The 282365-nt window shown below is 49.1% G+C and overlaps 18 protein-coding genes, 2 long non-coding RNA genes and 2 other non-coding genes across 48 annotated transcripts in view; 11 read left to right on the top strand and 11 right to left on the bottom strand.

Moving 5' to 3' along the window:
• The window catches only part of LOC122388036 (uncharacterized protein K02A2.6-like), a 4482-nt gene extending 2887 nt beyond the window's left edge, over positions 1-1595 (bottom strand). Inside the window, exons 1-2 of the mRNA XM_043378791.1 lie at positions 622-1595; positions 1-103 (exon numbers count right to left, since the gene is read on the bottom strand). The exon at positions 1-103 is cut by the window's left edge and continues 2887 nt beyond it. Coding sequence (XP_043234726.1) covers positions 1-103; positions 622-717 — 199 coding nt within the window. The 5' untranslated portion in view covers positions 718-1595. The remainder of the gene's footprint in view (positions 104-621) is intronic.
• LOC122388034 overlaps positions 1-3643 on the bottom strand; it is a 24640-nt gene extending 20997 nt beyond the window's left edge. Inside the window, exon 1 of the mRNA XM_043378789.1 lies at positions 3532-3643. Within this exon, the coding sequence (XP_043234724.1) occupies positions 3532-3533 (2 nt within the window). The 5' untranslated portion in view covers positions 3534-3643. The remainder of the gene's footprint in view (positions 1-3531) is intronic.
• LOC122388038 (MICOS complex subunit MIC19-like) lies at positions 3008-10579 on the top strand. Of its 3 annotated transcripts, none has more exons than XM_043378800.1 (5): positions 3008-3128; positions 7912-7995; positions 8204-8647; positions 8870-8968; positions 10405-10579. In XM_043378800.1, the coding sequence occupies exons 2-5, from the start codon at positions 7930-7932 to the stop codon at positions 10420-10422; spliced, it is 627 nt and encodes a 208-aa protein (XP_043234735.1). In that variant the 5' UTR covers positions 3008-3128; positions 7912-7929; the 3' UTR covers positions 10423-10579. The 3 variants fall into 3 exon arrangements, with proteins under 3 accessions (XP_043234735.1, XP_043234736.1, XP_043234734.1); XM_043378801.1 differs by having other exon boundaries at positions 3061-3191; XM_043378799.1 differs by lacking the exon at positions 3008-3128 and adding an exon at positions 4142-4200.
• A 55-nt stretch (positions 10580-10634) lies between these two features.
• LOC122388037 (39S ribosomal protein L42, mitochondrial-like) lies at positions 10635-14058 on the bottom strand. 6 transcript variants are annotated; one of them, XM_043378796.1, is made up of 6 exons: positions 14033-14058; positions 13071-13168; positions 12711-12759; positions 12402-12492; positions 11018-11202; positions 10635-10777 (listed from the first exon to the last, which is right to left on the bottom strand). In XM_043378796.1, exons 2-6 carry the CDS (start codon positions 13123-13125, stop codon positions 10723-10725), a joined length of 435 nt encoding a protein of 144 aa, XP_043234731.1. In that variant the 5' UTR covers positions 13126-13168; positions 14033-14058; the 3' UTR covers positions 10635-10722. The 6 variants fall into 6 exon arrangements, with proteins under 6 accessions (XP_043234731.1, XP_043234730.1, XP_043234729.1 ...); XM_043378795.1 differs by lacking the exon at positions 14033-14058 and adding an exon at positions 13988-14018; XM_043378794.1 differs by lacking the exon at positions 14033-14058 and adding an exon at positions 13830-13870.
• On the top strand, positions 12399-29931 carry LOC122388033. Of its 3 annotated transcripts, none has more exons than XM_043378787.1 (8): positions 12399-12550; positions 18843-19849; positions 20372-20566; positions 22220-22500; positions 23117-23259; positions 23583-23722; positions 26932-27082; positions 27451-29931. In XM_043378787.1, exons 2-8 carry the CDS (start codon positions 18854-18856, stop codon positions 29391-29393), a joined length of 3849 nt encoding a protein of 1282 aa, XP_043234722.1. In that variant the 5' UTR covers positions 12399-12550; positions 18843-18853; the 3' UTR covers positions 29394-29931. The 3 variants fall into 3 exon arrangements, with proteins under 3 accessions (XP_043234722.1, XP_043234720.1, XP_043234721.1); XM_043378785.1 differs by lacking the exon at positions 12399-12550 and adding an exon at positions 14152-14402; XM_043378786.1 differs by lacking the exon at positions 12399-12550 and adding an exon at positions 14217-14528.
• Positions 29932-49067: 19136 nt separating this feature from the next.
• LOC122388032 (glutaminase liver isoform, mitochondrial-like) lies at positions 49068-67165 on the top strand. 5 transcript variants are annotated; one of them, XM_043378780.1, is made up of 14 exons: positions 49131-49454; positions 51136-51183; positions 60721-60854; positions 61000-61099; positions 61340-61485; positions 61813-61942; positions 62110-62294; positions 62863-62980; positions 63129-63341; positions 64031-64207; positions 64516-64647; positions 65000-65160; positions 65534-65663; positions 65990-67165. In XM_043378780.1, the coding sequence occupies exons 1-14, from the start codon at positions 49260-49262 to the stop codon at positions 66722-66724; spliced, it is 2604 nt and encodes an 867-aa protein (XP_043234715.1). In that variant the 5' UTR covers positions 49131-49259; the 3' UTR covers positions 66725-67165. The 5 variants fall into 5 exon arrangements, with proteins under 5 accessions (XP_043234717.1, XP_043234715.1, XP_043234718.1 ...); XM_043378781.1 differs by having other exon boundaries at positions 49159-49454; positions 62131-62294; XM_043378782.1 differs by lacking the exon at positions 51136-51183 and having other exon boundaries at positions 49068-49454.
• Positions 67166-70086: 2921 nt separating this feature from the next.
• Positions 70087-87658, top strand: LOC122388031 (sodium-coupled monocarboxylate transporter 1-like). The gene is made up of 10 exons (XM_043378778.1): positions 70087-70739; positions 80888-81021; positions 81323-81511; positions 81765-81919; positions 83395-83535; positions 83962-84272; positions 85174-85328; positions 85871-86136; positions 86396-86496; positions 86829-87658. Exons 1-10 carry the CDS (start codon positions 70505-70507, stop codon positions 87197-87199), a joined length of 2058 nt encoding a protein of 685 aa, XP_043234713.1. The 5' UTR covers positions 70087-70504; the 3' UTR covers positions 87200-87658.
• A 6572-nt stretch (positions 87659-94230) lies between these two features.
• On the bottom strand, positions 94231-102979 carry LOC122388029 (ER degradation-enhancing alpha-mannosidase-like protein 1). Of its 7 annotated transcripts, none has more exons than XM_043378775.1 (11): positions 102924-102979; positions 99657-100140; positions 99260-99436; positions 98650-98832; positions 98232-98404; positions 97608-97782; positions 97027-97212; positions 96264-96369; positions 95694-95864; positions 95248-95397; positions 94231-94950 (listed from the first exon to the last, which is right to left on the bottom strand). In XM_043378775.1, exons 2-11 carry the CDS (start codon positions 100067-100069, stop codon positions 94858-94860), a joined length of 1827 nt encoding a protein of 608 aa, XP_043234710.1. In that variant the 5' UTR covers positions 100070-100140; positions 102924-102979; the 3' UTR covers positions 94231-94857. The 7 variants fall into 7 exon arrangements, with proteins under 7 accessions (XP_043234710.1, XP_043234712.1, XP_043234711.1 ...); XM_043378777.1 differs by having other exon boundaries at positions 102913-102957; XM_043378776.1 differs by having other exon boundaries at positions 102894-102944.
• A 46-nt stretch (positions 102980-103025) lies between these two features.
• Positions 103026-104813, top strand: LOC122388028. The gene is made up of 2 exons (XR_006257723.1): positions 103026-103520; positions 103688-104813. It is a non-coding gene; the product is annotated as an uncharacterized LOC122388028 (long non-coding RNA).
• LOC122388027 (DNA replication licensing factor mcm2-like) lies at positions 104809-126092 on the bottom strand. The gene is made up of 16 exons (XM_043378770.1): positions 125710-126092; positions 122364-122599; positions 121899-122071; positions 120376-120642; positions 119936-120155; positions 117826-118018; positions 117476-117587; positions 117043-117176; positions 113389-113591; positions 112841-112968; positions 112472-112581; positions 112004-112168; positions 106778-106939; positions 106166-106330; positions 105744-105926; positions 104809-105409 (listed from the first exon to the last, which is right to left on the bottom strand). The coding sequence occupies exons 1-16, from the start codon at positions 125713-125715 to the stop codon at positions 105143-105145; spliced, it is 2724 nt and encodes a 907-aa protein (XP_043234705.1). The 5' UTR covers positions 125716-126092; the 3' UTR covers positions 104809-105142.
• Positions 126093-128279: 2187 nt separating this feature from the next.
• On the bottom strand, positions 128280-140222 carry LOC122388026 (dolichyl-phosphate beta-glucosyltransferase-like). Of its 4 annotated transcripts, none has more exons than XM_043378768.1 (7): positions 140081-140222; positions 138218-138310; positions 137803-137986; positions 136180-136388; positions 135573-135898; positions 135255-135340; positions 128280-128792 (listed from the first exon to the last, which is right to left on the bottom strand). In XM_043378768.1, exons 2-7 carry the CDS (start codon positions 138278-138280, stop codon positions 128668-128670), a joined length of 993 nt encoding a protein of 330 aa, XP_043234703.1. In that variant the 5' UTR covers positions 138281-138310; positions 140081-140222; the 3' UTR covers positions 128280-128667. The 4 variants fall into 4 exon arrangements, with proteins under 4 accessions (XP_043234703.1, XP_043234700.1, XP_043234704.1 ...); XM_043378765.1 differs by having other exon boundaries at positions 140147-140219; XM_043378769.1 differs by having other exon boundaries at positions 140077-140158.
• Positions 140223-143381: 3159 nt separating this feature from the next.
• Positions 143382-147837, top strand: LOC122388025. Its single transcript, XM_043378764.1, has 6 exons — positions 143382-144083; positions 144776-144930; positions 145279-145460; positions 145799-145934; positions 146226-146355; positions 146585-147837. Exons 1-6 carry the CDS (start codon positions 143675-143677, stop codon positions 146971-146973), a joined length of 1401 nt encoding a protein of 466 aa, XP_043234699.1. The 5' UTR covers positions 143382-143674; the 3' UTR covers positions 146974-147837.
• Positions 147838-150325: 2488 nt separating this feature from the next.
• LOC122388024 (transmembrane protein 41B-like) lies at positions 150326-158171 on the bottom strand. 2 transcript variants are annotated; one of them, XM_043378763.1, is made up of 7 exons: positions 156710-156730; positions 155155-155188; positions 153529-153678; positions 152870-152998; positions 152340-152538; positions 151816-151954; positions 150326-151403 (listed from the first exon to the last, which is right to left on the bottom strand). In XM_043378763.1, the coding sequence occupies exons 3-7, from the start codon at positions 153642-153644 to the stop codon at positions 151234-151236; spliced, it is 753 nt and encodes a 250-aa protein (XP_043234698.1). In that variant the 5' UTR covers positions 153645-153678; positions 155155-155188; positions 156710-156730; the 3' UTR covers positions 150326-151233. The 2 variants fall into 2 exon arrangements, with proteins under 2 accessions (XP_043234698.1, XP_043234697.1); XM_043378762.1 differs by lacking the exons at positions 155155-155188; positions 156710-156730 and adding an exon at positions 157956-158171.
• Positions 158172-164060: 5889 nt separating this feature from the next.
• LOC122388022 (high mobility group protein DSP1-like) lies at positions 164061-167754 on the top strand. Its single transcript, XM_043378761.1, has 4 exons — positions 164061-164579; positions 165902-166069; positions 166642-166977; positions 167293-167754. Exons 2-4 carry the CDS (start codon positions 165920-165922, stop codon positions 167383-167385), a joined length of 579 nt encoding a protein of 192 aa, XP_043234696.1. The 5' UTR covers positions 164061-164579; positions 165902-165919; the 3' UTR covers positions 167386-167754.
• Positions 167755-171125: 3371 nt separating this feature from the next.
• On the bottom strand, positions 171126-177357 carry LOC122388021 (probable 60S ribosomal protein L37-A). 2 transcript variants are annotated; one of them, XM_043378759.1, is made up of 4 exons: positions 177337-177357; positions 176980-177115; positions 175686-175770; positions 171126-171226 (listed from the first exon to the last, which is right to left on the bottom strand). In XM_043378759.1, exons 1-4 carry the CDS (start codon positions 177337-177339, stop codon positions 171163-171165), a joined length of 288 nt encoding a protein of 95 aa, XP_043234694.1. In that variant the 5' UTR covers positions 177340-177357; the 3' UTR covers positions 171126-171162. The 2 variants fall into 2 exon arrangements, with proteins under 2 accessions (XP_043234694.1, XP_043234695.1); XM_043378760.1 differs by lacking the exon at positions 177337-177357 and adding an exon at positions 177273-177291.
• Positions 177358-177776: 419 nt separating this feature from the next.
• Positions 177777-272332, top strand: LOC122388018 (mucin-5AC-like). 2 transcript variants are annotated; one of them, XM_043378755.1, is made up of 14 exons: positions 177777-177867; positions 181794-181857; positions 182249-188188; positions 188484-189234; positions 189458-189591; positions 189943-190149; positions 190532-190781; positions 191095-191217; positions 195019-195156; positions 196663-196824; positions 197155-197305; positions 206132-206193; positions 258724-258833; positions 270718-272332. In XM_043378755.1, exons 3-14 carry the CDS (start codon positions 182257-182259, stop codon positions 270816-270818), a joined length of 8121 nt encoding a protein of 2706 aa, XP_043234690.1. In that variant the 5' UTR covers positions 177777-177867; positions 181794-181857; positions 182249-182256; the 3' UTR covers positions 270819-272332. The 2 variants fall into 2 exon arrangements, with proteins under 2 accessions (XP_043234690.1, XP_043234691.1); XM_043378756.1 differs by lacking the exons at positions 195019-195156; positions 196663-196824; positions 197155-197305; ... (1 more) ...; positions 258724-258833; positions 270718-272332 and adding an exon at positions 192963-193487.
• Positions 224604-240365, bottom strand: LOC122388019 (mucin-5AC-like). 2 transcript variants are annotated; one of them, XM_043378758.1, is made up of 3 exons: positions 239771-240365; positions 227518-227990; positions 224604-227400 (listed from the first exon to the last, which is right to left on the bottom strand). In XM_043378758.1, the coding sequence occupies exons 1-3, from the start codon at positions 239910-239912 to the stop codon at positions 226024-226026; spliced, it is 1992 nt and encodes a 663-aa protein (XP_043234693.1). In that variant the 5' UTR covers positions 239913-240365; the 3' UTR covers positions 224604-226023. The 2 variants fall into 2 exon arrangements, with proteins under 2 accessions (XP_043234693.1, XP_043234692.1); XM_043378757.1 differs by having other exon boundaries at positions 224604-227990; positions 239771-240364.
• On the top strand, positions 248047-248118 carry Trnaq-cug. The gene has a single exon. It is a non-coding gene; the product is annotated as a tRNA-Gln (tRNA).
• On the top strand, positions 249260-249331 carry Trnaq-cug. Its single transcript has one exon. It is a non-coding gene; the product is annotated as a tRNA-Gln (tRNA).
• Positions 252376-257913, top strand: LOC122388020. The gene is made up of 2 exons (XR_006257722.1): positions 252376-252661; positions 255614-257913. It is a non-coding gene; the product is annotated as an uncharacterized LOC122388020 (long non-coding RNA).
• A 94-nt stretch (positions 272333-272426) lies between the features above and the next one.
• Positions 272427-276033, bottom strand: LOC122388058 (bone morphogenetic protein 1-like). Its single transcript, XM_043378837.1, has 4 exons — positions 275387-276033; positions 274749-275081; positions 274261-274410; positions 272427-273669 (listed from the first exon to the last, which is right to left on the bottom strand). Exons 2-4 carry the CDS (start codon positions 274979-274981, stop codon positions 273663-273665), a joined length of 390 nt encoding a protein of 129 aa, XP_043234772.1. The 5' UTR covers positions 274982-275081; positions 275387-276033; the 3' UTR covers positions 272427-273662.
• Positions 276034-277670: 1637 nt separating this feature from the next.
• On the bottom strand, positions 277671-280270 carry LOC122388057 (43 kDa receptor-associated protein of the synapse homolog; the record flags this gene model as incomplete). The annotated part of the gene is made up of 2 exons (XM_043378836.1): positions 277671-279637; positions 280068-280270. Coding segments are annotated over 2 exons (390 nt in total), but the record flags the coding sequence as incomplete, so codon positions are not given.
• Positions 280271-282365: the final 2095 nt, after the last annotated feature.

Raw genomic sequence — 282365 nt, 5'->3', positions numbered from 1 at the left:
GTGGAATCGTCGGGTCGATCGTGACCTCATGCTGGTACCCACTGATCGGTGAGCTGACACTGTCTCTGTGAGCCGGCTCGGCTGTCTGACTGGAAACTCCACTCTGTTTTGCAGACACAGCACACACTTCAGTATCTACGATATTGACACCAAACTCTCTCATAAGGTCAAGTCCCATCAACGGCCTACCATGTGGCACCACATACACTTTCACCATCTTTGTGACGTCACGGCAAGTTACATTTACACTGCATGTACCCAGCACCTGCAAGTATGCACCTCCATATGACCTTAGTGGGGTGTCACTCCTCTCCAGCAAGGCATCCTTGACCAGGAATTTAGGTACCACAGACACTGGAGACCCTGTGTCCACTACCATTTCACCTGACCTGCCCTCAACAGACACTGGTATTGTCAGCTGTCCCCTCTTTGTAGCACATATAGACATAAGTGTCACTGCATTTACACCAGCCACTGTTCGACGACCTCGACAGACACCTGCCAGATGATTACGCTTCCCACAGTTCTGACAGATGTGCCCCCTAGCAGGACAAGCGGGGGACTTAGCATAGTGTCCCAACTGCCCACAGCAAAAACAAGTGGGTTCCCTCTCCCTCAAACCTGGCTGAGTAGCAGGCAGAGTAGATCTAGTAGCACTAGCGGGCTGATTTGCTGTAGAAGCTGCCTGCCTGGGCGGTGCTCGTGCCGGCTGGGCATGGAGCCCAGGTCCAGGCCGTCTCGCTGAAGCAGCTGGATGCACTGGCCCAGCTCGGGCACCTGGACCGGAACCACCCCGTCGACCACCAGGTTGCTGGAGAAGCCGAACTTCTGCAGGAGACCTGTGCTGCAACGCCTGGGCCTCCCTGTCAGCTGTTTCGACTGTTTCCGCCAGCTGCAGAGTTTTGGTAAGAGTCAAATCACTCTCCATCAGCAAGCGTTGACGTAGCTTGCCAGATACTGTTTTCTCCACGACTTGATCACGGATAAATTCATCAGTTTTGTCACCATAGTCACAGGACACAGCCATTTGTCGTAGTACACTGACCCACTGGGCTGTGCTCTCAGAACTCAACTGACCTCTGCTGCGGAACCGATAACGTTCTGCCACTATATTTGTCTTGGGCACAAAGAACTCTTGCAGCTTCCTTTTCGTATAAGCCATTTCAGTTTCATTCTCTGTTTTTACCAGTTCAGGCAAATTCTGGTAAATCCGTTGGCCCTCAAGGCCTAAGCAGTGCAGTAAAATGGCTTTCTGGCGCCCTGGGGGAAAGGTATCACCCCCCATTGCAAGAAGGTAATTATCAAAAGCAGCTATCCACTGCACCCAGGGCACTCGCGGCTCACCTGGGGTGGGCAAGAAGGCAGGTGGGGCGCCAGCCAGTAGATCCATATCAATATTCGCACCGAAAAATACAGATCTTGAGAAGCAGGAGAAATATCAAGGCACACCAGCAGAAAGTAGTGCCACAGTAAAGCAAAGGCAGTTCGATCACTCGTCGCCACTTTTGTTGTGTTCTCGCGTATCAAGCAACAGCTCACTTTTCTTCCTGCTTCCTCGTGTATTCATTGTAACGCGCAATTCCCCCAATACCAACTCAGTGCCCCACCATTCTCCTATCTCCGGCCAACAGTTGATCGCAGTCAGCTGCTCCTGACCCCTAGTGCCATCTAGCGCAGCTGATCGCCATCAGCCGGTGCACACTGCCGGTGCCAGTGCCATCTATCGGCAAACCCAACAGGCACCACAGGCCCGCCATGGTTACCACAGTCCGGCCAGGGGCACCACAGGCCTGCCAGGGCCCAGGGGCACTAAAAATAAAATAAACAATATAAAAAACAAAGATGGAAACACCGCATCACCAAAATTAAGTGGCCGAAATCCGTTGAGTTTTTAATTTTGGGTATAGGTAGGGGCACCATAAATTAAATTCATGACCATCCCCTTGGAGTTTTCCTCTATCATCCCCTGGTGCTCGCACGGTTGAGACAAAAACGAGTGAGATTCTGGCCTTCAATACGCCTTTTCACGCAACACGATCCAGACAAAAACAAAGGTATTAGCTCAGATGTGTTTGATAGGTGGTTTTGAGCATGCAAGACGGCGTCTATAACGCATTTAGGTATTCGGCTTTTGGAGGGGGGTCAACTGACCCTCTCAGACCATTTGGGGGTCATGACCCCGTGCCCCCCCCCCCCCCCAGGATCCGCCACTGAATTATTCATGCGTTGCTGTACATAGGAGGTATGTGAAAGAAAAGTATGTCTAGCAAACACCTGTCGAATTTTCAACAGGCCCACTACTGGACCTGGACCACATGGACTCAATGAGGGCCCATGGCTCTCTGATGGTTCACGGTCACCACGGAACCACTAGCTTGTGGTGGACTACGACTCGTTGAGATCTACTCACTGATATAGGGCTCCGATGCTTGGAATGGGAGATTTAAAACACTAATACAGGCCAAAATGGCTGATTACTTTTTTAAACATAAGTCAGAAGGGCCCACTTTCGTTATATATTAGGTCCCCCCCAGGTCCCCCCCAGGAAATGGAATTAATGGGGCCCGGGGGGGACGGTCCCCCTCGGTCCCCCCCGGTTTCTCCGGCCCTGACCCCATTACAATAATTTTTTCTCCAATTTAACCTTGAATTTAACCAATTTAATTACCCGCCTTTTGCTCTGACATAGGAATGGCTCCATGAATTGAAACAACAATGCATACAATGGCAGGGTAGGGAAAAAACGAGAAGTTTTAAAGAAATTCGCTAGAAAGTGTAATATTCCAATATATTTTTCCAAAGTTTGGAGATGCGTCAAAAAATAGAAAGTGATAACATAACACCAACACGATAAAAATTACTGAACTTGAAAAAACGTGATGTCTTTCGCCTGCTTTTGTTCAATTGAACGCAATCAAAAAAAGTTTTTCTCTAATTTCTTATGAAAATCCCAAAGTAAAAAAAGAAATGTCATATACCAATCTACATTAAAATTTTGTTTTCTCAACTGGCGCTCTTCAGGCAAAATGTGACGCACAAATCTTCCAGTACGATCAAATAAATTTATTTTCTGTATTTTGAGGTTTTTAAGTAAAGTATTGTATCATTTACTGAATTCCCTCCATTCTGTGAGTATCAAAAATACCTGCCATGTTTTAATTTAGACTTTAAAGTCATAAACTTTTACTCAGGTAGGTAGATAAATTAATTGTAATGGTATACCTACTTCAGAGTTTCAAGAGTCATAGGTAGCAATTACCACGTATTTTTATTTAAATGATGGCAAATATTTCGACCCTCATTGAGGAGCCTTTTTCAATGTGAACGTTATGTAGAACAGTCTAATTTATTAATAATATTATTAATATTATTAATAATTTATTATTTACGTGAAATACACAATTCTACGTAATTTCAATTTCGCATTGAAAGAGGCGGTAAAAGTATACATTAGGTCCGAGTGCCTGTTAAAAGATAAAGTTTTCACATTCTTACATTATTTGACATCCTGAATCCAAAAATGATGCTTACATGTCCTGGAGACGTGGAAAAAACACCAAATCACCAATCGCACCAACCCATTACACCACAATACCACCCGGCGGCGAAAAAACACGCGACGAATGAAAGCGTGGGCGTTTCTAGCGCTGCCATATTTGGATTGCTGCCATTTCAGGGGAAATTTTGGGAACCGGGGTTTTTGGGTGGGGAAAAAGAAAACGATACAAATGGTGTTATGAAAGTGACGTAATAATAACAAAAAACAAGAACCTAACCTAACCTAACCTAACCTAACCTAACCTAACCTAACCTAACCTAACCTAACCTAACCTACTGATGTTTGCCTACCGGAGATAAGGAAAAAGTTACTTGCAGGAATAGATTGCAGGCAAGAGTAAATCAAATATTTTTAGGTTAAGTGGTCATGCATCAGGCTTCAGGCCTTCGGCCTGAAGCCAGATACATAACCACTTAACCTAAAAATATTTGATTTACTCTTGCCTGTAATCTCTCCTAAGGCATTGCCTTCGGCACTGCGCTGCTTCGCCGCGATAAATATTATGACGTCATTATTCACAGTTGAATAGCAACTGTGATATATATCATCCTTGATTTACTCGACCTTGGCCAGCTTTGCGTAAGTAATCGCCGTCCGGCACATTGCGCTAGCGTGGAGTGCGGTAGCGGTTTGCGGTAATTGTAAGTATTCCATAGTTGCTTTGATACTTGGTTCCAGAATAAATAACTATCAGATATGAAATCAGGAGGTCAAAATACATCGTATAGTGTGCTTTTCATAATCGGTTCGCCACTCGGACCTCACGTATACTAATACCAAAGAGGCTCCTCAGTCCTCAATGCCCAATGGGATCAAAATTGAAATATTTGCCATTAGTTAAATGAAAATACATGCTATGTACTCTTGAAACTCTGAAAACCATTGACTGCCATGTTTTGTTAGGCAAACCTGACTGTTTTGTCCTTATCGAACCAAGAATGCAAACAATTGTGTTATTGGTTGCAATGGTTCAGGTTGTAGGTAATACTCCTGAGTTCTATAGCCTATGCCCTATAAGCTTAAAATGTGACAGTTTGGCTCTTAAAGGGACCATCCCACCTTAACATTAGTTTTGAGTTGAGATAGCCAAGTTTGCGGCCAGGCTCAGAAACCACCATTTATCCTGGTCGCAACCCCCGCAGCTTTATGGTGTTCAAGAAATTTCTTCCCTTTACTTGCAGGGTGGGACCAGCTTAGTCCCTATCTCTTAACCATTAGCGGTTTGTTGATGACGTCAGCAGTCATTTCAACGCCCGCCATTCCTTGAACCCGAGTTTTGCTGACCTTGAGCTCACTTTTATATCAACGTGAAATCCGTCGTCGGCGCTGAGAAAGCCTATTGCTTTTCATTGTAATTTGAATATTAGAAGATACCCACCACTGGAACTTGGACTGATATTATACCAAGGCCGAAGATGATCAAGCTGCCTGCTATATCTGGAGCTTGGTGTTCAACTTCAACATGGAATGAAAAACAAAATATCAAAGCAAACTGGATATGGTACTGCAAGTTTAAGTCCAAAGAAATTTGAAGAGCTGACAATTGACATTAATTCTTTTCCCGCAAGGTTTCCATAGCAGATCACACCATGAAGAAATATTTTTGATGTTAACAGTTGAAAGGGGATTGATCTTCCAGTTTTGACGAAAGACGCTGCTGACTGTCCTTGGAAAAGGATGTCGGCATGAGGTGCAATTGTGCTTGTGAAGTGGTTATAACTGGTCTTTTCACAGTGTTAAATTAAATGTGCCATTGCAGCCAAGTGTGTTATCATGTAAGGTAAAATCAAAACTACAATGTTGGTTTTACGAGCATTGAGAAGGCTGGTAGGTAACACCTGCCTGTGCTCGTAAATCATGCTGCCAAAGTATTCTAAATTAATTTTATCATACACTTTTGTTGTCCAGAATGGTTGCACTATTGTTTGGTATCATATTATTCCATGTACATATGGTAGTGTTAAGTCCGACCAACATGTTACCAGATTTGAAGCTGTTACGTTACCCAAGTACCTACCTGTTTTTTTTTACTGGCGTGGTGAATGTCACCTGGATTTTGTTTTGAGGTGCAGACCTAGTAACTCTGACTACATGGGTTTGAAGCTATTATCTTTTCTGTTTTTACTGGCCTGGTGAATGGCGACTGATGTTGTCCGTGGATGGCACTGAAACAAATTTTGAGTGTCAACTGCCATGTACAGTGTTTTAATACAATGCTGAGGGCTGAAAGTTGTCTTGTTTAGAGTGGTGAAAGTTCAGGATATGCCAGCCACCATGGTGGGTCAGAGTTAATGTGTTGCAGTCAGTTCGGCTTCGGCAAGCACACGGATGGGCATACGCTTCAAGACCTGCTCTGCCATACTTTCAGCCAATTTTACCTAGGCAAGTCTTTTCTTTTTTTCTGCCAAAAGCTATGACATTGTGAATTTCAGTGCTGTGGCCTGTGTGTAGCTTTCAGGAAAGCAATTCTAAATAAAGCTCTGATAAAGTGCATGAAATCAGCAATGCAGCCCTCTATTACATTTTCTACAACATCTTACTTGTTCCTTGCATGGAGAGAAAAATGCAATGTTATGAATTCGTTTATTCACATAATTTGACAAGCATGCAGTTACCTGCTACTATCACTGCACAAAACAGAGCAGAAAACATCAGTTGATCAAACACAAGACACAACAGAAGTTTACAACATAGGCCTGCCGAACCTGCTTCCTCCCACCACAGTTGATGCCATTTCCTAGCCTGGCTTGATGTGAGCACTGAATAGCTGCTTTGTCTAATTACAGCTCACTACCATTCAACTTAAACTACTCTCTTTAAAGTAAGAGTGAGAGCGTTCAGTGTTCATAGCAGCTCGACAGACGACAGACAACAAACATCTTGACAAACCAACCAGTATTTGATTTGGCTAATGATTTATGTGCCTGTTGTACCATGGCCAAACTACTTTAACAGCAATAATCCCTGTTTCATCTTGATCTTGCTTTTAATTCCATTTGAACTCAGATCTTGAAACAATCATCTGAAGTGATATCAGATACTGGCTTCTGTTTCTCTTGAAAGCAAGTTAAAACAACAATGATAAACTAAGGCAGGAGATGTGAGTTGTGGCAGTAGATTTTTGATTCAACATATGTCAACCTTATATTGCTTGAGACCTCTGTGACAGACAAACAAATATTTATAGTTTTTTGATAGTTTGGATTCTTGGCTTGATTTAGCAGATCAGCTGTGAACCTTGACTTTGAAATCACATAAATGTCATGGTACCCGAACGAATCCTCGCATGACATTTCTTCGTCCGCATTTCTTCGTCTACTAATCTTCGTCGGTGCATTTATTTGTCCATCAATGCTTACTCTTGCATATATTTGCGTTGAAGAAGAAATGCGAGCCGATTTTCATATACCCTGATGCGAGACAAAGTAATGCGATACGAATAAATGCCCTGACGAAGAGTTGCAGACGAAGAATTGCGATACGAAAAAATGCCATAAGAAGAATTGTCCTCGAATCCTTTGTTGGCCATCATATATTGACCTTGATAAGATAAACGCATCATTCGCGCAATATTTGTCGCAATTTGATACCAAATTATTGCTTCCAAATGCCGACGTAAAGAAAACCTTTATGTGACGTCATAGAAACAGCGGAGTTCCCAAAAAGTAAACAAAAATAAAAGTCTTATATCTCGAAAACGGTTGAATATTTTCCGGTAAAATTTGGTAGATGTTCATTTTCGCTCTTTGTGATTCACGCTACATCACTTTTATGCCAATTCATTAACTTTTTTGAAGGTGGGAGGGTCCCTTTAAAGTTAATGCAACCTGACACTAAATGCTAGCAGCTTTTTTAATGATAAAATTTATGGGTATATTTTCATTTTAGGAATAAAGAATGTTGCAGCAGTTTGTTTTTCTGCTGCTAAACAGACCTAAAACCAGAATATCTAATACCTATTCTAGATAATTGGGAGAATTTGGATTTGGATGCTGTCAAGCTGAAGCATTCCAACAAAGCTGGACATCAGACAAGACCTGCTCCATTAAACTGGCTTCATCTGTTTGGTGCTGCCACCACCAATATACCTATATCTAGGTCAGGGTGTCTACCACAACAAAAAACTATCCTTGTCAGTTGTCACTGCTGGGAGTTTTTTTATATAGGAACTGATCATCAAAGCAACCCAAGAGACTTTTGCCCAAAAAGGGTCCAGCTTTTGCTGCTCTACACTAACTAAAACAGGGCTACAGGACAGTGATATAGTCAATTCAGACAGTCAATTCAAGTTGTAACAAATAAACACAATTAGGCATAGTATATGGCTAATAATATGAAATGTTCTGTTACAGTGTGCAGGTGGAGCCACCATGGGAGGCACAACAAGTACAAGGCGAATTAGTGTTTCAAATGAAGAGCCAACAGGTGTAATCAAGGTGTGGAATGAGCTGCCTTTGTGGAATCAATGGAAGTCAATTATTTGATGAAGACTTTTTAGAGAACATTAGTATGTGGTGAAAATGTGTTTTTTTCTGCTGAAATAGGCAACCACCTAACTCATGTGTTCATCCATGTATGATATTTCATTTTCATGTATGTACTTGTGCCTACCTGAGCCAAAAAAGTAACAATCATCATTTTCAGATATCTGATTCTGTGGTTCACCGGATCCGTAATGAGCTTCAAAACCAGTCATCCGAAGAGCCAAAGCCCCGTGAGGAGCCAAAGGCAGCCCCTCCGCCTCCGCCTCCGCCTCCGCCGCCGCCTCCCCCAGCACCGGTAGCGCCCCCGCCGCCCCCGCCCCCGCCGGCCGCCCCGGTAATGCCGGAGCGGCGCACACTGCCTCCCCCTCCGCCGGCGCCGGGTCGCTACTCGGAGGAGGCCTACATCTCGCTGATGAAGCTGCGCGAGGAGAAGGACGCCGAGCTGCGCAAGATGGAGCAGACGTGGCGCGACAAGATCAACGATATGGAGAAACGCCACGCCGAGCAGCACGGCCTGACCACGGAGGCGTTCCACCGCACCCTGGCCGAGGTGCAGGGACTCTTCCTCAAGGCCTCGACCACGCCCATCTGCCAGGACGGCCAGGTGAGGGTCGGGTGACGCCGGAGCTCACTGCGGTGAGCGGAGGGAAATGATCTGCTTGCTGTTAGAATTGATGCGAAAGTTGAAGTGCAGCATGCTCTCTGAGAGGTCGTATTTGGGACACATGGTGGAATAACATGCCAAGCCACTCCCTCCAATGTATATCCACTCCCTCTACACCCTGATATCGGTATCTGAGTTTAATGGTTGGCTATTTGTTCCCAGGAGCGCGTTATGAACTGCTACTCGGACAACCCCAAGCAGAGTTTGAAGTGCGCCAAGGAGGTGCAGCAGTTCTCAGAATGTGTGGATCTTACTCGCCTGGTGAGTATAAAGATAACGATGCGTCTGAAAGGGTTTACGTAAAGTAATACTGACGAAATCGTGGGATTCGTTTTGTTAAAAGTTACTGCGAATGTTACGTACAGTATCGAACGACCACGATCATTTTACAAATGCCTAACGATTCAGTATAACAGATCGAATAGGATCTGGTGGTTGACTGGCCTCAGTGACTGATCTCACTTGAATTATACTGTGGTTAATGTGGATGTTCAAGGAAATGCATATAAGCCTAGTTTAACCCTAGAACGCCTAGGGGGGGGGGTTGTATCAACCCCCCCCCCCCTGAGGTTTTTTCGAAGTGCACGCTAAACGGCTTGTCGTAGCGGGCTGAAATTTTCAATACCCTCTGGGGCAACCTTTGCGCATCTTTTGCCGAAAAAAAATTGATCGGGTCATGTCAGGTCACGGAGTTATGACGTCATAAGAGGTACAGCCTCCGGCCGGATTTTCACAAACTGAGTGCCAACGCCCGAGGTTTCCTGCCGGTGGTACGGACATCGGTTGATGGATCGTGATGAAACTTCCCATGCATGTTGGGGCAAGTATTGGCTATCATATGGTATAAGAAATTTGACCGGGTCAGGTCAGGTCACGGAGCTATGACGTCACAAGAGGAACAGCGTCCGGTACTATTTTTGAAAAGCGCCCGAACCACTATTTTGCTAATTCTTGTCACCTCAATGGGAATATGCAGCAATATTAGCTTCTATAGGGAGCAAATGGACCTCCCAAATCCAAAAATACAATCAGATTTCAGAAATTTAAATTTTGATTTTTCGAATTTCTGCCGCCGACTGTGACCTTGCCGATTTCCGGCGCTCCCAACGCGCCATTTTTAGAGCTAGGGAAACGAAATACATACCAAACGATAGAGAATTGATCAAGGAACACGATAGTGAAGGTTTCAAGTCGATATCTCCCACCGTGTTGCCGCAATCGCCGCCGAAAGTTGAAAAAAGTCTATTTTTCCGAAAATTTGACCTTTGACCGGTCAAAAGTAGGTCAAATGTTGACCTAGGACCAAAAAATATACCACCAATCGCGAGATCTCGTTGAGAGCAATCCGTTGGTTTTTTTCCGCTAAGCTCTACGACCTTCCGTTTCGAAACGCCAGGGGGGGGGGTCGTAATAACCCCCCCCCCCCCTGGTCGTTCGTGTTATGAGAAATGGCCTGGTCGTGCGAGGGTTAAGGCATGAAGTGCCACCCTTACTCATAAGTCTTTGCTCAAATAATACAACCAAAATGCATTTAAAAATTAAGTCAGTATTTTGATAAATAGAATTAACCCAGCATTGTGTAGCCCGCATTTATCCCAAATCCATCAGTACACCAACATTATGTCCCACTCGCGACTACCAGGAACAGCTTGTCGGTATACCCCCAATCCTGTAACGACTCTTATGTTTTGTTCCAGAACCGTCTAATGAGATGAAGTTCACCCCCGTGCGCCGGGATTTAGACCGTGGCGGCTGACGATGCCGTTTTGGGTGTGACAGTGACAACTATGTGTTGCGGCGTGCTGCTGAGATGCCGACGCCGGGTGATATATTCGACTGATTCAGTTGAAATACAGACGCAATTATTACTCATTCACGCAATATCTTTTCATCGCTTTTACCGACAAGCTGAGTTTAAATGCATTCGTCGCACATTTTTGTGTATATTACACCCTATTATAATCACTGCAAGTTCATGAAATGATCACACGCAACGGATTCTAAACATCAACATTTCACATGTACTCGCGATCTCTGGGAGGGTTCTTCTTCCTATACTTGACTCCAGTACTGAAAGAAGGGAAGGCAGTATTAGACTGTGATGAATTAGGACGCGTTGGGATAAATTATATTCACTCAATTGATAAATATTTGCTACATAATTAAGAACACAAAGAGAGCAGGCATACCTTTAAAGTTTACCAATCAGCGTCTAATTGACGATGATTCGGGAAATCTGCCTAATACGTTGTCCTCTCTTTCAGTGATATTATTTTTTACCTTTGTTAGATTCAAGAATGCATTACTTACTGTGGGAACCAGATGTGTTTGTTGGTGTGCGTCAGCTTCATGAGCTCCTCGCGGACCTGTTTGTCGGAGCGGCGGACAAACATGTGTTTGTAGCGCTGCACCCCCTGCAGGGAGGCGTCCAACGCGTCGGTGAAGGGAGCCCGCAGCGCCGTCTGGTCCGTCAGGCTCTCCTCCGCCGGCAGAGGCTGCGAACGGCGGTGAAGGGTCGTCACGCTGACGCCAGGCCACATCAGCAGCAATCAGCGCAACACACATGTTACGATTAGGCTGGAGTCTCCGAACAAGTAGATGACATCGATGCATCGGTAATGCGCGACGGACGAAAACCACGAAAACAGCTGGGGTATTTCGCCACACACCGTTTGCTGGGGGGGGGGGGGGCGTTAAACGCCCCCAGCCGATAACTCGAGAACCGATAGGCGCAGCGAAACGCACGAGGCGGCAAACGAAAGAGCGCGACGAGACGCTTCAGATGAGTACTTTAAAGTTGAATTTTGAGGTCACAGGTCGGGTCAAGGTCAGGTCAAACACCTGAAATCGGGCTTTCAGCAGCATGGACTTCGGGACTTCGCAATGGGCGCCTCTCGTCACAAACTCTGTCAAAACGGTGCACAATCCATCATATAAAGCCTACAAGAGTGTCAGCTCCATGTAGTGGTCAGTCAAGCATAGGTCAAGGTCAAAGTTAGGTCAACCGGGTAGGCACATATCCCCGAAAATCAAAACTGATATTCGCAGCCTGTGGCACATGTTTTATGGGTAACTTGGGGCGTAGAACACGATGGTGACATTCATTTTATCATATGTGTACGTGTTTGGCTCAAAAAGTTCAATTTAAGAAATACATGTATCATGGTAGCGAAGTAGTCACGAGAAATTGCCAAGATTCAGTTCAAGATTTTGGAAAATGCGGAACGATAATCAATAATCGAAGATAGCCATTTGATTGTTCATGGTATTGGCAGTCTAATGGCGTTTACGGCATGTCTGTATGTCTATTCTATGATTTTATATGATTGTTTGAACATATGCCGTTTTTGGTCGAAAACTCAGAAATCATGACGTCACTAAAGCCTCGATATCTCAAACATTTTCCGACCAATTTTTTTGAAACTTTGTCACAATACACTTCAATCAATTCCCTACAGGTACCCAAAATTTGGCGCGCCTGCGGCGCGCCGTTTTTATGCTATGGCCCGGCGAAAAAAGTGGGGGCGTTTAACGCCCCCCCCCCCAGCAACTCGCGGGTTAAATAGTGTCTCACTTCTAAAAATAGACCTTCAGCTGATTCTGAACGAGTTCATGTCTGCTATGCTACAAGTCATTTTTCCAATGGATGAATCGTTCTAAAATGGACGAATAGTTGCAAGTGGTGAGTTCTCACCTTTGAGCATTCGTAGGGAAAATCCTGTTCTGGGTGCCAGCAGACGATTGTGGAGCCATTGCTGGATACCACAACTTTGTGCTCCTCAGCCCTGTGATGTACACAAAGAAGATGACAGTGATGACAGCAGTGGTGTGGAAGGGTCAATGGTAGGTACTTTTATGGACACCCTCGATTTTCTGAGATGCCAATACTGTATGCCAATCACTGCATTGAGTCATAATTTTTGTCACAAATCGCAGAAAAGACAAAAAGTTGTTAGCACAGCTGTGACAACCTACAAATCTGTATAACCATAAAGTAACTTACCCAGATGTAAGTGGTGAGCTGGCACTAGAAGCACATCGATGCAACAAATCTGAAAATATTCCAAATGTTTCAAACTTGTGTTGGTGTGGGAATAGCTGGATCAAGTAGTCACACACCCCTGATGGAGGTAACTTTTTGCATAAAATCTAGTTCTAAATCCTTCACAGGAAGAAATACTCAATTTTCTCATGAATTAGGTATTGTGCAAGCCATTGACATTTATTAAGAGCAGTAACATAATAGATTCAAATTGCAGTCTAACTTTAAGCAGTCAACTAGGATGCAAAAAAAAAAAATGCAGGATTTCACACCCACAAAGTTTGAGGTGTAGATATCGCACAAACTGCTGAAAATACTCACATCTTGAAAGGGATTGACTACTGAAAATTCGAGCAGAAGATGTTATCAGGGCCATTTCATACCAGCAGTTATTTCCTAAATGGGATATTCCTTATGACCTGAAAAGAGGAAAAACTGTCAAAGTTGGTAGATGTGGATCAATAGCTTGAACTGACATCTACTCATCTATCCATGCTTTCGACTGTGATTGTGCCTAGATAAGACATCACAAGCTAAATAAAAATATTGTCTGTCTACGACTCTACGTGCTGAATTTTAGGTCCTTTATGAGCTTGAGATGAACCAGCAGAGCAGTTACAACTCTAATTGAGGACCATGCTACTGAATACTTGTTGCAGACAGGACCAGTGGCTGGTGCTGACTGCAGACTGTGCTGCGTAGATGCCAATAAACCCACAATTCACATAAGTAATATATGTTTATCATTACACACCAATGCACCCTGACCCATTGTCAAGCCTAAATGCCCTATAACAGCCTAGTACTGGGCTTCCTCAATCCTCTTGGTCACATAGGTATGCACATTACAATGTTCCATGCTTTTGCCATGCATCCCATTATGACTCCTTAGTGCCCTGCCCATTATGATATTTAGGCCCTGAATGTAGGTATAAGCAATTAAATATGTATCATAACGGATTTTCTTAGTCGCTCAGCATTGAAATATGTTTGCTTTAGGCATTTATTTTGCTCATGTGTCCCTGATAAATGAATTTCAGACCAAAATTTCAGGCAACGTGCATGGCACACCTTATTCACCATTATCAACACCGTACTGCAGCGTTGTAGGTAGGTTGTATGTAACCAAGGCTATCACTATATAAACCGTTGTAACCAAGGCTATTATTTGTAACTGTAGCTGCGAATATCTTTGATTGCAACGGTTGAGTTCTTATTTATTGAAAGAAAATTGATACATTTGATCCGTTTCGACTCAGATAAACAATGAAAGTGGTGCGAACCCTTCGTAAATGAGATTTATCCAAAAGTGTTGACATACAAAATTGCAGTCTTTTAAGAAATATAACTCGATCCTTGATCAAAAGCATTATTATGACGTCACCAAAATCTGTTTATGTTAGCAACCTTCTGATTGGTCGAATCGGAGTTTGGCTGACCAATTGCTCTTCGACTTTTTCGTCCTGGACCAATCACGAAACGTTTAAGTGGATCAATACAAATGCTTCCAAGATGGCAGCCCCGTAAGTGCGTCGTTTACGTTGCATTTCGTGGCGCTCCGCTGCCATGATGATTTGGATGACGTGAACGGGCGTGAATTCCATACGGTTTGATTTCAATAATCAATGCTCCAGTCGGGTATTTCTTCGGCAGGTGAGATACACCAAAATTCACTGTTTTGTGGAGGGTTTTTGGCGATGTCCCTCTCCCTTGTTCCTGTGACCAAATCAGCGTGATGTGTCACATTTGCTGTTTGTCTCGTCATGCTAGAGAACTTAGGTAGGTACATATGTAGTTGCATGAATGTTGGTGTATCCACTTATAACAGTTACCTTAACAAATGCCAAGGCCTGTTAACAGTACTGAACGTTATGTAGGTATAGACTTTCGGAGTTGTCATATCCGAGTTCTGTTTCTTGCCACTTATCGGCCAGTCCAGTAGGCGGAACTATGGTCAAGCGTACCCATTTTCGGGAACGCATTTTCGTTCCCATCTTTGGGAACGATAAACCCAAATATGGGAACGCCATGTAGGAATTATTTTAAACAAGAAAAAGAACCGTTAAATGACGTCCAAAAAATATAAAACGATCGTGAACCGCCTGATAATTTTGTCTCAATATTGTTGGGAAAGAGTTTGATATTGTAAGGCCCATCGTAGTTTCAAATCGTTCCCCTATTTCTAAAGAAGTCCATCATCCGGGCCGCGAGCCCAAATTTGGGAACGCTCTCGTACACTGGCGCTGCAAGCGTTCCTTATTATGGGAACGGCGTACCCAAAATTGGGAACGATTTCACTGACGCCTTTCAGGGGCTCTTTTCATTACCGTAAAATGGGGTGTTAAGGGACAGTGGGGTGTTAAGGGACAGTTGCATGGGAAAAACTTTGAGTCATATTAACTTCCTAATTTGAGAAGGTTCAATAAAAACTTCAGTGTGGTAGTTGACACTGTTTTGCTCTTGACCATAGGACAAAATGCTATGGTTTTTCATGCAAGTGATTTGGTTCAAAAATGGATTTGAAAATCATGCTACATTTTCACAAAATTGAAACATCTCCAAAACTCTGTGTGTACCTCATAAACTAGTGGGTGTACAGGGAAAATGAATGCATAGGTGTATTGTCACATGTATTGCACATGTTTCCTGAAAAAACTTGTGCAAATCCACCCATTCATTCATCATCCTCTTCCTCTTTTCCGGATACATGCATATTTTGAGGTGGATGTGGGATGCTAAGGGACAGGGAAGAAAAAATAAAAAAATAAAATCTAAATATAATTTAATCAAGTTTTCTTTCAGTATGCATGGAAAACACCAAATTCCACATAAAATGCTGGCAAGTTCATGCTTTTATCTCTAACACATCTTAAGTTATGTAACAAAACATCTCAACACTCTCTTTTACAATGATGGGTCAATGGAGACTGATGTAGGTAAATGTGATGTCATCATAAAAGGCCAAAACAAAGAGGGCAACATAATGACAAGTGACTAGCTTCAACATGGGTTTTTATTGATGACAGAAGATTACTTTTTGGTTCTGTTTACCTTATAATTAGCACATTTTCCACAAGCGTAAACAGCATTACACGTAATTGGCTAAAAAGGTCATTAGTGGTGAATGAACCTGACTTGTTTTGTGACAGAATATGCAAAACATTTCAATAAATGAATTGTGTGCCCTTCCACACCCCAATTGTGGGCATTTGATGACCATTTCTTGGAATAATATAGGTGTCCCTTAACACCCCACATTGGGGTGCTAAGGGACAGTGATGAAAAATAATAAAAAATAATATGCAGGTATAAATCTTAAAAACTTTAATGTGGCAGGCATGTAAAGCACCAAATTCCACATAAAATGCTGACAATTTGATGCTTCTATCTCCAACCCTTCTTGAGTTATATAACAAAACACCTCAAAACTGTCCCTTAACACCCCATTTTACGGTAACAAGCATCACGTCCAACGCCGCAAATTATTGTGAACGTAACAATCATCAGATGACCTTTCCGGCAAGACCGTCGCATGTTTCGTCCGGTCTTCTGCGCTTTTATTCCCGTCGATCTCGCAGCGGGCACGCCCCCCTCTGCAGGATTTCGTAATTCACAACGCTCAGCCGTGCGCTCAGCGATGTTCAACAAGGTCTTCCATACCTATATCCACACTCCGCGCCGAGGGTGGAGACATGTCAAGCACCTGTCTGTTTATCACCGATAGTTGACGAGCACAAGGAAGTATCCAAAAGTGGGAACGCTGAATATGTTACACCCGCAAAACACCTAGTCCCATGGAAAATCTAGTTTTTTCCTTTCTTAATGAGTGTAAGTGGCAAAAGGCCTGGTAGGATGGGCACGAGGAATGATCGAAATCAGCATAAAAATTATAAATAAGCCACACAGAGCGACCTATATAAGAGAAATTCCCCCAAAACGATCATGCTTAGAAACACGGAAGACAAAAACCACGCTCATGACGCTCCTTATAAAACAACGCTAAACAGCTAGCATCCAAATAAAATATGTCTTTCCGGACTGATAAAATACAGCTGAATAATTTTAAACCACTGAAACTGAGTTTACAACAGTAGTTCGGTAAAATCACTGACGTTCCACGCGGTCGTGCGCCTCGACACCAAAAGTCAACAATATTACCTCGGGACTGTCCGCGTGTTCGCTTGCATATGTCAGCATCTGGTGTCACTAGGACGAAACTTCATAACCAGGCGAAAATTATTATACTTGACCTCAAAATGTAAAAACGCTTCATTTTCCTTTAAATTGCATGTTAAATGTAGTATAACCCATGTTTTCACCATTCCGCCATTTCAAAAAATCATTAAAAATATCATTCGACGGTCAATTTCCTTGTTCAACGGTCAGATTAAAAATAATTTTATAGAGATTTAGTAGATACTTAAATTAGCGTGCACTTTTTTGAGACGTGATGCACTTATGAGTTTTAGTGGGCGAACGGCCGAAAAATTACCTTCCGTTCTCATAAATGGGAACGCCCGTTCCCATATTTGGGAACTCCGTTCCCAAAAATGGGAACGTTCCTATATTTGGGTACTCATGACCATAGTTCCACCTACTGAGTCTGCAAAACATGGCAGGGAGCTCGACAAGATTTCCGGGGCAGACAAAATCCTGCCCCGAATCAATGCTGAGTCAGAGGCAGCCCAATTGCCACCCCTAATGATGCAAATAATGTAGCGATATAATGATGTAGGAAGCAGTGAGAAGCTGAGAAAATCACTTCTGTGTGACTGTGAAAATTTTTTATCTTCTCCACCAGATTTTCCTGTTTCTGCCCCAATATTTCTGAAACCTGCCCCTATTTCTGCCCCGACCTGTGGTGTCTGCCCCGACGAGATCTCGTCGAAGCCTGCCACGTTTTGCACACTGGCTTATCGGTCAATCAATATCAAATATAAAGTATATCAAATATAAATCAATACAGGTCAAATTTTCATCAGGCTGATGCCACTGTATCTCCTATCATCATCATCATTTTCTTTGACAGTGATGCTTTAGCACAGCAGTTCTTTTTGCATTGGCATGGTTGGGGCCCAACACTGTTCCATACTTTGTCTGCAGACTGCACATATACCTACACTGTGGTGTGGACCACTCCTCAGTAAATCTGCAATCTGCATTGCACCACACACTGGTTTAGTTCCTCCAACACTGACCACATTTGTATGGAAGTGTGACAAGCTGCACCAGCCTGCATGAACAATGCCAGCTCTCTGCATCAAATAGAGTGTAGAAGCTGGCTTAAACACTTGTCCATCTGTGGCAAATGCCACAGTGGTATCAAATGGAGTACTCACCAACTATATTAAAAAAAAAAAATGCTTTATAAAGGAATCCTAGCACCTGCCTGACACCAACAACACCTGGTGCAAGTTAACAGTTACATAATACACATAGCACTGTAGTCAAGTTTTGCCACTGGGGGCCCTTTACTGCTTCACCTGAAACTTGCACAGGACCATACCACAGTCCATGGTTGCTTCTTACACAAGTAAATCAGCATTGGATGCCTGTTCGATCACTAGGTACTTAATGTCAGAAGAGAAACCATACTATTAAAATTGATATATGTCATACTGTTAATTGTCACAATGAGAAGCCACTTTGCAGTGCATGTCAAGACTATGTGAATATATGAGATTATGAATATGTGAGACTACTTGCCTTGGAAACAGACATTCATGTCTCCTGCTTTGATGTGAAAGCAAAGTTGCAGCCATAGTTGCAGCTTTGCAGCTATAGTTGACCTTGATGTAGCTTGGGATGTCAGTATCACTTAGATATTTCCAGTTTCCTGCATTTTTTCTGTGAGCAAATGACTATAATACTAGCCATATCATGGCTGTGTTGTTACTTGTATACATTCTACCTAACACATTCAGGAAACTTGTGTTCAAAGTTTGGTGTGCTGATTGATGGTATTATTTTTCCTGTTTAGCTTTATAATAGTTCTCATCATGTTTAGAGCCATTTTTTATGTTTGTCATAAGTGGGCTCAGGTGCATAGGTGTGTGCCCAATCTTTTTTGAATAACCTGACTTTTCTTTTCAGACTCAAGTCTAATGGAAACATCTAGCCCTGAATGCAAAACAAGTAATACCCAGAAGAGAGCATCTAGCAAGTCGGAGCACGCTGCCAGGCGGAAGAGTTCTGTGAGCAAGCTGTTCCCTGCCCGACTGGGCGATGTGAGACGCGAGGAGATGCTGAGCGACAGTCGGCCGTCAGGCGACTCGACGGCGCGGCCGTTCCCATCCGACGGACGCCACGCCATGGGACCGCACGGTGACGGCCGGCCGCCGCAGGCCGCCCCGCAGGAGTCGGCCGTGAACGGCGGCTTCCAGCAGGCGGTGCTGAGCGACCTGCGCCGCTTCAGCGCCGAGAGCGAGCAGGAGCTGCGCCAGGACGCGCGCGTCAAACAGGAGCCGGCCGAGGCGCCGCCGCCGCCGCCGGCCGCTGGCCAGAGAGAGTGCCATGTGAAGACGGCGCACCCGCACAAGCCGCCCACCAGCCACCGCAGGGAGTCGGTCTCTGAGTCTGCGGCGCAGCCGGCCGCCGCCACCCCCGAGCGGCCCGCCGCCACGCCGGAGCGACCGGCCGCCACCCCCGACCGGCCCTCCGTCGGCTACCACCCCAAGCAGGAGATGAAACCCGTCGACCTGTTCGGAGCATGTGATGCACCAAAGCCTGAACACAAACACCCAGTGCACGTCAACGGTACCTCATCCTCCTCCTCCGACCGGCACCGGGACAGCCAGCGGAAGAAGGACCACCGCCGCGACCGCGACAAGGGCTGCCGCCGGTGTCACGACCGGAGCCGGCTGAAGCGCTACAGTATCGGTGTGCAGTGTCGGCGTGATAAGGACCGGCTGTCGGGCGGCGTGTCGCGGCCGCTGGCCTCCAATTACACCACACACGGCCTGGAGAAGTACAAGTACGGCCGCTATATGCACGTGGAGGTGGACCCGAACGGCGGAGCCTCCGTGGTGCACATGTACCAGGACCAGATCGCGGGGTTAGATAAGGAGCAGACGCAGCAGCTGGTCAACGAGTACTTCCAGGTCAGTGGCTTTTCAGTTGTAACCTACTGTCATGAAGGGAGGGAAAGCGTTGAGTTAATAATTCGACGACATTGCCCATTGTGGTTTCCATAACACTCATTTTGAGTTCCTTGCTATCTTCTTTATTTTCCTTTATATTGCTTTTGTAGAAAGTAAGTTACTTTACATATTAATGGTACCGATAGAGTAGCCAGTATTACTTCTCAAGTTTTGACTTTTGTGACACAACGAAATCCGCCCGGCGCCTACCTTGCAATAACAAACAAAAATAAACTTCCTGGGTTGTAGATTTCTAGTCTAGTCAGCTATCTACAATATAAGTACAATCAATCAATCATTTCAATATCTGCCCTAAGCTCAAGAAAATGCACCAAAACTCTCATTTGCCGGTCACTGCCGTTATGGGTCAGAGTGGCTCGGCGTAATTGTATGACCCTATCGGCTCGAGTTGCTCGCTGGGGCGTGGCCCTTTGATGTATACACTGGTACCGTACGCTGATGCCTGCCCCTTTGTTTGTACAGGAGGTGTTTGCCGAGGACCGGCACGGCTGGGCGCGCCACGTGATGGGCATTGTGCACGACGCCGCCCACTACCTGCCCGACCTGCTCGACCACATGGGCGAGACTCACCCCAACATCACCGTCAAGAACGGCATCATCGGCAGCAGCAACAAGGCGGACATCGAGACGCAGACCATGGCATCCTATGTCGAACAGGTGGGCTCGCCAACACGGCTCGAACTAAGTGTGGGTGTTGGTAAAGTTTGTGGGGGTACATGGGACGGAAAGGCTGTTAATAGCTACTGATGGCTTTAGTTGCGCTCACTGTCACGAACTTGTGCAGTATTTTACACAACTACTGCGCATTAGCAGCTCAAATCCTTCGCTGTGCCATTGAAGGACGATATTGAGTCCACTGTTAACCCGCGAGTTGCTGGGAAGGGGCGTTAAACGCCCCCACTTTTTTCGCCGCGCTGTAGCTTAAAAACGGCGCGCCGCAGGCGCGCCAAAATTTAGGTACCTGTAGGAAATTGATTGAAGTTCATTGTGACAAAGTTGGAAAAAAATCGGTCGGAATTTTTTTTTAGATATCGAGGTTTTAGTGACGTCATGATTTCTGAGTTTTCGACCAAAAACGGCATATGTTCAAAAAATCATATAAAATCAAAGGATAGACATAAAGACATGCCGTAAACGTCATTAGACTGTCAATGTTATGTACAATCAAATTGTTATCTTCGATTTTTGATTACCGTTCTACATTTTCCAAAATCTTGGACTGAATCTTGGCTATTTCTTGTGACACTTCACGACCATGATGCATGTATTTTTTAAATTGATATTTTTCAATCAAACACGTACTCGTGTGATAAAATAAATGTCACCATCGTGTTCTGCGCCCAAAATTACCCATAAAACATGTGTCATAGACTGCGAATACCCGTTTTGATTTTCGGGGGTATGTTCTTACCTGATTGACCTGACCTTGACCCTGACCTATGTTTGACCGACCCTACATGGATATGACACTCTTGTAGCACTTATATGAAGGATTGTGCACAGTTTTGACAAAGTCATTGACGAGAGGCGCCAATAACGAGGTTCTGAAGTCCATGCTACCGAAAGCCCGATTTCAGGTGTTTGACCTGACCTTGACCCGACCTGTGACCTCAAAATTCAACTTTCAAGTACTCATCTGAAGCGTCTCGTCGCGTTCTTTCGTTTACCACCTCGTGCGTTTCACTGCGCCCATTGGTTCTCGAATTATCGGCTGGGGGCGTTTAACGCCCCTCCCCAGCAAACGGCGGGTGGCGAAATACCCCAGCAACTGCCGGGTTAAAGCTTTGTACTTTCGCTTCAGTCACTTTTTACCCGAGAGATACTTCGCTAGAGATTCGTTGATCACTTCAAACATGGAACAGTTTGGCCTCATCCTTGAGAGCTGCGGTGCATTTTACATTGACGAAACTGGATATTGAACTTTGCCCTCAAATTACTTACAGTGTTAGTGGGCTGAAAAGCAGCAGCTGTCACGCGAAGCGTGACACACTTCCATTTGTCATTGTGACGAATGTCCATGACTCCCACTGCCATAGTTTCCATGACAACCAAGTGGTTACACAACCAACGTTCTCGCCGTTCTGCCTTTTGTACTGGAATGCTCATCCGACTTTGAATGACTTTGATGTAGTACATCAACAGTATTATGCAAGGGAATGATTTCGGATGTGTATAACTTGAAAATTACATATTGAGATAAAATGAATGTTTGAGAATAATTGGAAGCCTTTCTGCAAACTCCTAAATATGTAATTAAAGTGGGCTTAATTTGTAACTGTTCCTGACGACTTTCCTGTGTCCGTTCGTCAGGTGCACAAGCACTATGCGCGCGGCACCTACCGGTACGGCCCGCTGGACCACATCAGTCTGGTGGGCACTGTGCACGAGGAGTGCGGCGGCTACTATCCGGAGGTGCTGGAGCTGTTCGAGCGCAACCCGTTCCTGCACGCCGTGATGCCCTGGGGCCCGATGTCGGCGCTGCAGAACATGGACCCGCGCCTCTCCAACGACGGTCCCATCCTGTGGGTGCGGCCCGGCGAGCAGCTCATACCCACCATCGAGCTCGGAAAGAGCCCCTTCAAGCGGAAACGGTGAGTGGTGAGACGTGAGAGAGTGGGGAGCGCGTGATTTAACTGCTGTGGCACACAGGGGATGTCATCTGCCACAGAGGATTACCCCCTGAAGAACGCAGAAGTGACTTGCGTGGGTGGAATCCGATAAATCCAACCATGCTAGTTATGACGTAACCCCTGTCCAAATCGCAACATCGACCGGCAGCTGAAATATTATCCGATTTTGTCACCTGTACGGTCCCCTCGCCATGAGTCTTTCTGAGCGACTGCCCTGCCAATATCTGGTGTGAGGTATTTCCCAGTCTGATGCAAGGGCACGCCAGTGGTATTTGCTACCAGTCCACGCTAAGCTGACGTAACAGTGACGCTGACTCATACATTCCGACGTCAGATTTGTGGAGCGAATTCGGTAAACATTGATGTAACAGTTATAGTACAGTCCTGTCATGTTACGGTTTTAATGCCATGTGTTGCGGCTTAAATAAAGGCAACGCTTACGTAATGCTAATTACTTAAGGCAGCATTGATCATTTGTTCTCTTGGTTATCAGGGTAGCGCGCTCGAGGCTAGTGCAAGAGTCGATTCTGCCGACGACTGTTCGTCCTGTCCTGATGTATGTCACCTTGCTCTTCAGCAACGCGGGCATCAACGAGCTGCGTAATCTGCAGTACCTGCCGCGCATCTCTGAGGCGCGCGAGATCCTGTTCGAGGACCGGACCCGGGCTCACGCGGACCACGTGGGTCACGGGCTGGACCGGCTCACCACGGCAGCCGTCGGTACGTATCTCCAAGGGCCGTCAGCGGGAACAGACGGAAGGATCGTTAAATGAGCAGGACTTAGGTCGAAGGTGGCGACTGACGGATTGCCGAGGTTTTTGTGGTTCAAAGTTGACAGGCTATGGAAATCGGTCTTGAGGTCTGTTTTTCAACATTGCCTGTTAGTTCTCGCTCCTAAGTTTACCCTCTCCCCGTATGCGACACCGGTTACAAAAAAGCGTTTCCCACATCGTCAATGATTCGAACATCATCAGCCGCTATTGACGGTCGGCTTCCTAATGTTTTCCTTGCGTTCTCTGACCTGTGTTTGTTTTACCGCGCAGGTATTCTGAAGGCGGTCCACTGCGGCGAAAAGTACAAGCACAACCGCGTCACCAAGGACGTGGTGGCGTTCCAGGCGTCGGACTTCAACACGATCGTGGAGAAGTTACAACTGGACCTGCACGAGCCACCCATGTCCCAGGTAAGGAGTGTGTCACTCTGTGTCTCGGGTTATCCAGATTAGGCGAGCTGTATCTTGGACGAGACAGCATGTCAGTCTGTGCGTCTCAGACTAGACAGTCTGTGTGTCGGATGATGTAGCGTGTCAGTCTGTGTGTCTTGGGCCGTGGGTGAGACAGCGTGATAGCTGTAGCTGTGTCTTATCAACTTAGGGCGGCGGCGTAAATTAGTCATGCGTCTCAGTTTAGACATCGTGTTAGTCTGTGTCTTAGGTAACAGTCATTCTGCGTGTAGTCGGGATGATACAGCTTGTCTGAGACAGCATTATTAGTCTGTGTGTCTGGTAAGACAGTGTCATCAGCTTCTCAGTCCATGATCCAGGCGAGACATTGTGTTAGCGTTAATCCCGTGTGAAGTGGTGTGACATCTGTAATTGTCCCAGATGAGACGGCATCGAACGTCCCTTCAGGGCTGTCGTTCTCCTAATTGGACGTCGACGGATAAGACGGAGTTAATTAAACGGGCAAAATCTGTACTTACTGCCTGGAGCTTATCAAATCTGGAGTCACTTGAAACGAGCATTGAATGCAGTGGTGTTGCGAGCAGCTAGCTATGAATGTTTCAGTTGGCGCTCTGCCTTAATTAATGGCGATGTAATATTCTTGTTCAATTGCTGTCGAAAGCAAATTGTTCGTGAATAATAGAAAAAGTAAATGGAGATCTAAGAGCGCGTTACTGTACCAGCTTTCAACTATACGCGCTTCTCCGTACATTAGGGTGCCACTTAATTTCGACTTTTTTAATTTCGACCGGGACGGGTAGCCATATTGTTCTACCTCACGAAAAAATGATCTGTATGAAATTTTATCAAAAAATATCTATATTTAGAGGTGGCTCAATGGGGTCATACTTGGTACATATTGAGAAAACGTATATTGTGAACGGGGATTCAGATGTGTGTCGTGCCATTCCAAGCATGGCCATATTTGAGCTGTAATACGTTTAAATGAATGATAGATGCCTTCCTATTTGTTTCATAACCCCAGTGTTTCTCGCCGCAAACGCGCTGTGACGCAATGCGTGATTCAACCAATGGCCGTTCAGCGTAGTTTAGCTTATTTTGTTCGGTGACGGTAGCCCGCTGCCAGGCGTGCAACTTCAGCTCTTCTCTCGTATTACGATGGTGGGGAAGGGTCACGAGACTGCTGGCACTTACCGGGGTTACATGAGCAAATAAATGCGTATCAGGAATGGTTTTTCTTTGCTGAGTATTGTGATCCGTTTGTAATACGCATTTACTCTGCTCATGTATCCCCCGTTACTGATATGCGCAAGGGGACACTACCAGTGTACGGCCACAGGGCAGGTCTCCGTGTCTTCGTGATGTCAGGGAGAAGACGTGCACGTGAAAAAGATAAGTTGACTGTTTTGCTAAGCCTTTTCAGAACATTTTTCGCTAGCCAGGATCAAATTGACAGGCCGCAGCAAACGCTGTTCAAGAATCCCTAGATGAGTGAGAGTTGAATGATTGAGTGAAAGCGCTCAGTTTTGACACAAGTGCATCGAACACCGGTCTCAATGCAGGAGCGTGCACGATCATCAAGCAGCGGCTTGAGCAGGACTTGCTCCACCTGACTTGCCACAACATTTACGAGTTTGTTCTATAAAGACATTTTCAGCCTGTCTCGGCCCGTCCAGCGGCCCAGACGTTGTTTTGTTTAAGCGCTTCCATAAAAGTGGGCGTCTAGATAGAACGAAGCCATAAACCTTCAAAAACTGTGACATGTCCCACCTCCACAACCCGCGTGATGCTCTTGCACAGTTCCGTCGTACCGTGAGATGCTGGAGCTGGCCATCACTGTCCTCGGTGGTGCTCCGAAACGAGGCATGAAGATCGCTCGCCCCGATATGCTCCTCGTGTGCTGGTTGACCAATGCCATTTACGCTATGAAGTTTTACTTCTTCCGAGCACAATCCCGGCTCACTACGTCTAAGAAGAAGAGCCTCCAACAAATCGTGACCTTTGTGGGAACAACGTAACGTAGTTTTCGGCTCGATTCAATGCACCGCTTCTGGCGTCTGCACCAGCGCAAGATCTCGACTTCCTCAAGTCCCTCCTGGAGTACGAATTGGACGAATTGGTGTTCGAATTGGTCTCCAAGACGATAGCCATTGCCTTCAGCCGTCACCTCTGGTATCTAAATGAGAGGCTGGTCGCCCTCAACTTCTAATGAAGGAGATAACGATCGCTGCTACTAAACGTGAGATGGCTGCATCGTTACGAGAGAAGGAGAGGGCCGAGTAACCCTCCCCCCCCCCCGTCGAGCCCACGTTGAACTTACTATAGCTTCAGTCTCTAGCAAGTCCACGGCAGACTTCGTCATATCACAACTGGCTTCACAAGCTTCTTCAGCATCCTCGGTATGGACACCGACTTCCTCTTGAAGGATCTGATTCCTTGGGAGGTCAAGCCATTCTACGACGCCGCCATGCGCTACATGAGGTCTCTCCACGCCTCTACGACTTCGCGGAACGAGGCATTTTGTTGATGGCCAGGAAATCGATCTGACCCCCACGAAGGATAAAGACTAACAACAGCTCCTCTTGTAGGTCGTCGAGGAGCAAAGACGCAAGCATTCTGACATACGCAAGGCGATCGTAACTTCTAAGTAGGCAAGACTAGCCGACGAATGATGTGTACAAGTGTTGGCTGATTACGGATGATACCGCTTTCTCTTTTCATGGAGTTATGCAGTAAGTTATGCATACCTTCAAAAGAATTATGTGCCTCATATGTACCTATATATCTTAGCTTTAGGTGCTGAAACGTTTCGATAAAGTCTTGGCAGCGTCCAATGTCATTGTGAACATCAGAAATACACGTGGGAATTAAAATTTCGGCAAAGTTGTGTTTTTCACAAAAATGTGAACTTTGACCTGGTTGAGCTACCACTAAATAAACATATTTTCCAAAAATATTTTACACACAACGTTTTCTCGGGTGGCAGAACAGATTGGCTGCCCGTCCCGTTGAAAATTCTCAAAACGAAATTTTAGCCCCGTTTTAGTGCCACCCTACCGTACATGCACAAAATTTCGGTGAGAAATCCGGTTTATCCCCAGAGTCCGTCTCCCTTGTATGCCTGTCGCTCGGCCCCTGTATTTACAGACGGGTAACGTAACAATCGTAAACAATACCCACCTTGCTCAAAACGTCTGTTATGTCCGCAGACCATCTACTGGGTGGAGGACGCCAAGCTGAACCAGATGCGCAGAGACGGCGTGCGCTACTCGCGTATCCGGCTCACGGATAACGACATCTACTTCCTGCCGAGGAACATCATCCACCAGTTCCGCACCGTCACCGCCGTCTGCAGCGTCGGTAAGATCCAGCGCTTGTTCTGTTCATCTAACCGGCCATGCTGTTATAAGAATGTACTCATCAAAGAATATACTCAGGCCAGGGATGATGATCACTACGCCGTGCTTCAATGGCACCGTGCCGAGTGTCTAATGGGAATGCGAACTTTGATGGGTCGATATGATAGGAAATGATGAGATTTCGCAAAAAAATCGGATTTTTTTCGGACGTTTGGGCAGCCTTTTTCGTTTTCGGGAACCTGTTTGACGTTTTGGAATTGTCTTTGAGTTAGCATTAATATCTGGTAGTAACTGGCACAGACGCATGGCTCATTTGTATACGAAATGCTGGCCTTACCTCTGTATAATGATGTGCCTTCTGTTTTTCAGCGTGGCACGTTCGATTGAAGCAGTACTACCCTCCCGAGGACCCGGAGAAGGAAAAGGAGAAGGCGGAGGCGCAGCCGGCGCCGACGCCATCCACGCCGGCCACCCCGCACAAGAAGAAGAAGAAGCACAAGGAGAAGGACAAGGACTGGGACCCGGGCCGCGCGCACGTGTCGATGAAGCCGCGCCAGCCGGCGAACGGCGAGCGCCACCGCGCCTCGCGGACCGACAGCCCGGCCAAACCGTCCAGTCACAGCTCCTCCAAACACTCCGCCGACAAGAGCGAGAAGCCGCGCAGCCACTCGTCCGACTCCAAAGGCGACAGGAACGAGAAGAGCGAAAAGAGCAAGTCGCACAGCTCGGGGACGGCAGAAAAGTCGAAAACGTCGGACAAAACGGAGTCGAAGTCGAAGAGCCATTCTTCGAGCACACCGATGAAGTCCAAGTCACACTCTGGCCACTCTGAAAAGAGCTCGACTGCCAGTCCGGCTCACAAGACCAAATCACACTCATCGGAGTCGTCAGAGAAAAACAAATCTTCTTCTGATCATGGCCACAAGTCAAAGCACGCTTCTTCTGAAGTGGAAAAATCCAAGGGCCACTCTGGTGACTCAAAAACGGCGTCGACTTCCTCCGAGCATATGGAAAAGGTGACTGCACATATCCATACGCCGAAGAAGGCGCCATCTGCCGATTCAACTGAGAAGGCAAAAACGCCCTCTACTCCGGATTCCACTAAAAAAGCTTCAAATGATGACGAGGGCACCAAAGTTCCCAAGAAAGAGCCATCAGACGCGCCGAAGGCTGTCGCTACGGAGGCACCGGAGACGACGGCAACTCCGGCTGATTCGGTCAAGAAAGAGCCTGCTGACCCTGAGGAGGAAACGAAACCCAGCTCGGGTAGTTCATCTACCTCGGCGCAGTCACAAGAAACCGTCACTGCTGACAGTGCATCTATCGCCCCGCCGGAGTCCAGCACTGCCAATGTTCCTGAGGCGACTCGTGGCGAGGTTGCGGTGCCTACGTCTGAACCACGTCGGCAGCGGAGTATTTCGACGAGCTCCGACAGCTCCACCAGTTCCTCCAGCTCCTCATCCTCGTCTTCATCGAGCTCAGACTCTTCTCCGTCCTCCCCGGCGGCTGGTGACGAGTCTGCCGGTGCCCCGGACCGACCGGTGTCTCCCCCGGCCAGTCCGATGCCGGTGTCACAGCCGACCGAGAGTGCCACGTCACAGGAGACCGTGTCGTCCGCGGCAGCTGCCGAGCGGCCGCCCCCGCTGCCGACGAACGACCCGCTCAGTCCCGGGTCTCCGGTGAGTGGTCCAAGTCGGACACAGTCGCAATCGGACTCTGTGGGACAGGCGAGAGTGGACGGCGGTAGTCCTGTCCCGGCGTCTCCAGCGACGTCCGTCGACAGTCCTGTCAAGCGACCCTCAGACAGCGGCAGCCCGGCATCAAAACATCGGGCAGACGGCAGCCCCGCTTCTCAACACCGAAACGATAGTGGCAGCCCTTCCACGAAGCATCGGGTGAATAGCGGTAGCCCCGTCTCAAAGGACCGTGCAGACAGCAGTAGCCCGTCTTCGAAACACCGAGGTGACAGTGGCAGCCCTACATCCAAGCACAAAACCGACACAGACAGTCCGGCTGCCAAGCATCGCCGGTCTGACTCGCACGGCCACTCCTCGAAGCACTCGCGCTCGGACGGCGGCTCACACCGTCCCCGGCCGGAGTCTTCGAGTAGCGGTCACAGCAGCGGTCACAAGAGTCGTCCACCGGCTACCGGGCTCGCCAGCCCGGCGCACAAGCGGCGGCCGGCAGACGGCGACTCGACGCCGGCCAAGCGGGCTCGTATGGAGGGCGGCGCATCGGCGTCAACCCCGCCGCGACCTCCTGCCGACGTGCTCGGCAACATTCTGTCCGGCATGGACTCGCTGAAGAAGTGAGAGACTACAGCGCGTCACGGGGCGGCGCCGAATCGCGGCGGCGCGCGCCGCGAGCTGTTGGGACCTGACGCTGTGTACAAACGGGAGAGAGACTGGCTGACCGGCGCTCCGTAGGGGCGACGTGATGCGGCGCACTGCCTGTCGCATCCGAGCCCAGTGGCCTTCGCAATTAGTCATGGCTCAACATGCTTGGAGGGTGCGAGAAATGAACGAATGATGTGGTTTTCTGCATGTTGTATTTATGTAGGCACCCCTGTAATGTTAAGAGCGCTGTCAGACGCAGCACGCACTTCATCGCGGCCTGCCCGCCGCCGTCATCGGCGCGGCCTTGTTGACTTCATCCCTGCATTATATTGAATTATTATTTCTGACCCTATCGGTTACGTGAAACGTTTTTGTTTCGTTGGGTGGCGAGTCGGTCGGTCGGATCTCTGGTTTCGTCACAGCGAGACGCGGGGGAGAGATGGAGCCGTTTTGTGTCGCTGAGCGGTGCGCGCCGGTGGCGTATGTTGGAATACATCATCTATTTAGTCCCAGGCGATGTCGTTTTTTTCTGGTCTGACTTGAGGGCAGGCGTGCTCGGTCCACCCCCAAGGCACAGATGGGATCGCTGACATTCACTTGGGGCCAGCTAGGATCCGTGTATGTCGCGTTATATAACTGACCTCCTTGGAGTGCGAGTGGGCGGCCCAACATTGCAATACGCTGCAGCACATTACCGGGACATTGTCGCTCTTGCAGGCAGGTGCACTAAAAGTCTGAGCATATGTGTTACGAACTGCGAACAAATCCAATCACAAAAAGGCTTTAGTTTGCTTGTTTGTTAAGGAGTACGGAGCCTGTGTTCTGGGAAGAAGACACACATCTAAAAGTCCTGCAGCTAAATGCATTATAAATCAATTACCCCGCGAGAGCGAGAGTACTGCAAGTTCGCACGAACTGCATTAGCTCAGGCGCATGGAACATGTCATTGGCTCCAGCTGCCTCGGGTACCAGGATGCTGCATAGATGCGCCAGAATTTTCGGCCTCCCTAGACTGGTGCGTATTAGTGCCGTCAGGGAAATTGGGGGCAGAGACGCCATCTGCTGGTCATGACCCTCACCAAATGAGCTCGACATTCATCAGCAGCGTGAGATGTCCCAGCGCTGATCCTTCTGCCTCTAACCAGCCTCCCTGGAACTGTTGATTTAACTAGGCCCCTGAGAGCTGCGCAGCTACCTATGACAGCTACCCGCTACCCGGACAACCCAACGACTCAGTTGCTGGGTACGGTCATGTGTATTCTTCGAGAAGCATCAGCATCTACTTGGCCAGTGACTGTAGGGGAGTGGGAGAGCGGCCGTATCAGTTGATAGATTAGGGTTGAGTCAGTGTTCGTTGTAGTTACCTTGGTTTTGTTAAAATTGTACGCGTGGGATATTTAGGCAGGGGTCTGAAAGGAGGCCAGCGCGGCGGGAACCGCACGGGCACATCGGCCGCCATCTATGGCCTCGAGGCGGCTGATGTGGGCGTGGCCTACTCGGGCGAGGGACGAGACGAAAGCAGGGGAGAGGAGATCGGGGCTCTTGGTGTCTGACTGCCGTCCGGTACGGACATCGAGCCCCCGACTGCTCTCTGCTGCTGGCTCACCTGGCTCGAGGTAGGTTCCTGTCACGCAGGGATTGATGCTGGGCTCAAAGCACATCCCATAGTTAGGATAGGAGCACCGGGGTGGAGGTTCGTAGGTAGTTTCGCGCGTCGGTAACCGTTAGGGTAGTGATAGGGTAGAAACTTGCGGAAACGGAAATAATCGGTCGCCTCGGATCCAATTCAATGCGCAGTCCTTTATGATGTTCGGTTTTACAATAAATGGGGTTTGAATTGACCAGATGCATTTGGAGATGGGTTGAGTCGGAGGAGAACGGAGGTTGAGCGGAGTCTGGTTCATTCGGTACTGTAGTTTAGTCATCACGGCTCAGGAGCTTAGCTCCAAACCCATGAGGGTACGCTACAAACCGCGTGTGCCCCAAAATGGCGGAGTTATTCACCTGAACCACGATGCATAGTTTAGCACATTTAGTTTAGAGGACAGTGGCCCGGGTGGCAGGCGGGTAAAAGGCTGGGAGACGTCCCGGCCGACCACTGATCCTGTAGAGTAGAGTAGAGATCCAGAGGGGAGGTAACGAAGGGCCTGCAGGACCGGCCTAAGCCCCCCTCACATAATGGTGCATCGGCCGGGAACGTTCTTTCAAGTGAAATTCGGCTGAACAACGTTTTTCTCCCGGTAGGTGTCAGGCACGCCATTAGGTACGTAAGTCTTAAACTGCATTATCTAGTGAAACGCCCTGCCCGTAAAGTCGCCGGAATCGCTTGTTAGTACGTGGTTTTGTAAATCTTAAACTGTTTAAACAAACGGCTAACAGTAAGTCTAAAAAACGTTTTTCATTCTTGCTGGTATGAGGATACGCCGCTAACGTAAGACTTAAACTGCATTTGGCGAAACGGCCTTCTGTAAATCCAGTGCGCTTGCTCAGTACGTGATTTTGTAAATCTTAAACTGTGTAAATCAGACGGCTGCAGCTGTTAGACGCCCCCACCGAATTGATCTTGAAAGAACGGTCGATTGAGGGCCATTCTAAATTTATTCAATTTACTCCGCTCAATATCCGAACTTCTGGGAACAAACGAGCCAAGCCAGCAGCCAAAATTGATAGGCAAAAGTTTGCGATGACTGCAATAAAAATAGCAACACTAAGAAAACCGAAATGCAGCTTGCGAGTTGCAAATATGCAGTGTGAATGAGCAAATACGATAAAGTTGACAATAGCCGTTTTTACGACGGCCATCGGGTACACATTTGGTTCACGAATCACGATTGGTCATAATTGAGGCAGATTAGATCAAATTAAGTTCAAGTTGTTTCTTCGTAGCTATCAGCTAAGGTAGCGCTAATTGATTTCGTGCCTTCTTTGTCATAAATTCCAAATATTAAATATATTTGCTGTAAAGGAGATGTGGTACAGATTTGGTTAGATATAAATGTTCATTCGCCAAAATGCCCGTCGTGGAAACGGCTAATAGGGTTGAGTGTGAAGTGCGAATGTGCAGGGTGACTGTCTGGAATTGAGGATGTGACGTGTGAGAGTTGAAATGTGGAGAATGCAACGGTGTGGGAGTAAGAGGGTAGAATGAGAGGTGAGATCGGATCAAAAATGAGAAATAGTCAGTCGGTTTGCTTGTGTGGTGATTGAAAGTGTGAGTGAAAGGTGCGAATGTATGTGTGTGAACTGAGTGAAAGAGGAGGATGCTTCTGTGATACGGTGAGGTGACTCTCTGAGAATTACGAGTGGACCGAAAGATTGAACGATTAATCTGACATAAGCGTTGCAGTGAAACGGGCGACACGACTCCCACTTGACGTTTACAAAAGTGTCCTTAATTAATCAGAGTCTGTTCAAAGTTGGAACCTTGTTATGTCTTGAAGTACCCACGACGTTAAGGATAAATTGCACAAAATATAGAGCTTCTACATTCATTTCTAGAGAGATGATCTTTCTTATAATTGACGCTTAGTTTACCGCGATTACCGTGATTTACAAAGATTTTCTCCCCGCACGATTTAGATATTGTTGGTTGTCAAAGATTAAAATTAAAATTAAAAATTCATAAAGGTTAGATCCCTCGGATGCTTGGGAAACATTAAAAATTAGATCTTCCCGCGGCCGGAGACAAACAAGTTTTGCTCCTGACACATGCCTTAATTGAAATACACTATGTAAATTCGCGTCTGGAGGAAAACGGTATAATCAAATGCTGTGTCGACCCTTCTTATCACAAAGAGCCGCGTCAGCCGGTTAACAGAGAACTGCGACCACAAAAACTCCCGAGACAGACGGGGTAAGAAGTGGTGACCTCCACATTTGTACTTTCACTCGCCACTTTTTGTACGGCTCTCGATGTCGTTTTTGCGGCTGGTAGGACGTTTTTTATCGAATCGGCCATGACATCAAGGTTTGCGTCACGACAATGAGAAAACTTCACTGTTACTGCCTTAGCGACAAATGAGGCACCAGCTACTGCGCAACGCGCACCCTTCAGCCATATTCGGTACTTGACTGTGTAACTCCATTGTCATGCGTGATGTTGCGTAACGTAGAGCATAGCTTACCGAATGTCAGGCGGCGTGCGCGTCAGGGGGCCGCAGCCGGCCGGTAAACAAAACTCAACAACAAAAAACCGCCCCAGACAGACGGGATGTGATGTGATGCTGTGACCTTCCAGCCGCTGGGGACACGGCCAGCAGGCCGTCCTCAACGTTGTTTTTGCGACCAGTAAAATGTTTAGGCGGGTCGGCCTTGGCTATTGGATATGCATCACGGCAGTGAGGATCAGATCCAACACGACTCGGTCTGACCCTGGACGTCACCTCCTGATCCGGACTCTCACGACAAGGACGGAACAGGCAAAAAGGCTAGACCAAGGTCATACACAAACCGAAACGGTCACCACCCACGGTCGACGCTCTCACCAGACGTGTGCGATTACCGAGATGAATCAGGCGATTGAAGAAGCTCACATTGGTGTTAGCCGGCTAAATTACGTCAAAACTAGAAAGCGCAGGCGGAATTAGGCATTCGGCATAATTGACATGTGCGAGAGGAACCGGTTGTGGGTGTACTGGCGAGTCGTATGTACCTAATCTTATTATGCCGCGTCATCATTTAACGTGGCGTCCAACCCGTTTAAATCGCTCATCTGTGTAGCTCGCTTACTGGAGGGCGCTGTCTCGACCCAAGGTCACCACAGCCACTGAGATGACAAGCACAGTGGGCCAAGGGCGGTGCACTCTAAACCCGAGCACGTTTGTGGCTGGCTTTATTTGAAATATTGGGAGAGGAGTCAGTGCACGACTATCCATTCGCGTTATAACTATATGCAAATAGGAATAACATACGGATACTTCCCCGAGCTCAGGCATTGTGATCTCGGCAGCCGATGCACATAAACAGAGATGTCATTCGAAACTTATGCGGCAAAAGGGAGTGCCTGTGACATAGAGAGGGAAAGGGTAAGTGAGATAGTGTGTGAGATAGAGAATGAGAGGGTGTATGTGTATGTGTGTGAGAGAGAGTGAGAGAGAGAGAGAGAGAGAAAGAGAGAGAGATGTGTAGATAGAGAGAGGAGGAGAAAGGGAGAACGGGAGAGAGAGAGAGAGGGAGAAAGAGAGAGAGAGCTGAGAGAGAGAGAGAGAGAGAGAGAGAGAGAGAGAGAGAGAGAGAGAGAGAGAGAGAGAGAGTGAGAGAGAGTGAGAGAGAGAGAGAGAGAGAGAGAGAGAGAGAGAGAGAGAGAGAGAGAGAGAGAGAGAGAGAGAGAGAGAGAGAGAGAGAGAGAGAGAGAGAGAGAGAGAGAAGCAAAATACCGATCATTGCGGCATCTAAAGACAATTTTTCCGAGGTCTGTCCATCCGGATGGTAAATGTTACTCCAACTGGCCGTCCAGCACCATGCGTAGAGATGCAGACCCCGGCCAAACCTCCCTGTCCTTGCAGGCAAGTCAAGGACTGGAGATGGTTGGTCCATATAAAAATAAATCAGGCGGGGAGAACGGTGACTGCGGCGGAGCTTGTACACGACCGGCTAAGTTTAAACGTTGCGCATTAATTACCACACAAATGTCAAAAGTGTCACCAAGCCTCGTTGATATTCGGCGTAATGTAAGATTTACGCCGTTACCAAATTATGTCGACCCATTGCGATGCTCGCAATGCTACGATGGGAAAAGAGCATTTGTATGGAATAGGTTTTAACCAACGCAGTCTAACTTATCATGTCAGGTGCAATGTCAAAATAAAGTATATTTGTTTTATTTGCTTCGTTATTTTGTGAATTATCGAGGATAACCGTTTGAAATTTTAGACATCGTAAATGCGACACCGATGGAGATCGGACCGCGCTGACCGCAATGTCTACAACGACAAACTTTGTCTCTGATTCCGCTTGCGGTGAAAAGTGTATAAGTTAATGGGGTGTAAATCTTGTCGCTCTGACATCTACGAATGCGCAACAACATAAAGATTATTATCGCCTGTGACCGACTCTGATGCGGTCATGTTTTGTAAAGTCATTACTTTACTACTGCATTCGAAGGAGCGATGACTGTTCCAAAGCCGTCAATGCCTAAGGTCATGATGGCATTCTAAATTCTATTATCCTGATTACCCACTACTGCGTAAGTATAAGGACATCTTTTAGGCAAGTATGATCATGACTGTGATCAATAAAGGTAAAATTCCATAAAGGTCCAAATTAAAATCATCATTGTTAGTTATTGATTACAATCATGCCCAAAGAAAGGTCGATTCATGATATATAATTTTACAGCATGGAATAAATCTGCATCGAACATGGTAAGATATCGCTTTGGCATACATCTGGGTTATTCGAAATAAACAAGTTTCGACACGGCCAAAGTGTTAAAATCGGGATGGTTATTCGGGAGTTCAGTTCGGTCGTGCCAGCCGGGGTGACATTTCATACATCAGACGGCGAAGATTTATGCCGGTGTCCCACCTGTCAATACAGAGGCTGCCCCTTTTGTTTGCATCACGGCTGGTATCGATCTGGGATTTACCTTCTCTATCCTAAATTGGCCTCCAAGCGATTACATTATAGCTAGTTATCAAAAGGGACATACGGGCGCGTCAAACGCGAAGACGTTTGTGATATTTGACCCAAATGATTCTAACAGGAAACGATGTCGATGTTATTGTGTGTTAAAGTGTATGTATGAAGTGTATGTATGTGTACGCCAGAAGTCGGATGTATATCTGAGCATTAACACGGCAGTCAGCCACCGATGCGAGAGCCATTCCTAGTTTTGATATTTTAATGTGATGTGTAATGAGTTGGTGTGGGAGATGAAATGTATTTGTAAGTGTGTGTGTGTGTGTTTGTGTGGGAATGCCTGGTATAGAAAGATGTTTATATGTGTGTGAAAGTATGCTGGCAGGCCGGCGATGCCCCGTCCAGCGGCAGCTGCCAACAGGGATAACGGACCGGCGCCACCATCGTATGTCAACCATCACTGGCGTTGACGACCTCCGTCCGAGCCCGCAAACCATCGGCGGTGCCGGGAAGTGACGAGCACAGTGGTCATCAATTGCCGCCGTGCTCCTGTCACGTCGTGCCAGCACGCCACAGCAAGACGGGCTACGACTCCGAGCCGTCTCCGCCGCGCCTGTCTGCCCACCCAATCACCGACGGCAGCGCCATCCTGGAGCGCGACCCACCGAGCTACTATGCCATCTGGTGGCCCGTGTGACGGTCAATATGCCAATGCGTAGCGCGACCCATCGAGCTCGGAGCTACTCTGCCATCTGGTGGCCCGTGTGACGGCCAATATGCCAATGCGTACGACGGCGCGAGGCGCTGGAGGCCGCCCGACTGAGGTCACGCCCGGCAGTCTAACTCTGCACACCGGCCCGCCGAGGACCTCAGCGGTGCTGCGACAGCGGAACGGCGCTGGACGACTTCGGTGGTAAGACACTCGGCGGCTGGCGGATCCCACTCCAACCGGTGCGCCATCTGATCCGGAAAGCGCCAGGACCGGTAGGCAACGCCATCCCTTCGCCCCACGACGGTCGCCGCAGGCGCTCTGATACTGGAGAGTCCCGGCGCGGGCGCTGTCACTTCGACCAACGCGCCACCGACACCGGCAGCAGCGCCGCCACGAGCTGGTCAAGCTGCGCCGCACAGCCGACTCGGTGGAGAAGAAGTGCGCCTTCTACCAGGAGCGGGCGGCCTACTTCAGCCAGTACCTGAACACGTGTTAGCAGGCAATGGCGGCCGGCCAGTGCACCAAGCGGGCGGCCGCGCCGCGCCGCTACTCGGCCGCCCGGCTCAAGGAGAAGGGCGTGCTAGGCATCGAGGGCATGCAGCCGGCAGAGCTGAAGGGGGTGCAGTTCGAGATCTCGCCGCAGGCAGCCGAGGGCTCGTTCCAGGTGAACGCCAAACTGCTCGGCGTGCAGCTGGAGCGGGAGGAGATCAGCCGACAGGAGCTGCTGCAGCTGCAGTACGGCGGCGTCTCCGTCATGGACATGTTCGGCGGGGTGAGGATCAACGTCAACCTGATCATCTTCCTCCGGCAACAGCAAGTTCTACGCCAAGAACAAGAAGTGAGGCGCGGCGCCGGAGGGCCGGCGTGTGCCGCGACACCCGGTCGGGTCTGGGGGCCCTACGTGCCTGTGTCACACACCGTGACGTCAGACTCGGAGCCGCCGACGCACGCTGCCCACGGGGGTCCGAACCTCCGCCGTGGCCACCAGCGCCTTACCCCCGGTTCGTCCCACTGAAAGCCCAGGGAAAGCGCCAGAAGCACATTGCCGGGACGGATGCCGCACGGGAACAAATCCCAAGCAAAGGCCCCAGAAGCCGAGCCGCCGACTGCCACCACACCGCCGCCACCGCTGCCACAGCCACGCCGGGGGGAGCGCCGTGCGACGCTGCGTCGGAAATCAAACGGGGCCCAACCAAACTGCCGGGCCGAGGTTCCGCCGGGCAGGGCCGCCGCGGAAAGGAAGTAGAGGTAGCCGCCGCGGAAACGAGAAATGAGAAGAGAAGAAGTAGAGGTAGCCGCCGCGGAGACGAGAAATGAGAAGGGAAGAAGTAGAGGTAGCCGCCGCGGAGACGAGAAATGAGAAGAGAAGAAGTAGAGGTAGCCGCCGCGGAGGCGCACGCAAGCCGCGGAGGCACGTGCCACGCCGCGGAGGCGCACGCATGAACGCAAGCCGCGGAGGCACGTGCGACGCCGCGGAGGCGCACGCAAGCCGCGGAGGCACGTGTAACGCCGCGGAGGCGCACGCAAGCCGCGGAGGCGCACGCAAGGCCGCGGAGGCAAGTGCGAAGCCGCGGAGGCGCACGGAAAGCCGCGGAGGCATGTGCGACGCCGCGGAGGCACGTGCCACGCCGCGGAGGCGCACGCATGACGCAAGCCGCGGAGGCACGTGCGACGCCGCGGAGGCGCACGCAAGCCGCGGAGGCACGTGTAACGCCGCGGAGGCGCACGCAAGCCGCGGAGGCGCACGCAAGCCGCGGAGGCGCACGCAAAGCCGCGGAGGCGCACGGAAGGCCGCGGAGGCATGTGCGACGCCGCGGAGGCATGTGCGACGCCGCGGAGGCATGTGCGACGCCGCGGAGGCATGTGCAACGCCGCGGAGGCGCACATGTAGCCGCGAAGCACGCACCGCGCGAAGGCGCGCCTATCGCCGTCAAAGAAAGAAGAGAAGAGAAGAGAAGAAAAGAGAAGTAGAAGTAGAAGTAGAAGCAGAAGTAGCCGCCGAGAAATACCGCGCAATGCTGAGGAGGCACGCGCGACACCCCGGAGGCGCGCCGCCTCGAGGGCACGCACAGCCGCGGTAGGAAAATGGACACAAACGCCCCTCTCCCGGAAAGTAAGGGAATTTTTCCCCCCTGCCGGAGAGGGGGGTATTATGTAGGGGAGTGGGAGAGCGGCCGTATCAGTTGATAGATTAGGGTTGAGTCAGTGTTCGTTGTAGTTACCTTGGTTTTGTTAAAATTGTACGCGTGGGATATTTAGGCAGGGGTCTGAAAGGAGGCCAGCGCGGCGGGAACCGCACGGGCACATCGGCCGCCATCTATGGCCTCGAGGCGGCTGATGTGGGCGTGGCCTACTCGGGCGAGGGACGAGACGAAAGCAGGGGAGAGGAGATCGGGGCTCTTGGTGTCTGACTGCCGTCCGGTACGGACATCGAGCCCCCGACTGCTCTCTGCTGCTGGCTCACCTGGCTCGAGGTAGGTTCCTGTCACGCAGGGATTGATGCTGGGCTCAAAGCACATCCCATAGTTAGGATAGGAGCACCGGGGTGGAGGTTCGTAGGTAGTTTCGCGCGTCGGTAACCGTTAGGGTAGTGATAGGGTAGAAACTTGCGGAAACGGAAATAATCGGTCGCCTCGGATCCAATTCAATGCGCAGTCCTTTATGATGTTCGGTTTTACAATAAATGGGGTTTGAATTGACCAGATGCATTTGGAGATGGGTTGAGTCGGAGGAGAACGGAGGTTGAGCGGAGTCTGGTTCATTCGGTACTGTAGTTTAGTCATCACGGCTCAGGAGCTTAGCTCCAAACCCATGAGGGTACGCTACAAACCGCGTGTGCCCCAAAATGGCGGAGTTATTCACCTGAACCACGATGCATAGTTTAGCACATTTAGTTTAGAGGACAGTGGCCCGGGTGGCAGGCGGGTAAAAGGCTGGGAGACGTCCCGGCCGACCACTGATCCTGTAGAGTAGAGTAGAGATCCAGAGGGGAGGTAACGAAGGGCCTGCAGGACCGGCCTAAGCCCCCCTCACATGACCATCAACAAATAATGAAAGGGTGTGCGATGCTGGGTCTGACTGGCATGTTTACCCATTTCTCGCATTACTCTAAAGCGTGATTGTGCAAGGAACTGGCAGAAGTTGTCTCCTATTACACGGCCGTGTATATGGTGCGGTGTCGTGCCCCCAGGCGGAGGCTGCCCGGCCCCTTGTAAACGGCCTTGGTCCCATGTGTCCCCACTGCGTCGCAGATCCTGGCGCCGGAGCCAGCCACGGGCTGGCGAACTGTGAGGAGCTCCGGTCTGATCATCGATATCATCTTAGGTTCCACCAAAGCCTCAAACAGTGGGGCCAAACGCTAACCAATTCGTGTTAAAGGGTATTATTCCCCCTGCATTCTCGTTCTTCCTCGGGCCCATTTGCCCATGGGACACGGTAACAATATATGCTGGTGGCGGCATTCGAAAACAGGCAATCCTGCGCCCTTGTCTCGTTTCTCGCTATGTAAGAAGGCAGAACGTCGCGCCATCGTTTTCGGCACACTTTATGATACAATGTTACCGCACCTGTTGTGAAACCTTTAGACAAAGGTCATTCAGGGTCAGGTCACCAGATCACCTTAACCCTCGCCCGTAAAGGGGGTCGAAAGGACCCCCCTCGGTTTTTCGCGAATAACTCGCGTAAAAAGCGGCTGATCGCGACGAAACTTTCAGTACCCTCGCGTTAATCAATTTTACACCTACCCTGAAATTTTCATGACCCTGACCCTAATGACACTTGACCTGTGACCTACTTTTTGAGACCATGTTTGAACGGAATCGCGATTCGGCGTATGTCGGCTCGCATTAGCAGCGCGTTTGCAGTCTTCTCGTGGTTTTAAGCGTTCAAACATGGGATATGATGTTGCTCCCATGCATGAGGGTGGGTGTCAAGGTCACCGGAGGGTCAAGTCAGGTCATTGACCTTTGATGACCTCGGTTCTTTTTTTTTTAGTTTTACATGTTTCTAGGCCAGTTTTTGGAGCTGAATTCGAATTTAGCAACCATATAAACATTTACGAAGTAGTTTTGGTGCCTTCGTATCATGTTACGAAGCTGTCAGAGGCGGTTGCCACCTACTGCGAATACCCTTACTGGTTGACCTGACCTGACCTGACCCGACCTGGCCTAAATGCATGAAGACATCATCTGTGATCAAAACTAGCATGATATTCGTGATCAGCACCCCGAAAAACCCCATAGCAGCCACGCTTTACGACTTTCTAACAGGTCCCGATTTTCCCGACTTTTGGGTCATTGACCTGACCTGGAAGGTCAACCGATGACCTAGGACCTTAAAATTGGGTATCATTGGCTTCCTCTCGTCACGGGCAGCACGCTCGTTTTTTCCGCAAAGCTCCAGCTCGATCAGGGGCGAAACGGCAAGGGGGTCCAACGGACCCCCCCCTTATACGTTCGCGGCTGGAAAAACACCAATACGGGCGAGGGTTTAGTGACCTCAGCAGAAAGAAAGTAGATGCTCGCCATCGGGCATAGCTACAACGACTGAACGATTGCTTTGAAACTCTAAGCCATTGCATTGGTGGTGGTAACAGGATGTGCCGTTTATTTCGGAAAACGTTTATCTCGTACGAGCCGTTTATATCGGATTTATTTTTATATCAGTGATCTGAGGCTTTGCGGCCTCTCCATAACAAGTCGATGGGAGCAAATTAAATTGCGTTTTTCTTGAACCATGTCACGCAAAGCACTCAACCATCGTTGTTTATTTATTCGATAAATATCAACTGCTATGAATGGAGAAATAGCACCCGCAACCCATCTCGTACCCTTCAGGTTACGTTAGATCATGAAAGATCTCCTCAGCAGCTTTTGGGCAACTTTCGGTAGACGTGCTAAAGCCGAAAGCGATGAAAAACCCTTTATGCCTTCAGCCCAGTACCATACCTACGTCCGACTAATACGCTGAATGACCTTTCTCGGTCAGGTCATGACCTTGTCCTAGGTCCTTTAAATTGACATTGGACAAATTACAGTTCAAATGAATTGTAGTTTGACACGTCTCGACGAGAGAAGCACGATGCGGTAAAATCGTAGTACAAGAGCTGAGCCTGTTCACGGCTGTAGGATTTTGGGCCGTGAAAAACCATCGGCTTTAGGTCAAATCTGACAAAAATGTTAAAAGAGCTTTGAAAAGGCTCTCGTTTTTTCGCTGTTCTGTAGCTCACATTTGTATGTAGTTCGCGAGTTAGGAACCTGCTTGTCCAAAAAATGTCAAAATCGGGAAAATCATTTAACCTTTGATGACCTCTGACGACCTGACATTTGACGTGGTCTGGATCAGAGAAGCTTGGTCCTCATAGTGCAATGATTCAGTCTTTTCCCGGAAGGGGGGGGGGGGCGGACAGACGCTCTTTACTGTCGTTATGCTGCACGCGGTCTGTCGATCTAGAATGTTCCGTCCACCACAGTGTGGGGAGATACGGCACGAGACTCCCGTATAACTGCGACAAGACGGCGCCGGAGACGAGGCGAGACGGGGATCTTGCCGGCCAGGAGGACAAACTATGCCATGTGGGCATACATTGCAGTGAAGGTCGTGAAATAGAGAACGGCCTGCACAGCCGGCGCCGGGGTACAATACCTACTACCGGCCGTGCCATGTCTGGGCTGGGGCGGAGACTGCGGTTTGCGTATAACAGAGGCAGCGGCGCGTGCCCGCAGTGGAGTGCGGTGCGGTGAACAGGGGCGGTATGGCGGGCCGGCCGAGGTCCGTTCGCCGGGCGGTGCTGTCGGTGACGATTCGGTGACGGCCGGTCCGAGTCACCGACCCCGCAGGGACCCCACCGATACGGTCAGCGAGCGACCCCATGTGCTCGCCTCGGACACGTCCTCTGTGCAAACCGGTCCGAACTAGCCGAAACCAGATAGAGCTCAATTCGGCTTCTGTGGAAGGTAGCTCAGTTATTCCGTCCAACCCCATCAGGCATATAAACCAAGGACTAAAAGCGCAGTTCAAATCAATGAATTTTGAACGGCTTTTGGCGATCTCAAAACCTAAAAATTAAGTAACATACCTACCTAGGACCTAGGTGATAACTGATAAGCTCCGCAAACGTATTCGAAAACGCTAACAATAATAAACAGAAAATGCACTAGAGTAATACAATGAATGAGATAAATGCAATATATTTATTCAAACGTCTACATATGTTTTTAATTTGGTTTTAGTTTTTGGTGATGCTATCGTTAGAGCATCGACGGTCGATTCTGACTTCTCAGTGATGAGATCACCAATTATCTGCATTTCTTCAGTTCCCCTTACGATAAAGGTTTCAATTTTGATTTTCAGGAATTAGCATAACTTTACCGGTAAGCCTAGCTTAAAACTTCGGGTGAGCTGCAAACCATTTCCGGAAAACGGTAGGTACGAACAAACCTTAGTCCCTGTAAGTCAGCGTTGGGGGCCTGCCTACAATTTGCAAAGTTGTTAGCAAACCAAACATTTATCCAACCTGTCAAACACACCGGACAGATCGCTGTTAATCCCCAGTCGCCGCGCCCGTTCCACGCACGCTGAATAGGAGGCGGCGACACGCCCCTTTGCAATCTATCGGGGGCACGACCAGCGGTCGTATCAAATTACATAGACCGCACTTGATCAGAACCACAGAGATTGTCAGGACCCTGTAATAGACGTACCTACCATGACGTCCGATGTGGCTTTTCTTGCTCAGTTCATCGCTGCTGCCGATGGCTCGTGCTGTCCCTCCCGCGCAACTTTAGGACCGAGTTCCTTATTGAGGCTGATGCGTGGCCACTGACGATAATTCATCAGAGTATACGTCAGGCAAAGTACGCGCCTTCATTCAGTCGCGCTCACGTGTAGCATGCATGTTCATTGGCGAATGACGACCGTGTTACACGTCCAACAAACGTTAGATGTATGATAGCTATTCTGGGCCCTTTCAACAACCACTGAATACCTTCGCCTGAATATGAGAAAACAAAGTTCGTCCCGCAGATGCGCACTTGTATTGAGAGGTAGGTACACAGCGCTCGCGCTGATGAATGATGCATATCGGCTGACAAGTAGCGATACCTATCGGGATCATTATGCGATCAGGTGACAGCCAGACAAACACTTCTGAATGCAGCGACGCGTCCACGTTGTCGATTTCCGTTAACCACCGCTAACGATGGCTCCACTGCCGCTATTCAGGCAGGCGCCCACACCGTGTACCCCGTTCCGTGTGAACGGGGCCATGCCGCCATCCCGTGACCGTCGGGCGCTGTTCATTTCTCTGACGGCGTCCGGAAGCGGCGGTCGGCCGGCGGTAACGATGGCGCCGGTGGCGGCGGCACCGGGGAAGACGTCTGTTCTGCGCCTTCTGCCCGTCCCGTGGAGGCTGGTTGGCGTCCTCACCGGCGTTCTGCCCCTGTCTGGGGCCGTCTGCGGCCGCCGCAGAGTCGTCTTCGGGTGGTGTTCAGTGCCGGCAGCCCTGGGCCTGATCAATGCGGCTGCCGTCACCACCTTCGCCGCCTTCTGGATGTCCACCTACTCGGCCAAAATGTACCATTTCAACAATTCCTTCATGTCATTTTCGCTGGATGGTGTTTTGAACTTGACCTTAATTATATCAACATGGAGTATTTTCTTGCGAGGCAAGAAGCTGGCGATGGCATTCCAGAAATTTGACGAGGCCCTGCTGTTTTGCAACATCAACGATATATCCGGCCTATACAGATATGGAGTGATTCCCGGCTTTCTGCTACTCTTTGAGTTTGCGATCCAGACATGGAAAGCGGTGCATATCGGCGGCGCGTTTTCCACCGGCGGTGATACGGTCACCTGGATAATCATCAGATCGTATTTCGGAGTCAGCATGCTCAGAGATGCCTCCCTTCTAGCGGTCGCCACACTTTTCACCAAGGCTATCACCCAGGCTTTTGAAACAATCAGCACTAACATTGAAAATTTGCTGGCCTGCAAGCCTCAGCTAACGGGCCCGAAGCATCAAGACGGTCTCAACGGCTCGCTATCAGCAATCGACCTATCGCCTGCACCTGCTCGAAAGGTGCTCCGTACTCCTGGCGTGCAAGTCGCTCTCCTGACGGTCCCCGCAGCTCCCGCGGCTGCCACCCTGACCGAGGAGTCTGGGCCCTCGCCGGCACGGCTGCGGGCGCTGCACAGCCGCTACTGCGCCGCTGTCAGCGCCGTGGACGCCTTCAACTCGGTGCTGGCCCTGCCGGCGCTGCTCATCACCCTGAGCTGGTTCGTGCTGGCCGCCAGCCTGGTGACGATCGGCAGCGCGCGGCGGGCGGCCGGCGCCGGCCAGGACCCGCTGGTGCTGGCCCAGCTGCTGGGCACGCTGGTGCAGGCGCTGGGCCACGGCGCGGCGCTGTGCTGGGCCGGCCAGCGGCTGGAGGAGGCCGCGCGCCGGCCGGCCGAGCTGCTGCTGCGCGCTGCGCCGGCCGGCGCCTGGGCGGACCAGCTGGTCCGTCTGGTGGAGCTGCTGCGGCCGGCGCTGAGCGTGCCCGGTCTGCTGAACATCAACAGCCGCCTGCTGCTCTCCGTCACGGTCGGCTTCGGCACCTACACCGTGGTACTGCTGCAGATGATATAACTTTAACGGTGGTGTGATGAACTTGCGTCTTCACTATACTGGAAAGTATAATATGGATAAGAACGAGGGCAGTGGGCACAGTGCACATTTTTCCATGTCGGGAGGACAACCGTGCTGACTGGCTGCCAAGTACATATCTTGATATTGATACATATATGTGCTAGGAGTGCTGACATTCCTAGCAGAGGCGCTAGGATCTCGCATCCAGACGAACGCCTTGCTCCAGGCATGGAAAACTTCAGCTCGTGACTGAGGGTGTGGATTTTTTAGTCGATTATTGTTATTATTATTGCTATTATCTTGTTGTTGTTGTTGTCGTTGTTGTTGTTGTTGTTGTTGTTGTTGGATTCGCTCCCGTTCCATCTGTTTAGAATGCTGCGATAGGCCGTAGGCGATAAAAGAGTTATTTGCGCCATATCGTGTAAAGTCCTAAACGTGAGTGTCTTATACTATTTTACTAGTACGGCGCCCTAATCGTGTTTTTATCCTCCATACATTTCAACAGCCGTTAGGCCTAGCGCATTTGCAGAAGTTCTAGCTGCATTATTACACCAAGCGTCAATAAATTCGCATGCTTGAAATATTGAATGTTAGTTGCACCAGGGTCCAGTATGCAAAAAAAAAATGAACGATCCAAGTCATTTTCAGTCTGGTTTTTAGTCGGAATATACCTAACTCACAGCAAGCTGAACCAAACCCAGATTTAGGGTCAAATTGAATATTTAAAAGGTTTAAATAGTTGCGGTCTGCTTCCAGCCTCCAGGTCATATACCTATCACAGTATCACAGTCCAAGAGCTTGCATGGCAGAGCACTTTTCGGATGGACTAGAAGGACTGCGTTGGAGATTCAATCACGGTCCTTAACCAATACACCGTCTTTACCGCTAAAGCGAGTACCTGACACCATGTCCCCCACTGCACGTGGACTGATGTAAGGGCTGTTATTGAAATCCTCACCATTGCTAACGATGACGGCAGCGGCCAACCGCGACACGACGCTTAAACGCTCAAGTGACGACCACACTGGCTGTTCCTCTCGCGTATGTACAGCCCACCGCTAAAGTAATGTGTGGTTTTACCAATCTCAACAGATGGCTTTCACTGGCTATTTTTTAATGCGGAGTGATCGAAAAGAAGACGTCAATAGATGAAGTTGCAGCTGCAAGAGTAACGATGCAGGTTAGCTACATTCAAAGTTTCATTGTGGTCTGGCCAATCATTCCTAAGCTTCAGAAGCAGAACATACCTAGGACTGAAACCGCACATTACTTATGCTGTGGACTGTACATACTACCTGGCTGTGACCCCGACGTAGTGCACTCCGTATTGGGGCTCCCGTTCGGGGGCCTATAGTCCAGGAACTCGACCCCTGCGCGAGAGATGGCTGATAGCAGGGGATCGATTTACGGGGCAATTGTGACCTCAAGGTAGGGTGGTGATCAGATGGCCTGAAGTGAACGTACTCGCGGCCTATTTGAAGGATGTTTTATACAACAAGGTGTTATATAAGGCAGCTTGCGCTTTTGGAGATTCAATGCCATTGTTCAGTCTTGTTTATGATCTTTCCAGCGACCGGTTTGCCAATTGCTCGCATTCAAGCAACAGATGAATGCTTCACTAAACACTTTCACAGGGATCACACATTGACCATCTGACAAATTCGATGTTCACGTCTTGTCACTAGCGAGCAGCGGTCACTAACAGCACTATGTTTACAAGTCAAACGGCATCGGCCCACATGCAATTCAGGACGCGCTGTCCCAGTCATGTCACCGGTATGCTGCCCCGGAACGAGGACTAAAGCGACACTTCTTATTACTTTCTGTAGTGAGCAACTCATGGTTACTTCAAGTCAGCTGCAACCTATAGGTGTTTCAGTACCTATCGTACGTACCTATCTGGTACGTAACCACATAAAATTAAGAAAAATACAGAAAAACTTCAAAAGTGCAATGTCATCTAACACCAGTTTGTTTCTCCAATCCTTGACGAGGTCGGCCACTCTGAATTCCAGGAATGGTGCGCACCATCGTAAATAACGCTGGACGATCGTTCACCAGTGACAGAGAGCGTCAGCGATGGCCGTGATAGGGGCGCTGAAAAGAGGGTGGACGGGAGCCCGACCGGTGCCTGAATGTCAATTGCCGCGGGTCACTGTCGCTAAGGGCCGCAGGCGGTAGCGGCTGCTGCCACCCTGTTCAGATTGTATCGGCGACGAACCAGCGGACGAGTCATGAAGCTCCCGAGTCGCCGAGTCACGCTACTCAGGCGTGATGATGACGTTAAGGTGAAGGACATTCGTCATTCCCGTTTTTTTAGACATAAGATTTTATTTATTTAACCTGACCTGACCTCAAGGGCCCTTTATTTGTAAGTCTCACAACTGAACCTTGCAAATCTTGTGTCACAAAGTGCGCTGAAAACAGCGACATTAGATATTTTTAGATTATGCAAACCTACTGGCTGCTAGCCGTATTGTGAAGCATGCTGCATAGGAATGGTTTTAAATTTCTTAAGTCACTTTTAAGGGTACAACGGGCCACACACTGGGCTTTTCTGTCTTTATTTGTAACACCTTATGCTCAAATGAACTTCAGTGTTAATCATTTAAAACGTAAGAGACAATTGATTCTGACATTGGCTGGCTGCCAGGATTCTTTCAAAAGCATGAGGCAGGATGGGATTTGGAAAACGTGTTCCCGTCTTATTTCAGGCCAGGTCAAGGAAAGGCAAAAAATAAAACCTAAAAGAAATAACATCGAATGCTAAGTTCAGACAGAAAAGGGTTGATTGTTAGGATTTGGCCACGAAAACGGTCTGCACGTTGGTAAGCAAACGATCTACATACGGCGAAAAGATCCTTGCTTTAGACAAGCCATCAGGGCACGATTCTCATGAAGGGCTTGCGCCTCGTCTCTTATGTCAACTATGGAACAGCGTATTAGTTGAGCATTGGCTCGTCTTAAGTTCAGACGATAAGGTTCTTAAAAAGTTCTTCAGCCATCCTGCCAATCGAGAAGTTGTCGAAAACGCCTAAGAATCGGAAATTTTCTAGATTCTTTTTGACACATATTTACAGAAGATCGTCCGTTGTACATACAAACAACGTTGAAAATAAATTGATGCGACCGAACTGATAATTCGAGTTACGCTAGACTTGGAAGTATCGCAAAATTAAATTGTGGAGCTGGCAACACATGCGCTTCCCTGCTAATTGACAAACATTTTCGGAAAACAAGTGTATGCAAGTGACGATATGTGGTGGAGCATTGTGATTTATTGTGAAAAGTAAAAACTCAATTCTCGAATTTCCCTCCGGGTCAACAACACAAAGTTCAAAGTCACCCCATCTGTTCCCATTTGCGCGACCTCACAGTCCGTTGCAATCTTGACATTCTGGAAGTCACCGCGCTCCCCATGACTGAGTGCTCGGACATCACGCCACCGCAGTCGCCAGGCGATGGGCTCAACGTCGTTATAACCTCAACATTGCCCACGTGGTACTGGCATTCCGAGATACAGAGTCAGAGCTCCCTGGGTGGCAAACGAGGTAATTCGACCCTCTCCGCCCCGAGACGGCACGATACTGAGACACGACTCGGATGTGGGGGTTTCACGGGGCGGGGTTCAGGGAAAGGGGCCGAGGGTAGTGGGGGGGGGGCAGGGATCAGTCGCGTGCTTGGCAATGACAGTGTCGCCTGGCGTCACTTGACACGGCTGCGTCTGGTGTCAGAGTGGCGGTTTCTGATTGGTGGAGAGCGGGGGCCGGTCCGTAGGGGGCGGGGCGTGTAGTTTAGTCGCGTGGCGGCCCTACGGCCCCCGAGGCTCACTCGCGGGGACGGCAGTCTCGGGAGCGGCAGCGGTCCCAGTCGCTGGCTCGACTGAGAGGACTAATCCGCGCCAGAGTCCGACCCCAGCCCCAACATGGTCCAGCCCCGCGACGCAGAGGTCGGCGAGCCGTGCCTGTCGCGGGCCCTCTCCAATGGCGACACGAACGGCAGCCAGGAGCAGGACGAGCGAGAGCCCTCGCCGGTCCCTCCGGAGGGTGAGGGAGGTCCGCGCATGGGGCGTCGGCCGTCCAACTCGCGCATGCAGCTCCGCTGGCAGCTCAGTCGGCAGGTCAGTCTGGGGTCGTCTTGGGTCCGCCGCGCACCGCAGCGTGTCCTGCGCCAGGTGCAGCGAACCATCGACCTTCGTGTCGTTGAAAATATTGCTAGATAAAAATAATAATAAAAATGTTCGTCGTCAATTTATCACTGAGTCATGGTGGAAGATTTTCCAACTAAAAGGATCTTGATCTAGGGCGAATTGATCCTCAGTAAAATGCATGCTTTTTGCTGGACGTTGTACTAGAATACTAGACTCCTAGTCGTAGATAGACTGACTGCCTTACCCCGTTTATAAACTGATAATTGCAAGTCTTCACGAAGAAGTATGGTACCATGAGCAGGATCTTCAGACCCACCTGCACAAAATCATGACTCCCTATTTTTAGCTAGTGATAAGCGATTGGATGCTTTTTATGTTTAGTTTAGAAGAAATAAGTGATGAAAAATAGGCATTTCATTATGCCTACTCCTGCGGTCAAAAGCTGGATAAATGTCAAACAAAGCTCGCTGTTTAGAATTTCTATTTAAAAGAGACTCAAATATCATCCGGTTTGCTCCCATTTTCGGATAGCATGAATGACAGAAAGGTGCCAATTGAAGTTTTTCATTCACATTGAAATGACGATATATCTGTAATGACCAAAAGCAAGAAAAAGAAATGCTCACATAGCCTGTAAAAAAGGTTTTCTTGAGACGGCCATGAATGAGTGTGCGTGTAATCCCTTGCATGCGTGCCGATCCATGGGTGCACTGCGCAGGGTCGTATGCTTCGGTTCGTCCTGCTTTTTCGGAAGATGCAAGTCCGCTAGCAAAGCCAAACGGAGACGCTACGTTACGGGCTTGTCTTTTTAACGACTGAAATGCCAACAACGGAAATCAAATCTATCGAGCTGAAGGGTTTCAGTCAGACAATTAAGTCACCGACTAGCATCGACAGTAGTCTCTTCTACGTAAAGTTTTGAAACGGCCATGACGTTTTAAGCATTGAAAGTTGATGAGATTGGTTTGAGATATCGGTGACTTATTAAGCTTTAGATAAAAACACGGCATATAGACAAGAGCGCGTCCTTACTTTTAGAAGACCTTCTAAGTAACCGACTAAACTAAGCATAAAACATCCGCAGTCCGCATGAGCATTACTGTAGGTGGGTCTTGTAAAGACGATTTCAGTTTTGCCAGGATAAATAAAGTAAATAATGTTAAAAGCAAAATCACTGGAATAAATGCCAGAAAATATAGCTAAGAGGGTTGCAGTCGTTTGAACATATAAGATTTCCGATATCAGGTAACATTTTTCCCTCAGGAAGTTAAGCAATATTTAAAAATAATATTTTGGGGCAGCGATAAAATGCACCACCGATTTCGTAATGTACAATGTACATACATATAAACAAAAATGAAGAAAATACGGTCGCTACAACCCTAAAAACAACGTAGTTCTAGCTAACATTTTTAACTGCTTACGAATGATATAAAGCTATCTGCACTCTGCAGTAAGAAAATTTGGCATTGTCGCGGATAAAATTCGCATGAAATACGAGAAGCTCCTGAAAGTCAGATACATTATGATGGTGACCTGCACGGCTGTCTAATGGCTTATTACGAGTTCCTCTGGCCTGCTGATGATCAATTTCACTTTGCGTTGTCGACCGCTGGCAGTCGCGTGTTGCACCATACACCTTTGTCCGCAGGCTGGGGAGCTCCCAGTGGCTGGGTGCGTGGACATTCCACACATATCGGTATGTATGCACGCTCCTGCCAGTCATGCTCCAAAGACGCGGTAGGTTAAATCGTGACCCCACCGTTACACGTCTAACATTTAATTTTTCAGCATGTTCGCGTTTTTGCTCGAGCACTCGAAAACACTTCAAAACAAACTATATTACAGAAAATGAGCGTAGAATTGACAAAAAATGTTTTGCTTGATGCCTAGATTATAATGAAGATCTTTTTTGTAACGTTTCAGTCCAAATTGTAGTGAATGAATCTACATATAAACGAGACAACTTTAGGACTGAGCGGTATAATCCGGGAAAATAAAATTTGCCTCGAAGGCAAAACACTTAAATTACGGATGATTGTTCACCTAATCTCTTAGGTAGGCGTATGACCTACGAAAAAATATCAAAGACTATCAGCCGTTTATTTCCGGAAAAGGATGTAATTTGAAATGTTCCATGAATAAAAACAAACAACAATTCGCATCAAAACCGGATATTATTTTGCATTCATGATGAGCTACGTTGTTGGAATTTTTTAAAAGGCATTAAATCAAGCGAAAGTTAAAAATGTAACAAAGCTGTTTGGTTTTTGAAAATGCTTGTGGAAGGACTTTGTGGCATGCTTATAAGTGTATCATGCATGCTTTGTGTATGAGTGGATGTCCGCCCAACAAACGCAATTGAAAATGTGATTCTGAGCTTTTTGACACAATGTCAATGCTTTCACTCTTCCCAACAAAGAATGCACATACCCTCAACAGCTTTCTTAGGAAATGTGGTGATGGTCTTATATCAAATAATTGTTTTGACTCCGCTTTGTTAGCTGTCTGTTTCACCTCGGTTGAGCTTACATATATATACCTACCAGTAAAACGCCTTTTGGGCGACCAACGGAGCGAGCGAGAGGATGGGCCTTGCACGTGCGAAATTGCGAGGGGGTACCTCCAACTAACTTGTGCACTGCACCCTACTAATCGGTCTTTAGCGATGTGCCAAATTTCAGCGCAATCGGCCTAGCCGTTCTCGAGATCTGGAAGCGGCACACTGCACGTGCGCACGTGCAAGCGGGGTCCAAACTGACTTTTGCACGGCACCCTACTAACTGGTCCCCAACCGTGTACCAAATTTGAGCGCAATCGGCCAGGCCGTTCTCGAGATCTGGGAGCGCCCCTTGCACGTGCGCACGTGCTGTAGCACCCCAACCTTAACACATGCAGATGAATTATCTGATGGAGACCTAACTGTGTACCGAGTTTCAATTCAATCGGCCCAACCGTTGTGCCGTTATTGAGGTTGCAATTTTGGGGGTTCTTAAAAAATGTCCAACTTTACCACGCGCCACGTGCGGTAGTTGGCAAGAACGCATGGTGGCCATCACACCACATAACTTTTACGTCCAAGTGACATTCAGTAAAGAAGACCGCTTGTCAATCGGATGTCCCGTTCCGAAGATATTAGCTTTTGAAGAGCGTCCCCACGGCCGGCCGGCCGGCCGGCCGCTCATACTCAGGATTTTCCCTTAATTCAGTATGAGACTCCGCTCGCTTCGCTCGCTCCGTAATTAACCGCGCCCCACCTGCGTATAACGCGCCCTACAGGGGGGGGGGCTATTCATAGCCCCCTCCCTCTGAAACTGGGGCATTCCACGATAGATCGACCAAAAAAAAACTTAAAATTTACACCCGCATATTTTATTTTTTGCTTAAAATTGGTCTAATGGGTTGTGATGGGCGGGTAACCCAGCTGTGGCAAGGATTTTTTTCTTCGAACAACGGTTTCCGAGATATAGCCTCGGGCAGTTCCTGGAGGTCACGCTGCAACCCTATGTTTGGCGGCTTATAACTCAGAAACTATTGGTTTTCTATGGTAAAAACTTGATATGGTTCAACTTGCAATCAACCAGCAAACGTTTTGGCTATCTCGGATTTTCGATTTTTGAAAATTTTGATCACGTGACATCTTGATCTTTTTTTCGAAGAGTGACCTTGATATTTTCCCAACTGAAAGTCGCAATTTTGTCTGATGACGATTAAAGCCTTATCAATTGTCATTCATATGCGATAATAAAAAATGTGGCTTTCGGCCTGCGTTGACCTCAGGTCAGGTCATTTTTATGACCTTCCCATTATTACGAGCGGGAGCGACAGCGAGATCTCGAGAACAAAGCAAGATAGCGACAAGCGGTGAACGGCGTAGGGTACACATGGATAAGGTCTACAATTTTTACTCAGGTCATTTTCAGGTCAGGTCAAAGATGACGTCACAGGGGTAAAAAGAAAGTCTAAATGGCGGCACTACATATATATGAAGTTTTTCTCGAATAACTTTCGAAGTATCCCAGCTAGGAACAAACTAATAGCACCATCGTGATCCTCTCGTCGATCCGCATCGAAACATGTGTATGTTGACCTCGAAAGGTCAAGGTCAAAAGTTGACCTTAGGTCACGTGACCTTAAGGTCATCATATATATCATTCGATGGGCCTTGACGAGCTGAACACAATGAGCCTATCCGTGCGGCTGCATCTCAAACCTGTAAGGAGTTATTAGCAAAAAAAACATTTGGTGACCTTTAATGACGTCACATGATCCAAGAGCAACGTCACAGTTGACCAAGAGCAAAAAAATGTCTCAAGGTAGTCAAAGTTAGTCGCATATGGAGTCACTCATGGTATATCAGGCAATTCCGACGCGTTTTAGTGTAAAAATAAGGGAGCTGATTTTTCCCCAATTGACTTATAATAGGGTGAAAAGAAATTGACCTGACCTCAGGTCATCGGTATCGAAATTCAAAACGAACTGGCGCTAGGCGAAAGCAAACGGATTGGTGCCTATTCTACGTCTCTTTCTTTATTAGATCAAAAGGTACAGCCAAAACTATTTTAACTTCCTTTTTACCCCTGTGACGTCATCTTTGACCTGACCTGAAAATGACCTCAGTAAAAATTGTAGACCTTATCCGTGTGAATCCTGTATCGTTTACCACTTGTCGCTATCTTGCTTTAGTCTCGAGATCTCGCTGTCGCTCCCGCTCGTAATAATGGACAGGTCATAAAAATGACCATCTCAGGTCAATGCAGGCCGAAAGCCACTTTTTTATTGTCGCATATGAATGACAATTGATAAGGCTTTAATCGTCATCAGACAAAATTGCGACTTTCAGTTGGGAAAATATCAAGGTCACTCTTCGAAAAAAAGATCAAGATGTCACGTGATCAAAATTTTCAAAAATCGAAAATCCGAGATAGCCAAAACGCTTGCTGGTTGATTGCGAGTTGAACCGTATAAAGTTTTTACCATTGAAAACCAATAGTTTCTGAGTTATAAGCCGCCAAACATAGGGTTGCAGCGTGACCTCCAGGAATTGCCTGAGGCTATATCTCGGAAACCGGTGTTCGAAGAAAAAAATCCTTGGCACAGCTGGCTTCCCCGCCCATAACAGGGCCTCGGCTAACATGTTAACTGGTGGGCCAAATGGCCCACCAGTGACCCGAAATGGCCCACCAGCCTCAAAGATTTGGCCCACCAGTAATTTTCCGAAAAATAAGTTTTCACATTTCAAATTGAACTAGCAGATCTTTTCGTACATTTTCAGGCTGTAAAGTACCCATCGGTGAAACATATTCTTGTGAAAAAACTTCAACCTATTGTTTGCAATATCCTCTTGGGGTAAAAAGTGGAAGAACAGACCAGTTCAGACGGTCGGGGATAAAGCCCTTGTTACACTGCCGAATTTTGGTACACGAATGTGCACGAATATGCAAGTCATCCTATGTCGCGGACCGATTCGGGATCTTTCCTCCAATGTCTTGCCATTTCGCAGACCAGTCGGTGTCCACCGCGCGACTTTTACGGTTCGTCACGACCACCACGAATATTTCATGAAAAATGAAAATTTCGTGGCCGTTCGCCGAACTTATAATAAACGAACATGATCGCCAAACAGTTGCCGAGTCGCCGCCGACATGTCGCTGCGTGCGCCGACTTGTTGCCAAGGTATCGCCGACTATTCGCAACAGATTCGCCATTCATTCGCGATGTTCGCCGAATCATGGATCAGCTTTGACCCGCGCACGATTAGGGGGGCCCCCACCCGTTTTCTGCAAATCGGGCTCTGTCGGCGAACTGTTCGCCTCTGTCGTTGAACTGTTCGCCGATTTCCTACACGACGTGATTCGGCGACAGGGTCGTGACCAAAATTCGGCAGTGTAACACGGCCTTAAGCCTGCGAGCGATCTCAGACGGCTGGCCGATAGACACGAGCCAGAGTCAAACTAGAGGTAGTGTCGGCGACTTCCAGCCGATTGAAGTCTGCAAGCGATATTAATGCTGCCGAATTTTGGCCACGACCCTGTCGCCGAATCACGTCGTGTGTGTAGGAAATCGACGAACAGTTTACCGACAGAGGCGAACAGTTCGCCGACAGAGCCCGATTTGCAGAAAACGGGTGGGGCCCCCCCTAATCGTGCGCAGGTCGAAGCTGATCAATGTTTCGGCGAACATCGCGAATGAATGGCGAATCTGTTGCGAATAGTCGGCGATGCCTTGGCAACAAGTCGACGCACGCAGCGACATGTCGGCGGCGACTCGGCGACTGTTTGGCGATCATGTTCGTTTATTATAAATTCGGCTAACGGCCACGAAATTTTCATTTTTCATGAAATATTCGTGGCGGTCGTGATGAACCGTAAAAGTCACGCGGTGGACACCGACTGGTCTGCGAAATGCCAAGACCGTGGAAGAAAGATCCCACATCGGTCCGCGACATAAGATGACTTGCATATTCGTGCACATTCGTGTACCAAAATTCGGCTTTATGCGTCTTCACGACCGGTATGATGCTTGCAGTCACACATCTGACCAGTCGGACGAATTTCGAACCGTTCACAGTCACCGTTCCAAAAATTTCTCATTTGGGCTGAAGGCGACACTCAAGAATAAGAACGGATAATTTTCCACTCTCACATTTTGGGTGGCTAGAATTTTCCACTCAGACACCCAAGACAAATCGGAAGTTTGTGACACTGTTCACCAGAAGTGTACCTACATAACTTTTTTTAAAGAAAATGTTAGGGTTGCGCACTCACGCGCAGTGCGCTTGGGCTTTTGAGATAATTCTTTTCCATGCGACACCAATAGGCTTAATGATCATTTTCAGAGATGTTGGGGTTGCTGCTACAACCCTCTTTTGGGGTTCCTGCTACAACCCACTTTATATATAAAGTTGCACTCGTGCTGTTCACAATTCCTCCCGATCCACCTGACAACGCCCGATCTCTTCCGACCGCTTCCGAATCTCCGACTAGTCGGCGAGCGATCCACTCAGGGCTCGCTGATTTTTAACATCCGACCGGCCGTAAGTTATCGTCCAAAGTTTTATAATCTGCGTCAATTTTTGTGCATACTTGTGCCATTTTATGTGCACTGCCGGAGTATCACCGCTGAGAGGGTTGTGGCTCTCTCTGAAGAGTCGGGGGGGGGGGGGGTCGAGCCCCGTTTTTTACATTTTTTAATGCCATCCTGACGTTTTTTTGCAGAATAAAGTGGCCGAAATCTGGGGAGAAATCGAAAATTGTGGGGGGGATGGGCTATGGCTACGAAGGTCAGTCCATGTCGCTGCCCAAGTGGCCCACCAGTCAAAATTCCTTAGCCGAGGCCCTGGCCCATAACAACCCATTAGACCAATTTTAAGCAAAAAATAAAATATGAGGGTGTACGGCTTTGGTCGATCTATCGTGGAATGCCCCAACTACTGTGCCAATCGTCAAAATTCAAACGGCGTCTGATATACCCGGAAAAACTGTCATGCGAAACATAATTTCATTTACCTCGAGGTCACCGATGACGTCACAGGTCAGGTCAAAGTAAAAATTATCGATGTTTGGCTTGTTCACATTTTGGTACAAGCCATACCAGGCTCATTTTTGGTTTACACACACGAGAACAGATGCTTTATATACCCTGAGGGTACCAAACTTGCACTTTGATTTTCAGGTCAGGGTCAGGTCATCACAGGTCACAGAAATCTTATATCATGCATTAGTCACGTGACACATGTTTTATGGTCCATTTAGGCCATAGATTTCCAATTCGATGTCGTTTGTCATTCGAGGTCATTATGAGTTGAATTTAGCTTAGGACGGCCACTTTCAGGTCAAAATTAAAAGGTCATTTTTAGTTTCATTTTTCAACAAAAAAGGTGTTAATCGGATGAAGTTTGAGCTCAGGAACACGATGGTGTTATTTATATTGGTGTACGATGTCGAACCCGTACTGAAAAATTGATTTAAAAAATTTATAATTGTGAAATATTTGCTATAATGTGTATAACTTGGCTACTGTTAAAGATATCTAGCCACAGCTTGCTAGAGTATATCATAAGCATGTGTTCTGTCACATATATTTCGTTTTTTTTGTTAAGTCAACTTTTTGAAAGAAGATAAATATATAAATTTTGAATTTAAGTAAATTTAATTTTCGAAATTTTCAAACATTTGAAATTCTGAGATAGCAGTTTCATAACGCAGTCTATTCTGAGTCATTTCATGTAAAGAAATTGGATCTGGCTTAAACACTGAGCTCTTGAGAGCGATTGCCGTGGTTCAATGTTTTGCGTCTAAATCGGCCGAGCATGACGTCACTCTGACGTCATTTTCGGCCGATCCATGGTAGCTACGAAGTTCATATTTTGACACAATGTGTTAAATCGATGCAGCCAAAGGTACTGAAAGTTTGGCGTCGATACGTTCAGCGGTTTAGAAGTTATTGCAGAAAAACGAGAGGGGGCTATGAATAGCCCAAGAATAGCCCCACCCCCAGTGGGGCGCGGGTTAAGTTATGAGGAGATAATCCCACATTTGATAACAAATTTTATTTGAGATGGAGCCAGATAAATAAATGAGAAATACATGGACGCATTTTGGAGTCTTTCGCGTTTATTTTGCATCTTTCTTTCGGAATGGTTTATTTCTAACTGATGCAAAACGACTTCATTTTTCACGAAATTCTTTACTTACCATTCTACATATATTAGTAATACAGCAGTACCTAACCAAGTCGTCTAATTAAATGCGTTGTCCCCATTCCCGCAGAATATAGCCTAGAGTGCAGCCAATTCATTAACAGTTATATATGTAGGCACTCACTCATGCTTATAAGTGACATGGTTGACTAAACTTAATTAAGAGTGCCTCATTCCGTGTTTCTGTACATCGCATCGGTGTAGTTATTTCAACGTTCATGGCAGGTCGGGGCCTCACTGAGTAGAGGCCGGTTTTTGTGGGCACTAAAATCACAGAGCATGTTTGTGGAACGTTCCGATAGGATCACCGTGCTGCTTTTTACACGGTGCCTAATTGAATTGAATAACAGCGTGTAGTAGAGCCTGTCCCATAGGACGTGGGCGATGAGTGTCAGACGCTCTGCTGTTGCATCAAACATATATGTAGAGAAAGGCTAGAAGAGCATTCGATAGGGCGAGCCCACAACTTTGCTTATAGAAGTTATATTAAAGAAGGATATACATGCGTACCGTGCCTGTATTGTTTGAGCAGTAGCAGTTTAAAGCTTGTTAGCACTAGCCACCAACTACAGTTTCCTTCATATTTGATTTTTTTACTGTACATGCATCATAATCGGTGAGAAGGTAAAAATATCTGTCAAGACAAAACGCGTCTTAGTGTCTCATTTCTAATTGCAAGTGAAAAGGCTGAAATATTTTTCTATCAAACCAGTAAAACGCCTTTTGGGCGAAGAACGAGCGAGCGAGATAGTGAGCCCTGCACGTGCGGAAGGGCGAGAGGGTACATCCAGCGGGCTTGCGCAAAGCACCCCTCTAACCGGTCGCTAGCGGTGTACCAAATTTGAACGCAATCGACCCAGCCGTTCCTGAGATCTGGAAGCGGCATTCTGCACGTGCGCACGTGCAAACGGGGTCCAAACTGACTTTTGCACGGCACCCTACTAACTGGTCCCCAACCGTGTACCAAATTTGAGCGCAATCGGCCCAGCCGTTCTCGAGATCTGGAAGCGCCCCCTGCACGTGCGCACGTGCAGTAGCACCCTAACCGCAACACATGGGAATGCATTGCCTGGTGGGTGCCTACCTGTATGCCAAGTGTCAGCGAAATCGCCCCAGTAATTACCGAGATATTAAAATGGGAACAAATTTGACACCTCTTATTGTTGTATTTTGCACGTGCGCTGGGGGTGACCCACATGCATCGAGAGTATCCTATTTTTGTTAGAAGGGATGCTGCTACCCTACAAAAATCACCGCAAGTCAACCGCCCAAGCGGCTGCTGAGATATGGGCCTCTCAAAATCACTACTTTTGCAGGACAGCTTGAACACCCTTGACTTTTCACGTGACACGTGCCACGACGGTCACTGAGGTGTATCAAAAGTAGTCAATTACGGGGTAGAAGGGATGGGGCTACTCAGCAAAAAAGACCGCATGCCAATCGGTCCAGCGGTTGCTGAGATATAAGCCTCTCAAAAGCGTTACAGGCCGGGCCGGGCCGGGCCGCTCATACTGAGATTTTCCCCTTATATTGAAAAGACTCGCTTCGCTCGCTCGCTCGTAATAAAGCTACACTCGCTGTGAATGTTTCTCATGGGGATGTTTCTAATGGACTATTCACGGGCCATGGTCTATAGCGTTCATTAAATGCAGGACACGTACCAACATCAGAGTCTGTGACAGCCGCAAACGAGCAGCGCTTCATCCATAACCATGTATCAGGTGATCTGAGACTGGCTGTCATCGTGTCCGCGCTCCCGATATCGCGTGTCGTACGTCGTTCAGATTCAGGCGACATCACTGGCATGCTTACGAGCTCTGATCGAACGCAGCACTACATATTTGTGACCCCTTGTGAAAGGACAGGCTTATATAGCTTGCTCAACGGGTTTTATTGGAAAGTAGGCTGATACTATCAAGTATTAACCCTGCAAAGCAAAATTGGGGCCACTTGTAAGCGATCGAAGCTGTTAAGGTACCGTTATTGTAATGCTTACATAATACACTAAAAATTTATCAAACTAAAACTCCTGATTTTAGTGTCATTTTCAGGTCATTTTCAGTTTTCCACTTCGTTTAGTTTACACCGAAGTTTCTTTCACCAAATAAGAAGTTACAAAAGGATCGATCAAGCGGATTCACGCTTCGCACAGTTCACATTAAATCGTCTTGACTGTTTATCTTTTGACATCCCTCGCAAGTTGGTTTGACCAATGCACGAGATCTATAGCAATATTGCAGTTCAACAAATGTAGACGTGGTCCGAACTGGTGATTTTGATGCTGGGCAAAGGCGCACGCTTTTAGTCAAACATTACATTTCAAATAAAAAACCTGCATAGCTTCCAAAAAGTTTGAAGTCCGCTTTTTTAACACCGCAATTAACACAGCATTTTGACACCCACCAACACAACTGGCTTACATACAAAAAGCTACATACATTGCATTATGTCTGCAGCTTTATTTTGACTTTTTCTTAGAAATCACCTTCACGTTCCGCCGTCACTGAGGACAAGACAATTCTTTATTGCCAACAGGAATCGCTATCATGGTCGTCACTCTTCTTGGAGTCGTCCTCCCGAAAGACATCAACCGTGGAGCGAAAGACCACGCCACCCGTGAGAATGAACATCGACATGGAGTCCAAGCTGCAGCGCATCAAACAGAAAGGGTGAGAAAAGAAAGAGGAGAAAGGAGGAACAGGAAAAGAGAGAATAATTTGCTTAAACCGTTCGCTATTATTTCGTGTGCTTTTTTGCGCTCAGATGTTGTATTTGTCGCCAACGAGCATGCCTTGTTCCTCTTGCGTCCGGCAGGCAAAACCGGCACACATTGTCCCACGTGGAGGACAAGTTGTGCGAAATGTACCGCGCCTCTGACGATTCCGGACGAGTAAACGTCACTAAATTCCTGGAGGTATGTTGTTCTCACAATATCTCAGAATGACACACTCCAAGCGTATACCGCCGTTTTTACCATAAAATGCCCAGCCCATTGCTAACTTTTTTATGAAAAAGTAAAATGCTTCAGTTATTATTGTTCCTTGGAATATACGTATTCCCATCAATTGTAAATGATGGTCAACCATTTCTTTTGTCGAGACGCTTGGCCAGTGTACTCAGCTCACACCTCGCTACCTGCGTGTGACTGTCTCAGGCGCTGGCAGCCGTGGGTCTGCGCCAGACAGACCCGCGCCTCACAGAAATGAAGCGCTCCATTCTCAGCGTGCAGTCCTCGTGCGCCAGAGACTCGCGATTCTGGTCCAACAACGGCCTCTGCTTCGACGAGGACATCTTCAAAGGGTGCGCAGCTGAGTGCTAGCCTGGTCGAGAAGCTTTTCGGAGAGCTTTTGCGGAGCTAGCTTCATAAAAGTGTCGTACAAGCAACGATAACATTTTCATTATCGCTCGTAGTTATCCCATTTACAATTGGCACACTGCTTCTATTTGTATCCCCAGATGGCACGTTAATCCAAGTGCAAGTTCCGTATATCTTATGGGTGATGATTTATCAGCTGCCTTGTCGTTATTATGATCATCGAGGGATAGCGATACACCGAGCGAACTACATTTGGAACCGTACGCAATATGACTATTCACTTCACTAATGCCACACTTCTTCCAATCCAGGATGATTATGGACAACATCGACATCGTCAACAAGGCGCTGACAGGAGAGATGGTGATTCCACAGTTCGAGACATTCTGCGCGCACATCGAGGAAATATACGAAACCTGCCAAGAGTTCCAGGACGGCAAAGTACGTGTTTAGTGTTTATTGGCGTAACTCTCTAACGATGAAGCTGTGAATTTTTATAAAACTCTAATTGGTCTGCGTGTGTATTTTACAAATTCTTAAATATGAAAAATAAAAATATAGTCTTGTACGTAGCGCCGCACCTCCCCACTGACTGGCCGCCCTTACAGGCGGCTTGCTACATCCCGCAGTTGGACAGGGTGGATGCAGAGCTGTGGGGCGTCTCGCTGTGCACCATCGATGGACAGCGCTACTCGGTCGGCGACGTCGAGGTCCCCTTCACCATCCAGTCGGTCAGCAAGCCCATCGGATACGCCATCGCCTGCGCCGACAACGGACCCGACTTCGTTCACAAGTGGGTGCTGGCTGACCAGTGTGGCCAAATTGGTTTAGCGTTAGGGGGAGGATGTATTTAAAAAGTCGTACGAGGATGTCTTTAAAAAAAAAACTAGTCTTCAGCCTCATTTTAGGTGCAGTTTTTACAGGTAATGTGGAAAAACTATACCTGACATCAAGTTCTGGTGGAAAGTACAAAAAAAAACTCCAAATATTGTCATTAAAGATGTAACAAAAACAACATTGCAAGCGCGACAATACGAGTATGACGGTGCGAATCGTACATTGGAACATTTTTAGTCTTTATTCCTACACTAGGTATGCTTTCACGACAAAAACGTGGTGATGATGTAATTTTAAAATTTCTGAGGATGTCATTATACTTTTCATTAGGGGTGACTTTCCCCGCAACATCACCAATTGGCCACACTGCTGACTGCTGGGAGAATGATAAAAACAATAATTCATTTTACATTTTGCTATTAAATGCATGTAATTAACATCCTTGACTCATTAAAAAAGAAAATGGCCGGATTGTGTCAAGGGAACGCCCTGTACCATAACAAACACTATGTCTGCGTTACCAGGTATGTGGGCCAGGAGCCGAGTGGTCGCAGCTTCAACGAACTGTGCCTCGACAACAACAACAAGCCACACAACCCGATGATCAACTCGGGGGCTATCATGGTCTCCACTCTGCTTAGGGTGAGTCGCTTAGGAATCACTCTAATAATTCCGAAAGAGACACAAGATCACCATTAATTTTGTCTTTAGGGTAATAAAGCATCCCTTGAAGTTAACTTCGAAAAACAAAGTTTTGCTGACCAACCTTGCACCTGCTGTAATGTTCCAGCCGGAGTTGGACATTGCCGACCGGTTCGACTACATCTTCAAGAAGTACAAGAAGATGACGGGCGGCGAGTACCTGGGCTTCAACAACGCCATCTTCCTGTCAGAGAGGCAGGCGGCCGACAGGAACTTCGCGCTGGCTTACTTCATGCGCGAGTACGGCTGCTTCGCCAACCAGAACATTGACCTCGTCAGCACGCTCGACTTCTACTTCCAGGTCGGTTAGGAAGTCGACATGTATGCTGTCTCAATTAAACATCTTATGCACTTCATTTGTAATTAAGGTGTGCTAACCATGCATCTGCATATCCCCTCGAGAATCACTAATTAATGCACATCATATGCACGACCCATTCCTATAACGCACCTTAGTCTCCCAATATCGATCCTTCCCTTCCCGAAATTAACGCCTCGCGCACTGCTCGCCGCCTCACTGCTTTCACCAAGTGCCGTCCGTCTTCAACCGAACTACGGCGATCGCCATGCAATCGCCCTTGACGACATGTGACGACCCTTGACGGAGCTCTCAGGGTCGCCGAACTGACGCGTAGATCGGGGCGTCGACCCATATCCCCTTTAGAATTCCTAGAGCCCTCTGATCAGATAGCAGGGCGAAGACCGGTGCCAGGGTCTGCAATGCGCAGTCCTGGCCTTTGTCAGTTTTACATTCAGGACTTGAGTACTGCTGAATGTATTTAAACGCCATGCTTAATTGCATAATTACAATGATACGCTGCTATTAATTAGAATATCGCCAATCGCGCCACAGGGGCTTGGGTTGATACAAAGCCGACTTTTCTATAACCCTACCATGAATATCTCATCTATGGCCCAGTTGACTCTAGTCTAACTCGTCTCACCACAACACCCATTCCACATCACCTACGTTGTCTTGCGTGCCGTCAGATGTGCTCTCTGGAGGTGACGTGCGAGTCTGCCGCCGTTATCGCCGGGACTCTGGCCAACGGAGGGGTGTGTCCCATCACCGGCGAGGCCGTGCTGGACCCGGAGGCCGTGCGGAACACGCTCTGTCTGATGCATAGCTGCGGCATGTACGACTACAGCGGACAGTTCGCATTCAAGGTTCGTCACAGGTCGTTACCCGCGAAAACGTAAATGTTTACCTAACGCGATATTAAGGAGAGTGCGTGCGCGGCAAGGAAGTTTGTACTCAACGCCAACTTATCCGTGATATTGATTTTGTGTAACAAGCTGCGCAGTCAACCTACTTAATGCCTACTCAGCCAACTGACAACTATAAACATATGAGTAGTTTTGGTTTATCATAAATGACGGGATTCATAAGATTTGTTACCATGACACTATATTTATAGTGTAAATCGCCTTATACCATGACGAGTGTTGACATCCGTTTGGTTTGTGTTCTCCAGTGCGGTGTACCGGCCAAGTCGGGTGTCTCTGGTATCATTATCGTCGTCATCCCTAACGTGGTGGGATTCGCGCTCTACTCGCCTCGTCTCGACGCCATGGGCAACTCAGTCAGAGGCGTCAAGTTCTGCAAGGTAATACGCACCTCACAGCTTAAATCTGATAATCTGCTCAAATAGGTCAAGGTGTGAATGGGCTTTCAATTATTCAGTTAATTCATGCTTTATGTTCGTTTGCAGTCAACCAAGCGTCACACATAGAAACGGTCAATTGTCACCAGTTACATGGAAGATCGATCCATAGACCTCTGTATACATCTTATGAAATTTATCTTATGAAAATTTTCATAAAATCATGATAATGCGTTCACTATGCATGTAACCATTATCTAAACCAAATATGATAAAAATGTGCGTAATATATCACATTCATGCAACCCTTCTCATACAATTAACCCGCTGATCATCTACGCCTGCCTGCCCACAGGAGCTGATCCAGAAGTTCAACTTCCACCACTTTGACAACATGTCGGCCAGCACGCCCAAGCTGGACCCACGGCGGACATGCGCCGAGAAACGGGCCGACATTCTGTACAGGGTGCTGTTCGCGGCGGCCGCCGGCGATCTCACCGCCATCCGCCGATACTGGTACGGTTCGGGAGTGATGCGAAACAAACTCGACATTCATTTTACATTGCAAAAGTATTTTACGCTTCACTTTACCTAGTCTTTACTAGCTTATTATGCAAAAATAACTGAATTGAAGTGTAGTTTTGTAAAAAAAAAAAAGAGAGTGTTGATGTTACCTAGGAGCAGAAGAAGTAACTGTTTACATTAGCTAATAGCGCGAATCAGTCGCGCGACCTCCAGTGTTGTGCGGTACAGTATACATTCAGGCGCTCACTACCAGTGCCACCTTGCGGCAAAATTTTAATTACCGATGCGCCGCGCGGCGGCATACACTTAGCACGGCTATTGACGCACAACGTTTGAAATTAACACATTCAACTCACCCCTGCAGCATGATGGAGGTGAACCTGAACGACGGCGATTACGACGGGCGCACGGCGCTGCACCTGGCCTCGGCAGAGGGTCACCTCAAGGTCGTCAAGTTCCTGGTCGAAAAGTGCAACGTACTCGTCGACCCCAAGGTACGCTAGATACGAGTTTTTAGGAAACGACAACGTTTTGAAATCATTCAATATCCACAGTTTTAACATCTTCTTGACGGAAGATTGTGATACCTACACCAAGATTTCATGTCATTCGAAATGTTATTGTAGCAGCGCAGCCTCACAAGTTCCCAACATTGCTATCACGTATTTAATTAAGAAGTCAGCACATGGTCCCCTTTGCTTCGATACTTACTCAAATGCGTTACGATCATAACAACTAAATATTGCATGACCGGAATATTATCTAACGCACACAATAAAAGCACAGCCGACTTACCCCCTACATTTTGTTCTCCCTCCAGGACCGCTGGGGTAACGTTCCCCTAGACGACGCCAGAATGGGCGGCAACTCGGAGATCGTCTCCTTCCTGATCCGAAAGTACAAGGAGTGCCGCAACATGCCGAGCGAGGACGACCCGAGCAACGGTCTGGACTTTGAGCCGGAGCCGTCCCTGTCGCGGCGCTCAATGCGACAGCAGCAGGGTGGCACCACCGACTCTGATCAGGAGCTGGACGTGCTGCGCGCCACGGAGACCAAGCTGAACAACCTGGCGCTCTTCGAGGCGGCCAGGACGAACGGCACGACGAACGGCACGGCCTCAGCGGTACCGCGGCTGGCGCTAAACGGAGAGATGAACGGGGAAACAATGACCCGGTCGCGGACGGCAACCCCCGAGAGGAGGCTGGAAATAAAGACGGAAACGGTCGAGCGTCAGCCGGACCCGAAGCAGCCAGAGTCGGACCTGGAAATCCAGAGAAAGCCGGAGCCCCACCCGGAGCCGGAGACGGAGATGAGAAACGGACTCGGCGACCTGGATATGGATCCAGAAACCCCTGAGGAAAAGTTAGAGCACGCACCACAGCTGATTTTCGAGCCGAGGACTGATGAGAAATCTCTGAAACGAGCGCAGTCTGTTCAGTCATCCAGAGCGCCAAAGCTGGTGACGGTTCGCACCGTAAGCATAGGCCAGCGGATGCATCGATCGCAGTCTCACGTACAGAGCTCCAGCGACCACGAGCTCAAAACGCGAGAATAAGGATGAGATGGTGCTATACGAACACTTGTTGCTTACGTTTCGTGTGAGGCTAAGGGAGACGCATTTGTGAATCGTTGTGAACATTAAGGGGCTTCTCATCAGTCGTTGGCTCCAATATGCAGCTGTACTTTGTGCTCGGGACTGTCAGGGTGTCTTACAATCGCATAACGATTGTCATATCATTATAGTGCTTCGAGGTAATTGTTAGATGCGGACAGATTCCCCGCATAGCATGACTTCGTGGGCTCAAATGGTGGGGTATTGCGTTTATGGAAACGGAAGAGGCCGCCGCCGGTGGGTGCAATCGTCGTCGCATTACGAGAGTGGAACGTTTAGCAGTGTCAGACCCATGCAAGGGGCTCGCGCAGGCGCCAGCCACTGCATGGAGGCAAACTGTAACAACTGTGTACTTATTGTGTAAATAAATGACTCACGTTTCTACTTTGATGAATATGAATCGGAGCAGCGTAAAAACTAACTCATATGCGGTAAAAAGCGTTACAAATAATGACCATAAGTCAGGGCTCATAGCCACATAAGCATGCGTGAAACACGATTTTCAACTCCGTAAATTCTTCGTAGGGATCAAAAAGTGGTCGGTGAATTCATCTCAGATGTCCACGATTCAAGAGCTAAAGTGTTTACTGACTGTTATAAAACACAAAGTCAAAAGCATTACAATAAGACACGAAATAAGACTCATGACAACGGTCCGATAGGTCGACCGGTCAGGTCAACGTGGCCATGGTTTGCATGCCACCGCGAAGCAAAGCGCCTTTGGCCGTATACATATTACATATACATACATTGCAGCTAGAGGTCTGCACCGGCCGGCTGCAGCCGCGGCTGGCTGCAGCCCCACGGCTGTGGGCCGGGGCGGCTGCAAATATCTCCAAGAACACGGCTACGGCTGTGGCCACGGCTGTGAGATTTCAAGCTCAATCTTAAGTACTCAAATATAAAATTCTAAATCCTTAATCTTAAATTCTGATAAGCAGGCTAGCCTGTAAAAATCATGCAAAGGATGCCCAGCAACATTGAAAGTGGTGAAGCCTTTGAAAACCTGTAATGGTTTTACCATTTGCTGTAGGGGAGTTTGCACTCTGGTACAGAATACTAATTATAGGTACCAATTGTTCCTTCATCATCAAGAGCTTGACAGTTTCAGAAAATCCAACATGTTGCATTGTCACATACCTCTCAAATCAATCTCACCTGGTCATTAGGAGAGCACCTTACAGCTATTGAAGACGAGCATTCAATAATTCTTTCAGGTAATAGAAAAAGAAATTACGCCTAGGCAAAGGCAGGTAAAGGCTTCATAAAAATATTATCTTAAATAACTCTTAGATGTATTTCTGGATTTTCGGCAAGTCCAATTACATAATATAAAACTGGCGTTTTATGTTCTAACTGGTGTGTGAGTGACCGCTAACAGAAAATGCTGATCAACGAAGCCAATGGAATTAGATTATAAGTGAGCATGAACCTTACTCACGGTTAATTCATATGATGGTGAAAACCCTGAACACGTAATTCACATGACGGTGAAAACCCTGAACACAATATTTCTTACGCGAGCTGTTGACTTTACTAATAAAATGACGTCTTCTTCTGAAAATGTTAAAATTTGATACTCAATCTTTGTTTGAGAGCAAATTTTTAACTGTTTGGCATTATTATTAAGCAAATATAAATTTTATGGCTGTCTATAGTGACACAAAACAATTTTTATTGCCACTTCTATGCTATTGACGTCATTAACAACTCAAATAAAATTTTTGATTGAAAGAGGCAACTGTGGCTCGCACGTCCTTGGGGATTTGAGCGAAGATCATTATTTGGAAAAATCAAAATAGATCAATATTTTTCTTTCTTGGATGCTCCCTAGTGTTTTGATGCCTTGCATATCAAATTAGTTTGAGACTTGCTCACAAGGCTGCTTCAAGCCTGGCATATCAATATCACACCCCAGAAAATATGCAAGGTAAGAAAGAAGCAAGAGTTTTGACTAGACAATCACTGTTTGACAGTCCATCAACTTCAGTTTCATTTTCCATACCTAACATTGATAATGAAAAGCATCAGGGTCTGTCGTTCTGTCCCACAACCATGCTTCAGGATTTGGCATTAGATGTCTACACTGCTAGTGCTTCTATTCTGGTTCGTTGTTTATGTTTTCTGTTGATGTAGGTACCTACCTAACCATTTTTCTTAACCCCTTGCAAGGGCTTGTGTAGGCATGCGTTGCGCATCAGGCTTCAGGCCTTCAGCCTAAAGCCAGATACACAACCACTTAACCTATGATGCTTCATGAGCTTGAGAATCTATAGCCCATTGCAATGTGCTTTTGGCTATATGTTTCAACCAAAAACAACTTATTATATACTATTTGGTTGCATTTCATTTAAAGTATTCACGGCCGGCTGACGGCTGGCTGCCCACAGTTTGCCACGGCTGTGGGCGGCTGTGGCTGTGGAGCCACGGCTGCGGGGCGGCTAGGCTGTGGAAAATTGCAGCCGTGCAGAACTCTAATTGCAGCCCCATCCTGTCGCGACTGCTAGTCACGCACATATACCGACACTGACGAAACAGAATAGACTGCTTTCCAGCGTCTCGTCGCGCCAATGTATCGAAAAGTGCCTGCGTCAGGGTGTGATAGTGAACCAGATCGGGAACGGAAAACCTCGCATAGCCTTCCATAACTGACAGATAAGCTATCTATGTGAAGAAAATGCACTAAGTGAGCATTGATAATTACCATAGCTCATGCTTAAAAGTCGATCGATCGTTGTGAATGTGAATTCGTTTGTAAGAGCTGACAGCTTCGGATCCCTTTTCACTATTAAAACACATTCAATGATCAATCGATCTCCAAGTGTGGCTAATGATAATAATAAGCTGTCTATGTATATTATTCCGTTCCGAGACCGAGACGTTTAAAATCTTAGGAATTATTAGCAAGTTGTTTAGCAATACAATTTCCTAAGCAGCAAATGACGCGGGAGAACGGCTGGCAAGAGCGTCGTCAGAACTGATTCCGACCGGTAACGGCGCAGTGATAGCGCCAATACGAGTACCTACCCGTAAAGGCATTGTGGACCATCCTGACTGGAAAGACATTTGATTTGATATAAACATCATTAAAAGTAATTTCCTTACCACGATCGATCGAACTATGGACAATATATTTCGTACGTTGCTAAGTTCAGCTTAGATGAACAAGTTCTAAAATGAATCTGTCACCATTTCATAACGGTCATAAATATAAGTCCCTTTCAGCTTAATGTTATATCTTGAAACTCCCCCTATAACTCATGCCTCATCCTTCCCTGAACGAGCCCCTCCAGCCTCGACCCATCAGTAGGCACCGCATAATGAGACGGGTCAGCCGTCGCGGCCCTGTTGCCACCTCGCGGGCCGGCCCGCCGGGGCTGGTCGAGCGGCGGTGCACAGCGATGGGATCTGTGGCAGGCGCGTCCTCTGCCGCGAGCCGGCCTCTGAGGACAGTCGGGTGACTGTGAGCGAGCGCCGCGGGAGGTGGCCCAGGAGTGGTGTTGTGAAGACGCGGAACGAGGGCGCGGCGGGTCCCCGTTGATGGTACTCTGGTGGTTGTGTCGCGAGCGCTGCCCGCCGCAGCAGTCGGGAACTGTGAAAGCCTCCAGAGTTGTGTGCTTTTCCAGTGTGATGATGTAAGAGATTATCGCCAGCGATCGGTGACAGCCCGTCCATCTGCAGCGGCGTCCAACGGACGATAGCACTCGTCAGGACCCAGCCACCATGGTGCTCATTCACGCCATCGACGACACCGTTCTGGCGGTGTACCTGATTGTGACGCTCAGTATCAGCGTGCACCGCGGCCTGCGGCGGCGCCACTGGCCCCAGGCGACCCTGATGACCTCGGGTCCCGGCCCGGCGCCCGGTCAGAGTCCCGGTCACGCTCCGGCCCATACCAGCGTAATGTCGGTAGCCATCTCCGTAGTGGCTACCTTCATGTCGGCAGTGTTCGCACTAGGTGAGTCCCGCGGTTCATTGAGGGATGTGTTGTGACCGTGCACAGAGTACTTGCGGACAGTGGAGAACCGATGGCGTAGTGCCTCGCACGATCTGTTGTTATGTTACGTGCGTTGCATTTGAAAGATATCGCGGCAGATCGCAAACTTTCAAAGGGGTCACCAGGGCGATAACGTGACAAGGGGAAAGACAGCTTCATCAATAACGAACTGAGCATTGTAGTATGTCAGTCAACCCAGGACAACACTTCAGAAGCCTGAAGTGTCTGTAAATCACGAATGTGCGCTGGCTGGCTTGCTTTTTCTCACGCAACTGGGGTTCACTCGCACGCCTTGAATACTAATGAAATGGGTTTCGAAACAAGAGCTGGCCATGTCTGCATCTTTTCCGTTATAGAAGGGACAACAAAATAAAATGGCAAACCCACACTATGTACATCGAAAAAAAACGTTACCATGAGATTCTCTCAGCCAGCCCAGCACGCGGTCGGCTACTCCGCAGTTCGCCGGCCCACCGCTGTATCGTCTATGCATTGATGCAGCCCATTCCGTCTCCGGTGGCTTGTGGTCATACATATGTGTCGGCTGATCGGGCGGCAGCTGTCAGCGTCTGCACAGGTCGAGCGTCCGGCCCACGGCCCCGTCCGTCCGCGGCGAGCTCAAGGATGTTCAGCGTGCCCTCGGGAATACGGCGCACCATGCTACTACGCTGAAAACACAGCCGTGTTTTAACGTGGAAACGTTTGTAGCCGGATGCTAACTCATACTATCAACTTCGTTAGCTTGCTTTTGGATCACGACAGAACATGTGCAATTTTACTAGACGATCTGCAGGAAGTGGATACAGGGTCCGACCTAGCAAAAATGTTGTATTTAAATCTAACGCACCAAGTGAGAAAGTCAGAACTGAAGCCTGAAGGTTCATCTCATCGAATTTTTTTTCGTCCTGAAGTTATGACCCGTTTCTGCCAGTGACGTAGAAGAATAAATTGCACTTTCTTCTGCAGAGCAGGAAATCATCTTTCCGAAAGGCCGACAAAGTATGTCGCGAGGGAGATGCCATTGCCGAGGGCCGACATCCAGACCGACTGTACGTCATCCTGGTGGTCTGGATGTATCTGGTCAGCAACGCTCCGGTCTGTAGTGATGGTGCCCGGTTAGACAAGGCTGGAATCTGGCTGAAACCGGTTTGAACGGAATCGTGGACGCCAATATGTATCAGAGACATCAGCTGTTCGCGTCCCGAAGCAGCTGATGTCGCACGTGCAGCCAGTGCATATACCTGAAAAAAAAACTGACGATGACATGTCATCGTCCATGTATTAGCTCCAAACTGTGCATGGGAAGCATAAGACCGAGGACATTGAACTACATAACTGAACAGTAATGAAGCGGCACTTACTTTCGCAGAGTTAGATCGACGCATTGTTGCGATTCCAAGTTAAAGAAGGTATGAATACACCAGGCGGATGTATTTTTTGTCAACAAACCCAGACAAACAAGATGACCACTTGCCAAAAACACCGGCTATTGAGGGACTCTATATAAACAGCGACCAATCGCAACTGGCGTAAATATATACTAGTGAATCTCGAGAGACGCTCGAGGAACCCCAAGAAAATACCGCCCTTGAATAGGCTGACAGCCGTGTGGAATAGCGACCTTTCCAAGGCACGCTCAAATGTTATGAACAGCTCCGTGAATATGCTCGCCGAACAGGCCGCTCAGACTAGTAAGGCTTACATATTCACGGCGCTGTGATATCGGTGGTTGGGGCCAAAAAGCGAATGAGGAACGAGCCGGACAGACTCAGTCCCAGATTTAGATCCTCGAATGTATATGCGTCGCCGAGTAAGCCGACAGCAAGCCTCTCAGACGAGTCTGCCGACGTCCCCAGCAAACGCATATAACATTCGAGGTCCCAACGCACCAGCCGCGACAACAGACATTGCCCGACTGCCCTCCGCCGGCGCGCCCTCACCCGACCTCACCTCACAATCACGTGGTCAGCAGCCGACCAATCACTGCACGAGTCCGCGCCGCACAGCCCCGCTCCGGCGAGAGATGCTGTGCCGCAATACAGCGGCCGCGCGTCGGCCGAGGAGAAATACGGGCGGCCGAGCCGACACAAGCGGGCGAAAAGACAACTAAATTGACAGTTCTAACATACTCCCCACCAAAATGGGGCTTACCCCATTTTCATAACTAAAGTCCACTTCTCGCACCGGCGCGCTCACTCACAACTCACTGCTCAGCGGTCCGGGAAGGCCGCCGTCACGGCCAGCCAGATGGGCAGCTGAAGGGCGTCGGCCACCCGGCCGTACCCTTCGGCCGACAGGTGCACGCCATCACTCCGGAAGTAGGAGGCGCACGCGGGGACGACGCAATGGCGTCTGCCAGATCGACGCAGCAGCTGGCGGCCCAGCGGGATCAGGCGCACGCTGGGCGGCAGGCAGTGCTTGAGGCGCCTCTCGAGGTGGTAGGCGGCCGTCGTCTCCCACCTGCCGCCGTGCACCTCACCCGACGGCCGGGGCAGCGGGCCGAGCACTGTCACCCGGGCCAGGCTCTGTAGGTGTCGACAGACGCCCCTGGCGAGCCGGCCCGAGTCAGACAGGGTCTCTTCGCTGAAGTTGGCGAGTCTGGTTAATCGGCTGTACACGTCGTTGCCAGAGAGCCAAACGACCACCTCGCCCAGCCGCCTCCCCCGTCTCTCCGCCTCCGACGTCCAGCGGTCCAGGATGGCGTGGAGCTCATCGGCAGTTGAAGCCCATGTTGCGCCGCCTCTCGCCAGGTTGAGGAACTGGTGCCGGCCGAGTCTGGATCTCAGGCCGGCATCCCGCGCCACCGAGTCTCCTATTAGGAGGTGCAGCGGGGGCGCCGAGCGTCGGAGGTGCCGCGAGAGCCATCGGTGTGCCTCTGGGTCGCTGACCTCGAGCACGTCCATGCTGAGCGGCCGATGAGCTGACGACCAACTGAAGGAATAAACAAACATCCGTAAGTACACATAAATTATGGTCAGACAGCAAAATATGACACGGGCAAACAGGGCCACTGCCAAATGGCACACAGACTCAGTCGTCAGACTGAATTTTTGCTGCCACAAGTCCCCTCCTATTCACTTAGTCTTAACCTAGCTTAACTCTACTACACCAGCTTCATGAACCCACTCGGGCTTCTTCAGGGCACCGCCTCCAGACGGTAGAGTTTATTTACAGGTCGGCGTGTTTTCACGCCCCTCATGAAAATGTGAGCTGCTCGGGGCTGACCATCCAAGCCTGGGATCAGTGAAATGACCCGCGCCAGCGGCCAATGTCCTCGCGGTCCTTCGCCATGGACCAAGACGACGTCACCCACGGCGGGGAGCCGTCCGGGGCGACCACGAGGCGAGACCGTCCAACACCTAAGCGTGGCAACGTATTCGGCCGTCCATCTGCGTACTAAGTGCTCACTGACACGCCGCTGGTGCCGCCAGGCACGAGTAAGGCTGTCACAATACTGAGCCGGTGGGAAGAGCACTCCTCTGATTGAGGTCACTCCAAACAGTAGATGTGCGGGTGAAATGAGTTCCCCATCCACGGTGGTGAGAGGCCTAACATTCAGATGGAAGGAGAGCTCATACAGAGTAGCGGCAAGCTCGTCGTGGGAAAGATTGCACATATGAAGAGTGATTTTGAGACACTTTTTCGTCAGTCCCACGAGGCGTTCCCAAAAACCTCCCCACCATGGGGCAGCCTCGGGAATGAAACTCCATTTGACGTATCGGGGAATGTGATGTAAAAGAGCGTGAAATGTCTTGGCGTTGTCGCTAAAAATGAGGGAAGGCGTGCCACGAAGAGCGAAAAAACGCCTGAGCGCCAGTTTCACCTCGTCAGTGCTTTGAGATTTAACGAGCTCTAAATGTACGGCCCTGGAAGTTGCGCAAGTGATCAGGAGCACCCAGGTTTTTGAACCTGCGCTAGTGACCAGAGGCCCGAAGAAATCCAAGCCAACCTTTGAGAAGGCGCGACTGGGCTCTGCTCTAAAGGACGGCAAGCTACCATCTGCTGAGCGATAGCTAGCGCCTCGATAGCGCCTGCACCTTCGACATGTGCCGACTACCCGATTGACACTTCGTCGACGGACCAAGTATTCCGCCGATAGAAGTGCCAGAGTCGCCCTAGTGCCCTGGTGAAAGCTCCTGCGATGTGCCTCATCGATGATCAAAGTGGTAATGTGGGCAAACTCGGGTAGAATGGGAAGAGGCAGCTCGTTGGTTCTCGGCACGGCACACAGAACATTGCCGTCGGTCAGCCGCGGCCGAAGTTTCTCGATCGACGAGTCCTTCGGCAGGGCGTTACCGTAGCTCAAAGCGCTGAGTTCACGGCTATATGCCCGGGCCTGAGCCTCGCGAACCCAGTAGAGCAGTGCCTCTTGACGCTCCTCAGGCGTGAGAGGACCTGACCGGCGATCAGCCTTTGGTTGCCGAGAGTTGTGAATGAAACGGCAGACCCAAGCGGTTTTGTTCACAACGTGTTTCAGCGATGATGACTCAGTGATGTCAAAGAGACGCGAGTCCGTACGTTGAGCCTGAAGAGTCACCTTTGGGGAAGTCTCAGAACGAGGACGGCCCTCTGGCCTATCCTCCTGCTCAGCCCTTTCGGAGAGCACTGGAATCTCCTCTGAGGTTTCAGGGGGCCGCTCCTCACACAGCAGATCCGGACCTTCCCACCATGGGCGGCACTCGAGTAGAGTCGACAGACGCATCCCTCGAGTTCCGAGATCGGCGGGGTTCTCCGTTCCTTTGACATGGTGCCACTGAGTGGACTCGGACAGCTTCAAAATCTCTGTGACTCTGTTGTGGACGAACAGTTTTCGCCGCTTTCGATTACGGATCCAGTGGAGTACATCGGTAGAATCCGTCCAGAAGAAAACTGTGGCTTTGGTAAGCGTCAGCGACCGCGAGACAAAACTCATAAGTCGGGCACCGCAGAGAGCGGCCATAAGCTCCAGTCTTGGTATCGTCAAAGTTGGAGCCAGTGGGGCTAGCCGGCCTTTGGCAATAACCAGCTTGGCCTCTTCTCCCATCACCAGATAGATGACGGCACAGTACGCGTTTTCAGAGGCATCGCAGAAGACGTGGAAGACCATGTCGAGGCCCTTGCCTCCCATTGTCAGCTGTCTAGGAAAGGACACCGACTGATTGGAAGCGTTTTCCCACCAAGTCTGCACATCGGCCTGCAGGCCATCGCCGAGGGGGTCGTCCCACTGGCTGCCAGCGGCATCTCGCCAAGTGCGCTGGAAAAGTATCTTTCCCCAGATCAGCCAGGGTGTAAGCAGTCCCAGTGGGTCAAAGGTTTTGGCCACGGCCGATAGCAGTTCTCTCCTTGTTGAGGGACAGGGGAACTCTGGAACCCGTACTGCAAGCTTGTCGGATTTCGTGTCCCAGATCAAGCCAAGAACTGATGCCTCGGGAGCCTCATCTCCAGTGACTCGCACCTTGTGGAGAACCATGTTGGCCTCAGAGAAAATATTCTGAGTTCGAGAGATGCCCTGCTCAGCCGCCTGTCGGCTCTCAAAAGGAAGGCAAAGATCGTCCATGTAGCTGCCGGCCTGAAGCAAGGTACAAAGCTGCCCGTCAGAGTCAGTGTACTTGCTCAGGTGCACGTTTATGGTCCTCAGCAGCATGAACGGCGAGCACGCCAGACCGAAAGGGGCACGAGCAAATCTCAGCCGCATTCCCCGCCAGAAGAACTGGAGGTACTGTCGATCTTGGGCGCTCACAGATACCTGATGAAAGGCGGCCTTGATATCAGCCTGGCAGCCGACCTTTCCAGAGCGAAAGTTGAGAACGACAGAAGGGAGCTTTGCCAAAAGATTATCTCCCGCATCCAGGTAGTCATTGAGACTCCGTCCGATGCCATCAGTCGCGGAACCGTCAAAGACAATGCGGAGCTTGTCCTTTCGAAAGATCCCGTGATGAGGGAGGTAGAACTCTCTGATCTGGGGGTCAGCGCACCCCAGAGTCGGGGCATCTGGCGGCTGGACAGGGCACTCCTGTTCACAGGGCTCAACCACAGAATCCTTCAGCATCTGCTGGATCTGCTCGTCATACTTGTCGGCCTTGCCGGGGCTTAACCGCTCAGTCATGCGACAGGTTCTCACCCATGTCGAGCTGCGATTGGATACCGGTCTCTCATCAGAAGTCCAGATCAGGGGCATCTCGTACCGTCTCTCACTCTCGCTCCATGTCGGCAGAGGGAAGGAGTTAGAGTCGATCAGCTCCGTATCTCGGATGCCAATGGAGTCGAGGTCCCACATGCACTGGACCTGCCGACTATGAAAGCACTGGCGTGAGCGCTGACCGCCCGGGTCTCTGCCGTAGCATCCGTGCAAGACGTAGCCGAAAATGGTCTCAATGGCTCTCAGCCCATCAGCCAGCTCCCTCTGGTCCCACAGGACAACCTGATACATGTTATCAGTTCCTATGAGTATGTCCACTTTCCCACCCTGGAAATCATCAGCCATCCGGATCTCGGAAGGCACCAGAGGCGGTTTAGCAGACGGGAGCGGCGAGCACAGCAAGTCTGTGCTCCACATATCCAGTGTGACGGACGAGCCACCGAAACGGCTCTCGAGTTTGACCTGGACCTGGTCGTAGGTGCGGGGATGCTCGGCCTTCTCCTGGAACCCGAGGCAGGCAAAGGTACCGGAGCCTGTCACAGGAAGTCCCAATTCTTGCGCCAGAGAGCGCCTGATATAGGAGGCGTCCGATCCTCCATCAATGAGAACACGAGCCGCTGTCTGCTGGCCGTGGGGACCTGTAGCCATGACAACAGCAGTCTGGAGAAAGCTCCCATCAGTGGAACTCACATTGTACCGGTGGTGGCTGGGCGGCTGAACCTTGTGCGTCTGAGTGACCGCACCAGAGCCCGAAGCCGAAGCCGGGTTTCCAGGAGGCGAGAACGGTTCAGCGCCTGGACGCAGCTCAGAGCCGGCAGACGCCGAGCGCGGTGACACAAACTCTGCGTTGTGTAGCAGCGAATGGTGCGGGCGGCCACACTCAGCGCACAGACTGCCTTGACACCGCCTGGCCAAGTGACCAGTGTCCAGACATCTGAAGCAGGCTCTCCTGGATTTGGCAATCTTCCAGCGATCGCCTACGGCCATTTTCAGAAAGCTCGGGCAGTGGTCGAGCCTACGGTGACCTTGCCCGCATGGACACTGGAACACCCTCTGTGGGTTACGTGAGCTGGTTTTGTGGGTCTCACGCTGGGCATTTAAACTGGTGGTCACCGAGAGGGTCGCCGGTGGATCAACAGACGGTCGATGGTGCACTGCACCCTTGGCGGACTCTCTGATGCGAATTTCGTTGTTTAGAAAAGTGAGAAAATCTTCAAATCTGTCAGTCACTCGCCGGGCCCACTCCAGGCGCCAGTCTTCAGGAATCTTTTCCTTTGCCATGGGCAGCAGCAGGCTGGACAGACTCTCAGAGGATACTCCGAGAGTGCAGAGAGCTCTTGTATGAGCGGACAAGTGATCGATGAACGATCGCATGGCTTTCAAGTCGCCCTGGCGAACTGAGGGCATGTTGAGCAGCTCCCTCAGGAGAGTCTCTCTCCGCACATCCTCGAGCTCGAATCGCTCCTTGAGAGCCGACACCGCCTGCACGTACCCGTCACCCGTGACTGGGATGCCCTGGATGGCCCTCAGTGCCGCTCCGGCAAGATGAGACTTTAAGACCACGAATTTCTGCACGTTGGCATAGCACTGGTTGTTGTGTACAGAAATAGAAAAGAGTTCCCAAAACTCAGGCCATTTCATCACCTCACCGTTGAAAGTGGGAATTTTTACGGAGAGGGATGTTTTCAAATCGGCGCTACCAGCTGTGTTCAGTGACTCAGAGGCCCTGGATTGAGCTTCTTCAGCTCTCTCGAGGCGAGCCAGGAGGCGAGAACCGAGGAAGGCCTCATCCTCCAGAGTCTGGACATGATTCGTCTCGTCGGCTTGACCCTGTTTGTCCAGCTGGACCTGCAAGCCCTGCAACTCAGTTTGGATCTTCTCCACATGGTGGAGTTTTAGGGCAAGTTGGTCCGGGTCTAGCGCTTTCCGATCTCCCTCCCTGTAGGCTCGGAGATCGTTGCACGCTTTAGTAGCCTTTGTGCGCAGACGCGACCTAGCAGCCAGTAGCTCCTCCATGTTTGAGTGAAATGGGAACTAAATCAAAGTACAAAGTGGACTGTATGTTCAAAAACAAACTATCAATTTACCCAGTGGACTTAACAAAATTTAACAAAATTTAATACCGGTAGCCTTGGGGACTGTGTCCTCCACTGAATAAATGATCCGGCCCCGGTGGACTATGTTGCGATTCCAAGTTAACCCTCGCCCGCACATGCCATTTTCCCATCCTAGAACGCACATGGGGGGGGGGGGGTGGTTGCCACCCCCCCGCGCCATTTCGTTCCTGTTGGAGATAGAGCTTAGCAGTAAAGACCAAAAAGATTCTTTGGGAAGAGACGAATCCAATGATACCCAGTTTTACCTTCTCAGGTCAGTCATTGACCTTCCAGGTCAGGTCAAACTAAAAAATGTTGCTGTTTTGGGTCACCGTTGGATATCAAGTGCGCTGCTTATCAAATACCGACGACGATGCTGTTTTCTGGTGCCAAGCCAGCTAGAACCTCTTTGTCACACTATCCGACCAGAATTTTGCTGCTGAGGTCATTTCAGGTCAAGTTAGGTCAAGGTCAATTATATGTGTTTGTATGTCTGTGTGTGTCTGTGTGTATACTGATGTGTGCACCGATTGTTTTTGGGTCCATATCACATGAAATCATGATCTGAGAAGCTTTTACCAAAAATGCAGTCAAAAAACTTCACAAAAAGTAAATTCAGCTTGCCTAAAACGCAATTATCTTAGATGACCTAGGTTGACCTTGACCCTGACCTTGACCCCTGTACATCGTCGAACAACATGTTCCATGATAGGTGGGAGGTAAGACTGGCAAAAAAGGCCGAAATCAGGGTGTCAAAAGCTCACAAGGCCCATGGCAAACGCAAGATGTTGAGAATTGGCCATTTGGGTCATGACATGACCTGAAAAACAAGGTCATATCTCCGAAACCAAAAATCACAGAAACTTGAAATTTTCAGTGGACATCAAGAAAGGATAGACGAGCAGCTATACGAAAAATCAGCCTTCTAGCTCTAAAAATGTTGAGTGCAGAGCAGAAAGACTGCCTGGGGGGGGGGTGGCAACCACCCCCCCCCCCCCATGTGCGGGCGAGGGTTAAAGAAGGTATGAATACACCAGGCGGATGTATTTTTTGTCAACAAACCCAGATAAACAAGATGACCACTTGCCAAAAACACCGGCTATTGAGGGACTCTATATAAACAGCGACCAATCGCAACTGGCGTAAATATATACTAGTGAATCTCGAGAGACGCTCGAGGAACCCCAAGAAAATACCGCCCTTGAATAGGCTGACAGCCGTGTGGAATAGCGACCTTTCCAAGGCACGCTCAAATGTTATGAACAGCTCCGTGAATATGCTCGCCGAACAGGCCGCTCAGACTAGTAAGGCTTACATATTCACGGCGCTGTGATATCGGTGGTTGGGGCCAAAAAGCGAATGAGGAACGAGCCGGACAGACTCAGTCCCAGATTTAGATCCTCGAATGTATATGCGTCGCCGAGTAAGCCGACAGCAAGCCTCTCAGACGAGTCTGCCGACGTCCCCAGCAAACGCATATAACATTCGAGGTCCCAACGCACCAGCCGCGACAACAGACATTGCCCGACTGCCCTCCGCCGGCGCGCCCTCACCCGACCTCACCTCACAATCACGTGGTCAGCAGCCGACCAATCACTGCACGAGTCCGCGCCGCACAGCCCCGCTCCGGCGAGAGATGCTGTGCCGCAATACAGCGGCCGCGCGTCGGCCGAGGAGAAATACGGGCGGCCGAGCCGACACAAGCGGGCGAAAAGACAACTAAATTGACAGTTCTAACACGCATCGAGGCAATGTCTGGTAGGGAATCTAAACATAATAGACATTCTGATACCGGCCATCTACCTACTGCACAGACTTGTCACCATGTCTGCCAGAGTTATATAATTCCTGCCTTCCACATCTACTGACATCTCTTCGTCCCTGGACCCCCGCAGGTGTGACAGCCGAGGTTGCCCAGTACGGCGCCACGTGGCTCCTCACCTCCGTCGGCAGCATCGTGGCCGGCCCCATAGTCGCCTTCATCTTCATCCCAGTACTCAACAGGCTACAGGTCGGCAGCGTACACGAGGTGAGCTCCGCTCTTCCGTGCACTGGTTCATAAAGCCATTAAATTAAGTTCGCAGTTAAATCCCCCGCCTGACCGAGGTTCCAATATTCGACATCAGAACAAAGGCACCATGTCTTTGGAAGCGACGTTTGTGTGTTTATCTTTTAGATATTGGTATCGATCCATACGTAAGACTTTCAGGACATGTTATAAATAATACCTGAAGTTAATTTCAGGACTCAGAAGCAAGCCAGTCCTGCCACACTACAGGGTCACATTACCACGCTTCACATTCTCAGCTGACACTTTCTCCCACCCTCAGTACTTGTGCCTGCGGTACGGCGACCGTCTCAGCCCCGCGGTCGGCTCGGTCGCGGCCCTGCTACAGACGGTGGTACACGTCTCGGTACTCCTCCAGGCGGCCACCATCGTCACCTCAGCCATCACCGGCCTGACCCGCACTCCGGCGCTGCTCATCTCGGCAGCCATCGGCATCACGTACGCTGCTATGGTGAGATGTGCTCTGAACGGGGAGGGTGAAAACTAGAGACGGGAGGTCGCACATTATATGCTAAATGTTCACGTTGATATTGTATACCCGAATGCTGACGGCGGGAGCTGCTAACATGACATAGATGGTAACGGTTTGATAAAGGAAGAAAAACATTACCGATCATGAAGATCAACTGAATGTCTTGCATGGCCATCGCAGGCCTTTATAATCTGTGAAACCACTGTGTAATTTGCATTTCGTTTCTGTCTAGGCTGTGCCCGAGGACAGACTGTTTGCGGACAGCATCCACTTTGCTGTGACGTTTATCGGACTGGCAGCGGTGTCGATACAGGGCGCCGTCAGCGTCGGCGGACTCAAGAACCTGCTGAACATCAGCGGACACCAGGGAAGGCTGGACGTCCTGCGGTAAGGTCGTCAGATATTTTGATTTTTTAACCAAACGGCAGGTAGGAGGGTTTTAGATAACTAAATGAGGTCTATTATGGTCGTCTAGCACGGTTACATTAACCCGGCACCGCCTGGGCTATTTCCGTACCCACGACAGCCGGGGGGGGGTCGGATCCAACCCCCCCCCCTGTTATCTCGAGAACCAATGGTCGTATCGAGCCCCGCGAGGCGGGGTTCGAAAGGTCTCTACGAGACCTTCCCAAAACACTCTTAAGATTTCAAGATTGAGGTCAACTTTCTGGTCAAGATCAGGTCAAAGGTAAAATTCTGGGGTTTTGCATGATTAGGCTTACGGACAGCGGAATCGATAGCTGCTGCTCGAAACTCACCAAAAACGACCTCAAATATCTAGCGAAGGTACCATGTGCGTATAGGGGTCATACTAAGTACGGGTCAAGGTCAGGTCAGGTCACGAAAGGTCACGGTTTTCACTTTCTGCTACATGGGCGTGAGACACATGATTTATGGCTTATTTTTCACGGCGAATCCGATGATAATGGTTATATGTGACCCCAAGTCAATGTGCTGGTGATAAGTGTGCATTGAAAGCATAAAAATCGTTTATACCATACATAACTAAACAAGGGCTAAGAAAAAAGTCAATTTTTCAACTTTTTATTTTTGACATAAAAATGCACTTTTCTAGACAAGCTTTGTCCCAGGAATCTAGTGGTGCCATTTGTTTTACATGCGATGTTCAGAAGTGCCTCTAATTCACGAAAATGCTTATGACGTCACCATGCCCTATGCATGTTGGAGCTATTTTTTACAATTTGAGGGTCAAAAATCAAGAAAGGAAGTTGAAATTTGGGACATCTAATATTCTAATAGAGCTCTATAACATCTATTCCGTTTTTTTTAATTCTCAAAATTTTGGATTTTATCAGCTGTTTTTAAAAAAAATATAGTTTTTTGAATTTCTAGGGGTGAAAAAAGCCTTTTTTGGAAAATCCGAGATAGCCATTTTAGAGAACTCGTTGAGCTGCGTCTATTCATGTCCTTAATTTGCAATTTGCTTTAAACCTTGATTTTGGCGATTTTTTAAACATTTACCACTTTTTGATTGAAAACGCACGCCATGTAGTTACATTACCAAAATCAATATATCTCAAAAAGTTTTATATAAATTTTCTTAAAAATTACACAGGAGACGTCAAATTGATGGAGGAGAAGGTATGCTAGGTTTCAAGTTGATAGCGTAAGCGGTTCATGAGTTATTCAAGAAAAACGGAGGGGGTCGGATCCGACCCCCCCCCAGGCGGTCGCGGGTTAAGGCGGATAACTGCTATCAGTTTTAACGGTTGGGGTTGTAACCGTGGAGTGTAACTTGATTGTCCGTACTTATCACGTTGAAATGACGCAATTGAGGTGCACAATGTCGTCATGTCCTTCAATCAGGGTTCAATCTTTGACTCGAGTTCTCGCGTTTCCAGCTTCTCCTTCAACCCGTTCGAGCGGTACAACGTGCTGAACGTGTTGGTCGGTGGCACGATGATGTGGACGCACTGGTTCGTGGTGAACCCGGAGATGCTGCAGCAGTACTCCAGTCTGAGGACCGTGCAGAGGACTAGGACGTGAGTGGCACATCCGGTCGAATGACAGTGCAGTATAACATGATTTTTCTGCGACTTCCGAGATAGACTGCAGTGAGCAGAAACTGCCAACTCTTCAAAGCTGATGAAGAAACGGTAGTGCCTATGAAGTTGTCAGTAAGCTCGGCGCTGTTTTCAACAAAACGCTATCGGTCAGAAGCTCATTGGCAACAATTGATTAAGCATCGCTTGTAATCCCCGTCCAAGTCTTGTTGGGACATCCCGGCTCAAGGATGACCCTGAAGCATTCATTCGCCGTGCATCCAGTGATTGCATTCTCGATGGACAGGTCCCTAACCGAAGCTCGTGCACCCTCTCGCTTTGTAAGTCCACGCTTCTCGCTATGATACTCGGCCGTTCACCTCTCGCTGTGACAGCCCGCTGACCGCCCCGCTCTGCTGCCGGCAGCACGCTGCTGGTTTCCGTGTCGCTGATGCTGGGCATGACGGCGCTGTGCGTGCTGGCCGCGCTGGCGCTGCTGGCCAGCTGGGCCGGCTGCTGGCCGGCCGACTGGCCGGCCGACGGGCTGCTGCTGCGCTGGGCCGGCCGCCGGCTGAGCTACCTGCCCGGGCTGGCCGGCCTGCTGCTGGCCGCGCTGCTGGGCGGCGCGCTGGCCGCTGGTCCCACCCAGCTGGCCGCGCAGGCTGCTGTCATCTGGGACCAGCTGGCGTCGGACCGGGTGCGCCACGAGTGGCGACACCGCGCCGTCCGGCTCATCAGTGAGTTGGCTGACCGTACACCCCGCCCCGCGCCGGTTGGGAACGTGATTATTGTTCATGCATATGTGTGAAAGATGTACGACACCACAAGCCCAGTTCACCTTGCTCATGGAGTTTCCATGGCGTATGACTTATGAGAATGTCGGGCTCCAAAGTTTTGGTAAAACTCCGTAACCCCAAAGGCGCATTTTTTATGATAGCATATACGAGAGCAGTTTTCCAGCATATGTCAGTGAACATGACCCCAGATGAGGTCAGTTTCTGGCGCACGACTACATCGATCGACCTACGATCCCTCTTCAGATATTCAGTGCAACACGATCAGAACATCCATAAGCACATTTAAGCATCCGTCTGTAAGCAGTCGGATGACCGGCCATTGAGGCGAATGGCAGTAAAATCTAAACAGCATCTCGCAAAACGTCGACGAGCAGCGTCAGATATCCAACATGACATGTAATGCCATAGACATATATATTGCCGAGGACATGCGCGGATAGGGCAGCTGTGGGGTGTCACTTAGCCCTTATGTAAGACTCCCCTTGCGAACAGTGTTGTATAAACGATTTATGTTAACGCTCATTAACGTAAACAATTATAGCTCAGATTTCAATATTCTATTGTTCATAATTCAAGGTCACCGTTGGGTGTTTTAGCGAAATGCACGCAGGACGACGAACAATGTTCTCGAACCAACATGCAAGTCTGGCCTCCCGAGTCCTGACTCGAACTGCCTCCTCATCCTACTACTGCCAAGGATCTCCAATGGACACCATCTAACCCCCTACCCGTGTTCTCCCCACCAGCCGTGCTGCTGGGGATCGGCGCCCTGTGTCTGGTAGCTAGCTCTCTAGCAGACGTCATCTAACCCTAGCTGCGCCCCCCCCCCTCTTCCCACCAGCCGTGCTACTCGGGATCGGCGCACTGTGTCTGGCTGCCGTCACGGGCGCCCAGGGGGGCCTCCTGCAGACCTGGGTGGCCGTCTACGGCGCAGCGGCCGGGCCCGTCCTCGGCCTGTTCATCCTCGGCATGCTGGTGCCCTTCTCCAGCGCTCAGGTTGGTATTGTGCGCACTATCAGGTCACTGAAATACGATATATTGAGATAACGGGCGTGTTTTAGTCACTTCCTGTGCCGTTCGTGGTTCGAATATCGAGCGCATGGCTCTGGTGTCGCCTTCAATCTATCTCGGGCGTGCGCCTGTCGCCCTTCACGCTCATGAATACCTGAATGACTGGTTAATGGTTGTTGGTTTTGACCTGCCTTCCATAACTAGTTCAGTCCTAATCTGAACTCCTAGACGGAGTTGTTGCAATGCACCCGATGTTTGTCTAGCAATGATGTCTGAACATGAACATGCCTGATGTTTGATCAGTGTCTGTGAACTGCACACCAAGGCGTCTTTCGTCTACAGTTTCCTGTTGCTTATCACGCTGTGAGTCTGTGACTCACATGCTTCTTTGCCAGGGCACTTGACACTTCCATTATGAATGAATTTGCATTCATTTCACCCTCATGGCGACGTGCCTGGAGGCGTCAACAGTTACCAGACGAAACTCGGTGCCATTTCTCCGTACATGACGCGCCGTGTATCTCCAGGGCGCCGTGACCGGCTACCTGTTCGGTCTGATCCTCGCGCTGTGGACGGCCGTCGGCTCCCTGTTCACCGTACCCGACGCCGAGCTGCTGTCGGTACCCACCAACGACAGCAGCTGCCTCGGACCGACGAACGTCACCAGCGGGGCCTACAGAACCTACATACAGCTGGCCGCTGCGGCCGACAGCACCGCGAACGGCACCGGCTACAACATCAGCAGCGGGGCTGAGACCGGAGCACATCGTCCGACCGACTACATCGGTCACAGGTGGGCCTGCATGGGACGCTGGGAACCGTGCTAAGATGGGGGAGGGGGCTGAATGAACAAGAAACTACGACCTCGGGCATGATTCGAATTTCGAACTCGACCCCACGACACGATAAAGTAGACGCATCGTTCTGAATTACCTTATAATCAACATTTTACCGTTCATTTCAGCGCAAATATGTGCAAGTGTAACGGCGCACAGGACGAGCCTCCCAATGCTATATCGTAACCAAAACTGACCGGCCACATTGCGTTGCAGGTCGCCGCTGGACAGCTGGTACTCGCTGTCATTCCTGCTTATCAGCCTGCTGGCCACGGTCGTCACCGTTCTGGTTGGCATCTGTACCTCCCTGCTGCCAGGTGAGCCAGAAGTGACTTCCGAACGACGAATCTGGTTTACATAACGTGTATTGCCCGTAGCGATCGACAGAGCTTGGGTATTCCTTTAGTAGCATTTTACAGGAAACCGCGGACGCCATTTTCTCAAGACTTGCAACGCAATAGGCACCATTGCATTGCTGACCTTACATAAAAAATGTCCGATTTCATAACTAATAGTATGGGCATACCGACTCTCAGGGCGTTGAAGAGTTAATACAGCCGCACCTGGATCAAGTTAGCGCCCACAGAACACCTTTCTCCAGAAACTGACATTCATGCTGGCTACATTACGCCTGCACCGTATGTTGCAGGATGTCGGCGCACGTCTCATCTGCGCCAGGACACCATCAGCCCGCTGGTCACTCGGTTCGTCTCGAAAAGTAAGATGGCGTCCTACACAGATCAGGGGCTGCTGAATCAACCCCAGGAAACGGCCATCGCCGCCAACATCGAGATGAACAACATGAAAACGCCCGCCATCCAACAGGTTTACGAGGATCCGAACCCGCCGGCAGGGCCGTCGGAGGTGGGTGCTGTTCAGGAGATTTATGAAGACCCTAACCCTCCAGCAGTAGCAGCAGAGATTGACGACGTTCAACAAGTCTACGAAGATCCCAATCCGCCAGTGGGTCATCTGGAGCAGCACAAAACCGACGAAACAATTGCCACGTCATCAGTGTAGCGAAACGCTTTAGTTTCTTAGGCGTCCAATGTGGTATATGAAATGAGTTGTTATAAGAAACTTGAAGGAAGGTGCTTATATGACTATATGTACTTAGGTACTGAGGTAGATTTTTATCGTAAGCGCAGCGACATCTTTGTGTGTAATGTGCGGTACCGACAAGATCCATGTATTTTGTCCAGACATGCCATTGTCCATTTATTGTCCATGAAAACGTATGTGCATTTATGCATTTTATCGTGCATCGTAGGGCATCAAGAGGTATAGGGTATCATCATGTAGGTGTGGTGTTCACGCCCGGCGCTACATTTACCTACGCAATACATTACGCCTATCCTATAAGTTCATTTATGAATTGAGTAGGTAACGAATGCCGAATGGGCATGCTTTATGTCAACTGTGACTTGTGTTGTAGGTACAATACACAATAAACATGCCTATATAGTGCAAGTGAAAACGTATTTCTGTGTCTGCAACCACAAAGGCATGCATAATGCATGCATAATGCATATTTATGCTGACTCATCCAGTTTCCCACTCCCATAGTAAAGCTCGGCGAAAACAATGCACTTTTTGCAGGGCCTCCCAAGACAAGGGAGGGGGGGGGGGTTGAGAAGCGGCGTAATTATATCGATGTCCAGTCCGCGTCAGCTGGCACCGCGAGGACAGTGTGGAGGCTAGGGGGCTCATTTCGCTACTATTTTTATTTACCTACTCATATATGCAACACGGCGTTTTTAGGCCAGACTTAGGTATATACGCCAAATTTTCCAACCGTCACTTGCAGGGGCGGTCGCAGACTTGGCGTTTGGGGGGGGGCAACTTGGCTAAGGGGCCCCTGCACTGACCCGGGGGTCCCGGTGCTAGCTTAACCCTATTCCTGGCGGGCTCCGCCGGGACAAGAAACTGGCGGGGGGGGCCGATTCGGCCCCCCCCTGAGATCTCGAGAACGAAGCAAGATAGCGACAAACGGTAAACGGCATCGGATACGCACGGTCAAGATCTACAATTTTTACTAAGGTCATTTTCAGGTCAGGTCAAAGATGACGTCACAGGGGTCGAAAAAGTCAAAATGGCGGCGCTAGATATGGAGAGAGTTTTTCTCGAATAACTTTCGAATTAGTCAAGATAGGAACAAACTAAGGGCATCATCGTGATCCTCTCGTCAATCCGCATCGAATGATATATATGTTGACCTCGCAAGGTCAAGGTCAAAGGTTGACCTCAGGTCACGTGACCTCGAGGTCATCATGTATATCATTCGATGCGTCTTGACGAGCTGAACACAATGAGACCATCCACGCGTCTGTATCTTGTTCCTGTACGGAGTTATTGGCCAAAAACCTTTGGTGACCTTTGATGACGTCACATGACCTCACAGCTGCCCAACAGCAAAACAGACCTCAAGGTAGTGAAGGTTGATCGTATATGAAGTCATGTATGGTATATGGGGCCATTCCGACCCGTTTTAGTGGTAAAAACAGGGACTTGATTTTTCCCCCATTGACATATAATGGGGAGGTCGCGAAACTGACCTGACCTTAGGTCACCGATATCAAAATTCAGAGATATACAAATTGCACATACTGGTACCCTAACTAAAGCCTGAAGAGAAGAAATTGATCGGTCAAAAACTCTAGCTCTGGCGTGATTGCAAACTTTTCTGAGGTAGGGTCACCAAACCGCCTCTGGTGACCTGACCTGAGGTCAGATCAACTCAAAATTTTCAGACATGTTGCGTAGAAGCCTTTTAGGAAAAGTCAGAAAATTTGAGCATCCTAGCTCAACGCGTTTGGGAGAAATAACCAAAAAACCTCAGGGGGGGGGGCTCCTGAGGCCCCCCCGCCAGGAACAGGGCCCACGGGCGTAGTGCATGGGTGCAGAAATCCAGCCATGGCCGGTGAAGCGGGGGGGGGGGGGGTAGGGAGCGGCACCCGAGCGGAGGCTCATTGCCAGCTTTGAGGGTGTACCATGTCGAAAAGGTAAGTTCATATTGAAGCATTGGTAATGTCAATAATTCACGCAACTGTGAATTGACTACCGCAAAAAGTAAAACCGGCTAACTTCGCCATTTTCGAAGATACCGTGCGAAAACTTTTGACAGTGGGTCATCGGTATGTGTTCAATTACATGTGTTTCGTTTCTTATTTTTACTCGAGCACAAATGTAAGTTTTGAAGACCATCACAGTAGCAAATGCATCGAAAGATGGATAGTAGTGGGCAAAATATCCTGAATTTGTCGTGCTGCATCGAAAGTAGTGTTGATGAGAAAAGGGGTTTTTATTCCAGATTATTGTGGGTGCACAATACATTGTCTGCACCCACTGGATAATTATTGTTGGTGCAACTGCACCCACTGCACCCATGGTTCCTACACTTATAGGTCCATGGATAACGCTTCGGCGATACCTATCGCATAGAGGCTGCAATGTGGCCATGTGGAGTACCTATAGTGTCAGACCCCCAGAGGCCGGCGTTGGACCCAAGGGTCAGCGAAGGGCCTCAAAGGCACCAGATGGGGCCCCAGAGGCTGATGTGGGCCCTCAAGTGCGTGACGCCCAAAGGTAAGTCTTGGGCCCCATAGAACATAATAGGGCCATCAGTGGCCGGTGTAGAGACCTCATAGGCCAGTTAAGGGCATATAGAGGCCAGTTTGGGGCACCTCAGATGTCGGTGTGAGGCCCTTAAAGACCGGTATGGGTCCTCAGAAGCCGGCATCGTTCCTTCAGAAGCCAGTACGGGGCCCTCAGAGGCACATAAGGGTCAGTTTGGGTCCCAGAGACAGAAATGGGACCATCAGAGGCCGGTGTGGAACCTTAAGAGGCCGGTTTGGGCCCTTAGAGGCCAGTTTAGGGCCCTCAGAGACCAGTACAGGGCCTGCAAAGGGCAGTTTGAGACCATCAGAGACCGACTTGGGCACTCAGATGCTAATGTGGGTCCTTACAGGCCAGCATGGGCCCTCAGAGGTTAGCGTGGGGTCGTAAAAGACCGACATGGGTCGGCGTTGGACCCCAGAGGCCAGCCTCAAAGGCCAAAGATGGGCCCTCAAAGGTGATGCGGGCCCTAAGAGGCCAGCATCGGGTGTTCCGAATCCAGTGCGGGGCCCTCAGAGGCTAATGTGCGCCCTTACAGCCCAGCATGGGGCCCTCAGAGGTCAGAATGAGGCCCTGAAAGACTGGCATGGGCCGGCGTTGAACCCCAGAGGCCAGCAGAGGGCCCTCAAAGGCCAAGATTGGCCCTCAGAGGCCGATGCGGGCCCTTAGAGGCCGGCATCGGGTCTTCAAAATCCAGTGCGGGGCCCATAGAGGCTAATATGTGTCCTTACAAGCCAGCATAGGGCCCTCAGAGGTCAGTGTGGGGCCCTAAAAGACCGGCATGGGCTGGCGTTGGACCCCAGAGGCCAGCGGAGGGCCCTTAAAGGGCAAGATGGGCCCTCAGAGGCCGGCATCGGGTCTTCAAAATCCAGTGCGGGGCCCATAGAGGCTAATATGTGTCCTTACAAGCCAGCATAGTGCCCTCAGAGGTCCGTGTCGGGCCCTGAAAGACCGGCATGGGCTGGCGTTGGACCCCAGAGGCCAGCGGAGGGCCCTTAAAGGCCAAGATGGGCCCTCAGAGGCCGATGCGGGCCCTTGGAGGCTGGCATTGGGTCTTCAGAATCCAGTGCGGGGGGCCTCAGAGGCTAATGTGGGTCCTTACAGGCTAGCATGGGGCCCTTCGAGGTCAGTGTGGGGCCCTAAAAGACCGGCATAGGCCGGCGTTGGACCCCAGAGACCAGCGGAGGGCCCTCAAAGACCAAGAGGGGCCCTAAGAGGTCGATCCGGGCTCTTTGTGGCCGACATCGGGTCTTCAGAATCCGGTGCGGGCCCTCAGAGGCAATTAAAGTCTAGTCTTGAGACAGAAATGAGGCCACCAGAGCCTGTGTGAGGCCCTCAGCCGCCGGTTGGGCCCCTGAGACCGGTTTAGGGGCCCTCAAAGGCCAGTGGAGGGCCCTCAGAGGTCAACGTGGGTCCTCAGCAGTCAACCTGGGCGCTTGACCGCCACTGAAGGGCCCTCAGAGGTCAGTGTAGAACCCTCAAAGACCGGTATGGGAGCTGTTAATAGCTGGCGTGGGTTTCTCGAGCCTCGTGACAATCGAATACGGGCCAGGGTCCCATACGCCCAGGGGGCCCATCGGTTGTTTGGGGGGGGGGGGCAAATGATATGATGGCCCCCCCTGATTTGCCTTGGGGGGGGGGCCATGGCCCTGATGCCCCCCCCCCTGCGACCGCCACTGGTCACTTGACGCAAAAAAAAATCAATTGATCTTTGAGGGATCAAGGGTTGAGGCCGAGGGGATCTTTGGCGGCGTCGGAAACGGATTAAAACGGAAAATTACGGGGAAATGAATACAACGTCGATTTTGACGAATGTTACTCGTTGATCCTGAGTCAAATCTGAGCAGTGAGCACACTAAGCAAAAATGACGAAAGAACAGCATTTTACAAATGGGCGCTGTCATGGTAGCTCTATTCGTTCCCGAAATAGCTATGCACCAATTCCCGTAAAAACGTAAACATAGGCGAAATTTGGCCTTGATCGATAAGATAAGAATGAACTGATCTCCAACCGACTTTTGACCTGACTTAAAAATGACCGAAGTTCTTTCATGATTTTGACGTTCTTTCGAACACCGCTTACCGCATGTCGCTACGTGGCCCGGATTAGACGCGGGTGGGGGGTCAAACATCGCTCCAGCTGGGCGTGGAAACCCAGGAGCCCCAGGCGGCTGCACCACTTCCGTTATTTTTGACGACCTGTCAAACGATGCTTAGACGTTTGTCCGCTTGTGAGTGACTCAAGATGCAGTGACCCAAACCCGGGAGAAGCCGAGGCGAGTGACCAAGTCAGGCTCATGCCGTGCTCGGCGTGCTCCAACTCTTGTCGAGTGTCGATGTCCATCGATGTCTTAGTTAGCACACATTTTACAGGATCGTGACTTGAATTGAAGCGGATCATATGATGTGATGTGATATGGGTTTATATGGCCTTGGTATGGGTTCAGCACGGTACATTATCCGGGAAGATATCTCGTAGGATGGATGGCGGGCCGGCAGGCAGCGCTTCCAGCTCTCTCGGATCAGGATGAGTCCTCGATACCGTCTTGAGTCCTCGAATGAATGGATGCCTCCTGACACTGCACAATCCAAAATCCAAATAACGACATGATCGCGTTCCACCTTATCGTAATAACCACAGGTAATAACCGATCGATAACCACCGCACACCACTGCTTGATAAGAATAACACACCCACCCCTCGCTCACCGAAACCACGTGGTCACCACTGAAATTGCTGAAATACCGCGGCCCTTCCGGTTCCGGCTTATTTTGATGCACGCTCAATGCACAATGACCTTGAACGCCGACCATCAACCCAAGATTCTTATAGATATCTTACCAATCAGCCTCCACTAACCAATCAGCGATGAGTGGATCGCGGAGCGATGTTCTTTGGTGTCTGGGAAGGCGGGATGCGGACGGATAACTACCGTGATCGGAAGGTGTGATGAGCGCGTTTTAGTCATTACCTATTCAGTATACCATTATTTTATATTATTGCACCTCCCGGCAGTATTCGTCAGGGCTGTGGAGTGAGTCGTAGACTGAGCTTGAGTCTGAATCGGTCGAAACCGATGGTCCTGACCGGAGGAGGAGTCGGAGTCGATTTTGGGAAGCCGGAGTCGGAGTCACCGAAAATCCATCGACTCCACAGACCTGCCAGGGCTGAGGAGTCGGGTCGGTCGTATTCGGCATTTCTGCCCCGGGTTGGAGTCCGAGTCGGTGTCGCCGAAAATCCATAGACAGCCCTGGTACTCGCAGTCAATAACGTAGCCAGGGAAGGCACGGAGGGCGGTGCTCTCAGGGGGCCTCAACGGCCCTCCGGCCTCCAGAGCTTGGACCCGTCGAGGCTTGAGGGCTAGGTCAGCTTCTGAGGTCCCATCCCCGTGACCGCTCCGGCTCCTGAGGGCCCCACAGCTTTTGGACTCCTGAGAGCCGCACGTTGGCCCTGAGGAGACCCGCTGAGCTCTCTAAATGGTCTCACAATGGCTTCTGCGGGCCCCAAGCCGGCCTCTAAAGGTCCTAGGCTAACAGACATCTCATGAGTGCTCTCACCATCCTCTAATGGCTCTCATTGGCCTCTGAGACTCATCAGTTTTTGGGGATCCTCATCGGCTTCAAAGTGCAAGTACCTCACCGACCTAGCTACGACGGTGATGCTTTCCCGAGTTGCAACATTGCAGAGCAAAACGATCTAGTGCTGTTAATCCTTCACGGAACGTGCTATCAACTTCGATCGGCCGATCTTCAGGTCAATGTAACAGCTGCAGAAGCCACACCGTTCCGTGCTTCTATCCTCAGGATACTGAAATCCTTCTCCTCCACGCCGCAACCCCCTTCCGGGCTGGACAGGCAACTTTATCTCATGCGGGCTGCTCCCTTGGAGCGGCACCGCTGCTCCCGAGGGAGCGCACCCCGTAGCCGGGTGCAGTGAGTGCCTTGGGGCTGGGCGGCCTGTCCTCTGGACGGGCTCAGCCCCGGCGACTCACTAGGGTGCCTGCCCAGACCAATGTCTCCCCCTAATTCCTACCATCCTTCCGGCTCTGCAATGGTCTTGTCAGACCGAAAGGGCCTAACCCAACAAAACAAAAAAAATGCAGAAGCCAGGCCAAAAATCGCGAATTTTCTCACTCTCGATAAAGGATAGAATAAAACAGGACCTGACCCAAGCAGGTGAAGCTTGAGTTGGCCCTAGAAAACCACACAACATGAAACGTGCCGGGACAGGACCATAGGGAGTACGATTCGCGCACCAGCGGTGGGCTCCCAATCTTGGGAGCCCGCCGCCCAATCTCCCAATCCCCACCGCAGAGCAGCAAGTCAGCTACAGAGTTAGCCATGGCCGTGTCAAGTGTAATGCCGGCTTAGTTCAATTTGCGCGTCCACAGCTTTCTAAACGATTCCCAATACACTTCACAGGCATAAATACTTCATCCAAAAATAGTGTACGAATATATTCACTCGTTAAATACAAGGCACGATAACAAGGTGAGCCAACCTTTTTGGCGAACGTTTGATGTAAAATACAAAATGTTTAACAAAGCACTGCAGTGCACAGTCACCCCATACAGATTAGCCATTTCGGAATCTTCGTCATTGGATGCCATTCTCGCTTAAATAACAAAAATATAAATCCCATAACACAGCATATTTGGACAACAGTGCCTTCCCAAACAAAATCAAGTCCCACACCGTGCGCACCTCTCGAATTCGGTCGATTCGTATCGAGCTGTCGATCAAACCTTCCTCACTACAACCAGTCACCAGCCAGCGCGTCGACTTCCGTCTCGAATAAATCTCGTTCGAATAAATATCAACCAAAACTCCCCGGCATTCCTCCTTCAATGTCCACGGGCTGCCAATCAACGCCTCCCAAGAACTGCCGACGGGGCTCTAGCGCTACCGACAATGCAGTCGTATCACTTGCTGAGACCGGTCCTTCAAAATCATCACTCCGGCTAACCGTCCCTCCTGGGCGTGATCTCACCGCACGTGCCGCCCCCCACTCTGCAGGTACTGGTTCAGGGGAGGTCCACCGCCCGGGTGGGGCGGGGCTATCGTCACGTGGCCACGCCCACCGCCTGGAACAGCTGGTGCAGGTAGGGCTGACGCAGCGGCAGCGTCAGCTTCCTCTCCAGCGGAATGGCCGAACACTGAAAACGGAAACACGCAGTCAAGCGGTCATCGGAAGAGAAAGTGGCACATCGTTTGTAACTGGACGTGAGCTCGGAAAATTATAGGATGATTATTATATCGGAATGTCCGGACTACAGGTCATCGGCGAAATAATAAAACAAGTAGGTGAATTAAACTTTCGCTACCTTTTGGGATAAATAATCAAATTACAGTACACCAAATCTGGGTGGAATGTCGTAGACAGTAACCCACAATTGTATCAACGCATATAAAAGGGCATATGTCCGTTTCCACGCAAGAAAGCAGCCCGTTACCGTGTCAGTGACGTTGGCGCCGCCCGGGCGCCGTTCCTCGGCGTCCCACGGCTTCCGGAACCGCTCGTAGTGCAGCGGAAACAGGTGGCCCTCGGTGCTGAACAGGTACTTCATCGGGTTACGGTTGATGTAGTTGTCCTCGTCAAATAACTGCGGATACGAGAACCGCGGGAATAATAGTAACTATAAAAAATTTTTCAAGGTTCGCAAAAGACCCATATGAAAGCGCAGGATATCACAGAGATGTAGGAAGGCAGATTGTTTTCTGACACGCATTTATTGCGCCGTTTTAAGTTTGTCTCCAAACAATGCTGAGTCACCAGTCCATTCGTTAATTTTTCCACACAAGCATAACAAGAAAAACAAATATCATTTCGGTAGTTGTCGCTATTATACCACAAATATCGACATTGAACCTGCCGAAACAATTATACAAGCACACACACCAGGTAGAGGTATTTGCAGGTTTCGCTGAGAAAGAAGCTCTCCATTCGGTCCTCCTGCGATTTGTCGATGACGCTGTGCAGGGTGGCGTACCCACACCGCGCGCGGGAGTACTGGTTCAGGCTCTCCACCAGTTCGCGGCCCACGTGCAGGTAGAACGGGTTTTTGGTCGCCTGTGGTGGGCATAGGGTTGTCAAACTGTAAGCGGGGCATGCTTACCGCTATATTGCCAGGTTGTGGAAGCGACTGCTGAGGCTAGGCGTGAAGGCAAATCAGTGCTGCATGTATATAAATTAGTGTATCAAACATAAACGAATAACAAAAACGAAACTGTACCCGCTTTCAACAACCAAATAGCATAGTTGAATGTTTCGGTAAACAAAACTTTAACGAGATTGCAAAGAATCCAGATGGTTAAAAAAGAACAATTAAAATGACAGAGATGGCACTTAAGGAAGATATTACACTAATCAAAACTCGGTGACGATCTAGAAAAGCCGTGCCATCCTCCATCCCAGCTGTGCCAGCACTGGGGGGGCAGACGAGTGGGTGGCGTCGCTAAGTGCACGTGCCTGATAGAGAAAGTAGGTGCTCTCGGCCAGCTCAGGCCTCAGAGGGTAGAATAGCACGTCCGGCTGGCGGCGCTGCCAGTTGAACCGCTCCGGCAGCGCCTCGTAGCTGAAGAAACCAAACACATACATACATCAGCTCACTACGAAAATCAGCGAGTTGCAGCCGCACATAGAGCTCACCAACGCAGAACGCCGACAAGTGGTGAGACGAAAGCCGATCTTGGTGACAATTTAAAAGTCATACGACAAAAAGGCGTGAGGGGGATTGCGTGAAAATGATGTTAACAGTAATAAAAACAAAGTTCACATTGATGTTGACGGCAAAGTGCATTTGATGACAAAACAGTCGAAGAATTGTGCGCGATAAAGCACTGCTCTAACAAAAAGTGAAAACATCCAGCCCGATAAGCACATGACCCGCACAGTAAACCGACACCTCAGTGGGAACTTCGATTCGAATGCATCTCAAACTATAATTGGAATTCATAGCTGAATTTATCTATGTATCAATATTCTAACAGACATTTTTGGGCACGGAGAACCAGTGTCCCAAATTTGTTGGTTTGGGTGTGAAACGGCATCCCAATGAAAATCATTTTGCACTCTTACCACCAAATTTTCAGAGCAATTTTCTCCTCCCAATTTTACCGAGGCAAGCATTTGCGAGGATGGTCGTTTTACATCATACATTTTGCCAGACTTCTATAGAAGGTTATGCTATCTATCTGTTTTCACTCTTTTTGGGACTTATCTGACGTCGCACCGTTTCCAGATGGCGTAGAAGAGCGCGTGGTGGCAGATGGCCTCCTCGACGTCGCCGGCCAGCAGCTGGACGGCCGGGAAGGCGGCCTGCAGGCTGTCCACCCAGGCCGTCAGCGTGTTGCCGTTCGTCATGTCCACGTTCACATACATCGGGTGGTCGCCAGTGCCGCTGTTACAGCGCGCTCGCCTGCGAAATACATAAAAAATATATGCTCAACAAGATAAAAAAGGAAAGAAAAATGTTTCGCGAAATGAGCGCACATGCGTAATAGCTTACGTCTAAACACATGGAACCGGGTTCACTTCCTTAGAAGAAAACGTCGCCAAATAGCCACTTGCAGTAGGATAACTGACTCATGCTTTAAAACAACTTCCATACGTTTTTGAAATGCTTGAAGCAAAGAAATGCATGACGCTATTTTACCAACATTTAATCTGAATATGTATTTTTTTCGGCAAAATAAATCGTGTTTGGCCGTAAAGTCAATACTTCACGATTGTCAAACCTCAGAAACGACCAGAGAAAAAATTATCTGTCAATCTTAAAACGGCATCTTTCATTCTTCTCAATGCCTAACTTACCCTTTCCGCATAAATATTTTGATTTTATCGTATATCTCGGCGAATCGTTCGTAGTCCTCAGCGTTTCCGAACATGATGAAGGACTTGAGGAGGTACTCGTAGAAGGAATCCATGCCGGCGCCCAGTCCCGACAGGTTGCTGGTCCAGCGGCCGCTGTCCACGTTCACAGTGTTCCCTGCAGCGGGGAGGCGGCTCAGATAAATGAACGGCAGCGAAGCGAGACAGTAGTTCACGGAAAAAGTATGATGAGCGAGGGATTATAAACGAGTTTATCCTGTTGGTCCCTATCGCAGCATCAATGAGTAGCACGCCTAAATGCCTGACGTAATAAAAAATATGACACCCAGATCAATCTGGCCGTTGCGATGTGGGACACGCAAAATCTCAGTGACGCAAAACATGTTCGTGAAAATGTTAGATAACTACAAATGCAGGATAAACAACACACAGCAGTTCCAAAAGTTATGCATCGAATTATCGCTTGACCAGCCTGTCCCCTCCGTATGAAGTATGGACGACCTGTCACGTCACCGACCTTTCCCTTCCAAGCGACTCGCACCGATCCGTCAGGTGACCGACCTATCCCCTCAAAAGTGACACAATCCGCCCCATCACGTGACCGACCTGTGAGTCCAGTGACCTGTGACCGCAGGCTCCACAGTATATCGACGGCGCGTCGTGCGCGGTTCTCGTACACGGGATCGCCGAGTAGTCGGCTGAGCAGGCCGAACTCGAGCACCAGGGAGCCGGCACCGGAGGCACAGGTCTCTCGGATGCCGTCCTCAGGCACCCCCTGTCTGTGGAAACCGGAGGAGACAGCGGCGATGACGGACGGCGTGTGTCTTACGGCTTGTTGATGTCTCACAAAAGAAAACGGAAACATCAACACTAAGCCAAACTTGATACAGGACGAAACTGCAGCAGAACATTTGACGAAGATCAAATAAATCCTAGCCTGCGCCCTGATCACAGATGTATAGACTGTGCGAGAAAAATATGAAGATTCGACTACCTCTATCCTCCCGCACACGTGGCTAAGTACCTGAGGCTGACGCGTGGATGCGGCAGGCCGGTACCCGTCTCCTCGAAGGCCGGCAGCAGGCGGGAGGCCAGGTCGTGCGCCAGGCCGAGCAGTTCTCCGTCGTACCGGCCCGGGTCCAGTTCCCCGAATGGCTTCTCAGGGTCGACGATCAGCAGGTGGGCCGATAGCAGGGCACCCAGCACTCTGTGAGAGATAAATATGGACAATATGGGAGGTAAGTGAGATGGCGGTCGCCGGGCGACGAAATGATGACATAGATGTTACCGAAAGCAAATACACTGCTACGTCACTCCTAGAGAAAATCATGTACAACATTTCATTCGAACGTGCATCATACGAAAAGTGAATGCTAATCGCTCCACAAAAAAACGACTCCACCAAATATAAAGAGTCAAAGACCAAGCCAAAACGATACCAATCGAGCCAGTCGCCACCTCAAGCCGATAGGCATAGGCCGAACATCAGACACACGGAACCGCACCAAACACGGCCTCCCAAAACCTCCCGGGTACAATCAGAACCCGTAAAACGACCCCTCCCGGTCCCTCACCCACTCATCCCCACCTCTCACCACACCCGGCCCCGTATCGGCCGAGTTGGCACCACCCACCGTATGTTGGACTCGAAGACCTGCACGGTGGAGTTTTTGTGGAAGGAGAGGTTGTCGATGACGAGCTGCGCGGCGCGTCGAAACTCGGAGGCGTTTCCCACCACCGCCAGCATGTCCAGCGTGTCGACCAGCGTCAGAGAAAAGTCGCCCAGCACGTCGTTGATGTTCAGGTTTGACCTGGGCGGACGCACAGTGTCAGATTGTCGCACACTGTCCCGTTCGGTATTTCAATTGTCCGTAGAAAGATCTCAAAACAATTTTTTGCAAATGTTTTGGTAGCACACTAGCTGGAAGGATATTGTATTTTTATCAGCTCACATGGACTGAGAAAAAAGTTATTGACAAATTGGCAAGCCACACAGATTTAATTCCCCGTTTGATAGTGAATCGGACTTACGGATCGTCGACGTCTGGTCCTCTTCCATCACAGTCGATCGGATTCAATTCGTCTTGGGGGTAGGCATGCCTCATGTAGTTGTCATAACCAAAGTAAAACATCTTCCGAGTCTCCTCTTGCATTTTGCTTTTGACATCATCATGAAAGTGCATATAATTTGCAGATTTCTTGGAAGCAATTACTGCACTCTCAAAAAGTCGTTTTGAGTTCATGAGTGAATGGCCAAAATCCAAAATTGATTTGAACAGTGAAGAGCCATTACTGGGTAAAAATGCCACCCCTGGTGCAGGCAGGAGAATAACTGTAAAGGCCAGAAAAAGCACAGCTGTATTTGACCAGCTATTAGCACTTTCTAAGCATTGATTTCTCCAGAATCCAGACTTGCACACCTTAGTGCCTCTTTCACTTGTCATGTTTGAATTTTATTAGCATGGCTGGGTGATCCAGCCTCAAACTATGCAGGAATTCCTATGACACCATCATCCTGAAAACAGGAAACAAGAAGAAAAACAGGTTTAGCTATACATGTATATGACATATGTTTTTACTCATTGGGGGAGGGGTAGACTACACATCAACAGAGAAGTAAAGTAGCATCCACTGAATATCTATAAAGAGTAAAATATATAAAACATATAAAACATAGCAAAACAAATATAAAGAATAAAACCCTCTCCCACTTAAAGGTATACAATAGGTAAGTAACACCTATCACATCTCATACAGGTCAATTTAATGACATTACACCATCTCTTCAGGAAATTACCTCTGACACAATTAACCCGCGCCGGGCCGGTGCTCTGAGATTCCGCGCCGGGCCGCGGGGGTGTCTGAACACCCCCCCCCCCTTCTAACTCGGCTCCTGGGCCACGTAGCGACACGCGTTAAGCGGCAATCGAAAGAACGTCAAAAATAAGGACGAAAACACTTCGGTCATTTTTTGGGTCAGGTCAAAGGTCAGGTCACCAGAGGTCACCAAAGGTAAAATGTTGACTATTTCAACATTTTGGAAACTGCCAACGGCTATCTCGGGAACGGATAGAGCTACAGCGCCGCAAAAAAGCGCATTCGATAGCCCTTTTACAGACCTTTCTGAGTAATGTTCTCAAATTTGACCTCAGGTCAACGGTTTAGCCTCCAGAGGGCAAAAACTCCAAAAATAGCCGTTTTTACGAAAAACGTTTTTTCGGCAATAACTTTTGACTCAAAAGAGCTATGACATTACTTTTGCCAGCATCGTGTTCCTCTCGTCGAGACGCGTCGAATGAACTATAATTTGACCTTGAAAGGTCAACTTGAAAATTTGACCTCAGGTCAAGGTCATGACCTGACCGGAAAAGGTCATGTTGCATATCAGTCGATCCGCAACGTCGAGCCGAACACATCTAAGGCGTTTTCAGCGCTCTAGCACGCCTCTATCAGAAGTTATCATAGAAAAACTGTTAGATTCTGTTAGTGACCTGAGATGACCTCGGGGACATAACGAGGGGTCACAGTTGCCATTTTCTGGTTCAGTGTGTCTATTTTACCTACATCTCGATGTTTGAGAGTGTCTAGAATAGCGTTCGTGCAAAACAGACGCTTTTCAATTTTCTCCCATTGACTTATAATGGAGAGGCCGCAAAATTGACCTGACCTTAGGTCACCGATATCAAAATTCCGAGATATACATTTTATAGATAGTGTTGCTCTAATCAATCGCTGAAAGTTTCAAGGCAATCGTTCAGTCGGTGTAGCTATGACGAGCATTCTTATTGTTTCTGAGGTGAGGTCACTTGGCGTGACCTGGTGACCTGACCTAAGGTGACCTGGGTCTGAAATTTTCACAACATGTGCGGAAAAGATGCACGAATAGGTGTGCCAAAAACGGCGGCGCCGTTTTTGAGATATCTGCGAAAAACCGCAAGGGGGGGTGTTCAAACACCCCCCCGGCCCGGCGCGGGTTAAGGTATTTGCTTTACTGGCAGTCTAACAGTACAAAATTCACCAACTGTCAAGTGTCAACTCCATTCATAACCAGGGTGAAAGTTAGGTCAGCATAAGCAGCATATCTAAAGTCAGCTGTGCTATTGTTTTTTCTTCAGTAGCATAACATTATTGTGGTTCCTTTAAAGGCACTTGACTTGTGTGTGTAACACCAATTACATTTAGGTTGAATTTTAAATAAGCAGACTGAGAGAGCCAGAGCCACCACTAAGCAGTATTTGTTGTACAGGCTGTGGCTCCAATCCCTAAATTCAGAGTAAGCAATGTAGTTATTTTGAAAACTTTGATCATTGATGTGCCATCATGCCTCATGGCACTTGGCACTTGGCAGCAGCTGCTTTCACCAACCAGACCACTGCCCACCCCATAGTTCAGTTGGCAGAGCGTCATGGAGGACTTCCGATAGTGACGAGCCTGGGTTTGAGTCACTCCAGTGCAAGTCGCAACCCAATCAAATCGACTCATCAAACATTTGACTCCTGACAGGGCTGGTCTGCAGTTGGTGGGAGCAGCAGTGCAGATTTCCCAGCTCTATTTGAAGAATCAGTGAGGATTTTGGACTTAAGCAGGTGCACCTCCGCCTCGTCAACCTGCAAGCCATAGGTACCTTTGAAGCATGAACTGTGTAACCAGGGGAATCAGTACATATTTCCCAGTTTTTTCCCTCTCCAGTCTCCTTATGCACTGCCGAGTGGCGAGTCAAGGAAACCAAACAGGTGAGTGGGTCAAACAGGTGCATTTAACTCATTTAGCTCACATCAATAAAACCATACGGGAAGAGAAATGTCTGGGACAAGGAATTGGATGAGACGCCAAGGCCACGACGAGTTAAGACACTTTGACCTTGTGGAATAAAATCCAGGAGATATACATAGAGCAAGCCGACTGCAACCACAATTCACATTGACATACCAAAACGCTTGAAAGGTGCACCACCTACTCCACAATAAATAGGAGGTGGCCTTGGGAAAGCCACAAAAAATGATCTACTTTTTGTTCCTAGATTTGTGACCAGTTCAGTTATGAATGCGAGTTATTTGTGAGTTATTGTGAATGTGTAAGACATTAGACAACGTCGAGGATGCAAAGGGTGTTCTAAGGGTGTGCTCGTTGCGGACTATTGAAGTTTACGCAAGTTGTAATTGCCTCCGGTTCTGCTGTACTGACTATAATGATGAATTTCCGCGGTATTTAGATTAAAATCAGTGTTAAGAAATGCATAGAGTGCCCAAAATATTATTCTTAGAATACATTTTAAACAAAAATGCACGTTCTACATACGTGGATAGCTTCAACAAGTCTGAATCGAACATTCGTATTTGATACTTTAGCGCAATAACTGTCGACAAAACAATGCTACAAACAGCTGATTGGTACACGTCCGTCATACGTCCGTGCAAAGCGTATTTCACTGCACATTATTTTTCAAACGTATTCCTGAATAATTAGAAAGAGCAAAGCCAATTCGAAAATGTTTTTGGATTAGCTCTCTAGAGTCATCACAATTAACAGAAACAAATGACCCATGAGCAGCAAAAATTTACCGTACAATGTAAATATTACCAACCAGTCTCGTTTCTTATAGGCATCTTGCTCGTAACCATGGCAACGAAGAATTTATCAAACGCAGGTGGCCGACTTTATATGCATTTAGGGCCTTGGCCGCCGAGATCGCCGAGATACAGTGCCCGATTCAAATGGTAAGGCAAGTCACCCCTAAACTGGTATTTGCCCTCGATACAGTCCTTGTCAAAATACAGATAAATCAGTTTTCGAACTCGCGCGTTACACTTCGCCATGTTCTGAGCAGGCGCCAAGCATTTGTAGATTGCTAATTTTTCCGAAGCCAGCCCTCGAAGCACTCATCACGACGTGAAGGTAAGCGCAGTTGTCTATAACGCTTGTTTGCTTTTAAAGTTTATTGATCATGTCTCCCATTGTCCCCAATCCTTTAGTGCGAGGATTGAGGAATAACATGATAATTCACTTGTCCGCACTCAAAATACCAAAAAAACCTGACAGTTTTGCAATTTCGTTTGTTTCAGAACTTGGAAACACAAATGGCTCATTATCGAGAAGAGAATATATGCAACCTCATTCCGAAGAAAGCACCGCCACCACCAAAACTACTGAAATATGTTTCAAAATTTCATAATCAGACCAAACAAGAAATTGCAAGCAGCCAGAGGCAGCATGCTCATTTCGGCTATCAACATTACCCCGCAGATAACCCGTGCGAATTCCTTCGAAAACAGTCGAAAAAGCCCATGACGACACCAGCAGGACACCCAAAGCCAATCGTGAAGGCAGAACGGTTGGTAGACGACAAAATGCCCGTTTCACTAAAGGAACGAAAGAAAGAAGGGAAGAACTTCTTGGCAAATAACAAGAAGGAAGTCAAAGAAAAGCAAAACGTTTACGTGCCAGAACGTAAGTATGTTGATACCAAGGGAGGCGATAAGCACACACTTGAGCCATCCGGTTTAAAGCTAAGATACGTATTCAAGAAAGACTTTGGCAAGACACCAAAATATTTAGCCAAGCGAGACGTAGAGATGCGAGAAGCACAGGAACAACGAGAACGCGAAGCGAGAGAAGCAATAGAATCTCAAAAGGCGAAGCAAATATCCGAAGAAGAGCGCCAAGAGATGCTGAAAGGCCTGAAAGAAAATTGGGCAGCTCTGAACAAAGCGTACTCTGCCCAGTCGCTCTGCATCGACAATCTACCGAAGCAGTTCCGTAAAGAGAGCCTGGAGCGTCAGATGGCGGCGCTGGAGAAAGACATCGATCTCGTCGAGAGGAACACCGTCATACTGATCGCCAGTCCCAGAGGCCACACAACCAACTAGATCGACAGCGTCCACAATCCACACTCGTCTCACGTGTTCCCCACCATTTTAAGTCCCCTGTCTTGTCAATGAACGGCAAAGTAAGCGACAGAGAGGATGTTCGCTAAGTGTCAATACTTTTAGTCCTTGACAGTCCACTGTGTACCTGCAGTGTATCACAAAACAGCCAATATGCTGCTCACAGCCCAGATGAGACGTCGAAAAATGTTCATTTACAGTTCGTGCATTAGGCTCACCAACTAGCTCAACGACTTCAACTAACTCTCTGACGCATGTCCTTTGCTGGCACACCCACAGTCGCTGAATAAAATGTCCCGTGTCCTTTCGGTGTTTTATTACAAAACATGGTCACTGTACAAAACACTTTAAACGATGGCCTCCCAACGTCTTGGGCGAAGCGCTGATGGGATTTATCAGCATTCTAACGACTGAAAATACGTTTAGTCCACGCTGCTAAGCAGCACAAGCTACAGGTCATCAGCAAAAGATATCTATGGAAGGTACATGAAGGCACGTTCTTTCCTCCTTTGTAAACTGGTCACATTTTTTTCTCTCCAAATGTATTGACCATTGGTCAGCACACTATGGCATCAGCCATTGGCCCCCGTATCTCTCTCAAACACAACAGCCCTCTCCCACCTTCGGACGCGTCTAGATGGACTGGGCGATCATCTTCCGCTTGTCGTCGTAGCGGTAACTGTTGGCGCTGAACAGGTGGCTGGTGAAGAACGGCTGCAGGTTGTGGATGTTGATCTGTCGCGCGCGGTCGGCCAGGTCCTTCTCGGAGACCTCGACCGTCTCCTGTTCGGTACCGTACCGGTTCCGCTGGTACACCGCCTGGTCGTGAATCAGCTGGCGCAGGATGAACAGCAGTAGCTCGTTGTTGTCCCGCTTGAACGCCAGGTAGCGCGAGAAGTTCTGCGAATGGGAAAATGTTGTTGCAGTCACACTTGGGCTAAGGAAATAACTAAGCTGTATTAGAACCAAACACTTCGAATATTGCCGCTAGGAAACAGTGCGATATAAAAACATATTCTCTCTACTCTACACTCACAGGACTTCTGTGGTCAGAGGTCCAGTATGGTCTATGAGACGCATCACAGAAACATTGGGTCAACAGCTTGGTAGATATTTGCGAATCCGGCCTCTACAGATTCAGCCCCTATACGTCGTTGACTGTTGCACCGGCAAGAAAAATATCAAATGCATCAACAGTAGTCAACGCGGTCCCATCGCCGGGGCCCTCACTCACCCTGCGCATGCTCCTCATGACGCTGTACTTCTGAGTGTCGATGAAGCTCTCCAGCATCACGCGGATGGCCATGTTGACGTCATCCTCCTGAACGTAGTCCCTCAGGTACATTTTGGCGTGCGCCTCGGCCATTCGGATCACAGACTCGATATGACGTACTGTGATCGGGATGCTGCCCGTCGCCTGTCAGGGAAAAGTGCACAATAAGCTGCGGGGATAGCTCACAGAAACTACCATTACACACTGGATACTACGGAGTCGTGAGAGAAGTGTCTGTATTTCCAAATTGAGATAAGCTTGAAAAAAAACTGAGCTCAATGACACACAAAATCTTACAAATACGGTAAAAGTTCATGCGACATGTTCCCCGTTCCTCTCAGCAAGTTAACAATCGTTGGTAATGTCGCGGAAAAGTCACTCACCATGGACTCCTTGCGCAGATCGCTGTACATCTTGGCCACCTTGTCCTGGTCCATCTGGTTCAGCTTCGGGTTGACGCGGTTCCTGGCGTAGGCGATGTACTTTTTCAGCAGGTCCTGGGGAATCTTCTCCAGACCGGCCAGGTTGGTGCCAGACTGGGGCATATCCTGTAACAAACAACAAACGTGAGCTCAAGAAAGCAATGACATCCCACGACCCACTCAGTCTGGATACTCGCCAGAAAACAACAGATCGCTCGCACAGAACGGGACCGTCATCGTTCGATAAACTATATCGATGTAAGATGTAAAATGGTCGATGTTAGATAAAAATCAAGATCTGAGGCCACTGTTTTACCAACAGAAAAATAACCGCCTACCGGGATTTTTGCCTAAAGACCGCTTCACATACGGAGCGTAAACGGTAAAGCCCTATCCGCTAACGAACCTATCGCGTTTGCGCTCCGTATGTGAAGCGGTCTTAAAGCAAAAAAAAAAAAAAAAAAAATCCGGCAGGCGGCCATTTTTCTGTTGGTAAAACTGACCTCTGATTTAGGAATTTTACCAGGAAAAAAATCATTCTAACATAAACCAATTCTCGCTCCTCCAACTTACATCCTGCTGCTGCTGCTCCTCGTCCTCCGTGTTGAGCGGATGGTTTTTCACGTGCGACCCAACCACGAAGCGGGCCAGCCGCTCGTCCTGTACCGCGTCCACGGTGTCTCGCACTACACATAGCACGTCGAAACGCGACAGGATCGGCTCAGTCAGGTCCACCTGGGGGAGAAATGGAACGGTCATATTAGCACGCGGTGACGGAGGGGGGATATCACAGACCAGAGGCGACCCCTTGAGTCACAAACAGGACTGAAGGTCGGAGTCGGGGTCAATTTTGGAAGCCGGGGCCAGTCACCGAAAATTCATCGAATCCGCAGCTCAGTACTGTCACAGAGTTACTGCTTTACTGCATAATCCGTCGCCTATGACAAGCCTCAGTCTTGCTAAAGACACATTGTTGTGAAATGCGACTTGCTATTCGACGATTCGATCGTCAGTCTGACTGATTGCGTATAAAAGTGATTCGGGCTACCTGCTTATTGTTGTAAGAGGTAATTGTTGCGCAGCTAATTGCTAATTGTAACTCAAATTGCAAGACTAGTGTCCTGATTTTCGTGAATTTGGGTGGAAACCCACACCTTAACAGATTCTCTTTGTGACGTCCCGGAAAGCCAAACGACGTCCCTGACAGATAAAAGTCGACAGGTATATCGAACACCAAAAGCAAACTAACAAAAAGAAATATCACCTCTGTAGCCTAAAAACACGGCTATGCAGAATGACAATCTCACAGACCCACTCTTACACTCAACTCCCCTTTCCTAAACCACTGGCCAACTGCCGCAACAATAAACAACGCGGTTTTATTTTCGTTTTCTGTGCGTCAGATATGGATAGGTTTTTTCCTTTAACATGTGAAGGTAGTAGCTGCCATATGAAGGAGAAAAGATGTCGGAATAGAGGGATCTGAGGACGTCGTTTTCCACTTTTCAGTTTTAGTAACTGTGCAGTGTATAGATAAAAATTAATCATGCGAAAATAATACTTCGACATTTATCTATAAGCACGCAACATACCTTTTTTGTATCAAATTACTGTAACATATTTAATTATTTTTTCCCCTCAGAAGGTCACAGTAAAGGGGTAGCGGTGCTCCTGGGACATGCCCTTCAAAAGTAGTTAATTTTGCATATGTTGATAGTGGTTGGGGAAAAAGTTTAGTGTTTATCCGTTTGAATTAAAATAAAGTTACCGAATTTCAACAGTATTAATTCAAGTATGTCGTACTTGGCTTAAAAATACACGCAATGTTGGGGACGTCGATTGACGTTGTCATTCCCGTTTAAAGGGACTGTCCCACCTTCAAAAAATTGCTTTGATATACTGTTCTTGTGTTGCAAGACATAGATTATGGGCCCCTTTACACGAAATTGGCAAACATTCGGCCCATAGTTGGCTAATTGTTTAAAAATTCCAGTTTAAAGCTTTTGGATCGATTACGTCATATGATTGTTTTTTTATCGGGCAAAGTTTTTTTTCCTAGCTGCCAAATCGGTGGCACAAAGTTTTGTTACGCTTCTGCCGCGAATAGTACAAACATTGCGCATGAACTCAGGAAATTGGTAAACATGTTCAATGTTCATGGAAAGGATTGAAATGAAAATTGGAAAATTGAAGCTTGAACTTTGTCCAGAAGAAGGTCGCAAACTGCAAAGAATATCAACAAGGCCTTATTTATCATTTTTAAAAAGTTATAGAATGCTCCCTAATAAGCAAAAGCAAGATATTGATGTTTGATTATTGATGCTGCCCACAATGTCTTGGGCACATGGATGATGGAAGTGAGCTCAACTTCAATAATCAGACCTAAGAATCACAATGGATACCTATAGCCATGAGCCAGACTGCAAAGTGGGGCAATTTTGTCTAGATTTTGTCAGTGCGGACTCCTTCGTCTGGTGCGGATTTAAGTGTGGTGCGGTGCGGATTTGGTCTAGTGTGGTGCGGATGTAGTGTAGCGGGGTGCGAATTTAGCTTGCTGTGGTGCAGATGTGTAGCATTGTGGGGATTTGAGGTCAGTGCAGGTTTTGACTGGCCATTTTGGGGTTTGGTGCATTTTTTTTGTGTTCTATCAGGCCTCAGCCCCCTTTGGTGTGAATTTTCGGGCTCTGTTTGAAGGGTTTGTGTCAATTTTGAGCTTGGGAGTTGGGCCAGTGCTCCTTGGCGACCTGCGAGCCATACTCTGCAGTACTGGCCTGGGCCCATGAGCAAAGTAATATAATATAGTCTGTTCAAGATTCAATATAATAAATCTGCAAAACACATTCCAGCAATTGTAATTGAAGCAGAATGAATTGTAGTGAACTGCATTTGTATTTTTGTTGTGTCTGTGAAAAATAATAAATATACCTACCTATTGGAAAAATCGTGGCCTTTCAGCACATTTGGGAGAGTTGTGTGACTCTGATTTAGTGGCTCATGTGGAACGCAACGAGCTGCGGAACAAGCTTGAATAGCATTTTGCCTCAGGGCTATCTGCCAGAAACATTTCATCTGCATAAATTTGCCTACAGGCAAGTCTGACAAATTTGTGGATTAACTGGGGTCCTTGTAAGCCTGCATATTAAATTCTAGCCCACCAGCTCAGTCCTATTCTCAGTTTCAGCATTCAGCATGATAATAGTTCTGATCAAGTTCTGATTGTCACCACTGAGACACCAATGGAGTCCTCTGAAATTTTGCCTTTTTATTAGATTATTTGTAAGAGTTTCAGCTACATTTACATAGACCAAACGTTTCACTCTAAAAGATCTGCGACCCACCCCACTCGTCCGACTCGTCCAGTAGGATGCCTGGCGCGCAAACAGTCCAGCAGTGAGCTGCCAGCCGGTACGCAGGGCAGCAGCAGGCGGCGGCAGCAACAGCAACTAGTGAACATGTCTTGGACTGCAGCCACGACATGATCTAGGCTAGCATCTATTCAATTTGTCCATGTACAAGTACCACAGCTCCTGCCCGAGGTCGCGCAAGTCAGGGAACTGACCACCTCCAGCCCAGGCGTGGTTCACTGACTCAAGACATTTCAACTGACCAGTCAGATTCTTACCTCGTATTCTTACCTCGTTGGGTTCCATCATGTCTTGGGTTTCAGGATGGCAAGAAGGAAGGCAAATGAGGAATGAGAGAACCCCAAACACAAGAGACGTGCCAGTCCTACGTTACAAAGGCTTTCCTAATTCGTGCAGTTTCATGTTTTGAGTTCATGTTTTGCAACTTTTATCCAAGTTATTTGTAATTGTAATATTCTAAACTGAATTTTAGGCATGACTCATTTTTCAAGAGCTACACAGAACACGCCTTCCCTGTACAGCACGTCTATTGTCCTAACATCAGTCAAATAGTTGCAAGAAGCGACTTGAATGCGGAACCTGCCTGTTTTAAAGCCCTGTTGTCTGTTGGGTGACACTGCACAGAGGTAAGGATTTTGCTGCTGTTTGTCAGGTGCAATATGTGTGTCAATGATCACAAAGTACTCTTAAAGGTTTAAAAAATGCACAGCATGGCCTAACAAGGCACATTACCTAGGGTTTGACAAGCAGCGCAGCGACTGTGGTACAAAGGCCCAGTCCCATGCTCATGTTAGTAGCTGGATCTGCTCCCAGGAAACAAAGGTAAAACACTATTGACAGCTTTAAGATGAAATCTGCAGGAAAACTAAGCCATCTATAAAATCTAACATCAGCTTAAAAGCACAACAGAGCATTTCTTATTCAACATGCAGCACTTCCGCTTTCATCCGCCATCAGCAACTCAGTTCAAAGAATGATACATTACATCACTAAAATTTATTTCAAAAATCTCTGCATGGTGTTTACACAAACAACAGTTCTTTACTAGGCATGGTCGACCTCAGGCCACCCACACTTCAGCATACAGGGTATTATCAATGTTTAACGGCTCAAGGTTAGTCGTCTTGGATGCTCAGAAATAAAAAGGTGAACATTCATTGTCTCTTCCTTAGTTGTCACCATCAATAGATTGTGGACTTCTCAGAGCATGTCTTGATTATGGAGTTGAAACAGCAGTGAGCAAATCATTTATCATTTTGATACTATGATTAATTTTAGAGAGTTGCACACTTGAACTTGACACCTGCCATTGATAAGTTCATGGCTCTTGCATTCTTCAGTCACATTTAGGACGGCCTCTTAACTATTTAAATACAAAAATAAAAATACTACAAGAATTAGAAGACTATTAGAATTAGTTTGGCATATCAATTTATTTCTCCACCTCGTGGCACCGGGAATGGGCGCTGTTCAAAGAGGCGTTGTTATTTTTCAAGGTTTCGATAAAAACAAGTCGACAGATACAGAAACTTCGGAAAAGGCGGAAACGTCACAGGTTTTAAGTGCCAATACCAATACATTGTGGCACTTATTTGCACAGATGTCAAAATCAAACACAAATTTCTTTGCGATGAAGTAATTGCTGGAGAAACGGTTTTCACGGCTCTGATTTTCAAAGAACGCCCATCAAGATGGCTATCTCAACTCAATTCTAATGTTAAGGTGGGACAGTCCCTTTAATCGACGTCTGTACAAAACTGAAAAGTGCACAATGATTTGAAATTTTTTTCCAGCCAAGAAAAATTCAGCGTCTACCTTGGAGTTTTCTTAATTGAATTTCATAACAGGAAGCTATGGAAATTAATTTTCCGAACTGTTTTCCACCTCTTTGTTTGGACGTGTTTTTTTACGTCAGTCCTCTTGCTCGATATAGTATCCCTCTTATGACGTCAATATTTAGTGATAGCCGCTGGCTCTTGGGCTGATTTTTGTTGAAGCATATTTGTTGTTGACTGTTGTGTACGACCATGGACAAGAACTAGACATCTTCAAAGTGTTGTTTTGGTGTTTGTGGTGAATCCTTGAATTTTGTATTTTACTAGGGGTAAACTGGCATTACTTTGTGTCTATACATGATCATTTGAGGTGCCTTGAGGTGCTATTAGTCAATATTGCCAGTGAAAATCGCTAATTTTAAGACATTTAGCTAAGGGATCTTCAGTGGCTTAGGCTCCGCACCGATATCGACGTCCTTTTGAAATAGCGACGTCCTTGCGGCTTCAATCACACTCTCCGAAAAATCAATTTCAGGACACTGTAATGCAAGTTACCGCAACCATCTGTTAAAAAGAGCCATTGATGTCCGCAATAAACAGCTAGCGTTTCCCCAAGTCCATCTACCTAAGGACCAATACACGATCACCCAGCGACTCACGTTATCTGCGAACGTCATGCTGGGGTCGTAGCGTCCTCCGATGGGGTTGGCGGCGGCCACCACCGAGCAGCGCGCCTGAAGCGACGTCACGATGCCGGCCTTGCTGATGGAGATGCTCTGCTGCTCCATGGCCTCGTGGATCGACGTGCGGTCCTGGTCGCTCATCTGTACAGAGGGCGAGTTAGAGGTCAGGCTCGGAAAATGCTCAGGTGCAGTGAATCGCATCCCTTAGCTCAGGCCCTGATAAGGCAACGGTATCCTGTAGTAAGCACTAAGCAGCAAATAACTTCAGCTTCCCACAAGTAGTGTCCCGGCTTCTACTCGCCACCAATTTAGCTTTTCAAAAGTCCATTTTAGATACGAGATGATTTGTGGGTTTAGGTCACTCGGACTTTGATTGGGGGAGTCATTGGCCCCGTGAAATAATTTTCACTGAGATTGAACCCATCTATAAAACCCCGATTTTACCTTGTCGAACTCGTCGATCAGGCAGAATCCCTTGTCTGCCAGTACCAGCGCCCCGGCCTCCAGCGTCCACTCCTTGGTGACCGGCGAGCGCTGCACGTAGGCCGTCAGACCTGCGGCGGGCAGAGCAGGGTCATATCGAACATCGGTGGAGACATTTTGGGACGTCAATGCATCACGACAATAACACAGATAGTGTGAGAAGATCAATGACACATCACCAAAAGCATGACAGTACTTTGATGAGAGCATCCTCGACTGATTTAATGACAATTGACATTTGACAATATGCGTCAAATAATAGTCAGATGGTCAAGCTGGAGAATACAATGAGGGGCAAAAGCGACGCCATTTTTGAAAGAACGAACGTACCGACAGCCGAGGCGCCCTGTCCTGTGGTGAACACCGCCCGGGGCGCAATCTTCTCCAGATACTTGAGGAACTGGGACTTGGCTGTGCCGGGGTCGCCACAAAGCAGTATGTTCAGGTCGCCACGCACCCTGGCAGACATCGCGTGAACAAATAATTAATCGGTAAAGGAGCAGCAGGAATATTCTTCGTTGCACTCCAAAAATTGTAGGTGAAATGCACATAACAAATAGTAAGACGGTGAGTATGATTAATCGAAATAGTGAGATACACGACCTGCATGATACTTCCGCCAATTATTGGTAAAAAATAATTCGGTCGTAAAAGTAGCTTAATCTCAGGCAGCTTTGCAAAAGTGTCAGGGAACTCAGATTTGTTTTTCAATAAAAAAAAACACAATTCTAACGAATAGTGTTTAAACATTGACAACAAGCCTTCGGTTACTAATTGTTGTAGTTCGTCAATTACAGCCACGTAGTATGTTACTATTATCATAGCTCATGATTCTTACGCACACACGACCTGGCAGCTCAAGCTCTATCCCTACCTACCTGTGTTTCTGTCCGGGGTTTTTGGAGACGCCGCCGAACATGGCCAGTGCCAGCGCGCGCTTGATGTCCTCGTGTCCGTAGATGGAGGGCGCGATGCTGGCCACGATCCGCTCGGCGATGCGCGGGTCCTTGGAGAGCGAGGTGATGGCCCGCACGTCCTCGTCTGTCAGGGTGCGAGCCAGAGCAGCGTCGTCCTTCTTCAGCTGTGAGACGAGAGGGGTTCTGTTAGACGATATGCGAGAGAGATGAAGAGGGATTGATACCAAGATTACTTTACTACTCAGGTTGGTTCACTAGGGAAATAAATGCGCCGTAGCTACGTCACGGATTTGGTAGCAATCTGGTAGCAATTTTTGCAGACATCAATGGCGCACGTGTTGTTTGATCGTCGCCAATACTATTTTACTGCACTATTTTGTTATTTCACTGCAATGTATTGTACAATACATTTGAAAATTAAAATAAAGAAATATTCGTAACCCAGCAAGTCAGTTATTCTTTGAGGCAGCACTCTGTCAGCATTGAGCCTTCAGAATGTGTTATTTGATAGACTTTCCCACATTTTCTACTCTTGTGGAAAACTTCCTTAGTCATCAAAAATGTATGCACATATGAATAATTAGAACTTCTTTTTCAAAGTTTTGTAGAAATAAGATTTCACATTACATTATCATAAGGCTACCTGTCCATTTCGTCCAACCAATTAAATATTCATCCAGCAAAAGGCAGGTACCTACCTCTGAGAAGGTACTGATATCTCTTATCTACACCAATATTTCAGGAAAATGGCAGAGACTGAGAAGCTATTAAAACTTCAGCGTATGAAAGGGATGTTATGGCTTATGCACATTGAAAAACATCAGATAATGCTTTTGAACCATCTCATTCACCAGCACACATCAATCCGGCTCCTGGCTTCCGTCAAGGAAACATTCCAAAATAATGCATTATTTTATTTCATTGACCACCTTGCAAAAGACAAACAGCAAACACATCACCACCAAAAACAAAAATAGTCAACAGGTAGGTACCAGCTGATCTAGCCGTGCTGTGTCATGTGCCTTTGAAAAACTTGAGCAGTCAGGGTTGAATAAACACCCCAAACTTAGCCATTCATCCATGAACAAGTGCAAATTCTGGTCGAACATTTTAATAAAAATGAAACTAACAGCATTGTAGGTTACAATTATAAAAAGACAATTACAAAAAACAGCAGAGCTTACTCTGCAAGGCATAACCATTAATCTTATAACTGACATCCAAATTCGCATCTCCGAAGTTTAACCCACCTACCAGCCACCTGCACATTTCTGCGCACATGTGCTGCGCAGTGTGCACAGTCACTACACATTACACAATTATGAGAATTAACCCGCGCGGGGCTGGGGTCTCCAGCCGAACGCGCGGGGCTGGGGGGGGGGGGGGTAAATTTTACCCCCCCCCCCCTGTTATCTCCCGAACTAATGGTCCGATTTGGAAAATTCAAACGCCAATCGAAAGCTCTCATCACGAACTACTAAAAACATGTACTTAATTTAAAGTTTGAGGTCAAGGTCAAGGTCAGGTCAAGGGTACAAATTGCAAGTTTCTACAGTATCGGCCTTGCACCGTAGTTGCCGAAGAATGGAGTCATGGACTGAGACTGATCGCCCAAAACGTGTTCTTAGGCTACCAAGACAATATTCTTTGCATACAACATCATTCAGAGGTTAAGGTCAAGGTCAGGTCAGGTCAGGTCAGGTCACCAAAAAACAAAATATCGAAAAGGGCATGTGCGACACATGTTTTATGGGTCATTTTACTCATAGAATTCAATAGGTACACTCAATAAGTGATATGGGCCACCTCTGGATGAATTTCAGGTCGAGGTCAGGTCAAGATCAGGTCAAGTGAGGTCAAATTTTGAAGTTGGTTGTTAAGGCCTAAAAAGGTGTCTATCTGATGCAGTTTTTCACGGCGAATCGAATAGTGCTATTTTTGTTTCCGTACGAGGTCTAGAACTTCCAAAAAAGTCATTTTTCAAAAAATTTGTGTGTCGTGACGTCATAAAATTTTGAATAACTCCCACATTTTTGAACCGATTCTTCTAAAATTTGCTATGTAGGTGCACATAGACCACTTCTCTGACATATATTCCGTTTTTTTCGATAGACTAAAAATTTTGGATTTTATAAAGATTTTCCCAAAAGTCAGTTTTTTGAAAAAATTTAGGCCAAAATCCAATTAAAAAAAAAAAAACCGAGATAGCCATTTGATAGACAAAGTAAAATTACGTATAACCTTTTTTGTTACGTCTTGATTCCTTTAAAAATGAAGATGTTAGCGGCGTTTGAACTTTTGCCGTTTTTGAGGCGAAAATGGCGAACATGACGTCACTAAAACGTCAATTTCTCAAAAATTTTCCGACGGATTTCACTCAAATTTTCAGGGAACGTGTCAAATTGATGTAAGAAAAGGTACTGAAAGTTTGGCGGTGCTGCGCGCCGCCGTTTTTGAGATATCGCAAAAATTCGCGAGGGGGGGTAAAATTTCCCCCCCCCCCCAGCCCCGCGCGGGTTAAAATAGTTTTAAACAATCAAGCAAGTCAGGACTGGTATGCAGATTCACAAGTTCTCTCAACATCTTCAATTACCAACAATCAAGAGCACCTTGTGATCTCAGTAACTCCGCAGATCCATCTTCTATTTTCCATTTTCAGTTTTCAATTGAAATATAAGTTCCATCTGGGAGACACATGTTGCATCATTATGTTTAAACAATTATTATGCTTGAACTTTTGATTTTTCATGTGAACTTCACTTCAAAAGTTGATTCAATTTTTAAAGTTGATATAATTTATATAATGCTACGATCACGGCGCACCAAATCACAGATAACTTGAAAATAACCAAGCAAAAGCCACATTCTTCAGCAAACTATGAGAGCTATCTGATCCATGCTGCGTTGAAATAATTGAAAATCGCCAAAATCAGTCAAAATATGACAATTAAATTAATATAAACTTCACAAAACTCTGATTTGTGAGGCAATGCGCAACAGAAATGCGAGGGAATATGGTAGTAATCTGGTAGCAATTATGAAGGATTTCCCCTGTCGCTGATGAAAAAACACTTGAACAAATTTTTCAACGCAGAGGAAATCCTTCATTATGAGTTGCAGGGACCATTTGATTGGCCCATTTTAGATAAATATAGGCCGAATGTTTCGATTTCAACCCCATTTATCGTAATGAGATGAATCCATTGGCTTAGTGGTACGTCTTTTGAACACATGTAGGCCTTAGATTTGTCCTTAGCCCGCCTGAAACACACCATGCTTTGCATGCATTTCTATGGGTGAAGGAAAATTCATGCGCCGTGATGACGTCACGGTAAAGGAATTCTGAAGCTCGTGAACGGGGGCTGATTGATACGACATCTAGTGCAACTCCCTACGATGAAAATATAAAGAGAGCAGCTGAGTGATGCTTGGCTGAAGCACCCAAGAATAAAACAGAAACGCCAAAGCGAATCGACAAATATAGCACGGACAGCAGGAACATATTAAACTCAATAACACTATTCTTCACCTACATCAGGCTGTTCACGAAAAAAAAAAACTATCATAAGTTTACGATCTTATCTACGGTTTTGCAGCTGGGGACTCAACACTCACGATATGGTTGGCCATGATGACGGTGGCGAACACGGGGAAGCCCTGTTTGGTGTTGAGACTGCCCTCGTAGCTGTGTGTGTAGACGCCGGTCAGCTCGATCTCGTCTCCCGGCTTACATGTGTCGCACAGGTCGCCTGAAAATGGAGCCGACGCGGTAAATGTGATGAAAGTCGTCAAATGAAAGGCCCATTACGAGAATGTGCACCGTGAAGAGGTTGCAAATTGAGATAAGCGGTTTGCAAAACAAAGTCTATAGAATCATGATATCATCTTAGCAAGTCCAGCAGATCAATATATATTCGAGAAATATATAAAATTGTCGTAACGATGGAACAATGTTGTCATAACACTATCTTTTCATCACGACCGTTTGCCGCTTATTCACCGAAGACCACATATTCTCCAAGCCGGCAGCTACGATTCCTTTGCTTACCGAGTAGAATGGCGTCCTTGGATCGGGGCAGCCGTCCGGCGGCCACCCGTCCCGGCGACTCCTGGATGGTGACTCGCTGGTAGTTCTGGTACACCGTCTCCTCCGTGTTCACCTGGAGACAAGCATTGTAGGATAAATGGCAATAACAAGTAAGCAAACACAAGACACTGTATCCGTGAAGGCCGTAATATCCGTAATATTTAAACATTTATATTTAAACAACAAATCCGTAATATTTAAACATGAAAATCTACGCAACATTTCGCATTAATTATGGTCAATTAGAATATGGAATATTCAGCATGATTTCAATGACGATTTCAAGTGTTCCGTTTCGTCCGGTGACGTACCTGGAACGGTCCGTTGCTCTGACACTCGGGGCAGGAGCCGGGCTTGATCTCGTTGCTCTGGCCCTGCACGTACGGGCCGAGCACGTAGCTGCACTTGTTGCAGTCGAACTTGATGACGGACAGCTGCGGCAGGATGCCGGTGGCGGCGGTGATGACGCCGCTGGTGCGGATCAGCTGGTTCAGGTGCAGCTGTCTGTGAAAACGCAACACAAAAACTTATTTCTGAGCTCGCCGCTAGAGTTACAGCATGAAATCTCAGTGATATACGGGGGATTTACAGTTGATTGTAAAGCGTAGAATGACGACTTCAACGGGAAACTGGGAATCGCCAAAAGGCTGTATTTGGGTTCTCAATGTTTTTCATCATAACTCATAATAGCTCCATAAATAATTCGTCCAGCATACGACGCCAAGAATGCACATATCTTTCGGCTTCTTCCCCCTCCCTTAACCTTCCAGGCGGTGGGGGGGGGGGGCATTTTTTGCCCCCCCCTTTAGTTTTTTTCGATATATCTCGAGAACCGCTGCGCCGATCGTCACCAAATTTTCAGTACCCTCCCGGGAGCAGCTAGCGCACATGGTGACCAAAAATTTTTCCAAAGGCTATGATAGGTTGGCCGCTAATGACGTCAGAGTGACGTCATTTTTGCCATTTTCGACCCAAAAAAGGTTTCGCGGGAAGAGCTGTGAGGCCTACAGCTTTAGAGATACAGAAAAATGTTTTAGACATAAAAGGTGTGGAATCAAAAGGGCTACAAAACTACTATTTCGGTTTTTCGAATTTTTTGGATTTTGACCCCCAAAAATAAAAAAAAAAATCTTTGAATATAATAGCCAAAAAATCCAAAACGTTTTTTGAATTTCGTAAAAACCGGAATATATGTGATAGTCCCTACCGCCTTCTATCTACATACCAAATTTGAGATCGATACCTCTTTTTTGGCCAAGTTATAGCGAAAAAACTGTTCAAAATTGATGACGTCAAATTTTCAAACTCAATTTTTAGCAATTCCAGACCTCGTAGCGCAAAACAAAGACCACTATTACACTCCCCGTGACGAGCTGCATCGAATCGATACCCATTTTATGCAAAAATACCAACTTTGAAATTTGACCTTTTTTGACCTTTTTTGACCTGACCTCCACCAGAAAGTGACCTCAACCGTACCTGATGGTCTTATAACCAACACCATTGAGTTGGAAATGAAAAACTGGCCATAAAACATGCATCACATAACCATAGTAAAGTTGGGCTCATGTGGTGACCCTTGGTGACCTTTGGTGACCTGACCTGTGACCTGACCTGGTATGACCAGTGACCTCTAATAGCAACATATGTACTAGACAACTGACGCCTTATCGCTGATTTTCGACAAAATGCGTTTTACTCGGTGTTATAGCGCTTTCCCTAGAAGCCCCGTGAACGGTGAAACATTTTATCTTTGACCTGACCTGTGACGTCATCGGTGACCCCGAGGTCAATGAAATTTGGTTTCCCTCGACAAATTTGACAGGGCTATCGAACGCCGTTTGAATTTTCCGGATCCGTCCAGTAGTTTCGGAGCAGTGCTGGAAATGAGGCCGCTTTCTGGTCCCGGCGTTTTATTCTCCGCGTGAGTTCGCCCCGTCTAGCGCTTAGCCTTTCGGGACCTTCTCAGAGCCGCGGTTGTTTTCGCCGCTCGGCCCATTCGAGATGCAAAGTTGATAGTCGCAAATTCGTTTTATTTGGGGCCTCTGAATATACGACTTCGAAATTAATCGATTCTACAAAACCTTTTACTTTCATCTATATGCATACATTTAACAGTAACTCCAGACTAGACTGGTTTGGCTGGCCCTAAATAAGCTTCGTGTGACTATTAACTTTGCATCTCGACTAGGGCGAGCGGCGAAAACAACCACGACCCTGAGTGGGACCCGAAAGGCTAAACGCTGGACGGGATTAACCCGCGAGGAGAATAAAACGCCGGGACCAGAAAGCGGCCTCATTTCCAGCACTGTTTCGGAGACACGGGGGGGGGGGGGCAAAAAAATGCCCCCCCCCACCGCGCGGAAGGTGGCTGGTAGGCCCACCGCCTGCCGGGTTAATCCCCTTACTGCGTGCACCCACCTGAGTGACCGGATGTCCTCCATGAGGGGTAGGTCGGTGATTCGCACGTGGATCTCCTTGGAGATGCGCTCGTACTGCGGGAATAGTCCCAGCACCACGTCCTTGGCCGCCTGGTCCAGGATGGCCAGCATCTCGGTGGGCGCCTCCGGCAGGAACAGCGCCAGTACCCACTCCTTCAGAGCGATCACGTTGTAGTCCACGTTCAGACTGGAACGGTTCTCTGCAAAAACAGGCGACCGTCACGATATCACAACATGAAAAAGGTAAAATATAAAACGAGCAAAGCCCCGACAACCGGGATCTGTAGCCTAACAGATAACGCATATTCGGAAAAAAAAAAACAGTTAGCACCAGGCCCACAACACCACAAACAGCGAACAAAATGATTGGACATGTTCAGCGTGTTATACGAACATTTCACCAAGAAACGTTTCACTCACCTTCGCACATCTGTCGGATTTTCTCCATATACAGCTTGTGACCCTTCTCGTCCACGTAGGTGCGCAGGAAGTTCTTGAAGCGGTTGTAGATCTCAGTGCGCGGTCCCAGCTTGGTGACCCACTGGGTGACGGTGTGGCCGCGCAGGTCCTCTAGGTTCTCGATAGACTCGAGCTGGTCCTCGGGGCCCTCAGCGCCGCCCTCCGCCGCCTGTTCGGCCAGCCGGCGCCGCCGGGACGGACGGTCCTCCTCCTCCTCGTCCGACTCGTCTGCGGGAGGCAGGAGGGAGTGATCAGTGGATGAGAATCGCTAGTTGTATCGGCTCAATTTCAGAAAATAGTAATGAATGAAGCCCTGTGAGCTCATTTAGACGAAACCGTGGCAGCTCACGACAAACAAAGCCTGTGATACAAATGCCAGACGGTTAATTCGAGCCCTCGGAAATTCACAGCCTGTAGCTACAGACCAATAATTAAGCCATTGCACGGACCCCAGCGGCCGGTTACGGACAAAATGGACAAGACAACTAACAGACCGGCGCCCCCTCGCCCGGCTAAATAACATCGCCCACTCTGAAAGGCTCCCTTCCAATGGAGCTCCCTTAACCCTCGCATGTGTGTGGGGGGAGGGGTCGGATGGACCCCCCCCCCATGGTTTTTCGCGAATAACTCGCGTAAATAGCGGCCGATCGCGACGAAACTTTCAGTACCCTCACATTGATCAATTTTACACCTACCCTGAAAATTTCATGACCCTGACCCAAATGACCTTTGACCTGTGACCTCTTTTCCGAGACCATGTTTGGCCGGAATCGCGATTCTGCGTATGTCGGCTCGCATTAGCCGCGCGTTTGCAAGCTTTTCGTGGTTTCAAACGTTCAAACATGTGATTTGATGTTGCTTCCATGCACTAGGGTGGGTGTCAAGGTCACCTGAAGGTCAGGTCAGGTCATTGACCTTTGGTGACCTCGGTTCACTTTTTCTAGCTGTACATGTTTCCAGGCTAGTTTTTGGAGCTGAATTCGAATTTAGCAACCATTTGAACATTTACGAAGTAGTTTTGGTGCCTTCGTAACATGTTACGAAGCTGTCAGAGGCGGTTGACACGTACTACGAATATCCGTCGCGACGCCTACCGGTTGACCTGACCTGACCTGACCCGACCTGGTCTAAATGCTTAAAGACATCATCTGTGATCAAAACTAACACGATATTCGTGATCAGCACCCCGAAAAACCCCTCATCAGCCACACTTTACGACTTTCTAACAGGTCCCGATTTTCCCGACTTTGGGTCATTGACCTGACCTGGAAGGTCAACCAATGACCTAGGACCTTAAAATTGGGTATCATCGGCTTCCTCTCGTCACGGGCAACACGCTCGTTTTTTCCGCGAAGCTCTAGCTCGATCAGGGGCCAAACGGCAAGGGGGGGGGGGTCCAACCGACCCCCCCCCCCCCCACACACACATTAGAAGCTGGCAAACGCCGCACACATGCGAGGGTTAATCTAAGACAGAGCACTCACCGTAGAGTAGTCCGCGCCGCATGCGTCCGCCGGCGGTGCGGCCCTCATCGCGGTCGCGTTTGCGCATGGCAGCCTCGGCAGCGCGCCGGCCCGTCTCGCTCATGGCATCTACCTCCGAGTCGTCTAGCATGTCCGGTTCGTACCGGTCCAGACCGGATATCGGCCGGTAGTCACTGCAATCACGGCGGATAATGTCAATGTTGGTCACTCAGAGACCAACGTTACGAGTATGTCGACAAATTTCAGCACAGTTCGACAGGTTAAACTGGCAATACTTCTAAGAAATTTCAAAAAGTCCGGCTATTTTCACCCGTTTTCCTCGATCATCTCATGCCTGAAGTGGCCAACAGCACACTATGACACTAGCTGGACAACACACATGGCACCAAACACAGACGGTCAATTATAAATTAGCCTTAATATAAATCAGACTACACATGACTCAAAAGCAGCCTGCTCACTCACTTTTCCATAGCATCTCCAAACAGCTCCTCCCCGTCTTCCTCCTCTTCATCTCGGTCGAGGTCGAGGTCGGCCGCCGCGCCCACCGACTGGTCGTCCTCGAACGGCGCGTCCAGGGAGCCAGTGGTCGAGCCCCGGCTGACGCGCCGGCGCCGGCCCAGCCGTGACGAGGGCGTGGCGCGTGATTCGGGCGAGCTGAGCACCGCCGACGGCGACGTCGGAGAGTCGGGGTTCATGTCCTGCCACATGGAAATGACATATCAGCTGGTTTCTGCATGAAGTTATGCTACACTTTGGATGAAATCCTGTTAGGCATATACATGGAGCTTAAATACTTTTTTTGACCATTCTTTATTCCATAAGTACTCTATGGCCCCTCAAGGTCAGGAAGTTCAATGTAAAACAATATAAATGTAGGGGGGAAATCTGGATCCTAAAATTGATGAAGAATCAAATTCAATGTGATAAAATAAAAATAATTTCACAATATATCATACTTGATTATGGGCATTATGGCACAAGACTGACCAGCCTCCTCAGCATTTTCAATCAATTAAATTCTTGTATTTACCATGAACAGGCACATTGAATGAAAACAAATCTGAGATATGAAATATGACATAACAACTTGCTACTCTAACAAGACCTCCCACAGCATAAGGGAAGTGTGAAAGTGGCATATCAGAAAACATCAGTTGTAGACAGGCACAATGGTTCCAGGTGTTAGCAGCATGACAAGGAAATAGCCACTGTGCTGGTGTGGCCGCTAGAGTTCTGCACGGCTGCAATTTTCCACAGCCTAGCCGCCCCGCAGCCGTGGCTCCACAGCCACAGCCGCCCACAGCCGTGGCAAACTGTGGGCAGCCAGCCGTCAGCCGGCCGTGAATACTTTAAATGAAATGCAACCAAATAGTATATAATAAGTTGTTTTTGGTTGAAACATATAGCCAAAAGCACATTGCAATGGGCTATAGATTCTCAAGCTCATGAAGCATCATAGGTTAAGTGGTTGTGTATCTGGCTTTAGGCTGAAGGCCTGAAGCCTGATGCGCAACGCATGCCTACACAAGCCCTTGCAAGGGGTTAAGAAAAATGGTTAGGTAGGTACCTACATCAACAGAAAACATAAACAACGAACCAGAATAGAAGCACTAGCAGTGTAGACATCTAATGCCAAATCCTGAAGCATGGTTGTGGGACAGAACGACAGACCCTGATGCTTTTCATTATCAATGTTAGGTATGGAAAATGAAACTGAAGTTGATGGACTGTCAAACAGTGATTGTCTAGTCAAAACTCTTGCTTCTTTCTTACCTTGCATATTTTCTGGGGTGTGATATTGATATGCCAGGCTTGAAGCAGCCTTGTGAGCAAGTCTCAAACTAATTTGATATGCAAGGCATCAAAACACTAGGGAGCATCCAAGAAAGAAAAATATTGATCTATTTTGATTTTTCCAAATAATGATCTTCGCTCAAATCCCCAAGGACGTGCGAGCCACAGTTGCCTCTTTCAATCAAAAATTTTATTTGAGTTGTTAATGACGTCAATAGCATAGAAGTGGCAATAAAAATTGTTTTGTGTCACTATAGACAGCCATAAAATTTATATTTGCTTAATAATAATGCCAAACAGTTAAAAATTTGCTCTCAAACAAAGATTGAGTATCAAATTTTAACATTTTCAGAAGAAGACGTCATTTTATTAGTAAAGTCAACAGCTCGCGTAAGAAATATTGTGTTCAGGGTTTTCACCGTCATGTGAATTACGTGTTCAGGGTTTTCACCATCATATGAATTAACCGTGAGTAAGGTTCATGCTCACTTATAATCTAATTCCATTGGCTTCGTTGATCAGCATTTTCTGTTAGCGGTCACTCACACACCAGTTAGAACATAAAACGCCAGTTTTATATTATGTAATTGGACTTGCCGAAAATCCAGAAATACATCTAAGAGTTATTTAAGATAATATTTTTATGAAGCCTTTACCTGCCTTTGCCTAGGCGTAATTTCTTTTTCTATTACCTGAAAGAATTATTGAATGCTCGTCTTCAATAGCTGTAAGGTGCTCTCCTAATGACCAGGTGAGATTGATTTGAGAGGTATGTGACAATGCAACATGTTGGATTTTCTGAAACTGTCAAGCTCTTGATGATGAAGGAACAATTGGTACCTATAATTAGTATTCTGTACCAGAGTGCAAACTCCCCTACAGCAAATGGTAAAACCATTACAGGTTTTCAAAGGCTTCACCACTTTCAATGTTGCTGGGCATCCTTTGCATGATTTTTACAGGCTAGCCTGCTTATCAGAATTTAAGATTAAGGATTTAGAATTTTATATTTGAGTACTTAAGATTGAGCTTGAAATCTCACAGCCGTGGCCACAGCCGTAGCCGTGTTCTTGGAGATATTTGCAGCCGCCCCGGCCCACAGCCGTGGGGCTGCAGCCAGCCGCGGCTGCAGCCGGCCGGTGCAGACCTCTAGTGGCCGCATGCTTCACAATGTACGTGGCAGGTATAAGGCCTGTCCCAGCAGTGGTTGCCAATTTCATTCCCGAGGGCATTATAGACAACTGGATAAAGCCAGCCCCCTGGCTAGCTGGTGACATACAATAGCATGTTATTTATTGATATAAACACTGTAAGAGATGGACATGAATACATAAAATAGCATTCACAGAGAAAGTAAAAGATAGATATTTAGTTATTTGTATCTGGCATTGATATACAACACGCTCTGCTAGCGCCAGCCGCCACCATATGGCGCCAGCTCAGCTGGCAAATTGTCAAGAAAATTGTGAGGCCCATTGCCAACAGGCGCACATTCGGGGAACAAACATGGCTGATTGCACACAATGCTGAGCTCTGTTCACACCCCGTTTATTTATCAGCAGGCTGCGACCATGCTGCTACTTCTTGGCTCCTCATTGGTCGAATTCAAGTGGTCTGTTCGTTAGACCAATGAGAGGCCAAGCCGCGCCAGCAATAACTTCCTTAAATGGGGAAAACCGACAGCACGCTGATATAAAAACAGCGACCGAACAGGGCCCCGGTGCCTTGGCGGTGTTTCACGGGACGCTGCTACCACGCTGCTATCAAATTGCGCGAGCTGACGTCACACTTGTGGTAGTGTTGGAGCAATGGGCCTGTTGATGTTTCCATGGAAACCCAATTTGACACGTGTAAAAGCAGCGTGCTGCTATCACGGGTGAAACAGGGCCCTTATGGCAAATTGGACGACAACAAAGAGAAACATGCACGAGACATTATAAGTGAAGAATTATCATTTGCGTATGACTATGACCATAAACACAATAGTAGATTTTCCGACAAGAGCTTTACTTACCGACATGATTCCTAGCAACAGATGAAGTTGAAGTGCGGTTCTCTTTCAACTAAAAAACAAAGCAATGCAGTTTGAATCTCAAGAAAGGGTGTTGAAGCACCGGCACAGAAAGCAGTTGATATGGCCTTAATACCTGTCTAATTATTATCTTTATAATTGAATAAGAAAATCGATGAAATGTATCCTAAACGCCACCCATCAAACACGTGCACTTTGTTAGGTGAAAAGCGCGGGAAATCGCGATTCCAGATAATTGCCAGTTAGGAAATTCTTCCAAAATCCTAGATTTCTGGTGTAAGTAATGGTATAATTTCCGCTTGAAACGATTATTAGAAATATCTTATAACATGAAATTGACTGGCCTTGAAGCTTTTTATGAATGCTCCACAGTTTTTATAAAGATTGCACAAGTTACTTTGACACACACTTTAAAAATTGGTACAGAATACCACAGAAACGACTGAAAAACATACTAAGTAGCTAGTTGTATTTAGAGTAGACGAATGTGACGCATGTCTAAATTCAGCAGAAGCTATCGGCCACTAAATGAAGGTTAGCAATTTAACATGCTTTTAATTATTAAATTTAGAATGGCAAGAAGACAAAGTTGTTATATAACTTGCTTACATTACAAATTTTCTGTTATAATCATTTACTTAAAAAGCTCTAATCCTTCTGATCTATCCTTATGACACACGAGTTTCTCTCTTCTGCCCTATTAACTTCCCATTCCATGCAAAAGGCCACATAAAAAAGCCTTCATCCGACGGAGTAACTGATCAGGGATTAGTACAGTAATAGATGTTCATCGCTCATTGCTCACATTCCTCATGTGCGATGGAAAGACCGTTAGTGGTACTGGATGGCCTGTCCACCGTGACGGGCCCAGTCCCGTTGGCCCACCGAAGAGACCGGCCAGACAAACGCCTATCCCCGAAATACTCCTATTATCGTTCCGGCTATGAAAAAAAGGATTAGGGGTCTAACCCAACAAAACAAACAGATGCTTCTCCAGTTATCAACAATTATCGCCCAGGTACAGCACCTCCAAGTTCCAACCATGATAAATTACTTTTAATCATGCTGACTGGCGACTGCTGAGTGCTGGTCTTTACCAATCGATCGTAGCGTAAAAGTGATGGTATGGTTAGCGCTAAGTGATCGCAACGATAGTACACCGTTGGACTATCCGTAGGGCGTAGACCAGCCGCGGCACTGTCGTTCATAATCTTCTCAGCATCGTACCATGACTGCCTAAGAAAGTGAGAGCAATGTATACCTACACAATTACGCTTGTAAGATAAAGTCAGTAATAAAAAAGTTTGTCAAGCAATACAAATAGCATTTTACACATAGCCCCATACATCACACAAGAGATAAGTTCCCCCAAGTTTTACGTGTATTATATTGTACAATGTTCAGCGATATGGGATCCAGGCAGCTCTTCTAACAGACTGACTATCCACAATTCAAGGACACAACGGCAAATGCTCCTTCACCGCTCCCATTGCCCCAACGAAAAGAAAAACGTGCATGCGTTACACGCAAACTGCAGAGACAAGCTTCCACGATTCGAATGCCTACCAAAGAACAAAGTGCAGCAAACATGTCTTTGCTTGTAACGTTAACATAATTCAACCAAAGATCGTCATAAACAACCACAACAACGAAGAAATCACGAAGGGACCAACAATGACGACAATGGAAAAACAAACGTGCTTAGGGGAGATCCCATTAGGTTTCTCCTATATCAGTGAACAGTGAAGATAATCACGATGAGTTGAACGCATCTGATAACCAACACACGATTTCCCATTGTGTCACAGTGCACAGCAGTCAACATATAAGGATAATATAATTATACTCACACTTCAATACGTATACATAATCGACTGTTCCTCACTGGTGGTTTTTACTTGTTTTAACAGGCAGTACTTGGTTTAAAAGCGAATAAGGAGTCGATTGCAAGCCTATTTTTACATTATCTTTTTTTGAAGCAATTGATAACAAGATGACTGCACGCAATCTTCAAACTGCACTGTGTGCAGTGCGCATGTTCTATTCGAGCAGCTGCACATGACTTCACGCATTTTTTCAACGCACATTAGCTCGCGCACACAAATACACTTATTGGTCACTGAAAATGACGAGATTTTGAAATGTTGAGGAGAATTACTGCAATAAGATTGAAATGCATAAAATTTCCAGGAATCCAATGGAGGACAGAGGGATCATGGTACTAAAATATTTCCTTAACTTCACTTCTCTAGAAACGGTTGGGGCTCTAAAAACCTCAGCTCTTTTAAAAATATAAAATTATTCATTTTTATCAACCGTAATAAAACGATTTTCTTCGTCGGATTTACTGGTTAAAACTAAAAGATTCTGAGAAACACTTTCTTATCTGACCCATACTGATTTTCAATTCAGAAATAGGTCTAAATGCCGTCCGTTTAAGGATCTAAATTAATGAGACTATTCTTCTGATCCAAAAGCTTATAATTTCATCATCAAACAGACTGCGTTACAAATATTTCAGGTAAATTTATCCCAGCAACTTGGCATCCAACTACGCCCACCAAAACACGCAAATCGAATCATCACCTCTGATCACAAATCAGCGATTATCACAACACACAGTGCCGTCTCCGGAGCTCTGCACGCAGTGCCCACAGCCCAAAGTGCCTCACCCCGACCCTTCCCCAGCGATTCCTGGCCCAAACGTCACCTGAGAAGGGGTATGCGTGAGTACGTGCCTCAACCGGCAGTCTGCTCGGACTCTGTGACGAGCCCGGTCACAGTCCAAACGTGGATCACTTGCAGCACCCCAACCGCCCCCGTCCCGACCACCGCGTGTCTTTGGTCCATCGTGATCACCCCCAGCTATCCTTAAACCTGGCAGCCTCTGCGGCAGGCAGTCTAGCGTCTTCAGTGAGCGGTCACATCGTCCCTGTCTGCTCACTCGAACTTCTTGCTGTCCAACTGGTCACGGATTCGCCAGGCGCCGATCGAGTACCGGAACCAGATGAAGAACAGGTCTAGGCCCATCTCTATCCAGCTGATTATCGGCGTCAGCTTCGAGCCTACAAATAACAAAGGATGTCACGATGTCGACCTCGCCTTGTGTCGAGAAACTGTCCTTGACATAGACCACAACTGCGAATATGATCGTTTGCTACGCAAAAAAAAAAACATTAGTCACCTAAAATCGTTTTTATTAGCTTTTTGTTCTTCCATAGACCATATAAAGTTGAGCAATATTCGTTGAAAAAGATACAAGAAGCTGATTTGATGATGATTTTAGATGATTTGAAGATGAGGAAAAAAGACAAGAAGATACCAGATTTCGTTCAATGTTATACCTACCCGAACTTAGCATCTCGTATTTTAATCGAAAGTACCTCGGGCCTACCGGCCCTCGGTACTTTTCAATAAAATAAAAAACTCGGTGACACCATTAAATTTTCCCAGCCCCGGGCAGGAATGTATTTTCCCATACATGCAACATTGCACGTTTAAATCGAGAAAGCCAGGCATTAAAATGGCACGTGCATTATACTGCACTTTTGAAACATACGAGAAGTCAATGCTGATTGGTTTCCGAGACATGCAGGAAAATATGTTTTCCTGCACCTTTGGACGTTTTCCTGCACCCCTCGACGTTTTCCTGCACCTCTCAAATATATGACGTCATTATGAATGACGTCACATCATAAAGAGCATCATTTTGCTTCTGATAACTTCATTTTATCTATCGTCCATTTTATTTTATTGGCTTATGATATACTTACCTACATTGTGTTTGATGGAAGGATTTTATTATTTGTCATGGATAAAGTGAAACATCACCATATAAAACTTAAACTTTGACGCTATTTCGCAACAAACCATAGCCACGAAAGACTCAACAAGGTTGAAATTGGGGCGTTTTGGTTCCTCCATAACATTTGCAACGCTCCCTATAATGACGTAATGACATGATGTGGAGATGGAATTAAATTGATGAAATACTAGGACTTACTCCACAAGGAGATCGAATGGGTCGGAGCGCTTTCAATATGTATTATACATATCGTCGTCAGCGAATCAATAACGGGTCGAATCGAGTCGGGTATCGAAGAGGTTCGGGAGCTGCGCGGCAGAGCGATCACATACTATTCGAATTATGCATTAAAGAGAATAAAAAACACGTGAGAACAATCATGATACACTAGCTGCTAAAATGAATTAAAATGGGGTGCTAAAATGCATAAATGGCACGTATAAAAATACAATAAAGGGGGGGGGGGAAACAGGATACCTATGGTGATAAAGACTGAGTAGAAAAGACTATACAAAAATGAGTGCAAAAACTGTAAAAGGACGAGTACAAATATAAATACATACAAAGGCCGAACTACACCTTTTTGCCTTCAGTTTGAAAAAGCTGAAGCTCAATTTCAAAAAGGTACACTTCAATTTGAAACACGTGCCATTCGATTTGCATTGCATTTTTTTTCAAATTGAAATGCATCTTTTTCAAATTGAACTTTAACTTTTTCAAACTGAAGGCAAAATGGTGTAGACGTAAACACTACTGACAAAAACGGCGGATTATCGGCAGCCAGCGGTCATGCAGCAGGGCACCCGAGTTCCTGTTCACGTTTGCGTCATTCGGCGACACCAGGACGGCTTCACGCCGACCAACAGTCCGAATATAGGCCGATTCCAGGAGAAGTCGCATCTGGTGATGACTGGCTCGATTCAAGATCTTGATGGCATCGAAAGCAGGTGAGCAGTCTCTATGGGTACTGAAGGCCGATGTATTGGCTCTCGAGCGGACTGCTCCAGTCCAGCTCTCCCGGTGTTCTCGGAGTCTCGTGCCCAGCTCACGATCTGTCTCGCCGATATAGACCATTGGGTCACCGTCCACTTGGCAGGAGCACTCGATCCGATAGATGACGTTGCTCTGTTGTAGCTTAGGCAGATGGTGCTTAGCCTTGCTGCAGAGCAGCGAGCCGATGGTGACTGAAGGCTTGGAGACGAGCTGGATCCCGATCTTGCTGGCCTCCCGTTTGAGTTGGTAGAACAGGGGGCCGGCAAACGGAACAGAGACTCGGACAGGCGCCGGGTGTGAGTTCGCGCTAGGTGGCGCTGGTAGGGCCCTTGCCTTCAGTCTGAGATCGGTCCGAGTCTTCTGAATGGCCGAGTCGATGAATGATCGTGGGTAGCCATGATGATGAAACTTCTGGCGGATGAAGTCAAGCTCCTGCTGGCGGTCTCTCATGGACGAACAGTATCGGATCGCTCGAGTGCAGTCAGATCGAATGGCCGCTCTCAGGTAGCGGGTCTCGGTGTAGGAGCTGAAGGCAGGCACTTGGTTGGTGTTGCAGGACTTCCTGTAGACCTTGGTGCAGAACTTGTCGTCTCTTCTAGTGATGCAGATGTCAAGATACGGTAGCTGTCGGTTTACTTCCAAGTCAGTGGTGACATTGATGCTGGAGTCCTTGTTGTTCAGCTGGTTGACCCACGTGCTGAGGATGTCGTCACTGCCCTCGAACAAGACCAGGTAGTCGTCCGCGTATCGGCAGAAAGCATGGACCCTGCCACCACAGTTGGCCGCCAGGAGCTCCAGATCAGCCTCCCAGTGACCCATGTACAGGTCAGCGACCACCGGAGAGTAGCTTTTGCCCATGGCTAGGCCGGTAGTCTGCCTGAACCATCGCTCCTTGTCACCGTCTTGAATGACCGCATGGCAGTTCTGGATAGAGATGTTCAGCAGGTCAGCGACTGCGTCGGGCTTGAGACAAGTTACGTCGGAGAGGGCGTCTCTGTTGTCTCGCAGCTGAGTACGAATCAGTGAGATGGCTCATCTCACTGATTCGTACTCAGCTGCGAGACAACAGAGACGCCCTCTCCGACGTAACTTGTCTCAAGCCCGACGCAGTCGCTGACCTGCTGAACATCTCTATCCAGAACTGCCATGCGGTCATTCAAGACGGTGACAAGGAGCGATGGTTCAGGCAGACTACCGGCCTAGCCATGGGCAAAAGCTACTCTCCGGTGGTCGCTGACCTGTACATGGGTCACTGGGAGGCTGATCTGGAGCTCCTGGCGGCCAACTGTGGTGGCAGGGTCCATGCTTTCTGCCGATACGCGGACGACTACCTGGTCTTGTTCGAGGGCAGTGACGACATCCTCAGCACGTGGGTCAACCAGCTGAACAACAAGGACTCCAGCATCAATGTCACCACTGACTTGGAAGTAAACCGACAGCTACCGTATCTTGACATCTGCATCACTAGAAGAGACGACAAGTTCTGCACCAAGGTCTACAGGAAGTCCTGCAACACCAACCAAGTGCCTGCCTTCAGCTCCTACACCGAGACCCGCTACCTGAGAGCGGCCATTCGATCTGACTGCACTCGAGCGATCCGATACTGTTCGTCCATGAGAGACCGCCAGCAGGAGCTTGACTTCATCCGCCAGAAGTTTCATCATCATGGCTACCCACGATCATTCATCGACTCGGCCATTCAGAAGACTCGGACCGATCTCAGACTGAAGGCAAGGGCCCTACCAGCGCCACCTAGCGCGAACTCACACCCGGCGCCTGTCCGAGTCTCTGTTCCGTTTGCCGGCCCCCTGTTCTACCAACTCAAACGGGAGGCCAGCAAGATCGGGATCCAGCTCGTCTCCAAGCCTTCAGTCACCATCGGCTCGCTGCTCTGCAGCAAGGCTAAGCACCATCTGCCTAAGCTACAACAGAGCAACGTCATCTATCGGATCGAGTGCTCCTGCCAAGTGGACGGTGACCCAATGGTCTATATCGGCGAGACAGATCGTGAGCTGGGCACGAGACTCCGAGAACACCGGGAGAGCTGGACTGGAGCAGTCCGCTCGAGAGCCAATACATCGGCCTTCAGTACCCATAGAGACTGCTCACCTGCTTTCGATGCCATCAAGATCTTGAATCGAGCCAGTCATCACCAGATGCGACTTCTCCTGGAATCGGCCTATATTCGGACTGTTGGTCGGCGTGAAGCCGTCCTGGTGTCGCCGAATGACGCAAACGTGAACAGGAACTCGGGTGCCCTGCTGCATGACCGCTGGCTGCCGATAATCCGCCGTTTTTGTCAGTAGTGTTTACGTCTAGTTCGGCCTTTGTATGTATTTATATTTGTACTCGTCCTTTTACAGTTTTTGCACTCATTTTTGTATAGTCTTTTCTACTCAGTCTTTATCACCATAGGTATCCTGTTTCCCCCCCCCCCTTTATTGTATTTTTATACGTGCCATTTATGCATTTTAGCACCCCATTTTAATTCATTTTAGCAGCTAGTGTATCATGATTGTTCTCACGTGTTTTTTATTCTCTTTAATGCATAATTCGAATAGTATGTGATCGCTCTGCCGCGCAGCTCCCGAACCTCTTCGATACCCGACTCGATTCGACCCGTTATTGATTCGCTGACGACGATATGTATAATACATATTGAAAGCGCTCCGACCCATTCGATCTCCTTGTGGAGTAAGTCCTAGTATTTCATCAATTTAGCTCCCTATAATGGTACGCATGTATGGGAAATAGCTTCCTGCCCAAGGCTATAGAACTCCAGGTAAGGACACCAGCCGTTTGACCTTGAACGCCGCCGGCCGGCCGATGACGTCATTGGAGGCAAGCCGGCTCGGCGGACACACAAGGCGAATGCATAACGGAGGGGCGTTGGAACGTTGCGGGAGCCGGGGAGATATTTTAATGTGGTTGTATACCACCATTGTTATGTTTATTGATCTACAGACTGCATTCTTTTAAACCTCGATGCACTCTAGGCCTGGATGGTTCGTACATTCGTGGAACGATCACCCCGTCCGAAGTCCGTGGTCGAAGCTGTCATAGTATTAAAGACACTAAGACGGGTGCAATAACGGCGATCCGATCCCGTCTCTGGCGAATCTAGAGGGGTCGTAAGGACCCAGGCCGAATCTGACCGTCTATTTTTAGGGAAACGGGGTGGGTGAATTGACAACCGATGGCTTAAGAGATAATGAGAAGAGATCCCGTCGTCGATTGCTGTTTGACAGACAACACATGTTGTACTGGACGTATGACCATCAGAGGTAATGCCTGAACGTAGGCAAGCATAATTGTTCTGTCATACTGTTTAGGAATATAAAATGGTAATGGAGATTATTGAGGATATGATCTCTACATTACAGGAATTCGCTAATTACTACGGCCCATAGGGGCACCGCCGGAGCTGTTGTTTTGCCATCGGTCCCAGGCAACTCCAGGGAGCTGCAGTACCCGGCGGCCAAAGCGGCCCACCTCGTCGACTCGCAGGTCCTGTGGGATTCCGTGATGCTTTAGTGCTTCACCCACAGAAGCACGGGCATAGCAGTAGGATGTGGGGCTAGGTGTCTGTCCACCTCTTCATTGAAAGAACAACGTATACAGCGCCTGGTCCCGCCGAAGCTCGGTATCGACCGTGACTTATTCACAACTGGCGGATCCAGGAAGCGGTCTTGGACACTGCGGGGGCTTACCCTAAAAAGGTTTCTCGGAATTAATTAAAAAAAAAACTCTGATTTCGATTCCTTGCGCACTGCTGTGCAGTGTGATAAACCAACATTTCCTCAGAAAAGTTGTGAAGTTTTCTTTGATTCTCGAAAAGCGATTTCGGGCGCTGCCAATGTGGGGGAAGACATTTTCCCCAAATGCCTTCCCCTGGATCCGCCAGTGGGTTGCCCCACTCCGAGCTTGACTAAAACCATTTTCAAACCCCACCAGAAACCGATGGTAAGGTGAATTTAAATCCAATAACTCATCTCTGTCTGCCCGCCTAAATATGTATACAACACATGGTACGGCACCCGGCCCTGTCTGAGCTATGAGCCGATCGCGATATTTTCGGCTTTCCCCAACCCAAGCTCGATTAGGAACGTTCTCCTTCCCCACCCGATTGCTGATGTCAATTCAAATTCAATACCTCATCTCTGTCGGCCCGACCATAACCCATTCATTGCACACCGTTCAGCGCCCCGCCCCGCCAGAAGTATCCTAGCGCGCTGAGCAGTTGCCTCCAGCCGCGTCATCGCGAGGCCCCGCGCGGCCCATAAATTAATACATTGCGCGAATAGCCGTGTCGCCCCCCTGTTCCTGCCCTGAGCTGGGAAAATTTGATGGTGTCACCTCGTCTTTTAATTGAAAGTACCTCGGGCCTACCGGCCCTCGGTACTTTCAATTAAAAAACTCGGTGACACCATTAAATTTTCCCAGCCCCGGGCAGGAATGTATTTTCACGCATTACGCGGTTGTTTCGTAAAACATGACAAATTAACGACATTTAGCAAAATTTCGAAGCGACATCTTGACTTATAACAATTCAGCAAGATTACACGTTCATTCAACGACACTAAGCAACGCTGCAACGCTTATTTAGTCCCACATTATGTTGGCGAAAATCAACCCATCAAAGATCAAGTAAGCAAGGCGTGTATCAAGCAGAACAACGCAGGCCCGCCAGCATGAGTTCAGCCCCCAGCATCTAGACTGCAGCCCTCACCTTCGATCTCGGTCCAGTGCACAGCGACCTCCTTGATGGGCATCTTCAGTCGCTGGGCGATATACAGCAGCTCTGCGTCGAACGCCCTGTAAACAGGCACGTCAGTGAAAAGGGCGGACTTTGACGAGAGAAAAAAACACGCACACATGACGCAACCAGTATTATCATCCATTTATCACGTTGAGTTAGGACATAGACCTCTGTATACAGTATACACAGAGGTCTATGGTTAGGAGGAATACCGGGAATAGTGCATGGTCTTAGTTTAGACCGCACTGATTCAAATACCGAGATCTCCTGCAGTTCGACAATACTCACCATCGCTCGACGTGCAGGTTGGCGAAGCAGAGCAGCATGGCGGGCCGGGTGAGCAGCTTGAAGCCGCACTGGGTGTCGCGGATATCGCGGACGGTGAACAGACGCACCACCAGGTGGAAGCCCTTCATCAGAATGGTGCGGAACAGCGAGCGCTGCGCGATGCTCTCCTTCTCGAGGTGGGCGCGCGAGCCGCACACCACGGCCGCAGAGTCGGCGGCAGTGGCCAGCGGCTTCAGCTCGGCCTCCAGCTGGTCCAGGTCGGAGAACCGAGTGGCGCCGTCGGCGTCCGCAAACAGCAGCCACTCGCCGCGGGAGCTCAGCATGCCCTGCGGCGGGCGACCACGCAGTCGGTGCGAAGATCACAGAAGGACCATAAAGCGTACAGACAACATGCGAACAAAGTGATTAGGTACCGCTATCGTCGCTATCTAACGACGAAATATAGACGTCGATCTACGCACCCCTAGCAAAAATTCCGTATCTAGACTTATAGACTATCCGAGGAAATCTAGGAAAAAATGAGAAGTTTTATACCAATCAGTCAATGTATTTACAGATCACCGTGCACGTGGCACATCGATCTATTCAGAGGTCACCTCGATCTCACCATGCGTATGGCGCCGCCCTTGCCGCGGTTGCGTTCCAGTGTCAGCACGCGCACCCGGTCGGCGCTGTGTTTCTCGGTGTACTGGAGCGCCAGCTCGGAGGTGGCGTCCGAGCTGCCGTCGTCCACCACAATCACCTCGTAGGTGAAGCCGGGCACGGCGGCGCGCCGCGCCTCCAGGTGCTCCAGTGCCTCTTTCATCATACTGGGCACTGCAACAGGCGTGACAGAGAAAGGAAATTAGTAGGGGTAAGATCATCACTGAAAATAGATACAAATTTGTATTTAAATTTGACAATGTGTTGAAAATAAATAGTAATTACCCATGGTGGCTCAAGCGTCACAGAATAAGTGTGGATATTAACCCGCGCCCGGCTGGGGGTCCTGGATTTCCACGCCCTGCTGGGGGGGGGGGGGTGTTTGAACACCCCCCCCCCCTTGTAACTCGGCTCCTGGGCCACGTAGCGATACGCGGAAGGCGGCGTTCGAAAGAGCGTCAAAAATAATGACGAAATCACTTCGGTCAATTTTTTGGTCAGGTCAAAGGTCAGGTCACCAGAGGTCATTGAAGGCAAAATTTCGCCGATTTCCAGGTCGAATGTCGAAAATTTCCAAGAAGCCAACGCATAACTCGGGAACCAATAGAGCTACAGCGCCGCGTAAAAGCGCATTCGATAGCCCTATTAACGCCCTTTCTGAGTAATTCCCTCAGATTTGACCTAACGTCAACGGTTTTGCCTGCAGGGGGCAAAAACTGCAAAAATAGCCGATTTCTTCGGAAACAGTTTTTCTGCAATAACTTTTGACCCAAGCCCTGTACGAGCTTACTTTTACCGGCATCGTGTTCCTCTCGTCAAGACGCATCGAATGAACTATAACTTGACCTTGAAAGGTCAACTTGAAAATTTGACCTCAGGTCAAGGTCATGACCTGACCGGAAAGGGTCATGTTGCATATCAGTCGATCCGTATCGTCGAGCTGAACACATCTAAGGCGTTTTCATCGCTCTAGCATGCCTCCATCAAAAGTTATTTGCGAAAAACTGTTAGATACCATTCGTGACCTAAGATGACCTCAGGGCATAAACAAGGGTCACGGACACCATTTTCATGTTCAGTGTGTCTAAAACACTTGTAATTCGGTGTTTGGGAGTGTTTATAATGTCTTTCGTCCAAAAGAGGCGCATTTCAATTTTCGCCCATTGACTTATAATGGGGAGGTCGCAAAATTGACCTGACCTTAGGTCATCGATATCAAAATTCTGAGATATACATTTTGTACATGCTATTACTCTTAGTAATCGCTGAAAGTTTCAAAGCGATCGGTAACTCGGTGTAGCTATGACAGACATTGAAACTTTTTAAGAGGTGAGGTCACTTCAAGTGACCTGGTGACCTGACCTTGAATGATCTTGATCTGAAATTTTTACAACATGTGTAGAATTGATGTATGATAAGGTGTACCAAAAACGGCGGCGCTCCGCGCCGCCGTTTTTGAGATATTCGCGAAAAACCACAAGGGGGGGGGGGGTGTTCAAACACCCCCCCCCCCCGCAGGGCGCGGATTAAATGTGGTGTTGAAGCAACAAGGGATTGAAGCTGAAAAAAAATGCTGACATGCCCTTACATCTCTGCTCTTCATTGTATGCTGGCACTATCACTGAGAGCTTCACAGAATCTTGTGCCTTGAACTTCCCAAAGGGAAACTCGCCAGTCTGTTTCTTGTTCTTGCTGGTGAAAAATGTCTTCTCCTGATCATAGCGAATGATCTCTGGGTATGGGGTTGTACTAAGGTATATTGCTACACATATCTGAAAAGAATTATTTCCAGTCAATCACTTCTGAACAAAATAACCATCAGTTGATCATAAAATGTCACAGGAGCATTGGGAATGGTAGCAAGAATATTAGCTAGGTAAAAAAGATGAGATTGTGGGGAACATGTAATATTTTGGCCAAAAGATCATTTCATAGATTGATTGAAAATCACAGCATGAAAAATATAAAACAATTGTGACATCTTGTCATTCATACTGTCTTACCATCATGAATAGCAGGAACACCACAAACACCATATACAGGCCAAAGACTGACAAACCCAGCATTTTCTTGATGTTGTTGCAGAAGTCCTATTTCTGAAAAAAAAATACATCACAATCAGTTAGCTAAATAGGCCAATGACATTTGGTAAACTTACCTAAATTGCTTAGGTACCTTAAACTTATTTGTAATTTTCTCAAGAGGATTATGCTGATTGCCAGACAATGGGAATGCTTAGACATAGGTATCTTATGTCTCTATCAAACAGCTGTACTCTCTGACTCTGTTTGTCCTCTCCACCCTGCTGTTGGTTTAATCATTCAGACATTTACATCTTCATAATGTTGAGAAGAAGATTGCTGCCCAGACAGCCTGATAAAAAGTATTGGGTGACCACTTAAAATGAACTATTGTATGTAGGTGGTACCTCATTTTAAGAAGAAGTAGCTTCTTCAAGAAGAACAAGAAGTAGCTTATTTAAAGCACATGAATCATCCAAACATTATGATTATGTTATCATCCAAAGTTGACATGCATACATAATATTAATAACGGAGCTAAGTGTCTCATTGCTGTTTCAAATCTAGATAGCTCTTAAATATTCAAAACCAATGCAACCATTTCAAATAATGCATAACCTGCACAGGAAACACAGTCTTAATCTACATGTACTCTACCCTCCTTTTTCCTCCAATTTCCTACAACCAAATTATGTGAGCCATTCAAGGCTGAAACAGACTTTCCAAAATCAGGAAATCACATGCTAGAGCCTATTCAAATACATTACATTATACTTACATCAATCTTACAGAAATGTGCAGGCAATTGCAAGCATGGTTACATGCAACACTACCTGTAAGATTGATGCAAGTGCAACTTAAAGGAAATAGTTCACTTTCACGAAATTTTTTTTTTTGCAATGGATTTATGATTTTTTATGTTCAAAATGATCAGCAAAGAAAATAAAACCTATTTATAACAAAAGATTATTTTCTATATTTTGATATAAGAAGAACTTTTCAGTTTCTGTAAGGCACAGGCGATCCAGTATGAAAAGAGCATGGGTTCCGAAAATTCTTCAGAAACTAGAGAAATTATCGCGGCCACCGGCATTTGGGCGATCTGCTGCTGCTGAATGTCCTTATTGATCAGTACGAGAATTTCTCTTGAGTTCTCGTAGATAATTTCACTAATTTCTGAAGAATTTTCGGGACCCATGCTCTTTTCATACTGGATGCGAATATATGCAAGGCACACATCCTCAACGCAATACACCTTTTTCGGGACGAGAAATAGAATATCTTTGCCTAGGGTGATCGTTGGGCTGTAAAAGCTCCTGATTTATGCTCGTCTCAGCCCAAGCTACGGAACTGCTATTCCAGTTCAAAACCCATGTTAAAAAGTGAACTATTTCCTTTAATGTATTTGAATGGGCTCTAGCATGTGATTTCCTGACTGCAGAAACAGTTTGTTTCAGCCTTTTCATGAAGGGCACTTTAGATCGATAAGCATCTCAGCATTATGAAAATTGCACAATACATGCAAAATATCAGTGCAGTATGTACGCTGCACACATGCACCTAACATACAAAACAGTAAAATATATTTATGATTAATGTTTCCCTGTCCATTAAAAATTGTCAATGACCACAAAAACAATGGTCAAAACATGCTTTAATTGTTATTGAAATAGGGACTTCCTGAAAAATGAAATATGAGGTTTCATTTCATGGTTGTAGCAAAATGAAAATTAAGTGATAAGATTGAGAACAGAGTTTCAGCTTACTGCTGATAAAAACATGGCTCCTCGATGATAAAAAGGCACTGTATCCTATGTGGCAAGTTATTTATCAATCATTACCTACCAGCCTAGTCAGTGTAGTCATGAAATCAATGGAACAATGGACAACACCCAAAAATTGTTTGATTACTTTTTAGAGCTCATCCGGCGGCACACGTATGTACACAAATCAAAGAAATGCTGTTCGACGAATATTGCTGTATGGCCACTCAACTTGCACTCAACCAATCAGAGAGAAGAGAAATTATGTTGGAAAATTTCGTCGCTATGAACATTTAAGCCCTCACTCCTTTTCATATATTTGTAAAAAAAAAATTTACAGTTCCAATTTTTTATTGATGCAATTAAAAACAATATATTTTTTTCTTAGAATAGGATAAAATGCAGCCTTCAAAATGATCTGTTAGCCACATTGACCTCTATAGTAACCTAGACGGCCAACTCCCGCGCCGCAATCGTTCCCGTATGGGGCGCAGTGGCGCCACCTGCAAGTGGTCAGAAGTTCCCGGCCCCTGTAGACGGTCTATGGTAAGTGGGTAACTTTTGAAGCGGATTTTTATGAAAAATACAGCCTACGGATGGCTGAAAAGGATTGTTATGTAACTGAACATGCTTTCTTAAGGTGTGATGTGCTCGATTGCTAACAGGATGGCTCGAGCCGTGCAATAAAGCGCATTGTTTCAAGTGACCCGGACGCGCTGGCGGTACAAAGCATACCGAAACGTGGAGAGCCTACCTGCCGTAGGTAAGGCCATGCATGACCAGGAACGTACCCACTTCCTACTCAGGTGGCAAAAGATGACCATTCCAGATCGATGGTGATCTATATAAGCCAGGGGTCGGCAACCTACCGCCCGCGGGCCGGATCCGGCCCGCGACCATTTGACGTCCGGCTCGCGTCTGGTAACAGCAACTAACATTGCGTTCCGGCCCGCGGTACCTTCATAAATCGATTTTGTTTTCCGTACACCAGTCTATTAATTACGCTGTCATGTTTCTCCAATATTGCGTACCTATGACTGTAGCAAATTGCAACCATGCCATGCTCCGGCCCGCCGGCTGCTTCTGAATCGCTTAAATCTGGCCCGCACCCCAAAAAGGTTGCCGACCCCCGATATAAGCACTGGCATATTATCAGGGATGGAATTGCAAGTAGACGAGAGGCAGCCGATTATACCTGATTTTAAGGTCCTAGGTCATTGGGTTACCTTCCAAGTCACTGACCTTGACACCCACCCTAATGCACGGGAGCAACATCATATCACATGTTTGAACGCTTGAAATCACGAAAAGACTGCTAACGCGCGGTTAATGCCAGCCATGTGCCGAATTGCGATTCCGGCCAAACATGGTCTTGAAAAGTAGGTCACAGGTCAAAGGTCATTTGGGTCAGGGTCATGAAACTTTCAGGGCAGGTGTATAATTGATTATAGCGAGGGTATTGAAAGTTTCGTCGCGATCGGCCGCTTTTTACGAGAGTTTAGGGCGGGAGTCGAACGGACCCCTCCCCCTTCGTTTGCTTATTGATCATCTTTTGCCACCTGAGTAGGAAGCGGGTACGTTCTTCGTCCCGTATGGCCTTACCTACGGCAGGTAGGCTCTCCACGTTTCGGTATGCTTTGTACCGCCAGCGTCCGGGTCATTTGAAACAATGCACTTTATTGCACGGCTCGAGCCATCCTGTTCGCAATCGAGCACATCACACCTTAAAGGAAATAGTTCACTTTCCTGAAATTAGTATTTTGCTATGGATTTCTGTTTTTTTATGCTCAAAATGATCAGAAAATAAAACAAAACGTTTTTGTAAAAAGGATTATTTTCTATATTTTAGTATAAGAAGAACTATATTCTATATAAAATAATGTTTGACGCGGAAGCTTATTACGCGTTGACCAATCATATTGCGTAGGACAAACCCATCGGCTGTAAGCAGCATTCTGATTGGCTGACGATGACGTGACTGCATTCCTCAGCAAGGCACGCATTCCTCTGCAAGGCACTCTTTTCAGAACGAAAAATGGAATATCTTCGTCTAGGGTGATTGTTGGGCCGTAAAAGCTTCTGATTTGTGCTAGTCTCAGCGCAAGCAACAAAACTGCTATTCCAGTTCCAAACCCCATGTTAAAAGTGAACTATTTCCTTTAAGAAAGCATGTTCAGTTACATAGCAATCCTTTTCAGCTATCCGCAGGCTGTATCTTTCTTAAAAATCAGCTTCAAAAGTTACCCACTTAACATAGACCGTCTACAGGGACCGGGAACTTCTGACCACTTGCAGGTGGCGCCACTGCGCCCCCATGCGGGAACGATTCCGTGCCGGCCGCGGCGCGGCAGTGGGCCGTCTAGGTTACTATAGAGGTCAATGGTTAGCCATGACAACCAGGACAAAAACGCTGGTTCAGATATTAGAACACTAATAACAAGCATACACGTCATGTCGAATGTAACATTTGCGTTGAAATTGCAAAATTGGTTCAAATACTACCTAAAATAATGCAGTTTTAAGATAAAACGCTGCCAAAGGTCGATCGATCAAAAATACAAACGTTACAAACCTTCGTAAATAAAGCACAAGCACACTATGCAATAGCCTTGGCAATAGCATGGAAATAGCCAAGAAATAGCACTAATATTCAGGACTATTGCTATACTGATACAAGACTGACAAATGGCTCCATGTGTGTACAGACAATGCCATGAGTAAAATGTGGCAATTTTTTTATTATTTTTACTTTGTCGTGAAATGCATCTATCATATTGGTGCAGAAATTGATTTACCTGTTAACATGGGATTGCAACATGTGTGATTAGGCTATGCAATTTAGCATCTCAATATGCCTTTCGCCTTGTTTCATTGTAAATATTCAAGCAAATGACAACAATTATACAATTTTGCTCGAATATATACAATAATGTCTGATAATTCACATATACCTTTCATGTTTGTTTCCCCGACAAGACTCTGGGCAGTAATCGCCACGCCATGTGTGGATCGCCCATGATCGTAAATACATACATACATACATACATACATACATACATACAATTTTTTGAGGTATTGCTGATTTGAATAAGTTGGACGCAAGAGCCAAGCTGCTATGCGCTCTACCCTAACTCAAAACAACAACTGATTTGAATAAGTTAAGTAGATAACTTGTGCGACTGCATTTGCAGTTTGATAATGTTTGTGTACCTGTCCTATAGAAGATAAAATTGAATTTTATCAGGTGGGAAGCATTTAAACTCTATGAACTTTATTTTGGGACTACACTTTTATCCTCATTCTGGTTTTGTTTTAACTACAATGAGCCTTGTTGAAAGTGCACTTCCTCATACTATATATTTAATATTAATATTCATGTCCATTCCAGGTCACAGTTAGGAAAATGAGTACCTAAGGATAAACGGCATTGGGCCTGAGGGCTGATGATACTGTCATTGTCATCAGCAATGCCGTTTTGCTGTGTAGGTACAAGCTTGGTACAAGCAGCATAGCTTACAGCTATGCATATAAAGAGGTGGTATGAAGATCATTCAGTTGTATTATATTCTAAATCATCATGTTTAGTCCTGCAACATAAAATAAAACAGGGCAAATAAGGTGAATTGCCCTAGTGATATCATTTGGTATTGAAAACAAACTATACTTTTTTGTCATAATGGATTTTGGATCAAATGAACAGCAAAAAGAGTGGATTGAAGAGCTGGAGAACTTCTTGGAGAGTGACAGTGGACATGACACATCCTCAAGACAGAAGAAGACTGAAATGCTGCTGCATTCAATAACACAGGCACTAGAAAGCCCTGAATACAACAATGATAATGCTGAGAAACTTACATCAGTGCCAAAGAAAGAAGCAAAGTCAGATAAAACTAGTCATGTGGCATGCCTGATGTACTTTGCTTTATTGTGCATTGTTACATTTGCTGCAATCAAATATGGATACTGCCAAGGAAAGTCGTTGAAACTCTGCTGGAACAATAATATTCAGGACTGGATTTATCCTATTCTGAGAGCCATTCGCCTGATTGCATTGCCAATCATTCAGTATTTTCCATCAATTACAGGTAGGTACAAGTAGGTTTGAAATGTGACATCACTTACAGTTTCATTGATGGCTGATGTTACAATCCAAGTACCCAGGATCAGTGTTTGATAAGTGTTCCATGAATCAATATTCTAGTTACACTCTGCTGCATAAATATTAAATCAATAAACTACTTGTCAATATTATCATCATGTTTGTCCTATACTGAATAATATCAGTTACCTAATTGTCATAATAAATTGTTGCTGCGAAACATCCTGGACAGTTTATCGTTCACTATATATCAGAGTTATTTGACCCTGTCGCGTGACAGCACCTCGTCTTGACCCCGTCCCTCCATTGCATCCATTGGCAGTCGGGGTCGGGAAGAAGAGAGAAACAGTGGTCTGGGCTAGCTGATTGTAATACGATACAGCCTTCTCGGGTGGAGAGTGCGTGATCGTATTACATACACTCGTTAATGGTAGCTTGTGCGCATTTGGACCTGTATCCAGTTACATTTAACGTCGTCCGTTTCATTGCTTGGCTTCTAGTAGTTGATGCTGAGTCATTGTCTGAAATGTTTCGTTTACCGTCTCAAACCGCTGACTGTCCCTGAGCTCCTTTGAGTCCGTTTATACTCCCTCCGTAACTCCCCGTCTCGCACAGAACGACCTGGAAAAGGGACGAATGCTGATACTCGCTCGTCTTTCTCCCTCCACCCTCGCTCAGATATACACGAGGAGACGTGTTTGATAGAAAACCCGTTCTACTGGGACCAGGAGGTGGACTGCTCGCTCTGTCAAGACGTTGCCGTTGTCACTCTATCGGACGCTCAGCACTTCGAGGAGCTATTCTACCACAAAGGGGTGCCTGTCATCGTGCAGGTAGGAGAATAGACAGTTGGAGTGGATACTGGATATTATTCATCCTTCATCTGGATTTCGCTGATGATCCCAACACATGACTTACTTTTTTTAACTCAGTTGAAATCTAATTGACCCTGTGCCCTGTTGAGATTTTACGACAATCTGCAACTACTTTGTCTCGTGCTGGTTGCATTCAAAGACTGAGGAATGGAGATAAGGGATTGAGAAAATATGCGTTAAGCTAAATTACCATATTTACGACGTCACAGTCAGATTGGTTGTTGTTATAATCTGTACGTAAGCAATGCATATATGTGTGTCATACTGCGCTGTCCGACTGACCCCACCCTCCTACCTTTCCCTCAGGACGCCGTCCCGTCCCCGGTGTACCTACCATCGCTGAGGAAGCTGTACGCTGAGCACCGAGCCGACATCGCCGCTGGATCGGCCGTCCGTCTGGTGCCCGCACCGCCCGGCCTGGACAGCCTGGACCGCCTCCTGAGGGCTCCCGCGCGTCGGCTGGCGAATATGGAACACTGTATCCAGTGGTGAGTGTTGGCAGTACCGCTGGGGTCAGGGGTGAACCCGCTGAGGGAATGACATAGGTGATGAGCGGTGCAGTGGGCGCCGATGTGCGCGCTATCGTGGCTGTTTTGAAACAATAGATTGTCATATTGTTCTCGCCTGCCTGAATAGTATTTGTCACGTCGCCTTTACAAAGTGTTCATGCGAAAAAGCACTCATAATCGTTTAGTGAGTTTGTTTTATCTAAGTTATGCATTGAGGGAACCTGGCATATAATTCGTACCTATTCCTTTCCATGACGGTTGATGGTGTTACGATTGGTGCTGTTACCGTAACATATTCCGATATTTACGTTCCACAGGCGCTTGTTGCGGGTGTCTGCCGTGAGACATTTGCGGGAGCTGTTCGTGCGTCCCTACTTCATCACCAAGAAGACGGAGGTGTCCCTCCACCGCTACATCTACCTCTGCGGCGACCAGGGCGAACAGTTTCACCTGGTGAGTGTCGGCTGGTGATGTAGGTCGATGAAGATCGCAGTGGGTGCTGGAGTGCGTATGTAGGATTATCCCTCAATATGTACGAACAGGACGCTCGGAGTTTGCTTTCCTGTCCAGCGAGCGTTATCTATACACTCGCCATTGATTCTCTTGCCCAGGCAAAAGGCAAATTTGAAGTGAATTTTGATATTAACTATGCGGCTAGTTTGCAAAGCGTGTTTTAGGGATGATGTTCAAATGTTCGTTGATTCCCCAGCGGAGTTACAACCCGCTCACTCTTTTCACCGCCAGCCGATGACCGAATTCGCTAATGTGTGGATCAGTCAGCACAGCGGTACCCGGCGGATTCGGCTGACACCCAGCAGCGAATGCAGTGACATCTGTCGGCCACTGTCGGCACTACTCCGGCCCGGAGAAACACGTGAGTGCAAGGTGCAGGCAGTGGACCGAGTTACGAGGTCAATGCGTCAACGCGTCGCGCGATTGTACTGATAACGATTTGTTCGAGGACTTTGACCCATATGATGGTTATGCGATTGTTACATTACATGACTGTATTGATGACGATGTGCTTCTAAAGATGCAACGCCTTGTACGCCGATTTTCCTCGTTGTAGTCACAGTAATTCTTTGATCCCTTTACCTCGTCAGTGTTCTACAACTGGCGCTACTGGCGGGCCACCTCGCTGTCCGTGGATCCCTCGCTGCTGACGGGGACTACCTCCGCGTGGGATGCCGCCGAGGGCCTCTGTTCTTCAGACACCAGTCCCGCCTCTACCGGCTGGGAGCGGTGGGTGCGTGGCAAATGCCCCAGCTCGGGCAGAGTGTGTCCTCCCGTCTACGGCGAGCGCTCGGGGGAGACGGCAGCTCCGCCGGCCGGTGGACAAGGGTCGGGGGGCGGGGAGGACGCGGCCGCGGTGACGTGTACGGCCGGGGTCAGGGCGGGCGGGGGGATGGATAGCTGTATACGGTCCCCAGGGGTGAGCCCCTCGCCCCCCGAGCCCACCGTTGGCATAACGTTTGTGGGGTCGTTCTACTGAATTGGTGCTCGGGGAAAGTCTTGAACTTAGATAGCTCTTACATAATTTGTTACGCCAAGGCAGCTTACAACGCACAGCTTTATGAATCTAATTATAGCAGGGATAAGTCCATTTTTGTGGACTATTTTAAGTAAGACACTGTGTTGTAATTTGCACTGCCGCTCCAAGCGGCTTGGAAAGGCGTTATGTGTATCTGAGCTTCCACATTACCTTTACCACGGGTGGCCTGTATATGTATTATGTAACCATTTATCTCAGCATTAACCAACGTACGTTCAACACGTACAGGAAATAACGCCAAATACGAGTGTGCCAATCAGCCTAACCTGACAGTCCCAAGACATACCGCAGTCTTCCCCGCGCTGGCTGTGCTATTTTACCTGCACAAGCAATATCGCTTTATATATTGTATGTTTAAACTTAAACGTGTTGATGGAACTGTGGTCAATATGTCGGATGTTCATGTTTTTCGTCATCTCAGCCATGAAAAGAAACTGCGCCGTTTTTATATGATGATTCACTTATTTTTGTCCTCGGTCACAGTGTGGCAACTTCACGTCTCGTCCTCCAGTCAGTCGTTTTTGTTTTGTTTCCAGGGCACATAATGTTTTTATTTGAGTAACATGTTCCCGATATGCGCGTACCCTGGCGTACGTTTTGCCCGCCGCAGTAGAGCTTCGTTTAAACTAAGTCACAATGTGCTAGTCCGGCGTCGTATATTGCTGCTAGTCGCAAATGAAGTCACAAAGTTATGTATTCTGAACAGTTGTTCGAAATGTATTATTTCGCACCGCTACTTGTTAGCAATTGTGACCACTGATATGTGATGTCACGATGCCAAACAAATATATTTCTATTAGCGTCGATCAGTTTTCATGTCACGTATCACGCGGATGCCTTGAAAGAACAGCTGTTCAATTTATGAAAGTTGCCATATCTCTGAAGCGGCACTTGGGGAGGTGGACGTGGTTGTGTAGTGTTCACCTATATTTTGTCGTAACGATATGTGTCATGACCCGCGAGCTAGTCACCTTCAGGAAATCAGGTTGACCGTTTTAATGGGTTTGCTTCCAAATGTCGCAAACTCTTAATCGAATTGGGGACTCCATCTTAACATAAAAAAGATGCGTCGACACGGGGATATATTGGATTGATAACATGTCAAACATCACGACTAGACTCCACGGTCGGCTGGATCGGTCCGGTAACGCCCGACCGACGGGCGATCAACGGTAGCTGAGGTTCACCAATCGCCCCACGCCGAGACTTCCGGGCCATCACAGGAATGGGGTGTTGTGGGGCGGCTCGCAGGACACACTGAGAGTGCCCGCGAGCCGCCCACACGGGACCGGAACACAATGCACACGCCGCGATAGACAATGGTGTCAATGATTACCCCTCGGCGAACAATGACACTGAACGAGCCACGGTGGTGCGAGCGACATTTGGAGTCCACAAGACAATGCGCCAACTGCCAAGTCAAGACACATGACCGTATCGCGTTTTACGATCGCGAGCCTCGAGTGGACAACCAGTCTTTATCAGGCAGACCACTGAGCACATCCACAGGACATGATGAACATGCATTATACACGCATCACACGTCCAATACATGTCTTGATAATGGCGATACCAACCATTCAGCGCATTACTCGTATAACGCAGGGCGTGGCCCAACTCAGCATTGCGACTTCCGACGACGTTGTAAGCCGGACATATGTGGTGCCCCACTCACCACCGGCATTGCTACTGGCCTTTGAGCACACCGGACACTGCTGTACGATGGCTCGATTATTACCCGGTTTGAGCACGGAATATATAGTCTACGACATTCCACACGCAATGTCGTAGACTATACCGGGTGGCCCAAAAAAAACGTTCCGAACTTTGGAGGCATATATCTCAAATTTGAGTGCAAATAACGAGCCAAAATTTTCATCAAGTTTGCGTCACTTCTTTGCGCATTGGTATGCCAAATTATAACACTGTACCATCATTTTCAAGCCAGCAATCTTATGTTGAATGAAGTAAGACGTTTTTGCTTTTTTTGCCGTTGTTGAACGGAAGTAATTATTGGCTTAGACGTACCATGTTAGAAAAGATACAAAAAAAATAGAACGGCTTGAATGATACCAGCACGTGTGTTGCTATTTTTTCTTTTTTGTCACACTTATGTGCTAAATATTCAAATACTAAGCCAAAGTTGTGTTAATGGATGCCATTCGTTTCAACACAAGTTCTGTTTCAAGGCGAAGGAGTGTCACGGTGCATGGGTTACTGCTGATCGCCCTCCCTTCAAGAAGATCAAATAGTAAATCGACCGAATAAGGAAAAAAGCTAGAGAGAATGTGTCACCCTGAGGCCTGAACCACCAATGAGACTAGCTGCCAGTAGCAGTCATGGCTGTAGGCCGTGGTGCCGAGATGGAAGTGGCCCGTTCACTCACATTTTTGGTAAGCATCAGAGCAAAAAAGTGATTTTTACATGGCATGCTAGAAACACGAACCGTTTAAAAAGTAATTGACCGAATAACATAAAAATCACACCATTTACTGAAAATGTGTGCCGCATTGACTATTCGAAGTTTCAATGTTGTATCTTTATCACTTTCTAAGAAATATTGATTTAAAGTTGGGAACGTTTTTTCTGGGCCACCCGGTATATTCCGTGGTTTGAGAAAGGGAATCAAATAATGCTCTATTTTCACGCTACATTAATTTTATTACCATGAAAAGCTAATATGTTCGCACATTTCGATTATGATAAATGTAGGATTAAAACAAAAGTGAGACAAAAAAATCAGCCTAGAGGCGGCTGATGCAGCAAGTAATTTTTCGCAGTCATCGGCGTGTAATAATCGCAACGAATTTAGATTATCACTGATTGCCTAGCACAGAAAAAACGGCATTTCAAACAAGTGTCTAGCATCGGTGAAGCCTGCAAAGAATCAACACTCTATGGTGATGAGCAATAGACGGTTGCCGATACTCGGTAACTTGTCTTTGTTCGAAACAATAAAACCTGCATTATCATGGGTCCAGCCATACATGAATGGCTACGGAAGACGTTAAATAACCACGTACGACTGATAATAGATATAGCATACATTACGATATGCGTGCAGCTGCAAAGGGTGTTAACTAATAAAATACAGGACCTTGTGATAAATAAGAACACGAAGACCACCTTCTCACACTTCCGTAAGCACGTACACCGCACACAGAAAGGTACCAAAGTATACCAATGATTGATTTGGTAGTGTGTATGAATCCAAGGCGGTCAGCAGATCATTATGATCATTGGTGATCTTTAACCAACAAATTTACGCTATTTAAAAAAAAAAAAAATCAAACACAGTGACTCGTGCTGGCATAGACGGAATGTCTGTCATAAGTACCTTTAAACGATAATATCGCAGATCCCACGCAAACTATCACAATCAACACATTGAAGAGTAAATATCGCACAAAACACCTGTCTCAATCAACACGCCGTGGGGTCCATCAGAACGCCTATCGTAGAACACAACACCAAACGACCTACCCACTGCACCCCACACATCAATGCCGAATCTCGGAGCACCCACACTCCCTCACAGCGGTGGATATAGCCTCTGGCATGACACGATAACGTGCTGCCCCATCGACACTTTCACTGGTGGTGTCGCGTATCACGTGACCACCTTCCCGCATGTCCTAATGAATGTCCTACAGCGCCGGCTGCGTTCGACGCCCCGCCGAATGAACTCGATCGTCCCGACTTGGGCTCCAGCGAGCCGCCGTTGTTGCTGTCGCACCAGCCAGCACGTGCACCCGGCTCGTCCGAGAGGATCTCCGACGGGGCCAAATGGTCCGGTGGGTCACTCAGGGTCCTCGAGGGACCGGATCGGACCGCCAGAGCTCGGGCACGGTCCGCTAGACCGAATGAGGACCAGGTTTGGCCTCGTGGTCCAATAGACAGCCGCGATTGGTTCATTACACCTAGCGACGGCTGCGATTGGCCCATCAGCCCGAGCGGCGGACGTGATTGGCCCATGGCACTTAACGTCGGCCGTGATTGGCTGAGAGGAGCAGCCGACTGTCGTGACAGGCTGATCGCACTAACAGACTGTCGCGGCTGGCTCACCAGACCCCCAGACGACCGCGAATGCTCTCCGACGCTCTCGGACGGCCCTGACTGGTCCTCTACGCGGGACGCAACCGCCGACCGGTGCGACTTACCGGGCGGTCGGAACAGCCGGCGGCCGAAGTGCGCCAAATGCTAGTCGAACCGCTGTTTCAGCTTCTGTTTGAAGAGGATGGGCACCAGCGATAGGCAGGCGAACACGGCCAGCCAGACGACGGATGACCAGGAGACGGCGTCGGACGAGGAGGTGAGCTGCTGCAGCGTCGTGCCGCCCTGAATCGCCACGAACGACGGCGGCGCCACGCCTGCCGCCGGGGAATGGACGAGCCGGTCAGCGAGGGAGCCATGTGAGACTGGGCTGGTTAGATTCTGAGTAACGTAACCAGATTAGGCTGCTACATAGGCTCCGGTTTGATTGTGAATGCCACACTAACCTGAGATTAGGTAACTGTGGGTCAGGACCTATGAGGAGTGGTAGATATTTCATTCACATAACAATTCAATCGCAGAATAAATCATTAAGCAATAGGCAACACCACTCAGTTTAAATTCGCATAAAAAGATACCAAAGCCAGCCTGCCGTCAGCGACTGTAAACGCTGCCGATATGAAGAAATTATCAAAACGTATTACTCAATGCACATACTTTTCGGATATCACGGCTAGTTTCATCCCTGTCACTCAGTCAGTCAGTCATATAACGCAAGTGGTCCCTGACCTATGAACGTTCCGATGAAGAAGGGCGTCAGCGGCACCTCGATCACCGGAGACGTGATGTTGATGAACCAGTTGGGCAGGAACGGCGTGATCCGCAGGAAGATGATGTAGTTCAACAGGTTGTCCTTCTGATTCGCCACCTGAGTTTTAGAAGACATGTCAGCACTGTCAGCAGATTGGTACGATTGTATAGTGACTAATGTATACCTTACTAAGTCACAGAACGAACAAGGACCAAAAATGTTCCTGCTTTAGATCATTCCGGCGAAAGAAAACGAGTACCAAACGATGATATAATCGTAGACAAAATAGGTGAGAACTAGCATGACTTAAATCGGCAACAAAAACGTGTGTGAGCTGCATAAAACAAATATCTGCTTTGACAGACGCCTTGGATGCTCTAAAACAACACGACCAGACCTATGCCAAAACCATGTGCTGGTATGACTCATCGCTTCCCAACCCTTCGTTGATTCAGCAGCAACAATAACAATCCAGCCCCACCCCGCTGCAGACTGTGCCCACCTTGAGCGCCCATTCCTTGGCCTTCTCGGGGAAGTACTTGTGCACGATCTTCCTCCCTGCCATGTAGGAGAGCAGGTAGCAGAAGGAGGCGCCGGTGGCCGAGCAGAAGCAGACGAGCACCAGCGCCGCCCAGAACGGGAACAGGAAACCCGTCAGGATCGACAGGAAAATCGAGCCCGGGATGGCGAACGTCTGCAGGCTGTGACATCACGTTAAGGAAATACCGTGACGAACGAACATAGCCGCGCACAAACGGTACAGCGAACATAGCCACTCAAACAGACCGCTTGCGATCAGAATTGGACAACAAGATGCAGTTTTTGAGGAATTTTTATGTGATACTTGTGTGATGATAAATGCACAAAATTCATAATGGAAATTTAGCTCAATGCTGAGCGAGATACTGCGGACTGTAGAGGCATTAGGCTGCTTCTAACCATCAAAAGAAACAAGCGAAGTATTATTTTTATGTCAACTCCCTCTGAATAGTTCAAAGGTGCAAAGCTCCAACACTTCCTCAAAAAGGATACAATATGTATGTGATGAAGATTCCTGTCATAACTTCAAAGTAATATTGCTCCTTGTAGATGCTGAGAACCTTCCCCAGTCTCTTTGCATCTTCAATGTCTCTTGGCAGTTTAAAGTCTTGTTTTTCCTCTCTGCAAAAAAGGTAACACTGTTACTGCAGGGCGCTAATTGGCAGTCACATTAACCACTGGCGACATAATTGTTATTCTTGCTAGGTAGGTAGGTAGTTAGTTAGGTAGTTAATAAGTGAACGTACACCTACAATGAACTGTAACACTGCATATCTGAACATAAATGCATTTCATTATTTCAACTCTCAATCTCAGCCAGTCTGCAGACTGCAGAGCACAGATTGTAGCACCTTGCACTCTCTTTTATAAGAAGCACTTATCCCTTCCAAGAATACTGACACTCCTAAAATAGGTAATGTGAACAAATGTGCAAATCACAAAACAAAACAAATTGAATGTACAGCAAAAACATAACTGAGTGTCAATTAAGTTAGCTTTTTCTTCCCAAATGACCAGAAAATATCCATCATTTTCAGATTAGCTTTAGTTAATCTCCTAACATTGAATATCTCATATCAGCTGAAATGAGAAAATGATTGGCTGGACTATGGAAGTTTTAAAAAATATATTAAAAAATGATAGGTACTTACTCAGTCATTTCTGGAAATATTGTATAAACATAGGCTAGGCATAGAAGTGATGTGACAAAGATGCCTCCCAGCACAATGAAGGACTGGCGGGTGCTAGAAGCTGCCTGATGATGCATGATTATCACTGGCTTTTTTCTTGAGGTGCCTAGTCTGAAAGAAAAAAATAGTCAGTGACAGCTGGGGCATACATAAATAAAAAGCACTAATCTCAAGTTATTTACACTCATGCTGTGCTTGCACCACCAGTGACTTGCTGACAGAAATGACTTGCTGTTGATGCAGTGGCTAGCATGGATCTGATTTAGCTTAGCTGTGTTAACTAAAACACAAAAAAGCAGAAACAAGGTACATCTAAGGCGACTTTAAGAAAAAAAGCTGCAGAATGCAGTTATTTTTAGGGCTTGTAGGCAACCCAGAAGTCACAAGTTAAAGCTTCACCAGCCATAAAACACTGATGTAATGTGCAAACATAAGTGCAATATTTGTTAACAAAATTTATCCTTAAAAGCCAGTGTTGATCCCAGCTTCAGTTTTACGGTAAACGTTTGGGGAGATGGCCTGAGGGCAATTAGCTGGAGATCTTAACACAAATTGCAACACTTTTTCTATATCAGGATTTTTGAATTTATAAAGCGTGTTTATTATAAAACTACGTAGATGATGATGATTGGGTTTGATTGCGTGCCCAACCTCTCTACGTAGGCTATTACTTTTTCAAGTCGTATTACACAATTTTTGGTTATTTAGTGACAGGCTCTGCAGCAGGCCCCGAGGCTACCTCTCCCAAACGGTCACCCAGTTTTACCAGGCAGCTAGCAGACAGGCATCAAATTAGCTGCAATTTTATCAGTGGTTGAAACTTGTTACTTGTATGCAACTTTATACCAAAACAACCAAAACTGCCAACTTCTTTAGCAAATACCTAAAATTTGTTTCCATTGGCTGAGCCCAGGGGAGACGTACAACACACTTTCCCTATCCTGCAGCACAAAAATTGACAAATGATACGGATACCCAACCATTCTTTTGCCACAAAGATACTTACTAAATAATTCTTATAATGAAAAATTTACTTCAAATTAGGTACCTACTAATTATAGGAAGAGAGGGCAACTGGCAGAACCAGTGGAGCTTTCATTAATCATTATTCAGAGCAACTTTTTGGAAGTATGCATGCAATCTCAAGCTACTTTTCTGGGTCCACCAATGTCAGCATCTCAGCATAAATTTTGCCCACACACCCCATTTTGACTTAATGCATGCATCTTTGAGCAGCACAGATTCCCCTCTTCAAAAGAACTTAAACATTAAAAAAGAACATTAAATGATGGTAGCAAAATAGTCAAGTTATCTTGATTGATACTCGATAGTCACAGACTTGGAATAGATCATAATCTCGAAAACTTTAACCTGACCCTTGCAAAAGTGTCAAGCCAATAAAAGCAAAGAATAAAACCCATCATTTATATCAATATTGATATCAAGGCCACCACAACCATGGCCCACAGTTGTGAGTAAATGCCCAGTTTTGATCAGTGTTGCTGGTGTTGTCAAAACCAAGAGTCTCTCCTCATGCATTACCACAATTATTTAGAGAGTCATTTTGACAAATTATTTTCATAATACCTTTAAAATGATAATTTTCACAAGGCACTTTGACTTTGCTACCGTGTCAAGGAAAAACATAGTAAGCGCCAATGTAAACAAAAATGAGTTAGAGATGCTAACGGGGGTTTTCGGGACCGGCGGATTCGTTTCTGGTATCGCTTTTTTCATAACTTTCTCCAAAACTGAGATATTAAAGGGGTAGAATATAGCAAGTCCAGTGGCGTCTTCCGTTTGGCAAAGAAAAACACAGCATGTGACAAGTTGCTGCATGCTAGGTTTTACCTCGACCAAAGAGACCTGAACATCCCATTTTGCGCTTATGTGCATTGTGATAAAGCGTTGCGTACTAGGTTCTCGCCCATTCGCGACTTCCGCGCTTTAGGAAGCCCACTCCCCTGGTTGGGTCTGTCTGTTACTGCTGGCTAGTGGCTACATGAGCGAGCTTGATGGCACATCAAGGTTGATGCATGTAGCAACTTGATGTGCTCTAGAAAACCTTAACTTCGCTTCACCGCCCCGGAGTCCCTATTGCAACTTATCAGTGTGAACCCTGATTTTTGAACTGTGGAGAGCCACACTGGCAAACTTTCGCGGTGTCCTTGAGCGGGCCGACATCTGCTGCGTGCGCCGAGCCGCCGAGCCCTGTTGGTACGAGTGGCAGGGGTGCCGGATCCAGTATCCCTGCGCCTCTTCCTGACGTTCCTGAGGAGTTTCTGAGGGACCCAGTGCCTAATCTACGTCTGCCTCTGCGATACCGAATACGTCTAAAGAGCACGATATCAGGGTGTGTGTGAAGTGCGTTAGTGGGATAAACCATTTTGATTTGGGTTGTGTTGAAGTATCGCGAGAGATACTGATGCATGCCGAGGCACTGTAGTCAGCCAGCATGATGATGAGATGGCGTACACTGCAGATATGCAGGTGTAATTTCTTTTAAAAAATGACCGAGTGGCCCTGTTCACGGGGCTCGGCGGTCAGCCGCGGGATCTATGGCCACGGGTAAACGCCGAGCTGCAGCTACGGCAGGTGCCCGTGAACAGCACTGGTGAAAATCACTTCTTCATGAGCCGTCTGGTCCATAGGCGTAGGAACAGGGGGGGGCGGAGCCCCACCCACTTTTCAGCCTTTTTTAAGGAAAAATCTTCATTTTTGATTTAAATACAAAACTAAGAGCAGGAAATGGTTCAGCAAGGTAAGATGAGCACAAAACTACAAAGAATTTCTTCATAGGGGCATTCTTGAAATGACAACTGTTTCAGTTTTGTTGACAACCTATTTCATAGATAAAGCACATCTGGCACAGAAAAACGTAGTAAGTAACCATGCTAGGTTTTTCCCTCTTCGTCCAATGCCACAGCTAATCTAGCAAGTCCACATTTACATTATTGGTAAGCATTTGAAAAATTTGGATAGCATTTCTGAATTGCGCACATAAAATACATATAGAAACACTATTCAGGTTGATGCATGTTATGCGCATTTGCTTAGGCTAGCACACGTTCACGTTTCCTCGTTTTTCTCCGTTTCGTCACCTTGACACTTACTAGGTTCTTCAAAAATAGGGTAGTTTGACTTGCAAGGGACAACAAAAACCGTGAAAAGCATTTATGTCGCAGCTGCGGCTAGTTTGTATTCACAACAAACGACGTTGACGAGTGATACCAGATCACATGAAGGAAATCCTCTGCCGGTGTTTTGTCCTTTCTTTTCTGGCCATCTTTTACCTTGGTTTATTTTTTTAGCTTTATTTTAGGATGCACTGTTGGAAAATTGCGTTGAAGCGTGTGCATCAATCCTGCTAAATCGTTAATCGCCTCTTCAAGAGCTAATAAAGGTGCCAACTGCAAAGTGCAAGCTGCCATGAAATAGGAGGCGCATCACGGTAGGTACGTTTTCCCAGCAGCATCACTCTACTCGCGGCTTACGCAAAGCAGCTTGTGTCTCAGACGTAATTTTAGCACCCCTGGAGCACTATTACATGGTGACTGATGAATTTCAGGGGGTGCTCGAGCACCCCCAAAACCCCTAAGGAACGGGGCCGGGGGATTTTTAAAAGTTATACGAGTGATAAATGCCAAATGGCGAGCAAAATAAAAGGACTCGAGACTGGATGGAAAGCTATGTTTTGCCTAGATTGGGGTCATAAATATGTCTACCAGATTGAAAGTAATACCTATTTGAAACCAATTTTTATCGGGGTAAGAGCATATTCATTATTCGGCACTTGGCACAAATGCGTCTTTTGACGAAAGAGGCGTAGAAATGTCCATGATTCCTTCTTTGAAGACTTCTATAGTTTCATTGCTTCCCGCTGGAAGCTGAACAGCTTTAAAACCAACAGTCCCATGACGTAAAAATATTTTTCGCAGATAGCTACGTTTAGGTAGTATCAGTCACGCTAGCATAGTCTGAGAGAGAAAAATGCATCATGCTCGCCAGTCACCACGTTGTAGCGAGCAGTGCCAGCGCACTTATATGCATCGCATATTAGCAATGACGGCATCCCGCAGGCCATGACCATAGGCGTGGGGGGGGGCAGTGAGGGCAGCTTGCCCCCCCCCCTCCCAACTCTGGGGCCGTGGGGGCGGTGCCCCTGCAACTTTGAGACGAAATACCGTACTTTTATGCAAATGTTTTCTTTTTTGTTGAAAAAGCCAAGGGATGAAAAATAAATGGCCTAAAACCGGTGAGAAAACTACATCTCGGGCTACTCTAGGCTGATCTCTATTATGGTGTGCCCCCCCCCCCAATCTGACAATAGTTCCCGCGCCCTGGTCACGACTGACTCGTGCGGCAAGGTATGGCAGGCTAGCTCTCACCGAGGTGGCTGTGATGCCTCCGAGGTCAGCTGATTATCCAGGGTAATCACCACCGATCGCTCCATGGTTCCACGGGTCACCACTCGGCGGCACGCGAGACGGCCGAACACTGCCTGTGCACGCCGTTCACCCCTGGACTGTCTCAGCCGGGCGTAGTGCCGGACACCGCGACGTCCGCGACTCAGCCGACCCGGTGCGCCGTTTACACTCCTCGGACCGAGATTCGCCGCCGACCACTGACACCAGATAAGCTCAGAAGTGGAGGCTCGATCGGAGCCCACACCTTGAACTTTAGCCTGGCACCGCCGCCGCTCGCGTGGCGTGCTTTGCTGATCTAAGTAAACAACGAGGACGTCGCCGGCAACTGAAATGACCGCTGGACATTATAAAGCCCGCACTACGGACAAGCGGCAGAGCGCAGATATATGTATACCGGGAAGATTCTGCTCTGAACTCGACTGCAGGCTACACCAGGCTACACAACGTTCGCCCACATTCAAGCACCGCCGCGCACCGCTACGTTGTTCTTATTTTACACATAAACATGGTAGTTTTAGACCGACAGGCCCGTGTTGATATTATGATACCGAACGCGCTGTAGGTGGGTGGGTGGGGGGGGGAGGGGGGCGGCACCCCGACATTCGCTACCATCCTTACAAAACCGACTTGATCCGGTCAGCAGTGCCGAAACCATCGATCCCAACTACGCTTGTCGCATAATGTTAACCCGGCAGTTGCTGGGGTATTTCGCCACCCACCGTTTGCTGGGGGGGGGGGGGGGGGCGTTAAACGCCCCCAGCCGATAACTCGAGAACCAATAGGCGCAGCGAAACGCACGAGGCGGCAAACGAAAGAGCGCGACGAGACGCTTCAGATGAGTACTTTAAAGTTGAATTTTGAGGTCACAGGTCGGGTCAAGGTCAGGTCAAACACCTGAAATCGGGCTTTCAGTAGCATGGACTTCAGGACTTCGCAATGGGCGCCTCTCGCCATAAACTCTGTCAAAACGGTGCACAATCCATCTCATAAGGCCTACAAGAGTGTCAGCTTCATATAGGGGTCAGTCAAGCATAGGTCAGGGTCAAGGTCAGGTCAACCGGGTTGGCACATATCCCCGAAAATCAAAACTGATATTCGCAGCCTGTGACACATGTTTTATAGGTAATTTGGGGCGTAAAACACGATGGTGACATTCATTTTATCATATGTGTACGTGTTTGGCTCAAAAAGTTCAATTTAAGAAATTCGTGTATCATGGTCGTAAAGAAGTCACGAAAAATTGCCAAGATTCAGTTCAAGATTTTGGAAAATGCGGAACGATAATCAATAATCGAAGATAGCCATTTGATTGATCATGGTATTGGCAGTCTAATGGCGTTTACGGCATGTCTGTATGTCTATTCTGTGATTTTATATGATTTTTTGAACATATGCCGTTTTTGGTCGAAAAGTCAGAAATCATGACGTCACTAAAACCTCGATATCTCAAAAATTTTCCGACCGATTTTTTTGAAACTTTGTCACAATAAACTTCAATCAATTCCCTACAGGTACCCAAAATTTGGCGCGCCTGCGGCGCGCCGTTTTTATGCTATGGCCCGGCGAAAAAAGTGGGGGCGTTTAACGCCCCCCCCCCCAGCAACTCGCGGGTTAATGTCAGAAGACGATGAAAGGAAATAAATGTCAAAAATGAGGGATGAGGATCTCATCGGCTTCCTAGATCCCTTAGTCGCCGTTTCGCCTCAGCTACTGAGCTAGAGTCTCGCAGAAAGCAACGAGTGCGCCGTTACAAGACACAGCGATTGGTAGCCAATTTAAGGTCTCAGCCCTCAGGTCAACCGGTGTCATCTGAGGCCAGGCCCCAAGGTCATTAGGTACTTCGTCAAAAATAATCGCAGAGCCACAATTTTGGCACCATCGTGCTCTTCACGCTCAGGCGCGTCGAATGAATGATATACTTTTCATACTTTTATACTTTTGGTGTACTTTTTACAATTTTATTCGCGTTCTTTTCACCAGACGCGGTGTCGAATGATTTGCTTTTTTGTTTGGATGAGGTCAACTAGGTGTTGACTGTTGAGCTCAGGTCAAGGTCAGGTCAGAGCCACTCGGTCGCGAAGCTGGTCGAAGGAGGTCACATCACAAATCATTCGCAAGCCTTTTCTCGAGTCCATTGGTGGCTTTCTCGACTCGCAAGCTCAATTTGTTCGGGCTTTATTGATGCGAAACTCGATGACGGGGCTGTGCGAATACGGCCACACGGACACCACCGCGCACGAATGTACGTAGGTACATACCCATTGCTCCTGTGGAGCCTACCTACCTAACCACGTCAGATAAAGGCATGACCCGTGACCGTATAGTCGACTACAGAATGATGTTCCACTCCTCAGAAGGCAGAAGCTATCAGTTAACCGCGGAGCGCTAAGTTGTGCCGTTTATCACGCAATTAAGCTTGTCGATTGTGACCATTGAGACAAAGCTATAATTTGTGAACTCAGCCCGTGTGATGCGGCACAGCCTACCAAGCCAGGCAAATAATGGTATGTGAAAAGTGGAACATCATTCTGTAGTCGACTATATACATAGCTGAGCACGGGATTTGAGACAGGGGTGAGGAGCCGGCTGCCGGAGCCGCCGGAGCCGGCACGGGTTAGGGGTTTTGGGGGTGCTCGAGCACCCCCTGAAATTCATAGGTCAGTGGTCACCATACAATAGTGCTCCAGTGGCTGCCTAAATTACATGGGTGTAGTTTTCCAAAAATCATTGGGGGTGCTCAATAGCTTTCAGAAAGCCATGCCATAGTTTTTGTAGTTTTTTTAGCTGTTCTTTTTTACTGTAGCCATCAGGCATCATGCAAGAAATGATGTTAAATCGGTTCGAGAGCTTGTTTTAATAGCGCCACTGTAAAACAATTTTGGCTCACCCAATGCATTAACCCGCGCGGGGCTGGGGTCTCCAGCCGAACGCTTGGGGCTGGGGTCTCCAGCCGAACGCGCGGGGCTGGGGGGAGGTAAATTTTACCCCCCTGTTATCTCCCGAACTAATGGTCCGATTTGGAAAATTCAAACGCCAATCGAAAGATCTCATCACGAATACCTAAAAACATGTACTTAATTTAAAGTTTGAGCTCAAGGTCAAGGTCAGGTCAAGGGTACAAATTGCAAGTTTCTACAGTATCGGCCTTGCACCGTAGTTGCCGAAGAATGGAGTCATGGACTGAGACTGATTGCCCAAAACGTGTTTGGGCCTGACCTTGGCCATAAGTTTGGCAGGCCAGATTTTGTACTGGACCATTTTGAGTCAACTTTGAGAAATACATAACGTACAACGGTGGTAAAATCGTTGCTATATGTATAACACAGTTTACCCGCTCCGGGTGTGAGGGAGGGGTGTGGGGCAATGAGTACACTGACGTGGCGCCCTCGGAGGGCCGGTATGGGATTAAAGCTCAGCTGCACTAAGGGCTTGTGTGGTGCCTTCAGTTATCGGTGGCACCCTCAGAATCACCGGCGTAGGGCCCTCAGAGCCGCCGGTAAGGGAGGCGCCGGTGTGGGGCCGCCATGCAGGTGCCGGTGTGGGCGATCAGAGGTGCTAGTGTGATTCTCTCAGAGGCGCCGATGAGGGTCCTTACAGGCGTTGCTCCGGGCCCTCATAAACGCTGGTGTAGAGCCGTTACAGACTGGTGTGGGGCCTTTAGAGCTGCTGACGCGAACTGTCTACAAGCCGGCAGGGGTCTCAGTGACCGGCAAGGGGTCCTTAGGGCCTTAGGCCGGCAGAAGAAGTCCTGCGGGGTCCTAAGAGACCGGCATGGTACTGTCAGACGCCGGTGGGGCCCTCAGGGTCACCGTTGTGGGGCCCTCAAGTCATCAGTGGGTGGCCTTTAGATGCGCAGGTGTTGGATGGGTCCTCAGAGCCGCCGATATAGGGCTTTAACCCTCGCCCGTATAGGGGGGGGGGGTCGAACGGACCCCCCCATGGTTTTTCGCGAATAACTCGCGTAAAAAGCGGCCGATCGCGACGAAACTTTCAGTACCCTCGCGTTCATCAATTTCACACCTACCCTGAAAATTTCATGACCCTGACCCAAATGACCTTTGACCTGTGACCTACTTTTCGAGACCATGTTTGGCTGGAATCGCGATTCGGCGTATGTCGGCTCGCATTAGCCGCACGTTTGAAGTCTTTTCGTGGTTTCAAGCGTTCAAACATGTGATATGATGAACGCCATGCATTAGGGTGGGTGTCATAATACCCCATGCATTAGGGTGGGTGTCAAGGTCATCTGAAGGTCAGGTCAGGTCATTGACTTTTGATGACCTCGGTTCACTTTTTCGAGTTTTACATGTTTCTAGGCCAGTTTTTGGAGCTGAATTCGAATTTAGCAGCCATATGAACATTTACGAAGTAGTTTTGGTGCCTTCGTAACATGTTACGAAGCTGTCAGAGGCGGTTGCCACCCACTACGAATACCCTTACTGGTTGACCTGACCTGACCTGACCCGACCTGGCCTAAATACATGAAGACATCATCTGTGATCAAAACTAACATGATATTCGTGATCAGCACCCCGAAAAATCCCATAGCAGCCACACTTTACGACGTTCTAACAGGTCCCGATTTTCCCGCCTTTGGGGTCATTGACCTGACCTGCAAGGTCAACCAATGACCTAGGACCTTAAAATTGGGTATCATCAGCTTCCTCTCGTCACGGGCAACACGCTCGTTTTTTCCGCTAAGCTCTAGCTCGATCAGGGGCGAAACGGCAAGGGGGGGGGTCCAACGAACCCCCCCCCCTTATACGTTCGCGGCTGGAAAAACACCAATACGGGCGAGGGTTAACCCTCAGCGGTCAAATGGCGCCGCAGGGCCTCTCGGACCCGAGGGTCCCTTTGAACCCGATGGGGGGAGGGGGTACGTGTCTCCTTAGACCCCTAGCTATGCCACTGTTTCATATGCATCATGTCAGGTATTTTAGGCTCCCCCCAACTTGAAAATCGTTCCCGGGCCCCTGATAATATCAGATGTAATGTTAACACAAATATCATGCATCTTAATTTGTGGTGATTTATTCAATGTATATTCTCTTAGTCACTGAATTGAGTAAGCATAGTATTTGCATGATTCACTGGGCTCATTACAGTACTAGGAGATGGACATTCTGATTATTGAGGGCCTTGAGTCAGCTGGGAATGTTTTGAGGAGGCTGGGGGTGCTTTAAGAAGGCAGGGGGTGCTGAGCTCAGGATTGGGGGTGCTTGAGCACCCACAAAGAGATATAAAGTTACGCTTATGCTAAATTACGTCTGAGAAACAAACTGCTTTGCGTAAGCCGCGATAAGAGTGATGCGTTTGGGAAAGCGTAGGTACTTACAGGTATATGCTTTTCTACGCAAAAATTCGACGCTTCCATTCGCAATGTGCTGAAAAGCACCCCCTGGGATTATGACAATTCTCCGCCCCTGGGAGCCGGCATATTTTGCCCGGAGCCGGACCCGGAGCCGTGAAAACTGAAACAATATAGCCCGGAGCCGGAGCGGTCAAAAATGGCCGGCACTCTGGCTTCTTTTTTTTGAAGAGGAAAAATTATTGACATAGTTCGGTTTGACAGGTCAAGGCAGTAAAACATCCGGTATTCAAAATATGATAATAGCCTTGTTATGCAAATACAGAAGCAACGTGCACCAATCCCATCGTAAATTTTTTCTTCCACCCGATAGGGGGTGTACTGAGTATTGGAGCCGGAGCCGGAGCCGGACCATTTTACTCGGAGCCGGAGCCAGAGCCGGAGCCGTCATGGCATTTCACCCGGAGCCGATTTTTTTCTCCGAGCGGCGAGCCGGAGCCGGAGCCTCTGAAATTTCCACGGCTCGGCATCCCTGCAGAAGGATCTGAACTGAATGTCACCTGAGGATGGGAAATGACGTAACGGTGGTGGATAGCTACTCTATTGAAAGTGAATGCGAATGTCCCGAGTTCCCGACCCGTGTTGAAGTATCTGTCAGAAGTCTCTCCCTCCCGCCTCCCGGTCTCCCCATCCCTCCTCGGTGATAAGCTGTACTTAATGTTATAGCTTTTGCCGCTAGATGTCATCATAGTAGGTCTCTGTTGAAAGCTGCTAACAAAAAGCATCGCTATTTTCAAATCCTCTCTTGTGTCTCAGCTATATGATAAAAAATGCAATGAAAATTGGTAAATACATTTATCAAACATACAAAGTCATACTTACAATATCCAAATTACTTGCCGAGCAGCGAAGCAGCTTGCCTGCAGATCTGCGGATGAACACTAAAGAGGAGAGAAACTAGACTTTCGTCCATACTCTTGACAAAAGACAACAAAATGCAGCTATTGACATGCATTGACCATTTATTGTTTGAAATAGTTAATCAACCACTACGGTAAGATCTTTCTAAATCCATCCTATTTCGTTGTACCAGCACTATATTCATTACGTTAACATTCCTGACGTCTGATTCGCTAGCGCTGGCGGGGCATTTGAAGATCGACCAATCAGGAGCCGAGTATTGGCCCGTTGGCTTTCCACGCAGCGTATGCCCGGCTGTTGTGCGGCGGAGGCTCCATAGGGTTGCGTGTTAATTTTACTGCGGAGAAAGGCATCAGGTAAGTGAAATTTTACATTATACCACCTGTTTTTATTTGAGCATACGATATTTCAATTATTCGTCTACCCATATGCACTGTTTTGGTTTAGTCTGTGATGAAGTTCCTATTTTATTTCGGATTTTTCTTCAAGGGGAGACGCTGGACACCACTCCCATTGCGTTAGCATGGCTGCCATTGTGAAAGCGACGGCCAAGCCGAGGGTGTTTTTGTTTTTCGAATTTCTTTTGTTTGAGATGAATTTATGTGTTCCTAGATTTAAGGAAGATAGTTTCGACATTTGTTGATCTGGTGAAGGCATTTTTGAATGTGGGCAATGCTATTTTGCCGGAATATTCCTGCCCGAACGGGGTCCCCCAAACCGGTCGAGCTTGCTGTTGGGCATTGGGAATCCATCGTACGTGGGCCTGTCGGGCCGTGGTCGGGCCTATGCCATTGCCTCCCATGCTTTGGCTATTGCCGTAGCCGTGCTGGGTATATTGGATACGGAATATAATGCACCCAGGTGAACGGCAGGGGATCGGATGGGTTTTCCGCGGTTGAGGTCGTATCTGAGCGTTCGTGAATGGCGTCTGCCGACATTTTCTTTGTTCAAACAATGAGAAAATAACATTTTTTGTACGATCGCCGGGGGTACCCTGGCACCATGCCTCTGTGGCCCTGTGCTCACCCGTTTTGCTTGTGATATTTTAGGTTTTTGGGTGGAGTATGGGTGTTATTCAGTCTGTCTAGCCTGTGCAAGGTCAGCTAGCGCAACATTTTCCCGAGAATCCAACATGGCGCTGTCGGGGCTCGGGCTGTGACGAGCGTGAGCCGGCGCGGGCCGACTTGGCTCGGCCGGGCGCCGGGGCCGGGGCCGCTCCCTCGGCCGGCGGCCGGCGCCAGCGGTGGTTGGTGAGCGGCCGACACGGTGCTGGGAACGGGGCTGGGGCGGTCGGCAGTCGGTGCGTGGCCGCCACACGGCGGCCGGGCGGCCGGCGCAGGTGATGACGTCCGGCGCCGGCTGGCGGTCGGACAAGGGGTCGGCCGGCCGGACGCCGGCAGGAACGGATGGTGCCACGGACCAGTTGGGTGCGTGGCACAGCTGGAGCGTTACGTGTAGTAGCCAAATATGATTTGAAAATGATAGGAACCTATTTTTATAAATTCATTCGGGGCTATTATGCTTTTTAAGGTGCACAATGACTCCGCAGTTGACGCGCTCCCAAACCCCAGCATGCAAGCAAATTGCGCTACGCGGGACATTGCGAAGTGTGAAAGTTCAATCGTGTTCATTCAATTTGGCCAATAGTTCCTTTCAGTCACAGCGTTTCTCGTTTCAGTTCAGAACATCTGCAAGGATGCCTCGCGCGAAGGCCGACAAGCCGCGTGGACGCATGTCGTCCTACGCGTACTTCGTGCAGACCTGCCGGGAAGAGCACCGCAAGAAGCACCCTAATGAAGCTATTGCTTTCGCAGCGTTCTCCAAGAAGTGCTCTGAACGCTGGAAGGTACGTCTCGTTTTCAAACATTTCAAACGCCCGTTCACAAAATCCGATTTTTCTCAATAAACAAGCACTCTTGCTTGTTTATTGAGGGATATCTCGGCTCATTAAACAAGCACTCTGGGTTGACGAAATGAATATTTAGATGTGCGGTGAATATTAAAGTAACGCTAGGGATCTCTGGCTGAATTGACATTTTGCTGTTCTTTGGAAGTTTCACATGGACAACAATGCTTAAGCTGATCTTCGTTTTATTTTAATGCAATAACGCCCAAATTTCGCACTTATCGCCTAATCGGTTTCATTTCGATTTCAAAGTAGTTTCAAACAGCATTCTGTTCGAGATAAAAACAGTACCTTCCTGTCATAGAGAAATGGAACTAACAGCTCCAGCGGTGCACAAACCGCTTTCGTGCGTTTCGCTTAAATCTGCGTACGGACGGAACATGATCAAGCGGCTACCGCCCTTTGCAATCTTATCTATATTATGATTTATAATATTGGTTAATTATAAGTGATCGTTGTCCACTGTAGAGATCAATTATTATCTATTTACCGAATTCTGTGCTGTTCGACAGGTGATGAGCGACAAGGAGAAGAAGCGCTTTGTGGACATGGCCGACAAGGACAAGTCTCGCTACGAGGCAGAGATGAAGACCTACGTCCCTCCCCCTGGCGGTGGCAAGAAGGGCAAGGGCAAGCGCAGGCCCAAGGACCCGAACGCTCCCAAGCGTGCCCTCTCGGCTTTCTTCTGGTTCTGCAACGACGAGCGGCCGGCGCTGAGGGCGGCGAATCCCGACTCGACGGTCGGCGACATCGCCAAATCCCTGGGCAAGAAGTGGGCTGAGGTGGACGAGTCCGTGAAGGCCAAATACGAAGCCATGGCTGACAAGGACAAGGCGCGGTACGCCCGGGTAAGTCATCGCAGGCGTACCTACCGTTTAGCTAACCGCTACCGGTCAGTGTAGCTGGATGGTCGAGAGCTCGGCTAAATTGTAATGCTCGAATGTTACTTATAGCTTTTACTGCTTAATGGTTGGTTCAAATGCGATGTCTAGTGATGTCCTGGACGTTGCACGTTAATATTCGCTCAGTATCTAACTTAATTGGATGGCCGACTTATCAATAAAACCGATTAAATTAAGGCCAAGCATTTTCTAGCGATGCTTTATCGTAACCGCTCAGTTCCTCCCGAGATTCGTGGTAACACGGTTTGATAACCTTTTCAGGAGATGGCTGCGTACAAGAGTGGTCTTGCCAGCAACGCTGCGGAAGATGACGAGGAAGACGAGGATGATGACGATGAGGAGGACGACGAGTAAAGCGGAGTGCGCGACGTGCTCCTGCGTGTGCGCCTCTGGTGCACGCGTGCGTGTACAAACACTAGACAGTTGTTCTGGAGGGTAGTGGGTCGGTACAGTGATCAGCTGAAGACTGGAGGGGGCGGGAGGGGTGACAGCACCGTCATCATCGCCGTCCGTCCACCCGGAACGGCCGGCCCATCGATCGGGCCTATTTATTTAGCGAGACCGCCTTCATCTGCGCCGTCCGCCACAGCGCGACAAGGGACGCTCATCGCGCTAATAAAGCAGTCTTATTGCGGCTGCTCATCATCACATTTTATCATCAGTTAGTTTTGACATGCATAGCTAGTTTCGCCGGTTCTCATCAAAATAAACATCTAAAAAACGTGTTTTGTCTGGATGCGTGGCCGTGTGCCTGTGTTCCTGAATTGCTGTTAGAGGTAGCGCCGGCACCGACTGGTGCATGGCCATCAGTCGTCGGCACGTGTCTGGCGTCGCGCAAATCTACGGGACGGATTCATGCCCGCGATTTACCGTTGACTGGTTGCTTACGAGAGTCTTAAATACCTACATTTAACGAAGAAATTCAGTAGGCATTTACTTCATGTCAGAGTAGCTAAAAACATTCCGACTTCGGAACCGACATTGATTCCGGAGTTCTGATATTCTGTCAGGGCATTGAGCTGCCGGCCAATACATTTCAAGGCAGTATTCCATTTTTCAGACTTTTTGGTGGCTAATCACACCTAACGGGGGAAATACTTTTATCCCTAAAATATGAATGACCGACTTTACATCATCTCTGAAAACAGTTTCATGTATTCCCGACAGCCATTTTACATGTCACTTGACAGTTGATGCACCCACATCCTTTTGTTTCACACCCTGTCAAGATTCTGACATGAAATTCTGGTTTAACAGTTGGCATACAAATTGGGATTACCTACACCATTTTGCAAATATACTTCGGTTATTCATTTCCTTTTTTCTCATCCTAGGATTTTTTTTCTTCATCGGCACACCCAACCAAAATCCAATTTTAGAACACTGTTTCAAGATGTTGCTCCAGAGTTACCAACGAGACGGTTTGGTCTATTGAAAAGCAAGTTTATGACTTGTGAGCTCTTTCCCGAGGTCATGTCAGGCCATAAAATCTCAAATCAAAAGTTGCAACGGGCCCCAATAATTCCCCGCGTTTGGGCCGTAACCTTGGCCTCGAAAATCTCCCAGTCCCAATGACATGGGAATTTAAAATTGGGTAACAGCGGCTTCATGTAGTCATGAGCAGATCATTTTTTTTTCGCGAAGCTCCAGCAGCCAGCTCATAGGCCGAGATGCTGGGATCCCGATCGACTCCCCCAGCCCCCTGCGTCAGCGATAGTGAATAGGTATGCCCTGTGGGTATGCCAACACGGACGACGGTAAAAAAAAGAGGGCAGCTGCTTTTCCGTGATTGTTAACGGGATAATAAGCACAGAGCAGCTACTTAAATGTTGACATCCACCATCTCCTAAATTCATGCTCACCGTGACTTGGGCTTGGGCTATAGCCTTTAAAGTTTGAACCATGCAGCGAAACAGTCGTTACTCGTTATGTCTGTCCCATCAATAGAGCCAGCCATGGTAAAAAGATGAGCCTTCTCAGAGGGTAATTCATTCATCCCCGCCGAGGGGCTCCATTACCCCCAAATGGGACATGCCCCACCATTCGCCGACACCTGCTACAGCGTACTTCCATAAAAGTATTGTCGAAAAACTGTTGACTACCTGTCGTGACCAAATATGACCTGGGGCCGATTGGGGTCAAGGGCGGCCAACGGGTGCAATTAACGATTTGATATCATATATTTATTGCACGATGCAGGGGCTCCGCCACGGTTTTGGAATGGGGGGGGGGGGGTCCAACCCAAAACACAACACCTCGCTGGCGGATCCAGGGAGGGCATTTTGGGCGAATTCACCCCCCACTCCCTGCAGCTCACGAAATCGATGAAAAATTCCCTTTTTCTAGAGTTCAAAGAAAGCTTAACAAATTTATCGGGAGAATTTTGCTTAAAAAAAAGGTTAATTTGCACAAGGAATCGAAAACCGAGAAGCGGAGCCCATTGACACCGACATGGTGGCCTCTCAAAACGTCATTGAGGAATCGAGGCCGCTGTTGCGCGCTCCAAGGGCGGTGTTAGCCATCAGACAGCGCATTACGCTCTCAGTGACCGGCATGAGCTTGGGATTCAGGGACCTTCATAGTCGCTCAGATGTCTATGTAGGCTCTTAGGCCAGTGTCGGGTCCTCAAAGGCCGTAGTTAGAGGAAAGCGCAGGGCTTTAGGAGTAGTAGCAGATTATTGCAGATTAGAACGGTGAGGCTGCTTAGACTTCATAGTATGGTGCTCGAAAGACCGGCTTGGAACCCCCTCCCCCCAACACTATCGGGTGACCTCACATGGAAAGAGGATTCTCAGATCGATTTGAAGCTTTTTGGGACAGGTACTGTATCTAGGTGTCTTGCAAGCTGGACCCCTCTGACGAAATTATAGCCCAATTCTAGCATGCTTAGCAATTCTACCAATCTTAAACGCATTCATAGTAATTAAATGGTAGAATAATGACACTCCCGTACACATAGTTAGGTCGGCGAGTGTTGAGCAATTTGTGTGTCACAACATTTTAAGGGTTCCCTACATTTCTAGATATTAAATTCCTTAGCTTTGCGACTGTTAACACATCCTAAATTATTCAACACATTCTGTGAATGATTTTATCAGTCATTCTTACGCGAAAACAAGCTTATAGGTATTCGGAATATTGGGGGGGGGGGGTACTGTACCCCCAGGTAAATTATTGTGGGGGGGGTCCAGACCCCCGCGTACCCCCCCCCCCCCCCTGTGGCAGAGCCCCTGGCACGATGACTTTCCTCAAAAATGGTAATTCAATTTTCTTCTACTGACTTATGCTAGAGGGGTTGCAAAATTGACTTGGGAGCCAGTTGCTCAAACAGAAATATCGCTCGTCACTGGGTTCGAATACTTTTAGTCCTGACACTGCAACATGATAGTTTCAAGTAACCTGACCTACCAGTAACCTGACGGTTTCGACCACACGAAATGAAGAAAAAACGGTGGTACAATTCCGGTGATAAAGCTTGAGAGGGGAAGTCGTAGCTGGTAGCAACACATTTCTCGGCACACCTTTTAATGCTCCTCTTCTGCAGCATTTCAGTCTTTCAAGGTTTCAAGGTTGAGTCAAGTGCACTATCCTCTGACGTGTTTGGGATGACTTGTTTAGAAAGATGCAGTTCAATTTTCTTTTATTGCCATATTGGAGAGATCCCAATAATTGGCCTGACCTCAGTGTCATCGATACAATCCAATATACATTTTGTGTACGTTACCCGTGCCAAATGCTTCTCACACCAATCGTTTCACAGAACTATAGCTATGGTCAACTTTTCAATTTTCCGTCAGTACGTTAGTCATTTCGAGGACACATTTCACACCAATCCCCGGACCCATCCGGCTGGTTGTTGCCGACATATCCCCTCACTAGCCTTACAAGTATCACGCTGGTATCGTGATTTCTGAAATGCGCCCGTACTGTGGAGTGCGTATTGTGGTTCCATCCACTCCTGATCTCATCTGACCTGAGCTCATGTCCCTACTCGCGTTACGCTTCCACTCAGCCGTCGGCCTCCCTTTCAAACCCACCTCTGTCAGCGTAACCGGACACCTATCCCAGCCCAGACATTCCTTCCATAAAGAACAGGCGATTTGTTGTTTATTGACTGATCGAAGTGAACATTTACTTAGCGGCGGCGGCAGCCTTCACCTGACGCTTGGGCTGGGTGCCCTCGCGGAAGCCGAACCTGAAACAAGAAAAAGGCAAATTACCACACGTCGGACACCATACCTACACAGTACACAACAGGAGCGTTACCCTTCAGAGGATTTCGAACTCCCGCAAATGCAAATAAGACGCAGGGAAACAGGGCCAATAGGACGGTTGAATGCATCAAAATTACACGAAGGCGATTGCGCTTGCACTCACTAATACCCAGGGCCCAGCGCGTGATGATATAGTGCATACCAATGATCATATAATCAAAATCACTTCGCATGCATTCAATCTCAGGATCTCGGCTTTGGCAATTCCAGCCGCGTTTTCACGAGCAACGCGTCAACTGGAGGGGAGAGTGGGGCACATTCGTGCGAAAAATGGATAAATCCATATATCTGTTCTTTGGTTGGTGCAAGGGTAAAACTGTTGATTGTAGCATTGAAAGGAACTGTTGCAGATATTTTCCCTCTTTAAAAGTTTTCCTCTAAAATTATCGCGTCTACTAGGAAAAATGACTTTTAATAACTCTGAACGTTTGCACAAAACTGCCCCAGGTATGGGGCACTTCCGTGCACCCTGCAAAGTTCGAGGAATTACCGAGCATTACCAGGAATTTACCAAAAGAAATTGGCAGGGGGCCATTTCACTAGATTCCCTTCGACAATAATGCATTGCACAACTGTAAGAAAGAATTGGCTGGCAACGAGAATGTGCCAACTGCCGGCCATCGACCTGCCTCCGTGACCTCGCCGAGGTCGCGTGAATTACTTGTCACGACGTCGCAAGCAGCCAAAACTGAGTCAAGCGAGCGTCATGAGTGAAACCTACTACAAAGTCATAAATCGCAAAAACGAAAAAAATATGCACGAATGTGCCCATAGGCAGTGCGTGCACGAACCTGTCCCACAACGGTAATTGTAATATACGAGTATTTCAAAATTTCTTGTTGAAAAATGACACTTTTTCAACAAACAAGTTTGCAGCAGTTCCGTGAATAAAGTGAGCTTCTTCGCCAATTTAAAAAAGCTGAACCACATTTCCGAGTCAGGATCACGAAAATGGATGTTATAGAAAAAGTTTGGAAATTGCACGAATAATACAACTTTGCGTTTTTATCAAGCATGATAGCAGATACATTGTTTTCTACAGTGAACGAAGGGCGACAATGATGGACATTTTCATAATTTACCTCGAGCTCGGGCAGTCATTCGTGTTCCCATAAACTGCTGAAAACGAATGTGCCCCATGCACGAAAGTGCCCCACTCTCTCCTACAGTGGGTTTTGAAGATGAGAAATGTGGCCAATGGATTGAACGTGATAGGAAGAACCATTCCATTCACCCAGTCCGTTTCTAAGCACCAGTCGACAAAGGCAGATGAGGTTTTTCGATGATTAGCAGCGATACCAAGTGCAACCACCGGATGCCGGATGGTGGTGAATAGAGGGAGGAGGGGGGGGGGTCAGTAGGGGGCTAAACATCCCTCGTTCACGGTGATCCCTCCTCCTACTGAGTTTGCAGAAGCAATACTGTTCTAGCATTTATTAATGGCGGAAGCGACAAACATATAGAGCGGCAAGGAAAATGTGATTCTGCCAACAGGATGGATTATGGAATTGTATGTTGACTAAGGGTCCTGTTTGTTATGTGAATGACAATAAGTGTATTTTTACATTTCATAACTTACGTTGCATGGAAAATAACTTAACCCGCGCCCCGAAGGGCTATCGACGGATCCTACCACCCGTAGCAGTGTTCCATTTTTCAGACTTTTTGGTGGCAAATCACACCTAATGGGGAAAATATTTTCATCCCTAAAATATGAATGACCGACTTAACTTCATCTCTGACAAGAGTTTCATGTATTCCCAACAGCCAGTTCACATGTCACTTGACAGTTGATGCACCCACATCCTTTTGTTCCACACCGTCAAGATCCTGACATGAAATCCTGGTGAACAGTTGGCATAAAAATTGGCATTACACCATTTTGCAAAAATACTTCAGTTATTTACTTTCTTTTTATCATCCTAGAATTTTTTTCTTCATCGACACACTCAACCAATATCCAATTTTAGAACACTGCCCCTAGAGGGTGCCGTTTCGGCCCCCCAGATCTCGGAAAGTTACCCGCCTATTTTCAAAATTCAAACGGCGTTCGATAGAGCCACCGGGGAACTACCTAGTGACCTAATTTCACTGACCTCTGTCCAACCAATGACGTTACAGGTCAGGTCAAAGGTCGCATTTTCACCGTTCACAGACATATTTTCAAGAAATGTGTTGTAAAAATCGAGTAAAAGGCATAAAATCATCGATAGAGAATTGTTTGTCAAATACATATTTCGCTAGGTCACTAATGTCAGGTCACAATATGAAAGTGACGCATGATGCATGTTTTATGGTCCATTTTATATGACAAATGCGAGTATGTGGGTCAGACAACCTTTGGGGCCAGTTTAGGCTATGTTCTGATCAGAGGCCAGTTTTACCAACAGAAAAATAGCCGCCTGCCGGAATTTTTTTGCCTAAAGACCGCTGCACATACAGAGTGAAACGGTAAATCCCTATCCGCTTACGTGCCCATCGCGTTTACGCTCCGTATATGAAGCTGTCTTTAGGCAAAAAATTCCGGCAGGCGGCTATTTTTCTGTTGGTAAAACTGGCCTCAGCTCAGGTCAGCTCAGGTATGAAGGTCAGGTCAAATTTAGTAAAATTTTAAAGTTGATATTTTTGCATAAAATGGGTATCGATCTAAATGCAGCTCGTCACGGGGAGCCTAATGATGGGCTTTGTTTGGCGCTACGTGGTCTTAAATTGCAAAAAAAAAAAAAAAAAAAAAATTGAGCCTGAAACTTTGATGTCATCAATTTTGAAGCTTTTTTTCGCTATTACTTGGCAAAAAAGAGGCATCGATCTGAAATATGGCTGTGGATAGAAGACAGTAGGCACTATCATATAGTTTCCGCTTTATCGATATTCGAAAAACTTTTATATCATTTATAGGTGGTCAAAATCCAATGATTTCAAAAACTGAGATAGCAGTTTTCCCTTTCAATTCTACGCCTTTCATGTTTTGAACATTTTTCTGTATATTCAAAGCTGACAGCTCTTCTCGCGAAGCTTTTTTTGGGACGGAAATGGCAGAACATGCATTTGTGGCCCACCTATCATACATAGCCTCTGCCATCTGGAAAAAACTTTTGGTCACAATGTGTAAAATTGATGCCCGGAGGGGTACTCAAAGCTTTGTGGCGATACCTGCAACCGTTTGGGAAATATCTACGGAAAAGGACATGGGGGCTTTGCCCCCCCCCTACGGGGCAAGGGTTAATAATGACATGTAACAGTTTGAGATATGGTCATTGATCAGCGGTATGTAACTTTTTGGCGATGAGCAACTGCATCGGAACAGCAGAAGCAGATCCTGCACAGACGATCGTGAACGCCAAGACAGCAACTGACCTGACGCACCACTCATTCTAACTGTCCCTTCTGGTGACATTTTTTTTTTTGCACAATCTGTTCAGTAGACATTGAAAAAGAAATAGAAAAGGGTCCTTCATGCTCATAATAAGCGCCCTAACCACCGACATATAAGTGTTTACTTCGGTGGGTGCCACACAATATTTCTTTCAATATACTGTCATTGACCAGGAATACATAAGCACAGTAAAGGCGTATTACAAACGGACCACAATGCTGAGCGAATAGGAGAATCCGTTCCTGATACGCATTTACTTGCTCATGCAACACCGGTAAATATAGCTATAATAAAATTGGTTGGATTGTTAATGAGCAAATAAGCAAATAAGCTGCAAATAAGCTGAGGTATAAGGTGGAATTTGAAAAGCGCCCAGAGACTGGGAAGGGCTGCCAATTTTAATTTTTTTTCTATGATAACTTAGATGATCTCACTCCAACATAAATACTGGTTTGCACAAACAAAGAATTATAGCATTTAAGTTATAAAATGGGGGTGCAGAGTAGAACTACATACACAGTACACAGTTCTAGCCAGAGTAGCCACAATCTTGCAGAATCCTCATTTCAGAGCTGGAGTCAACATTGCTTTTGAAGAATCCTAAGCCATCCTTTCAGCTGCTTGATAATCAAAAATCATTTGCTCATTCAGCATCCAATGGCAGACCTTGTAGTCAGTCACACTCCTGCATTTTTTGACCTTGTGGATATGGAAGACAGAAACAGGAGCCATACCTAGAGTAGGTAAACTTCAAGTGCATGAGCTGTTTTCAACACATCTAATCCAAAGGAATATTCAGGGAACAGAAAAGCTATTTTTTGCATATGCATAAGGTGCACTTTGCACAGCATATGCTTTTTTTTTGAAACAGAAGAATGCTGAATGGATGGCCAAAATGGGAACAATCAATTTCCAAAGCCATGGTGGCCAGGCTCCAGCTGGTTCCAAGATCCTGTCCGCTCAAGTAAAGTTGCGCAGAAACTGAATAAATTGGTAAAACTCACCTGAATCGCTTGCGGACAACCTTCAGATGACGCATGCGGCCAGTTCCAGTGGTCTTCCTCCTCTTGGCCTTCACGCTCCAGTTGTCTGTAAATAAAAAAAACATAACTGAAAAACTGCCTTCCCAAGAACTAATTACACAGTTGACAAGCCTACACAGTTTGATGGAGATAAGGGAGGCTATCAAAACATAAAGAAGCTAAAAACATATTGTTTCCCACTGTTTCTGCAGTCAAAATAAATGTTAAATGCCATACACTCCACATACATAAATGATAAGTCACTATTGATTATAAGTCCCTGTTCCTGTTAGCTCATAACAATCCAGAGATATTGCTGTATGTGCAGTGGTAAATAAAAGTGAACTAGACACTATTGTCATGCAAGGAAGCAGCAGAACATGACTGAGCAGCGGAGTAACATGCCAATAAGTTTCTGGTTACAGCTGATAAACTAAATACAGGATAGAGTAGACAACACACATGTATGAAGTAACTGGTCAGTCCCTGCAAAATGGTGCAGCCAAGGGTCTAACTCTGTGCTGATGTGATAATCTCAAAAGCTTTAAGCTTCTAAGGACTTCCAAGACCAACTTCAAACAATTTAAGTAGGCCATTATATTACTCATCCACACAGTAGGAACCAAACCACAATGTACCAATGCCCAGAGGAACATGCCCAGATCAAGGCATAACACAGTAGCTGGGGATTGATATAATTGCTTTAGTCCCTTTGCGAAGCACCAGCAGCAACAGTCAACCACAGGTGTATCAGAGGGGACTGAATATCACTTGCATAGGTAATCATTGGAGAGTTCAGACAGGGCATGAAGGCAATATTCATTTTTTGGTATACCAATTATTTCACATTCTTCATTTCATTCATATTTCTAACAAAGTATAAGATTTTACCTTTCTTCCAGACCCGCAACCAGAACAAAAAATGAGGTCTATCCTAGTGCAGAAGACAAAGCTTTGCATTTGTCACCAACATTTGAAACAACATTTGAAGACTACAGTAAAAACTCCAGATTTAGAGTCAGTGTTAACTGTTAGTATGTAAGCAATAAACATGCAAACAAGTATTTTCACTTATGTTAGTATGTAAGCAATAAACATGCAAACAAGTATTTTCACTTATTAACAGTTTACTTACATGTGCAACTGCAAACAGTAAACAAACGGGATACTCACACTATTGACTATCAGGTGAAAAACAATGGTGTTGAATTCTAGAAAAAAATGTCTAGGTTACAAAGCCTGAACACCAACCTCATACTTATAAATGATTACTTACATGACCGCATCTTAGCAGCAGGGTAGCCACACTGGGAGCACTTGTGCTTCTGGATGTGGTAGGACGACCTACCACATCTTCGGCACAAGGTGTGAGACTTATTATGTCTCTTTCCGTAGCTTGAAGTTCCCTTCGTCTGTAAAAGCACATTTAAGTCAGTAACGCAAAGCGATTGGGGAGCGAGCGGGATATCGATGCACCGCAACACCGTTTATAGCCAGAAACGACGACGAATAACACAAATTGCTGCGGTTAATAATTGTTCTCTGATCGATGGGCAAGCAAAAAATAACCATTATGCGGAGGGATAGGCGTGAGTGAGAAAAAATACGATTAATAGATTCACAGGCACCTCACCATCGCTTGTCTGAAGGGGAAAAGACAGCGCTGTCTATTATCGAAACATACGTTATATTTTTGGGAGTGACCAGTCTAGTTGAAGTTAAAGGAAAATATTTTTCTATCTTTTTGGCTATTTTTTGTTTTATTTTATTATGTTTGTGAAAATTGTTAACTTTATTTCTTAGGTGAAGATGCACGTAAGGGCCTTTGATAATCGACGGTAAATGACGTCATGCCTACAGGCTTAATTTGTTTAGATTTGTGATTGCTTCGATTATGAAAGCCATAACAACTTTTTTGACCTGTTCAATATCCGTCGCCTATAAAGCTTTTGGAAATTCAGCCGTGTATATTTTACACACCGGCAGTAGCTTGTTGCCTAGCGACAAGAAATGAAAACAGCACCCACAGGGTATGTGGAACAGCATTCTGCTAGTGTTTTCGCGGCTTCAAAACTTTTGCAGCCTGCGACATATATTTTTTATTTGTTTGGTAAATAGTAGGTGCCGTAAAAATATGCACACCGACCTGTTTTGACATGTGACGGTGAGTGTTTTAGGCAATTTTGAGGGTCGATTTGATATTTGTTGATCTGTAGGTCTGTTTTGTTGGTCCCCCATTTTGAATAGTGGTAGATGTCAGTTATAATCGGCTAAGTCTTGGTTAAAATAGTTTACCTTAAATATTCGTTCTTTCATTTCATTTTGTCTTCATTAGCTCAGCCAATCACTCATTCATTCATTCATTCATTCATTCATGTATTCACACTCATTTCAATCATTCACCATCGTCTCGTCACACAAGTCAGAATCATGGGTGAACTACATTTTCTCTTGTATTTTAATTATGTTCAGAAGTTTGGTACATTTGGTGTGGGTTTTGGTCATTAAGCTGTAAGCTAATCTAAAAATCAAACCTCAAGATAAGAATGAACATCATGTGTCAGTTGGTGACATACCAGGGAAATAAGCTAAAATTAGAGCACTCTATTTATTGCTCCTGCCCCATGTTGAAGAGATACCCCTAAAAGCGTGATCTTTTATCGGCCCTTACGCAGCTAGGCAGTAATTCTCAGACCGGTGGATGGTATCAATAGAAAGAGAATGCGTCAAGGATTAACATGAATTAATTAAAATAACATTAAAATGTTAATGAAGCGTGGAAATTAGTCCCAAACATAAGCTAATTATTGCTCCTACCTCGGCGACGGCGCTCCCCGCAGTCGGCGGAGAAGCTAAAATAAAAGCCACCATCCTCCTCCGTAAGTCAATTTTAGAGCGGCCGAGTGGGCCGATGCGGGGCCACCAAACTGAGGTGAGACGTGGCTAGTAATTGCAAACCGCCATAGAAATCAATATCTTAAGACGTACAATATGGGATGATTACTCTGAAGCTGGAGTGAAAGCATGAGTAGATTGCAAGAAACGAAATGCATAGATTGGTTGAATTATGTACAATAGGCACAGCTCAGATGAAGCCATTTCTATGATGTTGACATATGACATAACCCTTCCTCTCCTCACCTATGACCTAAGTGCATTGGCAGTTACCGGCATAGTTTTTGAGCACGAGTGCAATTCGCCATCGGACCGCAATACATGTTGCTAGGCTGCTGCAATTACAACGAACATACGAATACTGCCTTCATTTGTAGACGTTTGTTTTTTAGGCGGTCTTTGACGTGCAAGGGGGCATACCTGTCGACAACTTGAGTTTCTCCGAATTTCAAAAACTCCCAGAATTTCAATTCCTTATGCACTGTTGTAGGTACAGCTATGTTCACAAGTTTTCGTTTCCTCCTGTTCTAAAAAGGATGATATTTGTCGATTTCGTGCGTCGCTGATAGGAGGGTGCGTTTGATAATTAGGCCCAACGCTTTCTGCATCCGCGAGTAGGTACCTTCAAAAGGGAACAACAGTTTCCATTTATTACACTATGGGACATGTGACAAAATGACCACTGGAACACGCATGAAACGGAGCTCATATTCCTAAAAATGTCTACAATCACTTCTTTTCTGACACTATTAGCAAATACCATCTCAAGTTAGGTGGTTGACAGACAGTCAATGGAGATCTGGGGAGACTGAGTGATGCTAATTCACCACTTAACTGATAATGAGGGCCGAGGGAAGAGAAACATGCAACATGCACAACTGACAACTTGACAAGTGACAAAACACTACCACTATTGCGCAGTGCACAACCAAATTACAGCAGCCAGCCCAAAAAATGCTTTTGGTGGCTAATTGCAAAACAAGTCACTAATAAATGTCTTAGTTGCAGCTGAACACTGCACAATAATCACACTGTTCACACATTGAGTGAGATGCCACAGGTGGTTTGAATCACACTTTGGTTCAACTGCAAATCTGAAGTGTTGTCATGAGGTTCATGCCTCCATGATCACAGCACTTTGGTTGTGGTTGACATAACACTTGTAGTCTGCAGAGTTCCACATGAACTGCAGACACCTCATCTGGTGGTCTTCATGTTGCTCAACTTCTTCAGGAGGCAAATGTCGACCACCCAGCAGAAGCATGGTCCTGCAGAAAAGAAAGGTAATGCATAAGGTACAAACATTATCTGCTGAAACAGCTCCTTCTGTTGGCTGTTATTAAACTTTTAACATAGGTAACATAACACCATGTATTCTATGTATATTACATTTGTTGAAGTAAAATACTGCCGGCTATTTCAAAACCAGAAAATGAAATTATATTGTGGCATAATTCACCTGCTCAGCTATTAGTATCAAATAATAATTAATTTAATATTAAGCATATTCTATATAACACATTCATAGAATATTCTACTTCACGTCACAAGGACTCACAATCTTTCTGTTTGGTGTTTGATTGACGCATTAATTAAGTTTGTCTTAGGTTTTATTATTGCAAAAAAATCATATTGCATTATTGTATCAAAATACTGCCAGCAATAACAAAACAAGAACATGAAATGCCAATGAGCAGGCCGCCTTTCCTTAAAATGGATTACTTTGAAAGGAATTTTAGTTTCTTTTAAGGAAAAGGAGAAATGATTATCAGGTAATTATCAGAAAACCACTCAACCAGCAAGTGGCTGGGTGGTTTCACAGCAAACATCAAGCCAAAACATATGCTTACATCTATCTAACAATTGAGCCATTTGACTACTACAAGGATATGTGAGCAAAATAAGAATCAAATTATCCAGTGTTGACTTCCTTGCAAAGTTTATGCCTTATTTTATGAAAATGTGTCACTAGAATATGATACTTATCATCGAATATTATTTAATTTACGATTTATTTCGATCGGAATGCACATGGAGTCCCGCGCCATTTTCGTCGACGATGAATATGATCGTGTTTCATGAAGAGATAAGGGGTTTCAATGGTATTTCAAAGCAATAATTTGATGCAAAAATTTGTAGGAAATAATATGAAGCTGGTTCAAATGGCCATCAACCATTTAAAACACCGAAAATACTCACAACTCCGTCCCGACGACCACGCAGCACCGCGCACGCCACACTACTGGCACAATGCCAAAACTGTTGTCACAGCGGAAATGTTTTTTTTCTCGATTGCAATTGTGGAATTATTTATTAAACAGAAGATGATCTTTCCGAAAAACCGACTGATTTCATACACAGATGCATGGAAAATAAAAAAAATCCCGGTAAGTTTATTTGTATTGTTTTGTCGATTTTGACATGCTCCTAGTTTGCAGCCATATTTCGATATGTTCTACAGGGAGTTCAGAATTATTTCAGGACCAATCTTTTCCTCATTCATTTTCCCGTCGATCATGAAATTTTTAGAGCGGAACAATTGGTTTCCAGGCGGTCCGAGCGGTTTTCGTGAGAAGGGTGCAAAAATCGGCGTCATTTTTAGAGCCTCGACACCAGCTCAACACAGGACCCTATGGGAGACGGTGAAGTAGCGGGAGCAATAAATAGAGTGCTCTAATTTTAGCTTATTTCCCTGGTGTGTCACCGACTGGTGTGGTTGATTCAATTTATATATGAGTCAGTGTCATTAAGTTTCGGTAATGTCAATTTCTGGTTTCTTATTTCTCACGCTGACACTGGGCAGAACTGTCAGCTCTAATTATCTCTGACTCATGCACAACAGCCATGATCTGATGTATTTCAGGATGTCTCTTGTATTTAGTGTCTTGTTTTGTGCATTGTATTACACCTACTGTTTTTTTTTCACTGAAAAATAATTGCTAGTCTCTGTCAACGTCAAGTGTCTTGGGTGAGTCCAGACATTCCCAGGAAGATGTGATGTGGCTATCCTTAAATAATTGTTTCAATTTTAGTGCTGGGTCTTGATTGCTCTTAAGGGAGGCAAGAACAACAATTGCAAAACATTTTTGCTTAATATTAAATTGATTTGTAATAGCAGAACTAGAAGCATCATTTTCATATAATATAGTATGACAACATGTAACACTCAAATGATGCTTGAACTATATGTTGCAGGAAGTAGGTGACATATACATGGACTACATCTGCAGCTTGATGTTGAAAATGTTCCTTTAGTAAGGTATGATGCTATGTCACTGATACTGTATGTGCTCAATGTTAGAAAAAAAACTGAAGTTCCCATCAAATAATTGTTGTTTTCCTAGGCCAGTTCTTTGCTGAATTGATATCGGTTCCTCTCTAATATATCATGAATTGCATTGCTAGCTTCAACATTTTGAGAGTTTGGGAAATGCTACCTTCCCAGTTTTAGAGAGTTGAATTGCATCATGAATCATGAATTGCATTGCTAGCTTCAACATTTTGAGAGTTTGGGAAATGCTACCTTCCCAGTTTTAGAGAGTTTGGTATTGATTTTTATCTTCCCAGTTTTTTTTTTTCCATTTGAAATGTGAAACAGTCAATAGATATCCCCATCTCTAAGTAATGGAGCTTCTCCATTGTGCTTACAGGCGCTGTCATGTCTGACCAGCCAGACTCGACCATTACATCGACGGAGCCGCGACGGGGGCTGAGCCCGGAGCCGCGACGGGGGCTGAGCCCGCCGCCGCGGCGCCGTCAGCCCTCCGGCGAGGTACCACAGCCCAGCAATAGCGACCAGCGCGCCGAGCGCCGGCCGCCGGAGCGGCGCTCCCCGGAACACTCCGAGCCGGACTCGGCGCCGCGCCACCCGCCCAGGGAGCCGGCCGCAGCCGCCGCCGCCGCCGCGAGCTCCTCGGACGTTGCTTCGGCGCCGATGGCGGCGCGTGCGCCCAACTCGGCTGCGAGTTCTTCAGATGCTGCGCTTGCGCGTCCTCCGGTTCGAGCGTCCAACTTGGCAGCGAGCTCTTCAGACTCTGCTCCGACACCGAGATTGACGCTCCAGCCCAACTCGACCGCTAGTTCGTCAGACGCTGCACCGACACCAAGAGTAACGCTCCAGCCCAACTCGGCGGCAAGCTCTTCTGACGCTGCTCCCGCGCGTCCCCCGGCAAGCGCTCCCGGTTCGGCAGCTAGCTCATCAGACGCTGCACCAGTGGCGAAACGACCACCGAGCTCAGACGCGAGTTCCTCAGACGCCACGCCTGCCCGAGCTGTCAGCAGGCCTCCAGTCTCGGCGGCCAGTTCTTCAGACGTAGCCTCGACCCCGGTGCTGAGTCGACCCCCGAGCACAGACGCTAGTTCGTCGGACACAGCCTCTCGCGCTCCCGCTCCGCGCCACACCATGACCGAGCGAGCTGGTGACGCGGCCGCCGCTAGTTCCTCGGATGTAGCGGCGGCGCGGCCTGAGAGACCGCGTGGCGCCGCCGCTGCGAGCTCTTCGGACGCGGAGTCAGCACAGCGAGTGCATGTGGTACGTGATGAGCGTCCACCGACCACCGCTGCAGCCAGCTCCTCAGATACAGCCCCGTCAGTGACGGCGGCACGAAGACCGGTCACCGCCGCCAGCTCATCGTTCGTGGCATCATCGCCGGTAGACGGCAGTCGCTCCAACGACGCCGGCTCTTCGGCCTCATCTTCATCGTCGTCGTCTTCCGGCCCATCGAGACACCGACTCTCAGACGAGGCGTGTGAGCCGGACGAGGGCGGACGCGCCAGTCCTCCTCCGGTCCGGATCCGCCACGACTCGGAGGCGGAGGCGGTAGAAGTGGCCGACAGTGCCGCGCCCGCTCCGGCCGCTCCGCTGCTGGTGGCGCCGCGGCCCCGGCCTCCCCTGGCGTCGCCGGACCAGCCCGAGTCTAGTGCCGACTACCGGCCGCCGACGTGGCGGCGGAATGGCGACCAGCAGGCGGCAATCTCCAGCTCGGGCGCGGTCCGGCCGCGGCTGACTCCGGCCGCCGTGGCGCAGCACGGGGAGATCTCGGGCTCGTCGCGGGTCTCGCCTCTCAGCACGCCCATATCGCAGCACCAGGAGGTGTCTGGCTCGGCGCTGAGCGGCGGCAGCAGCAGCGGTAGCGCTCGCAGCCCGGCCGGCGCCGACTCGCAGGGTGCCGACATCAGCTCGGCGCGTAAGCACAGCCGCTCGCCGGGTCACGCCGGGGGCGCCGACTCAACATTCAGCCGAGCGGCGGCTGGTCCACGAGACGAAGGCCCAGCGACAAGCAGCAGCAGCGGCGGTGGCGGCAGTGGCCTGACCGGCGGTGGACGCAAGCGACCGGCCCTGGTGCCCGACTACTCCGACTCTGACTCCGACTCGGACTGCTCCTCCTCGGCCGGCAAGGCGCCGCGCCTGGACGCCGAGATCTCCACGAGCCAGGCGGTGCCCTCGCCGGCCGGGCGCCGTCAGGACTCTGGCGAGGCGGGCATCTCCACCAGTGTGTCCGAGGAGCGGGGTGAGCTCAGTCCAGACGCCGGGGAGCCGGCGCCGGGGGCCGCGCGCGCCCCCGCGCCGCCGTCCCCGTCGCCGGCCTCGCCCGGCTCGCCGGCCGCGGCCGTGGCCGGGCCTTCATCCGACTACGAACCTGCTGAGCCTCGCAAACTGAGCGAACAGCAGAGTTCGGAGGCGGTGGCGGCGGGGCCCGGTGACCAGGAGGAGGCGTCTCGCGCTCCGCCGCGGCCCGAGCCGGCCGTGAGCGGCAGTAGTGATGTCCTCGTCTGCAACGACGCCGAGGATTCCAACACGGACTCACGCATAGACTCTCACATCGACGACGATCTGCGTCCGCACCGGCGGCCTCTGCTTGATGCGCTCGACGAGGATTCACGCATCGACTCGCATGGAACAGACTCCGTGGACAATACGGACTCACAGCTGGACTCGATGGAGAATGATGACTCGCGGATTGACTCGCACGATAATGCCGACGACTCGCTGAACGGGTTCGGCGGTGCAGTGAGCTCAGCCGAGCCGCAGGGCACGTGTCAGAGTTCGGGGGACCCTGAGGCGTCCGGCTCTCCTCCCGGGGCGGGAGAGGTGCCGGACGCACGTCCCTCCGCCGCCGCCGCCCCGGCCTCCGTACCCGCCACCGCCGCCCCGGTCGCCACACCCGCCACCGTCAGATCATCCACCGCCGCGCCCACCACCGTCAGATCATCCACCGCCGCGCCCGTCACTGCACCTGCCGTTACATCCACCGCTGCTACCACCTCCGCGCCCGCTAACGCATCCGCCGTCACCGCCACTGCCACTGTATCAGCCACTGTCGCCGCCACTACCGCCACCGCTACTGTATCTGCTACCGCTGCTGCCACCACCTCGCCATCAGCCGCTGCCACTGACTGTGACACCGAGTCTGCTGGAGACGCTGCGCCTGCATCTGCTTCTGTCGACGCCACTGCCTGCTCTGTTGACTCTCATCCTGCATCACCACCAAACCCAGTCTCTTCAGCTTCATCATTAGCACAGCCCGCGTCCGGCGCGCTCACATCAGACGCAGCACAGCCCGCAGAGGTCACCACTGTTTCCTCACTGACGAGTGGACAGCCAACAGCCGAACCATCGCTGGAATCGTCATCTGAGAAAGTTGTGGCCAATCAGAAGACTGAAAAGGAGCAACCGACAGCCGAAGATGTCAGTCGACCAGTCGAGACTGCCCCTTCAGCTCAGCCTAAAACGACTGACGCTGCCTCCCATTCGGCTTCAAAACTTGGGTCGAAGGGAAGTGTTGCCGAATCTTCCAATAGTCCGCCAGCGTCGGCTGTCTCAGCTCCCAAATCTCCGTTGGAAGAGCCAAAGACCTCTGATGCTCCTTCAGGAACTGTGAGTAAACCGAACCCGAAAGCTGATGACGCTCAGCATTCGAAAGAAAAATCTAAACCAGGTACTGAAGCTGCCACATCTCAAGCCCAGGAGCCTGAACCTGTTGCACCGGCTTCAGATAAAACACCAAAGTCGGAAAGCTCCGAAAAGAATCCCGAGGTAGGAGATCCAAAATCAGTCTCGGCTGAGTCGACTGAAGCGCATAAGTCGGGCCTCTCTACCGCACCGGTGGTCGGTGGCGATGATGTTGAGATGACAGATGCGAGTGAACAGATAGTTCAGCCGCCAGAGACAGTCCAGCAAGCGCCACCGGCTGTTTCTAGTGCATCAGCTGCAATGACCTCGCTGCGGGGATTCAGGAAGCCGCCTCGAGTCTCTCCAACCAGTGAAATGCCGCCCACCGCGCTCTCAGCAGACCAGCCAGAACCCGCGAGTGTCGAGGAGGTGGTGTCGCGTGGCAGTGGTGACCAGCCCGGCGGTGACGTATCGTCTGTCGACTCGGGCACTGCGGCTGCTGACCCATCAGCAACAGATACAGTGGAGCCCATGGATGTGTCTGAGCCCGTGGTCTCGGAGCCTGTTCTCTCGGAGCCTGTCGCTTCAGAGCCTGTCATCTCGGAGCCCGTCATCTCAGAGCCCGTCTCGGAGTCCGTCTCAGAGGCTGTCTCAAGACCAGTCTCTGAGCCTGTCGCTTCAGAGCCTGTCTCTGGATCTGTTGCCTCGGAGCCTGTCGCTTCAGAGCCTTTCTCTGAGCCTGTCGCCTCAGAGCCTGTTTCGGAGCCCGTCATCTCAGAACCCAGCTCGAAGCCTGTCGTCTCAGAGCCTGTCTCGGCCCCTGTCGTCTCAGAACCTGTCATCTCGGAGCCCGTCATCTCAGAGCCTGTGTCGAAGCCTGTCTCGAAGTCTGCCTCGGAGCCTGTTGTCTCAGAGCCCGTCATCTCAGAGCCTGTCATCTCAGAGCCCGTCATCTCGGAGCCCTTGCCTGAAGCGTCAGTAGTGGCTACCTCAGCTACCACTTCTGATGATTCTGTGACCACGCCAGCAGCTTCTAAAGTTTCGGATGCGCCTACGGCAGTGACAGAGAAAACAACCAACAACCGTGACGACCTACCATCAGACAAAGCGGCTGCGAGGGCTCCCACCGCTGCCCCACAAGCGCCTGCTGAGGACGATAAAGTCACGGGCGTTGCGGCGTCAGACAAGCCATCATCGTCTGCTGCGCCTGCGACAGCGGCTGCTGGGGATTCAGCTGCTGTCGCAGCCGACAAATCATCCGCCGGTGTGACTGTAGGAGAGAACGTTTCTGCTGGAGAGATATCTGAGGCCCCCAAAGCGGCGTCTGCGGCCGTCTGCCCAGCTTCTACAGCAGAGGAAATACCGACTCCATCTCTGAACTCTGGCAAGGCCTCTGAGGTGAAGGCGAATGACTCTGACATGCCTGCTCCGCCGCCGGCGGCAGTCGAGGCAACATGTCCGTCTGCTGCCATGTCGAGTGATACATCCGCTCCAGCGACTATAACGCCCGTTCCAACTGAAAAGGCTGCCGAGAAGACTGAGGCTGAGTCCGCTCCTCCCTCCAAGTCGGCCCCTGATGCATCAGAAGCTGCTCCTGCTACCAAAGATGTTTCCTCTGAAGGCGCTCCGGAAGGCATGCCGCCGCCGGAGAAGACCACCTCAGAGGGTGTCGATGCTACAGCCGTCGCTACACCGGCCACTGCTGTTAAAGACGCTCCCTCCACAGAGGACAGTTCCAAAGTTCCTACGAGTACCCGGCCCCGGCGGCTCTCCTTGCGCGACCTCGGCCAGCCTGAGCCGGGCACTAAGGTAGCGCCAGGCAGCCGGTCGCCCCGGCAGCCGACTGCCGAGACAGGACGCTCGCCGCGCCGTGAATCTGCCCGCTCACCACGCTCCGACGCTGGGAAGTCACCGCGGAGGCACGCGTCGGTCGAGGAGGCCGCCGCAGGAACTGCAGCCAGTGGAGCACGCGCCCGACGACAAACGTCGCGCGACAGCGAGGGTGTCGCTGCCATCGACGCGTTCCTGCGCGAGACGGAGCCAGTGGTGGAGGAGGACTGCACTCCGGCAGCGTCGGGCTCGGACGGTACGCCCGTGGTGTCGGACGCCTCCGTCTCTGCTGCGGATCCAGCCGTGCCCGTCAAACGCAAACGAGGCCGACCGAGGAAACACCCGCGTCCGGGCCCTGCTGTCGCTCGTACTCCGTCAGTTCCTGCCACTCCTGGAGTCTCAGCCGCCCCAGCCGCTACCCCTGTCAAGCCAGCAGCCGCTGCTGCTCCAGACGCCGCCGTGGCTACGCCAGTACGGAAGAGCGGCCGGCCGCGCAAGAAGAAACTGTCCGAGGATGAGCGAGAAGAGATGGAGCAGCGGAGACTGCAGCACGCCAAGGAGAGGATGCTGGAGGGACGCACCCGCACGCAGTCCAGCTGTAGCACGGGGGAGGACAAGCCGAGGGCTTCCCGTACCGCGGCGAAGGAGGTTACAAAGACAGCGGTAGCGACCCCAGCGACCCCGACTCCGACGCCGGTGAAGGGGAAGCCGGGGAGGAAGCGGAAGAACCCTGTTGTGGAGCTGGCGACCTCTACGCCGCTGGCAGAGGCGGCGACGAGTGCAGATACGGGCGTCTGGCAGGTGACGGTTGACCCCGGCGAGGCTGAGGGAGATCGCCCGCCGATCAAGAAGATACGACTCAAAAAAGGTCAGTCACTTTAGATATGTTTTACTTCTTTATATGAGCCTTCTCCTTTATTTATTTCGACCTTGATAGGTATTCGTAATTCAATTTTGATACTATTTGGGGAGACTAATTTTGATGAATTCTCAATAAACTTGTTCTTTCGGAGCATACACTTGGTTAATGAAGTGTGAAAGCTGATGTTTTACGATAAACAACAATCAGCTGATTCAAGTAGTGATCACCAGAAGCTCTCGATTTATGTAGCTGGTGGTGCGTGGGAATATTGGGCTTACAGCTGGCTATTTGACTCCGACAGATGGTACGCCTGCTAAAATACCCGGCCGTAAGAGCAAGGCGGCCAAAGCACTGGCTCAGGCGCTCCTGCCGCCGAAGGAGGAGCCTGCCGAGGAGCCCGAGGCTCCTAAGGTCACAGAGGTCAGCCCTGACCCGGTCATCGCTGACACACCAGCTGCGCCGCCCAGCGAACCTCCAGCGGCAGTCGAGATGAAGGAGTCCAAACCGGAGGTGGAAGAGTCCAAACCGGAGGTAACTCCGTCTGCCGCAGAGGCACCGGTGGAGCTAGAAGCCTCAGCGTCGGAGGACACCGAACCGGCGTCCAAACGAGCCAAGACGGAGCGTCCAAAGCGGGAGAAGAAGCACAAGAAGTATCGCGGCGGGCGGGGTGATCATCCCGCTCCACCATCGCCTCCGCCCGCCGACGACAACGCCATGATGGACGCGGAAGACGCGCAGCAATCGCCTCTCCCAGCGGCGTCGGCGGCAGGCGGCCCCACCACAGAGTCCGTGCCGGCTGACGTCTCTGTTTCTGAGCCTGCTCCTGCCGTGGCGTCAGTGTCGGAGCCGGTGTCTGAGGCTCCGTCGGCGGCTCCCTCCGAGGCGGCTCCCTCGCCCGAGGAGCCCGCGGCGCCCTCTCCTGAGGAGCCGGCGCCGCCGCGGCCTCCGCCGGTCCCCACTCGGCCCCTGCCCCTGGATGAGGACTCACAGAGCAGCGTCCGCTCCGTGGGAGGCACGCGCAAGGCGCGCAGTGAGGTCTTCGATCTGAGCAGGTGAGTGTGCGGCTAACGATGTGTTATCGTTAATACCGGTTTAACTAATGAGCACTTCTGTATAATTATATCATGACAAATTTGTTCCTTGACATTTATTGTATTCTACCCTCCAATAGCCCATGTAGTTGCTGTCTGTCCAATGACCGTAAATATCTTCGTTGGGCGCCTATGGTCACCAGCTGCCTCTCCTGACCGTCACCGTTCTCCGCTCATTTTCCAGTCAGCAGCCGCTGCCCGCCGACCAGCTCTATGAGTACCGCTGGCCACGAGATGACCCGCGCGCCGAGATGTACATGCTGCAGGAGCAGGTTTCTTCCTTCTTGGACCTCGTGTCATTCAGAAGACGGTACCCCGGTAAGTGAAACAGGGACTAGATGTGTGAAGGGCGGATGGGATGCGACGGGTCCAAAGCTCTGATGGTTTCGACTCACTTTCGCTGTTGTCCATCACTATGCACTGTTGTATGGGCGCTAAACGACCATTGTAGGCTAGCCGGTGCGCCCTAAAAGCCCCAATAATTAAACAGTTTTTATTCGCCGCGATTCCGTTTGTAACAGCACACAGCAATGGTATTTTGCCATGACTTTCTCAATGTTCAAACGCTAGCATAGCTTAACTCGCATGTCGCACCTGTAAGTCACTCCCTACCCACCAACACTCATCTGCCACCTAACCTAGTTACATTCTTTGACACACGTTTTTCAGACCTGCCGCGGCGTCCGGTGGAGGCCGAGGAGCGCGCCTTCCTGCTGGAGCAGCGGGCCGTCACCGGGACACTGGCCGAACTCGGTCTGACCGCGCTGCGCAGCGGGGACGTCATGGACGTGCTCTTCCAGGACTTCCCCGAGAAGTATGAGGAGTTCCGGAGAACGCTGGAGGAGCGAAAGGTGCTCGAGGTGCAGAAGGCGCAAGGTGAGACGACTGGGACGAGTGGATTGATTGTGGGAATATGCCATTGTGTTGCTCTTTGCGGTAATTGGCTGCTTGCTAGGTGTATGTGTAATGACGATATTACGTGTTTCGGGGAATATTCACTCAAGATCTCAAATTTTGCCCTCAATCGATGCTGAAAACGTCAACAAGATGCTAGAAGTAGTTTTACTCTGAAATGCATCTCTCTGAGTTATGTATGCCGTATGGCTTACTCGTTTTTACCTTCGTGGACGCAACATGGCCATAGCAGTGAACTCGTCCAAAAACCAAAAAAAAAAAAAAAAAATACGACATTCACTTGTTTATAGAGCATAAGTCACCAATGCTACCGCTGAACTCTCCTTTGGTTCCCGTCCTTCAGCGAGCTACACGCCTGCCGAGGTGGAGAAGAACCGGCTGCAGGCGTTCGTGCGGCAGGCGGCGCGGCAGGCGGCCGCCTGGAACGCCCAGCTGAACCGCGACAGGCGCGAGGAGCGGCGGGCCTCGTTCGACCTGCAGACGTTCGCGGTGCACTACCCGCAGCGTCGGAGACCGGTGGCGCCGGCGGCGGCCCGGGTCGGCGACTACCCGGTGGCAGTGCTGCCCGGACAGTTCACTGACTACTACCGCAGGTGGGTGCTGGGTAACGCACAGACTATCGTGATACACACTTACTACATATACAGACAACTACCGTGGGTACCGGGTGGGTACTATTTACAGACTCTATTCAGCAGGCAGGTACCGGCCTTCATACTTCTACCACCGGTAGGCTTTTGGTGATATAGACTTCTACCGCAGCTGCGTACCAGCTTACACACAGTAGTCCCCTCCCAACCCTAAATCCGGCAGCTGTAATTGTTCTTAGATCTCCCGTCTAATGCGACTTCTTAGCCGTCTCGCTGGCTCAGTGACTGACTGACCGTCGCCTTTGCTCCTCACCAGGTACTCTAGCGCCGATCTGAAGTACCTGCCGGTGAACACAGTGATGGGCACACGGCCGGTGGAGGAGCTCGGATCTGACGGATCAGACTCGGAGATGGGCGACTGCGGCTCGGATGGATCCAGGTAACCGGGACGACGGACGGACGAGACACGGGGAGGGGGAGGAGTCAGGGTTGACTTACGGGACGACGGGACGGGGGGGGGGGATTAACGTTGGACACTGGACAGATTGGGCGAAGGGTCGGAATTGAAAAAGCGAGGTGAGGCGAGGCGAGACAGGGAAGTGAGGGGACTGACGGAGGGACATAGTTTAGAGATAAATTTATGAAGCAATGAGATGTAGCGTTGTGGAACGATCGGACGGACATGTGGGCGTCAGATGGTCCCGGGTACGGAAGCTACTAGCTAGTCAAACGCTGGTGGGATTACCGGTCGAATATGCACCGAGGGTTCTGGAAGTGGCTCAGGCTAGGAAGCCACCAACCATTCCAGGTCCACCGGCAACTTGATTAAAGCTGGCAGAAGTTCCTTAGCTCGATGAAGTTTGTTGCAGGTGACCTATGAAGCACGGTTTTTACCATGATCAATATTTTATGGTATTTATGAGGTATTTATTATTATTATTGTTTATTCAGCATTGCCATGCGACAAAAAGATACATGCGGTATATTTGAGGACGCCTCCATATATCGCAACATGCCATACCATCGCAGTTTGGTACGTCCGGAGAGAACTTGGCTGTATGCCTGTATGGTATGCTCGATGAGAACCGATTGACACGTTCGTTGCTCTTATCACCACATGTACTCAATCTCAATGCGATTTTTTGTCCCATCTCTCAACGATGCACAGCAGCTGACACAATTTCAAACCGTCAATGTGACCTATTCTTAATTGGCTCTATCATTCTTTTTGAAGATAATCGATAAATTACTGTCGTGAAAGTGTGCTCTTATCTTTAAGCTTATTTTCTGGTGCAGTATAATAACGATGACTCAGTGCCTTTAATTCAAAACCACTGGTCACTTCTCAAATAAAATGTATGTCATGCGCTGGCTAGCATTGACAGAGCAATAGCTTAGCAATGAATCGTCGTGATTTATCTAGCCACATTGGCGTGAGTAAACCCTGGTCAAGGTAGCAGCGAAAGTGAAACAATACCGATTGGCCCATCATTTTCCATAGCAGATTCTGCACTCGACAATGCGAAAAACACTTGTGATATCTATTGAATGAGGATTTCCTTTTTGGTTATGCCATTACTCATTTATATTCCTCTTCTTTTGTATGCTTCCCAGAGACGGCTGCTTTCGTGAACGATATGGCTGATCTCTTGGCCGCAGTTTTTGCGTTCGTTGGGTGCTTGTCGCATTGGCGATGAATCATGATGGCCTTTGTAGACAATGATTCTGTTCTTAGTGCTTTGAGCTGGGATTAGCGATTTGGCGATTGATCATGCAACAGTTTGTCGCCTTTTCGCGCCGACAGATGCTTGCGAAGATTTTTCTCTTGGCTCGCTATCTGAATTATTGCAGTTGGTGCGAGCTTGGTCTAAGTACCGCTTTAGTACATGGAAGGTGGGGAAGGAGACACTCCCGGCTAGTTTGCTTCTCCCTGGCCATTGAGTTGCTGCCCGCAGCCGTGTGGCTGACCCGGTGCTGTAGCTCTTCACAGCACCGCTCACTTTTATTTCTGGCCCGCTCTCGCGTCTGTTAGAGTTGCTCTGTCTCTGCACCGCTCTTTGCTCTGTTTTTCTGACCTCCACGCTGTGTTCTATCGTTGAGTTGCCAGCGCACGCCCTAGTCTGTAGAGCCGCAGGGCTGGCCCGGCCTCCTTTCTGTTGGTGACACGCCGTCCCGCTGTTTCAGCCCGCCTGGCACGGCACCGCTCGCACGTTCGGCGCTCCTTCGACGCTAGCCGCCGCCGTCTGCGCCTCCGCCGCGGCCTCTCGGCGCCGCCCGTCTCGCGCTCTCTGTCCCCTCTCTCCGCTCTCACTCCTCCTGTCACTCTGTCTTCTCCGATTGGAGTGGGACACGGGAGCGCTCCTGCGGGAGGGCCGCGCCTCCCCGGTCCCTCGCTGCCGGTGGAGCGACCGGCGAGCAGCCAGTGAACTGCTACTCATGTGTAACTCTTGTCAGACTTATCTTTGTACCGTGTCCATAATACTGGCTGTTGCCGGCCGAATACTCTGTTCGCCAGTAGGCGACAGCCGCCTTCAGTAGGTTCTCTGTTCTCTGTTCAGTAGAGAACCGTTCTCTGTCTGGTGCCGGCTGCTGATGTACAATTGAAGCCCAGAGCGGCGTATATGTGATAGACCGGTTGGGGGTTTTATAGTGGTGAACTCAGACGTGCTGGCGACGATATTGAAATAAACGACAGATTCGTACGGTTTACTGGTAGTTACTCAACCTATCATAAGGACAAGAACTACAGAGAATTGTACACGCGATGCTGATGGTGGATTCAACATATTGTCAGGTAAATAAGCTAGGGAATATCCATGTTTCAAGGTGACTAACGAGTAGCATCTGTTGATTGCTGATGTGACTAACGCGAGTCTTTCAAATCAGGCTACCGACTTGACCACTTGAAATGAAAACAGATACGCTTCCTTGCCTGTGAATGACGTGCAACATTCCGGCTGTTTTGATATCCCAAGTACTGTGTCTGTGGACGCTGTCATGGCTATCTCAGCGCCGCGGTGCGGTGCTCTCCCGGAGTCGAGCGCCGACCGTCGGCTCTATAGATGACGCCCTCTTCTGCCGTCTCCCTACGGCCGTTCTGATGCTTGATTTACCGAAAATATCATCCTGATTTATGGAACATCATTCGATGAGCAATCAGTCGATTGTTTTCGTTCCACAGATGCATGCATTTTTAGACATCCTTCATTCTTAGTAAGGCCGCTGGACAAAGCTGCTTATATTGCGGTATGGCAGACGCTTTCTAAGCCGGTACCGCTGCCTATCGGGAAATATTTCCCATTTGCAGTAACGCATGGGATTCAAGGCTTGCGTATCTGCTTTTTGTCCATGGTATCGATATGCAGGAACCACCTCATAAAGAGAGCAAGCGGATTTCCTTGATCTGTCTGGTCATTTGTGGCAAGGCCACGCAGAGTCGGTCTAATGTCCTTTGACTTGCGAGTTATTCCAAGTTCGCACTAAGGCGGCTCTTCGTCGAAATTGTACCATCTTTTTTTATGACGCTCTTACGCCTGTCGCTGCTGAGAAAAATACTTTCGGTCGACAAAAATTTTGATCATGCCTGGTTTGGCATGTCCGAGTAGGTATTATAGTGTAGTATCTGTCCAAGGCTGTGGCTAAACAAGACAGCTGAATTGAAGTGAATCCTTCAAACGCACAGCAGCGTCGGCTTAGTTCAGCATGCCTTGAGGCAGATCAATCCTTTAAATCAGAATGTTCGCTTGCCAGTGATCCTTCAAATTGGCTTAGCTATAGGGCGGGGGAGGGGGGGGGGGGGCGAAGGAGGGACTGGAATCAGGACCTCGGATTTGAATGTTATGCAAGGACAAAAGTCAAAAATGCTCAAAGCCAAATAACGGCAGCCGATTTTTTTTCTATATGGCTGTTACTTCCTATTCATTCCATATTGCCGACATCTGAACAACATACATGCATAACTTAGATTGCTATTGTTGCATGAGCAACCTTTTCACCAGCTGCTGAGGTGTAAACTAAAAGAAAGTGTCATGTGAAATATGAAGGATTCAGAGAGAATAACATTTAGAGGTATTTACGCGATATATGATTAACATTTTGGTGCATCGACCTTTGAATAGTGCGCTCGTCTGGTGACCTGTGCTGTATTGTTGGTGACCTGTCTTGTGGGGTGGTGATGGTAACCTGTGGTGGCGGTAGTGACCTGACCTGACGTGACCCCTCCCCCACCCCACCACGCCAGCTCGAGCAGCGGCGACGGCTCTGCCTCTGAGGACACCAGTGACGGCGACTCCCAGCCGGACCCGCACGCGCGGCCCGGCGCCGTCTGCCGCGTCTGCAGCGGCGCCAAGCCCGGAAAACAGCTGCTCCACTGCTCAAAGTGAGTAGGATCACATATTTGTTTAGAAGTGAAATGTTGCGTGTGGGCTGTGGACGTATGAGGTTTGGAAAAGTGAGACAGGGATGTAAACATTTGTGAGGCGTGCTGCAGATGTTTGATGTCACTGTGCTAGTCAGCGATTTAGTTGCCGCCCTTGCTGTCCTTGTCGCTGAGTTCGACAAACATGACATGGTTTCGCTAGTCCATTATACATTTGAAGACCTCGGCGTTTCCAATGCTGCACAAGAACCGAAGCTGCATGTAGCTTGTCTCAGGCGTGACGGGCGATCTTTATGGACCTCATCTCCCCATCTTTGTTTTGTGTTCTGTTTTGTGAGCAGTGAGCCGTCTTGCGTCTAACCCTCATCGGCTACCGGGGACACATCTCGGCAGCTTCTGTTTTCCGAGATTCGTGCGGTGCCGGTGCGATGAACAGATGAAAGGCAGCGCTCTCGTCGTGGATCGGCCCGTTTGTATTCATGAACGGGTGCGGGGTGACTGGTGCGATTTATGTACTCTGTCACCGCTGGCAGAAGATCAGATTGCGCAAATAACGAGACGAGATGATTTGATGTTCTACTGAAGGGTTGAAAAGTAAATGGCTAGTTTGAGGCGATTTATCTGGATTTGAAGATATGGAAAGTTATGATGTGACGAGTAAGTCCAAAAAATGGATTTATGATGCCGAGGCTCAGGTGCGCGAACCCAATTGTCATAGTATCCTTGCCATGTCTTTTCTATAAAATGACGTTTACTTTTTGCTTACCAAATATTTTGTGGTTTCCGCTTTCAAAGTTTAAGTGACAGGTTATTGATAAAAGACCACGTTTTTCTTCACGCTCTGAAGCATGAATATTGAAATTTAATTTCCGGTTGTTTTAACACCATCATGGTAATCTGTCAGCTAGAATTTCATTTATCTCCTCATTTCCAATACATACCGACTCTGATTCCCGATCCGCGAACACACTCCTCCGAAGGTCGCCAGTGGTCGGCAGGACGGTTCGTTCACCTCAGAAACGTGTCATATGAGATATTCGGCGTACGGTTCGGGTGGGATATGGAGAGGAACAACGGTTGATTATCACTCAAACCACTGACAGCTACACTGCTTTTTGTGTGGTGCCGTTCTCTGATAGTTGTTTCCTGGACCGCTGAAAATATTAAATTCCAAGGGTTAAAAGGTCAACCAAGTGGGTAGCGGTATCATGGTCGCGGCTTTGTTAGTATTCGCGTTTTTTTTTTCCTCGTAAATATTAGGTCGGAGCACCTGTTTAAATAAAATTAGAGTATATGCCCGTTAAAGTCGGGTGACATTTCGCTGTCAGTAATTTGTCTGACCTCGGAGCTCATTGCCTACCTACTAACCCTCTGCTCTACCCTTGCCCGCCTCCCCCTCGCTCCCCCAGGAGCTGTCCAGTGCCTACGAACATAGTGGTTGCTGGCCTGCTGATCCTCTCTCCAGGACATGGTGGCCCTACCGCTGACCCCCTTCCCCTCCCCCAGGTGCGACTCGTCTGCCCACCCGCAGTGCCTGGAGGTGCCCCAGGACATGGTGGCCCGCCTCCGCGCCTACCCGTGGCAGTGCATGGAGTGCAAGACGTGCATGAGCTGTGACTCGGCAGACGATGAGGACAAGATGATCTTCTGCGACTTCTGCGACAGAGGGTCAGTTACGCTGCAATGCCCTCCTAGATTGTAGAATGTAGATGGTGTTCTGTTGAGTGAATCATTGCGTCCATATCGGAATTTCAGAGATTACCCTTACGTTAAATATAGTTATAGTGAAATTGAAACGTATTTTACTTCTTGCTTTTGTATTTCATTTGTGTCATTCTTAGCGATGCTATAAAAGGTATATCGATTTGTAGGTATGCAGACATGCATTTGGTGTACCTGCGAGCGAATGGTGTCTACCACCTAGTCTTCTCTGCTATGTCCTCATTCTATAGTTTCTGCTGTGTTCCTGGCCTCTGACACACATGATTTACTCGTCAGGTACCACATCTACTGCGTGGGCCTGCGCCGGGTGCCGACCGGCCGCTGGCACTGTGTCCAGTGTGCGCGCTGCCAGACGTGTGGTACCACCGACCCCACCGGCGGACTGGAGCAGGCCGAGCTCAACAGGGACCCCGAGTGGGCCCATCAGGTACGACACGGGCTGGTGAGGGAGTCGGGTGGGCCCACCAGGTATGGAATGGGGCAGAAAGGGCAAGTGACCCAGAGTGGGCCCAACAGGTACGGAATGGGAAGCTAGAGGGGATCACCAGGTACGGAATGCTGTGACGAGGGACCCCGAGTGGTCCCACCAGGTACGGAATGGGGTGGAAAAGGGACTCTGGTGGGTTCACCAGCTAGGGCATGGGACAGCGAGGGACCCCGAGTGGGGCCATTAGGTACGATGCGGGGCCGGTGTTTAAAAGACGAGATGGATGTTTGTACTCCCTGAATTTATCGTAGTCAGCACGTAGTACCTATACACTACACGGGATGTAAATACTTTGTCGGCTGGGTGGTGAGGCCATGAGTTCGCCAAACGCTGAACTTTGCCCTCCGAGTGATATGGATGGTTTGTGCCGGTTTCACCTCTGCATTATTTAGATTAGTGACAGCGATACTCAGCTAAACTGTAGATTAATCATGGAATATTGCACATTTATCCATAATTAATTTAACATTTCACTGGCATTGACGACTTTATTACCCGTCACGAATAATAATGTCAAACTATAGGCTAAAGGTGAATGGCAGTTTTCCAGTTTGTCGACTTATATTCTTATCGCAGGAGACTGTAAAAGTTCCGTCTCTCAGCCGTGAAGTAGGTTGGGCTGTGTCTCCATTTTCTCTCGTTAAGCGGAATCTTAGCTGGACCGGCCGTTGCATCTGTCGGCAGTTCAATATTGCGACTGAGTAAACTTTCTTTGTATCCATTCACCCTGGGTGTCATGACGGTTCAGTCGGCACTTAATTGAGCTGAACGGGTCATGCCTTGCTAAATGTGGAACGCTTCGTCACTGAGACCGGTTTCCAAAGAAAGCGAGCTTTTCGGGCAATTGTGTTCAGAGATGATGTCTGATGGACAGGGGATATGACACAGTACTCTACTATGCTCGTTTCCTATATTATTTACGTCCATTCCAGCTCCAAGACCTATTTATAAGCGGGCCCTCAAAATAATATCTCGTCTGAGTCTTCTGGTCATAGATGAACCGATCAGAGACTAGGCCTCGAAAACAACCTCCCAAAAGCAAAACAACACAACGCAGACACAACGCTCCGTCAGAGGATACGCTAAATGTGTTCGTCAGCTCATCTGGCACCCCTGCTGTGTGCTCACTGTTGACCATCATCAGCTGCCGACGTGCATTATCCGTTATCCCTTCTCACATAGGCGCACATGATCCCTATCCCCACGCCACCTGATGTGTGACGAAGGTAGCTGTCGGCAGGACACCGTTTTTGTCACATGTTCACCGTTCCCGCCCGCTCGGCGGCCTGTGGTGCGACCGAGGGCACCCGCAGTAGGAGGACGCGGGGATTAACGGCACATCTTAGTTAAATCGGTGACACGTCGACGGCACCCCTGGTTGTAGGATCTTTATCTGATGAGAGATTCACTGGGTGTTAGATGTTTTTGCTTGTAGCACAGGAATGAGGTCGACTATGGTGCGAATCTGCTGGTACCTACTTGGGCTGGATTCCGGAAAAAATATTTACGAGTAAGCAGCTTCTGAAATCAGCTGGGGATTGAGTTAATCCTGCCTTAGCGATTTGTCTCAATAAAGACGCACGCAGTTTTTATGGTGTTGAGCTCTCACCTTCTGTGTGCAATGTGCATGATGAGTGCTATGATTTGTTTCTTAGCTCTTCACCGGGCGTTTCTGTGGGCTGTCGCTCACAAATACTTTCGGCATCGTTACTGAAGGCCGTAAAAAATTAACAGGCATCCGAGCTCCACCAATTTTTCGACACCTATTGTTGCCCCCTTCCTTCAGAAGAAAGTCGAAGAGGCATCCATGTATTCAAACCACAACAATATTGACCCAGCTGAAATAGCCGTCGCTCGGTCGATCGTTTATCATCTGATGCAACTGTCCCAGTAGCAGTAGTAGCCCACAGTCACTGTGTATCTAACGAGTGCATCACTGTTGGAGCGCCCCAGATGTCTCGTCATGGCGCATCCCTGGGGCGTCATAGCGGGCCGTCCCAGCTCCTGGGCCCGTGCCGTCTCTGAAGGCCGTCTCTCACCTTATAGACGTGACGTGCATCCCTCCATCGTCACGACTCGCTCGATTATCGGCTGTAATGTGGTCTCGATGCTGTGATGATGTGTGGTAATTGCTCTTGAAGAGGGTGACTTGAATAGTGGACTGAAGGTTTCATCCTGGACGATTGGTGGTGCTCCTACCGTGGGAATTTCGACGAGGATCAGCCCGGGTGATTTTTCCGTTAGCTGACAATAAGCGGTTTGCCTCGATTTTTCCTGGTTGTGCCGGCGGGATACTGATTTTGCTCACTCATCAGCGATGTCAGGTTCTGTGATACGCCGTTTGTCGTCGTGTAGTTTCGTGTAGCGGCGTGAAGCAGGTGTTAGTTGATCCGGGTAGCCGTCGTAGAGGCAATTGGGCCGCAGCGCGCTAGACAAAATTGTGGCTCGAGATAGGATGGCTTTGCCGTGCCGAGGGAATGGGATAGCGGAGACCATTGGCCACCACTGCTAGGAATGGGGGGGGGGGCTGTTGGCAGCGCAGAGATGTAATCTGTCATCTGCGACCACCGAGCTGTCGTGCGGTTTTGCCGGTACGCGCAGTGACAGTATCGTCTGTCTGTGCGTGTCGACTATTGAAGGACGCACCAGAGGCTCGGAGAGGGATATTCGGGTTTCCCGCCGACGAACCGTGGCCGTGACCTCGCGGTCGGCTCGGCTGATCGGACAAAAACGGACGCAGAGGGAAAAACTGGCGTCCTTGCTGGTACTCGAGGACTTGTGCAAAACACGAGTGCCGCATGGTTCATGTTTTGAGATCCACATTCTTGTGTTACTGTTGGAATGTAGTGGAAAAGCCACGTATATCTCATTTATCGATAGTCTGATTAGTGTTGCGTTTGTCATAAAAGCTTTCGTAAACAATCTTTTATTCGAGTCCGCATGTTCCTTATTTTCTTTATGCTATCTATGGCCGTTTTTTCTTCTTCTCGTGATGCGGGTTTAGCCGGCTTCTTCACCACTAGCCATCTGCTTAACCCGCGCCCTGCTGGGGGTCCTGGATTTCCACGCCCTGCTGGGGGGGGGGGGGTGTTTGAACACCCCCCCTTGTAACTCGGCTCCTGGGCCACGTAGCGATACGCGGAAGGCGGCGTTCGAAAGAGCGTAAAAAATAATGACGAAATCACTTCGGTCAATTTTTTGGTCAGGTCAAAGGTCAGGTCACCAGAGGTCATTGAAGGCAAAATTTCGCCGATTTCCAGGTCGAATGTCGAAAATTTCCAAGAAGCCAACGCATAACTCGGGAAACAATAGAGCTACAGCGCCGCGGAAAAGCGCATTCGATAGCCCTATTAACGCCCTTTCTGAGTAATTCTCTCAGATTTGACCTAACGTCAACGGTTTTGCCTGCAGGGGGCAAAAACTGCAAAAATAGCCGATTTTTTCGAAAACAGTTTTTCTGCAATAACTTTTGACCCAAACCTTGTACAAGCTTACTTTTACCGGCATCGTGTTCCTCTCGTCAAGACGCATCGAATGAACTATAACTTGACCTTGAAAGGTCAACTTGAAAATTTGACCTAAGGTCAAGGTCATGACCTGACCGGAAAGGGTCATGTTGCATATCAGTCGATCCGTATCGTCGAGCTGAACACATCTAAGGCGTTTTCATCGCTCTAGCATGCCTCTATCAAAAGTTATTTGCGAAAAACTGTTAGATACCATTCGTGACCTAAGATGACCTCAGGGCATAAACAAGGGTCACGGACACCATTTTCAAGTTCAGTGTGTCTAAACCACTTGTAATTCGGTGTTTGGGAGTGTTTATAATGTCTTTCATCCAAAAGAGGCGCATTTCAATTTTCTCCCATTGAGTTATAATGGGGAGGTCGCAAAATTGACCTGACCTTAGGTCATCGATATCAAAATTCTGAGATATACATTTTGTACATGCTCTTGTTCTTAGCAATCGCTGAAAGTTTCAAAGCGATCGGTCACTCGGTGTAGCAATGACAGACATTGAAAGTTTTTATGAGGTGAGGTCACTTCAAGTGACCTGGTGACCTGACCTTGAATGACCTTGGTCTGAAATTTTCACAACATGTGTAGAATTGATGTATGATAAGGTGTACCAAAAACGGCGGCGCTCCGCGCCGCCGTTTTTGAGATATTTGCGAAAAACCACAAGGGGGGGTGTTCAAACACCCCCCCCCCAGCAGGGCGCGGGTTAAGGACGCGATCGTCATAGTCATATTTCATAGCGAACTGCAGCGGTATTCCGGTGGTGGCACTCGTCAATCAGATGCAAATGGCCGATGGCGCGCCTCCCGCTGCCAGTATCAGCTCAATTGCCTCCTGTCTGCTCGATCAAAACCATTAGACATGGCCCTGCCACTGCTCTACATCGGCCTCAGTGAGAAATGACATTGCCAGCAGCCATTTGGCCCCGTTGACGTAATGATTCTCCGCTTCGTGCCCTGTTCAAAGTGCTGTAAGTGTGCTCAGCGTGGTGGGTCCCAGTGGCTAAATGTAGGCAGTGATGCTATCTATATTCGCTCATTATGGTAAGTATACCCTTTGTTGCTGTAAGTGGCAGCTAGGCACACTTATGCGACCTCTGTTAAATATTAACTAATCGTTTTATATCGAAACAAACTGTGCCTGTCATATATTTGAATCATATCAGGCACGTGACCAAAGGGTAGACATCGGTAAAGATATGTGGGGGTGTCATTGTTAGCTGCTATTTTGATTCTTTGCTGACTTGTTGCTCAGATCAGCTATCACGCGACTTCATTGGAATTACAGCTACATGCAGTTCACGTTGACTGATTCTGCTGTTTCATTTAAACCGTTTAGTATGGGTGTCATAATCTGAATTTTGATGGTCAGTAGTGCCCGGGTATCCTTTCTATCAAAGTGCAGTTGAACCGCTACCTATTTTGATTACAACCTGCAGACAATGCTTCACGCATTGAGCAACAGCGGCGCACACAAGCCTCATTGCACCGAGGAGATGAAGTCTAAGCAGCGGTAAAGATCAAAGCTTTGGAGAGTCTAGATCAACGAGTTACCTGCATGCATCTTGAGCTTTCGTTATCGACTCTCACAAAAGGCTAGCTGAATGGTGACCCCGTTTTAAAAGGTGCTCACTGCTCAGCCTTACGAAATATCTATCGAACAGACAAAGGTAAGAATAGAGATATTGTCACAGTGCAGATGTAACTGTGCCATTTGTGGTACACCCTGGAGTGACTCTTGGTTCGTGTCTATACCTAACGCCATCGCTCCTGGGCTAATTGGTTACTGGTAACATATCGCCGCGCTGATGATGCCCCAACATCGATGGGTGTCAATAATTATACGGTAGCCTCGTTTCCAACGAGGTTTTGCAATGTGGGATGGTTGGACAAAATGAGAGCAGGATGGCGTCCACACGTGCCTGGCCTGAAAATCTTCGGCAACGCTGCGGAAGAATGCTGATTGATTGGAAGATAGGCTGGTTTTGCCGACCGCCTTTGTTAGCCCGCGCCCTGCTGGGGGTCCTGGATTTCCACGCCCTGCTGGGGGGGGGGGTGTTTGAACACCCCCCCTTGTAACTCGGCTCCTGGGCCACGTAGCGATACGCGGAAGGCGGCGTTCGAAAGAGCGCAAAAAATAATGACGAAATCACTTCGGTCAATTTTTTGGTCAGGTCAAAGGTCAGGTCACCAGAGGTCATTGAAGGCAAAATTTCGCCGATTTCCAGGTCGAATGTCAAAAATTTCCAAGAAGCCAACGCATAACTCGGGAACCAATAGAGCTACAGCGCCGCGGAAAAGCGCATTCGATAGCCCTATTAACGCCCTTTCTGAGTAATTCTCTCAGATTTGACCTAACGTCAACGGTTTTGCCTGCAGGGGGCAAAAACTGCAAAAATAGCCGATTTTTTCGAAAACAGTTTTTCTGCAATAACTTTTGACCCAAGCCTTGTACGAGCTTACTTTTACCGGCATCGTGTTCCTCTCGTCAAGACGCATCGAATGAACTATGTCTTGACCTTGAAAGGTCAACTTGAAAATTTGACCTCAGGTCAAGGTCATGACCTGACCGGAAAGGGTCATGTTGCATATCAGTCGATCCGTATCGTCGAGCTGAACACATCTAAGGCGTTTTCATCGCTCTAGCATGCCTCTATCAAAAGTTATTTGCGAAAAACTGTTAGATACCATTCGTGACCTAAGATGACCTCAGGGCATAAACAAGGGTCACGGACACCATTTTCAAGTTCAGTGTGTCTAAACCACTTGTAATTCGGTGTTTGGGAGTGTTTATAATGTCTTTCATCCAAAAGAGGCGCATTTCAATTTTCTCCCATTGACTTATAATGGGGAGGTCGCAAAATTGACCTGACCTTAGGTCATCGATATCAAAATTCTGAGATATACATTTTGTACATGCTATTGCTCTTAGCAATCGCTGAAAGTTTCAAAGCGATCGGTCACTCGGTGTAGCTATGACAGACATTGAAACTTTTTATGAGGTGAGGTCACTTCAAGTGACCTGGTGACCTGACCTTGAATGACCTTGGTCTGAAATTTTCACAACATGTGTAGAATTGATGTATGGTAAGGTGTACCAAAAACGGCGGCGCTCCGCGCCGCCGTTTTTGGGATATTCGCGAAAAACCACAGGGGGGGGGGGGTGTTCAAACACCCCCCCCCCCAGCAGGGCGCGGGTTAGTAAGATGAGTTGTGGTTCTATTCTGAGCTGCAGTGTATGATTATCACCTCTAATTTGTGCCATTGCACTTGCTGTTGCGTGCTTTGGGCAGTTTCAACACATTTGCTGATCTGATTGTGCTTTACACCACCGATTGCTTCCCATTTCATAATGCCTATTAATTAGTCCATCAGTTGCAGGAACTTTTGTTGAATCCCTCATCTTCCATGACCAGCTGTATGCAAGAAGATGCTTTGCAACGGTTTATTGCCCAATTACGAAGACCATTCTCTTCTGTTCTTTTTTTCATTCCGTGATCACTTTCTTCGTTCATTAGCCGCACACTTAGCCACGTGTTCTTACGCCTAATCCAGACGCCAGCACTTTTTCAAACCTTTCCGGACAGTCGTCTAACGGGCAGCTTTACACGTCAGCGGACTGCGGCTTCTGATCCCGATTTGAGCTACATCAGCCGACAGCTGGACGGATTGACCGGTCGGGGGTGCTCACGAACATACTCAGCTGGGTGTCTGGTCCTCTAGGGAACGTGTCTTAGTAGTCCGAGAAACTAGGCGCCCATCTCGGCGGTCGTGTGGAAGAATCTGAGGGCGGGGAGGGGGGAGGGGGGTTGACCGCTATTATGCCACTGTTGGTGTCTGCGAGTGCCTCTGAACAGCCACTCGACTTTCACTGTGGATGACGAGCTGTTCGCGTCCCGGTATTCTGCCACCCACGCCGCCCCGCGACGGTGGTGCGTCATCTAATTGTTCTCCTGAAACGCTGCCGTTTCTCCGAATATTTCCCAGTCCTTTCGCTGCTGTTGCGTGGGTACGGTTCCTGGCTAATTTTGCATTGTATCAGTGTCTGTCGCAATTTACTTGCTTTTTCCTGAGCATGCAATTCACTTGCTTTTTCTTGAACGATGCAATGCATGTTGCCGGTAAGATGCGCAATGCGCATATTCATACAGCATACACGTTTCATATTAGCCTCTGGGGTGGCAAGTAGGAGCTAGGGGTACAGTAAGGTGCATTCGATCAGCCTATATCATCCGATCCATTCCACTTTTGCCGACTGTGAACATTTACTTCTACTTTTAAAAGCACACCTAGGGCGTTCGCATTCTATGGCCGCCACTGTTTATTGAGATGCTGACAGAGGGAGAGAAGTTATGTAGGTTGTTGAAGTGATACCTGTGGCTTTATGTATCGCGCTCAGCTGAGCCCGGGTTACTAAGAAGTTTATGAACCATAAAATGTTCAGCCACTATCTGATCGCATAGCATTAGATTTGTTAGGCGAACAGTCTGACAGTGGAGTATTCATTGTTAAGTTTCCACTAATTTAACAGTTTTGTCTGTAATGAAGGTCATGTGTACGATGAATCCTTGGGTCGTATGACTTTTTATGTCTTGGCCCAGCATTTATTTTGCATACTTTTGGGATTATGTGAAAGAATGGCATCGGTCTAGTTTTCGAAAGATTATCAAAAATCGCAAAAAAGGCTTTCGTAAAAGATGTCTGCTCTTTTTTGTCAGCAACGCGAGATAAAAGTTGCAATATGTTTTAGCTTTTTACGATGCTCTTGGACCCTTGGTTTGTTTCACGTTTTTGAGCCAAATACATTGATGAGTTTTAGATGCTTTCACCCATAGCGTACCGCTGCAGGTTTACCACAATTTTACGATTATAAAGGTCTTATTTTCTGTATCAAGCCATAACTGACAGCAGTAAATTGAGAAATAAACATAACCTCAAGTTTGTTTCTTCGCTTTGGCCTAGCAATTACCCGGGTTGCTCCATGCGCTGAATCAATCACTCGCTCGCCGCCAGCTATAAAATCTCCCAGACAAGCCACATCTTCACCCACATTCGTAAACAAGCGAGACGGCTCGCGCAGCGTCGCCACGCACCATAACTGTCACCTCCCGGTGCGTGGGTGCCGTGGAGATGAACCTACTCCCCGCGCCGCTCTGTGCACCTGTCTGCGAGACTGACTTACCCTAGTGTATGTGTGTGTGAGTGTGTGTGTGTCTGTCCCATAACGGCCACCCTGTTTGTGTTACAGTACCGGCGCCGCGGGGACGGAGTGCGAGTCTACACCACAACTCTGTGCATCCCGTGCGACAGGTAGGTTACGGGGTCACTGCCGGCGCCGCTGGAGCCATTCCCGGTGTTAGGAGAGGGGCGGGCGAGACAGTTTACGCACCATTCAGGGTCGCCGCCGCCGCCTCTGCTGCCCGAGGCTGTGGATGGCCCGCAATGGGTCGATTGTTTTTGTAGTGGGGATTCCAGGCCGGCGCTCTGGGTGTTTTTGTGTTGCATCCCCTCGCATGCATGGTGCAGTCGCAATCTGTCTTCTCCGAGTTGACCGCTCGTGGCTGCTCGTTTTCCTGTTATCTTCTTCAATGTGTTTTTCAACATCTCTCTCCCTTTCTCGTTCCTCTCCAATCCCTCACCGATGTTTTGCATTACTCTCTCCTTCTGTATTGACTTCTTTCACCATCCATCTCCTTCGCCGCTCTCCACCGTTCCCCCTCGGCTGCCCATCTGTATCTCTCCACCACAGCTGTGTTTGCCTTTATCCCCACTTCTGATAGGTCATTGTATGTGGGCGCGTGTCTGTGCATCGGGAAGGCGCTCGTGGCCTCTCCTGACCCGCCAGTCATCGCCCATTGACCGCCTCGCCCCCGGACCGGCCAATCTGTGTGACGGCGGCCCGTGACTCCGCGCCGACCCGTCACGGCGCCCGTCACGAGCGCAGTGACGCGGCGTCGGCGGCGGTCACGATCGTCGCATCTTCGGCGCCGCGTTCGACCCCGATGCGTCCACAGTGGGCCGCGGACGGGGTAGGCTAGGCCGTGATGACGCTTCTATCGTGATGGGTTATGACCGTGAGCTTTGTACTGAGAGACTAAAGACAGAGCTTTGGGGGACAGCTAGCCCTCGCTAGATTAGTGTATCTTTTGGAGAAGGGGCGGGGTGGGATCGTTAGGGCCGCACGGCGCGGCACGATGACTCCTCTTCAATGAACGTGACCGCTGCTGAGCCGCCGTGGAGGCCATGAGTCCCATAACGTCGGCTCAGTAGGGGAGAGGCACGTAGCAAGGGGATGCGAGCAACGGTTCGGTGAAGCGAGATGATGCCAAATACAGGGAGACGGGATGGGAGGACAGGGGACCGAAACTAAGCAGCTTCAAAACTTAACGAGAGAGAAGGAAAAAGGTGTGTTTGGGAAGGGAGGGAAGGAGTGAATGAGAGAAATGTTCAGAACTAATGAGGTACGGAAGGATAAAAGAGTTACGGATAGGAGCTAAGCGGAAGAGTGTGAATTGACTGGTCTATGTGATGAATGGCGACTCGGAAGTCCGTCTCAACAGACGACTTCTTTCACCAGCGCTCTTCTCTCCGCGCCTCTTTCATCAGTCCTCTCCTGGCTCGCCTTGTGTGTGCGCTGACCAAGCACAGACGACCGATCTTGCCGCTCGATGTTAGGTGAGACTAGCTACAGACCTGAACAAACCTCCGTATTTGCCCGACTCCACCCATGTCGCAACGCGGACACCAAAGGTGGCCCGATTCAGCGTGATTGGTAGGCTCTGCGCAGCATCAATGAATGGACGACGTAACGCGGCGGACACACTCGCGTGTTAGGTGTTGTGTGATGATCGAGAGTGAAACTGCTGTCCCTTTCAGTGGAGGCGGAAGACATCAGACCGGTGCGTTTTGGTGGTGTTGGTAACAATTTGAGGGAGCGGACGTATTGTGGTCAGCGGTGCAGTGAACTAATCGATTTTGCGAAATAAGGATTAATTGTTTAAGCGCGAGAGTCTTTATGAAAGGTATTCGGGATAATGAAGCACTCACAATGATGTGAATTAGGTCCGCAGTGTTGTAAGTGTTTTACGTTTTTCTTCCGTCAGGTAATTTGCTGAGCTTTCCGCATGCAATGATATAAGTTTTGCAAGCTTCCTGCTTGACCACGAGAAATGTGTTTCGCAAGCTTGAGGCTTTTGTGATTTTATCGTTTCTGGTTTGCATCCATGCAACCTTTTCGGTACAGGAATTAGCAGCATTCAAAATGAATAATATCCTTGCCATTTACCTGTCAAAGCACGAAGTAGGTAGCGTGAAAGTTATTGTTCATTGTTGGAGGCAGCAGCTCCAATGGCCGAAAACAATCGAATTTTATTAACCATGCTGGAAACAAGCGTAATGCTGACGTTCTGAAGCTTCTTTGTTACGTAAAACACACTTGTGCCGCATCTGTCAATTGATACTGTCACAATAATCAACACAGGTATAAAACTTCCTAATCATCCTTAAGTTCCTTATAAAATCCTATAGCATCATTATACCATCCTCAAGCTCTGGAATCAATATTCCCGCTTTTGAAGAGAACGCCGTACCTTTATTCACAAATCTGCACCCTAATCGTACCGTATTTTGTCGTCTGTCGAGTCTGCATCCACTTCTCATCGCGCCTCATCTAAGCGAAACATTAGTCTGCACCTACTTCTAAGCGAAACATTCCTCGGGGATGTATCTCTGACGTATCATGATTGCGCCTTGGGTGCAACTCGACGGAGCCGCTGTCGAAGGCTCCGTTTGTGGTAGGGCTTATACACATTACACAGCACACGGTGCAAACGGCGGTAATCTTCGGATGGCATTGTTAGATTCATCGAGCCTTGGGGTGGGATCGGTGAACGGGCTGGGCTCGTCATGGACACTGTCCTAAATGGATGCACATGTAATCGGTTATTACGGTATTAGTTGTTATATACTGCTGGAACGGAGATCTGGCAGAGCATAATGGATGTTTATAACAAGTGTTAAACATTTTAATGTGATAAAGGGAAGATGCCTGGCAACGAACTGTTTTGAAAACACGGCCAAATGGCTTTGATGCCAATGTCTGGCCCATTCCGTAGGGCACACTAGTGTTTGGAGTGTAAATATTTTCAATTGATGACTTTCATGTAGCATCAATGGTGACTACTGCCTTTTACATTTACACACTTCTGCTAGAATGTTTTCGTTCTTATATTCACGTTTGAGATTTTTGGTTGCGATATTCCTGAACCCTGGGTCAAGCAAATATTGGAGATGAGTGCTTGGAATGTCATCATAAGAGTGACAACAAAACCATCGCGTGTCGCAAATCCGTCGCTAGTATTGACGCCATTTTCCTGACCTCTGATGACCCAAAGGCATCCAACAGTGTCAAACAAACTCCCAGTCATCTGCACACAATAGGAGGCTACTATCCTTATAGTAGCTCTCTTTCATATACCCTCATTTATCTGGGGTCTTGCTTCCATTCGCCCGGACTTATCGTTGGTCATTGGGAGATCCTAAATGCTTTCGATATTTCGGTTCTATTGACATGAAGATAATGACCTATTGCAATGGCTGCCCGTTAAGCTTCCTGATACTCAAGCATTGATCCAGGAACTATTTGCTACTGCGCATTAGCTTGACTGTTTCCTTGAGGCAATCATAATTATTAATTAGCATTATTCCGTTAAGCATATCACTGCCACGTCAAATCAATGTCTTTGAAATTATCGACGCTTGCCTTGCATGACGATATTGACCACAACTGCCAAGCCCATTCCACATGATTCTCCGTTAATCTGCTGATGACGGACCAAATAAGTCGGACTTATTTGGTCCGTCGTCGTCCATCCGCAGGGCCGGATCCCTTTAGTCAGGGCCATTTCCTAGACTCCTGGCAGGGCTGTCTGGGCATTTTGCAGCTCTAACGCGTGGGTGCCAGGCGGGCGTGGCGAGGCTGTCGCTCGGGCTCCCATCTGAACGGTTCCATCGGTACAGCCCGTCAGAAACTGCCAATGGACAAGGTCGCGGCCTTGTGAACCTTAACCCGCGCCCTGCTGGGGGGGGGGTGTTTGAACACCCCCCCCTTGTGGTTTTTCGCGAATATCTCAAAAACGGCGGCGCGGAGCGCCGCCGTTTTTGGTACACCTTATCATACATCAATTCTACACATGTTGTGAAAATTTCAGACCAAGGTCATTCAAGGTCAGGTCACCAGGTCACTTAAAGTGACCTCACCTCATAAAAACTTTCAATGTCTGTCAAAGCTACACCGAGTGACCGATCGCTTTGAAACTTTCAGCGATTGCTAAGAGCAATAGCATGTACGAAATGTATATCTCAGAATTTTGATATCGATGACCTAAGGTCAGGTCAATTTTGCGACCTCCCCATTATAAGTCAATGGGAGAAAGATTGGTAATATTACTAAGTGCTCGAGCGAGGAACATATTGAATATAATTAGATAAATAAAAGAAGTTGACCTTTTCCTCGACATCAAAAATGTAAAAAGCCGAATAATATATTTTAAAAAAACGGTGAGCTTTCGGCCACTGGCCTTTATCAAACCAACGTGATAACAATGTTAAAAGACGATCCTGTGAATAATCTGGCTGCCATTTTTCAAAAACCGAAGATCGTGATATTTTAGAAAAGGCGCTACTCATAAGGGCAAACTATTTGATCGATCGATTGTCTACATAGTGTCCGATGTACGTAACATACATAATATACAATTGTACACGTAGCTGTCAAACACACATCGTATGGAAGGTATGTACACTAACGCCGATGTACATCACACACATAACAAAATAACATACACATACACATATTAATCGATTGAGTTGAAAAGGCTACACGCTCACAAGATACACATGATACAGGCGCTTACATGATTGGCCACGACGAAAGATTTGAGTTTATGTGCGGGCGGTTTGCTTTTATAAGTAGGGATTCTGCGATTTTTCTGTCCGGGTGGTCTTTGGAGCGATAAAGGACGCGAACCTGAAGAGGAAGGGATGATTTGTTTAGCGGCGCGCCGGGGTGGTGCTCACGGAAGTGGTCTCCCATCGGGGTCCCTTCGGATGCGCTCAAGGCGTCTCGTAAATGTTCGTTAAATCTTAGTCGAACAGGTCGTTTTGTCTCGCCAATATATGTGCCGTCGTCACCCTTTCCTTCACACAACTTACAATTTAGCCTGTAGACGACGTTCTTCTGTGTACAATCACCTGAAAAATCTGATTTACACATGTTGCATCGTGGGCCTCCAGGGCAGATAGGTTTAGATAGTGATGATCTAACCAGTTTGTTTCGTAGCTTTTGGGGGTTCCTCCATGCTATCCTGACAGCTAAGCCAGATTTCCTAACTTTACTTTGAATTTTGCATAGCAGTTCTTCATCTATGTACGGTAAACATAAGAAGCCATCTTCGCCCTTGTCTCGACTAACTTTACCCATCCTGGATCTGGACCCTTGCTGTTTGACCTCCCAGTGGCCGAAAGCTCACCGTTTTTTTAAAATATATTATTCGGCTTTTTACATTTTTGATGTCGAGGAAAAGGTCAACTTCTTTTATTTATCTAATTATATTCAATGGGAGAAAATTGAAATGCGCCTCTTTTGGATGAAAGACATTATAAACACTCCCAAACACCGAATTACAAGTGGTTTAGACACACTGAACTTGAAAATGGTGTCCGTGACCCTTGTTTATGCCCTGAGGTCATCTTAGGTCACGAATGGTATCTAACAGTTTTTCGCAAATAACTTTTGATAGAGGCATGCTACAGCGATGAAAACGCCTTAGATGTGTTCAGCTCGACGATACGGATCGACTGATATGCAACATGACCCTTTCCGGTCAGGTCATGACCTTGACCTGAGGTCAAATTTTCAAGTTGACCTTTCAAGGTCAAGTTATAGTTCATTCGATGCGCCTTGACGAGAGGAACACGATGCCGGTAAAAGTAATTTCGTACAAGGCTTGGGTCTAAAGTTATTGCAGAAAAACTGTTTTCGAAAAAATCGGCTATTTTTGCAGTTTTTGCCCCCTGCAGGCAAAACCGTTGACGTTAGGTCAAATTTGAGAGAATTACTCAGAAAGGGCGTTAATAGGGCTATCGAATGCGCTTTTCCGCGGCGCTGTAGCTCTATTGGTTCCCGAGTTATGCGTTGGCTTCTTGGAAATTTTCGGCATTCGACCTGGAAATCGGCGAAATTTTGCCTTCAATGACCTCTGGTGACCTGACCTTTGACCTGACCAAAAAATTGACCGAAGTGATTTCGTCATTATTTTTGACGCTCTTTCGAACGCCGCCTTCCGCGTATCGCTACGTGGCCCAGGAGCCGAGTTACAAGGGGGGGTGTTCAAACACCCCCCCCCCCCCCCAGCAGGGCGTGGAAATCCAGGACCCCCAGCAGGGCGCGGGTTAATCTGGGGTGGCTGGATCCGGCTTGGCGGGTCATCGGGGCTCGATATGTAGGTGTGACGTCTAGACGATATGCGAACACTTCAGGGTTCCAGAAAGATGCAATTTAAGGTCGAAATTAAAGTGATTTTTTCTGATGTGGATCAATGATATTGTCCACATGGTCCACATTGCACACTGTACAGTGTGCAAGTAATGAAATATATTTCCTATATATATAGGTGATAGATTCCCTATTTTTGACTTACGTCTGACATGCGTTTGACTGTTCGAGCTTCCTTTTTCTACTTTCTATCGATGTCCGCTATTCGTTATTTGATCTTAGATCCATACCCATGTGATGTATGAACGAAGAATGCCCATCTCGGCGTTTGGCACCGACAATTTGATTTGACGAGCGCAGAGGCCTTGAATAATACATTGAATGATAATAGACAGTTCCTGTAGGAGTTAATGTGTTTGCGTGAGCCATTAACCATCTTAGTGCTGATTTTAGCGGGTCTCGTGCGCTGAATGTGCTAACGATCGACGAGGCAATATGAGCTATGGTTAGAGGATTCTACATTGCATACGGTAATAGGTGCTGCGCTTTGAAGAAGATTTATCGTTTTACTGTTACTTGGGTGTGCGTAATCCGGGCGTTGAAGACTTGGACTTGGAGAGGGGGGGGGGGGGGGGAGGGGATGACGAAAGGTGCAGACAATACTGGAAGTGGTAAGGCAGCCAGACTTCTTTCGGCTACATGCATGCCATATTTGCACACCAACTATGACTGCTGCATTTTACCAATACATTATTACTTGGAGAGTGTTCGTCTAATTACGTCCGACGTCAATGGCAGTTGTAGCCTGTAGGTACGATTGCTTTCCACACTGTGAACCGATCCATTACCAATGTCCTCCTCATTTTTTTGGTTTGTTTAGTCACTTTCAATTATGTATTCTGGCCAAATTATTCCAAATATTTGATACAAGCCTCCTTGACTTTGATTCCCAGTCGGTGATTTCTCACTGCGATGCTATCTGCCCGCTCTGTTGGTGTGTGAATAATGGCCCCTCCCGGCGGTCGCCCAGTGTTTTCTCCTCCCCGGTGCAGGTGCACCACTACTCTCACCGTTCACGGGCCTGTCCGTCAGGCGTCCGGCTCGAAATGCCCCCCTATCAGCCGTGGCATCGGCGTCCGGACGGCGGCTTTCATACGTCCGCCCTCTCACGCTCTGCTCTCCGGTCCCAGCGGGAGCACGGAACTGGCGCACAGCAAGTGGGGCGTTTCCTCATAACCTGTCCGTCGCCAGTCTCCCAGCGTTCTCGGCGACGCGTTGGTGACTGCGTCACGGACGGAGAACTGTCGCGGTGGCTGTCGGACGCACGCATTATGGGGAGACTGTAGTCTCTCTGCGACTGCCTTTTCCAGTCTGACCTCCTAGAAGGTGTCTTATGAGAAGCACCTCTACCCAAGCGTTGCTATCCGATGGTGGACATGGTTCTGACGTAGGTTCTGTCTCTGAACATATCATCTGATGCTCTTCGTCGCCTAACCCTCATGATGACTCGCATCGATGGCGATCACAGGTGACGAGTGACGACCTTGGATGACAACGTGGATGACGACCCGCGATGGCTTTTATGAGCGACGCCCTTGATGACGGTGCCGGATGACGACCCAACCCGATGACGTCTGTAGCTGATCGGGCGGGTTCGGGACGTCTTTGTCCGCGTTCGTTCGCAGTTAAGGTTCATGGTTTTGCGTCCTTCGCTGTCCCCTGTCGCGGGACGTCCAGCCTCTATTGACGGTTGGCTTGAGCTAACGGTCAGTTAGCACGGCATCATGTTCACATCGCCGACTGATATAAAGCATGTTCACACCGACCGTTCGCAGGCGTGGTGAACTTGGAGGCTGGTGCCACTCCCATGTGAATGTGGTTTATATGTATATGAATGACCGTGATCCTTGAGAAGTGGTGCTAATTTTGGATAGTTCCCTGGTCGGTTTGATTATATGTTTACTGCACGTTACATGTAGCATGAGATGAGGCGTGATCTGATGTAGCCCTTGGTGCCGATTTATTGTGATCAGTTTGAGCTCATGAGGCTCATATCAATACATCATTGCCAAGGACGGATGTTGATATAAACAACAGGGCGTTTGATCGTGATTGAGGTGACCGGTCCTACTCTTCCGGGTTGATGTTTCGGGTATAAAATTGCATTATGGAGGATTGTTGTGCGGCACATTATTTATGCATTTATAATTTCGTGCAAACACGAAATTCAGGAAGTTTTCTGTAGAATGAATTTAGGAGCACCGCTATGAAGTGATACAATACTACCTTCTTCATAGCATTTAAACATCGCCTTGAAACACATTCGTATAATCGCCTATGCATCTACATCTAGCCGTTTGCTTTTATCAAGCCGTCTCACTCAGCTATCAACGATAATGAAGCACCCGATCCGGACATTAGTCAACCATCAATGCTGCAGCCCTCTGTGCAACACGTTTTTGTCACCCGCGTACAGGCTTTGATTGCCTTGACTGGCGTCATTCAGCCGCTTCCGTTCTCCGAATCGTCTCACTTCCTCTCCTCATTTCTCTCTCTCTCTCTCTCTCTCTCTCTCTCTCTCTCTCTCTCTCTCTCTCTCTCTCTCTCTCTCTCTCTCTCTCTCTCTCTCTCTCTCTCTCTCTCTCTCTCTCTCTCTCTCTCTCTCTCTCTCTTTCTCTTGCTCTCTTTCTCTATTTCTCTCTTTCTCTCTTTCTCTCTTTCTCTCTTTCTCTCTTTCTCTCTTTCTCTCTTTCTCTCTTTCTTTCTTTCTCTCTCTCTCTCTCACTCACTCACTCACTCACTCACTCACTCACTCACTCACTCACTCTCTCTCTCTCTCTCTCTCTCTCTCTCTCTCCCTCCCCCTCTCTCCCTCTCTTCTCCGATGCCGACCTTCCTCTCCTTTCGCGAACGATTAGCATTCACGGCTGCCTGCCCGACGAGCCTGTGGTTAGAGCCTGTGCGTCGGTCAGAGACGCTGACTGATTCCCGTGCGTCACCGACCGCCCATCGACTATGCATGACACGCGGGTGCGGTGTCGGTAATTCCGCGTGTCGGCGCCCCCAGGGGAAGGGGAAGGGCAGCTCCGGTAGGCAGAGAGAGGGTAGCCAAGGTCGGGTCACGCCGAGATAACCTTCGCGCATCGTTGGCAAGGGAGATGAGGGGAGGGGTGGCGCAGGGGAGAAAGTTGTGGGAGGGGTGTGATGTGGAGGTGATTGAGGTTGGAGCTTATTTAGCGATGAGCAATGGACATAAAATTGACATTGCATTTTTATCGGAAACCCTCATTCATATGGAGTGGTGCACATTATAAAATGCTCGTATTCCTAGGTAGAAGATGATGGTAGAAAGTGGTGTGATGTGCCTTGAGTGTGCCTAAACTTGAAATAGTCGTTATACTCATTGATAAGCTATGTAATCTACCTACTTCTTTAACTAAATATAATATTTGTACTGCAGATATTTTTATGATTCAATTTTTGGACATTCCATTGAAACCGTATGGTGACCAACTGACTCTGAAACGATTATGATTATAGGTTCAGTATTTTTTTTCTGGTTTCAAACGATTCCGTCTTTGTCAGGACATACATCAAGTTACTACCGCGGTGACTACTCAGGGTTCAGCACTTGGTCAATGCCTTTGAGGCTGCGCGGACTCGAACTGTGCCAATGTGTTGTTCAAGGTTACTGCAGCAGCCCCTAGGCGTGGTTAGATGTTATCGACGAGTCATTACGACGCACTGCTACCGGGCGGCACCAATCGCCGAATGGGCTCACTTACCTAACGACAGAGTTATGGCCGTGAAATTGAACTTGAAGGACCGACGGGCTCATTGATTTCAGACTGTTTCATGGATTGTTTTACTCGTCTAGGTCCGTTCGTTAATTTCATATGCTATGCGGCTAAGTTTTATTGTTACTTCCTCTCTTTATGCGCATCGACTAGCAGCCTTTATTTGCTGCGGCACCGCTGCTGGCACATCCACTTTAATTCGCCGGGTATAATGGGTCATGGAGTGCCCCCGGCACCCACCACCCACGGGGGTACTACGCACACTTCCTCCGCCCACCTAATTCGGCCGGCGGCAGAGGGTCAGGGTCCTGGAAGGTCGGCTCACGTCTGGCTTCCGCGCTCCCAGCGACCTCGGTAGCGCTGTTGGCGAGACGCTGTTGGCCGTAGCCCATGAGGGTTCCGATTTCCTGGTGGAACCGGAACTTCCGAACTCCGGTAAACTGCCTCTGGTGCTGTTCGTGAGACCGTTTTTATCGAGTCATCGATCACTGCTCAGCGCGAGTGCTCTGTAAGCGATATTGCCTAGGAACGAGTGACCTTAGTCACTTGTTCTGGTCACTGGCTAATGACTATTGTCAATTGGAGGAGGCACCTGAAGGCTGCTGAGGGTTTCACCAAAGGGGAAAGCGTCCCTGAAGCCGCGGGAAGTCTGGAAGTGTCCCTAACGGTCGGCGGCGGTGCCAATCCGTCTTCCCCCGCCCGCTGTGTCTGTTGTCCGCACCTCCTGCTGTACCGGATGTTATTGGTCGTCTGCGGCCCGCTCCGCTGGCGACGTGTGACCGCGGCCAGCAGAGAGACGGTCCATCGGGAGCGACGCTGGTCACGCGTCGACGGCCGACCGTGACCGCGGAGGGTCGCGACGTGCCTCCGATGGCATCTCCGAGCCCAGCAGGGGTGTCGGCCGTCAGAGATGATAGGTGTGCTGAGTGATGGTGGGGAGAGCCTCGTGAGTGGTGCATCGGTGCCGCCCGCCCAGAGGGCCTGCTGGGTAATGAGGTGTAACCGACGCCTCGGCTACGTGGGGTGGATCTGGCGTGGATCTGAGTGCTCAGCAGTGACTGGCCGATTGGAAAATGAAGGTGAATGGGGTGTGAACAACAGGACTGGTCAACAACAGCGTGACTTGGTGGGACACGAAGGCAGCGATGGGCGCTGTATTTGCCGTGAATGGACAAACAACGTGACTAGCAAGAGATGTGTGATAGTGTCCCCTCTTGTATCGGTGTGGCAAAGAGCGAAGGACAGGCCCGGTGAAGTCACGATCGGCTTATTCCGCGATCACTTCTCGTGAAGACGACCTTTGCTACACAACACGGTGTAATCACGAACTATTATCCGTGTCGTTCACTTCGTGAGCTGACAGACACGGATGGACTGCTAAACGAGGCTGGCCATGGGGACTAACATTGTGGTCTCGATCGGTGTGAAGGTCCTCCGCCTCATACGGCATGACAGAAGAACACGACTTTAGCTTGTCTTTGCTGTGAATTTCGTGCCCGGGAAGGCAGGACAGTCACCCTAAACATCGCTTCAACAAGCCGCTGGTTGCGATTCGCTGTGACTTCCTTGCTAATCTGGCACGAAATACCGTGAGAAGAGGTGAAAGAGGGAGTGGACGCACGCCGACAACGAACCAATGACAAGAAGCCAACGGGACAAGACAGACGCACATGTGTGAATCACATACAAACATGCACGATGTTGCTAACGAATTCCTGGCTTCGTGCTTTTCTCACTGTCTGTGAGGCTAATGGACATGTATTGTCATATAGTTAAAAATGCACACCGATACACTTAATACACGAAACGCCTAACGATTCGACTTAACTGCCTTGCTCGAAGGTTGTATCCGTCAGAACTGTTAGTAATTTGAACTCGCATTACTTGTTTCGACATTCTTAGTGGGATGATTCCGACTGCTCCTTCTGTCTTCTGACGTAAAGCGTGTCTGTAGATGAACGGTTTTGGCTATGTCCCTCCAATAGTTGCTTTGAACCGCCGCCACTGCGCTACACGGCCTCGCTATGTATGCAGGGAAGCGGCTCTTCAATTTCCTGTTTGTTCTCGTGGCAGTTGACCGCGACACCTCCTAAAAACCCACTCTCTGATCTGGGTGCTGCTGGGGCCGGTTTTTACCGAGTGGTGTGTCTATCGGTGCCATCAGTTGTCTCATGGCGAACAGCGAGCTGGTCAGGCCCCGCTGGCCTGACCCGACCCGGCCGGACACGAATGATGACCCCGATTTGACCCGGTGTGCCCCCGTTATGCTATTTGATCGGGGTTCTGAAACATGCTGGTGTTGGCGGGATACGGCCTGATGGAATATGGATCGTCTATCCATGATCTCCGATTCTTAGATAATTCCTCGAGACATACGAGTTGGTCTTTTTCATAAACGTGACACCTCAGAGCTGACCTGTCCGTTCCTAGTGAAGTGCACCTGGCTATCCCATGCTTTATCTAAGCCTCTCCTCGTCATAAGACACTCCAGTGGCCACCTCGGCTGTCTCACACCCTCTCCCCCACACCCCATCCTCGTCTATGGTTTGCCCTTTCCCAGCGCCCAGAGGTGTGAAGTGTGAACACACCGGGCCCGCCCGTCGCCCCATCTCGGCCGTTTAGGGTCACCGATGGCAGGAAGTGCTCGCCGTCGGCTCGATTGGCCAACTGACTGGCTGTGAGTGCCCCGGCGCACCTGCGTTGCGTCACAAAATCTCCACCCAGAGACCGTCTTTTAGAGAGGACGTTCTCTTCGCCTCCCGGACTGTCTCCTGGGCGTGCTTCGGACGTGCTTTGGGACGTTCTCAGGACGTGCCTTGACTCTGGTCTGGGGTGATGGCTCACCTTCACTGCTCTACAAAAGACACGTACATAGTTTGATCATGCTCTCAGGCGCCAGTGACGGTAGGTTAGGTGCCCTTTTACGCCGGTCCCCCTCCCCCCCCCCGAGGCCGATTCGATTGGTTCGCCCCGCGCGTCCGACCCGACATTTCTTCCGCTGGCGGCGCGTGACCCACTTATCGAGGGCTGACCGTCTCCGCGGCGGCCTTGGGGCACCGTGACGGAGGTCTGTATGACGTCACTGGTGGGTGTGTCTGGTGGTGACGGAGGATGGGAGGCGTGGTGACGGCAACTGAGGGGTGTGGCTGGCTTCGGGTTTTTCCGCTGAGATGATATCGACAGGACACCAGGCGTCCTTATGTGGTCGTAGAGATGGCGGGAGCTCTTTGATCTTAGAATTAGAGTCCTTCCAAGCATCACGTTGGGCTTATTGTCTAAGGAGTTGTGCTTTTATTTTTCAGTTTTTTTTTTTTTGCCTTAGCACGTTGATTTTAAGTTGGCAAACGTTGAATGGTGAACCAAAGCTATAGAACAGCGAATAATAATAAGAATAATAATTGACCTTTCCGGGGATTTGATACGGTTGCCAAATGTTTTAAGCCGACATCTATGCCATATGGAATCACCAAAACTGAAAACATCATCCAAATGATGGCGGCCAACCACTGGGCAGTGCATTCGTGGAAACACTTGTGGCGTGTGACCCGCCCACTAACCCTTTCAATTTCACTGCCTCTCCATCTCGATATGGTATTCGGTGAGGCAGGTTTCCGGTGCCGGTTCGGGTTGTGATGCCGAGCTGATTCCATAATCGACCGCCTAAATGCGTGGGGCTGCCCGGCGAGGGGTCGTGACCTTTCAGTGGTTGCGGCAGAGCCAGCCCGGCAGTAAGGCCCGTGAAGCAAGGCGGACGAAATTCGAAACCTGCGAACTTTCCAGTGTTGGGACATGATAGGAACGAGGTTTTCGCCGTTGAGCTTCATTGCTGAGTAAAGATGATAATAATGATCCGTTCTTTTAAATCCGCTATTTAAACATCGGTTCAAGAAGGTGCGTGAAGGTGAATCATTGAAGCATCTTTTTTATTGCGTTCCAAACACCGCCAAACCTGCGGGGCTCAGGTCTGTGAAAGTAACTCAATAATGCTAATCAACCTGCAAATAAACCGCGGCATTTTGCAACATTCCTTCATGGCGGGGCTCGGTGAAATCATCTTTCGTGGCATCTCGACTGAGTGAGCGTAAGTACGCCAAGGTCACGGCTGCCGCAGTCCTGACACGCCGTCCTTTCAGCCGGCTCTTCCCGTTGCGAAAGCATGGCTAATGCGATTACCGAGTGATTCGAACGGCCGCTGAGCCCCGGTGCCACTCGTCGACGGCTGTTTGTGCCGACCAGCTGAGCTCCGACTCATGGCACGCAGCCACCGCGTCGTGGAGCGATGGGAGCGGATGTTTCGCCTCAGAGTGCTGTTATTACTGGGGCATTCGCCGGGCGGCGTCCTTGCGAGGTCGTGCCGACCTCCAGCGGCGCCGCCTCCCCGCCGCCCAGCGCCCAGGGCTCCTCTCTCTAACCCAGCTACAGTGCGCCGCTCTGCCAATCCGAGCCAATAACGATAGGCGGTTGTAAATCAGGCGGTCGCTTTCTCTCTCGTCTCGGGAGGCACGTCCGGGGCGATCAGATGCACCACGGCTCGAGTTAGCTTACAAACAGCCGAGGACAGATGTGTCCGTGTCGGTTTCATGCAGAGCTTGTCCTATGCAGACAGTTCTTTGCAGAGCAAAACATACATGTATGCCCGTGTATGCCTAAGGGCATGTTGCATGTCGTCGATTGCACACATACTCCGCTTCTCGCCAGGCCGGGAATGGTCCTCTCGTTTTCGTCGCTGCACGGCTCATGTTAGCCATGTCGCAAACAACGCACGTGCCCCCGGGAAACGGGACACTCATTTGTAATCCGAGTCGCGGCCGCGCTTAGCCCGCGGCCCGTGCGTCCGTCGCCCACTGACAGTTGCATTGTTCGCTACGCACAGCGACAGACACGCTCATGGCCGTGGGACTTTCTCATGCAGAATAAACGCAGGTTTCACAGGACGGCTGGCGTAACTGGTCGGCTCGGGTGCGCCCGTGGTGGGCCGCTTGCGTAGTGCGGTGTTGGCTGTGACCCTGACTCAGTGGCCGCCGAGGTGGTTGGCTCAGAATCGGGTGTGTCTCTGGCGGTCGGCCCGGGGCGGTCGCCGCCAGCAGCGGGCGGGGGCGGGGGCGGCTCGTTACGGTCTGCCGCCCCGCCAGCTGAGGTAGCTACAGGTGGTGTTCACGGATCAGCTGGTGTTCAGAGGTATCAGCTGCGCCCAAACCACTTCGCTACCCAGCTGGGGCATGACTGTCTACAATGGACGGATGTTGTGCTGATGAGTTACCGTATTCTACAGGTGCAAATTAACCCTCTGATGGTGTCGATGGCTGCTGGTCTTAACGAACTCGGTAACGCGATGACATAGCACGCCACTTACTCGGATGCTATCGGTCAGGATTACGCTGGTTCACACACGTTTGGAATGTTTGTATCAGCATTAGCGCCTTGGATTATGCCCATGCATTCGTGTTTGACATATCGACCACAGCATAATCCTGAGAGTCACTCTGCTTACTCACTGACTCGTAAACCCGACAGAAGAGCGGTGTGTTTGAACACGTCTGCCCCAACTCGTACTAGGCTGTCACCTCCCGGTGGGGATGCCACGTCCTCTGACCCCTCTCCCAGCGGTGCGCACGCAGCGCCTGCAGTGCAACAGCTCGGCTCCCGGACTGACAACACCCTGAGCTGTCGGCAGCGACCCTGCCAGCCAAGACCGCTCGGCGGTCGGCATCGGTTGCCAAACGCCTGGAGACCCAGTGGTGCCGCTGCCATGGCGGCCGCGCGGCGGAGGCGACGTTGCCAAATGGTTGTTTCATCACATGCGACCCTGCTAGCCGGTCTGGGTGAGCCGACCCGACCCAGCCGTGGCCGGTCGGCCGGGCCGGCGCCGGTGGCTGTGCGGGTCTCGCTGGGTGCCTTTCACTGGCGGTGCTTGGACGCCGCCCGTACCGCCAGCAGACGGCTCCGACCCGGTGACCGGTCTACCGGCCCACCGTCTGCCGGTCACTGGGTCGGCACAGGCGGCACGGCCCGACGAATGGGGAGGAACTGGAAACGGGAAATGGAGTGGCACGTCGGTACTTCCAGTATTGCATTGGGCTGATAAGTGACCGATGAATGAATGGTGAAGAGGGTATTGTAATTTGTCAAACCGATGTCCGCTAATGAAGGAAGGTCAGCGACTGCTGTTGCCGTTACATTGTTGCCTGGTGTACATACAGTTGAGTGTAGTCTGGTCAGTTTGTTGTTTTTTTATATTTATTTACCATAGGTATTTAGGGATGTGATAAGAAAACCCTATTGATAGAAGTTATTTCGAAATTAATTGGCCACGAGGTTGAAAGATTGAACTTTTTAATTAGGAATGGTTCTTATCGTTAAGTGCAAACTGCATCTTATTGCAACTTTGTTTGTTGCTTAGAGAGATAATAAAGTTCTCACATTTAGAGAATACGGTCGACGTAATACGTAGTTATCATCTACCATCTGCTCCTACGAATGTCTTCAGTTTCACACTTGACATTAATGTTAAAATGATGCTTTTCAGTTTACAGTTTTTATGACCTGCATATATTCGGATTACCATCTCATAAGCAGTATAAATAAAAGTTTAGCATCGGATATGCTGATGTGCCAACGAAAGACATTCTAATTGCCATTTGAAATTAAACTCAAGGCGATCGAGCCATCACTTGACCCTCATGAATCGATCTATAATGCGCGAATGCGATCTTATAGTTCTACATGCACACCAAACAAGTTACGCCGCTGTTTGGTTGACCGTGCTTGAGCACAATGACCTAGGAACTTGACTTCCTTTGATCGTAACGGCAGTTTTTAGGGGAATTAAGCGTCTGAAACCAAACTCATGTGAGGTTCTCCCTTTACCCTGTGTTTACCTCGTCCCTACACTTTTAAAAAATCATTGGTTTTTATTTTACATGAGCTCCAGCAGCCGACTGGGTTATCACAAAGCTCATTCTGGCTGAATAACGGGACTTAATACCCATTTATTATCCTCCCAGTTATGATGGTCTGGACGTTCTGTTTAACATTTCTGCCCTGACGTTTCTCATCTGCGAGGACGTGTAGGAATGACGAGACCTTCACTTGGATCAGAATCTGCCGAAGGGCCTGCGCGCGGCCGTGACGGCCCCTGATCGTGACCCATGGGTAGCGCCCCAGTACCGACCTCAGGAGGTGCGCCGCTCCCATAGCCACGAGGAAGCCATTACTCTCAGCGTCGTGAGGACCGCGGCCATGTGGCGAGCACTGGGACGATGATATAAGCGGTAGTTACCACTGAGTACAGTCTTCACGTGTGATAAACTTCATACGGTGTGAAAACTATTCGTTTGATGTGGCATGATCTGAGAAAGTTTGAGCTTCTGATGCTCATTTCTCATTAGACGTTTTTGTTGTAATATCTTGGCTTCCTCGGGAGTTCCTTTCGTAATAGATCCTGGGGTGCGTATCTAATGACCTGTATCTAAAGTGAATCGGTCCACAAGAACCTCAGCGCATGAAACACCCGGGTACGGCAGGACGATTCGAGTTGCATCATCCCCGGAGATAAAAGGACTGCCTTACGAGGTCGATTTCTAGCCGGCGGCATGAAACATGCCCGCCACATTCTGAAACGTGCCTGAGACGCAGGGCTGGGGGGTCGGAAGGTGGTCATAACTGGCTGCCCGGTCCATTGAGAGTTATCTATGTATGACCTTAGTCGCGATCTGTCACGGATGACCGGACATGTCTGACCGAAGGCTGAAGGTTATCTCGCATGATCAGGCGATTAGCAACGACTCAAAACGATGTCATTTTGAGGACCTTGTCATTTTGATGCATATGACTTAACATTTTGGTGAACGAATTTTTCTCTTTTTTTGTGCAAAACAGATTGGCGCTCAACGTAATACCGCGTAAACAATTCATGTAATCGCCTTTCTTGAAGCGCAATATTCTGGAGTTTCCTATCCGGATGAGCTATCCCATTGGCTCCGATACTTTTCTGCCAGCCCTAGTGTTCCCACCAGTTGACGGCTCTCGGGTGATCTGACTGGCCCTGTGACCGACTGGCTACTACCGCATTGTGATTCAGTACCGCGTGAGAGAATCTGGACTGGCCGTGGTGCGTTGCCGGCCTCGACAGCGGTACCGCCGCGTGTGATACAGTGTGAGAAGTTCTTCTTATTGCTCAATAAGGGTATGTCGGAGGCATGTGGAGCTGAAAACATGGCATGCATGGTTCAGACACACATTTCTATAGGCACTTCTTAACGGCAGACTGACATGACATTGCATTATTTGGAAATTACACATCAATGAAAGCAAATATGAAATGAACTTGAAAATTATAAGGCTGATAAAACACGTTTCATGGCATGTTAAGTGAGGTCATGTTGTACGGCTAGAAAAAATCAACTCTGTATGAAATCGAAAAGCCAAAGTTCAAGTAATAACAATATATTATGCATGAATCGGCTGAGGTGAGACAATTCATTCGACAGGCAGCGCACATTGCTTGAGTCAAAAATATAGCACGCCCGTGAGAGCACATAGAGTTGATGCACAGCACAATATCCATCTGTCTCTCACGCACATACACACATAGACAGACATACACAAAGACAACACGCACTGAGCACATGAGTGCCCTCATCAGGCTTTGTCCGACAACACGCGGGACTGGACAAGGCATACTGGATCCTTATTCCTTGGGCCCGCTCTCCCCCTGCCCTAGGCTAAAACTGAGCTTCACTTTCATCACCCGACGCATGATTCCCGAGAATGAACATAAACTGCCGGACCCGCCCGGCGCGACTGGAGACCATCCCGTGGTGTCTATCCCGCCGTTCCGCTGTGTCGGTAGCTGGGACGTGGCTCGGAAGGTGGCCCCGGGAGGCGCAGAGGGACTGCGGCAGTCGGAGCTGTGGACGGGGACAGTCGTCAGTCAGTTCAGTCGTCAGTCACCGGGGCACCGAGTCATCACCTGTAAGCCTGGGGTCGCGGACCGGGTCGCTCGACCTGTAAACGAAGGGGTTAGTTTTGAAAGCGAGGCGTATCGACGCTGGTCGAGTTAGTGCGGAGGTCGGAAGCTCAAATCGGAGTCCAGTTAGTGGCCGGTCTGTTAGTTTAGCGAAGTCGGCAGCGGCGACGGCGGACGATGAGCGTTGATCCTTTGGTTAGCCGTTGATTGCCGTGGCGTATGCCAAGTCACGGAGCCGAGTCGGGCGTAGTCAGACAAGTCTATGTCGGTTCGCCGAGTCGGTCGTTCGCGTGTCTGCATAACGGCTCGGCGTGGCCGGTCATGTCTTTTTGTGGGGCGTCTGAGCGGCTGACCCAGTATCGCAGTGGTTGGCGTGTCGACTATCGCAGCCCCGGAGTATTATCGCGCTCGGACGCTGGCGGGACGGTCACGCGTCGGGTGCGGCTCGCTCGCTCCTCTCCTCAGCCTCCGTCCTCGGGACCAGCCCTTCCTGCCGATAGGGATGGACTAGCCACCCCGTCTCTCCCAACCACGCGGCGTGAGACACGCCGGACGGCCACACGGTTCGGTTTCTGGGTGGGACGACCGCACGGTCGCCGGCCAGCGTACAGCGCCGGCTGGGAACTCGGGCGTCAGTGTCGCCTTTGAGCCGTCCCCGCTCCGCCCGCTCCCAGCTTGAGCAACAGCCACTCTGCAATCGGTTGAGCAACGCGCGCGCGCACGCCACGCGGGCGCCTCGGTTCCACTCGGTCAGCGTGTGTCTCTCTCCCACGGCCACGCGCTGGGCGCCGCGGCGCTCACTGGCTCAGTAGACGCACATACCGCGCGCGGCGGTCCGTAACAAGACTGGCGGCTGCGGGGGCCGCCGGGCGTCCATGTGACTATCTCCGCCGACCTTCTGACACGCTGGTCGAGACCGCGTACGACACGGACACCTTGACGTCCGAGTCTGACTGTCCACTGCCCTCCTCCTCCTGCGCGGCGGCCGGCGTCGCGGACGACGTCGCCTCCGGCAGCGACTGGGCGAGGATGACGAACGTGCCGTCCAGCAGGTTCTGGAAGTCCTCCTCAGTCACCACCTTCTCCGTCGACGTCGAAGGACTGGCGTACACCGTCTCCTCGAAGTCGAAGCTGAAGTCGTCGGGCGGTGCCGGTGTCGGCGCCGGTGTTGAGGACGGTGACGGGCTCGGTGACGGTGCTGGTGACGGCGTCACCGCGGCGATGACCACCTGCTCCGTCACGGGCGCGGCTGTCGGCGCCGCTGTCGGAGCTGGGGTCGGCGCCGGCGTCTCCGGCTCCGGCTTGAAGACGGGAGCGGCCGGCGTGGCGGCGGGCGCTGCCGGCTGCAGCGGCGCAGCAGCGATCACCAGTACACCGTCCTTCTCCACGTACACCGGCACCGGGTCGGGCCGGAACACGGGCGCTGGTGCCGGCGTGCTGGTGCTGACCGGCACCGCCTGCACCACCGGTACGCCGTTCACCAGCTGCACCGGAGACGACGCCGGCTGGCCCGGCTCGGAGACGCTCACTGACACACTGGTGCTGACGTGCGGCTGCTGCTCGTAATCCTCATCGTCCTCCTCCTCTGAGCTGCCGTTCTTTTTCCTCCTGCGCGGGTCGCCGCGTCGCGGAGCGCTGAGCCTCGGGGTGCCTCTCCGCCGGGCCTGCGCGCGGGATTTGAGCAGCGCCAGAAGCCGGTCCGGTTTCTTGGTGGTTGTGGTCGTCGTTGTGGTCGTGGTAGTGGTCTCCTGGGCGGCTACAGGTCCGAGCGGCGGCGTCTGACCCGGCTGGAGCAGCAGCTGACCGAGCGCGGCGGCTGCCTGCTGGGCGGCCGGCGCCGGCAGACCCTCCAGTGCGGCCGTCGCCACCACCGGCTGCGGCTGCGCGGTCGGCGTGATGGCCGCCGCCGTCACGGGCGTCGGCTCGTCGTGGTAGTTGAGGTCTGTGACGATCTCGGCAGCCGGCGCACCGGTACCGCCGTACAGCGTGGTCGTCTGTCCGTTCGCCTCGACCACAGTGGGCGTGACGACGACGGCGAGCGTCTGCAGCTGTGTGGCCGTCAGCGTATGCGTGGCGGTCGCCATGATCTCCGTGGTGGTCGACTGGCCGTTGTAGACGAGCGGCACGGCCGAACGCTGGCTGCTCAGGACGGTCGTGACTAGTGTCACCGTGCTGACGTGCAGGCGCGTGCTCGGCTCGCGGATGATGGTGCGCGCGGGTGCCGGCGTCGGCTCCAGCTCCGGCTGTGGCGCGTACACCTGCCGGCGAAGCGATGGTGAGAACTGCAGCGAGTTGTCAAGCTTCTCATCGCCGATGGCAAACGGAAGGTGCGCGGTGGCGGCCGGCTGTGGCCGGTATAGCGCCTGCGCCTGTACCTGCGGGCTGTAGAGCGTCCTGCTGGCCTGGAGGCCGCCGAAGCCGGAGCCACCGGTCGGCGGGAAGCCCTGCTGGTAGAGCTGGTCCCGCGAGGGGTAGCCGCCGAAGCCATTGCCGCCGGCGCCGCCGAAGCCGCCGCCGCCGCCGGCGAAGCCCTGGCCGAAGCCCTGGCTGAAGCCGGCGGCGGGCTGCGGCTGCGGCGCCACGCCGCCGCCACGTATAGACGTGAGCAGCGTCAGCAACTGGGCCGGGTTGTTTTGCGCCACGCTCTGCAGCATGGCCAGCAGCGCGTTCTGACCGGCGGTGGTGCTGATGAGCGTGGGGATCGGGTCGGTACCCCGCGACCGCTTCAGCTTGAGCAGCGCGGCCGCCATCTGGTCGGCCTGGCTGTGCTTGTCGTGGTTGTTCTGCGCCTGGATCAGGTAGTAGTAGAGCATGTAGTTGAAGAGAGACATGTCGGCACAGCCGCCACCTGCCGGCACACAGACAAGAGCTGGCGTCAGCGAACATGTTTGTGTTTTTTGTTTATGCACAGGAGGGGGCAATCGATATAAACTAAAATGCAGCTTAGACGAGGAAGCTTCATACACACGGAAGATGCCACTTGAACTCGAGACCAGTTTGTTAGTGAGATAAATGTCTCTAGATGTTATAATGCCGCAATCATCACTATCTGTCAACGGCTGCGTTAGGAAGCGGTAGAAAGGCAGGTCCAGCGTGTTACGAAACCTATTCCTGTATGCGGAGACCCGTAAGTCTGGTTTCAGAGAGTTGCTCTGCAGGATGGACTGCACGAGAGAGCAGTTAGTCAGACTGGTCTAGCCGGAGGTGATACATAAATTCCTTTCATTAAGAATTCGTCCTTCGATCGGCTTCTCGGCTGCCTCGATGGGAATTTCGTGCCGACAAGTGTTTCTCATTTCTGCACGGGCTCTAACCAGGAACCGTGTGACCCAAAGAATTCCCATCATCGCTATTAGCGCGATCCAGACCGCAATAACTTCTGAAAAACCCTATCGATCAATGTGTCCCCGACCGCCGAGTTCAAGGGTAACGGGCGAGGAAATCTGACAGATCCTCGGCTCTGGCGAAGCTTCTGAACGGCTCGGCGTCTCTCCACCGGGGTCCTGTTTCACAGCTACTAGCGCTTTTGATTTCCATGCAAACTTAAACAAACCGAGACCCTTTCGGTTTCCATGGAAACTTCAAAACAAATTGAGACGCCCACAATGCAGTTTGTCGGTGTTTCCATGGAGACCGAAGGCGCTAGTAGCGTGATGTGAAACAGAGCCCGGTTGACGGTGTCTCTCTGCCGATTGACTTGGTCTCGCCCACCGTGTGTCTGCGAGGTGCACCTCCACCACCTCCACCACCCTCCGCGACCGGCTGAGAGCAGGGTCGGCCACCGCGCGCGACACCCGGCGCACCAGGCGGCCTTGTGGACCGGCCGGCCGGCCCCGATCCGGTCTCCGCGGCCCGCAGGAGAGGCGAGTCTCGTGGCCACGAGCTGCCAACGAGATGGGGTCCGCACAGTGGTGGTACAGGCTGCTGCTTAGCCCCTCGCGGCACCCTCTGAGTTTACAAGCGATCCTACTTTACCCCTTGCTCTTATCCTTCATTGTCCCCATGATGAGAATCTATGTGCTTACCGCTTATAATCCCAGTTTGTTTTTAGGCTAAGACTTTTCACCACCGTCAATTTACCATTCCTCCTCCATTCATTAGCATGCCAATGACTATTGTTTCCATGTGTACGCATTGCACAATGCCCACATACCACCGGGCACGGTGTGTATTGTTCGTTGCCCGTTACCATGCCATCAGGGCGATCGTGCACGGCACGGTTCATGTCACACGCCCATCATAGCGGACCGATGCCGATCCGTGGCGACCGCGACCCCGGGACAGCCTTGGCACCCACCCCGGTGCACCGGGTCACCAGTGTGATGTATGGATCGCAGTGGACCCGACCGAAGGGTCACGGTCGTCACGAGACGTCACGCTGCACTGACCCGACCCGTCACGACGCGCAGGACATTACGTGACAAAGCAGGGTCGACTCGTGCTCGATGACGGAAAGTATGGGCGCTATTATGGCCCGACGTGGATCATTCAGCTTGGCAGTGAATGGCTGTTGATGTATCAATCTGTTGCATTATTCCTCTTGGCGGCCTGGGCTGTGCTCCGATCTGTGTGATACTCTGCTAACCAGAACTGCAGTCTCTGGTGATGCTCCGCTGTGAGGTACTGCAGTCTCTCGTTAGGTTCGCATCCCGACGCTGAAGTCTCCGGGGGCGTCAATCTCCGATGTTCACGTCATTGCGCTGTTCTGTGAAAAGCCTATCAAGTCTTTTAACTGGAAACGGATAACGGCAACCCCCAGTGGAGCACGAAGACGCTAGAAAATGGGAGAGGTAGTGAGCAATAGGTTTTCTAGCGTCTCATCTTGGGGGATCGAGCATGATGGAGACGTGAGCAATGCTTGCGAAATAAAATATCCTATTGAGGAACATCATGATCGAGTTTCGGTTGCTTGAAAGTTACGATCTCGATCTCCTCATTTGCTTATGCTCTATAGTAAAACTGGAAGGTTATGCTTGTTTTCTTGATCAGTCGAATATTTTTTTGTTTTTCCAAGCTCGTCGATTTCAGATGAGGCACGATAACCGATAGGTTTCTCAGGGCCAGGCCAATAAATGTTTCAAGCTGTACTTGCACATAACTACGAAAATGTTTCTCTTCTAGCAACAAATACCTGAAAGCATTCTTGTTTCGAGGCACAAACATTATAATCAAAATAAAATGTCGTTAAACTTCCGTAATTTTTGGTTGTTTATGCGACTTCTCTGATCTGCATTCACCCTCTGGCAACGTATTACTACTCCCTGGTCCCACAGATAGCCATGTAATTGGCTCCCTCCCTCTAATTCACTTGGCAAGCGCCCGCGGCAGGGGCTAGCTAAACGTGATCACCAAGGCAAATTGGCGATAATTTGACGCGGCTTAACCGGTCATCGGCTAGTGATGTGGCGTCTTTAAAAAGCCGATCGCGCCTCAGGGCACACGGTAGGATCGTTTGTATGCGGTCAGCTCCCTGGGAATTTCGCAGAACAAATCATGCTAATGGTGCGCTACAGATGGAATGGATGAATATGACGCGCAATCAAGCGGTGCGCCTGTAGATAATTGTGACGATAATTGTGACTCGTGTGCTGGATGGTTTTGAAGGTTATGAGAGTTATATGCAGCGAAGCGTGGCATCATTTGTCACTCGTCGCTTTGATAATGAACGCACTTTGGTATGACCTTGCGGTCGATGTGCTCTGACGGCTAATTCAGCCGTGTGCCATCAAGTAGGGTGACTGAGCGTTTAACAGAATTGGCCCGGCGTAACTCTTCAGCAGTATAGTGCGTAGCAAGGCTATGTAAACCAGGTAGAACGCTCCCGACGAAAAACTGGGGACAAAAATGAATTTAGTAACCGCGACTCTGGGTACCAAACAAACTCAGGTTGCCATGGTAACGGGGCAAATTTGGCATGAGTACGCATCTAATAACTCATTTTTCAATGAATTGTTTTATAAAAAAAAGCTCAAAAAGACTTGTCAGACCCAAGGCCATATATAGTCGGGCCACTACTAGAATGAATTGCAGTTTTCATTACCGACCCGAGTTTTTATCAGACTGGCCTAAATAATATCAAAATCAAGTCCTAAACTGAACAGCCCGTACTGCTATAGGTTACCTCTAACGCTGTGGCCCCCAAAATCGTCACTGGCTTATCAGCCAATGAGCGTCGAGTATTGGCGTACGCTAATTGGTGGGATTACTGCAGTTGTTGTTTAGAATGCTTACGGTGCTGACAGCGCTAGCGAAGGTGTCTCCACTTTTCGCAATGTTAAAAGCCCGTAGCGCACCCCCCTGGTGCGTAGGAAGGGACATGATATCGGCCCATTAGCCAGGTAGTTATATTCGGGCAGTATAATGGACCCACCTTGTCTTCCTTTTTATCGGTTATATACTTTTTAAAGCTTGACCATGACTGTTCCGAGGTGAATAATATTTTACAACTAATTGCCGCTGGGTCTGGTGGGCGCGGATGGGTGTCACAGGTCAGCGGGGGGAGGTCAGCAGTGGGGTCGGGGAGGTCACACCGGGCCCCGACTGCGGACTGGTTCGCCTCGCTCCAGCAGACACCCAAGGACCAACTCATCACGCCCGCCGCCGCCGTTCGTGGACTATGGCTTTTTCGACAGGACCCCTGCGCTTCAAAGGACATTGTGAAACGGGAGTCGGGCAAATGATAATGGCTCCGCTCATATGTGACTGTTAGCCGAGTTTACAAGGTTGCCGTACGCTGGTTTCGAAACGCAAGAGTTAATCAGAGATGATTGCTTGTGCTCCGTGCTCCTTTTTACTTGTAAGGACAATGTGGTGCTCGATTGGCTGTTTTTCAGATGCTTGTTGCTTTTTAAGTTTGGATAAATCTAAAGCAGGGCTTTGGCGAACCGGAGCGATTGCGTATAACCCTGCAGATTGAGGTTGCGCTCGCTGCGGTGACGGTGGCTCTATGACAAGCAGGGGATTCCCTCAGTTTAAGTCGCCGAGCTGACTGGAATCTGATCTTCATATCTGATCTAACCACCCGTGTTTGGCAATCACCGTCCGATGATGCTCCCAGATCTCCCGTTGAATGAGTGGAACCTGCAGATCATGATGAAGTGCGGGTACTGTTGGTTTACTGTTGATACTGCTGGCCATTACGCTGGACATGTTTCGGCGTAGCCTTTGATAATTTGCTGTAACCAGGCCGGCTTACTCCATTGTCTGGTAAAATTACGTTGTAACCAAACTGATAGTCATGACAATTATATCATTGTTCAAGCGCCCACACTCCACATCCTTCCGAACGGATTCGCACAGCGTTATAAATCCTGATGGCCAAATAGTTAGCACTTGAACTCATTCGCCACCTAAAAAGCAGACCATGAACTTCATCCCATCCATCGTTCTCCCAGCCCATCTTTTTTGCGCGTTTCGCCACGGGACATCCGTTTCACATTCTTACACTGTTGGGTATTGGCCAAGCCTCCAGGGTCACGGCTAACTGTCGCGGCCAGTCGCGGCTGGCGCGGGTGGGGACGGGAGGAGCTGAGATCAGTGCAGACGGGTGGAACGTCATGAACTGCCCAGCCGGTTAGTGTCGCCAGATGCTGGGCTGCTGTGGGCTAGGGTGGCTCGTGCCGTGCCGTCCTAGACGCCACCGGTGTCTGTCGTCACGTGGGCACTAGCTGCACCAAGCGGACTGGGTCAGCTCATGGCCCATGATGACTGTAAAGCCTTCATTACGCCTTAGAGTATGTGGATGATGTTAGTTTCATTGGAAGGACTGTGACAGCCTTGTGATCCAAAATGGTTTCAATGTGATCGTTTACATCGTTTGCATATGGTTGTGCTTAGAGACGACCAAGTCGCGTTCACTATATTCAGCTATTAATCCCGCTCCCCGCGCTGCTTCTTCATTCAACCCAGACCGTTCCGAAGGCGCTGGTCCCATCTGCTTTGCCGGTACGACAGATGGGAGCTCTGTTAACTTTTTGATTCAGACCCGGCGGTCAGCCGGCACCTATCATTCACTACTTCATTCACATTTACATTCAGACTGGGGATCGTTCAGTGTCACACACTTGACACCGAATCCTCCAGACAGCCTACAAGCTGCACCGAGCGAACCTATCTGACGGGCCTCTGCTGCACCATCCGTGACAGCCAGACGGCTCGTCGGACCGCCGTCGGCCTTGGCTGGTCAGTCGGTATCAGTCTGACCCTCTGCAGATCCTCTCCCGCCGCTGATGGGTCTGAAAGAGAGGTGCGCCCGCACTGAGCCGGTCGTATAACGCCGACCCGACCCAGCCCGGTGATACGCGCGGCTCGGGATGACCGGTGCCGACCTGGGTGACCCCGTGGTTCAGAGACTCTGCTGACCTGCCGAGTGACCTGGGGTTGGTGATGTGTCTCAACTGGTCGACTGTCTAAGGACGGGGGTGTGACGACTAGCGGTGGTTGGATGACTTCGCTTCGCTAAGAACGGTAGTATGTGAGAAATGAAAGTAGGAAGGTAGCCGGCTGAACTGTCGGGCAATCCTCACTACCCACAGACCATCGTCGGGCCGCGGGCGGATGTGGGAATCTGCTAGAACCGGCACTGGCGATGGATTATATGGTGGCCTTAACCCATTACTTTGAGCTGCAAACTTCGACGCGAGCAGGGATTTTGGCTTTGGAAGTTAATATTTTTATGCAAGATTTTGTCACGTAACACAGTATTCATTTATACAGATTATAGGCCTGCTGTCATTGTCAGATTTTATCATCAGGTCAATACTAAATATTGCATATGCGATGCACCATTGTTTAACAGCCATCGGTAGTTAAGTCGGAATGTTGCTAATTTTGATCAATTAACGACATGCGTATTACGTACCGCTGATTGTGTGAAAACGTTCATAACGATGATTACGTGCGGTTCAATGACATGTTTTCGGCGCCATCAGCTTCCTTCGTTTCTCTCGCGATTTCCAGTGGTTTATTCATGTTTTATTTAGCTACCTGCTATCGGTTTGTAGACGCTGCGACTTGTTTTGGCTCGTAACCAGCATTGTCGATCCTTCCCTTGAATGGCTATCGGTGATCTCGCGAATGGGAGAAAATCTGACAAATGTTACAGGCCTGTCTCATCACGGAAGAAAATATCAGATAAGCGATGTTCGGTTGTCCAAGTCCGTTTGCCTTTCGGAAGGTCACCCGGTATCCCCAGGTTCCCAGAAATTCCATGTGTGAGGATCGCGTTTGGACCGTCCAAGGTATCATGCTGGAATTGTGACGTCAGTAATGACGTCAGCACCTCGAAGTGCGATCCATCACGGCTCTGGTTTATAGCTGACCGAGGTTAGGTCTCGTGAGCTGGCCTCGTGACCTGACCTCGTGGCCTGACCCCGTGATTTGATCGACGTTCCGTGAGCAAGCCGGACGCCTCAAGGGAACTGAGACACTGAGCTTGCCAATAGCACAGTGAAATGGCAGTGTGATAACTGCAATAAAGTACGGACTAGCCGAGCCGGTGTCCCTTGAGAACAGATCGGCAAGCCGACAAGCACCAGCTTTGGCAAGACCAATACTGAGTCTGCAGGCAGTGATTATCATTGTTGGTCTCACTATCAGTCGAGCAGCAGTCTGGCATGCTCTCCGTCATAGTGATGAGAATTGAGAAGTCCAACGGACCAGCTAGCTGTCCCGCCGCAGTCACAATGCGACAGGACTTGACGAATGAGTCACGGGTTGGCCAGCTGTTCTAGTAGGCATAAAGACAACAGGGCCTCACGAATGAGTCACGGATTGGCCAGCCATTCCAGCCGCCGTGAAGACGGCTGGGCCTCACGAACGGCTCACGGACTATAAAAGTCACCGGTCAGCTGTGTTGGTCGGTCAGCTGAGCTGTCGGGTGATGCAACCCTGCGATGTCTCGGGGATGAGGGTCAAGGTGCCGGGCTCCGGACGAGTCTCCGGTGCTCTGCTCAGCAGGTCTGGTCTCGGCGGGGCGGGCAAGTCGAATCGCTCCGATCGCCGCCAGCTATTCCAATGAGCTCGGGTGCTCGCTGTTTCCCAACTTCGCATTCTCATGCATCCTAATCACAAACGGGTTTGGGCTGTAGGCTAATCAAGAATGGACGTTACTTGAAGATGCCGTGTGCTGAGAGCTATGGTCTGCTCTGGTCCTACTTGCCAAAAATATTATAAATCTTTTTCGGAAGTTTCTCTATCACAGGCCTTTGTGAATTTGATGCTAGAGTTTTGGCCAAGTCATGCGTAGATTGCGTTCCTTTTAGCACATTTTGGTACTTCAAATAGAATGCCAACGCTTTCCGTTCTGTCAAGCTTTCAAGATACGAGCACTTACCATATGTATTTGGATTGCTTTAAACGGCAGCCGCTATTTAAATCCCGGGCGGATCGACTGTGCAATGTGTTTTACCAGCAGGGATGAGGCCCATTACAGGCAGGCGCTCGCCTCACACCTGTTACGGTGCGGGGACGAGGCTAGCCGGCTCTAATCCCAAGGCTGTCGCTGTCATTAGTGGAGATCCCGACTGGCGAGACGGACGGATGCTGTTCTCGGGCCCACAGAGCCGCTTTTTGCTGCGATGCGGAGCTACCAGCCGCCGCCGCGCGGAGCTACCCCACCTGCACCTTAGCTGAGAGGTGCGGCTCCGCGGCTGAGATACCGGCCTTCTCAACGCCAAATGACTGTGGTGTGTAGCCACCAGCCATTGAGGACGTCCAGTGACTGCCCAGCAGCCGTCCGGTCGCCCGGCTGGTCCCCGCCTGAAACAGGGTCGGCTACAGCTGCTGACCAGGGGCCAGTCGCAGCTCGCAGCTCGCATCCGTCCACAGTCCATCCACAGCCAGTCCACAGCCCGGTCCACAGCCGGTCTGCAGCTGCTCAGCTGTCTGTCAGGGCCGGGAGATGCGACGCACTGAGAGAGATCAGCGACGACGATCGGTCGGGTGGAGACGATCAAAACATGCCGACACCGGACGGCTGCATCTTCGGTGTCCAGTCCGGTGTCCGGTGCAAGCGGGATGACTGTGGCCAAGGTCTGCAGCCCTGCAGTGGTGTTTGTGACAACAAACGGAGCCCGCCGAGCGTCGTAGATCTGCCACTGACCCAGTGGGAGAGATGAACGGGAGTTGGGAGTGGTATGTTGGGATTGGAGACCTGCCCCCTGTCTCTGGCTAGCCTGGGGGGTGTAAATGGATCACCTGTTGTCCTCATCGTTCTCTCTCGGATGCTCTTATGTCCTCTCCTCTGTTTATCCCTCTTTTCTTTTCTCTCTCTCTCTCTCTCTCTCTCTCTCTCTTTCTTTCTCGCTCTAGCTCTCTCCTCTCCTCTCTTCGCCCCGTCGTTCACACCACCTTCCGCGCACCCCGTGAATGACTCCGGCCGGTTTGACACATCCCGCTATGTTCCGCATACGCGCGCCCGCCGAGAGATTCATGGCACGCGGCTGGTGACGTGCCTGCACGCCCACCACGGCGCCCAGGGTCGTCTGGGAATGCACGTGCGCGCACAGAGCAACACGCCAGGTTGATGATATTGGCCAGGGTCTGTAACTTGAGTGGCGTGGCGTCGAGATGGTGTGTCGTGTGCCTGGGTTCAGTTCATATAGAAAAGCCAGTCGGCAAGCAAGTATCACTTTTCTTAAGTGCCACTTTTCAAAAGGACACTTTTGGTAACATTGGTGCCGGTGTGTAAGGGTGGCTATATGAACCCGTCTGTCGAGTTCCCCTTTCCGATAAGTGTCCCTTAGCAGTAAATGGGGCTCTATACGAACTGGGCCCTGGTCCCGTTGGTTGGATTCCGGTCCCATGGGTGTTGGCTGGTACTGCTGGGAGGCAGAGGGTGTGGTCCAGGCGTGGTCCTCGCGCCAGACGCCAGAGGGTGGGTTCGCTAGAGGCTGGCCTTGGCGGTCGTACTCTCGTAAAATATCAATAACAACAGCGGGACCATGGGAGGCTGTCCCGGCCGATCTCTCACGGACTGTTGGATACAGCCGCAGCTGCGTGAACCGTGTAACGTTTCCACCGCAGACCCGTTAGCATGGCACTGGCTGTGAACTCGCGGCAAAGTTCGGCAGGTGTGAGGTTATTTTAGTCGGCAGTTGAACCACCGAACCTCTCCCGACGCTTTGTGATTAGCGTGCCCTCAGAATGACGCGCTTCTGCTGATCTTTACCGAGCTGAGCGGATCTCCCCGAACTGAGATATCTGGGGCGGCCCGACCTGACCGCAGCGCACGCTACCGACCTGCCGGTGTCAGTCGGCCCCCACGTGGGGTCATGTGTGACTGAGCTGGTGGGGCTGACCCGACCAAGGTGCTGCTCTGACCCCGGGCCAGGGTCAGTCAGTCGGTGCAGCGGCCGTGCTACTGTGCGTGTGTTGTATGGTTGCGCCGACGAACAACGCTGACTGCACGCGACCTAGGCCGTCGTGTCTTGGAAACTTTTTTTTAACGCAATTTATGAAATCAATTCAAGGCGTGTCCGTCTCATAGTTTTAATCTTATCCATTAGCTACGCATTAAAAATGACTAGTGTCCTTGTAATCCTTAGCCCTTTTGTTCCGAATCAACATGAAAATATTTTATTGTGGCCTTCTTGGATAGAGATCCCTTAAAATTTACCTGCAGCAATGCTCCGTGCACGAATATACGAGTGCTGAACAGAGTGGCTGTGCGATGCGTGGGCGCACTTTTCCATGACGTGGGTAGTCTGACACCCGTACTGACTGCTGCCGGATGACGGCTGACCCTGGCACGTAAGAACGGGCTCAGCCGCGGCCCAGATTAAAGTCGGGGTAAACCACCAGCTGAGACGAACAATCTGGACGAACGGAAAGCTGGAGCTGAGGCTGGTGATGATAGACATATGCAGACAGAACAGATGGAATGTCACAGTCGTATTGGTGCTGGCAAAAATACTTGAATTAAAAAGAAGCTTGTTTCTTTTTTCAATTAATCCGGTTTCGAGTATTTACAATGTTCTCTCGGTTTATCATAATTTTGTATGCAATTACGTGGGCGTCTTATTCTGCCATAATGCTGTCTATTCCGAGCTCGATCGTTGCCTTATGGAATCGTTCCTTACCTGTGTCATTATAGTCATGCGCAACATGACGAACACATGTGAATTCATCTATGTGAAGTGCATTCATGCACAAATCAGGTTATAACTACGGTGGCCCACCCATGGTAAACAGTCGTTAGAGGTTATTTCGTCACCCATGAACGGACACGTGACTCGTGCCGGACAACCAACCATCCGTAGAAACAGTGGTATGGAATCGATGAATGGAATTGGTTACCCAACAAAGGTGGCACTCAGTAGCGAATGCATGCAAGTTTCATGACCATTGGAATCTGATGGGTCAGCTTATCCCATTCTGATCTCATTTAGGCAGTACAAAATTCATTTGCTAACATGGATAGGAAAGTAGGAACGCTTTTGACCATTGCAAATATAACTTGTTCAATGTTCATTTCCCCTGGGTAATACATTCCACAAGTGTCGTCTTAGGTGAGTCCGAGGGCAGACATTAGGCTGGATATAGTCGCCGATATTAAAACCACTGTCATCCTTCCTGTAATCCAGCCGACAGTCGGTGACCCGTGTTACTCGGTATGACACTGGCAGTGGCTCTGAGCCGCATTGTTTGCTCTCTGTCTCGCCCGCCGGTCTGGCTGCGCCGTTCAGCTTTTTACCGGCTCGCTGCTCGAGTGATACATTCGTTGGTCAATCGGGGTCCGTAAAGGAGTCGTCGGTTTACGGCCCATTAGGCGTCCGCTGGTATTACTTCATCTGGACACGTTACCACACAGGCACGGGTCGCTTTGGCCCGGCCGCCGCCCTCCAGCCGCCAACTGACCTGATACGGGTCGGTCGGTCGGCCAGCGCCGTCCGTGGCATTGGAGTTAAGGAGCTTGGTATTAGGGTACTATCAAGTTTGCAACGTGTCGCAAGACGCTGAGACACTAGATCCCAAGGCAGCGTGATTATGGTGCATGCGATGGCTGAAATTCGTACAACGCTTGCGTCGGTTGCCGACTAGGGAGATTATTGCGGAATTTGTTAGTGTGTAGAGTTCTTTTCAAAGCATCATAGGTCGTCTGATTTATCTCCTGGGTATCCAAAGGAAACTGCCGCCCTGCATACTAATTGGCAATTATAATTAATCAATAATCTCTGTTTATGTTTTTATTCTCTGGAGATGGGTGCGTTTCATTTAAGCTTTGATTGACTTGCGCGCGTGATTACGTTCTTTATGGTTGTTTGCGTCACATCGCTTGCGCAATGTGCATTTACAAGGATTATTATCATGGGAAGGACATAGCTGCGTGCTTGCGCTGCTGCAGTCATTTGGCTAAATTTGGCCTCATTGAGTGACGCAACGAAACCTGAAGTCAAAGCTCATCGTGAGACGACAGATGCAAAAAAAAAACTGAACTTATTGAATGGAATCTTTTTGAATTGCTGTCCGATTGTTAATGAACAACTGCTTTCATTGTAAATAGGATCATAGCTGTGAGAAGGATGTTAAAGTGGACAATTGGGTTATACACTTCTGCAGTCTCCAATATTTCAGGATAGTGACTTGGAGACTGGAGTAACTTGGGAGAAGTTGAAGCTGGAGACCCACCTGAGCCAAGCACAGCCTGTCGCTTATGCCTCCTGTTAGTCCGATCGTCGCCATCACCGTGCGCCGCGCGGTCACCGGCCACATATCCGTTCGTGGAGAGCCACGACACGGTCACGGCCGCCAGCACGGCCAGCAGCCGCATCACGAAACGTCACGGGTGTCACGGAGACGTCGCACAGAGTGTCACGGACCGCCTGCTCGCGGCAGCGGCGGCGGCGCGTCACAAGGTGTCGGGGCGCGCGCGCCGCGGCCGGGGACTCGCCGTCTCGAGGCTCGAACAGCGTGTGAGGGCAGCGCTCACATCCTCCGCGGCAGCCCGCGCGCGCACTCAAGGGCAGCACCTGGGGCGGCGCGGCCGCTGGCCCCGGCTCGGCCGCCGAACCCGCCGGCCACACAGAACAGCAGCGGCGACAGCGGCGGCTCCGACCCGGGCCGCACAGAGCTGGGAGAGGCGGCGGGGAGCGCGGAGCAGCGCACGTTCGCGACACGCGGCGGCCGGGGCGACACTGCACGTGGCTGACGGGAGGGAGTCGAAGCACCGACTGGATTAACTCCTCTGCAGCGCGGCGCGCCGGCCGCCTCAGCCACAGCGCTGCCCAGCTGGATGAAAGTGAAAACGTCGGAAGGTCGCGGGTGAAAGGCCGTCGTCAGTCGACGAGCACTGGCCGCACGCGCCGCACACCGACGCTCCGTCGATGTCGGCGGCGATGGAGGGCGCGTTGCGAGCGGGGGCGCAGGTGTTGCTGAACTGATTCGGGTCCGTCCGGTCCCCGAAGGTCCACCTTCGGCGATCCGACTACGATTGTTTCCAGAAACCTGTTGGTGTTGGCTGCTGCCAAATTCCAGTTTTTGATGTGTTTTTGTTTTCTTCCTAGTTGTGCGGTTGCTGCAGATCGAAGTTGTGATTTTAAAATGCTCCTCAACGTTTTCTTTGTCGTTCAAAATCTTTAGATGCTTTGTCGAGCATTAGTTTCTATACTTCTTTTCTATTTAATATATTCTATGCTCGCTCGCGCTAATTTAAATATATGAAGTAAGCATGAACATTGGACATCTGTATCATATTGGCAAGGATTTAGTTACTGATTGTTGTCTATGAAACCACAATCAGAAACATCAATTCTATTTACTTATTATCATAAATCCCTTTTAATTTAGTTTTCTGGCTCATCGATTCACTGATTTCCAATCCTGCATACACATAGGCCCGCATCATTCATCTCTACCATCCCCGTTCCTGGCCGTTCTCAAGATCACCTTTTATTACCACCTCCTCCGCCACCCGCTGCGACCACCGGGACCGGCGGCCTCCGCAGTCGAGCAGCGTTAAACAGATGAGCGGACGCGCTGCGGCTCCCCGCAGGAGGTGCGACTGCGTTTACATATGTATGCGGCCGGTCAGGGCTGCGGCGACGGCGACGACGGGTGCGACGCCTCTTTGGCGGCCTGCTTTCATTCAGTCTCTGGAGCACTTGATGTCATGCAGGATGACTAGATTTGGCTCCAGGGTTGAGAGGTCCTGTTGAAGGTGTCTCAAAGGATTGGTGGCCTCAATGGCCCGGAGGCTGTCGGGTGTTTCAAAGGCACGCGTTCAGAATATAATTGAGTCGGAAAAGGAACGAGCTTGGCGCCTTACAGAAGGTTATGGCGGTATTTCATCACCTCTTGTCAGATGTGCAAGTCGATGGCTGCTGAAGGGCTGAAGTACGCAAGGTTGACTGTAGCGCGTCGCCACATTGAATTTCACAAATCAGCCTGGTGGTTTTGCATTATTCAGGCAGTTGTGCGGGGAGTGTCTGACTACTAACGGAATTTTCATCGAATATCTGTTGGTGGGCTGACCATGAAGCCGTTTGTCGAGGTGTGTGTGAGGAATTTGGGTGTGCTCTATCGATTCAAAGTTTAGTAGTTGGCTCACCTTTTCCATCGATCGTTATGGTCGATGTTCCCGACGTGTTTCATTAATTTCAATTAGCAGCTGTCCCTCCAACACCTGGGTTTCCATGGCAAGTATCCTCCCGTCGCATAAATCTTCACTCTGGTGAATGTGAGCTTATTGGAGCTACATGGGAATCGCTTGGAGCGTGGATAACATAACATTTAGCTACATGATTTTTTTCAGAGCGTGACTGGAAACCGTTTGTCACTGTTTAAAATTCTCTGCTAACACTGGCTTCTAAAAAAAACCTGGGTCTTTGACCTGCCTCGGTGCTAACGCCATTCGAAATGGAAGCTAATCTCTGAAACCTTTTCAAGATGTTTGGAATTAATGAGCGACTTCTTTGGGCTGAATCCCTATGCGGAGCTCCATGGCTGTTTGTTGGATGCTGCTTTTTCAGTAACATTTCCGCAGTTTGATACCGTTTCTCAGATAATTTGCCTTTCAATTTCTCGAATTTCGATGGAAACAGTCCCCCACAAAAGGGAAATCCAGATTAAACTCGTTCTATCACTTTGTGAACAATACGAAAGCAGTAACTCAACAACACTAAATTTCGCTTCGTATCTGTAGTATAGAGACGACGCGTTCAACTTCGGTAATCTTACTGTTATCCGAATAAGATCGTGTTAAACATTATGTAATACACTTGTTTATGATGCGTTTACTTAATGTTTCTGGCCGTCAAATCATTGCAGGTCTCGGATCAAGTAGCTCATTCAGACATTTGTGAATCGGACTTGTTCCTTTACATCACGGGAGCTCCTCACTTAGCCACGGGTTCCTTTGCTGACCAGGCGTCTGGGCTGTCAACGGTCCATCATTTTGGTGTGTCTTATTGTGCACTGTGCATGTCATTCCCCCAGAACTAATCCTTCGTGTACAATTGTACATCCCTGTTTCGCCTGTACAATATCCAGTGCAGACTTGGGTGGGCAGCTTTCCCCGATTACCGCAGCCGTTCTTCTAGTTCTCCATTGCACATTATGCTGGACGGTGCCCATTTGCAGTTCTTCCGACCCTGTTCTGATAGCCAACTCGTTACTTTCTACACCAAGTTGCACTCTTGCCGTGTCCCTGACACATGGAGTGGCCGGCCGGTCGCTGGCCACGGCTGGGTCATGTTTGGCCAGTGGGCTGGCCAGTGCTGTTCGTTTCGTGCCCTGAATCCCGGGTCCGTGCCCTGAATGTGTGCACCGTGACGTGCTGACTGATGTTGACCTGCTCCGTGTTTAGCGACAGTGACCGGCGGGACAGCCGCGGTGACCTGCCGTGATAAGTGGGCCTAAATTGATTACCGTGCGAAAGACGTGACGCTTGTCAGCATTCTTGGCGTGACTTTCACGATAAAACTAGTCAACAAACGCAGTAGTTCGGAAAATTGTTGGTTTGCGTGAAAAATTGTTGGTCTGTGACCACTCATGCCCGAATGAGCATTCACAGGTCTGTGTATTTTCAGCTGAAGGCTGCTGTTTACCAAATCCCATTTCTCGACGTGTTTGCTTTTTTATGTGGATAGATGTGTCTGTCTTCTACTTTTTCGGATCGCCTTTTGCTACTTGAGCCGGGAGCCCGATGGCCAATACTCCGGAATGTCGGCCGAATTCAAACGTGCTAAACGGAAACATGTTTGCATATATTTTATTGTTAAACAAATTGGTAATTCAGCACAGTTGTCCTTGCCCAGAATTGACACGTGATCCTCTCAAACTGCTTTGAGGCCGGCTGGTCAGATTAACGTCACATGTTTAATGCTACATAATTGAACAACTGGCGCGAACATGATAATGCTGATCTTGAAAGCGAATCTGCTGGAGCGTCTCAAAGCCGGCATACTGTAGGGTTTTACCAGAACTTGTCCAGAGGTCTTCGACCCGGTAATTTGGGAACTCCGTGACATTGAGCTACTCCATCTCGTCTACAACATCTGTCCTCTCTTAGGAGTTTAGGACTTGTCAAGCTGCTTTTCCGCGGTGACCGACCACGTGTGCCACCCATTCAGTGTTCAAAGAGCTCTTTGCTGGCTTAGCCGAGCTTCAAGCTGGACCATTTGAATACAGCTTAGCGGAGGTGTGATGCCTAAACGGAATTACTGAGGGATATCTGCAGCTGACGATACTGTTCAAATAACTGACCATGTCGGAACCGTATTCTGTAGTGATGTCCATGGCCCTGCAAGGACACTCTTGTCAGATGCAAAGGAAGGAGCGGCACCGCCGCGCAGCCAGGGTGCAGTCGGTGAGCCAATGTCTCGCACGCACCTCGCACCTGTCTGGCACGGATGACGACAGACATTCCTGCTGTCCACTGAGGTGGATGATGACACCCTTCCTATCAGCTGCGCCTCGTCATCGCGCGGTGGTGACGCGACGGGACGGCCCGGCGAGGGAAGGTCGGCGCCCTGACCCTATGGGATTCTTCTTAGAGACAGATGCCACCGGCGTGAACGGGCTGACTCAGCGGATCTTCTCTGAGGTGAAGGTCGTCTTGGTCAATACTGGTGAATAACGTCATGGTATGTAGGTGTCGTCTGCCGTCGCAAGCCATCTGCTCTGCCTGCCTTCATATGGGTTGTCCTTGCGGCATTTTTATCGACATTGTTGTGAGGTTTTCTATAGGTGGTTTCGGCTCCTTTGCGTTGAATGCTTAGCCATGACCGACATCGCGTTTTTTTTTGCAGACGCTTATACGCTTGCGTATTTAATATTCATATGCGAAAGAGAGCTACTCCTGTATTGCAGTTGCTGAAGGCCCTTCAGGCTCCGAGTTTTATCAATTTTACATACCATTACGTATGGAGCTATGAGCTGCCTTCATCTTTTGCGCTGCAAAAAAAAAAAAAAAAACTGGCAAACATTGTAGGGATCGGTGTATAACTCCAAATGAGGTGTGTTCTCTTACGCTAATTTTCGAAACTTGGAAGATTGTAATTACTAGCTCAACCTGTACAGTGAACACTCATAAATAATCCTGTTTTGTGTTTATTAGAAAGGAACTTGTTTGGGGCTTACTGTCCGCATCCTGCACGAAGAAAATCTCAACTTTGCTTGGTGCGTTGCGAAACTTCTTGCCGATTGGTGATAGTTGAGGGTAAACATCTTCCGCATCACGCTGTTGCACTAAGCGTCAAATGTTACTACATGTTGGATATTATTACGCCTATGATATCAGCATATCCATCCTCGGGACCAACACCCTCTGAGACACCCACACCGACTTATACCACCGTACCCGGAAGGCCGGCCACGCCAGCGGGCCCTCGTGTGACCTGCGGCGGTGGGATGCGCGCCTGAGGCCGCCCGGCTGACCCCCAGGTCACCGGAGCACGGCTGTCGGTCGAGCACGCCGTACTTTCACGCTCGACAGGCTGGATTCTGGGCGGGATGGGTGTCGGGGGAGTGAGTCTTGATGGGGGAGGTGTGGGTGAACCGCTTTTACTCTCATATCATCCCCACCGATGCCAACGCCTCGGCAACCACTGCAGCTGCTGCTGCTGCTGCTGCGGCCGTTAGGGTTACAGGGATGTTCAGTTTGTGCGTTGATCAGCATAAGACACGCCTTCTCAAGGTTCCGTCTGCGTGGTTGGGTTTCAGCATTGTGCGGTTGTCATACTTGACAGGAGAAGCAGCGCTGCGCTGAGGCCATTTGGATGCGCATCGCTGATCACACCATGGTACCCCATCCTGCGCACAGCCGCCGAAAATGGGCCACCCGGTGAATGTCAAGGCTGGCGGTGCTGGATGGTGGGACGGACGGCTGTCGCAATGTGCCGTGCCCGCTGACGGCGCCGGGGGCGGTGAGGCGGGACGGGAGGGTCACAGGCGAGCGGTGCGTCCTTCCAAGCCTGACAGAGTCGCCGCCGGCGCCGGTCAGTGTCCCGGGAGTGTCGTGTTATCAATCAGCGACTATCAGTCCGTCCGGGCTGTCGTTAGTGTTCGTGACGGCATGGCATGGCACGGCGCTGGGCGGCCTCTCGAGGGGGTGTGTCCCCCGTGCTAGTTCCCCGAGGACGGGTGTCCTCCCGGGTACAGACTAGGATCGAGGAGAGGACACCGACTGACCTGGCGAGGCCGGGACGGGTGAGGGTGCTCGGTGTCGTCATTCGACTGAGGGTGCAGGGACGTCTGTACTGGGGGTCGAACAGTGAGGACATGAGGGTCAGCGCATGCTGCGCATTATCCTGCCCATATCCTTGAGGACGCTCTTGGGTGTGTTTGAAGTGCGACCTGTGCTTTCTTTATGTCACAAGACGATGATTGAAATTTGCAGTTTAGGCTTCTAAGGTAGTTCAGTGTGTGATTTGTTTGTGGGGGACGAATTTAGCCGCATTCCATGATTGTGCTAAATGCGTCCTAAAACATTGCTTTTATGCTAAAGAAACCCTAGCGTGAACATTACGCGAGTATTTTACATCGAAGTTATGTGAAGAGGTGCGACTGAGCTGACCACTTCTATAGACTTAGACACTGAACACTGTGAACAGTAGTCTGTGCCGCATCCTTTTTGTAATTTACTGTTGGCACCAGACACCATTATTTACCACTGTTTTTGTCCAATATTCCCATGACACTATCGTGTGAATCTCAGAGTCTGACGTCTTTGTTCGCGGAATCACCCGGGCAGGACGGTCGGAGCTCGTCCCAACCAATCAGCAGCCGACCTTGATCACACCGCGGTCCTGTGTTGTACAAAACACAGCCTATACCATACCCCATTGGGCTGTGTATTAGCACTAGCGCAGCCCAGACGCACAGGGACGACCTTGCGGTATTGTTTTAGGCGGCTGGTTACCAAGCAGTCGATAATTTGAGGGCGTTAGTGCCTCCGAAGTTTAGACATTGTGAGTGTCAGTGTGCTGAGGTGCCGATAGTAGTAATGACTGCATGGCCTTACACATTATACACAAAGGTTTGATGCATCGTATCGCCCTTGTAGCTATTCGTCCGACAACAAAGGGTCTGTTTTTGTTCGAGATGCCGCGCTCGCGGAGCTCCATAAAGCTTTGTTTTGGCTTGTTAGCTGTTGGTGTTAGAGTTGTATAAGTTCACTTATTGTGGGAATAAACCAGTATAACGCCTTTGGGGCGACTAACGGAGCGAGCGAGAGGGTGAGCCTTGCACGTGCGAAATTTCGAGGGGGTACCTCCAGTTGACTTGTGCACGGCACCCTACTAACCGGTCTCTAGCGATGTGCCGAATTTGAGCACAATCGGCCCAGCCGTTCTCGAGATCTGGAAGCGGCACCCTGCACGTGCGCACGTGCAAAATGGGTCCCAACTGACTTTTGCACGGCACCCTACTAACCGGTCCCTAACCATGTACCAAATTTGAGCGCCATCGGTCCAGCCGTTCTCGAGATCTGGAATCGACCCCTGCACGTGCGCACGTGCAGCAGCACCCCAACTCTGGCACATGGGTATGCATTGCCTAGTGGGTGCCTACCTACATGCCAACTTTCAGCGCAATCGGCCAAGTAGTTACGGAGATATTGCAACAATTAAAAAAGTGACACCTCTTCGTTTTGCACGTGGCACGTGCATAAGGGATCACCCACATGCATCGGGAATAGTCCAATACTTGGTAGAAGGAATGAAGCTACCCTACAAAAATTACCGCGTGTAAATCGGTCAAGTGGTTGCTGAGATATAAGCCTCGCAAAAGCGTGACCACGGCCGGCCGGCCGGCCGGCCGGCCGGCCGCTCATACTCAGAAATTTCCGTTAATCTAAGGAAAGAGTACGCTCGCTTCGCTCGCTCCGTAATCAACTGACTAAACTTGTTAGGTGAGCTACAGACATGGAAATTATTACGCCTTTACTGTTTCTTTTGCCATCAAATGTGAACTCATTGTCTCGAGTACGTTTGGTATAAGCCATAGCCCCACTGAGTGCTGATGAACAGACGTGATACGGCCTCCGGAAGCATGCCGTCGTATTTGCCATCATTGTATAGAGTCAATGGGAGTGTCTGCACACATCAACGGTAAACATCGTCCGGCTGACCGTATTGGATATCGATAAGCCACTCACGAGCAGCGTGTATCTTGCCTGTGGGACTAGCTCCGCCCCCTGTCAAAGCGTCCTGCTCCGTCTAAAGGGGGGGGGAGGACCGCTTACCGGACACGGGAATGAGGAGTTAATACGAATGAGTGGTGAAGCCAGCACTGCTGGTATCAGTCGTCAGTGCAGATGTCCGTCCCTATCACCGCCGCCCTACCCAGTCTGGCCGGATGCCAGCCCGTGCCTCCCGACCTGTCGGGTCGGCCGGCGCGGTGAGTGGGTGGGTTCGGCCGGTGTGGCGGCTCTTTGGCACGACTTTCACATTGTAGGTGGATGTGCCGGCCCCGTGGTGTAACGGTTAGCACTCAGGACTCTGAATCCTGCGATCCGAGTTCAAATCTCGGCGGGACCTTGCCTTTTGACCTCGTGTCAAGGTCAAATGGGTTGGTAGCAGGGATGCGGAGCCGGAGCCGCCGGAGCCGGCATATTTTGCCCGGAGCCGGAGTCGGAGCTGTGAAACAATATAGCCCGGAGCCGGAGCCGGAGTCGGAGCCGCCAAAAAGGGGGGCGACTCCGGCTCCTTTTCTTAAGAGGAAACAATTATTTACCTAGTTCGGTTTGACAGTTCAAGGCGTAAAACAATGTGGTATTCAAAATAGCCTTGTTATACAAATACAGAAGCAACGTGTACCAATCCCATCGCCTTTTTTCTTCCACCCGTATTTAATTGATCGCATGGGGGATGTACTGAGTAGAAGCCGGAGCCGGAGCCGCCGGAGCCGGAGCCGCCGGAGCCGGATCATTTTACTCGGAGCCGGAGCCGGAGCCGGAGCCGCCATGACATTTCACCCGGAGCCGGAGCCGGAGCCGGAGCCGATTTTTTTCTCCGGAGCCGGAGCCGGAGCCGGAGCCGTCTGAAATTTCCACGGCTCCGCATCCCTGGTTGGTAGTTTTGGACTTAGCTACCCTACTATCTTTGGAAATGAGATGAAGTCTTGAATTATTGCATAACGCTGTAACTTAGCTGATCATTACACAGAAGACGATTTTGCTTAAACCAGCATCTTTTCCTGAATATTAAATGCGATTTGATTGTCCGAGAACCGCATGAAGTGATGTGAAAGGCTAGTCATTAGGTGGTAAAAATGGCCTCAATGCCTGTTTGCTTGCGAGTGGCAAACTGAAGGCAAGCAATGGGGTACCTAATGCGGAACTAAGTGGACCCCATAGTCCCCCGACCCCCGTATGTACTCTACAGCCTTACATTTTTTACAGTGCACCAATTTAGTGGTTGGGAGGGAGCAATATAAATAAGACGCCCGCCTCCCCGCAAAAAAACATTTGTTTCATACACTGTTTAGTGTTTTTGATCGTCACTCGCCTAACATCGGGACAAAGTTATGCAAATGCTATAAGAGATGCACGCCACTAGAACGATTTGTATAAACTTAGTGTGTTTTGCAAAGAAGCTTTTGAAGTGTTTTTTATCCATAGTTTAGCTGCTGCTGCTGCCGAGAGTTTCGCCGAGTTTTAGTTCGTGAGATTGTTCGTGCGGCCCCGTGGTGTAACGGTTAGCACTCAGGACTCTGAATCCTGCGATCCGAGTTCAAATCTCGGCGGGACCTCGTGGTTTTGCGAGGTCACACGAGTGCCAAGGAATGTTCTAAAGTGCAAGCCCCTTCATTTTGCGTACCCCATTGTTCTTATCGGAATGCATGCGGTTGCGTGTGGCCCGTATCTGTGCTGCGCACCTTACCCCATTTCGGATTAGCGAACTGTGGTGTCGATGACTTCCCTGAGCTGACGGATGACTTCTGTCGACACGCAACCATGACTGACATTAATTTTCATTGCCCATTGTGCTGTCTGCTCGCCTCACTTCTAACTGGCATGTTTCGTACCCGCGGGACCGTTTTGACCGTTTTCTGAAAAAAGTCTTCCCGCGCAGAAGTCACCCGTCCTTCATCTTCACGTCAGGTGAGGACTTATCCCCAGAGTCCTTCTCCGGTGTCAGTGCCACCAACCTGACCAAAGCCGCCATCAACCGGGCCGTGACGAGCTCGTCTGTCGTCGGGAGAGACTCGCCCGTCCCGCTGGCGCTGAAGATGTCGTCAGCGCGAGCTCAGCAGCCTATAGCTGACGCAGAGTCCTGATGGTGACGGTGGTCCTTGACTCCTTCATCGCTGATCCCAGAGATGGACGCTGACTGGTGACTTACAGTTCAAATGATTGGTTGTGGGCTTGCCGAAGCTTTGTATAAAATCGGTGAAATCTGTTTGCCCGGTCGCTTGGTAATGCATGAACGTGAATAGTGTTATCGGCGTTATCAGCGAATATGAATGAGCATTATTGCACAGATCGTCTCCTTGCATCCTTGGTAATTAAACAGCTGTCTAGTTATGTAACTATGTGCCAAAACTCAGCCTTTCGTGAGGGAAAGGTAGAAAATCTGCCGCCCTGTCTGCTTAATTTATGGTTCATCCGCAGGGTTACTTTCCAATATCAGTCCGTCGCAGCAAACTTGTCACGTGCTGCAGTCGAGAGAAACTCCATTAACTGATCATTTCGTGATTATTGTCGCCTCGGGGACGGCTGTGTGCTGTGCCGCTACTCTAGACGTCCAAAATCTCGACACATCTCTCCCGGCATCTGTCCGCAAGGCAGTAGGAAGAGTAAAGCGAATGCCGGTGGCTTTCTACTTTCTGCACGCTCCGAATCTGCTGACTACTTACCCCAAAACCTCATCCCGCACTTACCGTCCACTCTTGAAGCCTTGTTCCTGCGTTCCTTTCGGGACTGCGATGGTGATAAGCACCCAGTGCGGGCTTCTGTAGCCTGGTTTGGTGTCCAATATCCATTGATTGCAATGTCCTGTCTACCGGTCTCCGTCTCCCGTTGCTACTGGCCGGTTGTCGGCAGCCACAGTCGGATACCACCACTGCGGTCCTGCTGTGAGCACGGAGCAATGAGCACCCTCAGCTCTCACTCTCAGCTGCGTGGTCGTGTCGCTGCAGCTGCGATAAAAACGCCGATGGATGTCCCTCAGACTGGCTCACCTGCCGGCCGCGGCGGTAGCGCCGTGGTTTCTCGACAAGTGGTGCAGGCCAAGGTTTGCCTGTTGTGAGAGAGACAATAGACTCTATCTGTGAGCAGTGCTATATGAGTGATTGTCATGACCTGGCACATTTATCTGTTGTATGGATGTGTTGTGCTCATTGATGGACTGCTAATGAAGAGCTGAGAATTGACGCACATTATCGTAAGACATTTGATAGGGAATGCTTCAATTCCGCAGTGATTTCAGCGAGGGCCCTCGCCCCTCATCATTTAACAATCGATAACTGCTTAATCGGTGAATAGTACTTGCTGCCTATCGAAATAGTTGATTTCGCTGTGAATTTTGTGGTTGAGCTCGAGCTGATCCCGAACTGATGACCTGTGACGAACTCGGGGCGTGGGTCCGTGGCGAAACGTCGGAACCAGGACAGAACCATGGGGAAACCGTCCCACTCGCGGTGTCTGAGAGACGCCCGAGACCGATCGACATTCTCCTTCTGTCGTGGGCCGGGTCAGGAATGTGAGAGGTGCCGGTGGGCAATCCTGGAGCCACAGTAGCCTGTCGGGGTGACAGTCCCGGCTCGGCGTGACACGGACCCGTCCAGCGCCCCGCGCCGGCGCGGTGTCGAGCGACTTTCCAGTTAGTTTTTGTCGATTTGATGTGTCGCTTGATGAGCCCACTGGCTCCATTAGCCCTCCCGTTTCTAAGTTTGTGTGTCATGAGGCGTGTGAAGTGTTCTGATTTGCTGCTACCAGTTAATGAATGTAGGCTTACGTAAATTTACGTTCGTTCCTCGTTAGGTGCCACCGTTCAAAATATATGTCTTTACAAAAATATCGCCTGGATAAATTTAACTACAGTCTTACAACATCTTCAAATCTCACTTTGTAAGTACTTAACTTTATGTGTTTCCGTTGAAATGATTGTACTCAGACTTTTCATTGCACTGATTCCAACCCTTTACCTCGTCCGTCTGTCTCCGCGGATCGCTCCGATCCGTGTCGAATGGCGCGCCGGTCGGTCTGGTCGGTGGTGCGCGTGGTCGGGCGTGACCGATCGGTCAGCAGGGGTCACCGGGACGTCCGACATGGCAGGAACATCGGGCACGCCTGCCGGCTTGTTAGTGGGCTGCTGGCGGAACACTTTCTCTCCACGGAGAGGCGGCGGTATCGTCTGAGATGCAAGGCGGGCGGCCGCCGGCGCGGTCGTACCGGACCGCTCTGGGACTGATATCTGATCCGGTCACGGCGGTACGGTTGCACGGCACCGGTCAGGGGGCGGTTTAGTGCGGACCCGAGGCAGCATTGGAGGCGATGGGAGGGAATGGCCACCGCCCGCGGTTGTGGGCGTCGTCCCGTGCAGCGCTAACGAAAAGGAGAGGGCGCAATAGGTGTTGCAGAATCGTTGTTTGGGGAGAATGAGTCCCCGCGAGCGACTGAAACTAGCGGAGTTTCATGTGCTGCTGGGCTGTTGTTATTCAGATGGGTTCGTCGGAGTTACTGACTGCAAGGCTGATGGGTTTACACAATGCTGAATGAAATATACTAAATAGCTGAAGCTGATGTGGCGACAGCATTGTTGTAGGGTGCTGTGTAAAGCGAGGCGTGTCGCACAGCCTTGCTCCATCCTGCACCCTCACAGTTTACACTAATTGAAACCTTGCAAAATCCTATTCGCCACGCTCATCGTGTGACGGACGGGCGGCCCGGCCCGCACGCATGTACAATAATAAAGTTGATTGACGCTGCGCTTTGCAGTGCCCAGCCGGCCGCCCTGCGTCCTACATTCACGCGTGTCGGTCAGCGTCCCAGTTTCGTACACGTGTGTGTCATCATATATAAAGTCCTGTATCTGACGCCAATACAATCCAGTTCACCAGCAGACGTCTTTGCTGAAGGTAAGGGCTAAAGGCCCCGCTGACATTTGGTGGCAGCGGTGGCTGGGGTATCTATTACCCCCCCCCCCTCCCCCAACCCGGACCCATGTCCCGTTGTGTATAGTTAAATTCTAGGTAGAAAGGTCTTAAATTCTGTTATTTTTGTCGTATAGAAATCTCTCTTCTCATATTTGGTTTTATACTTAAAAAATATCTCTCTCTGGTCTTACCATGCCGGTCGATCATACCCAACCAGTTTCTAGCCTTAACATTCACCAAATTTCGACATTCATACCAATTTATGACGGTTCATTCCCGATTCAAGATTTTTTGCAAGAAGTCCGTGACGCTAAAACCATGGGTTCCTGGCCCGACAGCGTCACCCTCAAAGTAGCTAAAACAAAACTGGACAGTAAAATGGCCGAACTGGTCCGAAACCGTCATGACTTGAATCATGCTCCCACCTTTGAAGAATTCGCTACTCGCCTGACATCCGCGATCAACTCTGATCGCCCCGTATCATCCCGTTTACAAGATCTAATGACTTGCACACAACATCCGCAAGAGTCCGTCGATGCGTATGCATTCCGACTCAGAAACAAAACCAAATGTTTGACCGAATGGGACGCTACCCCCGAAACCAAACAGCTAAAAAACCGAACCGCAGCAGCAGCTTTCGTCAAAGGCTTAAAACCAAGCCTACGTCAGCTGGTCTTGCCACAAAACCCATCCGATTTTGATGCCGCCATAGCTTTGGCAAGAACCCAAGAATTAAATTGTGTGTTCCTTCCATCTTCGGACACATCTGCTACACATTCTGTGTCGGCCACGGAGTTAAACTCGGACGTGGTTCAGCAGTTGCAGCACCGTGTGGCCAGCCTCGAGCTCGCCGCCTCCCAAACCCCTCAGCGGGGGAGAGGACGACAGCCCTTCCGGCGAAACTTTCGCCAGCGTGGGTCGTTTCCCAATCGTGGTCGTGGCTATTCAACGCCACCGTCATATACTCACCAGCGAAACGCATACCCAGCTCGCCAACGTCATTCTTCCTATCGTCCTCCCTCGTATTCACAGCACCAACAACGCTGTTCAGATCACTGTCACTCATCGAGGGACCGCTATGATCGTTATCGCCGCTCATCAAGGTCTCACTCTCGGGACCGACGGTACCGATCTTATTCAAGGTCGCAATCCCGATCTCCGGATCGGAGGGGATCGAGTCACTCCCGACGGAGTCCATCCCCAAACGGCAACCGCTCGCGACGCTAAATGGGACTACAGCGTTCGCGAGCGTGGCAGCTGATAATTCAGGTACACGCCCTCGTCCACCAATCCTGGAAATCTCTGTTAAGGACCAACCTGGTTCAGCCTTATATGACACCGGATCCAGTATCTGCCTCATTAGCAACAAGTTCTTTCAATCGTGCAGTATTTCGAGTCCACTTGAAAAGTCATCACTATCTATTTTAGGAGTTACCGGTACCCCAATTCAGATTTTAGGTCATTGTCAAATACCAATCCACGTGTCTGACCGTACTATTCAGCATACTGTTTATGTTCAAGGTACGGCATCAGTAAAAATCTTCTTAGTGATCGTGGATCCAATTTCACTTCAAAACTCATGCAATCCATTTGTAAGCTTCTGGGTGTCAAACGCATCCTTTCATCTCCTCGTCATCCACAGGCCAACGGCCGTGTGGAACGACTGCATGCTACTATAGCAAATATCTTATCTCATTTCGTCGATCCATCCCAAAAGAATTGGGACGAAGTTCTGCCCATGGCTCTTTTAGCCATTCGGTCTTCCATCAACCGTTCTACCGGTGAAACTCCCGCTCAGATATTCACTGGTCGTGATGTACTTCTTCCATTGGACGTCGATGCTCAACTGCCCTTTGATCCTTTTGCCTCCATTGATTCCTACCGTGACTTGCTCCATAAACATTTGTCGGCACTTCATGACGTGGTGCGCGACAACAATGAGGCCGCCATCTTGGCGCAAGAACGATCCCATCCAACCCAATCCAATCCTCCGTCCATCCATGAAGGCATGCTGGTGTACCTTCACAATCCTCAATTCAAACCTGGACTCACCCGCAAGCTTCAAAAGTTAAACAAAGGTCCATACAGAGTGCTGCATTTGACTAGTCCCGTCAATGCACGTATCCAGCATCTGGAAAATCCCGGTGACGTGCAACTCGTGCACGTCAACCGATTAAAAAAATTCACCGAGGACAACCCCTTCAATGCTCAGAAACCTCCTGTGGCTCACAGTGGTGAATCTGCTACACGTTCCGTAGGCGAAGCTACCCCAGGCAGCAATACTGGCGAGAACACTCCCATTACGCTGCTGGCCGACCCAGGGACCCATGCAGACCCTCAACCCGAAAGACCGCAGGAACAGAGAGAGGTTCTAGAAAGAATGCCACCGCAGCGACGGTTTGAATTGGCAGAAATGGAGGAAATTTACAATGCCCGAGGACCAGCGATGGCACAAGCTCCACCGCATTATAATCTAAGGCCAAGAGCCAACTTACGGGCACCTCCAAGATATGGTCAGTAACGTAACTGCCAGTTACATAAAAAAAAAGCTCTCGTCCTTGTGCTGAAAAAAGTGAGAATTGAGAAAGAATATATTATAGAGCTCCGGTACCGTAAGAGAGTAAAGGAGAAAAAGTCTCAGATAGAGCTCAAGAATAGCCAAGGACAAAGATTGTTGTAGGTACCTGTACATATGGAAGCGCTTCCCTTTTGTATATATCCCTATAGTAATAAGTACCTATAGTTAAGAATTCATGTTGCAATAAAATTGCAATGCAAAGACATGCAATGAAATGACATGAAATGACATGCAATGTCTTGAATATGGTGTTTTGTGTGACAATGTTCTTCGCATTTTTTGTGACATTATTTTGACATTTGGAAATCTAGCTCCTTATGGCGTTACTTGACACTTCAGCCTTGTTCTGTCCACAGATACCAATCTTCGAGATTGCGGGTACAATTATGCACCTCGTCTGATTTTGGATCAATGAACATACATAAAACCAAACAACTACCTACCGGACTCCGCCAAAAGCATAAGCCTTGTTATTATACTTAACTGCTACATACCCGAACGATAACGATAATGGTTCGGTAGGAAACTTTATATTCCCCCCTCCCACCCAATTCATACTTTTGATCACAAATAGGTGCTGCTCATGCTTGTGGCACCAAAGAGAACGACATCGGACGCTGCCTCTGATTGTACCCGCCAACAGAAAGGTAACCGAGTAAGTAAATCAAAATTATTTGCATATTAGCGCCCCTTTCACCACCAACGATACGTACCTATCCCTCTCCACATCCAAAATATGTCCTAGGATAGAATCCGTAGTATCGGTCGACGGATGTCACTCATGTCCGTTGGCTGCAAAAAAATCGTCCTACGTGCCAAATCCCTTTGTTCGTCAGGACCCGCATCCGTTTCCTTCAACGCTATCCCGCTGTCCACTAGAACCGTTTCACTCACTACTGAAGACTCCCTCATTACCATCGAATTTATTACTTCCCAACAATGCCACAAAGAGAGAATTTGTCTATCTCATCGATCAATAAAAAGCTGTGAACCCATTTCTTTTTGTTTAGATGCTCCCATCTTGAACCTTACGCAACGTAATGAAACCTCTGTTCAACACACAGCTCTTACACACTCCCGTGGTCTTTTCGACTCTATGACCACAACCTCCATTGGCACATCTATCAAAAACTACGTCATCTCGTTTTTAGCCATTCTGGCTGGTATTTTTACCCTCTCTTTCGTAATCACTCTTTTTAAACGTTAATTTTCTTCAAACTTCCCCGTTATCATGTTTCGCTTCCGCCAGGCTCTTCAAGCCTGATTATATACAATGTACCACAGTGCGACCGTGCCACGCCCGGCCGGCGCCCCGATACATCTACAACTTCGAGGATCTTCACATTATCATGTAAGCGGAAGTGCAACATGGTGAGGCCAAAATTTTGCTCCCTTCTAAGCCTCACGTTTTTGATTGTACATTTTGGTTGCTTGTGTCACATGATGCTTATTGTCACTTGAACGTCACGCACCATGGTTCATAAAGAAGACACGGCCAAGTGCCGTCCACATACCCATATGCAAATATGATGGTATGTATTGTCTTGCTTGTCAAATGTGTATCCTTGTATTACTTGTAAATCGTGTGTACTTGTATCGCTGGCCAATTGTTCTTGTATATTTTGCTTCACTATAGTTTGTAGATTTGTCCAAACGTAAAAAGTCGGATACAGGCATTACCACTTCTTCCAAGTTCCCAACATCTCACTACCTAACCATTTATCTCAACACCCCTCGAGTCACAATAGGTATAGGTTGTCAGCCGCTTTGCACAACGATGTGTCAGTTATGGTCACAGGTTTCCATCTTCGCGTATCCATCTGGACAAGGGCCCAGTCCAGCCGCGAAGACCTGCACTGGTCGACATCCGTCTGTTCCTGCCATCGAGATTCCCCTGTTGGTTCTCCAGCCACATCAAGCAGCAGTCTTCTAACGCCGACGCCGTCTACACACCCGCCTCATCAACACGGCACGGTGTACCGGTGGACCGAACTCTCTACGCCACGTCACCACACTCGTGGCAGCGCCTTCCTGCAGGCATCCGGCTACAACATCACCTGACGTCGCCGTCACCTCTCTGGTGACCTCACTATCACCATCTCGGGCGATATCAGGATACCAGCCGGCCGCCGCTGTACTCCAGCACCAAGCGCTGGCCACTCCAGAGGCGCACATACGAGTACCTACGGTCCATCTACATTCTACGGCGTCCGAGAATATTTCTGCTGCTCACCATGATGCCTGGCGAACCGATGGGATCTCTACCTGATGCTGCTTTCGATGTCGATCTCCAACAATGCATACCTGTGCATCATACTATCATGTCTTGTTGCAAGTGTTCATTGACGCCTCCTATTGTCGGCTCCCGGGGAGGGTGAGATAATGTCGCACAGCCTTGCTCCATCCTGCACCCTCACAGTTTACACTAATTGAAACCTTGCAAAATCCTATTCGCCACGCTCATCGTGTGACGGACGGGCGGCCCGGCCCGCACGCATGTACAATAATAAAGTTGATTGACGCTGCGCTTTGCAGTGCCCAGCCGGCCGCCCTGCGTCCTACATTCACGCGTGTCGGTCAGCGTCCCAGTTTCGTACACGTGTGTGTCATCATATATAAAGTCCTGTATCTGACGCCAATACAATCCAGTTCACCAGCAGACGTCTTTGCTGAAGGTAAGGGCTAAAGGCCCCGCTGACAGGCGTTACGTCAGGCAAAAGTGACAAGTTTATCCACTATGCATAGCAAAAAGCTCACTACCGCGTTGGCTAGATTTGGTTTGGTTGTGCGTGTTTGCTACATTTAGAGCCTTATCGCTGGAGAGCAATAGAGGCTTATTTGTTCTACCTAATTTTTACAATTACAGTTAAAGAACCAGATTTAATGCAAAATTGATGTCTTGATGTAATCCTCATGCCTGTCAAGTATTGGTCCATTTTCATCGCACGGATGCTTGGCTATAGTATTATGGATGGATCTGAAATTGTGAGTGCTGTCTGTCGCTTCGTGACGCAGGCTCACAACTTGATAACGTTTTCTATTTGATTTATAGACATACTGGCGTGCGTCGGAATGCGATAGATTGTCGGTGATCAAACACTGGCATTTCGGCGCTTCAGGATAGGGTCGCCGGCTGCCGGTTTTGTGACGGTTCGGCCGGCGGGGGGTGTTGAAATCGGGAGCGATGCGACGTGACGGGTCCGGTTGTGTGGGATGTGCCCCAAAGCGACCGCTCTGGCTGAACGGTTCCGTCATCGCCGAGCCTGTGTCTTGCATTTGATGAGGCTTATCACTGGTTTACTTTCGGCGCCAGTTACCAATGGGCGCTTTTTTTTTGCTCGGGTTCAAAGTTCTGCTGATCCGCTGCGGCTGATATACTGGCTGATAAGTGCACTTTGGTTGTGTTTCCCGTAAAAGATACAACTGAGCGGAGTTGGCGTTTCATTTCTGCTTCTTTTTGTTTCAGATTGTGGAAGAAGGCCAAGTACTGTCCTATCTGCTTCAAATGCTATAACAAGAAGCCGGAAGACTTGGGCATGGTCACTTGCTCGACGTGCAACAAATGGGTCCATAAAGGTAAGCGGCTGTCTGGTGTTGATTGGGCCGCCTGTTTTCTATCTCTCTTATTGGTTGATTGTTTTTAATATTTTTGATATTTACTAATTATTAAAGTACCTATTGAACCATGCATGCAAATTATTTCTTTTCACAAGGTCATCAGCTGGTGAATATTTTGATATCACGTCACCTATTAATTAGCGATTATTGCCATCTCGCATCTTTATAGCCTGATTATAATGACACGTAATCGATTCTTTTATTGGCCGCTTTGCCGGCTATACACGGCTAACGGGACCCGATCAAGTTTCTCTGCAGCCGGCATCTTCGATAGGCTGGACTGATAGTAATTGTCTCCTGGTGCACCGTTAGACGGTGGACCCGCCGGGGGTGGCCCGCTGAATATTGAATCGGTCCCTGAACTCGTCCGCCTGGTCCGGTTGGCAAGTGGTAGTGAAATTGGACGGATACAAAAACCTGGCTGCTCTTTTTCCACTTTCTGGGTCATTTTCTCACATTGCATAAATTTTGCGGTGCCGCCTTAGCAAATTTTTTGCCGAGAGCGGACCATTCTGGTCGGCTCTTTTCGCTGGTTATAATTCAGTATTGCTCAATTTCAGGATTCTGCAATTAAAATCTCTAGCTCATTTCTCGCGACACAAATTAATATTTCATCGAACCAGTATGATGTCACATCCGGAAGGCTGTGATCTCAGGGCATTTGCGTGCACGTCGGTGTGTTTCCAAAACTGGTGGCGGCTGCATTGCACAGTCTCGTGCGGAACTGCGGCCAGACCTCCACACCAGTCGTGGCAGAGGTGAAACTCGGCTGACAGCTGACCTGCTGCCAATGAAACGGACGGTGTGCAACAGTAGCACGGAAAACTCTACCGCAATGCACGCGGACGGCTGCAATACACTTGCATTACCCTGGAGTGTAGTAGTGCACTACTACCAGGAAACACAGAGGGGCTGGGTTCGGCGCAAAATGGAAGGATGAATAATGAGAGCACTGGAAAATGACAGAGCTAGTGGAGAGTCAAACACAGAAGTGCTCCGTCAAGATGCGCTGATATGCATTTATCGCTTTTTTTATTTGAAGTTCGCCGTGGTCTGAATTCGGCTACCTATTGTCAGTCATCAATCAGCATGTGACAATCGTTTAACGAAGATCGCAAGACTGCTTGAATTGATAAAATCGAACTGGGAGTAGATTTTATTTGATAACCGATAGGGACGTGCTCACTGCTCATTTCTTACGGATTTTGATATGCAATAAAGTTGCATGCATCATCAATTCCGCCGTTTGACAGGTGAGCGAACCAGAATGCCTTTTGATTTTCTGAAGGAATAACACAAATCGTCTTGCAACAATTACGCTGGAATAGTGGCCTGTTTCTTGCTGTTATTCGCACTGTCTCGTGAAGTAATACCGATTTCATTAGTCGCTACTTCTAAGCCTTTCAGTTACATAATTGCCTTTGCCAAACCACTCTCTACTTCCCGCTCTTATGTCTGGTTTGGTAATCTGCTGAAAGTGCAAGCAGTCTCCGGCAGTTCGGGGCAGTCTGTACAGGGTACAGCTACCGCTAGTCAATGTTTCTCATTGGTCGTGTAACGGGACACTGATCACAGACTCTTCTGCAGACGCGGTCGGGAGTGAACGCTACACTCATTTGATGTCAACCGGGCCATTACGATAAAATTGATGCGCTCAGCCCTCAGCGAAAGTTGTTGCGGAATTCGGTCCAGTTTCGCAAATAGCCCTGGTTTGATTATGTCTGATTTTGGGTCACCGCTCTTTGAAGTCAGATACACAATCATCTACCCCACCTCTACTGATATGAACGAGATGCTTCTCTGCCGAGTCCCACTCATTATGGTGCCCCGATAACTAGGTTGCAGTATGGGTCAACCTTTGGTTATCATTTAATTTATTTTCTTTAATATTCATATAATCCTCCGTGATCAATTTATGTTTTTTTCTCCCTGAGTATATCGCTCATTATTGATCTTTTTCATTAATAATGATTATGTGAAAAGTAGCTGCGATGTGTCAATATCGATGGCGAATGCCAAACATGATCCCCTGATTGTTCCAAATTGAATCAAAATGACCTCGATTTGAAGCCTGAACCCACGATAAAAAGGACTGGGGGCCGTAATCATCAGGAGCCATGGGGAGCCTGAACATTGAACAATCACACAAAGCCTTGAATTCGAGCATTATCAAAAGCGGATACTGAGTCAAGCGCCGCCTCCGAAAGACGAAGTTAATCCTGAATTCGAGCATTGCTAAAAGCGGATACTGAGTGAAGCGCCGCCTCCGAAAGACGAGCTACTTAGAAGGGGTGTGGTTCTTTGGTCTCACTGAGGGACAGGGCGGGGCCGCTCCCATCACGAGCGGCGTGCCTTCATGCACAGCGGGGGACGAGCCGGACCCCGCCCCGGCCAGATCGAAGGTCTCCGATTAATGGGCCGACCGTCTTATTTGCGCGGCGTCTCACCAGTAGCCGGTAGCAGTGTAATCAGCGTGCCGTGTAATTATACAATTACGCTGTCGTGAGTTGTGGCGATCTTGCTGGAACGGTTAGCGATAATGGTAGATGAGCTTCGGCAGCTCGTTTATCTGAGATGGTGTGCGTTTATCTTTGGCATTGGAGTACGGTGAGCTGAATTTCAATGGTTTGTTAATTGAATTAACCCAATATTCTGTCGTTTATCAACTCATGACCGTAACGTGACTCCCCAGGTACACGCATTAGCGAGCATGACACGATGCAAAACAACTTATACCAGCCTTGAACATGAAGGCCAGAGCTGGGAGAACCATGATGCAAATTTGTTGCAGCGAATCAATCATCTGCATGGTTAATTTTGTTGCAAATGTGGGGACGGCAGATTTTAACCGTTTCCGGGGTACGATGATCCAGTATGATGCATTGAGGCATTCCTGTGGTTTGTTTGTCTTTGGTGCTTTGGGGAAGAAAGGAAGAAGCATTTTAATTGTTAAATAGCCTGGCTTGGCATAACTTCGTGCTTCTGGAGACCCCAGGCATCATGTATTGCCATTCGATGTCTGCTGTACCACGTTGCGGATCCTAAAAAAATCGCCCCGCTTTTTCCGGTCTGGGCTGGTGTTGTCGAGCTTTGTCCGACCGGACGGTATTGCTAGCTGCCGCAGCTCCGGCTGGCTTACGGAGACTTGTTTCCGTTTTACACCATCACCCACAGACCGAGAGATGACGGGGTGAATTGATTGCGTGGGTGGAGCGGTCTGCCGGTAACGAGCCAGATCTGGCGAAAGTGACCGCCCGGTCACGGACCAGATTACTGAGCGGCCGGTTCGGGAAGCCAGCTGAAGTGTTGCTGTCAACTCAGAGAGTTCCGGAGATGTCATTTGCGGTCAGGACGCTTTGAAGGCAGCAACAACACTGTGGGACGTGGGTGTGCATTACACTGTGCAGCATGTTGGCCAGTGACCCCACCTCAGCTACACCTGGGCGCGGCACGGCCCACGCCTTCTCACCCCTGCTGGCATGAAGTCACTAACCCCGGCGCTGGTCGGTGCAGAGATCGGCGGGGCGTCTTTAGCCTGCCCTTTGGCGGAGGGTCACTGCTCGCCCTCTTCACGAGCGGGGATGCATGGGTCAGCGGCCGGCCGGTTAGCAACGTCTACCAAGGGTGCTCAGGTCGTCTACCAGGTCGCTGCACGATGAGAGATGAACACAGCTCGTAACTTTGGACTAGGTCGGGCCGATTGAGCCGCTGGGATGCATGCAAAAGTGATCAGTGTAGGGAGGGTATTCAGACTCAGGAGTCAGGACGGGCTTAATGAGCGTCCTTGTTTCTGCTGAAAAGATACGTTTGACGGATCGGATATTGCTGCAATCGCTGCGAGGACAGCACTACCTTGAGGTAACTACCCCCAATATCCATCTCGCTATCTGGCGTAGCTGTCCTCCAAGTTCTCTTGCTGCGAGAGCTGCTGAAGCTTTGTTGAAGCCTCGCTGAAGCTCGCTGTCCGTGGGTGACTGTGAGGCAACTGGTGATTTACTGCCGTGTCGGACCCGCCTTCCATTTGAGGACAGAACCGGCCGGCGACGACGAGTTATGGGCGAGATTTGGCGGCGATGAGCGATCGTGACGGCCGTGATCGCCGCCATTTGTGAGGCGATGCCGTGTCCGTTTCTGATTTGCGGCGATCGATGCAACCATACCCTGGGGCGCAGTCGCCAGGGCTGGGCTAAGAGGATTAGGCGGAGGTCGGGTTAGGACAGGCCGGGCGCTGCATATTTTGGTGATCAGTTAACATGCACAAAAGAAGAAACATTAGCTGGTTTCGCCACAGTGCGAGTGCCCATTGTGTCAGGATGGATTGGGGTCTCAGCTGGGGCTGGATGACGCTGGCGAAGGAAGTCGAGAGCCGTTTGGAGTACGTGCCTGAACGGGTGGCAGCTGTCTTACATAAAGACGAGGTCGATGTAAGACCGAATCGAAACAGGATCAGTGTGACAGCTCCCAGTAATCGACGAATTATTGAGATACTTTGTGACTTATCGGTCCGCGGTATTCAATATTTATTCTGATGGATTGACGGGTAGGCTAAGGATGATGTGAATCTTATTGAGATGCATGACTGGAAGGAAAAATTAATGGAGACTGGAATTCAGTATGAAACACAGGATAACCTTGAGACGTCGCGAACAGTCGCGAACAGAACAGAGAAGTAATCCTTCCCAAGGAACGGTTAGCACCCAAGTTAGTGTAGACTGGCCATGGTGATGGTTGAGCTCATTTCACCTGCTTTAGCGTCTGAACACGGCTCTCGGCATCGCATCCGCTATACTTTCTCGTTTTACGTAGCTTGCGCCGCTCCTCGATCGTTGCTGTGTGAAAGTCCTCTGGTTGGCGTTTAGAGCGACTCGGGTCATCAAAACGAGCCGCGGCAAGAACATGTGAAACTGCACGATGCAGAATTGACAAAAAGGTGAAAGTTCGGTTGTGGCTCATCCAGGGATCAGTCTTGACAGTCATGGCTTAGAAAACAATTACCCTTCAGGCCTGCATGGCCTGGAGGGCCATGGCATACAAATTGCCGCAAGAAATCTCTGGTAGATCTTGTAGGAGCAGTGCTCCTCATAGCATGGGGCTATTATCACACTTTCAATAGCCACGCCCGCTCAGAAGGTCTCTTGTCGGGAGATGCGAAAATGAGTTAAACTAGATAATGGCATGGCAAACGTCTTCTCGCTTTGACTGCATTGTTGTTTCTAGCACATGTGCGATAAATACAATTCCAACATTTGGGTTACACTTATTGTTCTGTTTCGGCCAAGCATCCCAATCCCTTTACCTCTCAGTCCACGATAGATTATGACAAAAGACGATTAAGCAGCCTGTCTGCGGCAGGTGCCGTCAGTAGGTAATGAGTGTGGTACCGGTGATTGATCGTTCGTAAGCCGCGCGCAGCTATCCTTCACGGGTTGCGTAAAACAGCAAAAAGCTTAGACACCATGGCGAGGAGGTCCATAAAAGTTTTTTTTTTCATGCCGAGTTTTTATTACCACACACACAAGAAATACGCAACACACAGGTCCATAAAAGTTATGGTGACCATTGAAGGTCGACAATCTGTTTCGGAGGCTACGTTATATTTTTCACAAGTGCTAAAATGTTGTTTGCCTCAACACTGAACGAAGCACGCTCGTTAGTTATAACAAATACGATTCGTGAATCTCGGAGACGACCTTGCTCCGCGTTTACGTTGGTGTGTACTTATGCCAATTATCTTTTCCTGTGTTGATTTTCGCGGGACAATAGCAGGCGATAGTGTTTGAGTTGCGTCAATAAACGTTCCGTGGTCCTTTATCGTAGCTGTCAACCCGAAGCCAGGTGGTGCGTCGTCTGGTATGTAATGTGGCCTTCGCTCGAGCAAACTGCAACTCGCGCAAACTACCGTGTTTTCTCTCGACACCTGGCCTCGCAGTACTGTTGCAGAGTCACCCTCTCGTGAAGAAGTCAGTTTGTAGCTCTGTAGCTCTCCTGACGACTCAATCACGGAACAGGACTCGGAATCTAACCACCTCAGCGGCTGGGCGATGATAATCACCCAAGTGTCCCCTACAGGGTGACACGGTAGTCTGTGCAATGTGGTTAATCGCTCACAGACGTGAGGCCATTAACAGTGGTGACATCCGTGAGTGTCGCCTTAGTGCGTGCTCACTCGCTTCTCAGGTGGAACGAAGTGATAATTGCTTCATTAGTTAGACGGCAAGTGCCCCTGGCGCTTGTGTTAGGTTATTGTGTGAGGGTGCCGGTAGTCATGGTCAGAAGGTCAAATCAGATTGGATACTGAGGTGCTTTGCTGCTGTCCGTGTGTAGTGCGTGCCGCCCTCCGATGGGAGCTTTGTGTCTTGGATCCGTTTAATTGTGGTACGTCGTGAAATGGAGTCAGGAATTGTCGGCTCTGTCGTCAGCGTCCTTCGTTGTGACTTGTGAGCGTCACGACGGTGATCACCGATTGCGAGGACAACCGCAAAACGTTTACCAGTGAGGAAATAAAGTGATAAGTGGGCCTGTAACGGACTCTCGAGGTGGAGCGATTCGCTGTGGTTGATGTAGTAATCAGTTCCCACGACTTTGGTGATGGTGACTTTCGTCCTTTTTCAATTTGTGTCAGATTATATCCTGTTTTATATAGCTTTTTCGAACGTTGGTGATATCGCCATCTCGAGCCCGAATGGAAGCTACCACCGTTTTTGGTTGCTGAGGCATTATTATTTATTACGGCATACTCGTGGAGGGTGGCCAGAAAGGAATGACCTTGCACCTGGCGAAAAGTGCGCATTCCTGCCATTCATGCATCCCGATATTCCCTCCTCTTTTCACTTTTCGTGATACGAACACATTGACCTTCGCATCTTGCAATTCGTCTCGCATATCCCATACGGCTAAATTTTGTAGTCAGTGTTCTTTTATCACGGAATATTAGCGATAAAGGTGAACTTGTTTCTGTCTTTCTTGCTGCCTTCTTCGCTTGATTCTTTGTTATTGGCACTAACTTGTGCCTCTGCTCTTCAAAGTAGTCGCCTCCCTGTAAGGGCTCTCTGGTATGCACCCCGGGCTGATACAGCCAGACCCGCCGGCTGGAGGCGCCGGTACGGGCCCCTGCCGCCGCCACCCCGCCTCTGGGCTCGCCTCAGTCTACAGATGATACTGGCTCACCTTGGATCTGCCGAGCCGCTTCCGAGAGCCGGGGCAGCCCGCCCGCCCCCGCCTCTGCGACCTGCGCCGCCGGGGCTCCCTAACGCCACCGTCACAGATATGGCTCGAATAGTCCAGTGTTATGACGCCGCCGACGGCCGCTGTTGACCTCACGACCTTGGCAGGCCGGGCGGTGACCCGCGCCGAGCAGACGTGACCGCTGAGCGCCTCCGATCGTCGTGCGATGGTTCCACCCTGCCGCCCCGTGTCTAGTCCGGCCGTCCCACGGCTGTGTTCGACCGGACAGGGCGGCAGAGAACGAGCGTTAACCCCTGCCGACCACCGATACATGGCGCCTGACCTCTGCTCGTCATTGTGCCAGCTGCTCCGCGGACTCCGGGACCGTATTTTACCCCGGTGGTATGCAGCGTGTACGTCTATCTGGCAGGGGAGCTCTGGCTGGGCACCCGCTGGCAGTGTTTGACCCTGCCGTATGGCCAGGAGGACGATCTGCACAGGGAAGTTCGATAACCCTAATGCAATGCATGCATAATTGACCAGCACATTAGGAGTTGGAGCGCCCACGGACAATCAAGGGCGTTACGAAGTTTGTGGGGTATGCATAGTGAATATCGCGCAGCATCCGTGTGATGCATCACTTCTGTGAAGTTCATTACACTTATATCACCATTCATAACAAGAGAAATTGTGGCCCGCCCATCAGGTGATTATTCACGTGTCGCTGCACATTTGTTTACAGAGAGCACCAAACATCACTCTCACACATAACAACGTGACTCCGGTGGGCGGTATCGATCTCCTACTCCCACGGGCGGTCATTGACAGGCCGGAGCCTCCTCCGAGGGAATCTCTGTGTGTTTTCCGGGCTCAGTTCTGGCTCAGTGACCCCTGTCTGGTAACCTTGGGAGGAGGGTGCCTGGACCAGGGGCCGAGACCGTCCTTCGCAGGCCAGGTGCGGGGACGCGCACATTCCGCCAAGGTCTCTGGCGCGCCCGGTCGCCCCCGGCGGCAGACGAGCAGCCCTCGGGACGGCGGCCTCGCTGTTCGGAACGGCGACCTTCCTGTGTGGTGTAAACTACTTCCCCTTTATGTAGACCGGATGGACGGTGAAGGAGTGAAATACTTATTGGAATATATTTTCAATTATGTTTATCATCATTGGTCCACGGTTAAGCTGATTATCGGTTTCCGCTTAAATGAACATAGAATAATGAACATGAGAAATATTTTATGCGTAGGGGAGAGTGGGGAAAGATGCCCAGGGTTTTACTGTGTCATATATTATTCGAAAATGACGATGGGAAAGCAAAAACTTGGAGTTTCAACGGAAGCCGACATCATTTTGCTCCAAAAATATCACACTTTCGTGCCTGAAATATTATTACTTTTTTGCTATTAAGCATTTTCCTGAAGAAGTGAAAGGGGGCATCTTACCCCACAGGGTGGGAAAGACGCCCCCTGACGTTGGGAAAGATGCCCCCTGCACTATAAGTGACATAAATGGGCACGTGAATCGCCTGAACGAATCAGTAGTCCCTTCGAGCCTGCAGTAGACACCAAACGTCATCATAAGGGCCCTCAAAAGTAGTCGTAAGGGGCTTCAGAGGTCATCGTTAGGGCCATCATAGTCCAGCGCGGCCAAACAAGCCTCCGTGGTGGCGTTCGGAGACCACTGTGGGGCTCTTTTTTTTTTTTTTAAGTGCATTTATTGTCAAATAAACAGCATTACTGCCACAGTCCAGTCATCCATCACACTTCCACTCTTCCGCGATCCGCCCACAAAAGATGCAGTAAAGAGCACATGAAACTGCATAAATAGCATATCAACTAGATCATTATCACCATTCTGAACCACAAGCCCTTCCGGCATGCCAGCGGTCGTCACCCACCACCAACCGAATACAGAGGCCGCGGAGACATTTACGTACATATGGCCCGTCGTCGGCAGCGCCCAAAGCGCGGCCCGCCCGCCGGCGGCCTCCACAGCCCGGCTCTCACGGGGCGCGGGCACGGAGCACGGAGTTGACGCACGACGCATTGCAACATCGCATTAAGAGCGGAGTTCAGCTCATCTCGTCGACAGCCCCCTCCCCCACGGTGGGGGCCCCACCCACCCACCGCGAGACGGACGCGCGGCGCGTCAGCTGACAGGTATGACACCACTCGGGTATCGGTGCCGGCGTCCGTCCCGGTTACAAATGTCAGAACGCACATCAGCGCACAGCAGCCGGATCAGCTCCACCAGGGAACGGCCACCAACACGGCCACCGCGGCGACGCAGGAAGCCGAAACGCGGCCGACGGCAGCGCAGGCCGAGCAGCCAGGCAGCGGCAGCCATTCTCCGGAGGCGGCGAGGGCGGGCAGCCCAGGTCCCCCCGACAGCAGCGACCGGGATGGCGACGACGGCGGCGGTGACGGCGGCGGCCATCACATTTCAATCGGTGCCTATGTTTTGTAGAATTTTATAACATTCCCCCATTTGTTTTCGAATTTTTCAAATTGCCTAGAGTTTTTAGCCGCCTTTTTTTCTTTCATGGCTTCTGCCCGGAGCAGGGACGTAAACAAAGGGATACTAGGGGGACGGTTCTTATTTTTGGCGCATTATTGTGTGTTTTGCTACCAATTTGATGAGTATTTCAATGTTTGTTTCCTTGTCACGACAAGGAAATATCCAGCTTTCAGGTGTTCACTGTGGGGCTCTTATAGGTCTTCATGATGCTTGAGGGCCCTCGAGCCCATCGTGGGGACCTCCGATGCCAGTGCGGCCCGTGGGGCCAACGTGGGAGCCCTCAAAGGATGTCGTGATGGGCCCTGGAGCCAATAAGGAGCCCACAGGGGCCGTCGTGAGGGCTCTCAGAGTCAGATGCCGCCCAAAAAGTCGCTATGTGGGCCGAGAGACCGGCATGGGGAGCACCCGACCGTACTGGACTCTCAATAGTCCCAGATCGGCTTTTGTCTACATCACAAGTATGTAATAAATGATTTGACGGGCTGTTTGAAGGACAGCCTACGGATTTAGGGGGGCGTCTTTCCCCATCAGGACAGGGGGCATCTTACCCCAAGGTACCGAAGTAACATTAAATCAGTACAATTTGTTAGCCATAAAACTACACCATGAAACAAACTGTTTGGGACACAGTACACGCATGCTAATGTATCACGACTATAGCAAGGGACGCAAAAATTATTTACCTTCTTTGATATTTGCAATGTTCTGACACCAAAATATTTTTTGAAAGCAGCAAATAAAAAACATGCAGTCATCAGCCAGCCGTTGCCCAACTGAGCTTCGCAATTTTTTGTGCCGTTAACAGGCAGGCTTCCGCTTTACGCTAAGAACATTAATTTCCAGGTCCGATTCTTTGTTTCGTCGCTAGAGGGGGTGGGGCGTCTTTCCCACCCTGGGCATCTTACCCCACTCTCCCCTAATGTTTGAAGTTGCTATCTTTCGCTCATTAGCATTAATAGCTGGATATTCAGTCGACTCTTTCTACCTGTACATTAGGACCGGAGGATGTGTTACATAAGGAGTGACGTCTGACAACACTGATCCCTTTGTACCTGGCTTTACATATTGGCGATAAAGACAATCGTGTTGTGAGCAAATGCTGTAGTGACCGCCGATGTAACCTCTGAGTCGGCACATTCCCCATTTGTTTAGTTGTCTTATCGATCGGTGCGATAAGTTCTTATGCACAATTGGGGCAAGATATCGTTAACGGCCGTAGAACCAGTCCCATGCGTACCCCCAGCGTTCTTTTTTCACTGGTTTGTAGGACCGGTAGCCCGGATAGTAATCGTGAATACAGCTTGTGTAGTCAGTGGAGGAAGGGGTCAGTGACCCCTGACGTGTCACTGACCCGAGCGAAGGTCGGTGACCTGTCGACCGGTTAGGTTTGATAGCGTTGTGCCTCTCTTTAGTCTGCCGCTGTGGATGACATTGGTCCGACAGTAGTCTGACAGTGGGCCGATGGTTCATCTGATCACAAACTAACGGATATTGTGACCGCTGTTCCGCGTCCGTCACAGCGGGGGCAGAGCTGTGTGTCATGGGCGGTCACCCGTGGTGCGCCGGCGCTCTCGCCAATGGAGCGCCGCAAAAGGACGGCGTGGGACGGGGCGATCGCCGTGCCCGGTCCAGAGTCGTGCGGCAGACAATGAACACGGATGGGCGTGAGGCGGATATATAGATCACCCGAGAGATGCGTGGATGCTAATAGCCTCGTGACGCCTTATCTAGTGTGGAGCTTTGCTGATCGTGCTATGAGCTAAGTGATGCAGCAGTCCGAGTGATTTCTGCTATTTATTATAGTCATCCAATAAAGTCTGTGAGTGGGTTTCTAGAAGTAAAATATGCGACTCGGGCATCCCAAGCACCGTTTTAAATCGCTATCACCAGTGCAGAGACCGCCACGCAACGAGTTTGGTTTCATCGGCAATCCTTAATCGATTTCTATCACGTTTCATGACAAATTGGAAAGTCGGTGACCGACCGGCTGTGCCGTATTTTGCATTCAACAGCCCCCCCGTCAGACGGCGGCGCGGCGCCGCTTTCCCACATCACACCGCACCCAGTGCGTTGCTCCTCCCCATGCGGCGCGTGGGAACCGCTATCGTCACCTCCAGCAGTACGGGCGCAGTCATCTACGACCTCCTGACCCGCCTGCTGTTTCAGAGTGTAATCGAGAGCCTGGGCTTCGGCGGCGTGTTCGTGTGCCACAACTGCCAGGAGAAGCGACAACAGACAAACAGAACCTGAAGAACGCCGGCAGCTGAGGCGGCCGGACGCGTCTCGTCTCTAAACGTCAGCTGAGTGGGACGAGACTGAGAGGTTCGGTCTGTCCGTGCACTACAGCGCCGTTCCGCGACATCTCCATCTACTTATAAATACTGAGACAGTGGGGACTACGCCTGCGCAGAGGTGTAAATGTGCAGCTTCTAGCGTTTCAACAACTTCGAGAGACCATCACTGTGCAGACAATCGGCGTTTGCGTGAGGGTAGGATTTCGACCAAGAACAGTGTGTGAAAAATGTGGCAAAGATTGTCACCTCCCTACCGACTGAGGGCGCCTCTCTCTCTCGCTGAGAGGCGAGGCCACGGACCCCGAGACGTAGGTGTCGCTACCGGTGCTCTGGGAGACGGTATGGCCTTAGTTCCAGTTCTACACCATAGATGTCGCGCGAGGCCAGGATCGGTCCGCGACTAGTGAGCGTTCAGTATTTTTAATTTAACTCGGTAGGTGGCTCTTTGGTAGTGTTTAGATGTCAACAGAAGCTAATACATTAGCACTTGGATTATGTTGAGTTCTGGACGAATACCGTTTTATTTCACGTTGAAACACTCACGACAAGGTCCATAACCAAGCACTATCATATTCTTTTCTCGTATCCAAGTCAAAGTCCGTTCCGCCCTGTTGACATCCAGCCGGACTTGCTGTTCTTACGACCGACACCTACCTGTTCATCTGTATTCAGCGTCGGCCGGCGGCGGCCTGTGTGCCCGTGTACAACATTCCCCAGTGTCTCGTGTCAAAGGGTGTTGTCGCGCCGCTCCTTTTGTCGGTACCGGACGGCGTTCGACGGTCACCGTTCACTTCCGACGGTCACACAAAGGGCGCCATCGAGCGGCAAAGTGATGTGCCAGTCTCCAGAAACTGTCGTCGGCCCGGCTATGTTCGACGCGGCGAAATGTATGAGGGGCCGGCCGATGTTTTATTCGGACGCTTTGTGGAGCGGCTCGGAGCTGTCTGGCAGGCGAATTAATACAGACCGGCGCGGGGAGAAAAGTGGCCGACTTTTGTGGTCTGAGGATGTTTTCGTTGATTTCAAAATTCAGCATCTATCACTGCCAGACTATTTGAAATGCTTTCAGAGGGACGCGCTCGAGCTGAGAGAATGGTGCATTTTGGTATCTGCGGTGGTCGGTCAAACTTCAGCTTGTTGTTTCTTGCTTATGAGTGTTGATGTTCACACATCTTGATGGATTTGAAACTCGGTATTGGAGGTCTGAATACCATTGAATGAGCTGTGTATAACAATGCTGGTTCATCGCAACGAAGTTTGCATCCTTTGGTCATTTTGTTTCATCTCCCACCCATTTTCTCAGTGGTAACGGTCCCCGTTCTATGTGGTGTGGGCTACCTTGTCGAAGTGTAACTCTCGTGTGTCACTTGATTCGACTGTTTTTCACTTGTGTGAGAATTGTAACGCACCATTTTTGTTCGCAGCTGTCGGGTGTGGAAGCCTATGTGTTCGACCATCTTTGTAATAAACGGTATTCTCAGCCAAGATTTTGCGCTTTTTGTCAACTCGATTGAGTGGCTTTGTAAGGACACTCAAGTGATCTATTAATGATCTTTTACTCATTTTGAGGAAGAGACCCGCTCGGATATCAAATATATTTTCACAATATACATACAAACTTAGCTACGTTCTTCCCACTGCGACTACCCCAATTTCATATTTCCTAGACAAACCACCCGCTTGTGTTATCTATTCGCAGCAATCACCACCAACACCAGCACCACGCCCGTCACCAGTCCCCTCTCTCCCGTCCGGGTGGCTCCTCCCGCCGCCTCCGGGTCCACTCTCTCCACGACCTCGGCCACTCTGGCGTGGTATCGAGTGAGCGCGTCCAGCATCCTACCTTCCCCGTTCACCGGCTCCACACGCAGTTGCGCCGCCGCGTCGGCGACAAACGAGACGCGGATACGAATCTGGCGCAGCACCGGCTCTAGGTGCGTTGTGACCTGATGTACGCGCACGTGCAGCGTAGCGGCGCGGTGGGGCACGTGGATCCCCTTCTCTGGGGTAGACACGAATGTGTCCACACATTCATTGCGCCCGTCGCTTGCAGTGCCTGGAAGAACAAGCACGGAAAGTCCAAGACCGCAGGCATCACGCGCTAGCCTTGGGACACTGAGATTGGCGAGTGCTACTGCTAGGAACGTCGCTGCGTGCACCTCCACACGGGCGAGCGTTCCAGTGGCACCGCGCACCAGCACAGTGCACGACTCTGGCCGCCGCTCGTGTCTGACCCCATACCCGCGCTGGAGAGGGAGAACTCCTCTGGTTCTGTCACGGTGCGCACACAGGCCGGTCGCGGCCACAGCGGCTGCGTGCTGATCTGACAGAATGCTCCCAGGTGACTGCGTGGGCACACACAGCGGCAGTCGGCGCCCATGTAGCCCAGGTTCCGGCAGGGCGTGATCCTCCCTCCGCAGTGTGCCGCCGCCCACAGTTGCTCGCAGCCATACTCTGTGTTGATGACATACCGATCCAGATGGGATAGTCCCGGGAGGCCGGCGATGAAGCGCACGTCATCATTGTGATCCACCAGGTGCTGACGCAGTGGGTCTCGTGTCACGAACACGGGCTGGCCGTCGCGGCTGCCGGCGAACGTGCTGTAGTGCATGATGGAGAGGTAGTCGTAGGGCACGCGCGAGGCGGCCAGGTCGCACACCTGGGACTGGGCCCACAGGTTCGGTGACAGACGCATGTGGTGAAAGTTCACCTTGAGGTGTCGGCGCGCTGCTGGCCTCGACATCTCGTGAGCCAGGCCGACGGTGTGCCCGATCTCGTGGATCACCGTCGTTTGTTTACAGATCTCCGGGTCCAGGTTCAACACCTTTGGGGTTGGAATGGATGGTGTCAGGACAGGAAATCAGGCATTTTCGGAAGATCGTCAATATTCATGACTGTCGAAGTGCTATTTTGTCATGCATAATAGCATTGGCCTGGCAGGAAAGGATGGATGTTTACTGAATGGAAAACAGATGACCAACGGCCAGTCTTTGCTAGTCGGGTTATAACCATCTGAAAATAATCCGAAATAATAATGTAATGCAAGTCAGACATCATAGCACCACAGCCGTTCCTAGTGCAATCATTCCACGATTCTATCTCACTCACGGACCAAAGGTAGTACGCTATTTCTTCATTAATTCATTTATTTATACATTCATTCATTCATTGATTCATTCATTCTTTTACTCGTATATTTCCTCATGTCCTTGGAACAATCCTTTGAAAATGAAATTAACCATGCATCGTCCACGGAACGAGGGCAGACATGAGCACTGGTTATGCAACGAGGATAAATACCAACTAAGCACCACACACATCACATAGCCTTTCGCCTGACAAAATCAACGCATCACTTGTCGTCTAACTAACCTCCGTCCTCCACAACATGTCTCCCTAAGCGTTCGGCTCTGACCTGCGGCTGCAGCCAGGCGGCTCCGAGCGGGAGGGTAGCTGTCGTCCCACATCCGAGTAACAGCCATCCGGCTCGCCCTGCACGCATACCACCGGCTGCTGGCTGAGGCGGCTACAGTTGGGCCGCGTGCCCGCCGGGAACGCCACCTCTCTGTGGTATAGGAGGGAAGTGGTGGGAGGGTCAGACAGGGCTGGTTGATGCTGAGCGGTATGAGTGTTTGAGTGAAGTCGAGCACAAACTGACTGAGAAGTCGAGGACGAACTATAAGGAAAAGATTCAAAGATCATACAGCCAACGTATGGAAGCGTATCGCCTGTATCATTCTCCTATGCGGAGCTGTAGCGTTGCGCGAGTGTATAGAATGGCATTAGAGGACAATCTGACTGATTTTGCTTGCCAGACTTATCATCTTATCTCTACCATCACGCTAATAGCTTAAATAATCTCTCCCGGTCCCTCCCTCCTATGACACCCCTTAGTTCCCTCACCGGAATGTGATGCACGTGTTGGCCTCCCAATGCTGCCGGCCGTGCTCCCAGGCCTCGCGGACGTCCGCCCCGGCCCCCTCTGATAGGTAGAAGGGCACCTCTGGCCAGCCGCTGCTGCCCGGCGGCCACAGGGCATCCGGCAGCGCCGGCTCGTCGGGCTGGTGCGGCCGGCGCAGCAGTTTGTGCTGACGCCGGCCACCGGACCACGGCGGCCAGCCGGACGGTACGAGCATGTCGTCGTTGAGCTGACTGGGGCCGAGTCCGGCACCCTGACCCCCGGCGGCGGCCCCAGCGCCGGTCACCGGCCAGAGCCACAGCAGGGACAGAGTCTACCTGTAACAGGGCACGGGACATACCAGGCACGGAATCTACAGGGCACGGGGCATACTAGGCACGGAGTCTACAGGGCACAGGACATACCAGGCACGGAATCTACAGGGCACGGAACATACCAGGCACGGAATACACACTGTGAACGGAACGGGGCACTGGACTGAGTGGACATACCAAGGGCAGTATTTTTACGTTATACCATTGCATGCCAGCCACAGAATCATGTAGATGGGAAAGGTCAGAAAGGTGGCTATGCGGGATGCGAGACTCCTAAATGCGGCGCGGGTTGAGAGCGTCACACTTACCGTCATCAGCATCATCCTGTTAGATTGAAGTTTGAAGACGTGACGATTAATGACTGTTGATAGCATATTGCGGTCGATATGCCAATATCAGACAGAATATATTCATTCGACCTTCGAGCTTAAACATTTTAAAATTTAGTCCAGGTAACTCGTATGACGCACTAAGACGATTTTCATTTTGTGTCTAGGTATTGGCGCGTCAATGCTTTTCACGTTCAAAATTACTTTGCCTTTTACGTTAAACAAAGAATGCGACTTAGTTCTCTACTTGATTGCGGTAAAAATGCTTAGCAGCTTGACAATGGCCAATGACTATAAATATCCATTTCGAACTTCATGTTTTGTATGCTTAAATTTGTTTTGGCTTTGCTAAAAAAGTATGAAGGAATGAATGACCTTGGCCTTAAGCACGAGACAATGTTTCACGTAATCCTCATTGGTTGAAAATAAATGGTAATTCTTTTGCATCGCTTTTGACTTATCACTTCTGAATTCACATTGGGAATGACTGCTCGTAAGCGTAATAACAAATATGAATACGCATGTTAATATTTCAATAATGTTATATAAACTGAAGAAGGGTTGGATCACTAATATATCTACTTTTTGCTCATCGTTAGAGCCCTAAGGACTGAAGATTTGATGTCAAAATAACTTGATACCTCTTGCAATGACATTACCAGCTGCCACATTCAGCATTTTCGTACTATACTATAAAAGTAGGCATGTGCCAGATAAGCCTCCACTAGCCTGTGCCAGTACTGTAGAAGTGTTACCGTGACACGTCGCAGTCCTTGAGTGGAGATAAGGGTTTGCGAGTATCTACTCTGGTACTAAAAGTTTGTATGCGATGGCGGCCTCGAACACCATATTCCCGGCCTCGATACTCAGTGTGAATACTGAATAGTAATGTGAATAAGATCTATGGGAGCTCGGGCCGTTTGGTAATGCGGGTTGCTTTGCGAAATCGTTCGTTGGTGTTTGTTATTTGCTAGCCATCGACCGGCAGTGAAAGTGGCGAGCGTCCCGGTTCAAACCATGTTTCAGAATTTGCTTATGCTTTGGGCCCCTCGATACCTAAATGTGCATTACCTTGAGCATATAAAAAGATGTCAACCGATGCGGCCGGAAGAAATGAGCACAATATCAATAATCGCGATGATTTATGGATAAAAATTATCAGTGAAAACCAATAGTGTCAGCACCTTATTACCTTAACTAAATTTCTAAGGTCACTCATTAAAAACTAGTTATCGACGCTTCTCGTATCGAGCCATTCTTACGCTCGGTTCGGGGATGGCTGAAACTCAATCAGAGCCAAAAGGCAAAATGCTAGAAATATTGAGATAATCCTCGTTGTGCTCGTCTCATGTCAGTCCTATGAAAAGTTGTGCAAAAAAATATTTTGCCTATGGCGTACCTATGTTCTGTACCTACCTACCTATGACTCTTTGACTTTGACTCGTACCTTTAGCTCTATGACTTTAATGATCAAGAAATAGGACGGCTATGCTCCTTTGACGTTAAATGTCACGCAACTCTTTGAATGGTGTTGGCTTCAATTAAGCTAGGGTCATTCCGTTTTCCTTTGTTCATTGCGTTTTGATAAAGATGGGACACTGTAAGGATACCTTTTTCTGACTTTCCCAAAGCCACTGCAAAATGTTCACCGGCAGTGTTGGCATTTTATAGCTAATAGACATTCGTATCAAGTTTTAAAGCTAATAAACATTCGTATCAAGTTTTAAGTGTGCTGTCCTTTGGTGATGATGAATGGATCATGGTTGTCTCTTCTAATGATCAATCCCCAAACGACTTTAAGCGAGAAGACATTTAGAAGGAGAGTGGATCTAAATTACCCCATTAAAACTTTACTCTATTTAATTAGTCATTAAGCGATAAGTGTAGCACGCGTAATCCACTACTAATAGCATTCTACAAGTTTGATTGAAAAGTTAACGCTGATACTTAATGTCAATACCGTCTTATTCCATTCTTCAATAAAATGACCAATAGATTGAGAAGAGTTTAATGTAGAGAAGTTACCAGTGTCGAATAAGTATTTGTTCTCCGAACAGCAATTAATTTTTTTAGTCTGGATACCTCATTTTTCAAGTTAAGGACGAATTCAATTGTGAATCATTGTACTTTACAGATGCACTATTTCATGCAATACCTTCTGCAAGGTGCTGATCGGAGGAAAGTTAATCGTGTCGGTTCTACAAATATCTCACAAATACTCGCTTACGTATCAGTCGCCATTGTATCAACCAAAGGCCCGGTCTCTTAGTTTAACTTATTTATTCGAAGCTAAGTGTTGGTAAGACAGTGGGACTTCAATAATATCGATAAAAAATTACAGGCAAGAAGAGCATATGTCACATACCACGAGCCACTCGCAAATCAAACGTTTCCCATGTTCACACAGCTCCAAATATCCCTCATTATCATGCTTCACACCAATCCATCGCCGAATCCCGGATAACGCCCTCGGATTCACACAAACCGCAGACTTCACTTCACCTCATCACCCGTCACACTTCACACCAACGCAGCCGGCAAACAATCTCTCAATGGGGCAGAGCAGGGCTGGGGGCACCGGCGCCGCGTCACAACAGTCCTGGGGCCGGGTAACGGGGCGAATGCGGTCACCTGGAATCAACTGAAGCCGCTACTAGAGATATCAAACACCATGTACAAAAGTTAATCCTACTTTGTGGGTCGGCCGGTGGAGGGTGAATTTAGTCAGGGTTCTCGGCACCAGTTCTCGTCAGCTATATCGCCACCATCAACAGCAACAGCTACACCTATGAGGCTTAAAGTTAGCAAGGGAATGAGCAACCATGTTGGCAGTCTGGCGAACGCGCGGTCCGCGCAGCAGCGGCCGGCGCACTGGGGCGCAGAGCGCCGACCGGGCGCCGCCTTTGCCGCCGGTCCCGACCACCCAAAGGCGCGCGGTCCGCGCACGCACGCGTACGCTCACGTACGCACGCGCGTGCACGCGCTTGGCACACTTGTTTTCATAGTCCTTCGAGAAAGCACCTATGCAAAATAGTCCAAACGCAAGATCGTCAAACAACAGATGTGGGGCCGGGCGCTCTGAGCAGGTAATCGGAGCGCAGAGACGAACCCGACGCACCGTGCGCGCCGCAAACCCGTGAGCGCACTCTGCGCTGCCGTAACAAATGCACAGAAACAAGTCAATGCCCCTCGGGCTCATCAAGCACAAAGGCAACCAACTGCCATCACCAAACGCGCCGTGGTATTGGAAGTATTGCTCCTTTCTTACTGGTGATATTCGGTAGATGCGATTCGTCGATTCTGCCAAGGTGTACTGTGATAGTCGTGACCGAGCTGCCTCACAATGAGGCTGCTTTCCACATTTTCCAACTGATGTAGTCAAGACATCAATTAAATGCCTTTGCAAGGCTCTCAGATTAGAGCCTTTGGCACAGACCAACAATAGGCAGCACCGGGCCGTTCTGCCTACAAACGACGCTCATGATTTCCATTTCCAATCGCCCATCTTTCCGAACGCTCGGTTGAGCGGCGGTCAGTGCCTGCGGCGAGTCACCCTCGGTAGGATGAGTCCGGCCCAGGTCACAGACACAAGCCGGGTTCTACCCTGTGTAACAGGAGAGACCGGCTGTCTCCGCGGCCGCGACACCGCCGCCTCCGCCGCCACTCAGCGCTCCACGACCCGCTCACAACAACCAGTCAACATCCAGCCCCCGCTGCCGCCGGGAGCGGCTCCACCGACCCGCCAACAGCCCAACAAACCACCCCACTGTCCGCCGCCAGACGCACCGTCCCGTGCCGAGTCCCTGAGCGCCGCGCCGGCCGAGGCCGGTCGCGCGCGTCACACTGTGTCACCCGCGTCACGCGTCACGCCGCTGTATCCAGAGCATCGTCATCGCCTGCACGAGCGCCTCGGCGGTGACAGCGCGCGCCATCAGGCAGCGGGCCGTCGCCGGCAGCGGCGTCGGCGCCGTCGCGTCGGCCGGCGCGCCTGCCGGCGGCGCGCGCGGACCCGCCGGCGCGACCTCAGAGCTCGGCGGCCCATATCACAACGGGTGGTCGGGCGTCTGCACGTGCGTCGTGTTATTGGCCAGGAAGGCCGGGTAGTGGCCGTCATACTTGACGTCGTCGTAGCACACGAACATCATCCGCGAGTTGACCGTTTTCCGGCACTGCGGACAGATGCGCTTCTTCTTGCGCCGGTCGCTCTTGGAGAGCAGCTCGCGAGCGCATCTGTGAAAGAGAAAAGCGACTCGATTATTCACTCTGGAGAAAGCGAATTTGCATGAGAAACTCGGCGACTATGGTAGCAAACAATACGTCCGTGAAACATTTACATATTTTCTCGATTTATTCAGGTCCGAAGTTTATCCAGCGCTGATATTTGAGAAGTGTCAAAAGAGAGGAACAGGTAAAGATGACGACAGTTGACGATGACATGATGATAAAAAGGAAAATAGATGATCGAATATCGTTATCCTCTGGTATCATAAAATACTGAAAGGCATCAATGTAAGTTTGACTTTGAAGTCCAACATATTCGAAGTTGACATCGAAATGAAGCATCGCTAGACCCTTGCGAGAAGAGTGTCTACCTGACCCTACTGGCATGTGAACGATACGTGAATGGATCGACCAGCGAATCCACCTCGTCCCCACTCACTGTTGGTGGAAGATATGTGAACAGGGCAGCGCCTCCAGACTGTTTCCCGGCTCCTGCCCAAGCGGCTGGTTACACACGGCACAGTACAGCTCCATCTCCTCTGTAAGTACTGAGGCCAGGCGCTCCTGCAGTCGAGCGTTCTCGTCGTCTCCGAGCGCCGCGTAGATGCCCGACAGGTGCTGGTGGGTGTTCCTTAGCAGCAGCTGGGGCAGGAGATTAGGGGTGGTTAGAAACGGTGGGCGGGTGCCCGTCAGGTGCTGGTGGGTGTTCCTCAGCAAAAGCTGGGGGCAGGTGGGAAGTGGCGGTTAGAAACGGCAGGAGTTCAGTCAGGGCAGTAAGAATGACAGTTGGGGCGGCGGGTGACAGTAAGGGACATTGGGAGGACCAGTCAGGGACAGTGGCATGATAGTCAGGGATGACCGCGGGTGATGGTCGGCTTATAGGAGTGACAGCGGTGACAGCCAGGGTTGGGGGGGGGTGACAGGGACTGTATGCTGGTGAAGGGGAAGGGCAATGAATAGTGAAAGTGACAGCCAAGACATTTAGGGAAGACATGGCCACAAAAGGATATAGGGGCAGCTAAACTATTTAACAAATAACATGGTTAATATTTCGCTGAAAATTGCAGTCTTACTTTACAGTATTTCAACCACAAAAAACTTTCAATTTTATAAATAAGTGAAAAGAAGTCCAAAATAGTCATTGTATGCATGAATAGCGGGACAGCAAATAGCCAGGGTCTAATTTGGTTGTATGCTTGTCGAAATTTCCCACATCAACATCAATCGTGAACAGGGGCTCAGCTGTAGCCCATTCCTGGCTTGTATTGAACATGTGATTTATATCATCGTGATTGGTGGGCTGATTTACGAGCGAACAACAAATCAAATCATCATGACATTACTGGATCTGAAATTCGGCAAATGTCTGCCTTTCAGGGGTTTGTGAGAGTGTGGTTCTATTAATTATTATCGACACCGCATAGGTATGTCCAGGCGCTAACAGGCTGTTAAATTAGTACTTTAGAGATGTGATTATGATAATGATAATGAAATTCAACGTCTCGTCTCTAACAGCTGCCCCTCCTAAGCTATGTTGTTCTGGCCAATAGTTATAGATCGGACGGACGACCATATACGCCACAGCGGGCGCTTAGGACAGTTCAGCGTACTGAACACGTCGTTGGTGCATTATGCATGAGAAGGTATTGCACTCAACACGTAAATCCTCCTTCCGTGCTGTTACAACTTTGCACCGTTTATTTTAACATTGTTACACATTTTGGGAGATATTGCTTGGAAGTATTTAACATATGCTTTGGGACGTCTGGAAGTTTGGCATTACATTGAAAGTCAGATAAAAGTTCAGACGCTTTTCTGAACCGTTTATAAATGTGAAATGCTTAACCTTTTATTCACAAAGTTGCGAATTTCTTTTCTTCAGTTCTGCTAGTGTCGTACGTTAATTCAAATGAAATATACCAACAGGCTATACTTCTTTCCTAAGCTTAGTTCATTCCACATTACAAAAAGAACAAAACCGTTCTGTGAAGTTCACCTCTCCTGATCGAGCCATAATTTTGTGATAGCATAGGTCATTGCCTGGAATGAAACGTTCATCTCGATGGGTTTTGGCAATTGATCGCTGAGAGCGGCGAGCAGTTCTGACGAGAAGTGCTCGCCAAAGGGGCGCAGGAAAGCCCGGGGGCATCGTTTTGCCGAAACCGACCTCCTACTCCGCTGACATGGAGCTGATCCGATCCCGAGAGTCGGTTTTCGGGGTCGCCGTAACGTGCCTCTCCTCACATCAAGGCTCTGTGACGTCCCACGGCACGTCCCAGTGACGTCCCCACGTCCCCACGGTACGTCCCTTGTTACGTCCCCACGTCCCCACGGTACGTCCCAGTGACGTCCTACGTCCCAACGGCACGTCCCAGTGACGTCCCCACGCCCCCACGGCACGTCCCAGTGACGTCCCCACGCCCCCACGGCACGTCTTTGTTATGTCATGTAGCTGGGCGCCGTTGATGGGATCGTATTAGGTGAACTTCACTAGCGGCTAGCCCGGGCGCGAACTTCTCTCTGAGAAATTTTGCACGCCTAACTCATCTTCAGAGCCAGTCGCACCGCCCGGCTGACACAGTGAAGTTGAGAAGTAATTTGTGTGCCTCTGAGCCGCAGACAACATCCGGGGAAGTTGTGTTCGGCAGAAGTTGTACCGGCTTTCGCTAGTAAATTGACATTAGCAGTTTGTATGTGCAGAGTATGACGTTTTTCATTACATTTCATAAGATGTGCC

Source organism: Amphibalanus amphitrite, unplaced genomic scaffold, assembly GCF_019059575.1.
Source record: "Amphibalanus amphitrite isolate SeventyFive unplaced genomic scaffold, NRLGWU_Aamphi_draft 000306F_arrow, whole genome shotgun sequence".
Classification (NCBI taxonomy): Eukaryota; Metazoa; Arthropoda; class Thecostraca; order Balanomorpha; family Balanidae; genus Amphibalanus; species Amphibalanus amphitrite.
This window is presented reverse-complemented; position numbering and strand designations above follow the sequence as displayed.

Bases quoted from the DNA above. Each gene is read 5' to 3' on its own strand.
- LOC122388018 (XM_043378755.1), top strand. From the start codon at position 182,257: ATGTCTGACCAGCCAGACTCGACCATTACATCGACGGAGCCGCGACGG. The intron at 190,782-191,094 runs GTGGGTGCTGGG...GCTCCTCACCAG, and splicing joins TTCACTGACTACTACCGCAG to GTACTCTAGCGCCGATCTGA. The intron at 195,157-196,662 runs GTGAGTAGGATC...CCCCTCCCCCAG, and splicing joins CAGCTGCTCCACTGCTCAAA to GTGCGACTCGTCTGCCCACC.
- LOC122388029 (XM_043378775.1), bottom strand. From the start codon at position 100,069: ATGACAAGTGAAAGAGGCACTAAGGTGTGCAAGTCTGGATTCTGGAGA. The intron at 98,405-98,649 runs GTACTTAGCCAC...CGGTTTCCACAG, and splicing joins CATCCACGCGTCAGCCTCAG to ACAGGGGGTGCCTGAGGACG. The intron at 95,865-96,263 runs GCACGTGCACTT...TGCCCACCACAG, and splicing joins GCACCTACTTTCTCTATCAG to GCGACCAAAAACCCGTTCTA.
- LOC122388033 (XM_043378785.1), top strand. From the start codon at position 14,375: ATGCTCCAGTCGGGTATTTCTTCGGCAG. The intron at 14,403-18,842 runs GTGAGATACACC...TTTTCTTTTCAG, and splicing joins GTCGGGTATTTCTTCGGCAG to ACTCAAGTCTAATGGAAACA. The intron at 19,850-20,371 runs GTCAGTGGCTTT...TTGTTTGTACAG, and splicing joins TGGTCAACGAGTACTTCCAG to GAGGTGTTTGCCGAGGACCG.
- LOC122388026 (XM_043378768.1), bottom strand. From the start codon at position 138,280: ATGCTGGGTTTGTCAGTCTTTGGCCTGTATATGGTGTTTGTGGTGTTC. The intron at 136,389-137,802 runs GTAAGGGCATGT...CGCCTGTTGCAG, and splicing joins ATACAATGAAGAGCAGAGAT to TGCCCAGTATGATGAAAGAG. The intron at 135,341-135,572 runs GTGAGTATTGTC...GCCTGTTTACAG, and splicing joins AACCTGCACGTCGAGCGATG to GGCGTTCGACGCAGAGCTGC.
- LOC122388021 (XM_043378759.1), bottom strand. The intron at 175,771-176,979 runs GTAAGTAATCAT...TTTTATTTACAG, and splicing joins TGCTGCTAAGATGCGGTCAT to ACAACTGGAGCGTGAAGGCC. The intron at 171,227-175,685 runs GTGAGTTTTACC...TTCTTGTTTCAG, and splicing joins GTTGTCCGCAAGCGATTCAG to GTTCGGCTTCCGCGAGGGCA.
- LOC122388038 (XM_043378800.1), top strand. From the start codon at position 7,930: ATGGGAGGCACAACAAGTACAAGGCGAATTAGTGTTTCAAATGAAGAG. The intron at 7,996-8,203 runs GTGTGGAATGAG...CATCATTTTCAG, and splicing joins AGCCAACAGGTGTAATCAAG to ATATCTGATTCTGTGGTTCA. The intron at 8,648-8,869 runs GTGAGGGTCGGG...ATTTGTTCCCAG, and splicing joins CCATCTGCCAGGACGGCCAG to GAGCGCGTTATGAACTGCTA.
- LOC122388024 (XM_043378762.1), bottom strand. From the start codon at position 158,020: ATGGAGCGATCGGTGGTGATTACCCTGGATAATCAGCTGACCTCGGAG. The intron at 151,955-152,339 runs GTGGGCACAGTC...TCTAAAACTCAG, and splicing joins CCAAGGAATGGGCGCTCAAG to GTGGCGAATCAGAAGGACAA. The intron at 151,404-151,815 runs GTCAGGGACCAC...CCCCGGCGGCAG, and splicing joins CTTCATCGGAACGTTCATAG to GCGTGGCGCCGCCGTCGTTC.
- LOC122388037 (XM_043378796.1), bottom strand. From the start codon at position 13,125: ATGGCCCTGATAACATCTTCTGCTCGAATTTTCAGTAGTCAATCCCTT. The intron at 12,760-13,070 runs GTGAGTATTTTC...GAATATTTTCAG, and splicing joins TAGTCAATCCCTTTCAAGAT to ATTTGTTGCATCGATGTGCT. The intron at 10,778-11,017 runs GTAAGTAATGCA...CCCTTCTTTCAG, and splicing joins AAACACATCTGGTTCCCACA to TACTGGAGTCAAGTATAGGA.
- LOC122388031 (XM_043378778.1), top strand. From the start codon at position 70,505: ATGGTGCTCATTCACGCCATCGACGACACCGTTCTGGCGGTGTACCTG. The intron at 70,740-80,887 runs GTGAGTCCCGCG...GGACCCCCGCAG, and splicing joins GTCGGCAGTGTTCGCACTAG to GTGTGACAGCCGAGGTTGCC. The intron at 84,273-85,173 runs GTGAGTTGGCTG...TCTTCCCACCAG, and splicing joins CCGCGCCGTCCGGCTCATCA to CCGTGCTACTCGGGATCGGC.
- LOC122388025 (XM_043378764.1), top strand. From the start codon at position 143,675: ATGGATTTTGGATCAAATGAACAGCAAAAAGAGTGGATTGAAGAGCTG. The intron at 144,931-145,278 runs GTAGGAGAATAG...CCTTTCCCTCAG, and splicing joins GGGTGCCTGTCATCGTGCAG to GACGCCGTCCCGTCCCCGGT. The intron at 145,461-145,798 runs GTGAGTGTTGGC...TACGTTCCACAG, and splicing joins ATGGAACACTGTATCCAGTG to GCGCTTGTTGCGGGTGTCTG.
- LOC122388032 (XM_043378780.1), top strand. From the start codon at position 49,260: ATGGTCCAGCCCCGCGACGCAGAGGTCGGCGAGCCGTGCCTGTCGCGG. The intron at 61,486-61,812 runs GTGCGCAGCTGA...CTTCCAATCCAG, and splicing joins GACGAGGACATCTTCAAAGG to GATGATTATGGACAACATCG. The intron at 64,648-64,999 runs GTAATACGCACC...GCCTGCCCACAG, and splicing joins GAGGCGTCAAGTTCTGCAAG to GAGCTGATCCAGAAGTTCAA.
- LOC122388027 (XM_043378770.1), bottom strand. The intron at 118,019-119,935 runs GTGGGTGCACGC...GCGTTTTCACAG, and splicing joins GAGGACATCCGGTCACTCAG to ACAGCTGCACCTGAACCAGC. The intron at 113,592-117,042 runs GTGAGTGTTGAG...CTCGTCTCACAG, and splicing joins TCATCATGGCCAACCATATC to CTGAAGAAGGACGACGCTGC.
- LOC122388058 (XM_043378837.1), bottom strand. From the start codon at position 274,981: ATGCTCGTACCGTCCGGCTGGCCGCCGTGGTCCGGTGGCCGGCGTCAG. The intron at 274,411-274,748 runs GTGAGGGAACTA...CCTATACCACAG, and splicing joins AACACGTGCATCACATTCCG to AGAGGTGGCGTTCCCGGCGG.
- LOC122388019 (XM_043378757.1), bottom strand. From the start codon at position 239,912: ATGCGGCTGCTGGCCGTGCTGGCGGCCGTGACCGTGTCGTGGCTCTCC. The intron at 227,991-239,770 runs GTGGGTCTCCAG...GTGTGCCGGCAG, and splicing joins ACAGGCTGTGCTTGGCTCAG to GTGGCGGCTGTGCCGACATG.
- LOC122388022 (XM_043378761.1), top strand. From the start codon at position 165,920: ATGCCTCGCGCGAAGGCCGACAAGCCGCGTGGACGCATGTCGTCCTAC. The intron at 166,070-166,641 runs GTACGTCTCGTT...GCTGTTCGACAG, and splicing joins AGTGCTCTGAACGCTGGAAG to GTGATGAGCGACAAGGAGAA. The intron at 166,978-167,292 runs GTAAGTCATCGC...TAACCTTTTCAG, and splicing joins ACAAGGCGCGGTACGCCCGG to GAGATGGCTGCGTACAAGAG.